The sequence below is a fragment of the Micromys minutus genome, assembly GCF_963924665.1.
Source record: "Micromys minutus genome assembly, chromosome: 7".
NCBI classification, from domain to species: domain Eukaryota; kingdom Metazoa; phylum Chordata; class Mammalia; order Rodentia; family Muridae; genus Micromys; species Micromys minutus.
Window position 1 is genome coordinate 66,376,911 of NC_137976.1, and position 288,358 is coordinate 66,665,268.

Here is a 288,358-nt window from a genome sequence, read left to right on the forward strand (position 1 = left end):
GTTCTTATGGTCTCTACATAACATAGTCCATAGGCTGCTCTCCCCTGACATTCTCCCAATTGTTTTCCCAAAGCATGTTTCTCCAAGTCATTCTTGGTGCAGTATTACATTGTAAGGTTTCATTGATATTGGTTATATATCTGTATCTTCAAATGTACCCCAGACTTCAGACAATGTGAATCAAACAGACAAACCCAGGTCTTACATATATAGTACTAAATATTAACAATCATAATATCTGTTCAGTATATATGTGTACAAGTAACATTATTTTCCAACTCTGTATTTTTAATTTATTGATCTTGCTGTATACTCACAAATGTTTTGTCTGTGTGAATGACTGTGTATCCCCTGTGTTCCTGGTACCTCCAGAGATCAGAAGAGGTACATACATTTCGTCCAAAGGTATGACCCACTGAAAACTCATCAAATAATGACTGGGACACCTGCATCATGAACAAGAGCTATGGACTCCATCAGGAAGGTTTGTGTGACCCCTATTCTTTGTGACTTAGGCATTCACATTATTTCTCAAAGGCTCCATTTTCCTATTCCATCGAATCTTCTGTCTGCCCCTTTCTGTCTCATAGCATTATGGAAAGTAGTTTATATGGAATATCTTGTAAATACTGTGAGTTGGAATACATGAACTATACAAAAATGAAACATTTCTTTATACAAAATCTGTCTATATCATTGAGTCTGTCTTAATTAGTCTTACTATTGCTTTGATGAAACTCAGTGACCAAAAACAACTTGAGAAAAACTGAATTTATTGGCTTATACCTTCATATCCTTGTTCATCATAAAAAGAAACTGGAGCAGGAACTCAAGCTGGGGAGGAACCTAGAGAGAGGCAGAAGCTGATGCAGGGAGCTTGGGGTAGTGTTGCTTACTGGTTTAATTCGCATGACATTCTCATTCTGCCTTCTTATAGAACACGGGCCCACATGGGTGGCACCATCTACTATGGGTTAAGCCTTCCTCCTTCAATCACTACATAAGAAACTGTCTTACAGGCATTTCTGTATCCTAATGTTATGAACTGTTTTCTCAGATTAGGCTTCTCCTCTCAGATGACACAAAACTAGCCAGCTCGAGGTCCAGTTTTTATTTTTATTATCTGTTTTTCCTAGTGATATACACAGACATTTCTGTTAAAATTGACACAGAGACTGATTTTTGTTTGTTTTGGGTTTCTATTTTTCTGATTTTCATTTGCTTTCCACTTTGATAATGTTGCCTCTCCTGGTTGCTGACGTTACTAGTTTGAAGGGATATTCCCATGAAAATACCCTTGTCCTAATCTCTCTAGGGCTGTCCTTCTCAACATTGCTAATTCTGTGACCATTTAATATGGTTCAGCATGGTGCAGTGACTCCCAACCACAGAATTATTTTTCTTGTTACTTCAAAACTGCAATTTTATGACTGTTAGAATTAGAATGTAAATATTTTTGAAGACAGAGGTTTGCCAAAGAGGTCATGACCCCTGCTCCATGAGTTTCCAGGTTTAAATCAGGAATGCTACTTTTCTTCAGCCAAGGAGCAGCAACGTTTCCCAAAAGGAATTTCTGACAGACAGGCAAAGGCACCGGCTCACTCACTCACACAGTTGTTTGTTTTCTACAGGTGCAGTCTAGAATGCTATCCATATTTATCCAGGTAGCACGAATGAACATTCTGTTTTACATTCAAAAGCAGAAGACAAAAAAAAAATTAAACCAACTGGCAGAGTCATTAGGAGGTGGTACATATAAGTAATACTGTGAAATCCACAAGTAATTTCATATGGTGAATTCTGGAGTGCTTCCTAGACATAAGTATCTACAGCTAAAAGCAGCATGAGAGTAGCCAGCAGTAGGCAATCATTCATACTTCAATGTCTTCTTTGACAAGTAAGAAGACTAAGAGAGAGTAACAAAGGAATAACTGTGGCCTAGAAGAGATGCTTAAGGCAAGCATAGGTCAGGAGAGATTGCATTAAAATGCAACTGAAGATAAGAATCAACTAGCTTACTATGAACTGTTTGAAAATCCCCTTCCTATGAAATTCTGTACCTTCCCATTTCTTCCCAGGGCCCAGTTTCCTATTCTATGCAATGAGAATGATCCCTAAATTCTTTCTAGCTTTGTCTTTCTTTAACCATGAAGCTGTGTTTTGTTTCAATGCCAAGTTCCCAGAATCCTTTGCTTGGTGTCAGAAGAAGCTGAGTCATGTTTTTGACAGGAAATGCAAGGAGAACCAAGACCATGTGACAACCATGTATGCACAAATCTTTTGCTCAGATCAATCTATGCATCATTTTCTCACACTTACCAGTATGCATCATCCCTGATTTCCTCACCATGAAGACACCCATTCCATTCAACATGAGGAGAGAGATTGGTATGATGCAAGCACACTGGAAATAATTGGAGGGCAGTCTGGAAGAAAATGATCTCTCAGCCAAGAGACAGAGGAGACCTTTTTGCCAGGGAGGGAAAGAATGTATTATGATCATGGGAGAGACTAGGTACTCACTATCCTGCCACCCTCACCAAGGGAGGTCAAAGTGTTATAGAGGCTGTGATGATGAGCAAAGACTGTGGTATTGTACTGCAGGACAAGAAGTAATGAGGTGAAGGAGATGAAAGACAGAGAGAAAGGCAGCCAAGCTGCTCTCTGATGAATAGGATATTATCCTAGGGAAGAAGCTAGGCACTATCTGAGTAGACAGAACTCCCACTGATTGCTCAGTGCTGACTGAACCCTAAGCATTCAACTAGCCACAGAACAGCATGATTCCATTTGGTGAGCTTTGGTGAGACCAGGCTTAGGGATAGCTTTTTGCCTTACATGTGACTCTTAAAGGTGTCATGGACCTGAGGGTAGGCATTTATGAAAAGGAGGTAGCATGCAGCTATCTCCAAGTTCATGTTTGAGACATAATGATATGCAAATAGTGTCTTTGCTCTATTCATCAAATCTACCAAAGAGCCCCACCAGCTAAGCTGGGAACTTCAGGCTTGGGGAGAGACTAGATTATCGAATGGGTGTCTTATGCAGAGAAAAAGAAGGAAATCAGGAAAACATAATGATGCATGGCAAATTTCAATAGAGTTTTGTAGGTTTATGTTAAGGTGATTATATGAGAGGTAGTCAGGGTAAGATCTAGGAAAGTATAAGAGGAGGTGGTAGGTGGAGATTGACGGAGGAAGGAGATGGAAGTCAACATGTATGTTTCTCTCGGCATATCTCTAGCTTGATGAGGTTGTCATGATTATTTCTAAGTGTTTCTATGGGCCTAATTTATTTCATATAGATGGGCAGTTTATATCTTTTCTATTGGTTGTAAGCTTATTGTATAGGGGGTTGTGGATTGAGAATTTAACATACAAACCTGTTTGATAAGTTAATGGATGTGGAGTCATGTTTGTACAGGGCAGTGGAGGAAAGTGAGTGGAAACAACACTGGGGCAGTTGTATCTACCCAGGACATAAGCAGTAGGGATGGTAGAGTAAACCATGCCTGTGTTCTTAGAGGCAGCTTAAAGCCACCAAGTTAGAAATTTCCATACTACCATATATCGCTGCAGGGGAAGGCACTAGTGTAGTTACAACAGACTTTTACTGACTTTGTGCTCTTTAGAAGTAAGTTAATTGAGCTCACAAATCCTTAAGGAGCTGGAGAAAGCAAAAAGAAAAAGTAAGGGACATACTATTGTCCTTATCTCAAAGGTGGTAGAGAATAAACTGTACACAGCCAATCTTTCTTTGATTTCTTCTATGGATATTTATAAAGTTTCAACCTTTGTACTAATACACCAAAATGTGTTGGAGCCAGATTCCACTGTAATTTCCACAATTCTGAGCACAAAGTTTCTAATCATTTCCTGTCTTTGGCAGGATGCCCTAAAAAATGACATGACAGAATTCTCTATGAATTTCTCAGTCCAGGATCTGGCAATGGGTCTTCTCTGCTTTTTCTTTCTATTTTTTTTTTAAACCTTCTACATTCAGCATTCTAAGTATTGGAAGTTCTTTCATGTGCCTTCTATAGGTTTTAAATATTAATGAGCCAGAGTAGTATTGCAAAGGCAATAATAAGTTGGAGGGCTGTTAGATCAGCTGTTGAGAACTTAATTGAAACACAGAAGTGCACAATAATTAACCAATATAAGGTAGTATCCAGTGATTAGAAATTACCCATTGCATAAAATTTATCCCAGTTTATGTGAGAGATACGCAGATGTGTTTCTGGGTCAAAAAGCAAATCTCAGGTGAGTCGTATGCGTATTACATTCCTCATTTCCTGTTATTTTGGATCTCAGCTCTCTCGACTTTAAAGTACTTCCTGTTCCCTGTCTCTTTATATCTAACTTTTATTTGGATTACAAAATTCTGGTCCTCTGAGGTCCTAGGTTGAGAATTCTGATTTAAAAAAAAAAAAGAAACTATGAAAGGGAAGTTTACCTGCCAGTACTTGCCACCCACTTGGCATAAACACAGACTTGGACTTAGTGTGGGGAGTTATAAATCTCATAAATTTCAACGACACACCCAGCATGACTCTGAAAACACTGCTCTAAACTGATGAACTGAACACTTCTGAACTAAACCCATGTGACACTCACTTTCTGAGGCAAGTTTGTCTTTAGAAGGAATAAGTTTCCAATGCTTAAAATACATACTGAGTGCAGATTATTCTGTGGGAATCTGATTTGTCTGGTTGGTCACAATAGTGGATGTGGGTGCAAAGGACATTTGAAGAAAGACTGAGCACCACACATGTTAATTTCTGGCTGTTCATCTCAAGATGTATTCTCCTTGCCTAGCATGTACCACTGTTGTTATGTGGTCTTTTATTGCATAGCCTTACATTTCTAATGAGAAAGCCTGCATACCATCTAGGATTGTTATATTATCGTATTAGCTACCACAAGCACAGCGCTTATAGCTAAAATATTGCCTTGTCTTATTTACATCCTATGAAAATTTTATATAGTTCTAACAGATTTATTCAAAATTAGGCTCCATAACTTATGATTTATGTTAAGTAAGTGATGTCAAGAGCTCTTATGATTCATTATATCCAGCCTTTAACAATTACTATTTTCATATTTTAGTAATGTTTTAAAATGGTAAGATATAATGACATCATTTCCCCCTCTTTGCTCTCTTCAGCCCATTCCTTCTTGCTCTTTCCCAAATTCATAATGTTTTTTGTGTCACTGTTATATATATGATATATTTTATACATCTATACACAGACACATATACACAAGAGCCTAAACAGGCAAGTCCAAGCAGCTGAACCCATTTAGTGTTGCATAAATCTATATGATTTCAGAGCTGACAAGTTGGTATTAGATAACCAGTTAAAGGATTCATCCCTGGGGAAGACAAATTATCTTGCTCTCAGCATACTTGAGTTTCCCATAGTTCTTCATCTGGTAAGAATCTCACCTTCCCAGTTAGCATGTCTATTGGGGCTGCATGTGCTCAAGTGTTGTTTCAAGGCCATACTGCTGAAGTACCACAGCTGAGACCATCCCTATCATTTCTTTGAGACACAATTTCCCAGCAGATATCCTGGTCCTCTGGCTCTTACATATTTTAGAAATTTTAGAAATGGAATACAAACACTAAAGGGAAGTGGAACCAAATAAAAAATCTTATTTTTTTTTTCATTTTCTTGATCTTAATGAAGTAAACTGCCTGTAAGCTGGCATGCAGTATGCCTAATAAATAGGAATTTCTCATTCATCTGAATATTATTGTTGTTACTTATGATGCCATGACTTATAGTTCCATCATGAAAATCTAACATTCCAAAATTATTTAGGAACAATTTATACATTCTGATTGTATGAAAAAGAGGGTGTCCATGTCCTTTGCTTTCAAAATACTTTAAATTTTAGATTTGCAAATGCTAATTAGACCTTTCGCTTCAAAGTTAAGTTTTCCATTAACTACCTATCTCCAGTGACCTTTGTCAGATCCTTTAGCAAGTTTCGGGCACTTATAAAGTATGTCAGAATATTTGGTCCCTAGGAATCACTAGAGATGAGAGAATATTACCACATGTCCTCCTAGGATGACCAGGTTTTTGTTGCAAAAATATTACCTGGTTAAATTCTTCCTGTCAAATAACTCTTTTAATAAAGTCATCATTTTTATTCAGAGACCCAGATTGGTTATCTGCTGAACTTTGTGCTGAAGAAGTTAACTTTAGGGTATCATGGGTAAGGACTTAGTCTGTAGATTTATTTTTTAAGATTAATGTTGCAATCATGTTTGTTTGTCTTCTGGTTTAACAAGTCTGAACTGTCTTCTTTTGAATATTTTAATGTTTGTGGCATTGTGGAAAGAAAATATTATTCAGACTTCCATGATGTTATACTTTGGATTCTTCCAAACCTTCTTGACCATTTATGGGTAACATTGCACAAAAGTACATAGGTATATAAATGTGTATTTTTGCCATTGTCCTTCTGTGATCATATTGGATCATTTTGTAGGCTGGTTAATACAGATGGCCACAATATTGTGTGAAGGCATCTAAAAAGAGAATTTTTAAAATTAAAAAATTTCAACTTAAGATATAATCTTTTCAGCATGTGGTCAACACTAAATAAAGGAAAATGAATTTACATTCGTCTTATTATACATCTCTGAAAGTGCATGTGTACGGTGCATTCATGATCTTCATTTTGAGGAGCCCCATTTAAGGACTCCATGGTAACACATAGCCAGTGGGTATCACATTAAATGTCACAGTCTGGAATGATCTCATTTTTTTTTTTTTATTTAAAGAGATTGGATGAGAGCAGAACTCGGCAGCTTCAGTCACATGATTCAAAGGGACTACTTGGACAATTGATGTTGGTTAGCTAGAACTAAAAAATTAGCAATGATTAAGAAGAGATCAGCATCATGGATGTGGAATATGGGAAGTGTTTTCTAATAGCACAAAGAAGCTGTGTTCGACAGTTTGCCAAGGTTGTACCTCATGCTGCTGCTAGACTTGGTAAAGTATAAAAATCAACCAGGCAGGACTGGTTTTGAAGGCATGAGGTGATCATGGAGAGCAGCTGAGGATGGGCACTATGAGAAGTCAGGAAAAGTCACTGGTGAAGGTGAAGCCTCATTTGCATTTGACAGCCCAAGACTGAAGGGGTCTTGCAAAGAAGTTAAGGCTTAGCACCATTAAGAGAACCTATGAGAGGTTACTAGTGACACCTGGTTGCAGCAGAAAACTCAAGCAAATTAGAAATGCCAGTACCAAGGAATGGCCACCAAGATCAGAAGCAGCAGTGGAGTGGAGTCAACCAGAGCCTAGATTGCTACAGAGGGCAGAGCTGAAGAAGTGACCCAGCCCTTTGGAGGAGCCCAGAAGATCATGTGTGGCTCCAAAACATTGGAACAAGAAGCTGCAAAGTTAAAGTTGCCTTGGAGGCACCAAGATGTTAAAGATGCCAGAGCCATGGAAATTTGCTGAGGAAAGCTACAAACAGCAAGTGGAACCAGAGAATGAAGTTTGATGCTGCTGAATGCCCGATCTGCCAACAGCAGTCAACAAGAATGAAACGATTTGGAGATCTGAAGAACACTTTGATACCAGACATGGAGACGCAGAGTCTGGAATTTGCCCAGCTGGATTTCGGTCTACTTTGGTCCAGTATTTTCTCACTATGATATTTTGGAATGGTAATGTATATCCGTAGTGTTTGAGGTATGTGATATGCTTCTTGATTTTTACTTTATATAAGATTACAACTAAGTGACTGAATGAATCTCAGAAAAGACTTTGACCTTCGGACTTTTGGTATTGTTGGAACTTTCTATAGACTATGGGGACTTTTGAAGTTGAACTTAATGCATTTTGCATAATGCACATTTAGATTGACACACTCAACCATAGACTCAAGTGTTCGAACAAGCCTATGGGGGTCAGGGAATGGAATGTGGTGATTTGAATATGCTTGGCCCAGGGAGTGGCACTATTAGGAGGTGTGGTCTTGTTGGTGTAGGCATGGCCTTGTTGCAGGAAGTGTAACACTGTGGGGGTGGGCTCTGAGACTCTACTCTTAGCCACATGGGATGCAATCTTCTCGTTCTCTTTGGAATAAGATGGCTTCATCGCCTCCATTGGCTGTCTGGATGTTGTCATGCTCTCCACTCTGATGATAATGGACAAACCTCTGAATACATAAGCTCGTTTCAATTAAATGTTGTCTTTTATTAAAAAAAAAAAGATTGGGTGAAAGAGACCGTATGTGGTAGTGTTTGGAAGGAGAAAATGGGGAGGAAGACGTGATGTCATTATATTATAATCTCAAAATAAAAGATCAAAAAAACATGTTTTTGACTTTTGCATGGAAAGATAATTATAATCAATTAATAAGGATAAGACAGTTTCTATAATGCCAAGTCATTAAAGAGTATTTCTCAAGATATGAAGAAACAAAATCATTAACCTTTTATATCTACTTTTGGTTTGTAAAATGGTTAAGAAATACTGTGACTATTAAAAAATAGATTTTCCTTTTCTTTATTTATATTTTTATTGGATATTTTTATTTGTTTACATTTCAAATGTTATCCCCTTTCCACATTTCCCCTATGAAAAATCCCTATTCCATTCTCCCTCTCCCTACTTTTATGAGGGTCCCAAACCACTCATCCACTCCTACCTCCCCTCCCTGACATTTCCCTACACTGGGGCATTGAGCCTTTCCAGGACCAAGGGCCTCTCCTCCCATTGATACCCAACAAGGCCATTCTGTGCTACATGTGTAGCTGGAGCCATGGGTCCCTCCATGTGTACTCTTTGGTTGTTAGTTTAGTCTCTAGGCACTCTGGGGGTCTGGTTGGTTGATATTATTGTTCTTCCTATGGGGTTGTAAACCCCTTCAGTTCCTCAGTCCTTTATCTACTCCAATGGGGTTCCCGTTCTTTGTCCAATAATTGGCTGCCAGCATCTGCCTCTGTCAGACTCTGGCAGAGTGACCTGGAGTCTGCTGTTCTCTGGTGTATATTGACTATGAGTCATTTGCACAACCAAGTATTCTCTCAGTCAAAGGGGTGCTAACAAGCCAATCACTGTGTTTTAGAGAAACTGTTGCCACTTTCCAGAAAATAACGTCAGATTAGTCTTTCTTGACTGTATGGTTCTATCTTCACAATATAATTGCATTCACTGACATGACAGATTTTGGTATATTCTAGGTCCTTCACATATATACTGAAATATTCTGAAAAATTCTTGATATATTTTAGGTTTCATGCCATCCTAGGTGAGTCTACAAGAGGATTACATTTTTTATTTATCAAAAATTAGACCATTTCTTTTACAAATCGTTTTACTGACTTATGTACCTAATGGAAAGGCAGTACCTGGATTGTTTCACTCAGAGACAACTTTGTGCAATGTGTCTCCTATATAACCAGGGTGATATGCACTTTATTCCTTCAGAATATGCACAACACTCCAGAATGTTGAGGAGGGTATTTATAACCATCATGGGATGGTCATGGAGTTAACATTAGGACACACATGCTTGCTCAGCTATCATCAGAGAAGAAGCTCCCTCCCACAGTAGGCGGGTGGGTGGGGAATAGAGAGACTCAGAACTGGACAATGTTTAGAACACCAGTGCTAAATAGAATGTCTCCATCAAACTTCTTCCCTCAGAGATCAGGGAAGAGGAGGTAGAAAAATTTTAAGAGCAGTGGAATGGAAGACGCCTTCTCTGTACAACAGGACTGATGTATGAACTCAGAGATGCTGGAGCAGCATGCATAAGGACTACACATGTTCAAGCCGGACACTGGTCCCAGCACTGAGAAGGGACAATGGATGTGGTCTCGCATCTTTAACCAAGAAGCCATCCCATTGACAATCTCTTGCAAAGGAAAATTTTACTTTCTACAATGAGGTTTCAATGGCTTATACAAACCACACTGAAGGACAGACCCCCATGCCTAGCAGAAGACTGCCAACCCAATACAATCTCACTGGCATTTTGGTGGATTTTTGGTCTCATAGTGCTTTGTCTGGGATTTTATTTTTTACCTTATAGGTCTTTTGTTTATATGTTAGGGTTTGTATTTTTTGTGTTTTAATAAGTTTTCTGTGCGTTAGTTGTCTCTGCATAATTTGGCTTTTTTTTTTTTTTTTTCTAAAGAGAACAAAAAGAAATTGTGGAGCTGGATAGGGGAGATCTGGAAGTGGATGGCGGACAGGAAACCATGATCAGAATATATTGTATAAAAATCTATTTTGATAAAATAAATAAATAAATATCCAAAAATAAAATAAAATTCAGATACATGGCTATCTTCAGTTGAACGGCAAACTCGTTTTGAGCCCAGTTGAAGTATTTCTTCTCTTTCCATTGTAAGATAAATAAGGCCAGAGGTTAAAAGGATGAACAACACAGAGATACACACTCACATAGGAACACAATTTCTCAGTATATTTTCATTTATTTTTAAATTTTATTGCATGTCCTGGCAAACAAAAATGGCTTATAGATTTGCCTCTGGCTCACCATAGTCCATAACACAAAAATACCAAAAGACAAGCAACTGAAGCTGTAAAAAAAGTATCATGTCTATAAGAAAGTACCTTTTGAAAAAAAAAACCATTAATAAAGTATATAAAACATTTTATATTTGCTTAATTTTGTACAATTATAAAAATAAAAAAACCCCACATATCTCTCATAGTCAATGCATTTGGGGGAATATCAAGAAAACAAAAGCCAACTGGATTAACAAGGAGAATCCTGCTTTCCATCCTATCAGCTTCACCGCCAAGCAAAGGAATCCTGTGCTCCAGTGAGAGGCATCCAGCAGATGTGTGTTCTCCATGCTCTGGCTACTCACACACCTAACGCTGGTGTGAGGAGATAAACTGTACCTACCTATGGCTAACGGCTAATGCCAAAATCATCAGATACAGTACAGGAATTTCAGAGTCCTTAGTGCCATCTAAATAGTGCTGAAATGCCTCCAGAGTCCCCCGTGTCACTTCAACCGTGCTAACACAGCCCAAATGCTCACAATGCACAGGAAGCCGTTTGTTTTCCTAACATGGCTAAGGCACTGCCTTGTTCTCCACCCACTGGATTTGCCAAGCTGTGGAGTTGTTACAGAAGTTAATGATTGCTTATCATTACTTAAACACAACAAAATGTTGAAATTAAGGACTCATTGTCTTTAGCATAGAAAATTGTTAAAAAATTAAAAAAAAAAAAACAACTTTCCCTTCCCCCCCTTCTTACAATTAAGGTATCATGTCTTATCTGACATTGAATTCTCACTAAATGGTATTTCTGCAAAAATATAAAAACAGCAACAAAAATGTTTCATCTGTGGTTCTGGAAAACCCAACTATCCCAAAGAGAAAGCCATAACACACAAAACCTGCATAGTATGCAATTTCACACACACAAACACACATATACACAATATACAATTTTCTAGCAGAACCCATACATTACTTTCATAGGCATATTAGCCCATTTGCACTTTAAAATAAAAAAAAAAAAAATGGGAGCTCATGTGCAAGGACAGCCATTTACCAAAATGTGCAGGAGGATTGTAGAGCTCATTCGCATACAAACAACACATGGTTTGGACTGGGAAAAATATATTTGTCTCAAAATGTTTTCAAAACATCTAGGGGGAACACTGTTACATGCTTTCCCAAAGTGTGAAGCAAGTGTTTCTCATTGTGAATTAAACAGCTTGAGTGACAAGGTTTGCCCAGGGTTTGTAGACAGTTCTTGGTCTACACATAGCCCAGAGAGTGTCAGGTAGAAAACAGGGTCTTCCTCTCTGCTTTCTAAAGCAATGGAGCGTTGATGATAAGAAGGAAAATAAGTGTAATTCAGCCCGTGCCTTGTGAAAACTACACTCCTAGGTTTGTATTTTCCAAGCCACTGTTCTTATTTTTGACCTTGATGAGAGATAAACTTGCCTCTCTGCATGGGGTGTATTATTGATAGCAAAGTCTTTAAAAGGTACATTTTGAAGCACCACTCCATGCTTCAGAAGGAATTTCAAGTCAGAATTTGGTGAGATATCTTTCTTTTTCGAGGAGATTCAGTATTTCGGAGTCATTTTTACTTTTCCTGAACCTTTCTAATAGATATCACAACTCCCCATAAAAACTAGACAAATTCCAATCATGCTGACTAATTGGCCCAAATTCTCACAACAGCATTGAATGTATATTTTACTTAGGCAATCTAGTATTGAAATTTAGTTTTAAGGCTACTCCAAGAACAGCAAATGTTTCACTTCTGTTTTTCTAATAAATACTAAGGTGTTGGATCTTAAATTTCAAAGAGCTACTGCCATATTTGACTACATTTCATCAGATATTTGGAATGGCTGACTTGGACCATTTAGGAATTTCCAGAAAACAAAACAAAACAAAACAAAGCAAAACCTGCATTCCTCATTCTCAAACAAAAGCAAGAGACAGACGGTGCCCTGTCCTATAGTGTTCGACAAAGCAAACATAAAACTTGGACTGTAATAGCCACAGAGTGAACCAGCCTAACTGGAATGGACACCAGTAACATAAAATACACGGACAGAGAAAACTGTGTACATATATACAGCTTTTCCTCATAGGAAGCACTGGTAAACACACTGGATGCATCCACAGGTTTGATGTGCTAAACGCCAAACATCCAAAGAAAGGAGATGACCTATACATCACTACTACTCACATAGACCATTCAACTACAGATATCTGCCACCATACATGATACCCCTGAGAAAGGGGTACAGATCAGCCATTCAAAACAAGAAAATTCCAAAGGTTGATAAGTGCAACTCAATTTCCATTAAATTACATTTAAACAATACTCAATACCCCCACCCAAAATATATATTGTATATTTATATATTTATATATATAGTCTTAGACTATAAGGCTGAAAATGCTTTATAAAAGTCAATGAGAGATCTCCACTGCCTAAAGAGACCTATTGCTTCTTTGCTAACTTCTATCTAGCAATGTCAACACATCTTGCAAGCAAGAATATTGAAGGCTTAAAGCCAGAATCAGAATCAGGTGACAGGTCAGACTTTAGGTAACAGGTAGCCTCCTAATTCTCCATCCCTTTAGAAACCAGACTGAGAAGGAGAAGGAGAAGAGCTAGGGAGAAGGCTTTGAGGATCAAAGGCGTGCCCTGTAGGGGCTGGGAGGTGGAAGAAGAGAAAAGACTCGGGCAGTGGGCGCTCATTCCCCTTCCTCTTTGATGCGCTGCTGCTTGTTGCGACGAGAATCCATGTCAAAGTTGAAATCATTCCACTCATCCCGGGGTGGGAAAGAAATGGTCTGGCGGAGGGTAAAGCGCACAGCATCAATGACGCGTTCTCCACGGGTCTCACTGGAGCCCACACTGACTGTAGAGGCACCACTCGGGGTCCTCAGCAGATGCGGAGGTGAGAAGTCATGTAGCTGCCTGTGGTCCAGGATACCCTTCCAGATGGCATGTCGGAACTGCTCAGGGATCTTCAGACTTGCCAAATCCTATACAATGGGAAGGAGACCAGCCATTAGAAGGCAGACACCTAGATTTCTATCGCACCCTGCTTTTATTTTCTGCTGCTTTGGCTTAAGTGATTTGAACTTAAAAATCACTAATAACAATACACTTGTTCTTCATTAGCCTCAGTTTTTCCATGTGTAAAACAGTGCAGACAGTAGTTAGACGAGTGTGCAAAAGTCTCAAGGAAAACTGTAAGTCTCTATGATTCAAATCCATGGGACTGGTATTAGAGGGATATCACCGACAATGGGGGAAGCAGCAACGATTTCTAGTGGGGATTTAGTTTCCTGTGTGACAAGGACCAAACCGATTTGTTTATTTTCATGGTTTTCTTGAATCCTGAAATCAGTGCTGGATATCATTATACCTCTTTTATGGAGAGCAAAACTGAAGGATAGGTTAACAAGCCTTGAAATTTTATACAAGATGAACACGCCGTGACCTCTGGAATCATTTTGAGCCTGAAAGTGTCCTGTAGCACAAAACGTCTCTGGGGTGTGTGAACAAAACACATCAAATGCATAGACCTTATAGCTATGCCCTATGGGAGGGACAAGAGGCTTTCCAGTTGTGTCAGCCTTAAGTAGGTGTGCGCATGTCTCTCATTATTGGCATTAGTTTATATGTATCTAACATTTTCATGAAGTAGTATGGCAGGCAGAAAGCAGCTTGGCAGATAGCAATGTGGTCTTAGTTTCCTACTTGTACGCTTTGGATACAATTACTTCTTTACATTCTAGATACTATGGGGTCATAGGCAAGTATGGTGTGGTGGTATTATATAGTTTATAAAGCACACAGTATAACATTTATCATCATATTACGAATACAGCTTTACATCTGAGGATAGCCAACATATTCTCGTTTCTAAGAACTGAGTTGCAAAGACACACGAGGTATCTGTTCCCAGAAATGAACAGGAGGACACCGAGGGCAAGGTGAGAAAACTGAACAGCTTCCCAACATTTCCTGACGGAGATCTGCAGCATGCTGTCGTACTGTCCCGTTCTATGGGTTTTCAGACAATCACAGCTACGTTAACTGCTGTAGTAGAAGAAACTGTGTAAAGAAGAAAATCCACGTTCTTTGACTTCTTGTACTCTGCATCTTTCTGAAACTCTGAATGAGCCCGAATGGGAATGTAATTACTCTTGTGATCTCAGCTCTGTTCATAAGTCAAAGGTAACAGAGAAAGGTTTGTGGAAAGCACTTCTGCATGTGAATAGATGCAGGATAAGTCCACAAGTAATACAATACATCAAGGCATAGGGAAGGGGCAGAATTCGAGTCCCACCACACAGGATGCTACTACTGGTACTTCTCAAATACAGGGCCACGGTGTTTTCATCACTGTTTATCTAGGTCCCATCAGAACATCTTAAAGCTTTCTCTATAGTTTTGACATATGATGTGCTCTATGAAGGATGGCTGGAGTATAGTATGGTATACACTGAGCTCTCTAGGGCCAGAGTCTTCTTGTGCTGCAAGGAATGCCTAGCATCGGTGCTCAAGGAGGAGAAGGAGTCCCCACTACAGAAGCAGCAGCAGAGGCAGAGCCTAGCTCCTCCCATCAGTCCAAAGCACCACCTGGAAGCAAATGCCAAAGAGAACTGTGTATAGCGAGAAAGATGGTGAGAGAGGCTGAGATGGGAGGAGGATCAGATTGCTGCAAGTGGCAGAGAAAGTAGCTCCCATGAATGCAGAATTTCAAGACATGGGGTAGAAAGCAAGAGAAAGTCCCATCGCATGCAGTTTGTTTCAAAGAATATCAGAATCAGAAGGAAGCGATTTCTAACTCAGTTGGATTAACTGAGGACCTGCGAGGCTGAGTAACAGCCTCAAATGTTATTGCTACTAAAACTTGTGCCCAGTTCTTGAACTCATGGCTAGCAATCATTTCTGGGGATGAAGGCACGGAGCCAGGGTAACAGAACTAGAAATGAACGAAGGATCACAGTGAAAAGAACAGCGGACTTAAAACGCTTAATTTAGAGATAGCCCAGTGAACAGTGTCACGAGCTAGAAATTTACAGCCTGGCTTCTCTTGCTTCCACCATCAATGTGCTATGGCCAAAGATAATTTTGTTATTTGTGTGTTTAAGTGAGACTCACGCTATGTCCTTTCTGCCGATTTAAACAGACTAAAGAGGATTTTTTAACCAGTCTCTGAGTAAGTCTCACTGTGTGGCCCAAGCAGGTTTCAAACTTCTGAGGTGAAGTGATCTTCCTGCTTCAGCCTCCCAGAAGTTCGGTTTTCAGTCACCTGTCTTGAGATTAAAACGCCTCAACCATATGGATTAAATGTCTTATCTCTCAATGTCCGAACACTTGAATGCAATGGGCCACCTGAAGGTTCAGGCATATTGAATTCTGAGCTTCTAACCTGGGAAATGTGTCTGACAGGGTTATGGGTTCCATCAGAATTGAGAATTAGAAGCATGACCGAAACAAATTTTAAAGCTATCCTAGATGGAACTCTAAAGGCATATGTACCAGATGGAGAAGCATAAAGAAATCATACTCAAGAGAGAGGTCTAGCGGTTTACTTACATCCATGGAGTAATGCTCAATCTGATAGATGGTGGTCAGCCCCTGGGTCGTGAAATAGTCCAGACATGATGAACAGCCCAACCTTGCTAAGAAGCTGCAGAGGGAAGAGGGAAGAGGAAGGAGGAAACAGAAACAGAAAGTTCACCCCAACTGCATTGGCGAGATAAAGGAAAACCCAACATTTTGCCCTTGGATGCCCTGCATAAAGAGACTGGTAGAAAATTAGGTGTGTATGGGCCTGAAGTTTGAGGACTGCTAGAAACTCAAACTTTAGGTAAACTGACAACAATTCAAGTGTAAGTGTTCTGGGAGGTGGCAATTTTTCAGCTGGTGATCGGAGGTACCTTAAGGTTTTGTACAAATGCACCAGAGGCAACTGCAGTGGTTACAGGTGGAACTATCAATGGTATTCTTGATTTATGTCCTTAAAACAGAGGTTCTTTCTTCATTGTAGTGCTGGCCTGAGACAGATCATGTCACTACCATCCCAGGGCCAATTTCTGCAGAGCTAAGCCCTGTACCACACTGTCTCTGTTGCTAAAGTTGCATACTAGCAGCCAAAGGGATAAAGGATGCTTCCCTTGAAGCAGAAGGACACACTAAACAAAATGTGGAGCAATCTACGGCTCTGTGAGAACCACCTTTGAGGCTTTATTATCTTCTGTCCATATGAAACCCCCCGTCCTACGGTGTCCCCATTTCCTAGCAGAGTGGCAGAGGCTTCATCAAATTTCACATTTTTTTTTTTTGCTCATATTAAAATTTTTTTATAGACATCCAACTCCAAAATTATGGTCCTGTGGTGGCTGAGAGCTGTGAGGCCTAGAAAGCAGGAAAGGGAGCAGGAGAGCCAGTTTACACCCCTCTGCGGAAACCCAGCCCTGAGCACCAATTCAGGGGCCACAGTTGATCGGTGAGAACAGGATGGAGTAAAAGGAAATAATGAAGACCAAGAAACAGGTCTGAAACCTTTGTGCATACATGTTCACTTGCACTACAGTGGTTGTAGGAGTTGTTAACAGAGCTATGCTGACCACCCCAGTCACCCTCCTCTTCCTTAAACCACAAGACAGCGCTCTCTCTTCCTGACTATCCTATCAGTCTTGCCATAGTCTACGTTCCACCCAGAGATGCTTAGGATGGACCCCCAGGGTCACGTGTTGTGCACTCACCTGACAATGCTGCAATCTGTGGGGTACGGAGGTGGCGGGGTGCAGTGGGAGGTGGAGGGCATGGAGAGTGGGGGAGGGAGAGCTTGGGTGGGGCTGAGTCCATTCATGTCTCCAGCCATTGGCATGTGAGTGCCCATCATAGGAACTGAACAGAAGCAAGAGGAATAGAAAGGGTTACTAAATTATCATGGCCCAGTGTACTACTTTATCCTGTAGAATATTACCAAAAACCTGTGGGTTTGTTGGTGGTGGTGGTGGTGGTTTTAGGAAAGGAGTGAACTAATTTCTCTATATACCTTCATGCATTCTATACCTAGTCAAGCAGAATAGAATCAGAACTCAAAATTAATTACAGATTTATGAGCCCTTATTCTCCTAGGACTCTCTTCCCATCCTTCTTTTCTTCTAATTGTTCTTTTCTGCTAAGTTAATATGTTTCTCCTTTCACTAGCTAGAATGGGTTGTGTTTTAGTTTTTCTTGGATCTATGTTTCTATTCCTCTACATGTACAGTGACTTCCTGATACAGTGAGATGCCCAACAGCTTATACTGAGAGAAATGTGAAAAAAAACATCTGTGAATAAGATCTATTTCAAAACAGGAGGACTTGTTACAGTATTATCCTGGGAACTTTATGCCTAGTAAGAAAAAGAATACAATTCAGAATTTGAACTCTGTCGTATAATACACCTGACCTCACCAATATTACCAAATGCTTTGGGCATTTTTCAAAACCATGAGCTTTAAGCATCCACTGACACCCTACCTAGTACTCCGCTGACCCCCTCCCAAGGCTTAGGACTAATAAAATGTGTGAAATAAATGTTGCTTTCTGGTCAAAAAAATATATATATATATCTAGAAAATAAGAATACAATTTGTCTCTACTTTAGTAACTAGAAGCAAGGTCGGAGGGCAGAGGTGTTGGAGGGACCTCTGACCCCTGCTGTGAGGAAGCCAGCTGCAAAACACAGCCTTACAGGATCCCTCCAGACTTGCCTGCGTACATCAGAGGAAGTTTGTGTACTATGAATAAACTTGAGTGGAAAGTTGTCTTCGTGTGAGGTGTGGTCACTGTTACTACTCGTCCACAGAACAGGCTGAGATGTTACCATGTCACAAGAGAGAAAATGAAATGGAATGTTGTCCCCTTTCACTGTCTGGCTTGGGACCTCAGGCGTGTTATCACGGTGATAACTGTTATCATCCCTGTGGTAAGTCCCTGCTGCCAGGCTATTACAGTGAAAATGAACTGGGCAGATGGACAACAGATCTCAGACTCCCTTAGCTTCTTTTAGAATGACTGCACATTCCAAAGAAAAGGAAATTGAAAGTCTTGGTCACAGCAATTAAGAAATTTCAAGGACCAGATGGTCGGTCCTTGTTTTTTCTACGAGTGGAGATTCTATGAACTAGATAGTGTTCCGTTTTCTCCATCCTTGAAAATGCTATTAGTCCTGGGCCCTTACAAATCTTTGTTTCATTCAAGTCTCTGTCCCATTTGTTAAACTCACTTACAATAGATGGGGTAAACGTGTTCATAGATCTAAATATCTACTTTTGCTCACTTATTTAGGCCCAGATTTTGCACCGCCTTCTATTCCCACACTTAGTTACTATGAATTCATGTATTTGCAGGAGTAAAGGAGAAACCACTTTAGAGATAAATTCCCTGTTTAACAACTATGTATAAAATGAAGTAAGGCCATTAAGCCAGAGATGGATACAATGCTAAATCTGTAAAATGACCATTTTAGAGACACAGCATACGAGCAGAGAACTGACTTATCTGCTGTTGAGCAGATGATTTTGCAAGAGTCCAGGTAAGAATCAATTTTCTGATACTTTCAGTCTAGCACACTATGTGACTTCCCACATGTCTGACACATGTTTAAGATGCTGTCAGAGGAGGCCAGAGGTGGACCCCTATCCAGGATGGTAGGGAGTGAGCTGTTCTTGCCTCAGTGATCCTCATCCCTACTAAGGGAACATCCTCACCTCACATCCACCTGTACTAGGGTATTATGTGATGAAACCTCATATCCCAAAAAAGAAGGTTTAACCAAGCAAGCCAAGTGGGCACATTCTAGGATCCTCTACCTACTGTGCATCTGCAGCCCTTAGCTCATGGAACAGTATCTTTGTCACCTTAAAGCACTCTTCTCCTGTCCTAGCCCTGATCATCCTTTGGTGGCTGAAGAGGGGTGTGCTTACTGTTGGCTCCCATGCCCTCGGGCATGGTGGTGGGGGTGAGGGCGTTGCGCTGCTGTGGGTTGATAAGTTGGCTCACGGAAGGCAGCTTGTTCATGCTGTTCATTTTGTTCAGAGGTGGGGAGCTGTTACCGTACGAAGACTGGGACTGCATGGAGGTCCTAGGAACACAAACATGGAGTGACAGTCAACACAGGACACTGAAAAGCAGGACCAGTCCCTTCTAACAGGTCTTTCATTAAAACATAGTCTAGAACTATGGATGTACCAAATAGTCATAAGTTATGACCTAATAAACTTTTTTTTTTTTTTATCATCCATGGAAGACTCTTCTCGATGGAAGGGACTCCAAAGCTATCATAGAGTCACTGTTCTCTAGCCTGTATATAGTAGAGATTTAATATCTCATTTGTGAGAGGGAAAATTTACATGTTTCTTCTACTGTTCTCTCCATCTTTTTTCTCTCTCTTGGTTTTCAATGTCAATAAATCTTAAAAACCAGCAAGGAGAGAAAGGAAGTAAGCAAAGCACATAGGCTGATACAGTACAGAAATATACTAAACTTATTTTCAACAGAGACCTTCCATTTACAGATTTCCAAGCCATTTGGGATGCACAGCAAATATCCCAAAGAGTCAATCATCCAGGGTGTTTGACACCATATACTACTATCTCGAGGAAACCCCCAGATATAAATACACTTCCTCAGCTGTTTAGGAGACATGAGGACACAGTCCAAGTTAACAGCTATTTTATGGAGGAGAACCTTGGGCTCCAAACCACTGTAGGAATGAATTTCTACAAGTTTGTGTGTGTGTGTGTGTGTGTGTATGTGTGTGTGTGTGTGTGTGTGTGTGTGTGTGTGTGTGTGTGTGAATATAGTAGTTATATAAAAATATAGTTATGTAACTATCGATACAGCCAAGGAAACTTTCAGCATGTCAGCATGTGCTGCACTGTTAGCAGCAGGACATAAAAAACGTAATGGCTTTTATTTTTATGACATGACAGAGTAATGGTCCTACAGGGACATAAATCCTTCCTTCCTTCTAGGGCTAAGACGGAAACTAGAAAGAAGATAATGAGGATGAAATATAGAAATCAGAGCATCTGAGTAATAGTCAGGATGAAGATTTGGCTCTGAGTATGTGTCTCACCTGTGGTGGAAAGAGTTCTCTTTACAATTCATCAAACCAAATGTTTTGTTTTGTTCTGATGTGCCTTCTTTCTATAACACCCATATTCTGACAATTATAATAGGAGACAATTTTAAATTTGCCTGTGAGTTTTAGTTCTATATGTGTGAATGAGGGATATCAATATTGAAGGCTTTGTAACTGCAAAACTTTGTTACAAATGACAATATAATGTTTGATAAATATTTAAAGTTTTAAACAATGGCTTTGTACTTTAGATGGTTTTGTAAGATGCACTGAATTCCCCATAGTTGCTGAAAACAGGCAGCTTGCTTTCCATTTCAGTGATGAGCACTGACCAGGGTAAAACAAACAATATACAATAGAGTTATTTATGTGAATTAGAGTAGCTGTGCAAAGCTACTACATTTTACAACAATGCTTCAACTTTGATTTTCCTTATCCTTTCCTAAGTGGTACAATCAGACATCATATAATAACTCCTCCTAGCTATGAAACAGCTAAGGTTACCTGGCTGTTTTTCACCAGTATTTAAGTAATTGCCACTACTCTGGAGTATTTCATGCCATAACATAGAAGCACATGATCAATAAATTACTATTATAATTTGAAAAAGAATATGAAACTCTTAAGAGAACAATATGCTCAAATGCCTAGTATTCGCTGCCAGATAGATGTGTTAAGGACAGAAATTAGTGTACTGGCTCCTAGCCAATTTTTCCCTGTCTTTTCCTTTGAATTTTGGACCTGCCTCTAGATATAATATAATGGTGGACAACAAGAATATAGGATTAAGAAATTATTGAACTATTAAAATAAATGTGAACATCCAAGAGAGACAAAGAGCAACCACCATGTAACAGGAATGTTTCTGCTACCAAGTCATTCTAATTTCGTACCACTAATGTGTAGGTATGGAAGGTAGTCAGCACATTCAGACCAACCTGGAAGCATTTGTAAGTTCATATCTCAGTCCAGGGAAGCATAGAGCAAGGTAGTGGGGAGGTATCAGCAGCTATTGCCTCTACTCCTGCCTTGGGCAGGGAGAAGGTATCTTAAGAGATAGCCATTCATTTTCCAGATTCAGAATATACTCCATATTCTTTTCCATCTCCCCAAGCATTTGAAAATACAGCCAAAATTTATAATAAGAGTAGTTTTAACCATTAATAACCACAATCGGGAAAAGAAAAATATACTGACGAACTTTACATTTGTCTATAGACTTTCATAGTTTACTGCTATTTTTCTGCATCCTGTGAAAACTTGATTGTCTTTGTGGTCATTGTTGGTTTTTTTACTACCTTATTAGCCACTCTATTATTTTTCACCACAATCAATGTAATTTTAGGGAGATAAGTCAGGAATAACAGTGAGTAGAGAAGGAATGCAAATTTTGAAGCCGATCAAAATATTATATTCTAGATGTGAGCTGAATGTATGAAGTAACTGCATTTGAGACAAGTGTCACCTAAGCCTCATTTTCTTCTGACAAGCCTCTGGGTCTGCAAGGGTGTCTGTGATGTCCGAAGGAGATCATGTGAGAGTCCTCAACATTGTCTTATAAACACCTTAGAATTGTGGTCCTTTCATCTTCCCTTACAGCCCCATTAGTGATACACTCTAAAATCTGATCACTGGAATGGGGGGGGGGGTACCAACTTATCAAATTTTAGGGAGAAGTGGACAGAGTTGACACAGATTCTTACTTGAGTAAATATAAAAAAAAATGATTTGGGATAATGTCTAAAGGGTCATACATTTTGAACATACCCATTAGAACACAAATGTAGGTTTTACTGTCAAAAAGACAAAATGACAAAGGTCATGACACCATGATCATTACTAGCTCCAGAGTGTCTGACATGAACAGCCATCACACACTTAGGGGAAAGTGCGATCATGAATAAAGTCATTCATGACTTGGTCCTGAAAAATAGTCTACTCCTTGGTCAAAGCAAGTGCAAAGCCATGGTTCTTCAGTAAACAGTCCCCCAAAGTTTGAAGACAAAACAAAAATGAAAACAGAAGCTATGCCATGTTGACTGATTTCCTTACTTGTTCCCTCTGTCTTTGTCACTCACCCAAAGCAAAGGTCAAATAACCAAAAATGTGGTGACAACAGCTTTTTGCAGGAAAATCTAATGTGGTTTCCATGTATGAGGATGTTTCTATACAGGTTTACTAGAGTTTGCTAGGAACTGAGAGTATCATAGAGAAGTAGATAAGTCTCCTGTAGTTCTAGTCTTGAGGGAAATCACTATTAATAAAGCCCATTCATAAGCCTTTTGTTGTTGTTGTTTTTCTTCCTCTTGGTTTCCAGTAGTGCAGATTGAACCTAGGTCCTTAAACATGCTTTTGAATTTTCACCTACCAACTTCCTTTGTGTCTAGTCTATGATTCCTAGTTCTTACCTCTAAAACTTCTGAGTGTTCGGCTGAAAATAAGATGTTCCTCTAAATGTTCTGGAATTAGAAATTAGGCCACTTGATTCTATGTCTCATGGCTGTGCCAGGAAAGATAATCTTTGTGATAAGTTCCAGGTTATGTCCATGGTTTACTAAAAGCTCACTTGATCTTTTTCCTGGGTTTAATTCTTTTTGATTATAGTAATTAAAACTCTTAACTGAAATTTGGTGACACATTGGACAATTCTATGCCATTTCTAGAATGCTGAATGTGGAAATGGGAAAGAAATTTTGAAGGGTAAGGGTACCCTGAATATAAAGAAGGTTAAAAAAAAAGATGAAGAAAACTAATTATACCTCTTCTAAGTATTTCCCAATAGCTACCCTCTCTGTGGCCTGAATGTTGGGTAATCTTGCATCCAAAGACCAGGGGCACCAAAAGTTCTTTATAAGGCCAACCATAATATTGAAATATATTTCATCATTTTAAATATAAACATGCATATAAAGGTTACTATGAGTACATGAGAAATTTATATAAGAATAGCCTAAAGGAGAAAATACTTCTAAAAGAAGTATCAAAAATCTAAGTACTTTCTCCAAGTACTTGGGGCTCAAAGTTACTAACTGAAATACTGCAAGGGCATCTTCATTTACTAGTATATTTCAATCTCATTTCAAGATATTTTTGTCTTATGTTTTTATCTGTTACTTTCTTTGGTGCATTAAGAAAAATCTTCCTTTGAAAGATTAATTGCAATGATATAAAGTTCAGAACACACAAAAATGTAAACAAACAAAAATAGCTTTAGATGTTGGTCCCCCTCTAGGTTTCTGGCTGAATATTTTTTAAAGTCTATAGCATGTAAAACTAATTATCTAACAAATTGGAACTTAGCTTAAAATTAATTTAATGGTGGGTGCTTTGAAACAAAACTGAAGACTTGTCCAGATGCCTTTTGGCATCCTAAGATATAATCACTCACAGAGCTAACATCTGAGTGAAGTCCCTTTATGCATCATGAACTAACATTCAGAGTGATAAGCTGAGATATAGTATCTTAAATAAAATCCCAAACAAGATAGAAAGAGGGTCATAGAGACTGCCCTCTCCTTCTTCATTCGTAGACCCACGCATAGCACATACTTGCAGCCCTTAAGTTCTGAGAATATACTTTACTTGGGAAGAGCAAGAGAGACAGAAACAAAAACTACAAGATAAACCAAGATGCAAAAGTTTATTGAAAATTAATACCACACATCCACAAAGCAACAGCCTCAATCACAAGGAATTGTTGTCTTGGTGACAGAGAAAGCAGAACTTGTGACCTGGTTGGCACAGGAGTGGGCAGGGGTGTTGAAGAAGAAAATGGGGATTCAATCAGTTCTTTTGAGTTGGGAAACTCTTTTAACAGGCAAGGGAACTTCTTTAGCTCTCTACTTGTAATTTGTAGGCTAGGAGTATTGATTTTAATACCTGTGTGCTTAGACATCATCTACTCAAAGAGGAGGTCTCTCGGATAATGCACATGGACAGTAATGAGAATTCCGGTTGGTTTTATGGTAGGTAGGTTGAGGGATAGCAGCTCCAATTAAACCCGTTAATCATAGATTTGGTGAGGAGACTTTGAACTTTCCCAGCACTGAATAATGGTAAACAAATACCTGGGGCAATATTTCTAGGGTAGTTTCGTCTCCTATTAATACCGCAAAAGTAGCTTACCGGCCTGGCCTTGGCACCTAAACAGTATGGGGGAGTAGGACCAGATGCAAGTAAGGTTATCAGAGCAGATGCGAACATACAGTGGCAGACATCAGACCTGGCAAAGCCTTAGTGAACTGTTTCCTTCCGTAGGAAGAAAACGTAACTCCAGCATTCAAGTCTCTCAGTCAACACACCTTGCTTAGGCACAGACAAAGACAGATTTTTTTTTTCTTATTTTCTTAAAAATACATCTTAAGTTTGAGACCTGCTCAAAAGCTTTATTATGAGTTTTAGAAACACAACAGAAGGTAACAGAAAAGGGTTCCAATAAACATTGTAATGCCTCTTCCCCAAATGGATCACCCTCCCTCCCGGGAACACAACAGAAAGCTCACAGACAAGCACAGTTGCAGTTCCTGTCCAACCATGGCAGGATCTAAAGATACAGGATGTGTGGAAAGCATCTTTCCTTTGTAAAATTTTGAGTCCCTTCAAAGATTCTCTCACTAGTGCATGTGTGCCTTTGAGCAGCTGGGTCTCTGAGCAAAAATGTCTTCAAGTCCTGTTTCTGAGGGTTGGAAACAGGTACACGCACGTGCATACACACAAAAACCCACGGAAACACAACAAACACACGAGCTCAGACACAGAGACGGGGATCTATGGGTACACTGAGTGGTTTGGGGGGTTGGAATGTCTAAAGAGGACGTCAGACTGTGTTGGAGCTTCTCTCCGGGGCTCCACAAGCTCACTTCTGAAGCAGGCTGAAAGGAGACTGTAGAGAGGAACCAGAGAAAGAGAGTGAAGGCTTAGGACTCACGAATCCACATCAAATGAACACAGAAACACACCCTTCTCCTACCTTCATGATCACAGTGCAGATGGAGCAGAGCATCTGAAAAGCCATTTTAAAAAAAAATCTTTCCTTTAAAAATCTTCCTTTAAATCCACCCAGAATGTTCTATTCTCAAGTTATGTGGAGAAGGTGCAAGACAAAGCAAGGACAGCTAATCAGCACTCTTCATCAGAATCCTACTTTTCAAAACTCACTTTCCCATGTCCTGTCTAAGAGTTAGTTGAGGGCCCAGTCATCTCCATTTCTTAACGTAAGGTGACTGACTCACTTGAGGATTATGATGACAGGCAGGTCCAGTGTTTAGTGTGGTGCTTGACATGAGTATACTGGACTGAATTAATTGAGAAAGGGAATACAAACACAAGAATAAACTTTGATCCTCTGTAAAAATGTCACATACCCAATTATTATGCCTCATTACTACACTGTCTAGCCAAACTCTGAAGTCTGAAGAAATATGATCTTATCAGTGTTAGGGGCTGCGTCATCATGCAACTGGAAAGAACTATTAATGAGCATTTTGTGTGTGCCCAGATTGAGCTGGTAAATACCTTAATCCTCCCAGTCACAAACTTGGCCTATAAATGCATATATCAAACTCATGAAAGCAACTTTTGCATAATTAAGAAATCAATTAGGCTATGGGATGCCAAGAATAAGCCCTTTTATTTGGCTAAAGGTTGTGCAACCTGCTGAACTGTTTGGGAACTGTTTCCTGACAGGCTTTTTGAATCCTATTTTTTAATACTTTCAAAGGAACAAAGGCATTCTCTCCCCCACCCCCAATCCCCAATCTGAAGTTTAGTATAGCAGCAAGAATTGGTAGGTTTCTTCCTAACAAAATGTGCCTGAACACACACCACGGGGGAAGCAAGTTATTATCAAGGGAGCTTCAGCTTTCTTTGCTTGGAGGGGTAAGGCATGGTTAGAGTGGAGTGTCTCTGTAAAGCATGGTCAGAGTGGAGTGTCTCTGTAAAGCATGGTTAGAGTGGAGTGTCTCTGTAAAGCATGGTTAGAGTGGAGTGTCTCTGTAAAGCATGGTTAGAATGGAGTGTCTCTGTAAAGCACGGTTAGAGTGGAATGTCTCTGTAAAGCACGGTTAGAGTGGAGTGTCTCTGACAGAAAAGCATCAAGTGATCACATCTGTGTTCCACTTAAGGCAGGATTCTATACATCCTGTGGGTTCAAACCTTCAGACCTAGAAACAAGGCCAGTTCTTCAAGGAGATATGCTCATTTGGAGAAGTAACTTAATAGAACCTAATGAACCTTTGAGATTTTTCCTCCACCTAATTCGGAGCTAGTAAACCTCTGTCCTGAACATGTAATAATCTTGCTGTGAAGTTCAAAACTAACACTGTGTCAACTCAAAATACTCGGCGTTTATTATAGTTGCCGGGCTGAAGACCCTGAGATGAGCAGGTTGTTTGCTGTTGCTGGTGCTTCCAAGTCTATAGAGCTGGTAAGTTCCGACAAATGTTCTGAAAATGGGTGACCTTACAATCTAATTTAGAAGTGTGTTTTTTATTTATATATATCAGTTCGAAATCTTTGCCCTTTCCTCTCTCTCTCTCCTAAATTCATTAATAATATTCAAAGTACCCTCTCCTTACACTCATGAACCTGAAGTGGGGAGACAGTCTCAGTTAAGAGATATATCTTTAAACTCTGCTTCCTTAATGATGGAACAGATGAGGCTGGCAAAGAGCTTGGTCCTAAAGGTGTTCTAGCCTTAGCTGATGTGTGGGCTCACTTGATTTTCCCAGCCTTGGTGTGAGGGGCTCGAAGCAGTCTTGAAGATGCCGCTGAGACACAGCATCCTCTGGCTTCTGTTACTATGGAGCTACAATCAAGATGTACTATAGAAGGGCATCTCAGGGTATCATGGGGTGTATTACAGGTTCAATGGAATCTACACTGTAGAAAACAAAATATAGTTTTCCAGAGAAAACCCACAGTTGGGCGAAAGTGTAAGAAAGCCACACTGGCCTAAGGACAGAAGAGGCAAGAAGGATGAATTCCAGGGAAAAACAAATAAAAATACAAGTCCCATGGGTCTTTAATATAAAAATGAAGGACTGTTAAAAGAGATGTCAGAAAACTTCACTGCTGATATCAGTAAGAACAGCAAAAGGGTGAAATTTAATAATAATAATAATAATAGGAGTTACAATAATTGGATCCAATTTGCTCTCCCATCAGATTCCAGCTTTAGTAAACATAACTGTCTAAACTTGTACCTGTACGGACATGTTAGTGGAAGTATCATTTCTTAAACAGTGTAAAGCCTGCATATGTCTCTAATGACTTGAATCAGAGCAACTCAATTTAAATATCTGGCTTCCATACAGCTTATGATCATGAAGGTAACTATGAGGGATTATAGATAAATAAATAAATAAACAAACAAACAAACAAACCCATGCACAAGTAAAAGGCAAGCAGAGAGAAAACACAGAATGGGAGACTTAAAGAAGAAATTAGACTGAAAATACTTTACTGCCATTATGTAGGAAGCATATTGCTGTCCCGCCAATTTTCATTCTATTCTTAAAAAAATTTTTTTTGATCCCTTACCAGCATAAAATCGGTACTATGTTTTAGAAAGAAAATCACAGGCTATTATAGGAACTTTCTAAGTAGATTTATTCTTTTCAAATGACTGCCAGGAAATTAGATTTTCATTTTTCTTTGTCTACTCATTCCTTTTCTCAGAGATTTGCATGAAAACAAAAGAACTGAAAACAAAAACAAAAACAAAAAAAAGTCAAAAAAAAACAAAACAAAAAAAAAAAAAAACAAAAAACAATCTCAGCCGAAGACAGTAGCAACTTGACTGATGTCAATCATCACGAACCGGGTACGTGTAATGGTATGAAGGGGTAATTGCACCAAACACCTGTATTTAGCTAAGATTTCCTTCTGGGGTCTGTTAGTGTTCCATGCACAGGCTATTGCAGCTGGGATACACCAACTCAAAACCATGCACAGGATTGTTTCAAATGAACACCCAAGGAGGGAGGGATGCTGCTAAATTCTCACTATTCATCTTTAGCTACGCCTAATGAGTCCCTAAACATTTTTAGACTATTTCGCTAGCACAACTTTCGCCATACATTTTCTTCTGACATGGAATAGATCACTCCATAAAGAATAGATAATAATTATAATTATAATTATAATTATAACTTCCCTTGGAGCAATTCAAACCAACCAATCTGCTACCTGTAGAAAAGTCCTGACACAGAGATACAGATCTGTATTTTCATCTACACAGTGTATACCAACACAGATAGCATGAGCCCCTGACCAGAATTAAGCCAGTTTTTTTTTTTTTAATGAAGTCTGTAAAACAAAGATAGTAGGTTATTTCCTTTCTCCTTTAATTTACCAAAGCTTCCTTAAATGGCCACATTGATCTATACAGTCTTGAAACCTGCAAAGCTTTCTTAATAGTCCAAAGGTATTTGGTTTGGAAGTCACCTGTTGGTTCAAACTACAGGAAGACAGGAGCCATATTCTTGTTATCTCCATTTGAAAGTCGGGTGTTATAATGTGCTCTGATAAAATGGTTGCAACACTATAAGCCATTAACTATCTAAGCAGAAATTAGATTTTATAGGACAAAAGAAGCTTTCAGTTGAAGGCTGCTGCTGTCAGATACTGACTTTAGAATTCTTATATTTTTTCATATATATATATACATATATATATATATGCTTTCTGATGAACCTAGGAAAGAGAAATTTCATTTCAATGAACACTAGAAAATGAACAATATATTTATCTGCAAAAGTATTTGGCAAGCTGTGTAACATGGCTCATGAGCTTCTAATGGTTTTCCACTTTTAAATATGGAGGAGGTAACAGTCATGACATGAGAAATGATATAAAATATAAGGATCAGTCTCCAGAATAAGGTACTCATGTGACAGACACTCTCATTCATTTAGCATCTACTAGTGTTCTGATACAACCATAAAACTGATCAGTTATAAGAGATCATCTGCACCAAGAGGCCTAAAATACATAATTCTCACACTTTACAGGAAAAGGAAAAAATGGTTACCAATCCCTGGGCTAGACGGTTCTTTTTCATTAACTAGAAAAACTAAGTCCAGGGCTGAAGACTCAGAACTAGCTCAACACAGCACATTAACACATAATGTAATCCTACCGGTGTCAGGATGGTGGGATCAGTTTGTGAGAAGGAACAGAAAGTAATCTATGACCTACTTGTCAGAGGACAGAACTCCTCCATCTTCCACCCCAGCCCCACCCCAGTTTCTACGTTTCTGCTTTGTATTCCTTCGATCCCTTTTGTATGAACTAAATCCACTCTTAGACTTGAATATAGTAACAATTGTTGGTGTCAGATATACAAAAGAATCCTTATGATCACCAGTGAGAATTCTGTTTCTTCTGATGTTTCTGAGACACCACTCAATTTACTTTTTATGGTTGGTCTTCAGTACACATAGTACCTACCAGGTGTAAAACTTTAATGTTAGATGTGATAAGAATTTTTTCTAGTCAGAAAGTGTCTTAAATGCTCAACAGCTTTGAGTTGAAATAAGGGCACACTCATTTCTGAATCATCTTCTTCTCACTACCCAGAAGTTGCCTATGACTACTAGAGATGCAGTCTGCTTCCTTAGCAAAGTTGGTATTGATGAAAAGAGGAGAGTTAGGAGCCCCTTTCACAGTAGTAGTCAATAACATCAGAACATAACCATTATTGATCTTTTATTTGCATTTCTATTTTAAAGGTTCTCTTCAGTCAAACCTTCTGATGATTAGAATAAATTACCACTGTAACTTAAAAAACAAAACTTTGTTCTAAATCAAGGTTATTATTGATATCATTTCTTTTTAAGCTGAAATGTTGAGTGTTTGAAATTTCTCCAGTGGATCAAAACTGTAATATAGACATTTATCTCCTGAGACTCTCTGGCAACACCTGAACTGATATACAATGTAGTAAACTCCCAAGTGATTGTACTTAAGCAGCAAAAAATAAGAATAAGCAGGGCTCTGATTGGCTTAAAGATAAGAATAAGCAGGGCTCTGATTGGCTTAAAGATAAGAATAAGCAGGGCTCTGATTGGCTAATCTGCTATCCACTTCTTGTTAGCCACAAAACAATTAACATCATCAAAGCTTCAATGAAGGAGGTAAAACTTAACATATGAATACATTGTATGCATATGCTAATGGGGTTGAAAAGTCTTTTCCATTTATTTGAAAGTGTATTGCTGAAAGACAGTTAAAAGCAAAGGTGCTAAAACTTAGAATCCTGATATTGCTGTGCCCCTCACTGGGACATACTTCAAGGAACAGGGCTAGGTCTCAGAATCCTTGTCAACACAGCAGGCATCACCTTGTAGGAAAACCTCATTGATATTCTTTATCTAAGTAGGCACCCCAAATGGGATTGAGTATATTCTAGAAGATACAGAGCCAATCTTCTGAGATGAGTGAAGGGTGTTGAAATAGACATTGTTAGAATAGAGCATTAGTAAGTATTAGTATGAGTCTGGGGCTCATAATAGAACACAAATGAATGTTTATAAGACACACAGGAGGTGAAATCTGAAAAAAGTGCCAAGCCAGCATGTCTAAACTATTATGGACTATATGTAGTCTCATGGTGTCTGTCATTAACCTACTGCTGATGAAGACAAACAGTCACCCTTGTTCATGCCTTCTGAAAGGACGGTGACACACTCACTGTTTCTGAAGTAGGTGCTGGTGCTGCTGCTGTTGCTGCTGCCTGTATGTTTCAATCGTGTGCTGAGGGAGGTACTGCATGAGCTCCAGCGACTCCTTGATCTTCAGCAACATTTCATAAGTCTCACGACCTCTCACCTACGTAAAAACCAGAAAAGAAAGAAGATGAAGAGCCAAAGGTCAGCCAACTCCCATTATTCGAGGATCCCGTATGGGTAAATGCACTGACTCATGAATGCATATTTGTAACATGAATGTCAATATGGCTGACACATTTCAGTTATAGGCATACAGGCAGAGATGAAGGTGAACAAGGAGAACTTATTGCTCCTGTTTCAGTTCTCACACAGTGAACTAGCATTCTTTGCTAGTTGAGTTACTTCTATAATAGTTCATATTTTTTCATGGTCTTTATTGATCACTTTGTTGTTTACAATGGGCTCCAAACTAAAAGGCTATGTTCTGTTTTTATTGGTGAAGATGCAGTGCTGTATACCATTCAGAGAAGGTGCTGGTGTTAGACAAACCTTATCTAGGAATGAGTCAACGTGCTGTTGACTATAAGCTCAGAACGGATGAACCTACTACCCACAACACATATTGGACAAGACATCTTTAAACAAAAACATGCCCCAAACAAGGCTGGCTGTCCATCTAGTGACATGCTGCGACCCGAGATTCATAGGAAGCCAACACTACCTTTCTGTTAAGAGCAGAGGTTCCATTTCAACTACAATTTTATAAAACTTAACCGCCATGAAGAATAAATAAGCTGTCTTTGGAATGACAAAGGGTTTCAGGAGGAATGAAGTGTGCCTCTCTTTTGAAGATAGCTTCCTTCAAAAGGAAGAGAAGGCTGAAATAGGATGAAACCAGCAGCTTACATGGGAACTGTCGGGGCCCTCAGAGTAAGTGCTCAACACATTCTGGACCTGAGGCACCTTTGTGCTGCACCTACTCATTGGCCTGAGCACGAAGGATGGACCTCGCCCGGGTTCTTTGCTGTGGTTGTGAGCTTTGCTCTCCTCTTTCCTCTAAGAAGCCCACCCTAATTTGGAGCCTTTCCTCTCCAAGTTAGTTCCTTCCCTCGCGTTTCCTTAGCCTTGCTCTACCGTGGATTTCATTACCTCGTAACTAGGTTCTCAGGAGAAGGTCAATGCTTTTAAGATAAAAGGTGCTTCATACTTCCTTCTTATTGCTCAGGATCCAGGCTATTGGTCATTCAATGAATTAATTCCACTGTTTTTTTTTTTCCATATTATAAGCTCCATTTTGTTTAAATTTTCATTACTTTTACATTCAGTTTATCATAGTAGCTCCTTCAAGCACACACTGGGATGTCTATAAAATACTGGTATAGCAGGAGCAATGCTTCACCCAAGGGTCACAATTCAGTTTCTATATGGAGCTTTAGAAACAAGACTGAGAACCTCAGCTGGTTTCCCTGGGGGCCAGGACTGGGAAGGCTGGGGAGGAAGCATGCACACCCAGACCTGCTGAGCAGCCTAAGCTCCAATCGCAGCTCAGCCACTTCTTCTGGCACTGCTGCCTGTGTGAGCGTGGATGGCATCTGGGCTGCACTGGTTACCAGTATTTTACAAAGTTTAAGAAGAAGAGTAATGGGCAGTGCAGATGGCAAAGACCCAGTGCAGTAAGAACTCAACCAACTCTAACCATAGTCTACTAAAGTGACCTCGGTCTTGGCCTTGTGATATCAAAGGGTCCTGTGTAAGAACTGGGCCAAGCCTCCTGGCTCTTCACATATGACTGTAGATTCTGCCTTGCTTGGTGGCTTTATAAACCCTCCCTAGGAGAAGACAAGTGTTCCCTGCACTTAGATATGATTAATGCTTGAAGAGATGGATGTGCTGATTGCTCTGAGTATACTGCTTGTTACATGTGGTTGTCATGTGTCAGATAACCACAGTGCACCCCAGAAGGTGAATAGCACCTCAGAAAGTGATTAGCAAATTGCTGGAGTGCCCACTCTGCAAACCACGTGTGACAAAAATTCAGGAATGACAAGGCCGTGTCAAAAAGTTCTACCCCTCACAAATAATAACATGTGAATTAACTTTAATTATTTGATTGAACATGATTAAATATAAAATATAAAAAGTGCTATTATGGGGGTAGCCTTGACAGAATGGGAGAGTAAATAGATAAAGTCATAATATGCGCATATTCCAGGAGACAGGATCGCTTCAGGTTTTGCTAAGAAAAACCTCTTTGCTTTACTTTATACATTCTTCTGCCATAGCACTATGTTTCCTTGTCTCTGTTTCCTATGTTTAACCCCTATATTCCAAAGTCGTAGCGGGTTGCTGAGCTTGTGAAGGCAGAGCCCTGGAGGATGAAATTAGTGTGTTTGTAAACAATTGCCAAAGAGAGGTTTCTACCCTGAGAAAGACAACAGAGATGAGGGCAGCATTCCAGGAGGAGGCCCTCATCAGGGGCAACTTGACCTTGGACTCCCAGCCTTCAGCACTGGGAGACACATGTGGCTGTTGTTCACAAGCTCCCAACCTATATGTCATCTAAGTTACTCTGTTGTTCTAGCTCCAGCTGGGTGAGAGTTTTTTCCCTTTTGCTCCAGGCTACCGGGCCGATGACCGTCTAATAAATGCACATTCAAGGAAGGCCAAACGGAGGCTAGGAGGATGACTCACTGGGAGGTAGAGCAGCTCGTCATCTGGGGATCTCCGTTTCTTGATGGAAGTCATCTGGATTCCGTGTGTATTCTGACGGAAAGCTGCAGGAAGGGAAACACACGTTTCACCCTGGGGAGTTACTGACGCAGTGATGTGACTGGCAAGTCGATTATTTAAGGGTATATAGTAAATCCAAACAGCCTAGCAACCTGTGAGATGAAGGACAATTGTGCTAAGTACCATTGAGTCGAGTCGATGCTAATTGCTTTTATATAAAGTAAGAAGGTAGAGGAGGGCTGGAAAAGACCTTTAAAAAGGATGTGGAGTGGCTTCCTGTCCACACGCTACCTGAATGTGTCTATGAAAAGCTGTTACAAAAAAGGAAAAGCTCTTTTTATTTTTTGCTTTTTAAAAACGTTTCAGTGGGAGAGGATGTGCCTCAACCGGCAGAGACCTGATCTGCCAGGATGGGGGATATGGGGGTAGGGGGTCCCCAACTTCTCAGTAGAGGGGGGAGGGGGAGAGAGAGGGGGACTTGGTGAGGGAGGGAGAAGAAAGGGGAACAGCATTTGGGATTTAAACAAACAAATGAATTAATTGACTTTAAAATTTATGTTTTAGAGTTAAATGTGTGGTGCAGGGGCTGTGTTTGTGATAATAAAACAGGAGAAATGGCAGAATTAACAAGTGATAAACCGCTAAGGTTTTAAAATTAGAATATATAATTGATCATGATCGAGTTCTGAAAATGATCTTTCCACCACATTCCGACATTCCGTGCTTACTATACACCACCGAGTGTTTAGGGAGAGAGAAGCTGAGGTGGTGTGGGCCCTTGCTCTCTGCCAGCCACAGGTACAAAAACAAAGTCAGAACATGAACATGTCCGTGTGACACATTTGAGCTGTATGAGGAAAGAGCAATTCACGTTTTAATTCACCTGAATACTAATAGATTATAAGATAAGGCCTCCTTATGAAAGAAGTATATAGTTCAAATTTCTTGATGAAAACTATGCATCACAGTCTGTGTCTGGAATTCCAGAACATGGACCAGGGAGAGAGTCGAACTGAGCACAATGCTTCCAGCCTGATTTAGATTTCCAAGTCAGGATGGGGTAGGGAGTGGAATCTTTTGTATTTGTTTTTTTTTTTTTTTTTAAAAAAAAAAAAACCCAAACAAGCTTACTGCCATCTCATTAGGCTTACATTGATGCAAAGGGCTTTCTGGGTTATTTCTCTACAAGTCAGCAGCACACGGGAAGCAGTGCTCTGCAGAGGTAGCCAGTGGCCTTCAGGACCCTGTTGGAGTTACTGTGGTGGAGGCATACTCCGTGGGTCACTCGAACTTTCTCCAGTGGGGGCATCTCTGCTTCCAGAATTTTGGACTTTGCGTTTCATGAAATACCCATTTAAAAATTCAATTAGTTCGAATCCAGGTTTAAAACAGATGATAAGGCATCGGAGACCTCATTCTGTTTAACATGTGACTACAAGGCTCAGTAAAACCACATCTGTGTGTCCCTGGACTATGACTAAGGAAATGTGTTCTCTCCTTAAGAGTTTCTAGGAGAGCAGGTGCCATTTTAGCTTCACCCTTAATAGCTGAGAGATAAATCAATGCCTGGAGCTTTAGGTAGCATTTGACCCAGGTGGAGGGCTTACAAAACAAAGCACTGGATGTTTCTAATGCAACAAGTCTGGAGCGAGCCTGGCTTTCCAGATGTTGCTGTTGCTGTTGCTGGGTGGAAGTCAGGTTCGGAGGAATCTTCTACCTAGACCTCCGACTAAGTTTGTAGCTTAAGCAAGCTGGAGTGGGTCCACTTCTGGCTATCCTACTTGCTGTGTGACCTCTGACCGTGTATGTATGTAATTTTTGTTGCCGAGCCTCAGTTTTCCTCACGCAGCCTTCCTAATATCATGTGCAGAGTCCTACATCTGGAGAAGACTCGAGCCTGCCCGACCTGGCCACTACATCTACTTACGGCGCTTCGTACCATCGCCGTTCTTTGCACCGTCCGATACTTGCTGCTTCCTGATGCTGTCCTCATCTGCCTTCCGGTCTCTTCCCGGGCAAGCACAGATCCGGGCCTCAAAGCACCGTCGGCCCAGGACTTGCCCACTGGAAATTAGAGAAGAAGAGGAACAGGTTAAAGTTACAGATGTCGAGGTTCCCTGGAGCTCATCACGAATTTTTTCCTTTCACGAATTTTTCCTTCCGCGCTGACCATCTTATGGGCACCTCCTGCCCCCCCCCCACCTTTCAGCATAGCTGTTCAGAACAAGCACCCCCAAAGCGCCAGGCAAAACAGGAAAGTGCTTGAGTACCACAAGCAATGTGAATAAAGAACATTCCATTTCTTCTGCAAAGAACCTCCAAGCCATTAGCTGAACAGCTGTATTTAGCTACATATTTTGAAGGAAACTTGAGTTAAGCCAGGGGATGTCCTTGGATCAAATCCCCCTCAGGCAGCTCAGACTGCTCAAGGAAACTGCTAAATGCCTTGGGGCCACCTGAAAACAAACACTGTCTATCCAAAACAATTCCAGTCAAAAGGCAAGAATTTCAGTCTGAAGTGACTGGCGTGCCTCACTTGGCTCCTTTTTTGCCCCCTCCTCTGACACACACACACCCCTCCAAGCCCTCCCCACTTCCCTGTCTCCACTTTCTCGGATCTTTTGGTGTTTAAAGCGGATTTGCAGCTCAAAGCACTGGATCCGGGCCTTCTCTTTCTATGGCAAAGGTAGTAAAAAAAAACAAAACAAAACAAAGCAGATTCCACTTGGTCCTCAGGCTCTGGCTGGTAATGAGTTCAGTTCTCCTCATGGCCACTTACTCTCTGGTTTCCAGGGTAACAATGATTAAAATCGGACGGCGGTTCATTCCTCCGACACAGCTGCTGTTACACATGAAATTGTAGAGGACTGTTGTGAATTCAGTGCCAACCTGAGGCAGGAGAAAAAGAAACATGTATGTGCATACATGATGTAACATGTAACATGCTCTCAGCTCTGCCCTCAAGCACGCTCCTTTACATGCCAAGCTTCCTTCTAGGAAGGAATGCTGTAAAATCCCCTGGAGAGCTGTCTTTGTCTTGCTTTCTAGAAAGCTTCAAAAGAATGTTTCTAACATGGGAACAACATGGGCAAGATGGGTAACACCGGCTCACTGCTCTTTGACCCTGCTCTTTCGAAACCTCACCCAATTTACTCACTTCAGTCTATACTACATAGCTCCCTCTAGAAAAGGAGAGATTTTTCTAAAAGTGCCCGAATTAGCAGCAATTCTCTGGGGATATCTTCTTATTGAAGACGAAATGAGATTACATAGGTTTGAACGCACATTCTTCATGAAGAATATCCTACAGCTAGAACTTCCTCAGAATTAATTCAACTAAGTTGTTCATTTTATAGACAAGGCATTTGTAACCCAGAGAGGGTGAGTCACATGCCAAAGAGCCCATAGCTAGCTAGGCCACAGCAGAGCAACTCTGTCATTCCTGTAGTCCAATGACTACTGTCTATGATGCATGGGTCTATTCTGTTTCACACACATTTGTAAATGTACCATCTGTTCAGGCAAACTTCAGCTAAACAATGTGTTATTGCTTCTCCCATTTACAATCTACTATAAAAAAAAAAAAAAAAAACCACACACATCTAGCATTTGTTTGCATGCACTACCAATCCCCAATCCCCTACCATCTAGATCAAAGCATGCTTCATATAAAACTGGCTTGCACCATTGCTTTCTGCTTTGAGGAGGGCAGCACAGTCAGAGCCCCATTCCCATGCTAACTCAGTGCTTTTTAAGTGAAAGATTTTAAAAGGAGATTTATTCACTTTTTTATATGTATGGGCATTTTGCACGATATATGTACAGTGTGTGTGTGTGTGTGTGTGTGTGTGTGTGTGTATGTATGTATGTATAGTGTCCCCACAGGGCAGAGGATAAGAGGATATCAAGTCCTCTGGAACTGGAGTTGCGGGCAGTTGTGAGGACCCATGTGTGTTGGGGTGGGGTTGCAAATAGAACAAGGTCCTTTGGAAAACAGTGAGTACTCTTAACTGCTGAGCCACCTCTCCAGTCCTGTATTTAGGATCTTTAAGCGGGTGACATGGGAACTAGAGATATGAAAAGAATGCTTTGCAAGTATTTGGTGACAAGGGTGAACACGGTGATAAATGCTAGATCCCACATGTGACCAAATGTGTGCTATGTCCTCTACCCTGCTAGCCCAGCTGCAGGTCTGCCTCTGTCCTGCTTGCCTGCTTACCTGTGGTGGCTCATAGGGGACCAGCACACTCTGCCTTCCCGTGATAGGATCTTCTACGTACTGGGCATGGCTGTTCCCTTCTACTCGAATCAGATGACTAGGAGGGGCAATCTGTCCTGTGGGCCATAAGAGGACAGACTAGTTAGCTTACACACCCTATAATCAAGAGTATGAAATGAAATGTCATGGAAGCCAATGATGGTGGCCTAAGAAGCTGTCTAGTGTCACAAAGGAAACCCATATCCTCGAGCAAAGACACCCTTGTGGCCAGTGTGTATCATAGATGACACCTGGCACTTTACAACAACACAAAGAGCTTTATGAGGATCAGCGTCTAGGCAATGGGTCTATGCTCTGGCACCCAACGTTATCCATTCAAGCTCCCATAGAATGCCATGCCACACCTCTGACATCATCCACTAGTTTTCCTTCTTCCCTTGCAAAATGGGCAACAAACAAATACATCTAAGACTTATTGGCGAGCATACTGAATGAGAAGCAGAAGAAAATGGCTGAGCATATGGCAGCGATCAAACACATGCCTGCCAAACACAGGGCCCTGGGTTCAAGCCCCACCACTGAGACAAGACAAGCTGAATACCAGGAAATGACAAGTACTGTTTATCTTTACCTTTTTTCTCCGGTCCATCTTTAGACCTAGATTTAGTTATAAAGAGAAGAGACTCTCTGGCTTTACTGTGCTCAAAGAGGCCCAAGTTGGAGATAAGAAAAGAACTCAGGTTTTACAAAAAGCCCAGGCACAGTCTTAAAATTCTGATCTTGGTAACACTCTATAGGAAAATGTTGTAAGGGACTATAAAGGTGTCTTTACCCTTTGGCTATGATGTTCAGTCTATGAAAACTATTCAATAAAACTGAAAGGCTAAGAACGCCAACAGAGTCACTACTGCACTGTTTATTTTGATTAAAACAATATTGTGTGAAAAAATTGAGGAAACCTCTGAAGTATTGTCATTTTGATGGGACCCAGACATTTAGGCAAACTGAGGATGAAATCTGTGTGTATGGTATATTCTATACGGTATGCTGTTTACCACAAAGCAAGACACAAACATGTGGACAATGCAGCCATGTAGACTAAACTAGAAATTAATGTGTAGATTGGTCAGAGATGTTTTGCTGCTTTTTTGTCTTCTAAATCTCTACCTTTCTCTTCTTCCATGAGAAGCTCATGGAGTCTCGTCAGTGTCCTAGATTCATACTTTCCTTCTCCTTCCTAACATTTCTGCTTTCAGTATTTTCTGGGAATCATTTTAACTTCCAACCCTTCCTGCACTTCTAATACTCTGAGGATTCCTTTCTGCCTCTAGTCTTGTTTGCTTTCGATCCATTCAAGGAAACACTGTGCAAGATATACTCTATACTCTGACCCTTGGAAGCTCTCACCTCTTCGGGAACACTGGTTGGCTTTGGGGCTCAGAAGACTGGTATAGATGATACAGGAACACAGAATATGAGGGACCCTCAAGACCCCTCCCAGACACCTGCCTGTCTCCCACTATCCATTTCCTCTCTCTTTTAATTTATCCGTTGTTTGCCTGCTCAATTTCTATTTTTCGTTTCTCCTCTTGCTTTTCCATGTCCTCATTATATAGATTCTTTCATGATCCTTCTCTTGGCCTTCCCTAGCCTCTGATTCCTCTAACTGAAGAGATCACTCTGGGAAAGGCACCCAGCTCAAAGGCTGTGACAGACATAACGACCCCCGTGCTAGTCCGCTTACAGCCTCACTTTCGGAAAAGGAAATTACTCAGTAGTTCAATTACTGTGAAGGCCACAAACTTATTTACCATGATTTTTAGCCTGAAATGAGAATTAGCTTCTTTACCATTGAAGAACTTGATTGGAGAGTAACAGAATCTCAGAAACAATCCCCCCCCCCCCACACACACACACACTCTGTTCTTACCCTCATTGAACTCGCGGCTCAGCTCGTGGTTAGGGCACCGTTTCACAACCTCGGTGACATGCTCGGCTTTCTTGTAGACAGGCATGGCCCGGATGACGGCGCCCTGTGGGGGTGGGGTCATCACCTTGATCTGGATGGGACAGGTCTTTGCAATCTGGCAATACAGCTTCTTCAGCTCAGTGGAATACTGCTCCGAGAGAAGAGGGGCCCATGGGAAGGGAGAGAAAACCAACATGAGATACTACTTCATATCAGAAGGAAAGCACAACCACTTTTGAAAGCCCTTCTAGCCGCATGCTAAGTTCTGGCGATACAAATGTGGCATGCGGCAATTTTGTAATCGAAAACTCTATTTATTAATCATTTTGATAATCTAGCTACTTTAAATAAAAGTTTGTTTCCAAAATATAGTGCATTTATACTATTATTTCCTGACACTCTGTCTCTCTCTGTGTCCCTGTCTCTCTCTGTCTCTCTGTCTCTCTCTCTCTCTCTCTCTCTCTCTCTCTCTCTCTCTCTCTCTCTGGCGTTTTGTTGTCGTTTGTTTAAACAAGATCTCACGATACAGCTGACTAGCTTAAAATTCACAAAGAGCTGCCTGACTCTGTCTCCTAAGTGCTGGGCATAAAACCTTAGAACACAATGCCTGTCCTTTTTCTTATCTTTGGGATGAGGAGATTTAAGTTTAAAGGGGTTTTAAAATAATACATGTCAAAACGCCCAAGGTGTTGGCCACTGACAGCTTCTGGAAATGAAAGAGTCAGTTTTCTTTAAGGTTCTGGCCTATGGTAGGTGGGCCCCGCTCTAGAGTAGGCTCCACATTCAAGTGTATTTGGACTGCATAAATTGAATTTCAAGGACGAGGGGTGGGGGGAGAGAGAGAGGGGGAATAGGAAGTTGGGTAGATCTGGGGGAAGGTGGGGGAGGGAAAATGAATATGATTAAAACATTGAAATTCCAGGATAAAATTCTTATTGAACATAATAACACCAGAAACAACTTCACAAGGGTACTAGAAACAAAAAGGAAACAACATTTCAAGCTTTATCATTAGATGACTATAATTTCCCTTGTCCTTATAAGAGATTCGTAGGAATTCGAGTTTATGGAAGTTGTTTTTAATATGGGGTTTCTGGCCAAAACTGAGGGGATGTTTGTCTGGGAGCCATAGTTAAACGAAGAACCACAAAGCTTCCCCTAAGTTCTAGACATAGTGTGTGGTTCTTCTCTGAGAGACCACACACAGAAACCAAAAGGAAGCATTTCCCCCCTCTCCCAAATGGCCCGTGGATTAGGAAGCAGCTCCTCGTGGTTCTAAAGGGAGTCCATACAGCTGTGCAGATCTGTCCAGTCACATGTGAGGAAATCTTTTCTTAATGCTCAGTTTTCTTCGGGGGGGGGGGGGTATTGTCCCTTGGGATCACCTGGTTTAGAACTGGAAAATACGGTTAAAATGCTTAAAGACCTAAGAGGAAAAGCCCTATCCTGCATTGCCTCTTGTTGTTACCTTGGAGTCACCGTAGAAGCAGTATTTTTCTGATCCCCTTGGCGTGTTAAACCTTATCACCCTAGCTCCCAGGCCTAAAGCCTCCTGGTTGCATTCCTGCTCACTGTAATGCTGAGGTAAAACCACCCAGGCACTAGAAATCATAGCCAAGAGTAGGCACCTAGTAACACATATCCAAACAAGGGTAAACAGGGACGCAGGTTGAGTGCCTAAGCTGCCAGCACCCCCTCCCAGGGAGAAAGAGAGGGTAAGGACAGAGCCTGAACCACAAAGAGATTCATTTTTTTATATGACCCACCCCAAATATGACTGAAGAACAATACCTGCTTCAAAAAAAAAAAAAAAAGAAAGAAAAGAAAAGAAATCCCATTTAAACGTGCTGTCTTGCTTTCTTTTGAAACAGAATATTTATTTAAATAACACTTCATTTTCTTCTGAGCATTTCAGCATATGAAACTTTCAGTTAGTATTTCTTAGTGATAGGACTGTATTGTGAAATCGGTCCTTCTTGTCCACAGGCCAGGGATTAAACAGAGTAAAAAAGGGTTTTCATAGCTTGAAGTCAAGGAAGTGTGCCAAAAAAAAAAAAAAAAAAAAAAAAAAAAAAAAAAAAAAATCAACCATATAAATAAGTTTCTTCTTGGGAAATGCTGAATGAAATGTGGATGAACTTTTTTTTTTTTTGGCCCTTGTGTTCTTAAATGATGACTTTACAAAAACTTCATGTTAGGGCATATTAAGAACTCACTTCCATGGAGAGAGCCAAAGAAGTCAGCATATCTATTTGTGTTTTAGTTGCAGGAAATACTTTATGTAATCCTTGCGTGTGTTGCAGAAAACAAAACGAGCTTTAGGAACCATGGGGGGGGAAATGTGTCAGCTAACAAAGGAAGGTACCCAAAGTCTCCTAGCAAGCCAGCAAGGACTGTAAGAGAAGAATAAATGTTCAGAACAGGACAGGAGCCTAAAAGTGACAGTCAACTGTAGTAATTAGTACACTACAAACCCAAGCTGCAAAGATGAAAGTGGCCCAAAAAATACTTTAAGGAAAGCTCAGGAACTGGGGTCCGTATCGGTTGCTTTCCTGGTTTAGGTCCCTAACACCATAGAAACTGAATGTGACGTCACAGGTGGGAAGATCAAGACTTTAAAGTCGTCCTTCGGTACACAGTGAGTTTGTGGCTGGCCTGGGATGTTTAAAACAAAAAACAAAGGGGAAGGAGGGACGGTAAGAGGGAGGGAAGAAGGTAGGGAAGGAGGCAAGCAAGGCAAACTTAAGGCTTGATCAAGCACAGCCCCTTATCCATCCTTGGGGATGTAGGCTGGCAATCTAGCTTCTGACTTTCAGTAATGAGCCCGGTTATTAGAAAGTGAATCTTTTCTCAAAACTATGAGGAAGGGATTACTGTTCTCTTATCTGAGCCCCGGGAGCCAGAGGATTCAGTGTCCGGAGCTGTTTAGGTATCACAAAGGGAAGAACGCTCATGGAATGTCTATCGTGGGCATCAGCCACAAGGAATGAGGCCTGTGCTCCATGACTTATGCCAACATCGCTGCAGAAACCACCAGCATCTGCACTGACCAGGGAGTGACTTCCAAGCCTCTGAATTTGGGTTGGATTTAATCAAGAGATGATTGTTCTACAAACTTAGAAAATCAGCAGACAAAAACCATGTTTGGTTTTTAGAGCTATTTGAGTTAAGAATTGCAGATGAGAGATAATGGACCTCTATCATCACCTTCATCATCACCACCATCATCATCATCATCACCATCATCATCACCACCATCATCATTGTCACCATCATCATCACCATCATCATTACCACCACCAACATTATCACCATCAATTTAATAGATAAGAAATATTAAGGCAAAGAAAACCCTTGCCTGAGGATGCACAGGCAGTGCACAGCTCTGCATCCTTTACCTTTAACAGCAGCTTGTCTGTCTATTCTCTTGTAAAAGGGAAAATGTACTTTTACTTGTTGCTAATGTAATCAGGGCTCCTTTATGAATGACCTTTGGATGTATAAACTGCCAGTGTCATTGTCCTGGAGCTCAAATGGGTCATTTTTTTCTGATAATAACATAGAGATTTCTTTTTATTGACCACAGTAACTGCACAAAGAAAGCAAGCTTGGAAAAGACACTGGGCTAAGAGGAAGGCTACCTGGGCTTTCTCTCAGTACTGCTGGCCACATGGCTCCTCTCTCTCTCTCTCTCTCTCTCTCTCTCTCTCTCTCTCTCTCTCTCTCTCTCCTTTTCCTTCTCTATCTTTTTTCCTTCCTTCATTCCTTTCTTCTTCCTTCCTTTATTTTCTTTCTATGGGTGTGCTTTGCATATGTGTGTGTGTGTGTATGTGTGTGTATGTGTGTGTATGTGTGTGTATGCTCTCGTGCACACACACATACACGGGCATGCGTGTATGTACCACCTGCAGAAATCAGAAGAAGCCCTCAGTTTGATGTCCCTGAAATGAGCTACAGATAGTTGTGATATGCCGTGTGGGTTCTTGGAACCAATATCCAGGTCTGCTGTAAGAGCAATATGTCCTCCTAACCACAAAGCCTCCAAGCCATCTTTCCAGCGATTGATACAAACGTCCCAACACAACTCTTTAAGCACATCATCTGTCCATCCTCACAAATCAAGCGCACTGGTCCTCTTATAGGGTACAATCTGCTTTTCTCTTTGTTTTCTCCATCCCACCCGGGAAATGTAGAGATCTACAGATAGCCCTGCATCTGGGATGCTACCTTTCCATATTCTCCAATGCTGCCACTGAGTGCTTCCCACCTGACTTAACAAAACTATATGAACAGGGCCTAGTGGTGTTATATGGATGGTGTCTGGTTAAACCCCCAGGCCTACAATACAGAAACTGTAGGAATGCAGAGGCCTACAATGACCCTTCTTTGCAAAGTCAAGTCTCAGTCCCTCTGTTTCTTTCACTGCAGCAAATGAGTTCGGATTACCCATGTGACTTTCTAGTTCGAAACTCAGTCTCTCTAACCTTTCAAGCATTAATCATTCCTCAGACTTAGCCTCCTCCTTTCCCCCTTATCAGATAGACTTGTCACTTCCCTGCTTCCCACATTTATACAAGATAGCAAAACTGGGAAGTGCATTTACGTCACTATCTTTAAACACCTCCGTGATTCATGTCAGCAAAGACTGCCGTTTGAGCACAGGCAGTGTTTTCAATGATCCTTTGTTTCTGGGATTTCCAAAAATGATCTCTAATTTGATCTTCAACTCTGGCTTGAGAATTCTGAACTCCAAAGCCTAATTTATTCATTTATAAACATTTTTTTCACGTAGTTGTCTTTTGCGTCAATCAGCTTTCCTGATGTATCATTTTCTGTAAACAGTGGCAGTTTTAAAGTGTTTAACTTGGTGACTGTTGAAAAGAGTAAAGGTCAGAGTCACACTTCATATACAGAATAGTGCCTGCCTACCTGTTTCTTCCCAAAGAGTCTTTGCCTCTATTTTTACCCTGGCCCCCAACGCCTGGCCCCAAGCAATTGTCTGCTTGCTATTGGCTCGTTGTAATTTCACCTCTATGGAGTTCCACACAAATGGGCAGATATTACACAGTGTCCTATAATGATACTTTTTAAAAAGTGTGTGTGGCTTCACATATATCATATTCTATTTCATCTAGCAGTGGGATTCTCTTATTTATCATGTCTCAATTTCCAGTTTTCTCTATTAGGAATAGATTATGTACACAAGTTATTGTAGAGACATGAATTTATGCTTCTCTTAAATAGCTTATTTTTTGTCCCGTGGGACCCTGCTAACTTTACTTATTAGTTCTAGAAGCTTACAATCATGTTACCTGTAGATAGAATCTAACTTCTACAAGGATAAAGACTTGCCAGAGAGAGTAGCCACTAGGCTTTGAGAGATCTTTTGTTTTTCTTGTACATGACCATCAAAATAAACTTAAACATACAGTGAAACCACCAGATTTAATGTACTATGCCTATGTTTTAACCTAAAATCATGACAATAATCTGCAGTTTTTATTCTATCCCATTTATTAAGATCAACCATTCTTTTTTTTTCATCCACACCACATTGAGTATCTCAAGACACTGTGTATCTCAAGACATTGTGTATCTCAAGACATTGTGTTTCTCAAGAACATCTCTTCCTTCTGTTTGTGCTTTAAGAGAGCCTCTCTGCTATTTTCTCTACTGTGTGAAGTTTCCCACAGTGATTTCTGTGGTATTCTACCTCAGATACTGAGCGAACTCTTCTGCATTTTAAATAATACCATTCCTTATGCCATGTACATCTCCTTTACCAGCCTTCTCTCCTTAGCCTGTTGGCCTGTCTTCATTATGTATTTTTTTTCTTTGATGGTTTAGTTCCTATATTTTATTCATTTCTACTGAGCCACCTTCTAAATCCTTTTTTTTTTTTTTTTTTTTTTTTTTTTTTTTTTTGGAATTCCTAAGATATTTTCTTTGACTCTTTATATTGATTCTCTTCAGTTAATGTTGGGTTTACCCTACAGACTCAGAACGTGTATTTACTGTCATCCAAGAACACACTAAGATATAGTCAGAGCTAATGTTGGTGTCTCCTTTTATGTTTTTCTATTTGTGAAAGCTTGCACGACTGCATACAGACATGGGATAAACAGAAGAGGCAGGACTTAAAGCTGGTCTTTTGACTTCTAATCCAGTAATTGTTGCCCAGAATTGTTTGTCAGACAAGAGTCTGTTTCCTGGCTTTGGAATTGGATCCTCTTCTCTTTCACAAGACTGCTTTCTTAACTCCAGTGCTGCTTTATGTGCTTTTACTTTATTCAACTAGAATGAAACCTACCTCTCCTCTGTCGCTGACCGATTGAGCCAGGTCTTGGTTGACTGTGCAGCATTAGGAGCCCTATGCTAAAGCCAGCATTCAGCTTGACTTTAGAAAAAGGGAAAATAAGCAACTGGCATTGGTTTTGCTAGTGTCTTTTGTTATAAGTAGCATTTCCTGATGCTCTGTGCATGTCTTTTGTGAAGGAAACAAGAGGACTGGACGGTGTTAAATCCAAACATTTCCCATCTATCCACCTTTTCACTTCTTTCTCTGTCCCAATTTTGGTTCTTGATCCTTAAGGTCTGAATAACTGTTGGGCGTCAACTTTTTCTTTAAGATCACTCCCACTGAGAACTGCTTCTTTTCTACTTTCTCTGACTACATTTACCTTCCCCCAACCCACCTACGTTTCAGCCGCCAGCAGAGCTGATTAAAATTCGTCTGGAAGCACAGTCCTGTTCCCACTGTTTATCACTTATTCGAGCAGCTCCATCCATGTTCCTAACATAAGCATCACTCATTCAGTTACCAATGGAAAGGAGGGAAGAGAGCCAGATGATAAAATATAGAAGGGAAAATAAGTTATCGTATGGTATGTTATGAAAAACGTGGATCAACATAGAATGCTAAAACATTGGAAACTAGGTATCTTAAGTTACTTGCTTTTTCTGTTCTTAACCTTGACTCTGCTAAGCTAAGTCGTATACAACTCTATTCCTGACTCTCAGGAAGTAGAAGCAGGTGGGTCACAGGTTTAAGGCCCCCCCTCCTTTCCCCTGGGGTACACAAGGACTCTGTCCCAAAACAAGCAAACAGAAATAAATCTTAATTGTGATGCTTAATTTTAATGTTTGATTTGACTCGATTAAGAATTTCCGAGTTAGTAACTTACACCTCAGCTGCTTGAGAGGACATTGCTAGCCATTATTAGAACAAGAAGGCTTTGGTCTAAAGAAAGCTTACTGTGCTGAGACCCTTGAATAGACCAGTGGGAAGTGTGGCAGTATGGAAGGCAGGATCCACTTGGAAGACATTACCTGCCATTATGGAGAGTAACCTCTGAAACCATTAAGTAATATTTCCTTTTTAAAAATGTTTCTGACAGACATTTAGTCAGAGTAATAATTAAAATGATTAACACACACACCATATATATTATTAAATAAATTATGAAATATATTAATTATACATATCAGGTTAAATATGTTAAGATTTATATTAATCTATATATACATATTTATATAGTGTGTGTGTGTGTGTGTGTGTGTGTGTGTGTGTGTGTGTGTATGCTGAGGATAAAACCCGTTGACTTGTGCTTTTCAATGAGCTGAGTCCCTAGCCCCCTAATTTATATTTTCCTTCTGTGAAGGTAGGATGAGAATTATTACCCTGTAAAATTGTGGCAGACCTATGATTTCAGAAGCCACAGAACGTAGAATATGCCAGAGCGCGGAGGAAATATTATGGTGTTTTGCCCAAACCTCCTTCTCCCTCTAATTTTCCGATATAAAAGAGCCATAGAGAAGTAACGCTCACCCATTAATTCAACAAATTTCTATTAAGCACATTCTCCATACCAGGCTCAGTCTTGTAGCAATACCCTTTCCTACCAAGGAGTTGGCATAAAGGAAACATGGGCATTAAATTAGTTCTACAACTTTAATAGAAGTTCTGGAGAAAGAACAGAAGGAAAAACGTCCAAATGGCAGCACATTCCATGTGGAAGGTATGAGGGTATTGTGAGGCCAACCCAGGCAGTTGAGGTGTGTGTGTGTGTGTGTGTGTGTGTGTGTGTGTGTGTGTGTGTGTGTGTGCATTAAAATGGTGGCACATTCCATTCGGAGGAATGAAGGCATTCTAAGGCTAAGCCAGGACACCAGGAAGTAGATTCAGATGTCCCCAAGATTTCAAGGGATTTCCATACCATATTCTAGTTACAGAGTTTCCATAGGAAAATCAGCAGGGGATCTTTAAGGCATGCCCCAATTCTGTCCCCACCTCTCAGACACCCTACTTCAAGACACTCTGAGCTTCAGGTCACTTTTTTAAGGTTTTCTTAGGCAGCCAGCTCTGGAAGTCTTGAGAAATAGGATCAAATCATTGAGTCTAGCTACTAGATTTAAAGATGAGAAGAGGAAATCCCAGAGGGAAGACCTTGGCAGGCAGACTTTGGCTTGCAGACCAGTGGTCTTCACTGAGTACCACACAGCTTTAGAGCAGAGGCCCAGGATTGAAATGCTGTTTGATAACAGTCAATTTAAATAAACACACAGTTACAAAAGCATGTGCCCACAGAAGCTGGAAGGTTGCTGAGAGATCATATTTTAGAAACATCATTAACTTTCAGAAGGTTTCCATAGATACTGATGTTGGCTTTGGTGTCACATACCTGCTTTTAGTGTTTCTGGGAATTACACTCTATTTCCTAAATGTAAGTGCATTTTCGAATGAGTCAAAAATAACTGTAACATAAAATGCCTACCGCTCACTAAACAACCTACTCCCTGGCTCTTAGGGTGAGTCAGCTGCTTTCTGCTGATGCAGTTGAATACCTAGGTGAGGCAGGAAGCAAAGGCATGGCTCTCTATGAAAGTCTTAACACGAGATCATGCAACCAAATATGACAGCGAAGATAGGGGAAAAAAGGAAAAAGGACATTTGAAATAATTTGGTCCCAAAGGTAAAAATAATTAACTTCTTCAAAGTAGTCGAGAACATGTGACGACCTAAGAAGAGGCAGACCACTCCATAACTGCCCAAGACTTTGAATTAATCAGACAGATGGAAAAATGAGGTACTTAGTGAGTTGATCTTACAGGAATGTCCAAATACTATTATTATATTGTGTTTATGATGTATGAGTGGGATTCAACTCGTTTGTGCTCCATTAGACATGTGCAAGACAGAGGATGACCTTATAGGGTTAGTTTTCTCCTTCGTCCTTCCCATAGATTTAGGGGACTAAGTTAGGTCAGAGTTTGAGCAGGTAATGTCTTTACCCACTGAGCTATCTTACCACCCCATGAACAACACCTTTCTGATACTGGGACAATATAACCTCATGTACAAAGCTCATGCCTGAGGCCTATACAAGTGATTAAAAAATCTTTTTAGAACGATAGTGTAATATTTTAAGGACATTTCTAGTTTTCGGGGGGTGCATGAAGGCTGTGGTTTGGACAGGGCTGTCATGGCTATTCTCCTTGGAATATGTTATCATTGGTGAAGAATCTCAGAGAAAACACTGCTTTTGGGGTTGCACTGCTCAGACAACCTTTAAGTATGATAGAATATGCTGGCAAAATCACTTTAGACACACATAAAAGACAAGGGATCAGCATGCACGCAGATGCACACATCAGCATATGTAAGTCTAATTTTTGTTCATTCGAAAGACACATCAGCTCTTGGCCAAGGATGAGGAGCCTAATTTCACATTAGGGCTCAACCAAATTCCTCATAGGCAATCATTAGAATTTAAATACCAACATGAAGAAATGATTTCTCCAGTGGCCTGGAAGCAAGGCGCTGGAGAGCTGGGGCCAAGTTAAATTCTCTCATGCTATATAATATCCCTGACCACATAGAAAAGGAAGCTTTGCTGAAGTTTTGTTTTGTTTTGGGAAAGAGAGGGCCAGGTTTGGCATATAGAGAGATCTGCTTAAAGCCAAATATCATGTTCAAATAAAATTATTCCAAGGGATTTGGTGAAACAAGGGCAGATTCAGCTCCTTTGCTTAATAATATGTTGCAAATAGAAGGGAGGCCCAGAAAAGCATTCCGGTGGTGAGGACCCCACTGCCAGCACCTGCCTCAGTGACATTCTATATTACCCACTCTTGGCTGCTAGACTGGTAATTCAGTATCACACAGAGATGCCAGCTAATCTCAGCACACACCTGCATGCGCTCCCAGCAGATCCCTTTCCTGCAGACACAGCTAAGACCTTCCCTCCCCACTATATCCAAACAACACAAAACAAAGGATAAATTAAGTCTTTCGTTATTTTCAAATAAAATACAATATGTAGCTTCAGTATGGGTGGAATGAACTTCCACGCAAAGATTAACCAATAAGTTCTGTTTCTTCTTCTCAATGGAGCACATGCAGTGTCAAAACTATCCTACAGACTTAATTCTAGATCACCCGACATCTGCCATCGCATCTTACTTCAAGAAGATACTCCTACATTCTCTTTGAATGTGATGCCACATACACGGTGACCCATTGGGAGGCAACCTGCACACAAATGTACCATCCCTTATTAACATTTGGAGCAAATCACCTACTCAGAGGACATGTCTGGGTCTGAAGAAAAGGAGAGAAAACCTAATGCATACCTACAAACATCAATAAATAGATTATTGTATTCCACTTGTCATGAGTAGATTTGAGGTGATTTAAAATTAAGAAACGTCATCAGAATTTACAAATAACCCAAAGGATAATTCCCCTTCACTACGAGGAAATATGAGATAAACTTCTGGTTTATGGTTCCCCTTTGAAGAGACCCAAAAGGAACCAAGAGGTCAAATGTGTTCCATTGTGCCTCAAATACCCCAAAGCACACCACAAGAAAAACAGGCAGTGTCAGAAGCACCCAGAGCCATGTGTCCCACAGGAGCCCTTAATAGTACAAGTTTGAAGTCTGTCTTCAATTGTTTCAGGGTGCTCTTGAAGCACTCAGTGACCAATTTGTTTTTCCTTGTTAAACTATATCCTTGAGAACAGCCATACTTAATTGACCTTTATAATGGTAAGAATGTAATGAAGTCGTAATTGGAATTAATACAAAAGAAAAAAGAATCACACAACACATGCAGGGGTCAAGGGAGGGTAAAATAAAGAGCTGGCATGTGTCAAGAGAGCAGAGAGAGAGTCACACAGGAGAATGACACGTAAGAAAGATAAACAGACACGATAAGCCATAAGTTTTCATCTGGAGGTCGAGGGTGGGGGTGGGAACTTAATCCTAACATCTGATTTCCTAACATAAAAAGTAACTGTATTTAGAGAGCCAAACAGTCTCGATCTGAAAAAATAATCTATATCGAATAACAAGTGTATGAGCTAATATTAATTAATAATATTAAACTATAGACTACATTCCCTAAAAACTCATCGGAGAAACAGTACAACACACACATCCAGGAATAGATTTGTTTTTTAACAGTCCAAACAAAATTCAAGATGGTGTTTTATGGTGCACAGTTTACAAAATACCAGAAAAGAAAAGGGGACAAAGAGGGAGAGAATGTCAGAAGTTTGGATACACATAAAATATCGACGTAGCCCTGGCTGTTCAGGGACTCACTCGGTAGACCAGGCTGGCCTCAAACTCACAGAGATCCGCATGTCTCTGTCCGGAGTGCTGGCCTTGGGCAGTGGTGGCAACACACCTTTAATCCAGAAGTGAAGGCAGAGAGACCATCGGATCTCTATAAATCCGGGGTAAACCTGGTCTACCAGAGTGAGTTCCAGGACAGTCAAGGCTACACAGAAAAAAAAAAAAAAAAAAAAAAAAACCCTGCCTTAAACTCCGCCCCCCCCCCCCAACGAAAACAAAAGCAAAACAAATTCATCAAGAAGGAACTACTTATGCTCCGAGGAGATTCAAGCCACACTTTTTGTTTTTCTTTTCTGGAATTAGGAACAGGAAGTCAAGAGCACAAAATCTCTACCTACCCACTGACTTTCTGAATCATATGGGCAAGATGACTTTGGACCCCAACTTCTTGAGCAATGTTGTTCTACCTTCAAACTCTATCCACAGCAAAGAAGAAAGGCTTTGGAAGTGGGCTCATAGGGAGATCTCGGACCACCACAATCTATTGGCAATGCAGTAAGGTTCAGGCTGGAGCAAATCCCTACACTGGCCCCATAGCCACCTGGCAGGGATCCCCTTCTCCCCACCTCTCTTCCTGCCACAGTAGTCTAGCTGCCAGACATGTACGAATTGTGCTCTTGATAGCTTGAAAAAAAAAAAAAAAAAAAAAAAAAAAAAAAAAAACCTTTCCTTCCAGCGCTTTTCCTGACAGCCCCAGCCAAAGGGCAGCCTGTTGCCACCTGTCAGTTGTGGGGATTAATTACCTGAGCCTGGGCTGGGAGCGGCACATTCTTCCCAGGGCCTCACCCACAGATGCACATATTAAGCAGGTGGGCTGTCTGCTTTCTACCTACTCCAAAGACCAACCAGTGGGTCCACCCTGTCTGGTAGGTAGGAATCAGGGGATACCGGATATGTATTCGGCAGTAGCACTTCCGGTGAGAGGCACGTGCCCTGGGACTTGACCGGAGGTCACAGCCAACTTCTCTGGCTCTTTGAGGGCACCCACAAATGGGGAGACAGCTCTGCCTTCCCAGCTGGAGGCAAGCGTATTGGCACCATCCTTGGGCAGGGGCTGGGACGGCTCCTGCCAGTCTCCTACTTGCCTAAGGATATGAGTTCGGAAAGCCGGTTAAGAAAGATTTGACATACTTGGTAGGTGATTTTGCAACATTCTCTTTTCAGCGGAGTGAAATGGCCTTCATCTAGTCCCAACGGCCAGGGTTTCCACGTTAGCTGACTGTGGGAGGCATTTGTCTTCGGGTGCTCAATGCATATTTAGCTTTTCACATATTACCCAAAGTCACATTCATCCTGGCCAGAAGGCTAGAGAAAGGAGAATTGCCTATAATGTGAGCAGTTAAACATTCACATACTTTAATAACTCATAAGGGGCTGTGAGGAAACTTTGGAGAGACTGGCTTCTCAGTATTGACCAAACATTTGTCAAGAGTTTTCCTCAATAAAAAAAAAAAAAAAAAAAAAAAAATCCAGGCATTTCCCCCAGAGTCAGGGAGGAAAAACAGCTTCCTATAGATACAGTGGAATTCTTCCACTCTGGGCTAGTGACAGAAAAATGACCCCACCAGGTCCATTCCATTTAATTCTCTGAAGAGTAGATTGTGGTGGTGTGAGATCTGCCTATGAGCTCCTTCCATCACACTAGGGGAAAGCTAGAATTTAGAACCCAAGCCTTCTCATTTGCTACCCCATAATCATCTCCTTGGAAACGCACCTGTAACTCCTTGGGAAGATTGTATCTGGAGAACCAGGGTGGAGAGGCAGATAAGGACGCTGTACAAAACTAGAAACACATAGGTCTTGGCCCCTGCCTCTGTGTGTGTGTGTGTGTGTGTGTATGTGTGTCTGTGTGTGTGTGTGTGTCTGTGTGTGTGTGTCCCTCAGTCTCTGCCTCCCTCCATCTCCCAGCCTCTTCCTCTTTCCCACCATCTCTGTCAATCACACCATTTCTCCTCCATCCACAAGGAGCACACCCATCCAGGACAGTGGTTCGAAACCACATATCAAATATCCCGGACCTCTGATATTTACATTACGATTCCTAACAGTAGCAAAGTTACAGTTGTGAAGTAACAATGAAATAATATTGTGGCTGGGGGGAGTCACCACAGCATGAGAAACTGTATCAAAGGGTCACAGCAGCTGGGAAGCATTGATCTAGAAGATTGCTCTGCACTTAGCCATCACTTGCCCTGAGATGGAGAATGGGTCCTTCCTCTCTCTCAGGGCGACTCTGAAATTGCCAAGAATCTCTAATGCTCCCAAGCAACCTCACATAACCCCTACGTTGTCCCTTCTCTTTCCTCAGCCTGACTGTAGTTTATCAAGAAAGCCACTCATTAAGTTCTTCATGGGACTAAGGTCACACACTGCCACAGGGCCACGTCTTTTGCCTAGTCTAAGACAAAGCCTCCTGTCTGAAGTGGGGGCCTTCCCTCCCTATCCTTTTAAGCTGCTATAATTGAACTTTCTGCTTACACAGGCATACTTGCTCTTTTCAAAAATGCCTCTTGGTAAACTATGAGTTTTCTTCAGTCTCCACCTCCTAATGAGAACAATATACTTTGGAATAGGAATTCCTTGCAGAAATGATGCTCCTTTGAGGTTCGATGCATACACCTACTCTAAAAGGAGCCAGTCATGGTCATTTTGCTGGTGTCTGTGGGATACTTCTTTTTTATTAGAAAGCTGGATAAGACCATTAGTTAAGAGGAAATATGTGATTGTTATCAAGAATGTGAAAGATAATGGCACATAACTGTTATCCACAGAAACTGCCATTTCTCACCAATTTATAGATAATTTCAATCTCTTGTTTATTTAATTCGTGGTAGTAGAGGTTTAAATAGATTTGTTTACAGCAACATTAGGGTAGAAATTCAGATTTGAATCCAGGGCATTAACTATATATACCTTTATATCACATAAGGACATCACACAATGGCATTGTCATTGTCCACGTTCATGTATAAATCCCTGCTGTGATCAAGTTACTGCACCACCTGCTAATGTGAGAACACGTGAAGAGTAAATCTCTCCCCTACCCTTTGAAAAACAAAACCATCATGTTTATTTATTTATGACATAGACCAGAAATAAATTATAAACGTAATTTATGATGACATGCAGTGTGATAGGATTTGAATCCCAAACTGTTTTTATAGTTCCAAATCTAAGAAGGTATTGCAAAGGCATGAGAACTGTTAACAGGTCTCATGATTGTAGCTTTGGAGAACTTCAACACACACCTCTGAACCCTAAGTGTGTGAGTTTATTTTGCCCCCGCCCCTTCTCCCTCCCTCTTGTCTCCTCTCAGCTGTTTTCAGTAAATCGAGAACATTCTCTGCCTAAATGCAGGGGGCAAATTGGATTAACTCCTTACAAGGGTTCAGTGGCTAATTTCAGGTTTTCATCCATATTCTGAATTTGGAATAGACAGCTACATGCTTAAAGACTGCTGCAAGAGCATTTAAAAAAAATTAAAGCCTATACCTTTTAATGAACTTCAGTGGTTATCTCCCCACCCACCCCCAGCCTCCTCCCCTGTATGCTGAGAACTGGTAAGAGTATCAAAAGCCAGACTAGACAACTGGAGGCATGTTAGGTGTGCAGAATACACTCTGCTAACACTGGACAGATGCAACAGATGTGTAGTACAGTGGCTTTGACAAGCCTTCAGACTGTACAGGAGCTCCGTAGTTACCTCTGAGATACATATACTTCTCATTTGCCATGGAAGTGGACCAAGGCTGCACTTTAGAGAAAGTCTCCAGACTTCCAAACATCTAAGTTCCACCCTCCTTTCTCCAGCCACAATCTCTGACCCTGACCTGCCCAAGACACAGCATAGGATGTCACCCTGGGTGACTCTTGCCAGATTCATGCAGAGCTGAAGTTGGGTCTTTTATCTAAGGTACATATAATCTTGTCACTTCTTCGGCCACCTGGAAGTACTTGGCCTAGGAAGAGAGCCATGGGAGGAAGTACTGTTGATGGGGAGCAAGCTTCAGTCTCATCACATTGGGACTGCTAGGTCAGAAAGCAGTGCCATTATTTGAGGAATGTTACACATTTGCAAACCAAATTCCTAGAGATTTGTTTTGTCTTAGGTCTAGCAACCATTATGACTAGAGTGATAGGTTCATGGGAAGAATCTAAAGATAAAAAAAAAAAAAAAAAAAAAAAAAAAAAAAGTAGAGAAAGAAAGAAAAAAACTAGTAAGCCAATCCAAATACCACACGTGGGAAGAACCAAACTGTTAATTAGGCACTATGTGGACCTGTATTATGTAAGTGTCTGAGAGGTCAGGGAGGAGGGGGAGGGAAAGACTTTATACACTGTCCTTTACCTACAACATCTCTCAGCAGCTACTCATCACGTTACTTCCTATTTCTTTCCAGTTCATCTGAGATGGAAACATGCTTCGGCTTGCCCACTCTGTCTGCATTCTTTCTAAACTCCATATTCCAGTTAGCTCAAAGCTAAAAGCACAACAGGACTGCCTTGGCTATTCCATGGAGTTAAAAGTATGCTCAACTACTCCAGAATTAATAAGGGAAACAACAAAGTAAGCTAGAAACAGCAGTCACCCCATGCTGAGTTGAGTATGAAAATGTGTGGCTGGCATTTCTGCTGTTTGTGAATCTACAATACACGGCCAGGGGATTGCATATGACCAGCTTTCCGAGCATATCAGGATCCTATTTTAGGAAGGGACAGGGGAAAGAAAGAAGAAAGGAAAAAGGCAATAAAGAAAAGGAGGAAGGAAAGGAAAGAAACAGGAAATGTTAAGAAGTGTCTGGATAGGGGAAGAAAGAAAGGAGATAGAAGGGATTGAGGCCCATTGGGAATGAATGAAGCTCCTGGTGTGAGTCAAAGTCACTTACTCACTAGTGCTGAACTGAGGAATGGAGGAGAGAGGAGAAACTAAGTTCCACTGAAGAGTTGTTTGAGATAGGAGCATAGCTGCCAGAGAAGTTCTTAAAGCTTAACTAAAAATTACAATGAATAACTAGCTTAGCATAATTACCACCTATTGTATGCCGTATACGAATACCAGATACATTTTCATTAGCTATGAGAAAGCTGTACTTGGCTTGAAATTTTATTTGTCTAATCTTCCAACACTAGCCAGTACAGAGACAAATGGCCTCATATTTTGATGACTTGTATTGAAAACGGAGATTTTAGGAACTCCACAGAGAGTTTGCATTAAACACGTCGAATACCTTACTGATATTGCTTCCTAGAAAGCAAGGGAGCTGGGAGGCTGTGCAGCATAGAGGGACCATGAGGTATCAAAAGACTCGAGTGTAAAGCAAGAAAGCAACACAAAGCTCATTATGTGGCCATAGTGGAATGCTGCCTTTGGCTGCAGGGTACAGTGTTCAAGAAGAAGGCCAGCACACTGTGAAACACATAGGGCTCCCATGGGTGGGGCTGCTGGCCCTGCTCTGATGCATGGGTTACATAACTCTTTCTCTAAGAAATGAGGGAACTGCCTGCCAGCATATCAGGGCTGTTACAGGAATTCAACATGGCCATATTTATGTGTATTTTGAAACTCTTTTAAAGCATTTTATAAACAGAACGTGATTGTCATTAGTAAGTCAGGATGGAATCTAAACAGGAACGTTGACCAACGGGTGACAGGCTTAGAAGTCAACGTACAGACACCAGCCATGGACCTTCCAACAGCTAGGATCCAAGATGCGTTACATGAAGCCTTCTTATGTTAAACTGTAGAGAGAAAATAGCTGGAAGCACTTAGGACTATTTGCAACAGCTGGATCAGTGGCAGCCATGAGGAGGGCTTACTGTGAGACAGACACATGGAGAACAAGTCAGTAAACTGAATCAGCAAGGGCCCAAGGGTTGTCTAGATCTGGGACAGGAGACAGCGTATGAGACTAACACTGTCGAGATGTCTACCACAAGGAAAAAGAATAATAGAGTTCTACCTTCAAAATGAGAACATTGTGAAGCACTGTCAGGTGTCTGGCAAGCAGTTTCACTTCTCTTCCACAAGAACTCCTGATGAGTATCACCCCCCCTTCAACACTGTGTAGTCCCCAATGGATGGAAGAAACATTTACTCTTAAAAATTGCTGCTCCTTGGCATCCCAACTTGTGCATATGCATTTGATCCATTGTGTTATATCTTAAGCAAAAAGAAAATACCGTTTTGCTCAACCTTGACATTTCCTCAATGTGAATTATGGGCAGACAAAGGGCAAAAAATCTCCTGAGAGTTTTGAACACCCTTGGGAATAGATAATTCTCTATTCAATCCCAAAAGTCAGGCCTTCTGAGTGCTTTCCAATACCGACCCAGTAGCAGGGACATCAGATCAAGGATCTGAACCTTTCTTAACTCAGGTATACAGAGTGTCTTGTCGAGGTCTGAATCCAGTTTTGCCCTAATGTAGGCAAGAAGCATTGGAAAGCCAGGGATTGCACATAGAGGGATGCCAGACTGGAGTGCCATTGTTATAGTCATGATGCCCAAGGCACCAGAGTTGAGAATACACATACCACAGGGGATTCTCCATCTGAGTTATCTTACTGGCTGCCAGATTTCTTTCCAATATGGATACCAGGAAAACAAAACAAAGTACCAGGTATTTATTTATTCTCGAATCAAAGGACTAGGGACAGATATGAGACTGTTGTACAATCCCTTCAAAACTTCCTCTTTACTCTCACCCCCTTCCGTTTTGTAGCATTCTTCTCTTGTTTTGCCCCAATCTAGTGAGCTGTGTGTCTCTTTTCCAGTGTACAAATGTACAAGTTTATGGTCTTAATCAGCACCTCCAAGAGCATGACCTACAGGCTGAGAAACCTCCTGCCCACTGGCTAGGAAGGGTTTGTTCTGCAGGAACAGCACCATGGCCACACAACAACACAATTCAAAGAGCACACAGTGGAAGCACTCATGCCCCCCGTCCCCCATAATTTTCAACCCAAGTTTCTCATGGGAAATTCCAGAGTTATTCTTTATTAGAACAAGGGACAAACTCACACACTAAAATGTTTTAAAGGAAATTTGTCTGCTGAGTAGCAGAGGGCAAACACAAAACTCTGTTTTCCAAGCAGTGCCTTAATGACTTCCCCCCAGGTCTCTCATCCCAAAACTGAAAAGGAAAAAAAAAAAAAAAAAAAAAAAATCAAAGCTTTGCCAGAGCCAGTAAAGCACATCACCTCAGTGAGTAATTTTCCTGTTTACTTCAAACACTTTTTTTCCCAAACTCCAACCTGGGCAAGTCTGATCAGGTAAGGCTTTGGAACAGGTAAAAGCATCCCCAATTTCTACGTAAACCCTGCAGGCCATGGGGCAGAGACAAGTCTCAACTGAACACTCCACGGGAGTCAAGCTTCCCGGCGCCTCTGGTCTTGTCTCTCTCATACCTGACAAGCAGCGTCATGTCTCCCTGCCTTCAGACTCAGCTTTATGTACAACACACACACACACACAGGCACACATGCTCACAAACACACACGTACACACACATACAGGCAGATTCATGCACACACACGAATCACTATTTTTTTCTGTTTTTACTTGGACGTTAGGTACATTGGGACCCATCTGCCTTAATAGCAATTCTCTTTCTTGAATATCTTTCAAAACAATAATTTCTCCTCTGAGAAATTTTCTCCTCCTCATTCTTCATCTGAAGTGATGGCAGAGTATAAAAGCTGACCCTCACTGGTAAAGGCTTCCACTTCCAAAGTCACTGGTAGAGGTCTGACTGGTTTTTATTTTCTTACATAAATCATTATCAACAACAACACAGGTTTTTAAGATCCATCTTTATGCAAACACATTTCCTATATAATATGCGTTTTCCTTCTAAGTCAGAGAGAGACAGAGACAAAGAGGGAGAGAGAGAAATCAATACCCATGATGGAAGATTAATTGCAGTGTGGTCTACCTCCTAGGAGGGAGGGAGTGGGAGTTAAGACTTTGCTCTTAGATCTATTTGTCAACGTGGACAGATTTCTGAGCTTTCTGGGCGTTTGTCCTTAACCCTTAAGCAGGGCATTATAGACAAATGCCTCTGTCAGACAGAACTGGGACTTCTGCTGTGAACACTGCTTCGTGTTCCTCAGGTAGAAGTGTCAACTGGCTATTGAGTTGCTGTACTTACATAATGCGGAACTCACTCACCAACATGCATGGTCGCTTTCGAGCCAAGAGCCTGGTGATTTTTCACTCTGGGGATAAGCCTGGTATAGATCCGAGGCACGTACTTATCTCTTCACCTCTTCCTTCCTGACATGATCACTCTCTGAACTCCTATTCGCTCTCATCACACATAGCTTCCTTTAGGTGGAACACTTAAACTGTAAGAAAATTAAGAAACTGGCAGTACAGCCTCAGATCACAGGGAAGCTTGAGTTACTTCTTAACCCCAGGGTTGTGAGGCAAAGCAAAGAAACAGGGTAAACGGCTCACCCTGAAAAGATCTGGTGCAGACTCCTGTCCTGACCTCTTTGTCTCATGATAAGACACTGGAGAGGCACAACTGGAGCTCCACAGCAATGAGTAGAAGCAAAATGGTGGAAGTCAGAATTGCCAGCCGAAGTGCAGAACCTTTAAGGCCATTCACCCTTGGACTTCAGCCTGGCTCTGGATTTTGCCAGCGACTTTAAGGCAAAAAAAGGTCAGCATCCCTGCTAACTGGAGACACTGCTTCCCTATCTCGAAGGATTTTTGCAGGAGCCAGTCACAGCAGTGTGAGGTGCACCATGGACCTTCTGCCTCCATGTTCAGCAAGTGCTGATTACTGTTTTGTTGTCACCATCCAAATCTCAGAGTGACCCATGAGCTCTATACCCCCGACTCTATTAGCAGATACAGAGAGACAGCCATAGTTGTCAGCTAGAAGTCAAACATGCAACGTGGATCTTATTAGGAAATGGAAGGGAAAAGGGTCTTACTCTCTTAGCTTTTCTAGCTATGCTGATACTGAAATATGTGGTTCAAGCCTATGAGCTACACTGTACTGAGGCTACATTGTTCTACCTACTGAGCTGGTCCTGAGCTACCTCCTTGGACTTAGGACTTTGACTCCAGAGACTACTAGTGTGCTAGTACCTGAGGTTGACTGACCAGAATTGAGCCTTGACCAGAAAGGTCTCTGAAAACCAGTATGTTTTCTGTTTGCCAGTTACCAGGAAAATCCAATGGGACATAAAACAAAACAAAGAAAAAAAAAAAAACTAGAACATTCTCATCATGATATCTCTCACAGCTCAACAAATTCCAGACCAAACGTTCTAAAGCTGACCCAATATTTGTGAATGGAAACCCATCACTTTCCAACGAAAGGAGCTTTCTTTTATTATAGCACTCCTACACCACAAAGTAAGATTGGCAGCATGGGGTAGGGGCTCAAACATTATCGGCTGGAAACAGACTCGTACCTCAGTGCAAAATACACGCCTGGTAAGAAAACCAGAGTCCTGTATCCCATAGAGTCTGATTAACATTCTACCAGTGCACTGCAGACTGCATGTCCTCAGCATAAGAGTGACAATGTCAATGCCAAGATCTGAGTGTTTAAAGGTCAGATGACACCATGGAACTGAAAGTTGACTAACAATGACAGTGACAGCCTGCACGAGGAAGACCCTATCGAGCTCAAGTCAGACAAAATCTCAACATGGAGGAGGGGGATAGTGCACCCAAAGCCACGACATGAGCTGAGGAGTCGTTGGCAGTGCTTAGAAAGAGAGCATTTGATTGCTTTAAGAATGAGACTCGGCATGTTGCGCATGCTCCATGGCAGGCCTGACACGCAGGAGTAGCTAAGACCCATAACTTGGACTTCATTTTTAAATAGAGAACTTGAAGTTGAACAGGCAAGGAAGGAGGGTGAATTGGGGAAGAGCTGGGGTGTTGTAGGTGGCCAAAATAATTATAGGAAAAATTTAAATAATTAACAAAAACATTATTATAAATTATACAAATAAAATAATTAGTCAGAAAGACTTTCTGACAATTTAATATCAGTGCTTATATTTGCACCAGTCGGTTACATAGACAATGATCAATTCAATGAGAAGTACTTAAAGACACAGGAAACACTTGGGAACCATGAAATACTGAACAACAGGTCTAAACAAATATCCTTGCCTTCACATCCAAATCACAGGGTTAGCACTTTTGTAGTGGGTGCTCCCAGTGGTGTTCCATGTCAGAGGAGCTGGCCTGGTACAGGAGGGAGAGCACAGGACACTGGACGAGTGGGCTACACAAAGGCTGCTAGTCCCTTCCTTTAGAAAAGGCCGTGGCAAAAATTTTCGGGTTCTTTGTTTATTTTTCACACATTTTAAAGCTTGCAAATTTCTACAATTTAGTTATTCTGGATTTTATATGTGTTACTCGTTTCACTTTTCTAAATAATCTATTCTTTTTTTCAGGCAATATTTATAGTTTTATATATATATATATATATATATATATATATATATATATATATATATATATTCCTTTCCACCTTCAAAGCCCTAAAGAATTTAGCATTTTCTTCTATAAAATATATTTTCTTTTATTCCACTTCTAGGCTTTCAGTTGCTCTTGGTGACAAAACACTAAATTTCAAAATAGAGATTTGATTCTATTCTTCTTTTACTCAAGTGGTAGGAACAGTAAAGAGATAACAGCACCAACAGGATTACACACATGTTCCTGGACATGGTGCCACATGCTGATTGCTCAGGACTGTGGCGGTCGAGGAAAGAGGAAATCAAGTTCAAGGCAAGACTCAGAGCTACATGGGAAGATCCTATCTCGAAAAGCAAAACCAACAAAAACCACGTATGTTACACCCTCTCTTCCCTGTTCTCTCACTTTACATCTCTTATGCCCTCCTCTCTCTTCCTCTTTCTTTCACTGTATATGTCATTTACATAACTAAACATTTTTTTTCACATGAATAATAATACACGTGATAACCAGCCAATGGCCAGGAGTTAATTTTGTACAGCAATGTCTGCTCTTAGGCTTCATCAAGAAATCACATGGCATGACAAAACACTGACAATAATTTGTGTTGTTTTTTATCAGTGCTCTGTATCACAGACTTTAACAGACTACCACAAGGCTATAGTTGTGAAAGGTCTAGCTTTATTGGAATCCAGGTCCTTCCAGTCAAATTTAAAAGCCAAACTTTAGCCTCACCTCTCCTTTCCTTCTGTAACAGTGGTGTAAGGACTCCTAACAATCCCCCTCCCTCTGTCCCTATCCAATTTTCCTGCTAGGAATTGGTAGCTGGCCTTTCCCAGAGCCTAAGGATAGGAGGCTGACAGTAGGGTTAACTTTCAATAATGCTTTAAATGAATAACACATATTACCACATGGTGGATGAGAGCTATCTGTGAAGTCAGTTCACATATCCTCCAGAAAAATAATATATCTTCACTGCAAGAAATTAAGGTTACAAACTGACTTGAAATTTAAAAAGTTCAAAGAGCAAATATTTTACCAGTACCCAAGAATGATTTAGAATCTTTGTTACTGAATTTAGTTAGAAGTGAAAGAAAGTAATTTTCAACGGACGGTTCTCAGATACTCTTTATGTTTAATTTTCCAATAACAGGGGAGCTCTTCTTGGGCTCTCCCAGTCTTTCCCTTAATTGAGTAGTTGGCAGCTGGAGTCTAGCTTGTATCTATAATCTGAATTACAGAGTGCACACTTACAGCTCCAACTGCATTGCATTTACTAGGAATTTTAGTAGGCTTTGCTGCAACCACTCTAAAATGGCACATTTTGGGTGCTAAAGTGGGACAGCATTTGTTTAACTTCCTGAATCTTCTTTGTTGGTTCTTGGTTCCTTGTGTTGGTGGTCTCTCTGGGTCCAGCTCCATAACTCACTTCAGTAACACTGTACCTGACAAAAATTCTGAATCCCTTTCCTTCCTTCCTTCCTTCCTTCCTTCCTTCCTTCCTTCCTTCTTTTTTGGAGTAGAAGTAACCAGGAGTAAATAGTCCCTGTAAGACAGCCATGAGTCCTCTTTGTTCATCATAAAGAAAAGGAAATTTTACAATTCACTTAACAGAATGACCATCAAAAAATGGCAGGTCAGAAGATAAATGCATTTGCTATTGCTGATTTTGAAAATTGTATGGCTACGTGATAGAATGTGCTTTGTTTTCATAAAGCCCAAAACTAACAAAAAGTTGCTTCTATAGTTTTAAAAACAGAGCCAGAGACAGTCTTTTCATGAAAGGTGCTCATTCCAACTAAGGTAAAAACCCAGAAAGAAGGTGGAACTATTTATTCCAATGTATTCCTTTCCAAACTAAGAAAACCGAAGCTCTGGCTGGCACAATAGACCTAGCTCTCTTTACAACATTCTTCCTCCTTCTTCTTATGAACCCTACTTCCTCTCAAATAACTTTGATGGAAGTCAAGCCACAGGTATACAGTCTGAATCTATTCAACCAACTATATATACTTTTGTGCCCTCTATACACCAAGAAATAGAATGGATAGTCACAGTTAATCAAAATGTAGAAATGTTAAACATTTGAGAAATCTATCATTCTTCCTGTTTGCTAACATGGTCCTGGCAAGAAAGAATTCTAAAATATGCCTAAGAAATGCTACACTAATGGGAGTCAAAACCTCCGTTGTGGAAGAGGCTCTCTGTCTCTGAAATACAAACTGTAATTCCACCCTCACCTATGCTCAGCACTTCTTGCTCTTGTCATGGTCTGGATTTGTGTAACATCCTACCCTGTCTGTTCCTGTCTCCCAGCCTTCAAGCAGCTACACTTAGTCATCTTCCTCCAATGGCATATGTCATCTTCACCAATTACTGTTTTCCCCAGGCTTGCAAGATAGAGCTCAGTTTTTTGGGATGGTATTCTGTGGTTGCGATTCCTCTTTATTCTAGCTCGAAGGACTTCTTCCCAGCTTCATATTCTTGCTGCACTTTGTGGTCTTTGCAATGCAACTTTTCCCTATTCTCTGGTGTATAAGATGCATTCATGCCTCCATGCCTTTATTTGGCCTCTAACTGGAAAGTATTTTTTTTTTTAACCATCACAATGTCCCGCACATCTCTTCAAGATCCAACAGTAAATATTGGATTCTCCAGAAAACTAGATAAATTTGCATTTTCTACATTGTTTGTTCAGACAAGAAAGAGCCACAAATGTGGAGACTTGTTGAGTGCACCAGTACCAAAATACAATGACCAGATAAAGCTGTTCTTTCCATCCTCCTTAGTATGCACGGTGGGGAGTGGAATGGGAAGCATTTGCCCACAGTTAATACTTCTAGTGAGTTTAAGTGGATAAGCACACGTCTGCCTGGATGATAAAGGTGGTAGTTGGAAGAAGGACATTCCAGACAGATTAGAGCTCCTGTCACACTGAATTATAGCTAGCTATATCAGTTCTCAATGATTGACTGTGAGCCCTTTGAAGAAGGAAGGACTAACTTATGTATTAATATGATTACCCTACAGCATCTAGCTCTCATAACAACCAGCTGATTTGTCAGGGACACATTCAGTGGGCAGACCCTGGACTATGGGTTCCCTACAGTGAACTCTCCATAACCTTCACAAGAGATTACTTCTGCCTGTCAGAAATAAAGTGGAAGTGCGGCATGGTGGTCAGTCACTTGGGAGACATTCTAACTGTGTACTTTTTCGCTTTCAAGTATACCTTCTGGCCCCTAGGAAATGTTCTCTATAACTAAGAATTCTGTTAAATAACTAGGAAAATGGAACATCCAACTTTGCTCATCTGTTATTGCCAAAGAATAGAAGGTGGTGGCTTGACGAATCGTTTGAGGATCATTCAGATGTCTACTTGGGCAGGCCAGTCTGGGGGCTAGTAATCTTGAAGTTTCTAAGAAGATACAACTTTAAAAACAGGAAACAAATCTTTTAAAGGTCCTCCCATGTCATAATAGAGTTCTGTATGCAGCATTATTTTTAAAAGTTGTTGATAAAAATTGCTTTTAACCTTTCTCTTAGGGCACTTCACTTTTACCTAGACTTCACTAGACTTCTGTGCATACTGTGTTTTGTTCATTTTCTTCAAAACTACATTTTGGAATGACCAGAACGTAAAACTAAATGAAAAATTACGTGCAGGTGTTTCCCAGAGTGACCGGTATTTAAATATTTTGGTGTTTGTAGAATTGTTTTTAACTTGGATTTGAAAACAACATAAATTCAATGTGTGGGTAAGTTTTTTTCCTAAGAAGTTCACCAAATATAATAATCTCATACTCAGTCAGGTGATACAATGCTTCCAACAATCTCCAAGGAAGAGGACAAATTTGCCAATGGTGTTTATGACACCTTTAGGTAACCGAGACAGCCCAGGAAGATTGGAGTTTACCAACAAGGAAAGTGTAAGTATGCTAACTCTCCAGGAGGAAGTTTGAATTAGTTGTCCCGGTATTGCTTAATCTTAAACTTCCTTAGTATTTTCTTCATGTTTCCTATTTCCTTTCTTTCTTCCTGCCTTTTGTTTTCCTTGTTAACTTATTTCCATGGTAACAGGAAGGAGCCAGGAGCAAGCTGGAGACAATGGGGCAGAGCAGAAGGGTTAGAAGTAGCTACGGAGAAAGGCATGCTTCCTTGAGAACACTGAGTATTTGCTACAGGGTAAGCCAAAGTGTCCTGCCCCCCCCCCCCCCCCCCCCCCGGCATTGTGTGCTGAGAAATACAGGACTGCCCTGTAACTAAAAAGATCCATGAAACACCTATTTACAAAGCCAAGAAGACCTCCCACTCATTACATTCCCACATGATATTTTCTTATCTAAAAGAAACAAAGATCCTGGGAGGTAGGAACAATTAAAATTATCAGTGCCTAATTGATTTGACCATAGTTCAAACATACTCCCTCACTCTAATTTCTCTCTCCCTTCCTGACACATATATTTTTAAAATCAAGTTTTCAGCAATATATTAGCGCATCCAAGAGCAAAAGATTCAGGTGCTTTTTCATTCTACAAAATATCGATCGTGACTATTTTAAAACTAGGAAAGTACAACATATAAGTGGTATTCTGCTGTTGAATATATTTATGAACTAGGCATTCATTTCATATTTCATAATATTATAATTCATAATTTCATACTGATGCTATCAATTCAGTCAGATGCCTCCCTAAAAATTAATAGGCAGTACATTTCTAAACACCTCAATTCTGTTTCATATGGATAACCACCATTGCTTTGCATTTTTTAATGAAGCTGCCAGTACATATGCTGGTTATATAAGGAAATAATATGTGAAGGGGAATCCTCTAAAACCTTATAAATCATTTTAAGATTAGGCGTGTTCTAACAGGCGCTTAGGCATAAACACGTCTTGGCCCCATCCCATACAGAATGGGTCGGCCCCAGATGTTCTCCTGCAAGCTGTGTCTTGCCTCGTACAAGAACATTCATCTCCCAAACACATCATTTCACTCACTTTGCCTGAAGACACACACACACACACACACACACACACACACACACACACCTCCCAAATCACAGGACTTATTATTACTACTTTCATTGATTCCTAAAGAAACTCTCACTTTTTTATATTTCAAAAGAGACCAGGAACTGAACAACTAATCTTCAGGATGTCACTCTCTAGTGACAGGGAGATTTGCTTTAGCCCTCAACAAGCAAATGACAATAGAGGAGTCTAACCAGTGTCCTTTGTGCTCTACTTTTAAAAATACCCACAAAACCAATGCCTGGGCCAGTTCTGACTCATACATCTGGAGACATTAGCTCATGGCCATGATTCAGTTGTGAGAATTTTACTGAGCCTCTCCCCATTCTGGAGCTATAAAGGATAGTTGGTCTCCAACAGATATATGGCTTGTGACCTAGACACTGTTGTAATTGTCAGTGATCAAACATTGTGAACACACTGGCAACAAGAACTGTGTGAATAAACCAACAGACTTAGGCTATCCATGGGATAGCCCTCTTAGGCAAGTCCTACAGCAGGGCCCCTATCTTCCACAATTGTCCATTCCAATGATTGCAAGAGAAAGGCAGAAAGTCTACCATTTAGGTGACTCAGGTTCTTCCTTAGGAAGGAAAGAGAAGAGTGGAGGGAGTCAAGTTTGGGATATCTAGCACGATTTTCTTTTTTCCTTAAAAGTAGGAGTGGAAGAAAGTATTTTAGAAAGTTTTGAAATGCATTGAACAAGAATCACAGCATTTGAGCAGCACCTCAGGCTCATACCCTGGGTGGCAGCAGGCAAGGTTCAGTTCACAAGTTAGGAAGTGCAAAGTTGACTTGCAGCCTCTCCCTTTCAAAGCAGAGGCCACAGTTCACATGGCCACCAACTTCCCAGTTTCTAAACCACTTAGACCTCATTATCTCATGTGATCCTCATGAAAACCCCAGAGAGTAATTATCATTATCCTCATTTGAAAGGTGAGGAAACTGAGGCAGTAGGAGGGCAAAGCAATTTGCCTGAATCCGAGCTGAAGCTCAGCTGCTCACCATCACTATAGCAGATGCTCCATGGGGACAGATAGCATACTGGCAGCTTCTCTGGCTCTCTGCCCAGCCTTAGACACAGTAACTTTTGCATTTTGTTCCTGCCTTCTCCCACCTCTCCTACCACAGAGTGAGCTCTGTCACACGGGACCACTGAGCCCCACCACTATGTGTTTGTGCAACTGTTACCTTTCCTATCTGTTCCTTCCAACAGTATCGACACAGGACTGAATTCATCTGCTTTAATATGATCTGAGCATAATTATCTCTGTGCTCCCGAGGAAAACTGTACACATGATGCTCAGCATACTGCCTGTGGCTATTTCTCAGAGGCTCTGACTTACCCAGGCAGCACCATCTTACCTTCCCTTGCAGTTTCCTGTGCTTGAGCACAGCTTCCGGTGAAATTGCACTCACTGTCTTGGGGAGAGCACACAGGCCCTATGGTCTAACATAGGTCCACATTCTGCTTACAGAATAACCCAAATGCTTACTCCTTCCATTACTGCCTGGGGAAAATCTTCATAGCAGAAGTGATAACTGTCCCAGGGAGTTACCATCCAAATACGGATCCCAGTGATAGCTAGAGTCGGCAAGTCAAACCTACATTCTAACCCTTCCTGACAAAACCCAGCACTCAGCCGAAGCTGCAGCATGTACTCTATTTATATTCACTCTATTAAAATCTGATAATATCATCCCCATATTGAGGAAGATGAAGCTAGGGAGACAGGGTCTTACGTAGGCCAAGTAGATAAAGGTGGAATTTGAACCTGATTTTGCCTAACCAATAAGCTGAATTCTGGTGCCTTTAGTTCCTTCTCAGAAGCCTTCTAACCCTTTAGTAAAACACCCAAATTCTTGTTTGCAAGAAGAGGAAAGGGTGTACCAAATACAATATTTTAAATTTGCAGTTTTGCAAGACACAGAGAGACACTCCCTCCCCAACCCCTGCAGAGAACCTCTCAGAGTTTCAAGCAGTATGCTGCTTGCTGTCCACGCTTCACTTTAATTTGCCAGGGAACATAATTTTTTTCTTTTAATTTTAAATCAAGAGTTTATGAAAAGCACTTCATTCAAAGCATTCCATTTTTGGTTTCTGGAGTCTAAATTCCAATGTCAAACACATTATGAAAGCAACAAATTAGGGCTGAGTCCATGCCCTACAGCCATATGCCTCAACTGACAACTTCAAAACAAATTCTTAAGCCATTTTTTAAAAGAAAATCTGTTAGCTTGGGAATGCTTCTAAGCAAGCTTTAGTAGGATATAAACTCTCTGTCTCCTCATATTACAGTGCGGGCAGCAACCAGGGGAAATACACCCATCCTAATCCCCCCTTTCCTAGTTTACTTTGTTCCAAAGCTTCTTTTCCTACTTCATCTGGTACCAGTGGCAGACAACAGTGTAGCTCCGGCCACCTCTTCTTTGTGTGTATTCTCGCCTACTCTAGAAGAGAGAGGCTACAGGAGTCACTGGATGCTCAGAGGCAGGCAGTATGACTCTGAACTTCAAATCAAAGTCCGATCAAATCAGGCTATGTTCTGAACCAGCGTGACAATATCCAGATATATAGGAAAAGAAGTTCTGCTTGAGGGGACAACCCCCAAGCCCCCACAATCTTAGCTAAGACGAGGGCTGAAGCAGGAAGGCCAGTGCAGCTTAGGAGCTTGTGGTTAGCCTGCCCCAGCACAATTCATCCCAACACATTCTAGCATTGAACTAACGGCCAGAGTTAAACCTTGTGACTTCTCACAAACCGAGACTCTTAAGTCTTTGATTGCATATCTGCTTTCTCTAAATTCAAACTGATGTTAACTGAGACTTTCTTCTTGGAAATTTCAAGGCAAGTTAGGAAAATGTATAGTTAAATTAGAGAAGTAGATTGAGTCACATGTTTCTTCATTAAGACTAGCTGAACAATATTTTGAAAGAAATTCATTTCTCAAAAGGGAACAGAGTTGCTAGGGGGAAAAAAGTAGAGTACGCCTTCTCTATTCCGTGTCATTTTCTTTCCTCAAATAGCTCAATCAACTCTCCCAGGAAGAAAAGGAAAAGAAATAAGTGAGCCCTCATATCTGAATGCAGCAACACATAAGAGACTGCCAAAGGCAGTAATTAAAGATGGAAAGCAATTAGGTTGATTTTGCACATTCCATTTGAATTCATCTCGATCTCTTCCCCAAATTCGAAGTGCACACCATAAACATATACCATTAAAGCTAGTACTGCATCTTAGCAAACATCAGCGAACACAATGGCAGGTTTTTATACAGTGAGACAGTCCACTTCCTCTGTCCCAGCCATACTGCTAATCCTAGGCTGCCCGAGAGATAATCGCTATTCTTGGGCAGGAGTTCAGAAAAGAGAGGACTACTAAAACCCGGAAGGTTCCCTCTAGCAAAGCTTGTTTGTGTTAGCAAAACCACATTTGTGTACTATCCGAAGGGATAATACCAGTTAAACCAAGCTTTGAAACAGTTAAATGTAAACGTGTTTTGGTAAAAAGATCATTGAACACAGTAATGAAAAAGATTTATTCATGGAAATAAGTGTGTTCGTGCTCACAGCTAATTTCTGTCCCAAGTGGAGGGTAGATAGACTTTCTGTTCTGCTTTTCCCATAGACCTGTGCTGGAACAGTATGGCTCCAGATGGTGTCCTCTGCTGACTTCATGTCTTCTTATTTTTATATTTTGTAAATGCTTTCTGTTCTCTCCTAGTCTCACCATTAAACACTGAAGCCCCTGCATCTTTTTTTCAGACGGTCTTATTTTTTATGCTGCCGTCTGCACTCGCTTCTTCAATGTCATAACTTTAAGACTTTTAAAGTACTAGCTGGCTTTTGCTATTGCTGCTGATGTTGTCTTGTTTTGGGTGATATTTGCCATCCCACACAAAGACCATCTGCTTTGGCTGCCACAACATTCTTCACAAAAACAGTCCTACTTAGACTTCTTTCATGGTCTGTACTGTCCAGAGGTGCCACCTTCCTGCCATCTGACAAATGACGGGTTTGGGACAGTGGGTTGGGGTCAAGGGAGCCTAGCAGAAGAATAAGGTTCTACATATATTGCTGCTCAAGTACTTCTGCATTAAAGATTAACATCTAAGTTTCCCATATGTGTATAGAAAACAATCATTGTACCTTACAATTATGGTTGCTAGGTAAGATATCTATCCTGGATTATCAATACATTGTAGATGCTTACACAAATGGCTACTCGTTTGCTTTTTGAGTAGACAATTAAATGAGAGGACTATAATTTGAGCTGATTCCCTGTATCTAGACCTTGTCATTGTCTTTTGAACATTAACAAAAAAACAAGTGTAAACCATTCCAACATTTCCCAACAGCCTCATCTGCTGGTTCCAGAGTTTCCATAGAGTGAAAGGTTAGGTATAGTCAAATGTAATGTGTAAAAGTGAGCTTCACATCTAATGTATTCCCTAGCCTTTGACTTTATACTCTGGTCAAGGGACTAGAAGGCAAAGGACTAGAAGTCTCCCTGTATTCCAAGCCTCTCTCGTCATTTAAAAACTGCTCTCATTTGGGAAGTAGGGTGTCAGGAGGGATGGTAAAGAGCCATACCAATATGTCTTCAAATTCAGTAAGAAAATAGCTTTGTCCTTATATGTAAAACCCTTAGTAATTTAATTAAAAAAATCCATTCTACATACTATATAAAAATCTAAACTTTTGGAAGATGACATTGAATAAGTAGGAGTTTTAAATTACTCTAACAAGTGTATAAAAATTACACATCACAATAGTTGTTAAAATGTTTACTATGCTAAAGCTGGCTATTGGGAAGTCTAATTAAAAAGAAATAACTTTCAATTTTGATCATGTTAAACTTAACACATCTGTCAAGGAATATAAGATAGTTAAGCAGACTCTAGGACTGTGAAGATCCTTTGGCTATTTTGTAGGAGTACAGGTGTTTATAGCAGTAATTACTTTGCTTTTATGATATATGTTAATCGCATATGCCATTTATTTGATGGTGATTGTTTGGTCAAAACTTAATTCATGACATTGTTTGAGTGAGAAAATGTCACTTTTCTCAAGAATACAAAAATATAAAAACAGAGTAGAAGCAATATGCATTAGTTTTAGGGATTCATATTTACCAATATTCCCCAAATTAATATGTAAGATATAAGGAAACATAAATGAAGGGGACTCAAAGAACAAGATATGACTGTATCTCAAGCTATCCAAGTGTAATTGACACGAATTCATCTTGCTTCACAGAGTTGTATCTACTTAAATATGTTTTTGAAGGAAATTCTTTTAAATTATCAATTAGTATATACAGGGCTGGAGAGATGGCCCAGTGGTTAAGAATGCTTCCTGCTCCCAGAGAGGACCCAGGTTCGGTTGCCAGCACACACATGGTGACTTGCAACCTTCCCTACCTCTCATTTCAGAGGAACCTGTTCTCTCTTCTGGCCTCCATGGGCACAGGGCATGTGGACAATGCTCAGACATCATGTAGGCAAAAATACTAATATGTGAGAAATAAAAATAAATCTTTTCTCAAGATATCTATTTCTCATTCAATATTTATATCCAAGCGCTTAAACGTGCACAGTCTGTCATTTCGTGTCTTTGGAACTGAGTTGGAAAACCTCAGAAAAAAAATGACCTGAATTGTAAACACGGGAATGATGTAGTCTGAGAAGATAAACCTAAGCAACAGAAATCCAGGGTGAGGTAATAACATGCTCTGTTTTGAGAACAGAATCTCCCAGGCTCTCAAAGCACTTCATAAACCTTAATTACACCCCAAAGCCAGCTTGCCAAGGAAATATTATAACACCCATTTAACAGATGGGCAGAAACAAAACCACCTGCCCCAGCTCCTCTTCCTTATTAGTACCCCACAGTTGCCCGCTGAGTGCCATGCTTTACTTTACTTAAGGGGCGATGTTCTTTGGTCACATTACTTCACAAATCAATGAGGAGCCTTGGTCTCCTTATTTGCTAAAAAAAAAAAAAAAAAAAAAAAAAAAACCAACAACAACAACCAAACAAAACAAAAGCTTTAAAAAGTCAAGCATTTTCAGCATTACGTCTATAAAAAACTTATGGAGACTCAGTTTCTCCTGACACAGTGAAGTGGCAAGTGTTATGCTTGTCCACATGAGCTTTCAATATAAATTCAAAGCAAATGAGATGGCTCACGGTGCTTCTAAAGGAAGAGTCCCCCGTAATTTAACACATACTGTGTCATACATGCCCACACACATACACATATAAAAATAAATAGATAAATGCTTGATCTTTCAAAAAATTAAGTATAGGTTCTCGGGCTGCTTTAAATTTTATTTTGAAATTCAGTTTGATGATAGGGTTAAGGACATTATTAAAAACCACGGGAAAGACACTAACTAAAATTATTCTCATTGGGTACCGTTGTGCCTAATTAAAGGACTCTGTGGTCTAAAAACCACTCCATGTATAGGCCTCACCACAAGGCTTAAAGAATCTAAGGGTTATCATCCTAGTCTACAGACTTTTCTTCTGTGATGCAGAAGGAACAGAGGTGCTGGGCAGAAAAGTGATGTGTCTCAAGTCTCCACATGTCCACTACTCCAGGAAAGTAGAAAAGTAGAATGCCCAGGGACTTGTGACATTTAGAAACCTCAGGTGGCCTCTTCAAATAATGTCATTAAATGAAGGAAAATAACCCACAAACCCAAAAGGAGCGAAGAGGCAATGAAGAACTAGGAAGCAATCAAGGTAAATATGTCAACTGTTGTTGGCTTAAGTTCACGAGGCTTCTTTAATAGTTGGTTTAGCTCACCCCGTGAGAGATCTCATGGGTGTCCTTCAGGAGAAGTGTGTGCAGGCCCTTCAGGAGAAGGATGGGAGCTAGGGGTCAGACGGTGCACTTGGTGGAAATAGTTCACCAGGAGATGACTGGGACAGGAATGTGCAAAGCTCATATATGGGAAAGTACCAACAGCAAATATCCCACATCCTCCAGGGTTGATTTTGAATACACCTTCATTTTAAGGGATTTCTAGTGACCTTAATGATATAGTATGTTTTTCTTGAGTCATTAAAAAATTCTTCTGGTATTATTCTCTGTTTATGTATCACTTTTCAGGTGATCTTTCTTCCAGAAGATGCTGTATGTGCCAATTAAAAATAAACTATCAGTTAGTAAGCTGAGAAAATTGATTTGAAGCCCGTTAAACTTCACTGCCCACTTCTGATTATAGCGTTGGCTAATTTTAGAGCCGAGGCACAGAATTCCGTAAATTCTCTAATGATGAGAGCAAAATCAAATAAAATACTTTATGCAAGTATAGAACATCTGCATACCTTCAGGAGTCTTATAAGACAGAATTTTAGAGATAGGAGAAGGCAGAAAGGATAGATTTTTGTGAGAAAAAATTATATAAAGTATACACTGTCAATGTATTGCTTGGTTATATGCAACAAGATTTTAATGTCTATTTCTTGTGATAGGGACAATGGATTATTACTTAATGGAATACAGTTGATAGTATGAATACTTTCTACCTTAGAGGGCTGCAGTTATTATAGTTGAACTTCAAATAATTGTCCCTTGTCTCTGTTAATACATTGCATAGGATGAAAATTTAGCCTGACTCTTATTTTGCTTGGCTTATAGTATTTTACTATATTTGAAAAGAATCTATTACTATCATTTAAAGATCTGGAGGTGTTACATACAAATCAGTCTCTAGTCTCTTTTTCATTGTTTGATGACAGGCTTTGCTTTCCTTAAGACAGGCGGCTGGGACTATAAGGCTGGAGATCCTGTAGGCATGCCTTGTTAACACATTTCCATGCAGGATTTGCAATAGACTTGTTTGCACCAGCATCTCTGAGCTCCAGGACAGCCCAATGTTAGTCAAGTAGCCTGTTAAATGTGAAGCTCCAGGGATCTGACTTCTAATCTTGAAAATACCTACACTGGCAGCATCCTCAAGATGTTCTCCACATTAGCTCACCATTCCAGGGAAATAGAGAAACAACATACTCATCGGCTATCGAGACCTACAAAACTCGGCTGGCCACTATGAATGATAACTAAGAACAGAAGAGAAAGACAGAAGACGAAGCATTGAGACAATGAGGAAGAATGGGTGGAGCTTTAAGGGAGAAAAGAAAGAATGGGAAGGACAGAGAAAAACAGATTTGTTTTTAGTATAAAAGCAATCATTTAAAAATTATTTCTGTTGGATCAACGGTCCGTACTATACTCATACACAATAAATCAACATTAATTGTCTTAAAAGAAACTCCATGCTTCAATCTACAAGTCACTCAGAAGGAAGTAGGAGAGTGATAAACATCAGATTAGATGTAGCATGCCTCTCCAGGGATGTGTGTAAATCCAAACCCCAACTATCGCTGAGAGTCACCAAGCATGTTATTTGAGGCACTCTTACTTAGTAGTCTGTGTTCTAAGAAATAGCCTGGGTGTTCAATAACTCATGAGTGTGTTTAATGTACAGAAAGATGTGTGTATATGTATCTTGGGTAATTTACAGAACCAGCCATGCCAAGAACTAAAAGTAAGCTTGTTGAAGGCTACCAATTTCCCTCCTGTCCTTCAACAATAAAATCTGTCACTTAACTGTGAAACTATACTAAGACCAAATTAAGGCTTAGAGTGACTGACTGACTGACTGACTGACTGACTGAGTGTGTGTGTATGTGTGGGGGGTGTGCATATGTTTGTAAGAGAAAGACAGAGACAGAGATAAAAAGGCAGAGAGAAAGAGAGAAAGAGACACACGGTGAGAAACAGAGAAACAGAGATACAGACAGCTTCTGAGAAGTTGAACCCAGAATCTTGTGTATGCTAACGTGAAACTTCATCACTGAGCCAAAGCTTGAGCCCAGAAATATTTTCTCTATGAGAAGAATCTGCAGATCACAGGTGACATGGGGAAGTTTATCATGTCCTTGGATGGGCTAGCAATAAGAGTCTGAATTCCAAAGGGCCATGCAATTGGCTGGCTTGCATTTGCTTTTTGCAGAGCTGGCAGCCTTTCTCTGAAGGTCTTATATTACAGGTAACCTGATGACAGGGAGTGGACCACAGGCGCACATCACAGCCTGCCTGGCTGCCTGCTAGACAGAGACTCAATTGCTAGGATCAATGGAACTCGCCAGGGAACGAGTTGTTCCCTTTTCAAACTGCATCTCCCTAATCTCTCCACTGGCTCCAGGCAGATTCTTCAAAGCTCTGAACATAACTGAAACCTGGTATGATTCTAAAGAAGCAAAGGAAGAAGGCTGTCTACAAGCCATGGGCCAAAGTAGAAGGGCCCTGTCCATGGAAAGCTCACAGTAAGTCTCAGAACTGGAAGATGTGGCTCAAAACTCACTAGAGATAGGTTTCTTTATATTTGCTAAGAACCCACCATGTTCCCCATGTTGATCCTGTCTAGGTTAGAATTTCTACCTAGTAAGTCTTTGAAATCTATCAAGAGAAAAAGACACAAGAACCCAAATGCTTCTTCATTCCAAGAATAATGTCATGATCTTAGTCTGAATATAGTTCAGTCAAACAAAAATAGAGAAGACCTAACCTCAGGGTGTTCACATAGAATTCAATCTGATGATGTCATGGGCTGCAAAGTAAGTGAATGGGTAGATAAAAAATGCAGCAAATAACAAAGCTGTATGGATGGGGCCAATGATCAGAGCCAGCCTGGGTTAGGGGAAGGCAACCTCCTTCCTGCACTCCAGTAGAAAACAAATAAAAACCTTGCCTCAGATGCAGACATTTTACTAATTTTATTGGATAAATTTTATTGACATTTCAAATGTTATCCCCTTTCTGGTTTCCCCTCCATAAACCCTCTATCCCATTCCCTCTCCCCCTGCTTCTATGAGGATGTTCCCCCACCTTCCTTCTCCCATCTCCCCGCCCTGACATTCCCCTACACTGGGCATTGAGCCTTAGCAGGACCAAGGGCTTCGCTTCCCACTGATGCCCAACAAGGCCATCCTCTGCTACATATGCAGCTGATGCCATGGTCTGTCCATGTGAACTCTTTAGATAGTGGTTTAATCCATGGAAACTCTGGTTGGTTGATATTGTTGTTCTTATGGGGTTGCAAACCTCTTCAGCTTCTTTTCTACTGTTCTTATTTTCCTCTCTGTACCAATGAAACACTCCACACCAGTGCCCATGGCTCTGTTTAATAGTCATCTAGCATTCTGATCTGCACATGTGCCTTGCTATATGCAACTAGCATCCTACCACAAAGTGCTTTGGTGATATCCATCAATGTTTGACTGAATATCAATAACAAATTCTCCAATAAGTAACAGACATGGCTTCCCTGGCCACACAGGGAAGAAACAACATTCTAATATATAAAGCAAAACTAAAAATGGTAAATAAGTGTGTTACATCACTAGGCTTTATAAATAGAAGGGGTCCATGCAAGTGCTGGTTAGGTGAGCCTGCATCATGTTGAGTATGCTGAGGAAGCAAGAAAACCAATAGCAACTTGTGTATAGGAAAGCCTGTTACCATGCTGTGTCCTAGACCTGTGTATTCAGATGGAGGATAATAGATAATGTCTTTGTTAGTGACATATGCATCTTAATATCTCAAAATCATTTAAAAAGTTAATGGAGACTTAAAAAAAAACTTATTACCTGTTATGTAACTGTACCTTCAGCAAAGCTACTGCAAGTTAGCAATACAAAAAGACTCAAGTTCAACTGAGAACTTCAGACTCAGCCAAATTACAAATGATTAACAAGTGTGTGCCTGTGGCTATCTTAGCACTAAAAGATAAATTTACTCATCAGACACTCTTGAGAACAAAGTGTTGATATCCATGTGTATAAGCCAAGAAAGTAAGTTCCAATAGGGCTAGTCTGAGTGCAAGTCCACACTATAACAGTAGGTTACAGTGATGAAATCTATGCTTGCCTTTCTTGATGTTTTTTAAATACTTTGTTTCTAATGTCCTGTGACTGATGAGTCTCAGGTAAAACATTGGACAGTTCACAGATTATTAACTAACAGGCCCCTCGAACTAGGGTCAATCTAATTGTGGAAAGAAGAAAGTCTGAAGCAAAACCTTAAACTTCTAGTTAAGAGAGGGGTGTGTGTGTGTGTGTGTGTGTGTGTGTGTGTGTGTGTGTGTGTGTGTGTGTGTGTTGTTACACTTTGCTTTATTTTGATGGAAGAGATTCAAAACATATACCTTTCCAGAGGTAGAGTCATAGTCACTCTAGCTATTTAGAGCACCATATTATACGCTGATACTATTGCAAAGAGTCAAACCAGAAGACTCTGGAGGAGGAACATCATGATAGCAGATGACACAGAGGCTGAAGAAACAAACCAAACCAAAGAACTTCTTCCTATAGAGTCACCAGAAGGACTAGGAAGCTACTTCAGCTACTTCCTGTTTGAGGGAAGACCCAAGATGTAGCATCTTGTATAGAGTAGATTGCTTTAAATGCAAAGATGCCTGGGAAGTAAATACTATGTAATACAGCACAAAATGCCCAACTGTTAGCTGGACATCAGCATATTAGAGGCCAATTCTATAGGACACAGGGGTATTAGAATACCAGAGACCAGCTCTGTAGGGGCCAGGCCCACTCTGCCATGCCTCTACCTTTGGTCAGAAAAAGTGACAGTCTAGAGAACACAGAGTGATACTCTCAAGAGTGAGGGTACTTGGGCATGACTTACCTTGTCTATTTGTTGAGTCTTCCCATTTCAAAGCTGGAGGTAAAAGACTTAGATATCAGGCAAAAGTAAGTGCCGAAAGTAACTTTTCTTTAACATGAAAAGGCTGTGTTTGAACTTAAAAATATGTAAATAATTAAATGCTGCTCTGTACAAAGTTTAAATATTCCTAATCAAGAAACAGTGTCTTCATAGGTGATTGTTATAGGTACCTGGATAAGGATTCCAGTGACCTCAAATCTGAAAATAATGCCAGTAGCCTTGAAATAAGCCTGCTTGAGAGTAAATAAATAAATAAATATGATAAAACTGTACCTAGTTGTGATACACTAGTGGGACCCTCATTTTATGGAGATCACAGACAACTGCACAGCCATCCAGAAGATGTCAAACTGCCTGAGAAGCTCCACCTCCCCATGAGGGCAGAGTGCATGGTGAAAACACTGTCTACTCTAAAGCTTTCTGTCCTGATTACTAGTACTTTCACCCCACCTCGGACAACGGTAACTGTCACCATCCTAGTCCTCACCAAAGCACCCAAGAATGAAACTCCAGATGACTGATGTGACTTGGTTTAGGCCACACTGACAGTCATAATACCATCCACGATTTCTGGCTCTTACCCAGAACACCGGCGCCTAAATGCCCATATTTCCCCACCCCCAACCTTGAGCTTCTGATATTGCTTTCGCATCAAGGTTATTTTACCAGCATACATTTCCAAATCATTTCCTTCCTGCCTAATCTATACTTTAAGCAGAGGACCCCAATGCTTTTTGTGAGACAATTTGTTTCTTGGAGAGAAGGCTCTCCGTTGTAGATGGGTAGGCTTTGGGCTGAAGGTACAAGTGTGTTGTTAGCTTTTGGAGAAGAAGTGGTAAGAGAAAGAGAGAGGAGAAAGACTGGTCTATTCCACCTGACTCAAGCTTCATTTCCACACTTCCTCCATGACTTTAGAAGGTAATCGGCATGTCTATATAGTCTCTACATGCACTTTATCTCCTTAGACATGTGGACCCAGGATACAGTAACCAATCAACTAAGAGGTGATCCAAAGAATGGTGAATTCCAGCCTCTACTTCCCACTCTATGTCCACTTGTCTTTGAGGAAGAGGCTGCTGTCATGGTGGATGGCAGAATATCACCATCTGCGCATTCGGAAGTCTACTCAACTTCTGCACCCATCTTCAGGACTGTAAATACCAATGAGATAAACGATTGTGACAGAATTAACAAGCAAGGCATGGAGGGAAGATCACGTTTGAAGTCGGTACTTGCAGTCATAGTTGGAATATGAGTAGTAACTAAGAACCTTCTCAAACCACGAAAACGGGCCACTGAAGCAAATTTAATTTTTAGATAGCTTAGGGACTTACTTATTGGAAAGCCACAAGGAACAGTAGGACACTCCACTGAGGAGGCAGAAGTTAGAAACACCCCAGGCCCACACACTGTAAGAGTATTGCTTGGGTTAGTCTGCATGTTCCCTGCCTTTCCTCACAGTAGGCCACTGAAGCAAAATCATACTATCTGCTACTAAAGTGAGAGGGGGAAGGAAGGACCAAGTACAGGATGATGCCAGAGTGTGCAATGAATAGACTCCATGGATACCCTGTCAGATGACAGATGACAGAGGGTCACCATGGCACCGACTATATTAGTGGTTCCCACTATTCCTAAGGCCACGGCCCTTTAATACAGTACCATAGGTTGTGAGGACCCACAACCATAAAATTATCTTTGTGGCTACCTCACAGCTGCAGTCTTGCTACTGTTGTGAATTGCAATGCAAATGTCTGATGTCCAACGCCCCAGAAAGCACCTTTTGACTCCCAGAGAGTTCACAGCCCACACGCTGAGAGCCGCTACTCTAGACAGTAAAGTATAGAGAGCTGCTTTCTTGACAGCAGGATCTGCTGATGTGGCAAAGGACTAGCCCAGCTGTAAAACAAGTTTTTTAATAAAATAATGATATTCAGAAGGATGTTCAAAAACAGTAAATTATATAATAAACATGCATGCTGCCATGTTTGGCGTTCTTTACTCAAAACAGTTTAAAGTAGCTCTGTAGGTTTCTTCCTTTATAGGAGACTTTAGTCACGTTATTCTGTAGTGCACTGTAAGCTGAGAAGTGAGATAAATATTCTGTTTATTTCCTAGGGCCTCACAAGCATGACCAGTATTTAACAGTAACCTGTACCTTCCGGTATCTTTTTCCTTTGGTTCTGGGTCTTCCTGAGTTGCTCCAAAATGGAGATGAACTGCAACTCTCCGTCCTGAGCCTCAAGAATAGCTGTGATTACAGCCTTGTGCCCCTGGGCCTGAGCCTTTTTACTCTTTAACTTGGGGAGAGGGATTCATACATAAGCATTAGAAAAGCTCTAGCCAGGAAACATGGAAAGTTGGTTTCTCCCAACATTTAAAATCAGAATCCCTATGTACTAATTCAGGGTCCTGAATAGTCGTAGGGTTTTTTTTTTTTATAGGGGAGCATTTTAAATTAATATATATGATATGATATAATGATATAATATACATGTAATATATATGATATATGTGTGATATATATCAACAAATTATGATCCATGCTGTAGCCTTTAAATGCATAAACATACTGGTCTTAGGAAGTGATGTTGATTGCCTTAAATTATTCCATTTTATTTTGTTACTTTCTTCTTAACATATTTTTTATCCTGCACAGCATACTCTGGACACGGTCTATATGCTATATTCTATATGCTATATTCCATATTCCTTATTCTATATTCTATATTCCATATTCTATATTCCATATACCATATTCCATATTCCATGTTCCATGTTCCATGTTCTATCTTCTATCTTCTATATTCCATATTCTATGTTCTATATTCTATATTCTATATTCTATATTCTATATTCTATATTCTATATTCCATATTCCATATTCTATATTCTATATTCTATATTCTATGATCCATATTCCATATTCTATATTTTATATTCCATATACTATATTCCATATTCCATATTACATATTCTATATTTCATATACCATATTCCATATTCAATAGTGCATATTCTATGTTCTATATTCTATATTCCATATTTCATATTCTATATTCTATATTCTATATTTCATATTCTATATTCCATATTCTATGTTATATATTCTATGTTATATATTCTATATTCCATATTCTATGTTCTATGTTCTATATTTTATATTCCGTATTTCATATTCTATAGTCCATATTCTGTATTGCATATTTCATATTCCATATTCCATATTCTATATTCTATATTCCATATTTCATATCCCATATTCAAAATTCCATGTACCATATTCTATATTCCATATTCCATATTCTATATTCCATATTCCATATTCCATATACCATATTTCATATTCTATATTCTATATTCTATATTTTCTATTCTATATTCTATATGCTATATTTTATATTCTATATTCTACATTCTATATTCCATATTCCATATTCCATATTCCATATTCTATATTCTATATTCCATATTCTATATTCCATATTCCATATTCTATATTCCATATACCATATTCCATATTCCATATTCTATATTCTATATTCTATATTCCATATTCTATATTCTATATTCCATATTCTATATTCCATATTCCATATTCCATATTCTATATTCCATATACCATATTCCATATTCTATATTCTATATTCTATGTTCCATATTCTATATTTCATATACCATATTCCATATTCTATATTCTATATTCTATATTCCATATTCTATATTTCATATTCTATGTTCCATATTCCATATTCCATATTCTATATTCTATATTCCATATTCCATATTATCTATTCCATATACTATATTCCATATTCTCTATTCCATATTCTATGTTCTAGGTTCGATATTCTATATTCCATATTCCATATTCTATATTCTATACTCCATATTCTATATTTCATATACCATATTCTATATTCTATTTTTCATATTCTATATTCTATGTTCTATATTCTATATTCCATATTCTATATTCCATATTCTATATTCTATATTCCATATTCCATATTCCATATTCTATATTCTATATTCCATATTCCATATTCTCTATTCCATATACTATATTCCATCTTCTCTATTCCATATTCTATGTTCTAGGTTCCATATTCTATATTCTATATTCTATATTCTATATTCTACTTTCCATATTCCATATTCTATATTCTATATTCTATATTCCATATTCCAAATTCTATATTCTATATTCCATATTCCATATTCTATATTCCATATACCATATTTCATATTCTCTAGTCTCTATTCTCTGTTCTATGTTCTATATTCTATTTTCCATTTTCCATATTCCATATTCCATATTCTATAATCTATATTCTACATTCTACATTCCATATTCTATATTCCATATTCCATATTCTATATTCCATATTCCATATTCTATATTCTATATTCCATATTCCATATTCCATATTCCATATTCTATATTCTATATTCTATATTCCATATTCTATATTCCATTTTCCATATTCTATATCCCATATTCCATATTCTGTATTCTATATTCTATATTCTATATTCTATATTTCATATACCATATTCCATATTCTATATCTCATATTCTATATTCTACATTCTATATTCTATATTTCATATTCTATGTTCTATAATCTATATTCTACATTCTACATTCCATATTCCATATTCCATATTCTAGGTTCCATATTCCATATTCCATATTCCATATTCCATATTCTATATTCCATATTCCATATTCTATATTCCATATTCCATATTCTATATTCCATATTCCATATTCTATATTCTATATTCCATATTCCATATTCTACATTCTATATTCCATATTCCAAATTCTATATTCCATATTCCATATTCTATATTCCATATTCTATATTCTACATACCATATTTCATATTCTATATTTTTTATTCTCTATTCTCTATTCTATTTTCCATATTCCATATTTCATATTCTATATTCTGTATTCCATATTTTATATTCTATATTCTATATTCCATATTTCATATTCTATATTCTATCTTCCATATTCTCTATTCCATATTCCATATTCTATATTCCATATTCTATATTCCATATTCCATATTCTATAATTCATATACCATATTCCATTTTCCATATTCTATATTCTATATTCCATATTCCATATTCCATATTCCATATTCCATATTCCATATTCCATATTCCATATTCCATATTCTATATTCCATATTCTATGTTCTATGTTCTATATTCTATATTCCATATTTTATATTCTATATTTTATATTCCATATTCTGTATTCCATATTCTATATTTCATACTCCATATTCTATATTCTAACTCTATACTCTATACTCCATACTCCAAATCCATATCTTATATTCCATATTTTATATTCCATATTCCTTATTCTATATCTATGTTCCATATTCCATATTCTAGGACATTGGTACTTCTCATTGTCCCAACGTTTCCATATCTCTGTAACTGCATACAAAGCACCTCCCAAGAGTGTGCACAGTCAGGAACACACAGGTTGAAAATCACTACGCACTGGTCAATGCCAGTACATTTGGTTTTGTGTTGACTATTATCTAACTCTGGATAACAAAGATGATTTATTTTTTCATTTGGATAAGGAATATTTGAACTTGGAAGAAGGAGACATCCTGTGACATGGTGCCCACCGTCCTGGGTCGGAGTAAGACTCTCTTACCGTCCAGGTGGCCGACTTGGCAGTGCTTGACTGTTGGAAGGAGACATCGAAGCTGTGTGGACCGGGGTAATCTGTGTTGGAGGGGATGGCGGGGGATGGAGAAAGGGCATCAAAGGTGGAGCTGGGCTGCGCGTAGGGCGAGGGCGCCGTCACGCTGTTCTGCGCGTGGTCTGTGTTGTAGGGGCTGGTAGACGAGGAGCCGTTCTGAATCTGCTGGTCCATGCTGTTCAGGAGCCCCAGGTTCGTGTACTGTGGCTGTAAAGACACCCAGACACCCCAGCATTAGTCATGTAAGCCACAGTTCATTGCTCAATAAAATTGGCATTATTTGGTGTGCTTTCTGAAAATTTGGGCATGATGTCCCAAACACATCACGTACCAAGTAAAGCCACACATCTGAGGTACGAGGCAACACCTTACTCTAAACAAGCAAGGGGAGGAAGAGAGGGGAGGAGGTGGGGGGGAGGGGGGAGGAGGAAGTAGTAGCAGTAGCAGAAGCAGTAGCAACCACTGCCTAGGTCTGGCTCTCATGTTGCTACAATATTCATAAGGAAAGAGAGCAACTGATAGATTTATTTGAATTGAGTATGAAATGGTTGTACTGATAAGGCAATTTTTTTTTTTTAGGACTAAATCTAAATTCATGTGACAGGCATTCACTCTGGGGGACAAGTTTGAAATGACTGGGGTGAAATGTGCTGCATGGCCAGGGGAAACCACTGTGGACTTTCTTTTCTCAGATGGTGCTTTGCCTGGTTCTCGGGTGAGACTCAAACTCTAGATCTAAGCTATCCTCCTGTCTCATCTCCCGAGGTACTCGTAGACCTGAAACGCCACAGTCAGCTTTACCATATGAATTTCAAGGTAACCCACATTAGCATGTCATCCAGGTCTATTTCTTAAGGCATCTGTACTCTTCATCTGTTAGCTAGAGATGAAATTCTGTGATGGAACTGGGCATGGTGGCAGATGCCTTCAATCACAGCGTTTGGGTGGCAGAGGAGGCAGGCAGATTGTAGGAGTTGGAGGCCAGCCTGGTCTACAGATTGAGTGACAGGAGAGCCAGGGCTACACAGAGAAACCTCTTGAAAAACAAAAATAAATAAACAACAAACAAACAAACAAACAAACAAACACAGCAATGGATGTAATTCAGAAATACTTTATAGTTCATGTAGCTCCAAAGCAGAGTTGGGTTGCAGTGAAATGATTATAAAATTAATCAAAGTCTGCCCATTTACGTGAAAAACAACGTTCTCATTTTCAGAGGAAGAAAAATAATTTACCCAAAGCACTACCGTCCAGACAAACTAGAAATTTTGAATCTGCCTTAAGCCTGCCTGACAGTGACTGTCAGCTGTTCCTTAACCAGAGTCACATTGAGCTTATGGTTCAGTTTCTCTTGCCTGCATTTTTTTTTTTTTTTTTTTTTTTTTTTTGAGCCATGATAGCCTTGTATTCTCTTCCAGCTAATGAAGGGAAAAAGAATTACTCCTGTTGGGGCATATTTTCTTTAAACAGAGCCAAGGAGTGTATACAAATATAATCCAGAGAGAGCCTGGCTGTGAAAAATCATGGAGAACAAAAATGATTTTAAAAAGGAAAAGAAAGAAGGGAGGAAGAAAAGAAAGAAGGAAGAAAAAAGAAGAAGGAAGAAAAGAAAGAAGAGAGAAAGAAGTGAAGGCTTGAGTTTTGCTTTTCATTTTAAACTTTAAGTTTAATAGCATGATTTTATCAATTGTAACTCTGTCTCGGGAGGAGACAGACTCGGCCATTCCATTCAGTCCTGAGAGCATCTGCCGAAGTGCCCACAGCCATACGCCCATCCCATTCCATTCAGACACTCACATTCCAGTGCTGAATGCCACCTCCCATTTGCTCTGTAAATAACTATTAATCTATTTACACTTATCCCCATGTTGACAAGTGCAGCTGTTTGTCTCATCTTCTCTCCTTTCTGACTTTTACAGTTCCTACCCCTCTCCTACCTACCCTTCATCCTCGACCTCCCTTCCAGACGGGTGTGTCTGAACTACGGGGAGACACCTTGGACAGGAAAAAAAAAAAGCGGAGGCAGGTACAATTGTGTCTACACCCTGCTAAACTAAAGCTCTTATGTAGCAAACCAGAGGCCACGGCTTGGGAAGGGGATTGAAGAAATCTTATTTGTGTTTCGTTAAGGGTCAGTATACAAAGTACTCTTGAAAGTCCTGTAGGAATCAGATAATGCTGGCAAGGGCACGTGCTTTCCTAGAGCAGGACAATTAGGGAGGCACTGGTCCCTGACAAAAAGGACAAAGAAGCTAGCAGAACACTTTCTCGTAGGCAGTAAAAGGCTGCTGGCCCACCCCTCCTCTCCCTCCAGCTACACAGCAGAAACAGCAACTAATTGTGGGCTTGGAGAAGAACAAAGAGACACCGGCCCTTTGAATTTCCCCCTTCCACCCCAATACATATAAAGAAAAAAGTTGGGGGCCAAGTTTTAAAAGCCAGTAAGCAAACACATCAGTTCTCCAAGGACTGAAGAAAAAGTAAAATTCCATTTACAGAGGCATCTCAAAGGCGGGCCCTGCCCTGGCTGCAAAGCTGAACATACTTGACACTAAAGAAGAAACTGTCTTCCAAAAGTCACTGAGAGAGCAGTGACTGTTTACTGACCTGCTTCTGATGCCACGGTCTTAAGCTCTGTGCAGCTCAGTAAAATCCTAGACTAGAAACAGCATCATCTGTTCCTCCTAATTCCTCAATATATAACCACATAAAACTAGAGCCCTCAGCATTGTGGAAATTCTATTTGATATTCAGCAATAAAAAGTGGAAAATTGAAATAATTTAAATTCTTCCTAAATATGCTTTTAAAAAAATTAAATCCAAGTAGTATATTCATTTGTCTCAGTTTTTAAAAATCATAAATTCAACACTTCTAATTGTGGGCTTAGATGACAACGGAAGCCACATTTTTTATTTTGTTTTCTAGTGTCTATAAAGAGAAATGAACATGCGTGGGATTTTGGTGAAAATGTATGTGTACAAGGCCTTTTTAGACACATTTCATAGATTGTTGGAAATAAGTAAGTAAATCATAAATTAGTAAGCAAAAACCCACAGGAAATAGTTCCATTCAAGTTACATTTGAAATACTTGTCATTTAGGAATTCTCACTTTTGTTTCTTTCTTTTATTGGAGGACTGTCTGCATATATTGACTGAATACTGACCAGCCAACAGGACTCAGAATTGTAAGGGCTCCCCAGGCAGGACAGGAAAATAAATTCTAGTGCTTAATGCAAGGTGAAAGCTCAGGGCCTCTTCATCCACAGTGAAGCATTTTTTAATGCCTGATATTAGAAAGCTAAGCAATACCCAGTGGCACTTTGAAGATATTCCCTGTAGCTCTCAGATGGAGTGTCTTAAGTTACTGTGTTTTAACTCCAGCATATAAACCGTCATTCTTGAAAACTGGGTAGGTGACAGAATAGTTGTTTTCCAGCAAAGTGAAGCTGGTGGAGATGAGGAAACAATACTGTCCCCTTCACTCCTCTTGGTGGTTCCATGAACACACAGAGTAGTAGTGAGTTATGCTGGAATGCTAATTGATTATGAATGCTGACACCGAAGAGTGTCAGGGACTAGGAGGTGACATTTGTGTATCAGACACAAACACTGCCCTGGGAACAAGACCACTGGGCATTTGTGTTTCTTAAGGAACAAAGAGTGTCAGGGCATTTGAAATGAAATATAGAGGAGAGTCTCTCTAATGATAAAGTTACTTGATCTCAGAATATCCCTGATATACTGTGCACACATACAGAAAAAAAGGGAGGTCAGTGATATACATCCTGTCCTGTTACATAGGGAAAGAGGCAGCCTTTTTTTTTTTTCACCTAAAAATGGGCACAATTTTCCTGCTATTTGCTGTACTTCTCAGATAATAAGAGAGGTAACTCATCCGACTTTAGCCAGTTGGTTTATTTCCTGTAGAAGCCACTTGGAAATAGAGCAAGCCCTTGACTGGACCCAAAGTATTTCCAGTGCTTTTCCCTGAAGTATAGTCACATTCACCATGAATGAGCTGACCTTCGCACTGCAAGGATGAAACACACAAGAATATGCTACCCTTTCAGATACCACAGAACACCTCAAGAATGTTGGGGAACACAGATACGGTTGGTAGAAAACCAGGGGTTTGTTGGCTTTGGTCATGGGCAAAAAAAAAAAACCCATATTCAACTGTTAATCACCAAAGCAAAGGAAGGGGCGTCCCTTTTGCCTCCTTTCATGTACAGTCTCCATCTACAGCTGTCAACAGACCTCAATTCGTGTCCAGGATTCGGGCAGCACCAGACTAGATTTTTCTATGTCTGATCTGTCAAAATGTCTTAAGAATACAACCCCTGAAGCTTAGTTTTATTTTCCTTTTTTCAGTGACCATTTTAGATTTTGAACGTGTTATGGACCTGAATTTCTTTCACATGAGCTCAGTAATATTTCAATAGGTTGCTATGAGCAATGTCTGTCTTAAACACCTGAATTTATAGTCACTTGAAGCTCAAAATATATCACCTTCCTATAAAAATTAACACCAATAAAAGTATCAAAACAAGTCATTTGAATATTTCCTTGTAAATGAGGCTTAAGTAAAAGTTGTGTGTGGAAAATAAAATCAACAAACAAATCTTGTCCCCTAATTTACCTGTAGAAGGCAAATATCCCAATTTCTCTCTCTTAGATATTGCTGTTATACTTGGTACTTTGAGATCACATGGAAAAAATAGCCAACATATTTCACTTGGAAAAAAATATTTTTGGCTCTTGAATGACTGTTGGGTAAGGGGATTAGACTTCTTCAGCACTTCTCATATTTCTGTTTGGATTTTAGAAGTGTAACAGAACTCTCAGCCCTGGTGGCATGAGCTTAAGTCTTGACACTACCAGCAATGTACCCTTCCGCTGGGTGAGGAAGGTGAGAAAACTTGACCCCAGCTGCCTATAGACTAAGAATCTGCATGAGACCATGAAGACAATGGGAAGGTGGGAAGAGTTTGCACATTCTATTATGCCCCTGTGATGATATTTTAAAATGATACTATGATCTTACTTTCAAAACAGGTGCATGGACTCATCACTTTTGTCTTTGTTTAGATTTACCTAGTCTAACTCTACATAAATATAAAAAACAAAAACAGAACAAAAAAACAAAAAAACAAACTCTGTCTCACTGGCATAGCTAGTTTCCTTAGTGGATATAATCTTTTGCCTCGAGTTTCAAGGAGGGGCCTTCGTGAGCCTTCTAAGGCTGTCTTGGGCAAAGAAAACAGTTTCTTCATGAGATTGGCTTCATAAAGCCTTCATTCCCTTCCTCACTCGTTAGGACACAGCACTTCATTTTGACCCAATAATATCAGCAGAATAATGCTTTTCAACAAACACAGCCTAAGGGGAAAATGCTTGACATTTTCCAACCACACACCACCTGTCCCACTTCAGATAATGATGGTTTGTTTTATGCAAGAATTGAACATAATTAACTGAAGGCATTCTGTTTCGGGTCAAGAAGATATTTGCAGTAGAATGTTGAGTTAGATCAACACCTCTCTACCTTAAACACAGAAGTCCTGGCACCTTTTCTCAAAACCCTATTTCATTGAGGATAAGATATTTTACCTTTTTTTTTTTTTTTTTTTGGTTGCTATGCAATCATAAAAAAATAAGTCACTGAAAATAACACGTATCCATTCATATAATAAACAAAACATAAGAATAAAGTGTTTACGTGAAAACAAACCTAAAGTATAGGCCGAGAACCAACTAGAATATTTTATTATAGTATCAAGAATCTTGGAAAGTCAAGATTCTCGGACAACAATAACCACACAGAGAGTTCTCAAGGGTAGAAAAGGGACAAACACAGAAGAGTACATTGAAGATAATGAAACGAGACCTAAATTTAGTGAAAGAGAAATATATACAGTTCAGTTAAGTGAATGAAATTTTAACTCAAGGGCTTTAGTAAGTACGTATCCTGAAAATCAGGACAGATACAAGCCATGAGAAAGAATCTCGAGGCCGACACCATTGTGCACCAAGTAAATGAAGGCTTGATGGGCAGTAGAAGTATAAGCTTTTAATCAGTTTTGTAATTCTCGACGCATGTTAGAGAAAGAAAGTCAGGGCTTCGGTTTGTTCCACCTGTGAGCTACTATTAAAGTGCAAGCAGAAGGCATCATCAGTCCAGAGGAATCATATACTGTGCTCACTCTATCTCGGCACGTGGTAATGTTGGGGAAAGGCAGTGCACACTAGTGGAGATCTTCAGTGCAAGTTAGGCCATCTCTATGGACAACACAATCCACTGACTGCGGAGCACATCAACAATTCTCAGTTCATGTGCTTAATCTACATCCGATGCCATGAAAGAAAACAGCAGGGTGTTTATATCTTAGGAGATGTGCAGCTCATGCTGACATGACTCAGGAGACAACAATCTCAATAAATAGTAATGACTGTCCAGAGTAAACCCTAAAATTGTGATATGTGTGTAGTATTTATATGCAAGCCACTCTGTGGAAAGATATTAGCTATTATTGATGTTAACACTCCTACCGAGTCTTCAGTTTGGGCCTTTTTATATTCAAGTTCTCTGCACTGTTGGTCCCCATGTGTCCTCACGGATACTCACATTTTATATTTATTTTAACAAAGAAGAAACTGGAGATCGTGGGATAAAATAATGTGTTCAGCGTTATACTACGAGCCATTCTGTGCACCTGTGAATGTCCGCCTTTCATCTAAAAGTTGCATTCAAGGAAAGTGGCCTTTTCAAATAGCTAAAGGCTTCTACCCTACCCAATACGCCATCCTCCCATTCTCAGAATTCTTCTATTTAAGCCACAATTACCAAAAGAGCTCTAGCTCTTTGGAGCTTCCATGGAAAAGGTGGCACAAATTTCTTCATGGCATTCATGATGAACCCAGTGAGATGATCTCTATTCTTTTAAGAAAATGGTCCCATCTTTAAACTGACCAGAGTCATTACAACTTCCCTTTGACAAATGGTCCTCCTTTCAACTTTTCAGAAGGGAACTCTTGCTTCATTATTCAAATTTCTGTTTTCATGCCCTCTGCACACACCCCCTCTCCCTGCCCAGACACATGAGTCTGCCTTTCTATCCCATCTTCATAACCCTTCCTGTTGGTACTGCATAATTATCATTGTAACTGTGTAAACTGATCATTTTAAACATTGGTCTGCTCTGCCAGACAATAAATTCACAGGGGAGGGGGGGGTCAGATGTGTTGTATTCAGGGACAAGTTCCCATTACTTGGAGAAATGTCTCTGGCAAGGTAGATGTCAGGAATCTATGTTTTCAGAAACAAGTATAAGATCCTTCAACTACCAATCACATTAAAAAAGGTTCTTCCTTATTCTAAGGTAACAAAGCAAGGTTGGCTTGTCCTGAAAGAACTCTGTATTCATCTCAGCACCCATCTGTCAGCTGAGAATATTGGGCATCTCCTATAATCTCAGTGACCTTTGCTTTGTGTTTCTTATGCTCTCTGTAGATGGGAATTGTTCTTTGGGCTTCAGCATTGGTGGGAACCCATAGCAGAAGAGCCAGAATTGTCACTCACCTACAGTGAGTAATACCTGGTGGCTCACACCTAACTCAGGAGCTTAGTAAGGAGCCTCTACTTCCTGAAAATGAACACATCCTCCCTTTTGTGCCAAGGCTGAGCTTTTTTTTTTTTTTTTTTTTTTTTTTTTTTTTTTTTTTTTTTTTTTTCACCTGATGGTCAAGACTTTTTTTTCAGTGCATGTAGGTCAGGCATGAGAGTCTCCATTTTGACGGTCCTGTTATTATTTGCTTCCTACTAAAAACAATTAAGGGCAAATACGGGTTCCTTTGGAAATAAACCACCTGAATAAAAGCTTAGAGAAGCCTTTAGTTTCTGATATCTAGGCCACCTAGTTGGTCTAGCCTTTTTTGACTTGTACAATTTTCTGTCCAGCTAGCCAAAGCTCTGTTTTAGAACAGTGACATGATTAATAAATTACAAATGTATGTTTTGAGGAGCCACGACTCTGGCTTCTTAAACTTATAGACTGTTTGTTGGAAATGCTGTAAATTATGACCTTCTTCCAGGCTTTATACCACATACCCAGAGGCCTACCCAGCGGCCTTTACTTACAAGGTATACACTGAGTCCAAAGCGAAGAGTATATATGCTCCTGAGTCCTGCCATTTGCAAATGAAGAGCACTAGGCCACACGCTCTCATTTTGTTTTCTCTTCCTTGTCTTCCAGGTTGAGCACCAGGGATCAAATGTGGAGTCTGCTGCTGGTCCCTGCCCCAGCCCGCTAATTTACTCTTGCTTGTCAGCTGCCTGGCTGATTGCTACACATTTCATTTCATCTGAGGTAGAGTGTTCTATGCCTTACTGCACTTTGTAATTAGACGGTGTGACGTAGCTGGCGTTGGGGTCCTCCTCTAACCTGTCACTTCTCAATGCAAAACAAAACTGTGGTTAGCAGGTCTGGCGAAGGCATGCCTCACTCTGGAAGACATTTAACTCCTCATCTCACTTTATTTACCTCGATCAAGAAGTGGCCCTTTATCAACAGCCAGCTCCACAGTGGGTGTCTTGGAGGGAAAAGGCTTAGTTGGCATATTGAAGCAAAACGACTCAGGATTTCTCAGCACAGACACTAATCAGAGGAGGGTGTTTGCCAGTCACCAAGCTCACTCACCCAGATCAAACTACCCACATCTCTGGGGATGAGCCTTGGACACAAAGGGGACAGACTGAATCAAGGAATCCGTATAGTAACAAGTAAACACTTAACTGCAGTACAAGATAAAAATCTAAGCTTTCTCCTTCTTAACCACACACATTCTCTGCCCTTATAGGCAATCAATTATATGAAAGTACCATTTACTCTGCCCTGTTTACCTGTTAAGAGTACAATCCATTCTTAAACCAGGGAACCAATCCATCTTTTCAAAAACCTTTCTTGCCACTTGACATTTTAAGAGAAGTGAGTAAAATTCATCATACTACAGGAAACCCACAATCAACCAAACAACCAAATAACCTGCCAGACATCAGGGCAAATCACGTGTTTCTGTTGCTACAGAACATACCAAGGACAAGCCTTGCATATTTATATTGTTTGCCCACCATTAAAAAATGGTCTTATTTTTATGAGATACCAAAAGCCACATTTCTATCTGAAGATACAAGTTGAAGCAAGATCAACAGGTGGCCATCCAAATTATTCAGAGAGCATTATTAGTAGCCCTGTAGAGGACTGGGAAGCAAATACCCCATTCCCTGTCCTTTGAGAGATGTCAGACTAGTGATCAGATGGAGAAAAGGCACGTGGCACACACAGGTTCATAGGACAGAAATCTTGTTCTGAAGGTGAGCTATGAGGGACTTCATGGGTAGAATAGTTTTCCCCCACCCAGCCTAATGACTCCATCTGGAAATTATAATAGATGGGTCTGTGAGGGTTGGGGTACAGAAAGCAAGCAATCAAGCAAGTAAAGGAGTTGCTTCCTCCACTTCCTCCATCAGACTTTTGGCCTTTTAAGTGCATGGACACTGCCTAATAAGGTAATTCCCATGTGCGATGCTTGGAAGAATGGCCTTGTCTCACCTGGTATTGCCACGTGTCTCTGTGTGATGGGTCCTCTAGGTTAGTCTGAGAAATATCTCCCACAGTCTGGTTAAAAGTAGTCAAGCCATCCCCCAAGCATCTGCTGTTGTTGGCCTTTGTGAGGGAAAATGGTTTTCCTTTTAATTCTGATTCCATCAATAGACTGACACTAATCCAGACTGATTTGAGTAAACAGTATATTCCCCATTGTCTCTGTGATCTGAGAAAGACTCAGCCTGAGAAAGATCACTGCAGTGGTTGGAAATGGCCCCTGTGGGGGTTTTGAGCAAGCTTGAAAGGAAGAAAGAAAAGGTCTGTGCTGAGTCCTGTCTAAAGCAAGCTCTCTTCAGGGATGGTAATTCTCACAGGGGCATTATATTAACTGCACCTATTAGTGGCTTCTACACCACTAAGAACGGGGACTCTTTTCCTTTGTAGTGTTTCCAGAGTCACTGACAGATTGGTTCATGACTTTTCCTCTGGCCACCCACCACTGCTTTTATATATATTTTATTATCCCCCCCCCATCTTTTTTTTTTTCTTTTTTGGTCTCTAAGCAACAGGAAAAAATATACAGGTTATAAGTTTTAAATGAAATATCAATTTTCCCCCAAAATACTTCAAAGTTATTCCCCTCCCCATAGTCAATGTGTGACTTGTCTTAACACAAGTTGCTCAATTTTAAATTGACAAATAGATAATTTATCTGGTGAGGCCATCTCCACTTAAATCTACAGTCATGCAATCTCACCTTGTCTTCAAAGAGGAAACTTCTTGAATGACTTCATTTCAAACTAAATGCACATGAGTTAATCCCAGTACAACATCAAATACATTTAGAAATGAAAAGTCCCATGGAGAGGGCAGTAGTGGTGCATACCTTGAATCTCAGCATCCCAAAAGCAGAGGCAGAGGCAGAGGCAGAGGCAGAGGCAGAGGCAGAGGCAGAGGCAGAGGCAGAGGCAGAGGCAGAGGCAGAGGCAGAGGAAGGAGAGTCTCTGAGTTCAAGGCCAGCCTGGTGTACAGAATGAGTTTCAGGACAGCCAGGACTACATGGAGAAAGCCTTTCTTTAAATATGAACAAACAGACAAGTCCCAATGTCTTACAGGCAAATGGGGGGGGGGGATTTTACTTTGAATAGAACACTTCCATATCACATAAGAAAATCAAGCGTAAATTATAAGATACTGTCTTTGTGCAGACCTTAGACATATTTCATTCAATTATTTTTTTTTCAAAGGGGACTGGATGGCAGACGGCACTCTGTAAAATTCTTCTTTTGCCCTAAAGTCTACAGAACTAAAAGGATAAGGCTGGGCACTTTCCGAACATATTTGGTGTCATGGAGTATTACACAAGGAAGAGGAAGAAGAAGAGAAGTAAGACAAGCTGGGGTTGTTCCTCCGCTGATCACCGAGCTCAGCCCTCTTTTCTCTCCATCGACTTACGCTACTTGTCTTGATTTTTATCTATTTCATTTTGATCTTAAAAAAAAAAAAAAAAAAAAAAAGAAACACAGACTCTAGCTTGAACTTGCTGGAACTTGCAGTGTAGACTGGGGTAGCCTCAAACTTGCTGCAATGCTCCTGCCTCTGCCTTAAGAGTGTTAGGGTTACGTGTCCACACCAGGCTTTTCTTTGTCTTTGTACCAAGTTGTCAACTCCCACATCAGCATCTATCCACCCATAGCCTGTCCTGCCAGTCTTGCTGTTCTACACTTCTGCTTTCTCAGTTTCCTGCATCTGCTCTTTGGAGAAATAGAGTGATGGGGGATTGTGGAAGGAAAGTATAGTGTTATCGACAAAGATAGGTCTCTTCCCAACATGTCTTTCCAGATGCTATTGACCCTCCAAATAAAAATTTTAAATGTCATGGGTGAGATACTTTATGTGATAAATTAAAGCCTAAACATGCTACATATATTTTTCTTAAATTGGTGGGGAGGTGGTTTTGCCACCTGAATATGTATCTGTTCTAAAACCTTCTGACGGGAATGCTTATGTTGAGCAAATCACACAGGTGGATTTGGTCTTCCATTTTTATCTCCAGAACTACAATTTTTATTGAGAGCACTGACCAGAATAGAAGATTTTCATATCTTGGACCTATGATGACTGGGAAATATAATTAATTCCTAACCAAAAAAATCATCTGAAGCTTCTCCCCCATTCTGATTTCCACATAAACAAAATGCACTGTATCTTATCTCCACTAAAGTCTATGGAACTGGGTAGTGATCCTCAGTGCCTTCTAGTTCAAGTCATTTTCTGGGCTAATTTTTCTCTCTTGCTATAGTTCGCCTCTTAGCACCCCCAGAGCATGCCATCAATGTTATGAATCTCAAATTTATGAACAGATTTCATGTTTCAGAGCATAAAAGTTTTCTCTCACTGTTTCTGTGAAAGTTCTTCATCTTTAATGCTCAGAAGTTTATAAATCAATATATTCTCTTTTCTAATCAGTATGCCTTGATCTGATTCTTTTCTCTTACAATTTAATAATTTTTCACCTATGTTCTTTGCACACTGAATTTTCCCCTCTATTATTTGCTGAATTGTGGAAGCTCTAACATGAAATATTTATTACAAATAATTTATGTTCTCTCTCCTCTCTGTCTCTCTGTGTCTCTGTCTCTGTCTCTGTCTCTCTCTCTCTCTCTCTCTCTCTCTCTCTCTCTCTCTCTCTCTCTCTTTTTCTCTCTCTCTCTCTCAGAAACTACAGTGTGCCTCTCAAGCTAGTTTTATGTTGGAATCATTTGTGAGTACAATCTGTTCTTTCTAGGCTGGCAAATTCTCAAAGGTCTGTGGCTACTACTTACTTACTTCTCCCTCCCTTTTAAGAACAGTCCATGTGTCTAAACTTGGTTTTCAGGGCTTCTTGACTCCTACAGAAATGTTAATTTTAATGGGAAAAAATCCATATGAATTGTGGCTGATGTCTGATTTATAGAGACATATATTTTACTTCTTATTTGGGAATAGTTTATTTAGGGAAAAAATATGGAAAGGAAAAGAATCCATTTTTAGAGTAACCAAATAATGTGTGTACCAGCTAGAACATTTTTATAAATGAAAAGGAGGATTATTAATTTTACAGGAGTAGCAGATATAAACAGGGTAAAACAAGAGTAAGTATCCCCAATTTGTCTATAGCAGGAACCACAGCGACTGAAAAGAGCTATGGGCAGAGAGAACATGCGTTGAAAGAGACCTGAGAAACGGTTCCTTTCACCTCTTCCAACTGGCGAAGCAAAGCCAACGGAGCTGTGCAGAACTGGCAGTCGATATACAGTGAGTGCAAGAAACACAGTTTCCTATCCCATGTAGTCCATAACTAAGCCATAGATCTTCCCTCCCTATGAGCTCTCACATAGAGTTTCAATTGCACACTTCTGTGCTCAGAGCTCATCCCCAATTTGTCACGGGCACTGTTAACACACTCCCCTCTCAGTAGCAAGGACCTTGATTAACCACTGAATATTTTTAACCTTATGTCCTAATGACTCCCTATGTTCTATTCCATTGAACTACATGACATTTCTGAGTGCCTCAGCCAGCACCCAACTTGTGTCTTATCACTTCCTCTAAAAATCTTCCTTCCTTCCTCTAAGTCTAGACTCAGAGTTCTAGCTGTCCTTCCAAGTTCAGCTGCATCCAGCACATACGTTTGGAATTTCCTCATTGTCCCAGTGTGGGTTTTCATTTTGCTCTGACACTTTGCATGCTGCTCACACTTGTCTATCACACTGACGACCTCTACTGTGACTCAGATGAACTTCTAAAAGGACTGCCTTCCCTGTAACATTCCAAGCTTTTGTGCTCTAAACCCCCAATCCCCTGCCCTGTCTATAGTCTCTGAGAGCACCATTAAAATTAGCATCTGGTGAGAGAGAACACCTTTGCCCATCACCCAACCTACTTCTCATCAGGTATCAAAGGAGAGGGATTAGTCCACCAGGTTTAGAAGACATTGCCATCTTCAGAACAAGTAAACCTTATGGCAATTATGAAAAGATTTTCTTGTTTAATGAAGTTCTCTTTTGATCACTAGTGCTCTCTCTCTCTCTCTCTCTCTCTCTCTCTCTCTCTCTCTCTCTCTCTCCTATCAATATATAGTAAAAACCTAAAACTATTCAACAACAAAAAATTTGACTTGATAGCCACAAGGAAAGATATTTTTAACTTATGCTCCTCTCTCCTAAGCAATCATCTCACACCAAAGAAAGCTAGTGTGTGTTTGAGGCACCATACTTTTTAAACATTTCACTCAAATCCTTTTTGATAAACTAAGTCTTATGACCTCAGGCACATACTTCCTTAACAGGGCAGAGTACTGAACTCATTCTAAATCCTCTGCGTTCAAACCTAAAAAAAAGTCTGTGGCAGATTTGCATTCAAGAAATGAACGAAGTCTGGGAGAAAGAACGGCCAGTCCTGTTGGGCTGATGTGGGTAACATTCATTCATACTCCCCCCCCGCCCCCCCCCCCGTTGAGGATCACTGCGCACCTAAAAAACAACCAAACCAAACAAGCTTTCCCTTATCTAGACAAAGGATAAGTGTTTCTTTATCAGTCCATCTCTCTTCCAATAGTAGCGAGGAAGGTATGATCTATGATCTGCCATCTAAGATCTCTTTCTCCCAGTCCCTTCTGGGCTTGAGGGCACCCAATTGGAAATCAGGTAGGGCAAGGCAGCCTCGTGGAGAGAGACTGTGGCTGACACTAAGCTGATGCTTGCCACTGTTCTTTGCCTAAGAAGGTTCCTCATCTCAAGCCCTGCATGGGGACCCTTAGGACTGGCATTTATTAACAAAGGAAAAACCATTGTCCCCTATTTTAAGTGCAGCAAAGGACAGAGATGGGGAAAGCTTGCCCTGCCTGGACCCCACAGGACCGGAGGTCAACTGAGTGAACAGTGACCTGGCTGACAAGGGCTCTCGCTGACGCTGTGGCACTTTCCCAGAAGCGTTGCAGAAGTAATTCATGGAAATCTGTCTGGGTAGCTGCCTGAGTTACAACAGCCCTCTTTAGAGGATACAGCTGCTCCGCAGAGTCCCAGGTACAAATGTTAGTAAGCAGTACATAGTTGTATACAGAGCACTCTAATGTACAATGAGAAACAGTAATATGTAATATGAATAACAGTATTTAACTCTGAGTAGTAAAATGGAAAGTTTTGAGTCTTGGACTTTGTTTAGTATCAGGTCACAAAAAGGTCTTTTTTCCCTCTCCAAACTTGGGATGTTTCAACAAAGATCCCTTTCTAAAACAAAGCTTTTCTCTCCTCTTCTCATTTCGTCTCCTCTCTTCCCTACCCCCACCCTATTCCCCCCCCCCGTCTCTAACACACACACACACACACACACACACACACACACACATACACACATGCAGAGATGGATGTGTATTGCAGCAAAGGGTGAGGGAGGCACAAATCTAGGGGTTTTGTTTGTTCGTTCTTTTGTTGTGTTATTGTTTTAAAAAATACATTTTGATCTGTGAAGAAATTCCTTTCTTGTGACAGTCTTTATCTAAGTCTGGGATGGTTTCACACTTGGCACTAGGTCCCAGTGTAGGCTTGTTACTTCTCCATTGTCACACAAGGGCAGGACTTTAAGCCCTGCCTGTCACTTCTTGCCCATATCCTCTTTCCCTCTGGACCCTTTCATCCTCATTAGCAGCTTCGCTGAACCCAGCTTTGCTGAGGGGAAACACCTAGAAAGTTGAAGAGCACACAGAGACGAACATACTGCTTCTTTACTGCCTTTTGTATTAGCAACTCAAATTCTCAAAAAACTTAAAAAATATTTAGGTCAGAGAGCACATTATAGTTATTAAATAATATTTGCTAGATATTATATTTCTTTTGGATCCCCTCCCAATCTATCCAGGTTTAACAGTTCTTGCTATTTCTTCAATAATGGGTATGAATAAACATGAATATCCAAGTTCTTCTTTATTAAAACTCCATGGTCACAGAAGCAAGTGGATCTAAATACCTCACACACTTAGAGGCAGCACTAGATATTAACGAGAAGCCCGCACACACGAGCAAGCAAGCCGGTCTCAACAGAAGCTGGCCACGAAGTTACCACGTACTGCATGCACTGATGGAAGAATAGGAAAGGCATGAAGCAAGCAAGGAACGTGATTGAGACAACAGGAAGTACAGCCATGTTCTTGTGTAGCTGTCTCCTAGGCTGCTCAGTGGCATTCCAGCCGCTGGCCCCGCGGCCTCCGGAACTCTGACTATTCTCTGCCTAGCATTTGAGACGCCCGTGTAGAGGTATTTCCTTCATGAGAAGGTTGCCATATTCATGCACATAAAAACGACCGTTTCTGTGAAAGGCAGTTTTCCGCAGATATATTCCATTGTCATGTTTTTCTTTAATTCTTTCTTTTCTGACACTAAATTTTTTTAAGACAATCATTTCTTTGTAACTTGACACCAGGTTTGTCAGATTCTCACCCATATCTTAGAACTAATTTTGCTTTTCTCTTTCACATTCACTCATAGTCCCTAGACACTGGAAATTTACTGCACGAAACAGCTTACAAATGCAGACGGCATTAGATGAACAGACTGATCGCTTTTTACTAATAAAAACCGAGCAACATCGGACGCAACGGGAAGAGACAGAAACACATTTTTTTAAAAATTGTTTGCTAACATTATAAGCTCCCTCTCAATAGTAAAGCAAAACAAGAAACTCAAGTTTCTCTAGCAAGGACAGGCAAGACTGCCTGTCTGTTTTAAAGGAAAGCAGGTACTTCCTTTTCCTCCTGGAGATAACTTGATATTTCCCCTGCTCTATTTGCCCAGTTCAGGTGTCTAGACGACAGCGTGGTCAGTCACGCAGCGCTGGCCCTGCTCTACTGCCCTTGGCTTCTTCTCTTCCTCTTGCACCTTGAGCTGGGTGCTAGGATTTGTTTTGACTGTGAAGGAGCTGGATTCCCGCACCCCTGCCTCCTTTTACCAAGCGTTCACCTGCGCGTGTTCCCATCGGAAAGGAAAGACGGGACTCTCTCTGGACAGCCAGCCCCTGCACCCTCCCGATCAGATCAGTGTCAACACAGCTGCCTCTTCCTAGGAATGTAAACTAATATTGTTGTGAGGCCTTGCCGGCCCAGGGAACATCCTCAGGGCGCTCGGGTCTGTGCAGTGGCTTACTCCCCCTCATCCCTGTGTCCAGCGGTTAAAATCCCTATGTCAGACTTGCTCAGAAGAGAGCAGAGGACTGCCAAACCTTAAAATCTTGAACGCTCTGATACTCACTTTCGTACACACACACACACACACACACACACACACACACACACACACACACACACCAATGGTTAATGGTATACTCTTCTGAAGTAACTTTTCTGTCCTTCCATGGGAAACTTCTACCTCAGTCACCTCACAGTGTGGACAGTACTCAAGGTGTCTATATTTAAATGAGCTCCCCAGACTGATACATCTTAAAACAAAAACAAAACAAAACAAAACAAAAAAAAACAAAAACAAAAACAAAAAAAAAAAAGCTTTAAACAAACCCACTTCATTACTTAAACAAAAACTCCATTTCTTTTTAGCATGAAGCCCAGAGAACTGAACTAAACAGTTAGTACACAATTAGTTTGTCTCCCTGGTACATTCACACCCAACCATGCTCTTAGCAGAATGCTCTCTACTTCCGCTGCTCTTCTGATAAGAAAAGCAATTTTGTAAACTCCTGGATATTGTGTTCCTTCAAACACATAATGTCACCCAGGAATTTTTGTTTTCCCTTTTGCTCCTCCTGTTTCATCTGATACTCAAAGAAAATAAAAGAAATTCCTTCAGCCACCACAGAAAGCAGTCACTCAGAAAAGAAGATCCCCACACACAACTTGCAGGCACATTCACACTGGGTCACTAGAACCCCACCGATGTTATGTTTTTATTGAGAAGAAGAAGCGAAGAAAAGGCATCTCTATGCAGAAGGCTAAAATCTTAAAACCTTACCTCACTAAATTGAGTCTGGGCATTGTTTTCCAGGTACAACATGTTAGCAGTGAGACTGGTCAAGGCTGCTCTCCTCTTTTCTGCTTCCAGGGTTTTGCCAGCCCCCCCACCCCCTCTGAGAGCCTGTCGCTGCAAATCTTCTAAGAAGATAACAGAATTCAGGTGCCTCTCTCTTTCTCTCTCTGTACATACTTTAAGGTTCCCTAATATATACCCAACTATAGGCATGAGGGGCGGGACTCTTCATGTTACCTGTCCAATCCATCAACTTCCATCTGGGCTCCTCCACTCCAATGGAGAGAGGCCTCTCCCATCTCATTAAGTAGTTAGAATTCCTTATCACCAATCTTTAAAAGAAAAGAGGAAAAAAAAAAAAAAAAAAAAAAAAAAAGCAGAAGACGGACAGGTAAAACTTTCCCTGTCTCTTTCATAAGAACGTGCACTCTGTCCTAAAAACAAAACAAAACCTCCCCCAAACAAACCTCCCACCCCCACCAGACACGCAGAAGGGAGGGAGGCAGAGGTCGAAGCTGTTACTACACTTTCAGGTTGAGAAGGAGAAGTTCTGGGAAAGTTTTGGAAGACTCTTTTCCCCCCGCTGCATTTGGGATTTTTAATAATGATTATACCAAGTTAGAGATTAGGGAAAAATTACGTGTGTATTTTCTTAATATAAAACTCAAAAAAGATACTGCCTGTCAGCCCAAGTATTCAGTATATTCTTATCACACATATACCAGCAGATTCATGTCCAGCGGCGTAAGCAACTTGCCTGTTCAAAATGTTTCAGAAGCAGTTCAGACCACCAGTCTGGCTAGAGTTATAAAACAAACACTCATGTTAGTCTAGCCATGTCCCCCCAAACCCTCCTTTCTTTTCTCTGTTATACTCAGTTTCTATTAAGGCTCCAGAGATAATACTTATTATTGGTTATTTTCTGTCATGTTTCTATTTAAATGACTAAAAGAGTTATCTTTGATCATAATACCATTGATTTACAAAAACACATAAGAGTATTCTTATAGACTCTCTTCTTAGACTTAGTGAAGATGGAATGTGCCCAAATTCTGACATAATTTCTAACTTGCTCCTTTATTATTATCTGGAGCTTAAAATTCAGCTAGCCTTGTATCTGAACATTAACATTCCAGAAATCAGAAACACGGTTTTCTCTACAGTACCTAAAATTATAACTGGCTAAGATTAGTAAGAGTGAATGTTAGATTTCTTTTAAAATTTAGGAGATTAGAAAATCAGGAGAAAAACCATCTAGAGCTCATAATAGTTTCCAGAATTAGCATCTGCCACATGTTTGTGAATTTGAATTTACCTTTAGTCTATGTCCACCTCAAATTTTCAAACTTCATTCAGGGAAAGAATGAAGCGATCGGAGCACAGGTTATTTTAAAGACCCATGAATAACAGTAAATAGTGAAGCCCTTTCTTTCTTTTTTTTCTTTTTTTTTTTTTTTTTTCTGGAAAGAAAAATTTCCCATATATAATTTAACCTCAAATATTCAAGAATATGAGATTTTTTAAAATACTGCAAAATTATATCACACGAACCATTCACTTCCTCACTTAAGTATGAGGAGGAATTAAATTTTTACTACCTTAAGTTTAACCAGACAAACACTGGGTGGAGGTGCTAAAAATACAGTAGAATCATTTAATCCATGGCTTTCCATTTTGTTCCCACTGACAGGTTAAGAGTTAACATAAAAGTTGGGTGATCCCAAGTATGTTTTGAACAGGCAGTATTGGACCCAGCCCCAGCTAGAATAGGATCCCCCAGGAGCTGCAGGCTCAACAAAGGAATTTTATTCAACCTATCATTTAATCTTCAATGAATTTTTCCTTGACAATGGCTGTTTTAAAGTAAATCTGTTCCTACACTCATTTTTATGCTAATTTGACAGCATAACCATTTGAATCCTTTAACTGAGCTATTAATTACATACAATCAAAGGGTAAACAAACCTCTTTTTTTCTTAAAACGAAGTAAAAAGATTCCCAGCAGGACTTGGGGATGAAAAGTCTTATCTTTCTGGGTTAATTACACAAAAGTCTGTGCTCTTAGTCAGAAGGAGACCAACATTTTAGGCAGGAATCTAAGAGCAACGTACCATGGCTGTTTTAAAACCTTGGGTAGCTGAGGAAAAGAGCCTGGATGGGCGTGGGGGTGGGGCTAGGGATAGGGGTTAGAGACAAGAGTTGTGTTCCCAGTTCTGGCTTTAGCCAGCTCCATGTCCTGGGGCAAGTTACTCAACCAGCCTAGATACAGACTCCTCTTTTGGAAAATGACAGTGTGTCAGAGCTCTGGATTCCTAAAGACCTTTACAGAGAGGGGAAGTCTGTGTCTGCCTAGGATTAAGAGAAGTGCTACACAGAGTTCCCTCCTTTTGCTTTGATAGCTGTCCCTCAGTTTGTTTACCTCTGTATTGTACAAGTGATGATGTTAAGCCATGTAGAACTGTAAGACTTAAAAGGCACAGAGGGGGAAAAAAAGTAGCAATGTATTGGGAATTAAAATGCGTGTTGTGTGTTTATTTTTGCTTTAGGACATTTCCGTGAAGAAAAAATTAGCTAATTGTCCACATCAATTTGAATTTAACGAACACATATTCGTAAGAGGGCTAATTAAAAGTATATCTGATAGAGTTTGGTTTCTGAATTAGCATCCTGGATGTCAGAACCATGCAGTTAATCAAGCTGCCGGTAACAGGGAAGTAACAGTTCCATGCACTCTGCTTTCCCTGGGAGCACAATGGTTCGGATGGATTTGAACCCAGGCCATGCAGAGTTGAGAAGGGAACAGCATGGTACAGAAAGGTCTCTAGAAAATGAGATACACAAACTTTTAAGTCTGCCCTGTGGGCGGGGTTAATGCACAAACACAGGCTTTCTGGACCTCAGTCTTACATCTGGTAGTGGTCCCCCTAAAGAAACTCGCTTTCTTCACTTAGAAGACAAGGGAGATCAGAAACCAGTATGCTGAGTACTTGGGATTATTGATTTAGCAAAGGAAACCAAGAATTGGCGACTTGTTTGTTTTCAATTGTAATGCTTAAAACTCTAAGAAAGAATGTGTATTTAGTTTCATGTTTAGTAATTGTTCTACGTTTTAACGAAAAAGTACCTGGGCAAGTAGCAAAAGGGAATATATGCAATGTCTTTTCGCTCCTGGGACCAGAAGTCATCCTTTCTTTACCTTTTCTAGAGCAAGTGAGGAGGCACTCACAGGGCATCCCGATTCTAATAGGGTAGACTACTCATTTAGAAAAGATGTTCAATCCATTGAAACTTGGTCCAGGTTCATCTGCTGGGCCTTCCTCCTCCCCGGTGTTCCTATTAGGCAGAACCCCATCTGCTCCCTTCTGCCCCCCTCCTCTGTGTGTTTCTTCACAGGTCACACCCTCATCATTCTATCTGCTCCCGGATAACCTGGACCCCCTGTTCGCCTCATGTGTGTGTTTGTTTTGAGAGGTTTTAATATTATCTTCAGCGTGCTTCTTGAATCTCCTAGTTGAAGTAAAATCTTACATTATATTCTTTCAATTAACTGTTGTAAAATTCAACCTATCAATAAAAGTATGGGATACTCCTTCATTGAACAATATGTTCACAGTTAGAAAAATGTCTTCATCCCTATCACATCTAGTAATTATAAATGCATATGTTGAGTTTTCTTCTAGAAAAAAAGAATAAGCTACCTTAACAGAAACTCTTTCCCAAAGCTTATTATGAAATAAACACTTATTTTGTGGGATACTATTCCCACAAAAATCATAGCACAGTAGTTCATTAAAACAGAGAGGAAAAATAATGACTCCAATCTAAGTTCAACATCTCAAGTCCTTAATAATCATTTGTGGAGAGGGAAACCTGCCAGCTTGATAAAGCGGTGGGAGTCCAGAAGAGGTTGGGGTTTTCAGAGCACAGGAGAAGCTCAGAGCTGTGGGGACTTTCCGAGCTGCTGCAAACTAAATCAGCCACATCTTCAAATGTCAGTTGCCATCCAAACTGAAGGCTAACTGACAGCACACACAGTAACTCTTCAGACTCTGCTCTTCCTCAGCTAACTGACTTTCTTCCCTCTGCGCCCTGCAGCGGGGCCAAGAGTGAACACTTTTATAAACTGCTGAAGTCACCTGGTCAACTTCCTCGGTGCTCTAAAGCGGCATTCAAAATCAAGATCTGAGGCCACACCCATCTTAGGGTAGCAGGTAGGCTCTGAAAGGTGGTGGTGCCTTCTAACACAGATGAGGCAGAAAATTCTGTGTAAATCTGATGGCCGTGTTCAAGATAGAAGATTTTATATAAATGTTATTGTAAAAAGTAAAAGAGTAGAGAACATTCAATCTCTCTCTCTCTCTCTCTTTCTCTCTCTCTCTCTCTCTCCTCCCCCGTCCTTCCCTCGCTTCTTCTCTCTATCTCTCTTTCTTTCCTTCTTTCTTTCTTTCTTTCCTTCCTTCCTTCCTTTCTTTCTTTCTTTCTTTCCTTCCTTCTTTCCTTCCTTCCTTCCTTTATGTCTTTCTTCCTTTCTTTCTTCCTTCCTTCCTTTCTTTCTTTCTTTCTTTCTTTCTTTCTTTCTTTCTTTCTTTCTCTCTGACTGTCTTTGAACTTTTTCTGGGCCAAATTTGCTTCCAAGTATTTTACAGATATAAAATTTATTTAATTTTCATTAAAATGATGACTTAGAAGTACATTGATGCTGCTTTGTAAATAAAGACATCGAGGTACCAGGTGACAGGTGACAGGAAAATCCTGAGGATTTTGACCCCCAAATGTACATGCTACTCTGAGGGATGATGAGGCTACAGCTTCATATTTCTCCAATTTTCTGTTTTGCCTTCGTCCCATGCCCTGGCCACAGTGGGCTGCAGTTCATTCAGCAGACTCTGGGATTCAGCCCACTCTGTGATTATAATAATAGCCGAGTTTTAACCACATCACATCCCTGCTTTTAGATAATGCTTGGCTTTTGAAGGTCTCCAAAACAATCCAACTCAATAGATGTAGAAATGGAGAGATATAATCATCTTTCATATAATTCTTCATTATGATAGAATTTTAGATTAAAGGGTAATCGGATAATTAGAAGCAAAACCTGAAAACTCCAACGTTTAAAAGCCAACTACTAGTACATCACTCACAATTTTTGTTAATATTGGCATGTCGTGTGTTTATGTGCAGCAAAAATTCAACATGAGATACAATATTACTTCTGTTAATCATCATAGCATTTTGGCCATTCTCTTGGTACACAGTCACACAGGTAGAAGTGCTGGGGCAAATGTTGTGGCCTAAGTAACTGAATGGATATGGTATCATCCTAGTTTCCAAAAACATAGTCCCAAAACTTATTCAGAAGCCTCTACCCATCACAGCACTGTGAGATATCCCTTCTAATGTTAACAATGTAAAAGGAAATTCTACTTTTAAGGTAGATTATTTGCTTGCGGGTGAGACTGTGTTTCAATGTCCACTAATCCTTTGCCTTCTGTTGTTTATTTATCTATTTGCAATGAGGTGAGGACAATGTACACAGAAGGCCTTGACCTTACAACAATCCTTCCCTTGGCTTTACAGTAGCTAGGATAATGGGTATGGGCCACCAAGCCCAAGGATTTCTCCTTCAAATGCTCTGAAAATAGCCTAGGTTTGTCCCCCAACACTGTCCTATTGCATTGGTAGTTCTTGCTATTTATAATGATATTAATGCAAAAAATGACTAAATAATAAGTTACTTCTTTTGATTAGAAATGGACATAAGAATTTTGATCATTGTATAAATAAAATAACTTCTTTGGGATTTAACACTTGCACTACTTAGTTATATTATGGACATATATTTAAAAATATGAAACAAGAGTACACAGAACAAAATGTAATCACATTTTCTAGAACCCAGGGCATCTCTTGTTAAATTTTGATATATACTCTACCAGAGGACAAATTACATAGAAGTATGATTCATAAACTGTACATATTATATTAAATATTAAAGGTATATTTGTTTGTGCAATGGGCTTAAATCAACATAATATGCTGTTAGGTAAAAGATAGCAGCATAAAATTATTAATGCAACTAATAGAGAATATTGCATAGGTAAAAACATAGTTCCTAGGGCAAAGTGCTTAGTGTATAAGCAGGTGCTGAATTGTAATCTCCAGAACCCATGCAAAGGTCAAATGCACTAGCACATGTCTGTAATCACAGCTTTCTTATAGTGACATGCGCACACACACACCCACAGATATATACACACCATCCCAAAAGCTAATAGCTGCTACCCAGCCTGTCCCCTGTACTGCAGACATTATAGCTCCCACTTAGAGCATTCTGTGGTTTGGATCCTACATGCTCACCAAATGCTCATGTGTTGGAGGTTTAATCCCTGGTTGATGGTGTTGTTCAGGGCCTGGAGCTTTAGCAGCAGAGCTTAGTTAGAGGCAGTAGGTGTTAAAGGGTGTAGTGAGATTTCGTCCCACACTTGCTCAAGCTATGATGGTTTGCCTCAACACAAATCAGAAAGAAACGGGGCCAACTAACAGTGAACTGAACCCTCTGATTACCAAGATCTCAAGTAAGAAGTTTGCTGTTTTAGGTTGTTCAGCTTGTGAGTTTTTCAGAAATTTAATGTGATTCCAGAATAGAAAAGCTACAACATTAATTCATTACATAAGTGAGTAACTTCCTCCTTTTGGAACTTGGTATTACTCATTAAAATAAACAGGTTCATCTCCACACCCACTGGTTTGATTTACAAATAGCAGGCCTTCACATCAAACCAGCTCACATCAAATACCAGTTATGTTTATTTAACATTTTAACACTTTCCCCTTAAACATCAAACATGCATCCTATACTGTATTTAACTCTCCTCGCTAGCTCCAGAGCAGTAGTTTATATGATAGATTCCACAAAACATAACTCTCCTTCTTATTTATCCATGTGCACAGTTCCATTCTTGGTTACTGAATGTCATCCTCAAATTCTTAGTTTCAAACACTACAATGTCTTAAAGTTTCAATAGTCTGATTGACTATCACATCTCTGTCATTATTTTAGTCTTCTGATTTGACGCCACAGTGTGTATGAAGGTGCCACCACATGAAGTGGTCCAGAAATCAAGACTGTCAGCAGGCAGGGAGGAAAAGTCAGAAACCTGGGTCTGGGGCATTTGTGGCTTTTGGCTAATACCTTTTAATGACCAGATGGTGAAGAAATTCTCACCCAGGACAATTACAAAACATACCATGTTGCTTTCTAGGTCTACTGAACTATATCTCAATGCAATACTAGAGCTCAACATGCCTTTCTTTCGAAAACCATAGAAAGAGTTGACCCCTCCTGTCTGTAACAACTGTACATTAAAAAAAAAAAAAAAAACCCTCTGTCCCAAGACCCTGAACATAGGACAGTGATCTGGCTTTTGTGACTCTGCCGAGTACCACACGTTCAGTCTGTTCTGTGAACTCTGTTGTCACGGTTTGGCCCTGTATGTGAAATAGGATTCCTGAGTTTCGGGAACTTATATTTGTCTATTTGACCATGACGTTAAGTTTATTTATGAAAACAGACAAGATCCAATATGAGCCATTTGTGTTTTCTGCATTTCCTCCCTTAAGGAAATTGTGGGGCAGTTGATTTCTAATCAGCTTAAGGGCCGGCGATTTCAGGCTTCACTTTTATTTCTTTAAATTGCTTTTCCTCAGCTGCACATTGAAGGAGAAGTGGCAGCTTTATTCCCTGGAAGAGAATGGAAAGGCCCTTCCTGACTCTTCTACACACAGCACCTTTGACTCATGGGCCCTGCCCCCTCCACCCCCCTGCACTCTGCTCTGGCCACTCAGGGTTGGACCACCTCAAGATGCTAAGCATTAAATGCTGGTGCACATAAACGTGTTTTATAGTCTACTCAATGATTTCTCTACCTGCCTTTGCTATCACCGGGCTGCTCCCTGACTCTCTATATGTGAACCCCGTGAACGGCTAAGTCCTGGGGCATTTCTGCAGTCAGTAAATCTCTGTATAGTCCTGAGAGCTTTACTTCCTCAGTATCAAGTGTACAGTCCCGAGTGTTGTAGCCTAAATCAACATTTTTACTAGAAAAATATACTCCCAAATAAGGTCAACTAATAAGAAAAGAGTTGAGATACTCAGAAAATGACAACTGGAGGCTTCAGTAGATACAAGATAATTGACCCTTCTGTCTCTCATGGGACTGAGGTGATCTAGGCATGGCAAATCTATAGCACTTTCTAGAACTGAAGACCAGCAAAAGGAGGATACCCTCCCAAAACATGGCATCAGGTTGCCTCCTGTTCCATTTTTGGCAGTAGAACATGGGAGGGAAAAAAACATTAAATACATACAATGTGATGTCATAGTACAATGTTGTATTTCCCACGTGTGGAACACACTGAAGTATTTGTTACATCTAATAAATACCAACAGGGTCCATACCATCAGATTGGAAAGTAGCAAATTTTCCTAAAAAAAACAAATGTTCATATATGAAGGGCCTTTAATAATGATCCTGTGATCAATCCTTGCTCTAGAATAGTGCCAATTGACTACTTTTGGGGATAGCTTCTTTAACTGACAAAGAGGGACATAGTAGCTCAGAGATTTTTAAGAACTGCCTTAGGATTTTATTTTATATTGTGCCTTACACCACACATATATTATGGTTCATAATCTTTCAGCTGATTCTATAGTTTTCTCCAAAAGGAAAATCCATATGCTTTTAAATCTTGCTGTATGCTACATACTGGTGTGTAGTATGTTATTTATTTAGGGTTCCTTATTTCCTCTAGGTAGTTGGTTGCTATTTTTTTTCTTTTTGCCAGATTTATGGTATTCTTATCTTGGAACCTTACATGCATGTGTTTATGAAGTCTATAACAAAAGGGCACTTGGGAACAGTGACCATGCAACATCAGGTCAGTAGTCCCTGCATCTTGAGAACCAGCACTCAGCTCGAGCTCTGCTAAAGAGAGGTCTGGTTTGCAAAGCAAGCTTGGCTTCCCTTGCTTCAGTTCACAAATAAGGAAATACGCTTGCAGAGGGATTAAATGTATAATGAAGTTCACACATAAATTACACTTACAGCTGAGCTCAGAACTCAGATCTGTTGGCTCCATCCCCACAGACTCACTTTGTGTGGCACCAAGTGCTCATTACTGAAGAGATTACTGTCTTGCACATGTGCCAACAGCGTGCAGGAATGCAGCCTCAGAAAAAAGTAACATTTTGCTTCCATGGGCTGCAAAGGAAACAGAGACGTCCTGTGGACACACAGACTTGTATAGTTCTGTTTCTTCCCTTCAGCCATGTGTCTCTTGCTGAAGATGGCTCTCCTAAGCTTTCTCCTGTCACAAACACACTGAATTGACTTATTTCCAGCTTCCCAGTCCTGATTCACAGCTCGATTAAAAAGTGGTGCAACCACATTAGGTGTGCCTCTGCCACGGGATGGCTGAGCCAGATCTTCCAGCCTATGGCAGACACTGTTTTGATTTTGTAAGAAAACATTATCTGTATCTATCGTTAGCTGGAAAATTCTGTCAGAAAGAGATTTTAAAACTCAACAAGTGCTACAACTGAGGAATAGATGTGATTTTTAGAAGAGACAAAAATGTCTTTCGGCTCACTCATGTTAGTTAACAATGGGAAAATAGTTCAGTAGAACTGTGGATGCTTAGCATGTGTGAGGGCCCAGTTGCATGACATGCAACCAACCAAACCAAACAAAGCAAAACACCCCCAAAACCAATCAGGAATCTACTTAAAATGAAACATGGATAAATATAACGAAGATTATAGAGTAATTATAAAGATTATAGAGTAATTATAAGAATGATGAATTAATTTCTTTAAGTAAAATTGTTTAAATATTCTGGTAGTGTTCAATTCACAGAAGTGAAAAAGACAGGTTTCATTGTGTATAATCTAAAAACCCATATGGGTGTTCAAGTGCTTGTTCTTACACATATACATGCACACACATATAGACGCATATACATATACACAAATACACATATGCATGCACATTCATGTACACACAAATATGTATGGGCATGTACGCACACACACACACACACATTCACATATATACACTGTGGTTGATCTGGCAAAGTGAAAAATAAAAATAAACCACTAGAGTTTATGGTGTGGCACTTGCCTAACATGCAAGACCCTAGTAGTTATATCTAGCACCACACAGAAAGAAAGATAGGTCAAGCAGTAAAGCATAAGTGTGTGTGTGTGTGTGTGTGTGTGTGTGTGTGTGTGTGTAAGACAGAGGTGGAATACATAGATAGATCAATAGATAGATAGATAGATAGATAGATAGATAGATAGATAGATAGATAGATCGATATACAAAGACACTGAGAGAGACAGACAAAAAATTTTAAAAATTACAGTTGGCCATGATTTGTCATTTAGTTGCTAAATGGATACAGTGGTAGTACAATTTATGTTCTAATCAGTTCACTGATTCTTCAAGCTGAGCATCTATTTAGAAGACACAGTCAGCATCTTCTTCGCTGCCTTAATTCTCAAACGATTTTTTTTCTATTTTTTATACCTTTGAACTTAGCAACCTCAGTAGTTAGTTGTTAGTTCGGGCCGATAGCCTGGCACTCAAGCAAGTGCAGTGGTACTGGCGTGAGATCCTCAGGCACCACACAGGCCATGCTCCCGGTCCATCCCCACTGTCACTGCAGAATAGAAAAAGTCAAAATGCATGGGTTCTTCTAATAAGGCAAACGGTCGACCTAACCTTCAACCCCCTTTCCCTTGTTAATAGGAAACGGACAACATATTCAAGTCACCGTTTAAAGTTCGTCAATTTAACTAGATCATAGCATCAAACCATGCATACAGGGAAGATGGTAAGTCTTAAAGAAGACTTACAGAGTATCAATTAGAGATCATGCTATTTCTTCTCAAACATACATTTGCACACTGCACATTGCCTTCTGAATTATGCCTGCATATTCTTCCGAATATGGCCTATGAAAAGATCTAAACAACATTATGTTCCAGTGTTTGTCCTAAAACTATCCCACCCAGTAAAGATTTCTACAGAAACACATGAACACATGAGCACCAGGTGAGAATGGTAATCATGGGAGATTACAGCTAAAGGACATGTTAGCATTAAGTCACGAGCCACAGCTCAAAGTGACAGATAAGGAGGTGTGAAGGAGATGTGACTGGTTCCAAGTGGGGAGATAAAGAGGGAAAGACTGAGAAGGATGTCCTAAATCAAAGCATCAGAAATGCATCTAAACAAGAAGGTGGAGTTATTGACCTCTGGGGCTCATAGGACAGAGATAATTGTGTAGCAAGGCAATACTGGGGTAAGACTGGGTGGGATTGAATTCACCATGTATAGCACAGGAGGTAACCTTAAGTTCATGGCGACGTGGTGGCTTTAAAATCCCTGCAAGAAGATGAGTGCTAGAGGTCACCTTTATTCCCTATGACTTACTTTCTAACTCCTCATTTCAACAGAAAATCTTCATGTGAATTGAAATTCTATCAGAAAGACCACATGATCTGAGGGCTTATCTTCAGCTGCTACTATCCTGAAGATCAATAGCGATTCCTCATCTCTTTCTTGCCCTCCACAAAGAAGTGGGCCAAGTCCACCCAACTGTCGCAACAGCATTTACCCTCTGACCCTCGCCAAACAAGTGTACAGGATGCCTTTCTGCACTGATAGATGCCATGCCTTATAAAGACTGACCTGTGTGACCAATTACAGAGTCCAACTCTATTCTCCTAGACATAACATACTTTTAAACCAGGCCCCTGACAGATCTGTGGCCTCAGAAGAGGCTGATCCAGTAGAGAGCAGGAGAGAGATTATTCTTAGGGTAAAATTTAAAATCTAAATGAGGATCCATTTCTTCCTCGGTGCTCATCAGTGGAGGGAGGAGTAATGAGCTATTCATCAAGGCTGTTTATCAACATTCCCTGGAACTCTAAATGGATATAGTTAAGAGGACAGTTCAGGACCCAGGATATCTTCCTTTCTTTCAGAAAAGAATGGTAAGTTGAGGAAGAACTCTTACATTGTAGTGATGATTACAGCGATCCCCCAATTTCTGTAAGGCAGGAACTAGAAGACCTGGATGGGGACCATAGACACAACTGAGCTATTCTGCTTCCAGGGGGATAGTGCAAAGTGCAGACAGAAGTGATGTTTGTAACTGTACGTCATGTCACATGGCCTGTTTGAGTACCATATCCCATAGCCAAAGAATCACTTCATCTGTGACATCAACTATAAGGGACATCATACTAGCATTTCCATATGTGGGATTCTATATATTTTTCATAGTATCTCCCACACTTCTCATCCATCCAATTCACCTGCTTTGGATTCTGCTGTAAAAATGTACTAAGATTTCTGTCCAGTTCACTAATGCATAAGACAGCTTTGTTTAGCTTGGATGAAATTTCTTGTTGTGCTAAGCATGGAGCTTAAAAAGATACAAGAAATGTGGGGATTAAGAAGCAGAGAATTAGCTAGGAGTAAACAATGAAGGCTAGAGCCTGCCAAGAGACAAAGAAGTATAAAAGTACCCAGACACATTGTCTTACAAGCCATTTATTTAAAAACAAATGAGGGAGAAAGAGGGAAAAGCAGTTGAATCCGGAGAGGAACATGGACAAGAGTTGGGAAAGGAAGCTGAGTCTGGATAGGATCTAAATACCATGAATTTATGCAGGAAGTTATCAGAGAGTAATGTTCTTTTCAAAAAATTAAAATAAGAGAAAAGAAAAAATAACTATACTTAAGGAGCCCTATGGAATAAAAAACAAAATGATAGAAAGCAAGAAGAGGGACAGGGTGACATGGGAGGGCTTGGTACCAAGTCTGTATTCCAGACATGTCTATTATGGACTAGACTTTAAGTGCTTCCTTGACATCCATTAGATCTGTGATAGTGGAAAGTCTGTGTTCTTATTTATGAAGAGGAGATATCACCACCTAAATCACCTCACTTATAGTATAAATCTGGGTGCTGCCCAGGGAGATGATTTTACCACTTCTAAACTGGGAAGAAAAATACGGAAGACTAGAATTCACAATCATACACTGACATTTCCCAAACAGCAATGGAAAGGCTTTATGTCACCCTTACTGCACGCTTGTCCCCAAGGCAAACCAGCCACCGTTTCTTTCATATATTCTTGTATCTCACTTGTGAGGCATTACCGCGTGAAAGAACATGGGGGCTGAGGGTATAGGTCAAGTGGCAGAGGACCTGACTAGTATGCACAAGTCCCAGAGCTTGATACCAGCACTACAAGCATGAAACAGATATGGCGGGGCATGTTGTAATCCCAAAAGTCGGGGGACCAGAAGTTCAAAGTCATTCTCAGCTACACAACATGGCTGTGTTTAGCCTGGGCTATAAAAGACCTATTGCCAACCCCCCCCAAAAACAAAACAAAACAAAACAAAAGGATAAATTTGGCTACAATGAATGATAATTTGCAGACTCACTATTGATTATCTAGTATCTATATTTATTAAATATTCTGTCAAGTATAAAATATATGCTTTATTTGTTTTTTTGTGGGTTTTGTTTGTTTGGTGGTGGTGGTAGTGGTTGGTTGGGTTTTTTGCTTTAGAATTTGTGGTTCTGGGGGCAGACTCAGTGGTTTAGAAGCTCTGTACCTGAACTTCAGCCTTGCCTCTAAAGTTTAGACTTTAAGGAAAATATTTATTAAAAGTTAACCATGTGCTTTATAACAAATCCTGAGCATCTAGTCACATATGAGGATTTTTATTATGCTATAAATTTGTTCCTCTCTACTTAGTTATATATTTTCTTTTCTCTGTATGTACATGTATATGCATATTCATGTATACATGTATGCATATAAACACACGAGTGTGTGTGTGTGTGTGTGTGTGTGTGTGTGTGTTTGTGTGTGTGTGTCTGTGTGTATAACCCAGAGGACAATGTCAGATATCATTCATCCTTAGGCACAGCACACTTTCTGTTGGAGAAAGCCTGTGGCCCACACGTTAGGCTACACCGGCAATCTGGTGAGCCCCAAAGATCTTCCTGTCTTCACACTCTCAGCTCTAATAAGTAGCACATGCCACCACCCCCAGGTTTGTAGGTGGGTTCTGGGGATCAAGCTCAGATCTTCATACTTATGGACCCAACATTTCATTGACTAAACCTCTTCCCCAGCCTGACAGTTATCCTAAGAGCAGAGAATAAACCAGATGACATTTTTCCTTTACTTCCCTCTATGAGAATTAGAAGGCAGAAGCTTCTATCTAGTAATTATGGAGTTAAAGGCCAGGATGCTGGGGAAACTTAAATCTGGTGACCTTTGAGATCTTCTCTAACCTAAAGAGTTCACTAATTACACAGATACAGACACACATGCACACTCACTCACCAGAGTTAATGAAACAAACAAAATGCCATAAATGGACATAACTAAGCAGCATTTTCAGTGTCAGTGTCCTGTTTGTGTTCAGGGTCTTAGCATCCAGAAAAAAAAACATTCTTCCTGTTAAATAAGGAGGCAACTTACCAAATTACCCAATGGCATGGGAGTCTGACTGGGTTCTCTAATTCTCCTGTTGACCTTTGATTTGTGAGTCCTAGTCTACCTATAAGGAAATGACGGTTGGTTTGGCAGTGTATCCGGATTGTCTGAGTTTCTCAGATGTGTACAAAATTAAGAGACTTCGGCATCTCTAATGAGGTCCGTCAACCTGCTAACACAACTTCTCTTGTGGTTTCTTGCAGCCCCGGTGGCTTAAAGCTGTCTGACAAACTTACTGTCTAAGAGCTGACCTAAAATAAGATTTAGAAGGAAAAATAATAAATTTTTTATTATTATTATATAGGGAGTGAAAAAAAATAAATTAATGCAAGAATGAGAATTACTCAGAGAAAATCATTCTGACACAATCAGAAAGGATTAAATAAATTTCAGGATGCCTTACTTGCTAACAGTGAAGGGTTTTGTCTGTCTGATTTTTTTTTTTTAGAGTTACACATTGTGAAGAAAAGTGCATATAGAAAAACATTACATCAAGACCAAGATAAATTTCAGAAGTATTGCTACATCTATTTTCTGACTTACAAAGAAAAAAAAATCAGCACTGGTAGTTTTTGGAACGTTTTGTCCTTGTTTATAAAGCAAGGAGACCAGGAACTAAGTATGAGCAAAGACTAAGCTCTCCCCTTATGAGAAGGGCCTCAGTGTTTTAAGACACAGCAAGCTTCAACTGCTCAGCTAAAGGCTCTGAGTGCAAACCCACTATTACCTACTCTTTACCCATGTATCTGCTTATTCTCCCTGGAAGTCCACATCTGTCTGCTGTATCAATCATGTCTCTGGCAGTCTGTCTTACTACAGAGAGAGTATTTGATACCCTGCGTAGCCTTCTCGAAGGATCAGACTTGTGTAAAACTAATTCATTTTACTACCAAGGCTGGGCGATGAGGTAGCCTTATGGCTGTGTATAGAAACCAACTACTACAGTCTTGAGAACTGTAACTTTCCACGTTGTACAGAAGCACAGCAGTCCAGGCACCAAACTTGGCATTGAATAAGCACTAACTATCTGAGAGGAAAGGTCTTACACAATGCTGGTGGTATGACATTTGTATTAGTGCTGAATGAGGGTTAGCTTCAAGAAATAAAACAGAGATGCATAATTTTAAAGGACAGATCCTGTAGTTAGGGACCTGAACATCTGACTGGCTTATCTGTCAGCTGGCTGTGTAGTTTTGGACTAGACCCTTCCTTTACTGGGCATCGGTGTCTTTATCAGTAACAAGGCTTCAGATGCCAGAAAATTGTCACCATCTGTCCTGATATTGTCATCCTGAGAAAGAGGGTGAGCTTATGTGACCTGGGTTTCCGGTAAATTCAAAATAGGTGTTCTGCTTGGGAGCCTAAGTTTGGGTCAGGCACCAGAAGTGAATTAGCTGAATGTCTCAGTGAATACCTAGATGTGGTATAATATAGTTTGTTTAGTTAACTATCTTCATTAGCTGTTTTTTTTTGCTACATCAAAGGGATGCTTCCAAATCCTTACAATCAGACATGGAAATGGGAGCTGCATCCATCACTGCTGCACTCACACAAACAGGGTTTCTGATGTGCTTGCCATCAATCCTGCTGAACACTAGAAAGGGAAGTATCCATAGGAAGAAGTTAACAAATTCACCATGGGCAAAGGCCTCTCTGGATTTTGTAGATAACTGATTAATTTTGGTTTGTTCCAGTGACAGCTTCTGACATCTTGTATAATTTGTATAGTGGAAGTGACTCACAATTTCAAGAAAAAAAAAGGGCAACATTAAAATTTTCATCTTGCCTAACAATCTGTGGCATTGATGACTTGGACTGGACACTTTAAATTTGCATAAACTTGAAGAAAAGTGGTTTTAAAAATGAAAGATCAAAAGGAAAAAAAGAACAGCCTTCTAGGCACAATGCCTTTTGATAAGTCCCAAATGCCCACCCTTCTGCTGCTTACTTATATTGCGAATGGCTCAGTTGCTGTCCAAGAAACATTTTTCATGTGTCTACACATTTTGACTCAAGAAAAAAACAGGAGGAAGCATATGCGGATGGCATAACATCTACTGAGGTGGACAAAAGCCATCCCTGAAGTCACACATGCTCATTAAAGCTTACATTAGGAAAATCTGGGCTAGGAGACTACAGTCAACAGAATTATGCGTTCAGATGTGTGAAGTCCTGAGTTCAGGCCTCGATGCTAGAATCAGGAAAGAAATAGAACACTGGGAAAAAAACTAAACATGTATGGTAAACATCACCAACACTTGACTTGACATGGACCTCTTTATGGAACGAGCTAACAAATTTTGGTAGTAATATGATCTCTAACCCAAACCACTCATCAGACATTTGCTGAACACTGCTGGGTGCCAGGCTTGTAATGTTTCTGTATTCTGGAGCTTTGAGCAAATCTGCTGCAAATCATGAACCAATCTGTGATTCATTATTTAGATACCATCAATGGAGACAAATTTTCATTCTGTGATAAACACTTTCCGCCAAACTGAGTCATCACCCTAGGTAAGGTTATCAGAAAAAGAAAGTAACATTAAAATAAGGACCAGTAATGTTCATATTATGTTGGCACTGAATTAAGGCCCAAGGAGTCTCTGAGGCAATGTCACTGCCTGAGTTAGCACAGTAGAGAGCCTTTTGAAGTTCATGTGTGTACAGTCATTTAAAATTTGCATTCTATTGATGAAGCTTTTGCAGTGCTTAGAAACTACCTTCACACATATTTATTACAACTGTGTTATTAACCAGAGACAAGATTAGTGTTGTCCATTGGGTTAATTATGGACAAAGGCTATTATTATTAGTTAGTATTAGTATTTTTGGTTTTTCAAGACTGGGTTTCTCTGTGTGTAGCCCCGGCTATCCTAGAATTTGTTCTGTACACCAGCCTGGCCTCCCAAGTTCTGGGATTAAAAACTATCCAACCAAAGAATTTTTATTTTCTTTGTGAGAGGGTTCTGCCTTCTCACAAATCAATCACAGCCAGATGTGTATACATGACCTTTAAAGTCCAATATTCTCAAATAGACTAATTAGCAATACAATTAAAGGAAAATATTTCCTTTTAGCCCCAAATAACTTTCTACACTTATTCAACTGGATCATTACACAGAACCAAAGATTTTGAAGATAATAAAACTTATTAAAGTAGCAACACCAGATACTTTTAAAAACTACATATCTGCAAAGGTAGGGGGTTGGCATAAGGGCATTTGCTATGTAAGTTGCAGGACATGAGTTCAAATCCCTAGTGCCCATGAACAAGGCCAGGCATGACCGCACTGAGAAGTGGGGTCAGGTAGATCCTCCCAGCTCCCTGGCTAGTCTGCCTAAGGCCAGGTTTAGCTAGCAAGAGACCCTGTTTCAAGGCAACAAGGTACACAATGATAAAAAATGCCCTATGTCTTCCTCTGGCCTCTGAATTCAGGCACTCAGGGACCTACAAGCTCATATGCATGTAAAATAAACTCATATGTGATACCTACATACAAGGCCATATTTGTATAAATAACCACAGGATTAAAACAGAGAACATTTGTTAGACACTTATGTTAGTACAATACTTAGGACTTTCCATACATGTTCTGATTTAATATATCAGCCCAAGACGGAGCATTATTATGATCCCCATTTTACACATGAGAAAAAACACATGGGGTGTTGACGTAATTTGTCTGTGTCTTGTAACTTGGAAGTGGAAGACCGGGACTAGACAGGTCTCCAAAAGCCACATGAACTAGCTTTTGTGCTGAATTTACAATAAAATTCCCCCATCCACATCTGTAAACATACCTGTCCTTCTGAGGCCAGTCCCCCAACCCCACATGACAGAAGGAAAAGATTGGCTCCTGCAGTTTGTTACCTGACTTTGACAGATGCTGGTGGCATGTGCAAGACCACCTAAGGTCACAGACAAAACATGGAGAGAAAAATCCTCAAACTCGTAGTTACTATTATGCTCATGTTATTTCAACACTGAGCCCAAATCAATTTTTAAAACCAATATCTAATGTTGAAATATTATGTAGTTAATTTAATATATCAACATACCATATGTATTTTTACATTTCCATACAATTCTTTAGAAAATCTCTCATCTAGATTTGGATATCGATTCTTTAGTGATAAATCAAAATTGGGCTGGGTTAGTGACATGAGTCAGTTCATGGGACTCACAGTTTACATAGTTAAATGCTTGGAGAATTTATAATCAGAACATAGGTTCTGCAGTTTGCTTCTTGTACTACAATCTGCTTACAAGGATGCTTATATCTAAACATGCCTTGCAGGTCAGCCAGTGAAGGTTTGTCCCCATGGGCTCTTAGTCAGTAAAGCAACGTATGATCTATATGACATAGATGAGTATGTGTGGTTTGTCAGCCATGAGCTGACCTTGATGGGTCCTGCTGGTATCATGACTCTGTACTAAGAGAGATAAGAGAACCAAAACCAATTCAGGAGACTCTGAAGATATTTTGAAAAGCAAAATTTGGCAAAGAAAATGCCTTAGTTCATCCATGTTTAGGTATGAATAGAAACAATCAATCAATTCAGCTTATATACGACTGAACTGATTAAGAAATAGACATATTTTCACCTTTTAGAGAAGGATGGATGTGATTCATTTTATTTTATGTGTGTGTTTTGCTTGTACTTATGCATGTCTACTGTGTATGCTTAGGACCTATGAAGGCTAGAATGGGAGACTGTATTCTCTGGAACTAGAGTAACAGATGGTTATGAACCACCACCTGGGTACTAGGAACTGAACCTGGGTCCCCTACGAGATCCCCACCCCAACTCCCACTTCACTGAAAATACCAAACACAAACCATCTCTACTTGATTAAAAACTACACATAATGAGGGTAAGGAAATGATCTTGCTTTGAAACTGATGAGGAAGGCGACCCCATAAAAAGACCAACTATCCTGGGTGCCTGAGATCTCTCAGACACTGAGTCATCAACCAAGCAGCATACAGTAGCTGATATGAGGCTCCCTGACACGTATACAGCCTAGGAGTGTGTACTCTGGCCTCAGTGAAAGAAAGCACACCTAACCCTTGAGAGACTACAGGCTCCAGGAAGTGGGGAGATCTGGTGCGGACATCCTCTTGGAGATGAGGGGGGAAGATAGGATGAGGAACTATCAGAAGGCAGATCTGGAGGGACATAATGACTGGACTGTGTAAACAGATTAAAGAATATTAACAATAATTAAAATAAACAAATATATATATATTAAAAAACAAAGATAATCTCAGCCAGTACTGTTCAAGATGATTTTTTTTTCTTTTATTACTTTATTTATTTATTTTTGGAGAGCCAAATAAAGAAACCAGTCAGATTATGAAAAGGGAAGAAAAACACACCAATTCTTCAGCTATGGCTTCAGATGCCATTAGTTACTGAAGTAGTTTTGAAGCCTTGAAGTTCACGGGCACGATGTTTATCAGGGTAAAATATTTTTTTTTTACAGACTTTTGCATGGTTGGGTGTATGATGATTGTAATTAAGACCTTTTGCCTCACAGCGTATAATTTGCTGACCCCAAAGCACCAACCAGCGAAGAAAACATACAGTAAATATCTTCATAAAGCCAGCCAGAGGCTGCAGGGGGGAGGACAGAGAGAGGTGTGCAATGGGAGGGAAGATTACATCAAGCAGACTTAATCCCTGCCACCCTAGAACAAATGAACCCAGAGAAGTTCTGAGCTGAAGAAGGCAGCGTGGGCCTAATCACTTTCCCTTTGTTCTTTCCTTCTGTGGATAGCTCTGTGGATTCAAAGGCAAAGCAATGGGAGCAGGTTGCTCTGTGCAACATTCACTGCTTAAAACAGCAACGTGATTTATGCCTTTAGAGGGTTTCAATTTCAGAAGAAATCTCAATGAGGAGATAGTCTGTGGAAAGACATTCCAATGAACTGGTTAGGCAGGTCCTTGTTTGGAAGGAACACTGCCTGGGGCTGGCCAGGAAGATAGAGGCAGCTTCAGTGAGGGAGTGGAGAGCCCCAAAACGTACCTTCCTCTCTTTTCCACCACTCCAGACAGGACTCACTTTATGACTAATCATTACTAAGGCAAGCTGTTGCTGCCCAACATCCTCTCCCAGAAGGCAGACCGGGAACCAGGCATTTTCTCAGACAGAAAAAAAGTGACTTTTATTTTAGGTTTTTGAACCACTCACCGCTCCACCCCACCCCATGCCAGAAAAACAAAACAAGATGGATGCTATTCCAAAATCTTGATTTTTTTTTTTTTTCGGCCAGGCAGGTGTTATTTAGAAGAGGTTTTACTGTAGCAATGGTTCGTTTAGATTCTGGCATGACCACACTGCTTCACTAGAGGTGTCCCAGTCAGACAGAAATCAGAAGCAGCAAAGGAATGGCAAATGCGGCCATCACCAAGGATGAGAGGAAGAGCACCGTGCAGCTGGAGCCTGTGATCTTACTCACCCCCAAGGAAATGAAATCCCGAGGGAGAAGTGATGAGTGTTTGTCAACAGACAGACAGCCATCAGTGTCAGCAGGGTGGAGGAGGCTACAACCCAAGACTCATGACTCCCAGGCCAGAGTTTCTTACCCGAATTTGACAGCATCGGAGGATTGTGTGCTTTTAAACATGTTTTGTATCATAGAGCCCCAAACCTAAAATGCTTCTCATGGCAGCCAACAGCCCAGAGCTCGATCTTACACATGATGTATGCTTTGTTTTGAAGAAACAGATGGCATATTGGGCTTCTTGGCTCCTTTCTCAATTATTCACAGAAAGGATGATTTTTGTTCTCCCAACCCTCCTTAGTTTCCCCTTATCGGGTCAGTTTCAAGCATCTAAGATGCCTGTTTCTAATGGCACGGTCAAATAGGGAGCTGGCTGCATGTCTGTAACTCAGCAGCTAAAGTGCCTTACTCCCATTCCTTTCACCCAGTGTAGCCATCACTCACACCAGACTGTCCCAGTAAAGCTCCTTCTGTCCCCAAACGATGGGCTACAGAGCCCAGACATCTAAGGAAGAGGTCACTTTACCAAGCCACATTTTCCAAGGTCAGCTAGCACTGATTTGAAGAGAAGAAGGCGGCAAGGGTGAAGAGGAGAAATCACGCTTTTATCTCTAATATAGTTTCTCTTTCACTATCTATCCTGCGGCACAGAGCTACAGCAGTCAGCCATGAAGAATACCTGCTCACTTTTCACTGCTTTGAGAAGGTGTGTCAAAAACTGACTTAAGTAATATGCATTAAGAGCCCTCAGCTTCTTGGCAGGAAGGTGAGTAGACGAAAAGGAGCTAGACCTGTTCCTTCTTTGTTATTGTTGCTGTTTTGATTATCTTATCAATACAGCAAAGAGCCATACATCTGTTCTAAACACAAAGAATAAGGTTAACAGACAGAAGAGGCGACAATTAAACCCATGAAGTTGCAGGCAGGCTACTTCCGGTGGGCACCTGGAGTCCTCAAGTGAAGTGGAGTGTCAAGGGTTTGGAGGACTCCAGAACCTCTAGGAGGTGTGTCCAGTGTGCACGGAAGGCGTGAACGTCAAGCCCTAGAGAGGTCTCTGTGACCCTTCTAATCAGAAATAATACACTCACTGGTTCTTCTTAGCTCTGTTTTTATCCCTAGTTCCTAGCACTCCTTAAACATGGCTCTTGTATCACAGTCAGTGAGACGTGTAATTGTTCCTTTTATTGAAACTAAGAGAACTAAGAGAACGCTTACTTTTATCTCTGCTGCTACCTGAGCAGTCTATTCTCAATAACTATGGGCAAGATGAGTAGGGACTAATTCGAAAGGTGGACCGGATCATTAGTCCCAATACTGGCTCTTCTTCACAATGAGCCAGAGAGAGCACACAGGGAGACCACGGGCATGTATGGTCGGTCTCCTTACATCACTCCTGCCCACTTTTAGCTGTTGATGCCCAGCTGAGCAAGGACACAGCTTATAACTCTTTTATTATACTGATCCAGACTCAGCTATTTCCCCATTGTTACATTCTTTTTTTCTTTTCCTTTCTTTCTTCTTCTTCTTCTTCTTTTTCTTTTTCTTTCTTTTTGCTTGTAGAATTTAAGGTGGATGTCATTGATTTCTCAAATGTACTTAAGAGGGGCTTCATACCGATGGTCCTTGGGTATGCTCTGTGTTTCAGTTTCCAAGAAACTGCTTTTCTGTTTTGTATGTTTGGGGATTTTAGTTACTTGTTTTTGACACTGGGTCTCAAGGATTCTATATTTGCCTCAAACTGGCTATGTAGGGTGGCTTTTGAGTTTCTAGTGCTCCCAGTTTTACCTGCTGAGTGTTAGTATCAGGAATTGATTTTGCCTCCAAACCTAGTGGTGATGTCATCCATATGGCAACAGGGAACTGCACATCTGTTGCCACAGCAACAGCCAAAAATTCCGAGCATACATTTTATTTAGCTCCCACCTTTACCTGGGAGCAGTTATGTCACAGTTTAATCTTCCCTGCCCCCTCCTCTTTTTCTTCTTTCTCTTTCTCTTTCCCCCCACTTTGTCTCTGTCGTCCTCAGTGGACGTCTGTTTGGCCTGGTGTGATCTGTCCAGTTATAAGCTACGATCCTATCATAACATCACCACACTGAATACTGACAACACACACATATCACCATGCCTGCTTCATGAAGTGCTCACACTTGAACCCAGAACTGTGCAGTCTACTCAAGGGTTCTAAGGTTGGGATTCTATAAACCCCACCCCTCAGTTACCTGGCAACAGCCAGGTATACTCCACCCCTGCAGTAATGGGTAACTGAGAGGTAGGGTTTACAGAATCCGAACATCTACCCATTGAGCTATATTTCTTCTTGACCAGGAATTGTCAAATTGTCATCTGAGTCACTAGGCAACTTTCCATTCTTTGTAAACTCTGCTATCCATTGCCTTACATTCAGTGTTCTATGGATTTCAGCTAAATCCTGGTCTTCAGTCACTCCCATCTCCAGGAATACTTTTTGTTTTTTGTTTTTTCTTCTAAATGACATTATTTCTTCAGGTTGCCAATAGAAACAAGCTCATCAGCATTCCTGCTGGTGTCACACATACTTAGAGTCTTCCTGCTGGACTGAGCCCTTTCCACCCCAACAAGGGTTGTTTGTGGAAGTTCCTTCCCTTGGAACTTGGAGGCTCCTTGGAAGGAGATTATTTATTCCCATTTTTTTCAGTTACTTTTGCAGACTAAGCATAGCTGCAGGTTTCAGCTTGATACAAACCAATAAAACGCTCACTGTTAACAGTCGTCCCTGGAGTCACAGCAATCACTGCATCTCACTGAACGCTGGCCTATTACTCCAGGGAAAGTTCGCATTTTTCTTCTTTTCTATTCATTTCTCATTACTCAATTAGCAAATATTTTTCTGCAAACCTCTAAGAGAGAGTCGTGAATCCTGCAGACTATCACTACACACTTGTTCAATTATGAATATGTGCTGACATTTTAAATTTCTTAAGACAACACGAGGTGGGCGGTAAAAGAGAATATAGCCAAGATGCATGGCATGACATTTTTTAAATTAATAATTTTTAAAATATAATTGGAGGTAATATAATTCACCTACTCCTTTCTGACAAAAAATATATAGGTCAAAATCCAGTAGATATATTTTATAAATAGTTACACTTAACCTTTGATTTATTTTTTGATATGAGGTCTTCCTTCAGTGTTCAGGGTAGTCTCAAACTCAGAAGTTCAAGTGATACTCATGCCTCCTTCTCCCACATAACTGCTGCTGCATAATATGCGCCCCCAAGCACCATGCCTGGTTAATTTTCTAAATTCCATAATGTAGTAAACCTTTGCACATATTTAATGAGGTTAGAAATACCCATTTTAGAGTAGACACTGATCTAGAAGTTTCCTCTCTGTTCTTACAGTTCTGTATCTTTGCCCAGTCTCTCTCTGTATCTGTCTGTCTGTCTGTGTCTCTCTCTCTCTCTCTCTGTCTCTCTCTCTCTGTCTCTGTCTCTGTCTCTCTCTCTCTCTCTCTCACACACACACACACACACACACACATACATACATACATACAGACAGAATGAGTTTTTTCCCTATGAAAACATATATTAAATACGTGCTCAAGCAGTTCAAGGTGTTCGTTACAAGCCTCTACAGGGTAGAATTGTCCGTGGAATGACAGATAATGGCATTTTCCTATTCGTTTCTGATTCTGTATCTGGAGTGATGGCCAAGAATTCCCAGCTGTTAAATTTCTGAGTAACCTTGATGCTGTTGGTCCTCAGAGGATGTTTTAAGAATGAAACCATATCTCGGATCTATTTAGAACTGACCTCACTATTATGCTAATACCCGGGTGTATCTGTGTGTTGAGCAACTAAAGTTCATGTTCCTAATCAGTCCCCTGGAGACGAATACTGTAGAACCAGTCAATGACAAGTGAGAACGCACAAATTATTGAATAAAAGAAATGCCTGGATTTTAGTGAGTTCTATGGGGCCTAAACATAAAAAAAAATCTATACTGCTTTTCAAAGGAAGTCTGTCTGCTTTGAAACTTTGGCTATGGTTTGAAAAATAAAACAAAAAGGCAAACGAATACAAACTAAACCAGAAAACCTCCAGCTCCATCTAACTTTAAGTAGGAAAGAGTGGCCAAATCCCATTTGACAGCAAGTAACACCTGGTTTTAAAAAGAAAGAATGCATAAATTTTTACTATTTTCTTTCTTCATTGATAATTGCTGCATTTGGGATGAAAAAATTCACAGGTTTTCTTTTTTAAAGGAATCCCACTTTAACCATACAAAGGCTCCCATTGACTGCCAGACCCATAAACAGTATTGTCTTGACCACTTTATGTGCAAAACTGACGTCTCCAAAGTTTTGTCTACTGTGAGGAGTCGGTATCAGTAACTTCCTTCCGCTGTCTGGGAGACAGAGACTCAAAATCATCTTGTGCTTTTTCTAAGAGGACCAAAATAATGAATGACAAAGCAGGGTCGCCAACACAAAGTTAGCTGTTTAATTCAAGAGGCTGAACCCTTTATATTATGTCTCCCAGAAGCCAAGGGAGCTGATTTGGAGGCTTAGAAAGCTGGGGTCACCCCCAGATCACGTTTATCAGGAATGTTCCAAAGGTCATTTGGCTCTTAGCTGTCTTTTCATTGTGGAAAGGTGTAACAGCCACTAGAAGAACGTTTCCCAAGTTCTGTTAATCTTTTAAGAGTTTTCCATGCTTTTCAGGTTGAGAGGATAGTTCCCGGCTGAAGGAAAGCCTGTATTCTTTCTTTGTGAGTCAGAATGCTAGGATGTCAACCTGCTAAAGTTTTAAGAAGATGCAAGGTCACCATCAGCTCCCCTTGTCTGCTGAAATCCCTGTCTGTTTATCTGTCCTTTTCAACTTCTTCATTGTGAATTCGGACACACTGAGCACTGTGTCTTAAGTAACTTTGCTGAGGTTACACCACAGACAGGTGTTAAGGAAACTATTCCCCTGGGGCTATCATTTTGAACTCTCCCTCTGCAGAAGGAGAGGGAGGGAGAGAAGGAAAAGGGTTTCTTTTCAGATTAAACACAGGGACAGCAAACACCTTCCCCTAGGCAATACATTCTCTGCCAGTGTGGGCTGCAGTTTACCCAAACACCAAAGCAGAAAGCAAACAGCCTCTTTAGTAAGGGAAGAGCTGTCAGCTGTCAAGTGATATTTGTGAATTTCTAGAGAAGAAAGAAAGAAAAGAAAACCCTTGCCCTCATTTTATTAAGCAGCCTGTTTGTTCAAGGTTGAAATGCATATGTGTGTTTAAGGTAAAGTCGCTCCCTTGGCACTCCTGAACAAAATGATGTCTTCCTATTGGCTAGGCCAAACAAAGAAGCAAAGAGAAAAGCAGTCTGCCTTCGGAGAGACGTCTGAGCTCTGTCTAAACTAAGGGTACGGTGAGCATCCTTTTAAGCAGCATAGGTGATTACACACCATGGGGATTTTTGTTTAGTGAAATGTTTCCTTGCTGCCGTGTTTCAGTTATTTTCACAGAATAAACTACACAGCTCACCAGCTGAGTGGATTACTAGAGCTTCTACGAGAAAGTTAAGGAAAGGGGGAACCTTTCGTAGCCATTCCTGGGCCCAGGATGAATGCTGGACACTGTACACACCGTGTTTCCACCATGGCTTTGCCATTCTGTCCTTGTCTCAGACGCTCTTGCCCACGCATTGAGGAGCTGCTCCAGTCTCCAAGAGAACTTCTTTTCAGCCCACATATCTATTCTTATGAATCCTACAGATAACTTGACTGAAAAGAAGGGTGCCACCAAAGGAGACATTTAAGCATGATGTGCAAATCACTGGACACTTTGGGCTCCTACTGATATTTGGGGTTTTCTTTCTCTAGAAGATACTGTATCACCAAAATGATGTCCAGTTTGTAGGCACTCCTGCACAACTAACTGAAATGTAAACAGAGAACATGATAAAAGAAAAATTCAAGGAAACTGGCCCATTTTATAGACAATTTTACCCAGTCATTATGCATTTAAATATCTATCATAAGAGAATATCCATATCTAAATTTTTCTTTAAAAATATTCTACCAACAGAAAAGTTAAAATGTGATAAATCTGAACGATCTGTATTATAGCAATTAAGGGTGTGTGTGAATGTGCATGTGTGCATGTATGTGTATGTGTGTGTGTGTGTCAGGATAAGTAAATAAGATCTATAACAGAAATAAAAAAGAGAATTTTATAAAATTTATTTATGATTCTTCAGCTAGGGAAGCAGGACCACATTCTATCTGGAACCCCCCAGTGATCATACCTATCAGAATACCAGAATTTCCAACCAGGCAGCACAGGGTTACAACACTCTCCCAAGAACCAGTGGACAACAGAAACCAAAGAGCCAAAACACCCACTCAACAAAGACAACACCAGACATCAGCAAGAATTATAATCTTTGTAAACCCAGATGGCCAGACTCCAGCATAACGATAGAATAACAATAAAAGCTACAACAATGTGTTTCCACTTGAGGCCAACAACCCCACCATAATAGATTCTGAAAATTGCAAAACAGTTAAAACATAAGAAAAATGCCTTAAAACTGCCTTTATGAATATGAGAAAGGTTCTTAAAGATGAAATAAATAAATCCTCTTACAACTTCCGTTATAATACCAATGGTGGGAACGATTACAGAATACTGAGTGAGACCTTAATATAGAAATAGAATCAAGAAAAACCAAAATGAGGAAAACCTGGAAATGAAAGATCCAGCACCACTTGTTTTCATTATAAATCCCATGATACAATTTGGCAATGAAAGGTAAATCGTGGAAAACTTCATAGTGATGAACTCACTGAACATTTTTGAAAGATTATCACCAAATCTACTTACACTGATTGGATCAGTTACCTAAATGATCAGACAAGTGTGTAAGTGTTGTAGGAAAGAGGATGGGATCAAAGGATGGGGGTGATACAGAAAGGACTGTAGAGGGCTCCAGGAAGCCAAGAACATGAAGAGAAGAAACGGAATGATTCCTTCCTTGTAGTAAGTTCTGCCCATTGGATCAGCGTATTCAGCAGATAATGCACATCTTAGAAGCCTGGATGGAGACAAGGACACAGAGCAACTGACAAATGATTACTTCTTGCCTAGCACATCAGAACCTTTTGAAGCCAGGAGAAGGCATGTGCATAAGTTACTAACTCCTCAGTCTGACTTAAGTTACTCAAGAGTAATTTCCTTGAGGAACTTCAAAATAGGTATTTTTCAGAAGGTATATACTTAATATATACTTTAGTCGTAAAACTTGCTAGAGGAAGACTTAAGTCAACATAGATGCCAAAAGCTGCACTGCCTTGATTCTCTAATATTATAATGTTAATGTGGTTCAAAGTATATTCTATGTGAGTACATTCATGGGCACATGTGGAACCTGCAAGCTGGGGCAGAGGGGAAAGGCAGAAATTAGAGTGTAATTTAAAAACTCCCATAGATTCAAGAATCTGAATGAGAGTTTTGGCAGTCTTACTGCTCTGCTTAGAAGCATAGGTTCTGTTTTCCTTGAATAAAACCACTCTGGCAACTGACAGTGACTAGAGGGAGTTCTAGCATTTTCTTAGCAATGCACCATGAGAATTATAGTTTTCCCTGAAGCAAGAGCACCAGAGCTGTTAGGAATTGTACTCAAAACTAGCCCATAATTTTTCTTTTGAGTTCACTGCTTGGGGACTTAAAAGTGAAATCTATGCCAGCTTCTGGTGTAATGTTTAGTGTCTGCTGATGTGTGCCAACAGTACAAAGAGGCCAAGAGTTTCCATATTCCATTCTACAGTCTCTTCTGTGCTACTTCTTGCTGGTTGGCATTAAAAACCAAGACTCTTAGAATCACCACTAAACTCTTCAAAGACAACTAAAGACAAAATACGTGAATTCAAATAAAATATTAAATAAAAGAGGCCAAGTACTCTAAAACAGCCAAATAAATGGAACAGGAATGATAGATCGAACAAACAGAAAATGACCACAGTAAGAGGACACACGTCTTCCATTAATATACACAGGGTGCACAGCAAATGGCACAAATCGTCATAATGCATGCAAGCCATCCAATTACATAATATTAAGAGAAATTAATGTCAAATGAAATGATAAGGAAAATGCCGAAGGAAAGAATACTCAGACAAACAGCAGATAGCTAGAAATTTCAGTTCACTGAATTATTACTTGAGGCAAAGTAGACAGACAAAGGTATACTAGCAGAAATTAATAGAAGGATTACACAATTATAGAAAGGGTCAAGTCATCATGAATATTACTGATTTTAGATATCATTTACCCAACACATATGTAGAAAACACTTGATTATTTGACAAGGGGGAATGATCCATAGTTATTGCTTGGAAATGTCAACACTCTGTAGTCAACAAAACAGAAGACAGAACACCAGAAAGGATGTAGGTCTCTATAGATCCCCAAACCAGCTGGATCCAGTTGCTACTATAGAACTTCCCACACAACAAAAGCAGAGTACACCAGTACACCGTCTTGTGTTTCAATGCTATACTCTAAACACTAATGGATCAAATTTGAAATGCCCCCCCCCCAAAATGTAAACATATTTAAAACTAAACAGTAACTGAGAAACACATTAATCACATCAGTGTCTCTAGGATGTAGCTAAAGCAGTATCTGCTGTGAAATTTATTGCTGTCATGCTAAATCCCCGGGGGGTGGGGGGAAACAAAGAGATATCAACTCAATAATACAAATTTCTATTGAGGAAGCTTAGACATTATGCTTTGATAAAGTGATGGCTGTTGGTAAGAAAAAAAAGCAAGAGAAGCAGGGTGGAGGAGAAAGAAGAGGAAAAAGACAAAGAAATAAGGGGGAAGACAAAGATGGGAAGAGAAAAAGAGGAAAGGATGGAGGAGAAAGAGAAAAGAATATTTAGGAAAAACATAAGCGGAGGGGGTGGAAAATAAAACCAAAGGTAGAAATGCAAACCAGAGAATATGAGGTTGGCCAGAGAAAACTTTAAGAAAAAAAAAGAAGTTTAAGTAAAATGTGAGGTGTTCTACTGAAAGCTAAACAAAATCAGTAAGTCTCTGGTACTGAAGGTTTCCAACCGAATAATGAATATGTAAGTAGATATCTTTCTGATATTAATAGAATATAAAGGAAATGTTTCATACAATTCTATGTGCATGGGCTCAGCAACTACGATTCAATTAATCATTTTCTCAAAACTATATTTTGTTCAGACTTCTCCAAGATAAAATAACATTGATAGACTCATGAAGAAATTTAATTTCTGATTTCTGAAAATCCCTAGATGATTTTATTGGTAAATTCTAACAAATGCGTAAAAGGGAATAACATTTTTTAGAGCATGTTTTCAACATTCCCAATGTCACAACCCTTTCACACGTGCTCTTCATGCCACCTTCCTAACGGTGGCTTTTCTACTGTTATGAATCTTAATGTAAATATCTGATGTGTAGGTATCTGATATGCAACCCCAAGAGGTAGGTAGGCCAGCCTTGGGTGAGAACCACTGTAAAGGAGCCTTTCAGTTTCAGTCAGAGCCAGTGCTGGGAACAGAATCCCAGTCCTTTGAAAAAGCATTTATACATGTAATGGCTGACTCATCTCTCAAGCCCTCGATACTCTAGTTTTTTTTTTTTTTTTTTTGATACTCTAGTTTTTAATATTCCTTTTTTTTCCTCATATATATTTTTTGTAGTTGGAAATTTCAGCCTTATCTCTTCAAATTTTTGATATTCTTCAAGTTATGTTTTGATGATACCAGTTTTCCAAATGTAAATTACATTTTTCCTCCCATTTAATCAATTTTATTCAAAGAATAAATAAATACAAAATACTCGTTTGGCCAGCGTCCATCACTGAGGAGAATGTGTAACTGTTAATACTTAATCCATATGTAAAACATATTAAAGACATGCTTACACAAAACCAAAGTAATACAAATGTGAGAAATACAGCAATATGTCAAACAACAGAATCACAGCCCATTAAGGCACTTAAAAAATAAAATACAATTTTTTGAGACATTTCCCTCTCATTCACTATCCCAATAGAACTAATTTTCATAATTAACTTTATAATTAGAATGCACATTTTAATTTTAAAGTCATGCAGAATCTATAGTAATGCAACCTAGTTTAACATCTGCACTTTAATTTCCTTTGTTAATAACTATACCAAAACATCATGATTCCATTTCTCAGCCATATCAAAAATCTGAAAACCATAGGATAAATTTCTCAATTTCTGTCCTTAAGAATCCGACGTGCCTCTTCATGCCCATTATAGAGTTGTATTTCTTGTGTAGTGAGAAGAGAACTGGCTGAATTCCCAACTTATTAAAATACTATATTGATGGGGAAAGTAATTTATGTGTAGACTTTAGAAAGTATTTAGCAATTAACCCATAATGGAAACAAAAAAGTCTGCTACCAAGTGGTGGAAAGCCCCGCACAGCCGTACTACAGTTGAGTGGAGCTAGGCATCTTGGATTCTCTACTTTCTAATTTACAGAGCAGAACATTAATGACTGGCATCCTGCACAACCACACTGTCTTGCCATGACTGCTGATGGGGCCACCTAGAATTTGGCCCCATCTATGTAACAGCCATTCCTACCCAAATACGTGTATACAGACAGAAAGATAAGCAGGTATAGGAACAGAACTAATATAGAAGTTGGCAATTCATAGTCAACTATAATTGACGACAACTGTAAATTCTTTTCACTTACAAACAGGGATCTAGAGAAAGGTGAACGGTGTGTACCTTCTGGGAGAGTAGGAAACCAAGTACATTCGTGTGAAGTATAAAGGTGACAGACTGGGGACTTAAAGGCCTGTGACCTTAAACTTCCTAACTTTTTCTATCCCTATGTAGACAAGAGTAAGAGTTAAAAAAAAAAAAATCTCTTGAGTACAAGAACGTACAACTTCTGTAAGCAGGTTCACCTTTTCTTGGAATTACCTGAGTATTTTTCCTTACTACAGGATCTATTTCAAAATTAACAGTAATACTCCTGACCTAGCCAAAGGTGCAAGTCATTGGTATGGTTTCAATATTTAATGAAGAGGTAGCAGACCTAGTGTCCTAACATGAGCTACACTGTAGGAAAGCCCCTCCCCCCAAATAGCTTATGTATATTTTTTGTGTGTTTCTTTGTGCTTTACTTCCTGAGTATGTGCATAGATCATACACAACTCTGGAATGGATCTGGGTGGAATCAGGTCCAGGGTCTGCTTCTCTACAAATGGGGAAACCCTGGCGACATTTCTCTCTCTAATTTAGGCTTAACATGAAGAACACCTCAGAAAAACAAGCAAACAACACGAGATAAGAAATAATTTCCACCCTCTGTCTCTACTCATGGCAGAAAGCTGAGAAAGACCTAGAATCTACAAAAACCCAGCTAATCCTTCCCAGTGAGTGGCATTTGTTCTCCTTGCAATGGTGATGTCGAATCAGAGCTCTCTATCATGATTTGTGGATAGCCTCGCCCACTCAGGAATAGGAAGCACACTCACCCACATGGGGTCACTGAGGTCTGAGTCCTGCATGCGGATACAATCCATGCTAATCTCAATCTTGTTTGTTGCACCATTTTCTGATGGTTCGTCCACAAAGTTCAAGTCGATGGGCTGGACTGAGCATATAGGCCTAGCACAAGGAGGAAGGAAGGTGTGGATTACCCATTGCAAGAGACTGCAGCACAGTTAGCCGACTAGTAACAATGGATATTTTTTGCTTCAAGGTTTTCCAGGCTGAAACCCCATGCTTGAATCTTAACTCAACCATTTACCTTACATAAATTCTGAGGAACGTGAAACTAAATCCTACTTCTCAAGTAGGAGCCCCGATGTCTGTTGTATGACATACGGGCTAACATGGATAGACAGGGGAGGGAGCTTTGTTCAGATTCCACAAGCTCAGAGGTGTGTAGTAAGCATGGAAGTGTTCCCTTTCCCATCTTCATGTTAACTGACTAAAATAGTTTTTTTTTCTTTTCTTATGTTTTGTTTTTCCTTTTTAATTGGATATTCTTTGTATTTACATTGAAATACTATCCCCTTCCCCCACTTGGAGCCCCCCTTCCCTTGCCTCCATGAAGGTGCTCCCTCTCCCAACCACCCTCTCCCACCTCAGGGTCTTGGCATTCCTCTACACTGGGAAAATGTGCCTTCATTGGACCAAAGGCCTCTTCTCCCATTGATGCCAGAAAATGCTATCTTCTGCTGCATATGCACCTGGAGCCATGGGTCTCTCCATTTGTACTCATTGGTTGGTGTTTTAGTCCCTGGGAGCTCTGGAGGGTTTGGTTAGTTGATAATGTTGTTCTTCCCATGGGGTTGCAGACCCTTTCTGCTCCTTTAATCCTTTTCTACCTCCTTTATTGGGGTCCCTGTGTTTAGTCTGATTGTTAGCTGCAAGCATTCTCATCTGTATCAATATGGCTCTGGCAGAGCCTCTGAGGAGGCAACCATATCAGGCTCCTGCCAGTAAGGACTTCTTGGCATCATAAATAGTGCCTGGGTTTGGTGGCTGCATATGGGGTGGATCTCCAGGTGAGGCATTCTCTGGATTTTTTCTTCAATTTCTGTTCCTCTATTTGTTGCTTTATTTCCTCCCATTAGTAATTTTTTCTCCATTCTGAGAAGGACTGAGGTATCCACATTCTGACTTTCTTTCTTTTTGAGAGTCATAAGGTCTGTGGATTGTTTCATGGGTGTTCTGAGCATTTTGAGCTACTATCTGCTTATCAGTAAATGCACACTATGAGTATTCTTTTGTGACTGGGTTACCTCACTCAGAATGATAGCTTCTAGTTTCATTCATTTGCCTAGGAATTTCATGAAGTCATTGTTTTTAATAGCTGAAAAGTATGCCATTGTGTAAATGTACCATAATTTCTGTGTCCATTCTTTTGTTGAAGGACATCTGGGATCCTTCCAGCTTCTGGCTATTATAAACTGCTATGAACATGGTTGAACATGTGTCCTCTTTATATGTTGATTCTCTGGAGTCTAATTTCTTGAGTTCTTTGTATATATTAAATATTAGCCCTCTCTCAGATGTATGATTGGCAAAGATCTTTTTCCATTTTGTGGATTGCTGTTTTGTCCTAATGACAGTGTACTTTGCCTTACAGAAGCTTTCCAACATTATGAGGTTCCATTTGTATATTCTTGATCTTAGAGCATAAGCCATTGATGTTCTGTTCAGGAAATTTTCCCTGCCTATGTATTCTAAGTTCTTCCCCACTTTCTCTTCTATTAGTTTCATATGTGGAGGTATTTGATCCACTTGGACTTGAACTTAGTACAAGGAAATAAGAATAGATAGATTTGCATTCTTCTGGTGCTGACTGCCAGGTGTACCACCACCATTGGTAGGAAAAATAGTCATCTTGCTAACAGCAATCCACAGATTTAATGCAATCTCCATCAAAATTCCAACTCAATTCTTCAAAGAGTTATAAAGAGCAATTTGGAAATTCATTTGGAATAACAAAAAACCCAGGATATTGAAAACTATTCTCAACAATGAAAGAATTTCCTGGGGAATCACCATCCCTGACCTCAAGCTGTATTATAGACCAATCCTGATAAAAAACAAACAAACAACAAAAAAAAGGAACCTGCTTGGTATTGGTACAGAGATAGGTGGGTAGATCAATGGAATAGAATTGAAAACCCAGAAATGAACTGACATCTATGGTCACTTGATCTCTGACAAAGAAGCTAAAGAAATTCAATGGAAAAAGAACAGTATTTTGGACTAAAATCGGTTTTTGATTAACACACCAATTAACATTTCTTATGGAAATGTTAAAACAACTACTGACGGGGGGGGGGGGGGGGTGGGGGGGGTCACCTTCTTAGAGGCTAAGTCTTCAAGCAAGAATTGGTATTGAATGACGGACACTAGATACTGGTGAAGATGTTTTGGATTGTTGGTGGTGGCATTTAGAATATCTACAGTAATATTACTTTGCAGTAATGATAATCTTTTAGTTTTGGAATCTATAACAAAAGAAAGCTACTTTATTTTTAATGCAGAGATATTATAAAAGGCAGTAAATTTCGACTAACGTAACTTTTTAAAAAGTGATCTAGACATAATCTGTAGTAAATGGTACTGCAGCTATTTGTGTGCACTTATTATTAAACGGTTATGGCACAGTTCTTGATTATTTGATACTTACTGTTCCAGAAAATCCCAGATATGCTGGAACACGTCTGGGCTGAGGAACTCACTTGTCTGGGTGCTCTGCGCCATGGTGGATCGGTAATAACTTTCCTTCCAAGAGAAATGAGCTGGGGTCTCTATGAAACTTGAAAGGACAAAAAAAAAAAAAAAAAAAAAAAATGAAGCTAAGATTATAGTTTCTATATTTATGACCCTGGTTAATTCCATCAAAACAGAAACTATTTAAAAAACACCATGGAGTCTACAAAGTCATACAGACACACACACAACTGATGTTTCTCTGGGAAGTATCACGGGCTGCATTCTGCCCTAGAGTAGGACAGAACTTCCACTGCTAGACAATTAAGTCTTTTTTAAAAATCAAATCCCTCTCTCTTAATTAATAGCATTGTTATTGTATGCTGTCCTTACACTTTCCAACACAGAGTAGATTTCAAAAAGAAAATAAACACCCCTTCATTAAGTCTGAGGGCAACTCCGACCTATCATTAAACCTATTTTATAAGTGCTTCAACTGATTATCTGCCCATTCTGCCTCCAGCAGGTAAGAAGGGGCATTGGAATACAGAAGTGAGTTCACAGAACTTAAATTTCACCCTCAGACTAATAATGCCTCACATGAGTACAATTTCAGCATAGGATTTCAGGACAACAAACTCAAGCTTCTGGACCTACGGCTTCCTCTGTTTAATCACTAGTTGCTTACCATGGTGTGTATGTGTGGAGGTATTGCTTAATTAAAGTTAGAATTCCAGGTAACTAATGGATAAACAAGTACCAGGGTACTATGCCAATTAATGCCACCTCAATTTGTTCATCTTATTGCTAGGACCTTAAATATACTTTTTTTTTTTTAAATTTGACTTTCATCTCTGTTTATCTAGAGTGAAACTTCAGCTTTCTCAATTGATATATTCTCCAAATTTGAACATTATCTGCCTAGATAATCTGGGTAGTGATTTGCTATAATGATCAGTAGGCTAATTTTATGTCTGAATGAAACTATTTATGCTCTTAAATCATGATATTCATATAACAAAGAGTCAAATTAATAGTGTATAAGAACAATCTTCTATTTCCCCTTTCAAACATTTATTCTATATTCTATTTATGGGGTAGAAGAATAAAACACTAGGTTTATTAGCAAATTATTACCAAACTATTTCAGCAACACATTTATTTGACCAGGTTAAACATATAAAAATAATGAGTAAAATATGCATAACTCACCAAGAAGCTTATGGATATTAGAAATGAAAAGTGAGTCTGACTGTCTCACTACTTTGGGAGGTCATGGTAGAGAACAGAGCAAAACAAATCTGTAATGAACATGTATAAACATCTCTATAAAATCAAGAGATGTAAGTTTTGCATGACCAAAGAGAGAGATGAGTGGTTGACAGAAGAATTAGCCAGAGCAGAAAAAGCCAATGTGCAGAGAAGATGGAAAAGTACCGAGGTCAACAAGTAGTCTGTCTCTTCCACTTTGGGCAGCAGTTGAATATGAAATGCTAAGGTGGACAATACCTTGGTCATGTGAAACTATTTGATGCAGTTCTATGTTAAGGCTGGGTGTTAAATATATCCAACATGTGGAGCTATGCAATTGGTGAAGATATAAAACTTGCATGCTGTGTCAAAAGAAACACAGGTGCTTACACTGAAAGCTAATTTTTGTAAGTTATTCTTTGAAGATTTAATTTTTAATTGTAATCATGAGTACATGACTATCTGTAAGATATTCGTCTATGACTGCAGATATTAGCAGAACACAGGACAGAGAACTGGATCTTTTAGAGAGGAACTTACAGTTGGCTACTGGGACACAAACTTTGCATCCCAGTCTCTGGATCAAGAAGCCATTTCAAAAGTTTGTTATACGCCATTTTAAATCAACTATCCTTTTTTTTACTTCAAGATAATTATAAACAATTATAGTAAATATTATGCAATAAAGTTCACAAATCTTTTCCAAAATCCTCAATGTGACTTACACATATGTGTGTATGTATGTGTGTGTATGTATGTTGTATGTACTCATGTCTACATATTTTCACTGTTTCGAACAGTATTTCTACCTTCTCAATGCTATATGCAATCAGAGTATGTATTCTACGATCTGTCTGGATATTGCATAGTGGAAGTGATTGTTTAACATACTGTGGTTAGCAGGCTAAAAAAGGCACAAGAAGAGGACAAAAAAGATTTATACAATTCAAACTCTAAACTGTACACAAATGGTCATAGTCTTGTGTATGCGAGATTGGGTAGGTCAGGAGACAGATGTAAGGAAACCAAGAAAGAATACACATATATCCTCAGAAGCATTTCTTCCAATGTTGAAAATGCTTCATTATTGCTTAATAGTCTGGAAACTGTAGTTGCCGTTTTCAAATTGCATCAGAAACTAAGATACTAAGGAAACTCCCCTAACTGCCACATATGTACACTAATAAAAGATCTAAATTAAAACAAAAATAAAACAAAACAAACAAAAAAAAAAACCCAAACTCAAATATTATACTATTATTTGAAATGCAGTTTGACTCTATATTCCCCTACTGTTCTCTTGTGGTGAACTTTTTAATTGAACCTGGACATGAATACACTAAAATGGAGCTATAGATATTGGCTAAGTGTTTACAAACATTTGGTGATTTTTCCAGAGGACTCCAGTTTGCTTCCCAAATACTCTTGTCTGTTGGAATATACCAACTGTAACTCTAGTTCCAGTGGATTTGACACCCTCTCCTGGGCTCTGTGGGCTTGTGCACATACTTGATATGACAACATGCACACATTCATACACAAACACACACATACACACAAACACACACACAAGTGCATCTGCACACAAACACACACACACACACACACACACACACACACACACACACACACACGCTTAAGAAGAAAAAGACGAAACTTAAAAAGCAAGATGCAGTTCTCTAGCCCTCCATATTTTGAGAGAAGTGTCATTTTCTATTAGTAACCTATATCATACATATTCATAGACTTTTCTATGTCACCTATATCATACATATTCATAGACATCTCTTTAAATTAGACAATGCAGAACCAGTGGGCTGGCACCTGCATCTTCTGAGACATACTTCTCCCTTCCAATGTGTGCCTCTAGTCCTTGCTTTTAGAGTATGCTCTCCTTTACTTTACTTTGCTAAATAAACTTTGCCTTAAAATGGGTGCATTTCATACCTCTAAAAAGACAAACATTTAGAAATGTAGACCTGGTGAAATATTGACCTCCAAAGGGAGAGTAGGAGTTGAGAAGGAAAGGAGGATGAGGGGGAATAAAAAGAGGTGTGATGAGAAGAGAAGAAAGGGAAGTCAAGGTTTACATTAGGATGTATTTAAGTACTTCCCCTATAAACTTAGAGTTGTCTTCTTCTGTAGATTGGCACACAAAATACTATTGATGAGGAGGATGGAGAGGTCACTCAGGACCACAGGGTAGAAAGAGTAAAGTGAGCCTTGTTTATTGTTCAACTCTTTGCCTATGGCTGAATCTCAGTATCAATTATTCATGCAACAACGGCTCCCTTCAAAGGCCTTTGTCAAATCAGTCACACCCAAGCACTGGAGGTCTGAGGATTCTTTTCCCTTCTGTTTTTTAGAGCTTGCTCCCCCCCCACATATATATATATACATATATATAAAACTATCTTTATATATATATATATAAACTATCCTTCACCCTCTTTATTAATTCATGAAAGAACACTTTTCTTTGTAGAAGTTACTGGAAAACACCAGTGACTATCAGTCTGCAGTTGGCATCTGCTTTTGCTTTGGCGTTCCTGCGGAAGGTCTTCTCATCTATCAGATGGAAAGGCTGAACTAAAACACACACCAAACTACAATCAGGCCAGCCCTGCTATTCTTCAACTTGGCTCTTTGCTCAGAGTCTTTAAAAAATAAATTAGTACTTGAGCCACTAATTTTCAACCACCCCTGGGCTACCCTATGGCTTTTTAGCCCCACATATCATCCCCTAATAATATAAACAGTAGGAAGTCATTCTAAAAATAAAGTCACCAGATTTCCCTTCAGAACATAAAGATAGGAAGACAGAAATTTGCTTGATTCGACACAAACATGCCCTAATTCAGCAACTGGAAAAGGTAACTGGTAGTAGGAAGCTGGAAACATATTGCTGCTGCCAGGTTTTCTGACTCTAAGCACTCTCGACCAGGTCTCAGTGACTATGATGGAGAGATAAGCAGCTCTTCCAGGACCTGCCTCTCCAGCTAGGAACTGATGTAGGGTGAAGTATGTACTGATGCCTGAGTCCTGGTTATGAAGGCTGTGTAGTCTGTCAGGTTCATCTCCCTTCCGTAATGTCATGGCACAGTTGAGGTTCCTACAGCATCAGCATCAGCATCAGCATCAGCATCAGCATCAGCATCATCAGATCCATCCCTGTGCTGCAGTGTAGGCTGTCGAAAGCAGGAGGTTAAACTACCTGGGACTTTCCAAGTGATGCTTCATCACTTCCCAGCTATCATTTGAACTTACCATCATGAAATAAGTTGAAAAGAGAATTACACTAAAATATGAAATGCCCTAAAATAAATATTAAAAACCCATCTCTTCTTAATTGTCTTTCTATCTACCGTCAGTGTTCCTAAAAGCCATTTGCAAAGGGAATGTGATAGAATGGCCTAGTTAAAAAACAGAATTCTGTGTGAATTTGTCATCCCTCTGAAATAATGAACATAATAGTCTTGGAGAAATGTTTGACAGACAACCATCTCCTGAGACTCCAGGATGTGAGAAGCCAGGCTGAGGAGTTAGCAAATGAATGGGACATGTTGCTTTTTAAAAGTTTTTCTCATAGATGTGATTAATAAAGTGACTTTAATTTTTCTCCATCTTTATCACAATATTTTGTGCACAAATTTCTAATTTCCCCACTGGACTATGACCTTCAGAGGAGCAGAAATGCCAATGCAGGTCTTTTCTTTGGGGTTGTGCTCTGCTGGCCTGCAGGTTGTCAGCAGAGCCTTGCTGTGGCTTAAGGTGCAGTTTATGGAGGCCTGCTTTTCCAGTTCTGCAGAGGCCCTGTAGCCTCAGAGAGGAGAAGCAGGTTATTCTAGTTCACTCAGGCAGTAAACGATAAAGTTGGGACTTAATGCAAGATTGTTGCTTCAAAGTCATGCCTTACTAAATTACATATATCATGTCTAGTTTTCATTCATTCCCCATAAAACTTTGGAACCATGGGATTTTAATAGTTAGGAGACTGTCATTAATGTTTTCAAAAAATCCTAATGAATCTATTTTATCACAATAAGCATCCCTTATCACAGTAACCTTGCCAGCACGATGGACATGAAATGACATTAAAAACTAATAATGATAAGTGAACAATATTTCTAGGTTGTGGGGACCTCTTGTAACTGCCATCTAAGTCCCTACACAGAAGCCCTGGTGGAAGAGATATAGCCTCTCCCATACATCAGACTATGTGCAAAGTATATATAATAGGCACAGAGGAGTCTGAGTTGAAGCTGGGACCTACCAAGAAAAGTCCAAACCCTTCAGAGAAATGAACCTTGAAATAAAGAAGTCTGCCAGGACCAGAATGGGTGGAATTTCACTGCCAGCAAAATCAGATATTTTTTCTTTCAGAGTGGTTGAGGGAAGAACTTTAATTTCATTTTTTTTCTCAGTTTGTCTTTAAGCACACACAAAACAAAAGGCCCCTGTGTCCTTAAGGGACAGAGTGAGTATCTTGAGCTCGGTCCCTTTTCCACCAAGGCAGGATTACTGATAGATTATGTATTTTCTGATCTTGTTTTGTCTCCTACATAAAAAATGAAATGGATTTGGAAACAGGGAAATCAGTAGCCTTTCTGCTCCCTGTCTGTTTATGTACTAAATGAATGTATTTTTCAGTTTGGTCCCTAAATTTTTATTAATACAATGAAGCCAAGTATATGAACCCTGTGACATCATCAGCAGGACTTGACTTTCAAATGCATAGAGAGTAGATTTGGATGTAGCTCAACCTTGTGAACATTCAACAGGCCTCAGCATCACTCCAGTAGGAGAAAGGGTGGTGAGGAATGGGAGTCTATACATGTAGAATAAAAATACAGCCAACTTCTTTAGTGCTCAAGTGACTTTGATCACTCAAATTCTTGGGGAGTCTCTCCAACTCTCATGTAAAAGTTGAACAAATTCTCAGGTTGACTTCTCATTCTAATATCTATGTATCATCTATCTATCTATCTATTTGTCTATATATTTATCTATCTATCTATCTATCATCTAATTATCTATCTATCTATCTATCTGTCTGTCTGTCTGTCTGTCTATTATGTATGTATGTATGTATGTATCTCTACCTATCTACCTACCTATCTACCTACCTACCTATCTATCTATTTATCTATCTATCTATCTATCTATCTATCTATCTATCTATCTATCTATCCAATTCATCAAATTATTGGTTCATAGTTTCTTAGCAACCTCTCTAGATCTTCTATAAAATGGCCTTTTGGTCGGTCTCTTAAGCATTTGAGATCTCAGAATTCCTTTTACATTTTTAATTCAGAAACTATTAAATTTTTTGGGTTACTCTGCTGTGGTCAAAATAGTTACCATTATTAATATTATTGATAGTAATTATTAATATTTAGATTTAAGGAGACCAAATTGTCTCTTTCCTACACCCACCAGCCTCTAAAGGCCCCCAAAGAATAAACTTATCCTTAGGATTTCATAAAATCATCCCCTTTGAGAACCACTAAGCTACTCTAAGTGCGACCCATAAACTTATTTTCTTCCTTAGGGGGCAATATTTCTCTATCATCATGTTGGACAATAATTATTATATGTGTCTCTTCTCGATACATTTGTGATGGTTACTTTTGATTGACACTTGAGTGGCTTAATAAACACCTAGGAGATTAGTGAAAGATATCTCTAAGTGTGGCTGGAATAATATGTTCAAAGAGTCTTCAGGAGGGCCCTGGTCAATTCATTGGGTTAATCTCTTATAGATTCATAACATCATTGCTTTATTAAGAGTCAATGTAAAGTATGAAGTAGCTCATAAGTGAAAGGCATAGGCTACCTTGATGTGTCCTAGACCTACATCTTGTTTTGTTTTCTGTATTCTTCTTTAATTATTATTCTGTATGTTCTATACACATATGTGTATACCTGCTCATATGTGTGTAATCATACGTGTATAGTGTATGCATATATGTATCTACATATATGGAGGCCCAAGTTTGATGAAGGTGGTCTTTCCCAATAGTTCTCCACATTATCCTTTAAGACAGTTCCTCTCTATGAACCTGGGGTGCATAAATATGGCTAGTCTAGGCAGATTCTCTCTCCCTGCCATCTAGACACTGGAATTACATATATGTAGGCTGCTATCTTCACATGACATGTGAGTTTTGAGGATTTCTTAGTCTTCCTGGATGCCACTTGCACAACCAGGTCTGTCACCTGCCAAGGCATCTCCCTAGTCCTATATGACTAGGTCTGCCCACCAAGGAGAATAGCCAGCCCCACACACTCCTGTTAACAGGGTACAATGCCAAGTAGCCTTAGAGAAAATGGCAACTCCATGTCCTTTTCCATGGGATTCGGATGTGAATTATTGATAGGCTGAACTTAAGTGTCAAATCAGTCACCTCTTGTTCCTGTCAGGTGCTCATGACATCAAACGAGTATATAATGCATCACTTACTCGGGCTCAGAACCCCACCTCAGCTTTACTCTTGCCAAATAAAGCTAGAATGGCAATTGTAGCATATCCTATGCCCCAATTTATTTCAATTTATCCTGATCTATAGAACTTCATCAATGAAAGGATTCCTCCTACATATAAGCAATGTGATTAGTATTAGGAAGAATTCCCCTGTGCCCATTTTTCCTCTAGTCAGCCATTCACCATAGCTGGTAGCTGCCTTTTCCTGTCAGAAGACTTTCCTTTTCCTAAGACAACCTTTTTTAAGGGCCATTTCTTCTTGCCCCTTTCTCCCATGACCCTTCTCTGTGTACCTTAACCCTACACATTTTTAGTTATGTACACCAAAGGACAATTTGGAAACAGTAAATTATGAATACCTCTTTCTTCTCCCATGTGTCACAGCCTCTAACTTTTCCATTTTGGTTTCCCTTCCCATCGTTGATGCTTCTACCTTGAAGATCATGTCCATTCCCTCTCTATAGCTCCCTTTGTGAACCAACCCCAATAATACTTCTCTCTGATGTTACCTCGTTGTTGCCATCCTCTCTCAAACTATGGAACTATGTGATGACCAGCCTTCCCTAGCTCAGAACCCGCACACATAGACTTAGTCCCCTCTTTGTACTCATTCCTTTAGGGGTGGAGATATTCTGTGTTATTGTCACTAAGTCATTAGTGTCTTTTTTTTTCTCTCCTGGCTAGAATGATATCTTATGTTGTAGATGTTTTAGTAGGATCTAGGATTGGCTATTTGGTGACTTTAGTCTTTCTGGTTGCACTTTTCAGCACAGTAGGTGACAGAAATAGGGGTGATGCAAATACTTGTCACATTTGATCCCTGGATCACAAGCATCAGTGCCTAAAGAACAGCTAACATCTCAGTGCCCCTATTTAGGAGGTGCCAGCAATTTACCCAGGAAGCCTTGGTTAATTCCACAACATCATTTGATACCGACATTCTCAGTCTTACAGATGATACTGTGTGCCAGGTCAGATCTGAGTCCGGAGAATGAGGATGCTGTTTCCAAGGACATCATTTCAGAGTCCCTAGACTGTCATTTTTATCACTAACTAAAACCTATTTCCTTCAGTGTCAAGAAGGGAGAGCTTGTTCTTCCGGATCAAGGAAGAGTCCAAGCCTAAGCCAAGAGGGTACTTTAGCTTTCTAGTAAGAAGCAGGGAGCTTCACATTTCAAAGGTAAGGAGAATCACTGGGAGTACTTTTGGGAAAATGCCCATATTTTGTCCTTACCCCTGTAGCATTCTGATTCTAATGACGTCACCTGACTCATAGGCCTGACATGGAGCTTGAAAGTAAGTGGGCCTTTAGTTCAAGGGCATCATGAGCAATTTGCAACACCTTTTCTGGAAATAAAAAAATAGAAAGCTGACTAGAGCTACATCCGAAGTAATACAGCTTGGTTCTGCAATGTTTTGTACCAATTAATAAATAATACTTCCCATAAGACTTAGAAACATTGTGTAAAAGCCCCTAACTTGAGAATTCAGCAAAATTACAGACTAGAATTTAGACTGCCTTGATAAAAACTAAGTTTTCTCTAAAGGTCCTTCCTGAAATAGGTAATGTGTCACAGCCATGTTCATCCAGACTGTACTTTCCAAATGTCTCTGGCAGCACTAGGGTGAAACCTGGGCCTTGGCCATGGCTAAGCAAGTGCTCTACCATTGGGCTAAACCCCGCTACTCAGATACCACCTCGGAAACTAACCAAGTGTAACAGTTACAATATTGCATAGTAGAAGCTGCATGCTAAGCATTTTCTAAATAATTTTGGCCATAAACTCATTTGATCCTTTCAACACACTCTGAAACATTTCACTATTCTAATCCCATCTTAAGTCGAAGAAATGATGTCATGCACAGCTAAGCAACTTCCATATAAAGATACCTGCATTATGATTGGAACAGATTCAAACTGAGTGAGCTAGCCTGTGACCTAGGTCTCACTCACACTATACTGCCGACTCTTCCAGTCATGGGCCATGTAGAGGCTTAAACACAGGTCATATTTGCGCTACCCTCATATCCCTGACGAAGGCTATCACTGAGTTCTTGGGCTAGTCTCTGTCTTCTGGTGACCAAGCTCATCCTCAGTGTTAGTAGTGAGTGCATGATATAAGTTGTTTCCTAAGATCCAGGGTCTGGAGACTTGAGCATTCATTTTACTGTGCTATCAGATCAGCTAGAATCCAGTGGTTCCTACAGATACATACACACACACTCACTCACACACACACACACACACACACACACACACATATACACAATCGCACACATGGTCACACACACATACACACATATACACAATCACACACACACAAACACAAACTGCCCTATTAATTAATATTACTGCTATATTAATCTGTCAATTCAAAGGACTCCTTTTGGAGTCATTTCATCTTGTCACCCCTTCTTGCTGAGAGAAGCAAACACCCCGTGTACCTGTAGCCTAGAGAGGGGGCTGATCTGTCTTCATGCAGTTCTCGCTAACCTCTGCTGGTTTAATTTAGCCAGCTTCCCACAGCTGAGTTCACCTGAGCTGATAGAGACCACCACGAACCCTGGATCCCACCGGCCTCAGGCAGGCTCCTCTCCTCTCTGAAGCAACAGGGCACCCCACCACTCATTCATCCCTAGCACCCTCTCCTGCCTTTCCTTATCTACTGCCTTTGTGCCATTGTCCCACGCTGGGTGGAACCGCTCAGGCCTCCCTTAGCCCTGATTTCTCAAACTGAGCAATACCTTAGAATACTCAGGATGCTTAAAAGGCAGATGGCTGAGGCTGACCCGGATGAAAGCAAGTCGGTGGTTTGAAGAGTGGAATCCAGGGGAAAGGGCCTTATTTAGAAGTTTGGCATTCCTCTTGCAGCCCTAGGCTGTGGGATGGTCCAGAAGCATTGCTGCTCAGCTGTGGTGATTTCCATACAGAGGGAATCAGACAAGAATCAGGCCGACAGGTGGGCCAACCTTCCTCTGCAGAGGGGGATCTGGGCACGTTAAGTAAACACACACCAGCTTCTGAGAAGCAGCTTGATGAAAAGAAATCATAATTACATTTCTAAGGCCTGTTGCAGCACTGTCCTGTCTTCAACCTCTTCCTACCAATCGCAGGCTACTTATGTGGACTGTCTCAAGTTCCTAGCTAGGCACGGCCCTTGACAGTGACAGACCCCATTTTCTTAGTACTCCAGCCGACAGGAGGATCATAGGATTCCCTGCCCCAAAGGGTATCCCCTTGTGTAAAGGTCATAGGATTAGTAAATAACAGCTATCTCTTCCTTGTTCCGTTATTCTGATATTTTAAAGCCTACGACCCGTCATCCCTCGCTATTACAAAAACTATTTCTGATCCGGCTGACAACAGGCAATTCATAACACCTGCTAGACCAAAGCCAGGCATGCTTTCCCATGAGCCCGCTCTACCGAGAGCTAGCGCTCCCGTTTGCCTGTGCTCCTGTTTTGTGAGTAAAACCCGAGTCTCCACGCAAACTTTCCAGGGCACAGCGAAGACAGTCCCTTCTGATGGCAGTCCTTCTTTGAGTTAGGGGTGTCTCACCTCCGAGCCTGCGCTGTAGACTCCCTCCTCTCCTTTCAGTCGCCCACTGCTGCACACTGGGTAATTAACTATGTATCTCAGCTGCAGGGAACTTTTGTTCTCTTGCTACAGTGAGAGGTTCAGGTGGGGAGGTGGAGAATGCTGAGAGAGGCACTCACATGAGGCTGGATATGGCCGACTTCTCAACCACGCAAACTGCGCATGAATACCGTTTTGTTCCCCCTACTCTCAAACAAACAAAAGCCAACCGTGATAAGGAAGACAGACTTCAATGGCATACAAAGCTAGGGGTTTTGATAGTCTCCCAGTGGCCAAGACTCTTTGACTTCTGTATTAGAAGACAAAGGAGAGACAAGGTGAAGGACACATTTAGTAAGGTGATGTTTAGCTTAATGTTCTTCAACTAAAATTAGGGCTTTGAGAAAACCAGTGGGGATGATATGAGGAATTGGTGAGGTTCGTGTGCTGGGGAGTGGTGATCTGGGTCAGAACTTTCTGAAAGAGTGAGGGATGGATCATGTCTGGGTGTCTGGGAATGAGAAAGAACAGAAGAGAGGAAAACATTGTATGAGTCTCCAGCAGTCTCCAGACACAGAATAGGAAATCATCTCAAAAGACCCCCTCCCCCATCCCACCCCCGTCCCACATAAATGTAATCCCAGTATGGTGACAGACTCATTCTAGTCCAGGGTTCACCACAGTTCAAAGCATGTCAGTGTTAAAAGCAGTTACCTACATTTGAAGAAAGGCCTTCTGGTTGTTGTTATTGTTTTTGTGGCTTTATTACTTTATAGAGTAAACTGGACCATGTAAATAGACTGTCAAAGCTAGTTTGCTGGAAAATGGAAGGCTGTCTGAAACATGGATCCACAAACTTCTAGCTCCAGAAACTGCTCATTGCTTAGGTGGTTTTGTATGTGGCTACAGGTTAGAGTGAACTGTGACAGCCAAGGAGGGGGCAATAAAACTAAACATATCTGTTGTCAAACTTTTAAAGAAACGTATTAACCCTGATTAAAATGTAAACATAAAATTTCATACTCAGAGTAGTTATAAAGGAGAGACTAGATACATGCATTGGTTCATGTGTTATAATGCTAATAAATCTTCATAGTATAAAAAGATCTATGATAAGTGGGTGTAAAAGTAGCCATAAGGGCTAGGAAGGGCAGGTCCATGACATCATGGGGTTGTAGGGTAGACCTGGAATTCACTGAGGACAGAGTTCAGCTTCTCAGATAGCTGTAGGTCAGTCTGTAAACAGATGATATCTTGCTAGGGATGAAAGGAAGCTGTGCTGGTCAGAAGCAACCTGGATTCCTGAGGAACAAGTCCATTGACGTCCATGAAAATGGCCCTAATTCTGATTTCTGTGACAGGCCACTCCCTCTAGTGCTCAGGGACTTTCTTTGCCACTTTTCTTGTTACCATTTGGGACTAGAGAAATCGCTTTTGTGTTTGGTCACAGGACTAGCTACTCTAATTTTTAGCATTGGATTTATAGTCCATGTGGCTGTCCCACAAACCACAGCTGTGGTTCCAGACTTACTAGCTGTGGCCTATGTAGAGGCATTTGGTATCCTGACCAGTATGTAATTATAGTCACACTTTGCTGACATGGATCCACTGAAGAGGTCCTGTTTTTATCAAAAGGTATTTCCTCAAAGAAGAAAAATAGTTCATTCATAGAGGGACAGGTGAACCATTCATTCCCAAGAGCTTTATCCACCAGAAGATGAGGAAAATGATCACAACCATCATCTTTCATATTCAGACTGAACTACACTTAGTCCTGTCTCAGTATTTTGACTAAGATCAAGTATAAAGTTGACTGACTGTAAAACATCAATGCTGTAACTCTAGCCCCGCCCACCATGGTACTCCTCTCCCACACCGAGTCCAATTAGGACATTTTCTAGCTGTATCCGTCTTGTGTCATGCTGTCCCAAGATCTCATAGACCTTAGAATCCTTTGACCAACTGCTCAGCTGCCCGTAAAGCCTTTAAATTTTTCTCTGGTTTCTTTCTATCCAGCCTATAGGCAAAGACATAAAGGGAGGGAGGGGAGAAGGAAGAAAAGGGCAGAAAAAAATAATTCAGAGAGCAAGGGAGGGATCTTAGGTACTTTTAGGAGCAGGTCCAGTGGGAGCATGAGCCACTCCTGACTGTTCTTCATTTGGCCATGCCTGACTTCAAGGGAAGCTATAGGATGACAGCTGTGGCTGGAAGCAAACCAAATCAAAGCCCAACAAAGCATACACCATGGTCTCTCTCATCATGACCTTCCTGTGAGTGGAAGAATTGGTGAGTTATGGATTCTGGATTTGTTCCACTTTTGTCTACATACATGCGTGCACCATACTAATCCATAGGTATTTGATTTCAGTCATTTTCTTCTGTATCTCTTCATCTTAGCTTTCTGAGACCCAGTTTCTCACTGAACATGGGACTTTCTGCTTTCCATTAGGTTATAGTCCTAAGTGCCAGGGTTACAGGCACTGCACGTGCTGCTACATCTGAATTGTTAAAAACTAGGTGATAGAAACTGAAACTCAGTTCCTCACACATTTACAGAAAGTATTTACCTATGTGCTTGTCTCCCCAATGCCTAGATAGCCTTTTTTAAAAAGATAAAATGATGATTTTTACCTGAATGTATCTGTTTGCATGTGTGTGTGTGTGTGTGTGTGTGTGTGTGTGTGTGTGTGCAATGACTAAGACTTATTTATCTAATCTCTTCAGCTTCTCCCAAGAAGTCTGGGAGATCTGAGTTTTCAGAGAACCTTGGATAGTTGTACAAAGAAGTAAGGATGTTGTCCCACCAAGAGGATTCTGTCAAGACAGGTGGATCCCAGCAAGGGAGTTCTAGAGAGAGAAGCCTTTCGGGCTCAGCTTTTTGTCAAACATCACAAAGGCATGCTGAGAGAAAATCTCCAGGCATTGGACTGTAAGCACTACCTAACAAACCTTTGCCAAAATGTCATTTCTCTCCTGTATATGTGATGTTGGTATTCCTGGATTGCTGTCTTCTATCTTTCCAGCTTCCAAGACAAAGACAACATCAGAATTAGGAAGGAGCCCTGACCATATGGCCACCTTCCCAAAGGTCACAAGTTGAAGCAGCTGAAGGTGAAGCTTAAAGGCAGAAAATGATTGAACAGTATCTTCTCCAGATGTTTGAAGAGTCCTTTGATGTCACACAATATAAATTAGTGATCTGTGCAAATCCTCCAGCAGTTCACTGGTGCCCTTCACTCACCTTCCCATCATAACAAGGTGTTACTGAGTGTCTGTGAAAACTGCATGTAATTTGCAGATTTGGAAGTCCAAATTTTTCTAAAAAGCTATTAGGTTTCACATGTGTATATGATAACTGGAAACTTAGTATACAAAAAATATACCTTGAAATCCATGGAAAACCAAACTCTGATCACCCTCATCAATATTAACAAATGAGAAAAGATTTCTACTTGATCAGATATTTCCTAAACTCACTTTTTTATACTTTACATACTGACAAAAGTTTCCCCTAGCTATACTGCTCCCAGCCCCCCCCCAGCATCTCCCCACTTCCTTAGACACCCTCCATTTCCCCGAAATAAAGGAAAGAATAAATTATTAGATAGATAGATAGATAGATAGATAGATAGATAGATAGATAGATAGAAGCAGGCATCCCAGGCATGAAACTTGGCATGGAAATTACAATAAGACAATGAGGCAACTCAGTTGAAGGAAAAGGGTCCCAAGAGCAAGCAAAAGACTCAGCGATACCTCCATTCCTGATCTTAGGAGTTCCCCAAGAATACCAAGCTATGCAACCACAATGAGCATGGAACCTAGTTCAGATTCAGCCTCTGTGATTTTCATTTCAGTCTTTGTGAGCCCCTACAACCCTACTTATTTGATTTTGTGGGACATGTTTTTATGGTGTGTACTCAACCCCTCTGGCTCCTAGAATCTTCCCCCAAATATTTTTGGGTTTCCCCTGCCTTTGCCTAGTGCTAGTCACTGATTTTCAAAGTGTTATAAAAGACTTAAGAATTGGTGGAACCTTTACTGATATCTTGGTTGGTAAAATGCTTGCTGACTAAGCACGAGGACCCATCTAATCCCCAGCAACTACATAAAATATGTAAGTATAGTGGTGCACATTACTAATCCCAGACCTATGGGACATAGAAATATGTGAAGAGACTCCATGGGCAGCCAGCCTGCTCTACTTGGCAAGCTTCAGACTAATGCCAGATCCTATCTTAAGAAAGAAGATGGGAAACAACTGAGAAATAGTTGAATCTGACTTCCATATACACACACCTACAACATACAACCTCCCAAACACATATGTGCACTTGGGCACATGCACACACACTTACAAACAAAATAGTGTAATTGATAATTGCATTATTGCCTTGCTTGTTAATAATATAGCTGTAAATGCCTAATATTTCATAATCAATTATTTCATAATAAAATTTGTATTTACAAAAAGTATAAAAAATTTCAGAAAATATATACTCGGTAAACTATTGGGGATAATTGAGACTAATGGTTATAAATGTTAATTTATGATTTAATTATTCAATTGTGGCTCTTGTAAGAAAACAATTTTTTGGAAAGGATTTGTAAAAATTATTAGTCTTCAAGTTTCAGTTACTGATTTTTTTTTTTTTTTTACACTTTAGAGAACAAATAAATCAGGAAGGTGTGAAGATTCACCTTCTGAAGTTAAACCCAGATCAGAACAATCAGAATGTTTAATGCAGTTCCCCAAATATTGGGTAAAATGGCCTTGAAGGAAACTCATTGTTTATCAAGGATTGTATGATCAAAGGGAAGCCATCAAAGTGTGGCTTTCTCTCCTGCCACATGGGGATGACTCAAGCTCTAAAACAGGCTCTTCCCATTATTGAAACAACTTAGTTTTTCATCTGATTATTTCCCAATTCATTTACTGAGTAGCCATTACTTGCCAGGCACTGTGGTGAGTATTAGGAACATGGGACTAACAGACACCTCTAGGTGGCCAAAAGGGGAGAGGAAGAGAAGCTTGCTGAAGAAGCACATAAGACCAGCTTTGCTCATCTCAGGACGATGACCAGGACGTCTGATCCTGGCCTACCTCTGTTCTCTGGAAGGCTGAAGGAAATCCCAGGCAAAGCTGTCTCTTTATTGCAGCTTACAGATACAAAGAACTACTCCCTCTGACCTCCAGCATTTACACAGGGTATTCAGAGTAACCCTGTGCTTGAGATGGCTCAAGATGGCTTGAGATCGAAGTACCTGTCAGTATTACTCTGCAGACACTGGAAGAACTGATTCAAGCCCCGGACCACCAGGAACTCTTACTCCCCTCCTTCTCTTCATTTGTGAATGGGTAGTTCAGTTTCTCCTTCAGCTCACAACAACCTTCCACATTTGATTAAGAGTGTGGTTTGAATGTTGATGTCCCTCTAAATTTATATTCAGAATCCTAAGCTGATGGTGTGGTGAGGGTAGGCTTTGGAGGTGTAATAAAATAATGAAGACAGAACACTATTGCATGGTGTGTGTGTGTGTGTTTGTGTGTGTGTGTGTGTGTGTGTGTGTGTGTGTGTGTGTGCGGTGTACCCTTACAAAAGAGGTTTCATAGAGCTGCCTTGACTCTCCACTGTGAGGACAGGGCCAAATCTGCCATCTAAAAACCAAAATATCCCTAATCAGGATGTTTTGTGATTTTTTTTTACCTTAATCGATCCGTACTCTAAAATTGTGAGAAAGAAATTGTCTTTCTGTAGTTTGTGACAGTGCCCTGAATGGCAGAAGACGAGTATTAGTAACTCGGTTATGCCCCATCTGACTTTAGAATGGGTGTTCCAAGAAAATGTCTGGGTCCTTTGTACTCAAAAACTAGATCTTTCTCCACATTACTGTAGGGCTCTTACTGGATTTTATTTCATTCAGCACTGTATAGTTATGTGCTGGCCTTCCTCATAGCTTGAAACAGGGGAAGCGTGCGGTGTCTTAATCACTGCCAGTGCACGGCCTATTATGCTGTGTGTGGAGGGGACCTGCTGAATAAAACGTGCCAGTTTGAAATATTCTGTTTTCCTTTTCCATGCTGCTTAAACTAAACTAGAACTCTCCAGAGAGGGACAGAACCTCCAGACACTCTGTCTGCACTGATTCTTCCATTACCTACAGGCCTCCATGTCTGTGGTTCTTCCCACCAGCACCATCAGGACAGCTTCTCCTAATGGATGCCCTATCCATCCACCAGGCTCTCCTTCTGTTATTCAACATCAGTATAAGAATCTAACCAATGTCCCTGAAGACATTACATCCAATGGGAGGTAAGCCAGCTATTTATTTATTTATTTATTTATTTATTTATTTATTTATTTATTTATAGAAGTAAAAGAAAGATGGATTTCCAGTGATCACAGAACAATTTCAATATAAGAAACACACGTTTTCAATATTATACACAGTATCTTTATTCTTGGTACTTCTGTTTCATCTTCTCCTGTAATGCCCACACATAGCTCATTTCAACCTAGACCTGCAGTATTTTTTCTTGAACCTTCTCCCATCACTCCTCATGGACTTCCTGATACTCTCTGTATTCCCACTGCATCCTTTTTTTAATATTGGATATTTTATTTGTTTATGTTTCAAATGTTATCCCCTTTCCCAGTTTCCCCTCTGGAACCTCCTATCCCATCACCCTTCCCCCTGCTTCTATGAGGGTGCTCTAACACCCACTCACTCACTCCTGCCTTCATACCTTGGCATTCCCCTACACTGGGGCATCTAGCCTTGACAGGACCAAGGGCTTCTCCTCCCATTGATGTCTGACAAGGCCATCCTCTGATACTTATGTTGCTGGAGCCATAAGAACCTCAACAGGTAATCCTTGGTCGGTGGTTTAATCCCTGGGCGCTCTGGTGGGTCTGATTGGTTGGTACTGTTGTTCTTCCTATGGGTTGCAAATCCTTCAATTCTTTCTCTAACTTTTCCATTGGGGACCCTGTGCTCAGTCCAAGCATTGGCTGTGAGCATCTGCCTCTGTATTTGTCAGGTTCTGGCAAAGCCTCTCAGCAAACAGCTAAAACAGGCTCCTGTCAGCAAATACTTCTTGGCATCTACAGTAGTGTCTGGCTTTAGTATCTGTATATAGGATGGATCCCCAAGTGGGGCAGTCTCTGGATGGCCTTTCCTTCAATCTATGCCCCACACTTTGTTTCCCTATTTCCTCCCTTGAGTGTTTTGTTTTCCCTTCTAAGAAAGGCCGAAGCATCCACACTTTGGCCGTCCTTCTTCTTAAGTTTCATGTGATCTGTGAATTGTATCTTGGGCATTCCAAGGTTTTGGGCTAATATCCACTTATCAGTGAGTGCATACCATGTGTGTTCTTTTGTAACTGGGTTACCTCACTCAGGATGATATTTTCTAATTCTATCCATTTGCCTAAGAATTTCATTTACATTTTTGGGTAAATGCACCACATTGTCTATATCAATTCTTTTGTTGAAGGTCATCTGGGTTCTTTAAAGCTTCTGGCTGACCTCAAGTAGCATTACAGAACAACAGTGATAAAAACTGCATGATATTGGAACAGAGACCAACAAGTAGATCAATGAAATAGAATTGAAGACCCAGAAATGAACCCATACACTTATGGTTACTTGAGAACTAAAATCATCCAGTGGGAAAAATACAGCATTCTCAACAAGTGATGCTTGCAGGGACAACTGGAGGTCGGCATGTAAAAGAATGTAAATCGATCTATTCTTATATCCTTGTGCAAAGCTCAAGTCCACGTGGATCAAGGATCTCCCCATAAAATCAGATACACTCAAATTAATAGAAGAGAAAGTGGGGAAGAGCCTCGAACACATAGACACAGGGGGAGATTTCCTGAACAGAATACCAATGGCCTATGCTCTAAGATCAAGAATCAACAAATGAGACCTCAGAAAATTGCAAAGCTGCTCTACTGCGAAGGACATTGTCAAAAGGACAAAACAACAACCTACAGATTGGAAAAAAAAAAAAAAAACTTTATCAACCCTACATCTGATAAAGGGCTAATATCTAATATATACAAAGAACTCAAGAAGTTAGACTCCAGAGAATCAAATAATCTTACTAAAAAATGGAGTGCAGAGCTAAACAAAAATCTCAACTGAGGAATATCAAATGGCTGATAAGCACCTAAAGAAATGCTCAACATCCCTAGTCATGAGGGAAATGCAAATCAAAACAACCTTGAGATTCCACTTCATACCAGTCAGAATACCAAATATCAAAAACTCAGGTGATAGCAGTTGCTGGCTAGGATGTGGAGGAAGAACACTCTTTCATTGTTGGTGGGATTGCAAGCTGGTACAACCATTCTGGAAATCAGTCTGGTGGTTCCTCAGAAAACTGGACATAGTACTATGCCAGGACCCAGCTATAACACCCCTGGGCACTCATACAAAAGATGTTCCAGCATATAACAAGGACACATGCTCCACTCTGTTTATAACAGCCTTATTCACAGTAGCCATGGCGATATTATGACAACTTGAGGATATCCTCTTCATTGCTAGCATCCCCCTGCCTCTGCTCATGCCCATAAGCCTTGTCTTAACTTCTGTCACTATTAACCCAGCCCTTGCACATCCAAACCCTAATATGATGAATAAAATGCGAGTGCCTGTTGGATTGCCCAGCCTGAACAGAGAAGAAACTAGACCCTTAGTCCTAAACTCCACAGAACAGTTTTTGAAAATCAAATTGGGGTGAGAAAAAACAAACAAACAAAACTGTGCTTCTAGGATTATGTGATGCTCTTCACCCAATGGAAAGGTCATTTGGTCTGTCAGGTCTCCTGTCTGATGGCACATGATCCACACTGTGACAGGCAGGGCACCGTCATTGGTCTTCATACATATTTCAAACTCTCTAAGGGAACCTGTAGGCATGATGCTTGACGAAAACACTCTTAATATTGTACTTATTTATAGTTTCTGAGAAGAAGGAGGCAGTCTGATCAGAGTGCAGTTAAAACTCCAGGAACTTGGCAGCAGCCCTCAGGAATTCCCCCTGCTCTGCATTTTAACGCAGATGTGATTTGTAGACATCACAATTTAAGGAAGCCCACAGCTGTGCACAAAGAGCAGGGGGAGGAGCTTGGCAATTCAGAGCCAGCAAGAAATTTGGCAACCCCCATCCTCTGGAATTTCCTTAACTCTGTGAAGCCACCCCCCTTCCTTCACCTTCCTGCAGCCCAATGAGAACCAGAGGAGATTGGAGTGCATCTTGCCCTTTAACTCGTCTTTAGCAAGTGTATTTTTGTAAGTCCGGGAACTACAGTTGGATAGACCAGGAAGATAAAATAAGAAATGATACAAACCAGCAGCTAAAAGTGAAATGGAAACATTGCAAGGAGCTAAAAAGAACGCTCTTTGGTTAACGTTATAAACCATTTATCTTAATTAAATTAGCTCCACCCTTTCCTATTTTAGCTGCAAACAGAAGTTTCCACAGCAGCAGATTGAAAGCTGAGAAACTCTTCTGGGGTTCTGTACAGCTAAAGTTTGTCCCTTGATTCAGAGCCTAGCTTGGTCATGAATTGATCTCAGGATTCAAAGAAATTACTTCATTCTTTTGACAACATAACCACCACCCCAGTTGAGGTTACTTTACAAACTCTACAAGAAAGGGTACTCAGGGTGCATTTTCTCTTGTTATCAGCCCTTCCCCAACACAGATTTCTATGACACAAGTTTATATTCTAAATCTATTTTTAAAACAGAAAAGAGAATAAAAGGAAAAGAAGAAGAAAGAAAAGTTTACTTTTGATAAACAGAATAAATACGTGATAACCAGATGTCATATAACACATTGTTTTTGGAGCTATTACTAAGTAATGATCTTATTTTGTCTTTGTTTCAAGTGGCCCAACACATTTACACATACATACATTTCTTCATTTATATGATATATAAATTATACGTAGTAAACATATTCTGTCTTATGAACAAAGAAAGTGGGAACAAGGCTAAGATGTAAGGCTTGCACCTAAAGAGAGAACCACAGTGCTTGGGATGTCCTTCCTTAAAGTGTCCGCTCCTCTGGTAAAAGGTTCACACAGGCAACTCCTCTCTTAAGTGCATCCACTTTAGAACTATAACTCAGAGGCAAGAACAAAGATACATAGAAACATTCATTAGGGAAGACATGCTTTTACAAGCATCCTTATTCCTCAAAGAAAGCACACAGACATTTTCTTCACAACCCTGCCTATGAACCAGTAGGGTTGGAGAGATTGCTCAGATGTTTAAGAAAACTTGCGATTTTAGAGGGCCAAAGTTCGTCTAGCAGCTCATAAAAATCTCTAACTCCAGCTCTCTGCATTCTGATGCTTCCGGCAGCCTCAGACATACATGCCTACACATTTTTTAAAAAGGAGAATGGCTCTTCACAGTTGTAATTTCTGCATCAGGCGTCTCAGGGCAAAGGGGATAAGTTTAGGTTAACCCGAGCTATATAGCAACATCCAATCTTAGAAATAATGAAGGTTGATTCCTCTTGTTTTCAATTAAAACAAGATTAATTTTTGCCTTAAATATTTAGAAAATGTGTTTCTCTTGGCATAAATGTAAATGCTAACATAAAAATACATACAATGTGTAGCACGCTATTAGATCTTAAATGGAAAGATGAAATATATAGCTTCATGGATCCATTATAGTAACTTATTCTGAGGGCATGTGCAGATTGCTTTCTATAGGAACTGTAGAAAAATACATTAATATTTACACACGATGTAAAGTCACTTACATACAATGTAAAGCGGTCTACTAGAAGGTCCAACATGAGAAGTCTGTGGATATGAACACATCTATAAGGTGGAATTATATTTAAGAATTATAGAAATAGAAAGCTCTCCTTCTGTTTCTTATTCTTTTTCTAGACCCTAGAGCCTAAAAGAATAGTGAAGAGTTCAGTGAGCGAATCCTGCTTTTCTGAGCGCTGAGTTCCTAGGGCATTGAAGCCTCTGGTTATTCTATTCAAGTGCACTTACAGAGCTGCTCAGATGGCTTAGAGGAAAAGACACTTGGCACTAGGCCTGATCAGTTCCCAGGTTCCACATGGTGAACGGAGAGAGCCAATTCCACCGAATTTCCCTTTGACCTCCCCACAGGTCCCACGCATCCCCTCCCCCATACAGCCGACCACTTCAAATACAAATGGTGAGCACTTCACTTACACATGCTGCCATCCACGATTTGTGTCCTGGGATAAGCCAACGTCTTTTCTGAGTTTCTTATGTGTTGCTAGACTTGCTGGCATGCTATGCCATGTGGGCTTCACCTGGAATGTTAAAGTTCTTTGGGCCAACCCTGAGATTTCCTGCCTTAATCATGTGCGATTGTGTGCAATCAGAGTTTACATTTCAATATCAAGCATATGGATGGCAGAACAATAAGGAAAAACAATCACGCGTTCGCTGACAGGAGGGGAAAAAATTAAAAACCTAGATTGCGCTTTCTTGTATATTTTTGTTCAAAACAACAGGTTGTTTCCTGTAAGTGGATATACTCCTCATGACAACGACAACTGGCAAAAATAAAAAAAAATAAAAAAATGTTTGCTCCAAATGTGAAGTTGAAAGATAGTACATAGTCATTTGAAGTCAATGTTGGTAAACACTTCCCAAGCACTAGATATTGTCACGTGCCTGCTTTAAGTCTATTTTACAATCTGTTGATCCAGATCAGGAAAGAAACTTGGCAGCTCAGAAAACAAAGAGGAAAAACCAGCAAAACAGCAATGGCTGCCTTTGAGATAGGATAGAACACAGTGTGACAGGATGACTAAACCAGAGCACGCCACGTGGATTACAGGTCTTTATTACCTTATGAAACTCTGGGATTTATTTATAGATATAGGCTTCTGTGTGCTTTGTTTCTGGGCATCTAGAACATGTATTTGGCAAGCAGAACGCATCTGTATTATAGTTAATGTGGATATTAGAAACCTGAATTTAAAAAATAGTTAAAATTTATTTTCAATTAAGGGTATGTTTACATAAGCTCATTTTATTTACTTAGTTTTGAAACTTTTTAATGAATGAAATTAAGCTTCAGGATATAAGAAATATTTAGGAGAGACTCAACATGGAAGGTTGTTTCCAAATCAACCAAACTATACTGAAGGAAATGTTTGTTGTACAGTCTGATGCAAATATTACATGTAAATTGATATAGCAGAATAAAATGTTATTATATTGATCATATATCGAAGTCATATTGCTTTTATTAAAAAACCAATATCTATCTCAAGGATAAGGAACAAAGAGAAACAAAATTTTGTTTTGCAGGTTTGAGTATCTGTTATAAGTTGGGCTCCTGCTTAGAACAACAGGATGTGCTCAGGTTAATTCATCACGGGTTTCTTCTAAGATGGAAGTTCCAAGTTGAGAGAGGCAAAGTTAGCGTGCAGAGACATTTCTGCTTCTCTTCTATCTACTCACATCTCATTGGATAAACTAGATAACATGATCAAGGATATTGTAGCAGAGACCCACAGCCCTCCATGTGCCAAAAGGATGTGAATGTTTGGTAACGATAACTTAGGTTTCAGGAAGGATGAAAAGAAGGTTGTATAGATAGACGCCCTGAAGACACACAGAAAAGAGCTATTATTGATTTTGGTCTGATGCTTTCCTCAGATCAGTGAAGAGTTTCCAGGGTAGATACCTTGCCACTGATGAAAGCGAAAGAATAATAGTAGTTGTATTTGTTTGCTTTAGCTGTAATTTAAAAATATGATAGACTGGTTAATAAGCACAACAGAAACTAGTTTTCTCACCACTGTGGAGGCTGGAGGTTAAGTATCTGGAGATGCTGGTGGGATAGGTGTCCCCTGATGAAAAGTGTGATGTCTACAAATGGCCTTCTTTCTAGCCATGTACCTGTCCTGATCTTTTTTAAAATACACCAGTCATACTGGATTAGATCCCACTGTCATGTCTGCATTCCACCAACTGGTGACTTGGATTTTTACATAGAATTCTTTGCCACCAGCCAGACAAGAACGGAGACATGGACTCAAACAGACTTAGGCTTCAGCCTTGCACCAATAGCTTACAAACCACATACATTGAAGGGACTCTGAGCAGCTCACATGACTCTGGAGGGACTTCCCCTTCTCTTCCATCTCCTCTGCCTTGCCAAAAACCATTAGATTACATCCCTAAAGCTAACCACCGAGGTGTATTTGTTCATTTATTTGGCCATTTCTTCCTCCCAAGGCTAAGAACCAAGGTTCAGCCATCAAAGTATCGAAGTCTAGCAATCAAAGTCTCATTTGGCTCAAATAAATTAACCTACTCAATAAAAAAATCCATTCTAGCCCATGTTAATACAGACCTCCCTTCCCCCTTTACCTCTTCAAAATTAAACCTACAAGGTCATTTGCTGTTTTTTTCCCCCTCCTCAGTCAGAGGGTAGTTACTTTAACCTTTCTTCCCTGCTTAAAATATGATCTCCCTATGAAGACAGGCTTTTGGGTATGATATATGTCTATTCTGGGGTTCAAGAGGGAGCCCCCCACTCTGTGGGGTTCCCTTCATGAGTAGCTCCCCCTGTCCCTCAGAAGCAAAGTTTTATTTATAAAACTGGAGACCAGCTTGGCAGAATATTTATCAATGGCTCTTAGAAATGAACAAACAACTACACATAAGAAACCCATCGCCTAACACACAAGTATAAAACAACCCACAGAAAATTATCACCTCTGCTTTTACTATTAAACATCTTAACAAGGCAATTCTATACTACACACTAGTGACAATACACAGGGCCAATTATAAAGTAATGTGATGCAAACTTCACAAAGAGGCACCAGAGGAAACAACATAGCATAGTTTATAAGCCAAGACCAACGCCATGGTGTCTTTAAGAGCTACTTCTTTATGAATAAAAAGCTGAAGGAAAGGTTTTCTTGGATTTCCATTGAAAGGCTCTTCTGGGACATAAATTCACATTGCTATATTAGTTTTGCAGCTGAAATTCTGGGACACATGGAAATTTTGTGGTTTAACTGTCAACTTGGAGTCAGTAAGAAAAGCTATTGCTAAGGATCCACTTTTTTCCCCTATGAGCCAGGATCACTGAGTCAATTGACTTCACTCCTTTCTTTGACATGAGACCATTTTAAAAGTTTTAAATGTAGGTTCTAAGTTTTCCTTCGCAATTTTAAATTTATTATGATAATGATTTTTAGTATTTAAGGTATTAATATGAATATTTATATGTTTTAAAAGGCAATCATTTCCTAGGATAATGATCTAATTTTTTGCTAAATTAAATGCCATAAAATATGTAAAAGAGCAAAAATGTCATTATTCTATAGCTATAAATACATTTTTATCCTCTGACATAGCAAACCTTGGATTATCTACAAAGGCAAATCTTAAAAAAAAAAAAAGTATACATTTGTACTTAGATGGTTACATATGTATTAACAATAACAAAATGGAATTAACACTCCTAGATTGCACATCAATATTGATTTTAGAATACTGGCTTAATATATTCAGATAAATTCATGCAAGATGGTATTAAGTGTGGGATTAAAATGATCACGGTAAATTCAGAAAACGTGCTTGTAATGCATCTAAGCAATATACTTTTTATCTGCTCTCTGATTAGAGATACACCAGCACGCCAGCATCTAAGTAGACTTTGGAGAAAACCAAGAAGATAGAAGTGTTTATATGCCTGAATGAGAAAGCCGACTTTTTCAAAGCTGCCTTTTTAGCTAATGTGGTATAGCTATTAAGTATGATTACATGCTTCTAAAACGCAATCAATGTTCATAATAATTATCAGCAAAGTTAAAATGTTTAATATGAATATGTTCTGCCAATGTCCTATGAAAGACTGAGCAAGAGAGCTATTTCAAAGAACTGTAACTTTAAAAAATAAAAGCAAGAATTATACCTCATGAAGAACTTTGTGCACAGAGAGGAAATTAAGACTGCAACTAAGTTCTTTCCTCCTAGATGTGTGGTGACTTCCATTTGTGGATGAGGCAGTTGGAGTGAGCGCTAGTGAATTTAAGAATATTCTAAGTTATCTGTCTGGCTGTTATCATCCAACAAAACTGCTGATGGCATGTGGCCTTCTGGCTTTAGAGCCTGTTGGGGTTTTGTTTGCTGCTTTTTTGTTGTTGTTGTTGTTGTTTAAAACATAGCTAGGTACATAGGATCTAGTTAATATGGGAGCTGACTGGAACTAATGAATTAGAGAGACAGAGAAACCACAGGCAAAAGATAGAAATCATGTGCAGAACACAGCAAATACTGGGCAACAGCAAAACAAAGCAATACAATTATAAACTTAGGTTACAGGGACAAGCTTTGTCTACTAACATTTTGATTTCTTTTGTGCTCTGCAAACAATGAATGCTTTTTTATTATGGTTCTGTCATGTGCATAGTATGTATAGGGGAAAGCTGGAAGGACTGAAAGAAAAGAAAGGGCATTTATAGACCTTTTAAATTTGGCTGGGAGACTTGAAACTTTCTCATCAGCTAAGATGTTGGATGGGCAAGTGGAAGAAGACAGGGTCTTTACAAAAAGGAGATCAAATGGTGGTCAGTCTTGGACTCTGTGGATTATTCCTCCTTCTGTCAGAGGACTGCATCCTAATCCACAGTGGATGACGTTCTTAACACATCCAATTTCTGATGACAGGGGTCAGATGCCTTCTCAGGTCTGAACTGGTGGTCTCTTCTATCACTTGGGAATTAAAGGCTCCATAACCTGGATTCCTATTACACTCACAAGACAATGCTCCTTCCAAGCATTATGAAATCAGCACACAAATTGTATCATGTGATGAACATGTTTTTTAAGAAAGCTACGTCTTTTACTGCTTCCCAGAGTTTCTAACTTCACATGGGAATGAATGTGAGCCATTTTCATGGTTAGCAAGCAGGATAGCTATGAACTAAGAAATAATTTCATGTACCAGGATGGGACATGTTACATATCACCCACCAAGCAGCCTAAGAAGGAAAAACACTGAGATTTGTTTTTAAATTGGAAAAAGAGAAAACATCCAGACAGACATTTCTTTTTTTCCCCTCTCTTACAACATTATTTAAAAAACATATACAGATTTTTAAAGGCATTTTGGCATAACCCTATAAGAATATTTTTGTCAGTACTTAATTCTTTTAGAAGTTTGATAGCATGCATTGAAATCCCACTCGTTACCATAAGCATAAAGTACATGTAGGACAGAACGTAACATGGAAACAGATTTCTTGGTGAGTATAGATTAAGCATAATGATATTTGAATACCAAAAATTACCGCAAGGCTATTATCTTAGCTCTTGGATTATTAATGATTTAAGGTCCAGGTGTACCACACTCTGAGAGTGTGCTACACATTTATTTTATTCTAAGAAGGACTGAGGTTTTCATTTTTTGGCCTTTGATTTTCTTGGGCTTTATATGGCCTGTGAGTTGTTTCTGAGGTGGTCAGAGCTTTCTGGAGTTAGTATCGAATTATCAGTGACTTCATATTATGTCTGTTCTTTTGTGACTGGGTTACTTCACTCAGGATGATATTCTCTGGATGCATCCATTTTCCTAGGAATTTCATAAAGCCATTGTCTCTGATAGCTGAGTAGTACTCCATTGTGTAAATATACCACATTTTTTGTATCTATTCATCTACTGAAGGACATCTGGGTTCTTTCCAGCTTCTGGCTATTATAAATAGGGCTGCTATGAACATTGAGGTGCATGTGCCCTTATTGTATGTTGAAGCTTCTCTGGTGTATATGCCCAGAAGTGGAATAACTGGGTCTTCAGGTAGAACTATGTCCAATTTTCTGAGGAACCACCAGACTGATTTCCAGAATGGTTGTACCAGTTTACAACCCTACCAACAGTGGAGGAGTGTTCCTCTTACTCTGCATCCTCACCAGCATCTGCTGTTATCTGAGTTTTTGATCTTTGCCATTCTGACTGGTGTGAGGTAGAATCTCAGGGTTGTTGTGATTTGCATTTCCCTGATGACTAAGGATGTTGAGCACTTCCTTAGATGCTTCTCAGCCATTCGATATTCTTCAACTGAGAATTTTTTGTTTAGCTCTGTACCCCATATTTTAATAGGATTGTTTGATTCTCTGGCATCTAACTTCTTGAGTTCTTTGTATACCTTGGATATTAGGCCTCTATCAGATGTGGGATTGGTAAAAATCTTTTCCCAATCTGTCGGTTGCCTTTTGCTTTCTTGGCAGTGTCCTTAGCTTTACAGAAACTTTTCAATCTCATTAAGTCCCGTTTGTCGATATTTGACCTTAGAGCACAAGCCATTGGTGTTCTGTTCAGGAAATTTTCTCCTGTGCCTATGTGTTCTAAGGTTTTCCCTACTTTCTCTTCTAATAGTTTCAGTGTACTGGTTTAATGTGGAGATCTTTGATCCACTTGCACTTGAGCTTTGTGCAAGGAGATAAGAAAGGGTCTATTTTCATTCTTCTGCATGCTGAGTGCCAGTTGAACCAACACCATTTATTGAAGCGGCTGTCCTTTTTCCATTGAATGTTTACAGCTCCTTTGTCAAAAAATTAAGTGATCATATGTGTGAGGGTTCATTTCTGGATCTTCTATTCTGTTCCATTGGTCAACATGGCTATCTCTGTACCAATACCATGTGGCTTTTAACACAATTAAATATTACATTGCCTTGTAATATAGCTTGAGGTCAGAGATGGTGATTCCTGCAGATGTTTTCTTGTTGTTGAGGATGGATTTAAATATTCTAGGCTTTTTGCTATTTCAGATGAATTTGTACATTGCTCTTTCCAACTCTATGAAGAATTGGGTTGGCATTTTGATGGGGATTGCATTGAATCTGTAGATTGCTTTAGGTAAGATGGCCATTTTTACAATGTTGATCCTTCCAATCCATGAGCATGGGAGATCTTTCCATCTTCTGAGATCTTCCTCAATTTCCTTCTTCAGATATTTGAAGTTCTTGTCATACAGGTCCTTCACTTGCTTAGTTAGAGTCACACCAAGGTATTTATTTCTTATTGCTTGTGACTATTGTGACATTTCTATGAAATTGGATACTTTACAATATATAACTTTCTTTGAAATCTACATGTCTGTTTAAATATTTTTAACTGTTTTTCCCAACCACCGTAGGCACTTAGACTGTCAACCTCCTTCAAATTTCCATGGCAAAGATGGAAGATGGACTGTGGGTGAGAAATGACATAATTATATGTCTTTTGTGCATAATTATTTAATTCTTCCATTAGAATCACCTGAAAGGCCAGAGGAATGAGTCCTAGTGCAAAGGCTGTGCCCCAGACACACTGAATCAGATTGTGTATAATCTGGGTAGGAACATGATGCCCTTTTCACAAACACTGCTGCACAATTCAAATATTTTGCCAAGCATCAAGATGCTAGGTTCTCAGGTTCAGTGTGCATCTTATCTAACTCTCCTGTGTTTCTTTAGCCACCAGCACCAGGAATAGCATCGGTGCTGTACTCACTTAAGTTTTCTGCTCTCTGGTAGACGACCATGTCCAAGGGTCCAGTGTCAGTGATAAACAGAAGTTCCTGGCTACTTTATCTCCTCTGTCCCATTCCCAGTCATGCATGGGTGGCTGTTTCCAGATATATGAATCCAACTGGGAGTGATTATGCCATTCATAAGTCTTTATGTCTATGCTAAGAATTAAGAGCTTGTGGTATGCAATTAACATGTGAAAAATGTGGTATTTAGTACTCTTTAAATTAATGCACACAAAAGGAAGGCTTTAACATCTATGAAGACTTACAAATCTATTTAATGTCATAGTTTCTGCTTTTCTTTCCTCCATCTATGAAAAATCCCACAGAAATATTTTATCTTATTTGCTCATTTGGCTATTTGTTGGTATTAGAAATTGAACCACTAGCCTTATGCCTTCTGTGGACATGGTCTTCTGCTGAGTGATCCCCTATCCATAAATCCTTTTATCAAAAAGAGTTCTGCTGTTGTGAGAATATTTTATTGAGATCCTGGGATAATAAAATCCTCTTTGTCAATAGTTTCTGCTCAAATTTAGCACACACTAAAAAGCACTCTATGTTATTATATTGAGCATTTCTTTTAAATATCTGGGGTAGATTTTATTCTTAAAACTACTTAATACATGGGGAAGCAGATTCTCAATTTTTCTGAAGGACCCTTCTTAAAATATTTGCTGAGAAGGTAAGTCACTCTGACGAAACTCCAACCTCTTGTATCTACAGCTCCCATCTTCCCATAGTGCTAGGGCACTGGGACATCTTTCCCAGACATTTAGGCAGGGACGATAGTGTGTGGGGGAGACAGTATGTAACCGGACAATAGGTGAGCGAAGTCGTACAAATGAGTCGATGGGATTTTAAAGTCATAGCATCTTATAAATATGGAACACTACATTTCTGGGAATTTATATTCTGCCTCTTGAGGAGAAAGAAGTGATAAGAAAATATGAATCTTTCTAGCTGGCTGAGTGAATTTATTAGAATTTACAAAACTTCACGGGTGAGAGATTCTACACTTTTAACTCATCCGAAATTTTTTCCCCCTTTTTTTCTTTTTGGCACTTCCAAGTTGCCAACAGTTTGCTAAACTCTAAAGGAACGGAATTCAGCAGACAGTTCAGTAGTGTGAGAGCTGTGTACAGCACACAGTGACGGCTGCTCACACAGTGCAGGAACCTACCCAAGGTTGGCTTTGTGCTCCACTAGGCTCCAAGGAAAGAACGCTTGGACAAAGAGTCTTGTCTTTTCTTCAGCTTGAGCGAGACAGATTTCACGTCACTCAAACATAGCAATTACCATCGTGGAACTGTGACAAGTGCATGAGGAGAAAAATAGAAGGGACAAAGGCAGCATCTATTAGGGGTCTAAACCTCGTATCAAAGTGTGTTTTCCTGAGATGGTGACATTTAAACCGAGCTCTGAACAATAAGTAGATGTTATCTGAGTGGTAGGCTGTCTAGGAAGCTGGGGAACGACTTTGTAAGCTATGGGTGGCTTCACAAGCAAAGCAATGGAAACCGGAGGTTGAAAAGGTAATTCAATATTGTGTGGAGAACAAGAAAAAAAGAACATTCTTGGATGAAAAATAGCATGCATCAATATGCCCTTAATAACCTTTAAGTACAAGCAGAACACACACACACACACACACACACACACACACACGCAGACTCTCATAAGTGTAAGTACACACCCCCCCACACACATGCAGACATACACAACTATTCCACCTTAGATTATATTTCTCCAGATAAATGTCTTCTGACAAGTATTGTCCATATACAAATGATATTTCAAATATCGCTGGGCTTGCCAGCATTTTAGTTTCTATCACCTATTTTATACAGACAACTAAGCTAAAGTGAGCCTAAGATCTGGTTAGTGAGTAGAATCATTTTCTCATAGCTTGCTGATCCATATGTAAAATCACTGTTCTCTGGGACAAGCACCAGGAAGGTCCTCCAGTTCGTATGTAAGATGCTGTCAGGTACTGTGAGGTATTCTTAGAGATCTTGAAGTTCTTCAACCAAGCACAGTTAGCTTCTCTCAGAAGTCAAAATGGTGGGGGGGAGGGAGGGCAGTTGGCCAGTGTGTAAGGGCCTTTTGTTTTGGCCTCTAAGAATGTGTGGCTCTGGATAAGTCAGTCTTAGCATTTCTGATCTCCCGTTTCTTCTCTTTACAGGAAGGGCAATGTTCTAAATTCCTGCACAAAGCCCTGGCAATGAGTGGTACACGTATGGAGTGTTGATGCGCCTCTCAGCATCTTTGAATTAATACAAAGATTCTGGAGTGTGAGAGTTACTTTTGTTGAAAAGCCTAAAGCTCTCTGCCCCTCTCTCTTCTTTCAGGCACATCTCCATTCATGCCTTAGCCTCACTGGCAGCTACTTGGATCTTCTTTTCCTTTTCCTAGGGGCAGACTTTTGACTGATATGCAAAACTCCACAGCATAAGCTGGGTTTCTGGATTCAGGGTATGGATGTTGGTAAGCTACTTCTGCTGTAGAACTCGCCAACAGTCTGGGAGTAAAAATTCACCTAACCTAAACTTCCCCTCAGATTGGAAGTGGTGATGGTATGTGCTGTATAGACAGGAATGGATGTGAGACTGTGCATAAAGCCCAATGGTCAGCGCACACTGCCTGGTGCTGGTGTGTGCTTCAGTTTCTTGCTCTTCTTTAATAGGTTTCATTTTTACAGTGTTAATAACAGTCCAAGGTAGAATTTGTTTCAGTCACTTTGTGGAAGAGAACACTGGAAAGCACTATTTATTTCCAGGATTAGCTTTCAAATAATAGGGACAAGATTCAGATACAGGTCTCTGCTTTCTCTTCTTCTCCTTCTTGTTTCACCACCATGTTAAAAAAAAAAAAAAAAAAACAGTTTTGTAGCCATGGAAACCAGCTGCAGGGCTTGCTCCATGGGAAGGCTCACCCTTCTTTCCCGTGACACATGCTCTACTCATCAAATCCTTGGCTGGTAGCTTTGGGACCCAGGCAAAGGAGAAAACTTTGTGAGATGCAGTGAAATTGTGACTTAGTCTTTGAATGAGGAAAGGATTCCAGGCATTGGGGAAGAGGTGATTTACCAATCAACCTCACCCACAACAGGTCAAAAAACAATGGATAGAGAGAGTCTGTGAGGGCCAGTAAAACCCTCCTTAATGCCCTAAAGTTTCAGAGAGCATCTACCAACACTACCACCAAGAATTTCAAGTCCGAATCATTTGGGCTTCGAAGAAACTTGGTTTCAAATTAACTTTGAAAAGTTGAGATTAATTCAGTAAATATTCCTGCAGTTTCAGTTTAATGGGTCACATTCAACTAAAATGTGTAAGCCTTCTCTCCAAGCAACTTCCAAAACAGCAAAAGCCACCTAGAAGCTTAGTCACGAAGCCGTTGAGGCAGCTCACTCCAGAACCAAGAACTCTAAGAGGTCCATACCGCTGGACTAGTAGTCAAATAGCCCCCAGAGTGAATCCAAAGCTCTTTATAAAAGATGTCTTAGGCTATTGAAGATAACACACGTGCCTTTGGAAACTCCAGACTCGTAGAATAGCTACAAACTCAACTTGCTGAGATTGTGTGGTGTGTAGTGGGTGGGGCCTGTCTTTATTTACCTGGAAAAATAAGTGAAAGGAAAATAAAAGCTGGAAAAATTTAATCAAAGAAATGTCACCTCAGATTCAGAAGTATATCCAACCAGGCTTCTAGAAGCAGCACGTGACATGTATTATCATCCTGCTTGTACAAAGCAGAAGACAAAACAAAAGGTCACCCGTCCAGAGCCACTGAAGCCTAGAAATGAAGGATAGAGCTCAACATGGCATCCCTCCTTCTTTGTCCTTGAGGCTTAGTTCTGCATCGCACTCCAGTGTCTACTCAGCTTTAAGAGGGCATTTCACCCTGGCCTTCCCTAAACTCTGCTCTCAAGCATCCTCACCTCTAGGCTCTTGAATGAGGGTTTTGCACGTTCAGGTTGTTCCTCTGGCTTCTTACTCACGATGTCTATGTCTCATTACCTTTGTAATTTCTTTCCATTTGCTGTGACACTTTGAAGTCCCCTTAGAGGAATTTTCATAAGCTTCATAGTCTGACATAAACAGATTTTTAAAAATATTTTGGGGGTCTTAAAGATCACAAAACTACCAGACAGCTCTGAAGTCAATGGTTTTCTTGGAATGAGATGTAATAAAAACTGCAAAAAATAATGTCCAATAAGAAGAGTTTGCAACATCATTCACTAAGACTTATTGTATGCTCACCTTCAAATGCTTCATCGATAACTGATAGGTTAAAAATGGACGTTAACTACAAGGTGGGTATAATGTGTCTTCTCCTTTCCCTATTTAGGAAACAGGGTCCCGGAGTGTTTGTGAAACTTGCTAGAGCAGCAAGCTGGTAGCAGGAGAGAAAGGGAGTTAGATGTAAAGTTATTAATAGTAAGAGCTTCGTTATCTGACCTCTATCATCTGATGTGGAAAGAGAATCATCCCTAAGTTCATCTTGTTATTAAATATAATTCTCATCTTTATTTTCAAAATATTTTGTTTTAGGAACCATGGAAGCCCCTCATATACCACAAACTTTCCTGTTTAGGCAGGTCGTTATAATCAGCTTAATCTTATATATTGTCAGCGTTTCTGTGATGTATCTGTCAAGATTTGACAGAGGTTAATATGACCCAAGGCTTCCTATGTTCCCAGCACAGGATATTTTGATTTGCCCTCATCTTAATCATCCCAAAGTTTACTCATGGAAAATTCTGAGAATTTAAAGGAGCTTACAATCTCAACTTTAAGAACCGAGGGCCCAAACATCTAGCTTCTTGTTTCTTGTTCTGTGTGTCACTTCTCTCTGGTAGAGCACACGTCAGTACAAAGATAAAAAAAAAAGGGGGGGGGTAAGGTTTTTACCTGAACGTGTAAGGACAGATTGACATCTTGTTTTATTTCAGTTAAAAAGCTATAGTTTTTAACTTTTATTTGTCATGATAATACTGTTTTAAGTTTGTAATAATAGCCTAATATTTATTTTCCTCATTGTGATGTAGTTTTTAATTTTTTTATTTAATTAAATTCCAAATGTTATCCACCCCCTTTCTTGTCCAAACTCTTAGAGTTCTTTACCTCATACCCCATCTGCTTTGCCTTTGAGAGGGTGTTCCCTCACCTTCTCCCCACCTCACCTCCCCTGAATCACCCCCCCCCCCACACACACATCCCATTCCTTGGGGCATTAAGTCTCTACAGGATTAGGCACATCCTCTCCCAGTTAGCCCAGACAGACAAAGCAGTCCTCTGCTACAAATGTGCTGGGGGAGGAAGGGCTACTGATCAGCACATGTATACTCTTTGGTTCCAGGTGTAGTTTCTGGACGCTCCCAGGGGTCCATGTTTGTTGATACCTTGTTTTTCCTATGGGGTTGCCATCCCCTTCAGTTCCTTCAGTACTTATAACTCTTCCATAGGGGTCCCCAACCTCTGTCCAATGCTTGGCTGTACATATCTGCAGCTGTCTCAGTCAACTGCTGGTAGAGCCTCTCAGAGGACAGCCATGGTACACTCCTGTCAAAGGCCTTTTTACCTTATTGTACCATAGCTGCCCAGGCCCAGGAATCTATGGTCCTGAATGTCGGTGGCATAGTCTTGTATGGCATCTGTCTACCAACCTATCTGATTTTGGAGTTACTGCCCTTCAGTTAGAAATATGCTCTGTGCTGTGTTGTCTTTCGCCATGTGTGTTTCTGCTTTTTAACTATAGTTCTGGGCTGGGCCAACAGTTAGTGCTTAGGAGACAGTGCTGTGGTGAGTACCCAGATGAGGAAGTGTATTGGCTTGCTTCACAGAGAGGTATTCAATATAGACCAGTTTAACTGCATCTCTAAATAAAGGCACCATGTTTTCATGTTTGAGTTACTCCACATGGGGCCATATTAAAAAAAAAAAATCTTGTTACTCTTCTTGCTCAGCACAGGTTGCCTTACCAGCATGATTTAACAACCTCTATTTTTAAAAAAAAATCAAAAGATTTCTATTGAGAAGCCTCTGGGACGGCCTTTCACCTCCAGCTATTGCACGCCCATGGATTCACCAATTACCAGGCTCACTGCAGACACTTCAAACGTCCAACACAGATTAGACAGTGAAGGCCCCTCAAAAGTACAGGATAAATTATCTACCCAGTGCAGCAATCAGACAAGTGATACCTCACCACCATGCACAACCTTTGTTTCTCAAACAAAACAGAGTCAATCAAAGCCTAGCTAACAGAGCTAACCTTTAATAACTAAAAGTCAGACTTGGTAAACATTTGTGTAAACAATTACTAGCTATATCATGTTACTACTTAAATATTAAGGCTTGTTTTATACTGTTTTAAAGTCAAAGAAAGAATTAACTCAAAATAATACAGAAATTACTTTCAATAAAAACCAAAGCTGATATGAATACATTGATATCAGAATACTCATTTTAAAAATTCAAATTGTATACGGGAAGTTAATAAAATAGTTTACCAGATGGCATCCTAACATGTAGAAGGTGATTGGTTGACTGTGTAATACAAAGCAAATTTGAAATGATCTTAGGATGCTCTCAGCAAATTAAAGGGATTAAGAGCAGCTCCAAGGGGTTACTGTAGTCTTAAAAGGAGGAAGTACCTGGGCACACTTTGGCCAGAGGAGATGCTTATTGTGTTACATGAGGAGTTAACAGGACCACTGGCTCCTCATATTCACAAGAGTAAGTTCTGTGTGAGCAGGGGTCATAATGTCCATTGTACTGTGGTGTGCCTACCGCCAAATGATAGACGTGGCTTCATGACGTAAGGCTCACATTGCTATATCCAGGAAGCAGAGTAAGACTGTCTGTGCTGATGAGCTTTGTCCTTTCCTATGTCTGGGCATGCGGCCGCCCACCAAGTATGGCTGTTCTTCCAAGTGCCCGCACAGACAAACACAGAGGTGAGCTTTCTGAATTGAGCAATTTCTCATTCCAGTCAATTTGGCAATCAAGGGGAACTCATCAGAGTGTGTACCTGTCATTCCTCTCTATTATGATATAATTTATGTGAGATATGCGTGATAGCTGCTGCTTTACATTTCATAATATGATGGTCCTCTAAGTAAAAATGGAAATAACTATTCATAACTTTCTAAAAACTACTTTAAGTGATAATTTCAACAAAAATCAGTAGACCTTTATTGCACTGTAAAAAAGAAAAGTACAAAGAAGTATGAAGCTATAAATAGTAATATTTATATAATTTACTACATGCTGATGCTCTTTTAATAACATCACATACATTAGCATACCCAGTCCTCAAAGAACACAATCCATTATTAGCCTCTTTATAGATAGAGAAAATGAAAGAGTAATCAGTATATGGTCTCACAGCTCATTAAAGAGTACAGCTGGCTTGAAAAGTCAAACATATCAAGCTTTGAAAATGTAACATGATAGCTGGCGAGATGGTTCTGTGCATAAAAGTGCTTGCTCTGCAAGTTGGAAGACCTGATTTTGGATTGCCAGAACTCCTATACAAGCTGAGTACAGTGGCATCTCTAATCCCAGCACATCCATATGAGAAGAGGGGTATGGAGGCAGAAGAATGTCTAGAAGCTCGTGGGCAGGCTAGCCTGGGTTATGTAGCTACAAAGAGACCCTGAAGCTTGTCCTCTAACATCCTGACATGTACCTTGGCATGCCTATGTTGACATTCATACTCGTGAACAAGCATACCCAAAACACACACACACACACACACACACACACACACACACACACACACACACACTTATCCCACATACATATCAATAAATAAAAAGGCCAGTCCCTCTATTCATTCATTCTCAGATGGGATCTTGGCATACACTGTCCAAATAGCCTTGATGCCTCTGCCTCCACTGCTCTGAGGTCCCATGTCTTCTGCATGCCCGGGTCTCTAGCTCCGATTTCATTCTTTCAGCCTAGTTAGTGCCTATTGAGTGACAAGTTACATCACCCTCCTTTTCAAAGTGAAACCTTTATTGAAATGAAATGGAAAGAGAGGAAGAGGAGGAAAGATGACAAGGGAGAAATGATAAAAGAACCAGGAAGGGAAATAAGGGACAATGAAACAAACCAGAAGGAGAAAGAGCGATGTCAACGTGCGAAGAAAAACCCATAAGCCCACAATCAAAAAGCAAATTTTCATATGTATTTGTAGAGGTCCCTACAAGATGGTGCTCATGCCGACAGGAATCTCGGGGGAGGGGGGACTGATGAAGGAGTCATGCTGCTGTACCCCCAGTACATGATGAGCCTTAGAATTAGTCCACGCTGAGACAGCAGCTGCTCTCAAAGCCAATACTAACGCATAATGTGTGTGAGATGAGGTAGAAAAGGAAGGGTTGGCGGTCCCATACTTTAGTTCAGCCATTATCCAATGTCGCCTTGAGCAGCCCACACTCTATGCCACCTCTGGTCAGGTGATAATAACCTATTCAAATGGTTCTGTTCTTGGTACAATGCTGCATTGTTTTGTTAGACATCTAACTGAGACATTGGCTTGTTTATACAGATATGGTAATAAAGGCCCAGAGGACAGTAACACCAGCACACAGGGAACCGTCCTAAGCAGAAATGACTGCTGCTCCACACACTAGGGATACAGTAAGGAAGCTCAGCCTCCCCAGTGAGAGTCATGCTTTCCTTTTATAGATGCTGACGAGGATGCATGCATGAAGAAATCATCCTTTCAAACCATTTGTACCTCTACAGCTTTATCTCTGCTTCACACAGCTAACATATTTTTCATTAGGGGACTATTTTGTTTTAAGAATGTTCAAATTGTAGAATACCATGAAAGGAGCTTTCCTAACCCCCTTCCCCGAGTGAAAGATTAACGATCTGAGACCCAGAAAAAGGTATAAGTTAACTCAGGGTCCCAGCATATCCACAACTGGCCTGCAGTTTGGGGATGTCACCACATACAGTACACACACACCTAGGAATTCTTGACAGAACAGCTTCTTCAGATCAAGACAATTTTGTTGCAGATCAGGTTGACATTACCTCCATGCATGTTCCTGATCAAGTTAGATGCCTGGTGTTTTGATATCAAGAGTCGATTTCCACCACTTAACACTTAGTTTCTATTGTTTAAAGTGAGAGAGAAGCAGACTGTCAGTGAGTCCTCATTAGCTCTGGTGTATGAAGACTATAAATTCAAGGGAGAGCAAGATGTGTAATTCAATGGCAGCCTCCGCAATAAGCAGCCGGAAGTAGACTGGCTTTTTCTGAAGCAGAAGTCTCCTACTCAAAACAGCTACTTAGGAAAACGCAGTGCTGTGGCTAAATCCTGGGACATGGCAGGTTAGGACGTACACTCACTATAGTGCTCTGGATATCAGCTTTTCCATCAGTTTCCTTCCCAAGGCCAGTGGCCATAAACCTTTGAAGGCTTGAACCCTATCAGCAGCCACATCGCTCCTTGCAGTAAAGCACAGTGATAAGGTCTCCGTGAGTTTTGAAAGAGAATGAGGCAGGAAGTAGTTTCAAAGCCGGAGGATACAGAACGGCTGTTTTCAGACACCGGGGCGGGGTAGTCAATACCGTCAAGCGTCAGGAGTGCCAGGAACTGCTTCCTCTTAAGCAAGAAGCATCTGTTTGTGCTGGAGGACCTTTCCCCAGGCACAAAAGTGCTGGAATAAATCTGTCAGATCTTAGGGAAGAATCACAGCCTCTACTCATTTTCACCCATAGCAATTCTGAAGTTTGTGACCTGACAGTGGAAGATTGGGTTGAATTATAGCCTCTTTAAGGTCTCAGGTTACTCACTACCCGCATGTGTCTATGGGGGGTGGGGGAGCTGTGTGTGTGTGAGATGGACAGGCTCAGCAAGATTCGGATTCTGAAGACTTTACTTTCAGTGCAGCTTTCTTAACTCTAACATTCCTCTTGAAATATAACTCTCCTGATCTTTAGTTTTCTTTACTGGCATGCTTTCACTTTATTGATGGTATTGAAGAGATTAGGGTCCCGTAAGCCCCTCTCCTTATGCCTGGGGTCTGGGATAAATATTTCCAGGGAGATGCTCAGTATCTTGGGACAAGGACTCCTGGGCAGCCAAGAGTCTCTCTCTTGTGCTGAAGTCCTTGCTGTGGCAGGTGGTCCAGCTTCTTATTCTTTGGAGGCCATGGAGGCCATGAGATCCACCACCCTGTTGCTATAGGCATGTACATTGAGATATCAAGAAATGAACTTTACAAAGTTGTCACTGAGCACAACACCAGCCACAGCATTAAAGGTAGAAGAGTGTTTGTTACTGTTAAAGTCGCAGGAGATAATCTGGTTTTCAGGGTAGCCCAGGGTACCCTTTAGTGGGCTCTCTAAAAACTACGTCACTATCCTCTTGATGTGGCTATACTCAGACGCTTTCTCCAGGTGGCATGTCAGATCCACAACAAAAACATTGGGACAAGGAACATGGAAGGCCATTCCTGTGAGCTTTCTGTTTAGCTCTGAGTTGACCTTGCTCATAGCCTAGGTAGCATCAGTGGATGCAGAGATAATGTTTTATGGCCATCATGTCAGAGGGGACATCTACAGCCTTCCGAGTAGGAAGGATAGCATAGACTGTGGTCACGAGTCTTTCCTCAGTGCCAAAGTTGTCATGGTTGACCTTGGTCACGGAGAATAAGCAGTTGATGGAGCAGGAAGCATTGTTGATAATCTTCAGTGAATTGCCATTCTTCTCATGCTATGTGCTTATCACAAACATGGGGGCATTAGCAGAAGAGAGAGAGATGATGGCACTTTTGGTTCCACCTTTTAAGTGGACCCTGGCCTCTTCCATGGTAGTGAAAAGACCAATAGATTCCACAAACTCTTGGTACCACTATCACCCCATTTGATATTGGCAGGTTCCTACTTCTGAAAGATGGAGATAAGCTTTTCATTATCAGCCTTGACTGTGCCACTGAACATGTCATGGTTAGAGTCAGAGTGGAACATATAGATCTGGTAGTTGAGGTTAATGAAGAGGTCATTGTTGGCAATAATATCAATTTTGCCAGACATGAAGGATTCCCTGATGAAAAAATTCATCCATTCCAATCTTCCCCATTGTATCTTGAGGTGAAGTTGGCACAGCAGAGGATGTGGCTCTTTCTGGAACTGGGAGGAGAGAAGCTCTCTGATCTAAAGAGCCTGACCTTGAGCTGCCTAGCTATATCTTTGTAATCATGGCCTCCCCTTAACTCCAATGGAATTACAAAACTATAGCAAATTGCCAGTAGGGCTTTTTGTTTGTTTGTTTTGATTCGATTTGTTTTGTTTTTCTCTAGAAAACAAAGCATCAAAGGTTTCTTTGAAATGGAATGGAAATAAAGAATCCCATTACAGTCTTGTCTTATTAGGTATCCAACTGTTTTTTAATTCTCATTGAGTTTTCAAACCTGTATTGTTTTACATGTATGTTACACTCCCAATCCTTGCTGGTCAAATGCTGGTTTTGGTCTTAAAATGTTTTGGGGGAGAAGAAGTTAGGAGTACTAGGAGCCTGAAACTCAGAATTAAGCTCTAGTAGGATTTTAGAATTAGATGCCACTCAATGGACATCTCATTCAGGGGTTTCCTCACAGTGACCTCACTAGAAGACTTCCTTGCTATGGTGTAAGAGCACCAATAATTGTGAATCAGTATTTTCCAGAACAATTATTATGACCTTCCTTTATAAATATGCATTTCTTATATAAAGATAAGTAGAAAAAAATGTAAAGACGTTATCCTGGGGATGTGGTCATTGACTCATGAAACAGATTGGAGGGAGTGATAAACTAGTAGTTGATTTCTCATACAAGAATTAGATTGTTCAGACCAGGCCAGTGTTTCTGTTCTCCTTGTTTAGCTTTCACATCTCTGAAAGAAAGTCCTTGGCTTAGTTCAAAGAAAAGATTCACTTTTGTGTGATAGCTAGCCTTGGAAATAGGAAATCTACATTGTTTCATAATGGTTGAGTCCAAGTAAACTACACTTATAAAGGACTAATACTTCCTCTTTGCAAGAACCTAACTCTCCAGACTTTACTGATCTAAACTCCTTCCTGACATCTATATACAAACTTCAATTCTTTATTGGTTCATTAACACTGAGCCTCCCCTTTCTACTACTTAAAAACTCAACTCTTCCCCCTGAGTTAACTTCTCAGAAATGTTTTTCATGTGTGTTGTGCCCTCTTATCTGGAAAGTCAGTGAATTTTGGTGTTATAGTTTACCCCTGGTAATTTTGGTTTTGTTTTAGAATATAGTCTTAGCAAGCTTTCCTGAATAAATAGATGCCAAAGAAAATGGCCATTGTCCTTCCATTTTTAGAGGAAGGATGCTAACTATGCTGAACCTAAGATGATGACTATTCATTGTTACCCCTGAATTCTTAGAGCAGTGCCCCATGCCACTGGGGAATATTATTTTTCTAGCCATCTCTTGCTTCCTGTCTGCTAATTGCAGCTCAGTATTGAGAATGAATAGTCACTGGCTAATTATATATGTATATCTGTATCCGTATCCATATTTGTATCCATTTCTATATCTATATCGATATCTATATCTATGTATAATACATGTATTATACTTTTATTATATACTTATGTTATAATATAGTATATATTTAATATTTGTACTTTGATATATATATAATATCATAGAATATATGTGTGTGTGTGTGTGTGTGTGTGTGTGTGTGTGTGTGTGTCTCTGTGTGTGTGTGTATGTGTGTGTGTGTTTTCATCTTATAAGAGGACTGTGGGAATGGAGCCTGACCTTGAACGAAGAGCTCAGAGTACAGTTCCCCTATCTTACTTTTTTTCATTAATGAGCCATAGCTTGTTTCTTCATCACAAAAAAAATAATAATAATAAACCATTTAGAAAACTCCTATTCCAACTTCTCATTTTGCAGGAACAGGAACTGTAGCTCACAGAGTCAGGGATGGCTGCTGAGGGCAGTGCCTGGGCGTGGTCATACTGCTCTGTCTTCGTTGTTCTCTTGTACCCTAGCCAGTTTATCTAGTGTCAGGTTTGCTGGTTTGTGAAGAACATATCTTTCAGCAGTTCTCAGCCTGTGGGTCTTGATCCCTTTGGGGTGAATGACCCTTTCACGGGGTTTTCCTAATACCATCTGCATATCAGGCATTTACATTGTGATTCATAACAGTAGCAAAATTACTACGAAGTAGCAACAAAAATAAATTTATGTTTGGGAGATACCACAATATGAAGAACTGCATTAAGGGTTCTTAGCATTATAAACAGTGAGAACCACTGAAAGAGTTGATTCCTCTTTCTGCCCTTTAAAGATGAGATGAATGTAAAAATATAGCTTGGAACATTTGTACTGTTTCCTATTCTGTAGAAAAGGTACCTGAGATAGCAATTTCTTTTCCTTTGCTCTCCTTCCTATCCTTTCTTCCATTGAATACATGTTTATAAGGACTGACTGTAAGCTACTTGTAGAAGTTTGTAAGGCACCCATGCCTTAGAAGAGTACATAGGAAGTGGAGCACTCTGGAAAGTTCAGAGCAACTCCTACAGGATAGCCAAGGAACTAAGAAACCATAGAGCAGGGCCTTAGGGAACAGAGGGTGTTAACAAGGAAGGCTAGAGAGCTTGGAAACCTTAAAGCCAGGCTGGAAGGAACAGAACCTTGGGCAAGAGAAAACATCAAGAACAAGGAAGAAAATGCTGGAACTTTTCAAACCAGGGTGAGGCAAAATCAAGAAGTTAAACTTTCAAAGAGACTGAAAATCAGTATCTCCAGCTCATTGACTGGGTTTTTATAACATCAACTCTTTTTTTATTGGATATTTTATGTATTTACATTTCAAATGTTGTCCCCTTTCCCAGTTCTCCTCTTTTATTCTCCCCTTCCCATGCTTCTGTGAGGATGTTCCCTCTCCCACCCACCCATTTCCACCTCACCACCCTGGCATTTACCTACACTGGGGAAATGAGCCTTCACAGGACCAAGGACTTCTCCTCCTATTGATGCTAGACAATGCCATTCTCTGCTACATATGTGGCTGGAGCCAGAGGTCCCTCCATGTGTGCTCTTTGGTTGGTGGTTTAGTTCCTGGAAACTCTGATGGGGTCTGATTAGTTGATATTGTTGTTCTTCCTATGGGGTTGCAACCCCTTCAGCTCCTCTGAGCTTGAAAAGCTCCCATTCAACCTCTCTTCTATTCATTTCCTTATAATCTACTCACCTTTAAGAAGGTCTCTAAGTACTAGAGTAATCAACTGACTGATTTTCTCATCCTGATTATCACATCTAAAATAATGACATATGTTTAGGGGGAAATGTCAGAGTTTTCACCAGAGCCCATCTGGATAATCCTGTTTCTACTTTCACTGGGTCTGTCACACTCTCATGTCATTCTTTTGTCTACTATATTAGTTTATGTCACAATTATTTATTTAGTTATCTCTCTCTCATTATATATCTGTATCTCTATATCTATCTATCTACATACATACACTTACATACCTGTATATATATATATACATTATATATACTACATATAATCTATCTATCTATCTATCTATCTATCTATCTATCTATCTATCTATCTATACACTTCCACTTTAAAAATGTAAAAGGCACAAATTACAGTGTGAAACACAAGTTACATTTTGATCTATGACTGTGTCCTTTTCAGAATCAGCATCATTAATTTTTTTCTTCACATACAGCTATATATTTCTTCTTCCTAAAAGGAGATAATAGTGACTACCTAGAAATGCGTAGTTTAATTCTTTATGTCATCCATTTGATACCAGGTTAATCTTGTCTTCCATTTTACCTTTACTTTCAGACACATTTATGAACCCGCAGTTCTCAAATTGTCTGCTTTGTTCACATCAACATATCTGCATGAAGTGATCTGTTTCTAATATTCTCTTTCTAAGTTACTTAACCTTTGCAATGTAGAATCAGTCCCTCTCTAAGCTCCACCCTCAGCGTATTCTGTTCATCTGTTCATTACAATATTTACTATGTCCATTGGAATTCATCATCTCTTCTCCCAATAGGACCGTAAGTATTTTGATACAACAAATGTATCAGGGTGGACTCACTATTTCTGCATATAGCACAGTGCCTGGCCTGTTGGGATTCTCTAGTGAATATTGGCTTATTGCAGGAAAGAACAAAGGATTGCAAGAAAAGTATCTTCTGAAAAATCAAGTAGCATGAACATTGCAGAATCTATATGATGCTGTGGGTTTTTGTTTGTTGCTATGCTCATATTGCAGCCATTGTGATTTTTTTTTTCCACTTGTCTCCAGGAAGTTGCTGAAGCTGCAAGAGGCTAGGATGTAACCGAACCTTCCAAGTTTGAATGAAAAAAACATTGTGTTGCCCATTTTTCATCCTAGGTGACATGTCTGCATACTGCAGATATCCTTCCGATGAGAACACTGCGCACTTTACCACGCTGAGAACAGGTGCAGAGTTGTTGTTCCTCCAGGTCATTCAAGATAGAAATTCTACAAATTCAGAAGCACTGAGCAAGGGTAAGACTGGCAGGCTACCACAATGATGTCACATGTAAGCATAAAGAGGAGACCAAGTGCTCAACAAAGGAACAGCAGGTGAAGTCATCATGTCGGTTTTGTCTGGAAACTCAGATCTTTCTGCTCTGTAGTGGGACATTTAATATTTGGAATATGATAGGGGCTGGGACTGACTCACTGGAAACTCAGAAAGAAATCTAGCTCTCGGGTGTTAGAAATGGCATTTGTTTCTGCTGCCTACTGTGTGTCTGTGGCTCTGCTGTCTTGTACTTCAGCAACTGGGTTGGCAAAGTGTGTTTCCAAAGAGAATGAATAAATGAAGAACATGCTATAACACTCTACAAAACCATCACATCTGCAGCGAGGTGCCACATGTCAGGAAGGAGTAACTGATGTGACTTCATTTGTTCTTGAACACATATAGGACTTAGGCCTTGTGTGTCTTATACTGGGGTTCCATACTTGTTTCCTCTCTATACACGGGGATGGTAACTGTGTCTGTCTCATGGAATTGTTGCTAAGCTTACATGAAGAGATACATAGAAAGCACTTACTGCTGTGTCTAGCACATGGTTGTCTAATATAAACTAGGCACTCTTGTTATTTTAGGTACTGTCTTTGGGATGATTAAGTTTTTTTTTTTTTTTAATAGACTAACACAAATATGGGTTAATAGTTCACATTTACTCTTTACCAATATACTGGCTAGTTTTGAGTGTCAACTTGACCCAAGCTGGAGTTATCACAGAGAAAGGAGCCTGCCATGAGGAAATATCTCCATGAGATGTAGCTGTAAGGTACTTTTTCAATTAGTGATCAAGGTTGGGTGATGCCATCCTGGGTCTAGTAGTTCTAGGTTCTATAAAAATGCAGGCTGAGCAAGCCAGTGGAAGCAAGGCAGTAAGCAGCAGGCCCCCATGACCGCTGTATCCCCAGGTTCCTGCCCCATAAGTTCCAGTCCTGACTTCCTTTGGAGATGAAAAGCAACGTGGAAACATAAGCTAAATAAATCCTTTCCTCCCCAACTGGCTTCTTGGTCATGATGCTTTGTGCAGGAATAGAAACCCTGACTAAGACAACTAGCTACATGCACATTTTAAATGTTAATTCAACTTTCACATCTAGTTAATAGGGACTATATTTTTGTCAAGCTAAAATGGAATTCGGCACATGGAAAGGGTTTAATGTGATGGATTTAACTGTTCCGTAGTGTCATTTACTCTATGAGTCAGTTTCCAGACTTGCAGAGATTCAGGCTCACACTGCTTTTAAGAGTCTCGGTCATAGACTCAGAGCCTTGGTCTAGAGCAAAGGGCCACCTCTAAGTAGAGACCATATACACGATGGGAGGACTGTCTGTATATATTTTGATTAGGAGATTACAAAATAGAAGAGGCAGGTGGATTAGCTAAAAGCCAGAGAGGGTTCTTTAAAATTGATTTTCTTGGGTCATCTTTGACTTTATGAATAACGTTTCCATGAACAACACTGTAAACAGGCTAAACCACTTTCCATCTTTTAGGCAGATTCTGGGACATAAAAATTCTAAACAATCAATTTGTTGGGGGAGGAGCAACTCAAGGCCTGGTATGTACCAGAAAGCTCACTTCACCTCCACCCCAACAGGTGATTTTTTTTTTCCTTTTACAAAATGTTACCCTATTTCTCTTTGGGAGGATGCAATAATTTAAAATTCTATAGCTCTACACAGCAGTGACTATTAGCAGTACAAAGAGAAAATAAAGGTACCAATTTATCTATCAGAAAATGACAGGTTGCTTTTAATTTTGCTCTCTTCAATTAGTGGCAAAATTGAGTGTTCTGTATATCCCTTTGGCAACTGCACTCTTTTTTCTTGGAGGAATAACTTATTAATGGTCTTCATAAATTTTCTTGGGATCTGGGAACTTACGCTTTGCATTGGTGTGTTCAAATATATGTTAGAACATATTGACCTTTTATCATGGACTGAAATATTTTCCCAGTATGATTTTTAATTTCTACATGATGATATAACTTCAAATGCTAGGCTGTTGGGGTATGATGTGTGAAAGCATGTCTCTATCTTCCCTCGTCACCCTAAGGCATTTTTCGATTGGCTTTACTAAAACCTGTGATGGCCATTTAGCCTCCAGGAAATGGAAGATGGGACTTCCTGAGAGGGAGACTGAGATCCTGGGAAAAAGAAAGAGAAAAAGCCTTTGGCTTGGAGACATGAGAGGAGACAGACGTGACTACAGGCCTGGAATGAAGTACAGAGAGCCACCTAACTAGATGGGTCAAGTGAAACAAGATAGCTGAGTCTGTGTAGCTAAGCAAGACCTAAGGCTTTGAAATATTAAAGATCTTTGTTTGATTGGGGGGGGGTGGCTAAGGAATAATTGTTACCATATGAATTTGCAGCATTTATTAATATATATGGTGTTTTAATGATCCATAATCTACACTAGACAGAGAGAACTTTATAAACCAAATCTATTGGTCTCATGTCTACGGCTTACCCCTTCGTCTTTATGCTTAGTGAACAGTTCAAATTTGATAAAGGTCCACATAGAGCTATGAGGCTTCATTTTCTTCCCCTGGTTCTGTTCTCACTGATACCGAGCACTAATTGTTCCTCCTCAGCACTCTGACGTCAGCACCAAAATTAAGAATTCATTCTTTGGATTGCTGTGATATTTCAGGATGTTGGGAGATTATCTATTGCTGTACTCAGACTACTTTACAAATTTTATTATTATAAAATGCAATATGTTTTAATATCTGATAAGGAGATGGCTCACTTTTGCTTTTCAATTGTTTTCCAGGCCATTTATTTCTCCTGTTCTCTTTTAAACCGTAAAATGCTAAGGAACAAAATAAAGTCTACTGGTGACATGGCCAGACTTCTATACCACGAGTGCCCTTTAGAGAACTGAACTGTGGTTTTTAACTTTTGCTAAATTATATTATTAGTGTTATTCTAAATAAGATATTTCCTACAAATCAGTTAATGTAATTTTGGAATATATGTGAATGCTATTAATGTCCAAATATTTAGTATTTTCCTACCTAATTACTGACTTTAAAATTCATGTTAAGAGATACAACGTCAGCAAAGTGCCAAAACAGAAGAGTCCAGGTCTCACTCTTTCACAGCACAAACATCTGTTCACACAGAAAAGCATTTTCCAGGAGAGAAAAAAAAAAACGATCCAGGTGAGAGGGTATAGCATCTAAATGCAGCACGGAAGCTAGAATAAGGCATTTGAGAGCTCAGAAGGGGAAATTCATTCATACCAGTGTCACCAGCCTTCAGTCAAAGCAGGCCACTGTGGAACATTTTACCATGCACATAGGAGAAGGGAGTCCTCAGCTTGTTTGGGCACCCAAGTACCAGACCTGCACTAACGCATCCTAGCACTGCTTAACTCCTGGATCTTAGAACATGGGCTCTGGAATGAGAGGCTCCAATTGTAACTTGGTACTACGTTGGCTATACAAGTTATGCTAAGGGACCACCTATAGGCTGAATGCCCCTTGGACTCCTGCTTCAGTATAACACCAGCATATAAGCCATGCTCACATCTTCATGGACATCACCTGTCAACTCCAGTTGACCAAAGCTCTACGCCAGACCTAATAGCCTTGCTGTGGACTCTAAGCCTCTAGATCTGCCACTGAAGAGTCACATTCTAGGAAAAGTGCCCAGGGACACCACCACAAGCCCGGCCATTTCACTACACAAGCATCAAGCACATCTCTTGAAGATTTCAGTAACAAGCCTAACACAGAACTGTGTGTACCTACTTAGACTCCCTGCCCCTACTGAATGGTAAAGAGGGTTTCTAGCTAAAGATAATCCAAAAACTTTTTTTTTTAGGTTTTACACATATTTATTAGCACACAAGTAAACACATGCAAATGCACACACACACACACACACACACACACACACACACACACACACACCTCTCAAGACAAGCATTTGACCATTTACCATTTGTTGATGATGACAGTTGTTTAAAGCCATTACATTTACCTTTAAGTCTTTAAGTGGGTTTGTATGTGTGTGTGTGGGGATGGGGAATTTAAAACATAAATTTTCTATTAATAATAATGTAAATTGTTTTCTTTTCTTTTGAAAGTAACAGGAGGAATATTAAAGGAGTTGGATGGAAAAAGATAACAATATAAACATAGTACTCATATATGGAAGTAAAATAATCATCAAGAAAATTATAAGGTGGAATAAACCCTTTCCTTCCCAAAGTGGTTTTATTAAGCATTTTTGCATAAAATTATACAATACATTTTTGTCAGTACTTTTTTTCAGATTTTAAAATAATTTTTACATAAAACTGTATGAATATATTTTTTAGTCAGTACATGATATTTTTAAAGGTTTGATAGTATTCATTGAAAACTTAATACATACAATGAGCATAAAGTACATGTAAAACAAAATGTAACATGGAAATACTCAAAGTTTTCTTGTTGTATAAAGATTTTTTTGTTTTGTTTTATTTTGTTTTCTTTATTTCTTGGACTTTATACAGTCTGTGAGTTGTTTCTGGGGCAGCGCAAGCCTCTGGGGTTAGCATCCCACTATCAGTGACTGCATATTATGTCTGTTCTTTTGTGACTGGGTTATCTCACTCAGAATGATATTCTCTAGATGCAGCAATTTTCTTAAGAATTTGGTCAAGTTATTGTTTCTGATAGCTGAGTAGTACTCCATTGTATAAATATACCACAATTTTTGTATCCATTCATCTTCTGAAGGACATTTGGGTTCCTTCCAGCTTCTGGCTATTATAAATAGAGCTGCTATGAACATTGTGGTGCATATATCTTTATTGTGTATTAAAGTGTCTCTGGGGTATATGCCCAGAAGTGGAATGGCTGGGTCTTCAGGTAGTACTATATCCAGTTTTCTGAGGAATCACCAGACTGATTTCCAGAGTGGTTGTATTAGTTTGCAACCCCACCAACAGTGGAGAAGTGTTCCTCTTTCTCCGCAACCTCGCCAGCATCTGTTGTCTTCTGAGTTTTGGATCTTGGCCAATCTGACTGGGGTGAGGTGGAATCTCAGGGTTGTTTTGATTTGCATTTCCCTGATGGCTAAGGATGTTGAGCACTTCCTCAGATATTTCTCAGCCATTCGATATTCCTCAACTGAGAACATTTTGTTTAGCTCTGTACCCCATTTTTAATAGGGTTATTTGATTCTCTGGTGTCTAGCTTTTTGAGTTCTTTGTATACCTTAGATATTAGGCCTCTATCTGATGTGGAGTTGGTAAAAATCTTTTCCCATTCTGTTGGCTGCCGTTTGTTTTCTTGACAATGTCCTTAGCCTTACAGAAACTTTGCAATCTCAATAAGTCCCATTTGTTAATCTTTGATCTTAGAGCTTGAGCCATTGGTGTTTTGTTCAGAAAATTTTCTCCTGTACCTATGTGTTCTAAAGTTTTCCCTACTTTCTCATCTAATAGTTTCAGTGTATCTGGTTTAATGTGGAGATCTTTGATCCACTTACACTTGAGCTTTGTACAAGGAGATAAGAAAGGGTCTATTTTCATTCTTTTACATGTTGAGTGCCAGTTGGACCAGCACCATTTGTTGAATAGGCTGTCCTTTTTCCATTGAATGTTTACAGCTCCTTTGTCAAAAATCAGGTGACCATATACATGAGGGCTCATTTCTGGATCTTCTATTCTATTCCATTGATCCACGTGCCTATTTCTGTACCAGTACCATGCAGTTTTCAGCACAATTGCTTTGTAGTATAGCTTGAGGTCAGGGATAGTGATTCCCTCAGATGTTTTCTTGTTGTTGAGGATGGATTTAGCTATTCTAGGTCTTTTGTTGTTCCATATGAAATTGCACATTGATCTTTCCAATTCCATAAAGAACTGTGTTGAAATTTTGATGGGGATTGCGTTGAATCTGTAGATTGCTTTTGGTAGGATTGCCATTTTTAAAATGTTGATCTTTTCAATCCATGAGCATGGGAGATCTTTTCATTTTCTGAGATCCTCCTCAATTTCCTTCTTTAGAGGTTTGAAGTTCTTGTCATACAGGTCTTTCACTTGCTTAGTTAGAGTCACACCAAGGTATTTCATAGTTTTTGTGACGATTGTGAAGGGTACCTTTTCCCTAATTTCTTTCTCCACATGTTTGTCCTTTGAGTATAGGAAGGCTACTGATTTATTTGAGTTTATTTTGTATCCAGCCACTTTGCTGAACTTGTTTATCAGCTGTAGGAGTTCTCTGGTGGAGTTTTTGGGGTCACTTAAGTACACTATCATGTCATCGGCAAAGAGTGATGTTTTTATCTCTTCCTTTCCGATTTGTATCCCCTTGATCTCCTTTTGCTGTCTAATTGCTCCAGCTAGGACTTCCAGTACTATGTTGAATAGGTAGGGGGAGAGTGGGCAGCCTTGTCGAGTCCCTGATTTTAGTGGGATTGCTTCAAGTTTCCTACCATTAAGTTTGATGTTGGCTGTTGGTTTGCTTTATATTGCTTTTATTATGTTTAAGTATGGACCTTGGATTCCTGTTCTTTCCAGGACTTTTAACATGAAGTGGTGTTGGATTTTGTCAAATGCTTTCTCAGCATCTAGTGAGATGACCATGTGATTTTGTTCTTTGAGTTTGTTTATATGGTGGATTACATTGATGGATTTCCTTATATTAAACCATCCCTGCATTCCAGGGATGAAGCCTACTTGGTCATGATGAATGATTGTTTTGATGTGTTCTTGGATTCGGTTTGCAAGGATTTTGTTGAGTATTTTTGCATCAATGTTCATAAGTGAGATTGGTCTGAAGTTCTCTTTCCTTGTAGGGTCTTTGTGTGGTTTAGGTACAAGGGTTATTGTAGCCTCAAAAAATGAGTTGGGTAGTATTTCATCTGATTCTATCTTTTGGAATAGTTTGGCGAGTATTGGTGTTATATCCCCAATAAATGTCTGATAAAATTCTGCACTGAACCTGTCTGGACCTGGGCTTTTTTTTGGTTGGGAGGCTTTTGATGACTTCTTCTATTTCTTTAGGCGTTATAGGGTTATTTAGATGGTTTACTTGGTCCTGGTTTAACTTTGGGATCTTGTATCTGTCTAGGAATTTATCCATTTCCTCCAGATTTTCCAATTTTGTGGAGTATAAGTTTTTGTAGTAGGATCTGATGATTCCTTGAATTTCCTCAGTTTCAGTTGTAATGTTGCCACTTTCCTTTCTGATTTTGTTAATTTGGATACTCCCTCTTTGCCCTCTAATTAGTCTGGTTAGGGGTTTATCAATCTTGTTGATTTTCTCAAAGAACCAACTCTTGGTTTTGTTGATTTTTTCAATGGTTCTTTTTGTTTCTTTTTGGTCTATTTCTGCCCTAATTTTGATTATTTCTTGCCATCTACTCTTCTTGGGTATATCTGCTTCCTTTTGTTCTAGGGCTTTTAGCTGTGCTGTCAGGTTGCTGATGTAAGCTCTCTCCAGTTTCTTTTTGGAAGCACTTAGGGCTATGAGTGTTCCTCTCAGTACTGCTTTCATTGCATCCCATAGGTTTGGGTATGTTTTGTTTTCGTTTTTGTTGAATTCTAGAAAGTCCTTAATTTCTTTCTTTATTTCTTCTTTGGCTCTGCTATCGTTTAACAGAGTGTTGTTGCTTAGTTTCCATATGTACGTAGGCTTTTTGTTGTCTTTGTTGTTGTTAAAGACCAGCCGTAGACCATGGTGATCTGAGAGGATGCATGGGAGTATTTCAATCTTCTTATATCGATTGAGGCTCGTTCTGTGTCCAATTATGTGGTCAATTTTAAAGAAGGTGCCATGGGGTGCTGAGAAGAAGGTGTATTCTTTTACTTTAGGATAATATGTTCTGTATATATCTATTAATTCTAGTTGGTTCAAAGTCTCTGCTAGTTTTGCAGTGTCCTTGTTCAGTTTCTGTTTTCATGATCTGTCCATTGGTGAGAGTGGGGTATTAAAGTCTCCCACTATTATTGTGTGGGATGAAATGTATTTTTTGAGCTTTAGTAGGGTTTCTTTTATGAATGTGGGTGCTATATGAAGATATTTCAAGACAAATCAACATTTACACAATATCTGACCACAAACCCAGCACTACAAAGAATTATAGGTGGAACACCCAATACAATGAGGGAAAATACAGCTTAGTGAAAACAAGAAAACTCCTAAACAAGAAAACTAAAAAAAAAAAAAAAAAAAAAAAAAAAAAAAAAAAAAAAAAAAAAAAAAAAAAGACACAGACACAACTCAACCCACAAAGGCAATAATGGCAGGAAACAGAAACAACTATTCCTTGATATCTATTAACATAAATGGACTCAACTCCCCAATAAAGAGGCATAGGCTATCAGACTGGATACATAAACAAAATCTAGCCTTTTGCTGCATACAGGAAACTTATCTCAGAGACAAAGACAGACACTATCTCAGAGTAAAAGGGTGGGAAAAAAAACTTCCAAGCAAACAGCCCCAAGAAGCAAGCTGGAGTGGCCATTCTAATATCGAATAAAGTAAATTTCCAACCAAAAGTTATCAAAAAAGATAAGGAAGGACACTTTTTACTCATTACCGGGGAAATCTGTCAGGAGGAACTCTCAGTTCTTGACATATATGCTCCAAAAACTTTATACATTAAGAGGGGCTTACTTATGCAACAGTATATCCTCCAATAGGAACTCTAGGAATCATAAACTATCACAGAACCTGATACCTATAATAAATTAAGCAACATACCAGCATCTGATGACGAAAGGGTGAGAGGGAAGGAAGGGGAGAGATTGGTAGAGAGGAAGAGGGAAAAAGAGAACATATAAATATGTACTGCTTAAAAAGAATTTAAAATTCTCAATGAAGTTCTAGAAATACAATAGCACATTAAAAAGAACACATGACCAAGGAAAGAAAGAACATTCAGCTTTATACTGTATCTTCTGATGATAAAAACATCATCAAGTTTGCTATGGAGGAAAAATATCCTTCAACATAAGAAAAGCTCAGACACAGCAAGAGCACAAATCTTCAAAACCTAAGACAGAAGCAAAGAAATCTTTTATTTACAGACAGGACAGTTGGAGGCTTCAGGGATATCTTAGCAGTTAAGAGAGCTAGAGCTTTTTCCCAGAGGACCTGGGTTTATTACCCAGCATCCACAGGGCAGCCTACCAATCTCTATATCTCCAATACTCTTACACAGATATACATCCAGAAAACACGCCAAAGCACATTACAAAACACATACAAATAAATTGAAACAGATAGAATAGTTCTTATACGTGAGGAAGGAAAGAGCCTTTCAGATGAAACTGAATTAATTTCATGTTCACTATTTATGAGACATTCACTGATATACATGATGATCAAATTTTTAATATGCAAAGGAATGCAGAGACATCGAAAGGATGGAGAGGAACATTCAAATGGACCTAGAAAAGTTGCCAACCTTTTTCTGTTCCATACTTAAAGAAAAAGATTTCAAAGTTTCGCCAACATGTCACGTAAAACGTGCACGTGCTTGCATTGCTGTGGGCCTTTATTAGGTTGGAGAATTTTCCCTCACTAACAAATGTGTTGCCATTTGTATCATCAGAAGATATTATCTGCTGTCAAAAGCTCTCTCTTCTGTTGGTCACATGTATTACACCTTTGATATGATCTTATATTTACTTCAATAAAAATTTTGCATCATTTTTGTAAATCTACTCAAAGATATCAAGTTCTCATTTGATTTACTTATTTTTTAAAAAAAAAAAAAATCTCTGGAGCTATTAGTCTAATGCTGGTCTCCAACAGTGAAATATCTTAAAACATAAGTGGTTTTATTCATTCATTTCTTTCAGATTCAAGCTTCTTTTATTTCTTTACATTTTTAAGGAGTGAGGCTGGGGACTTCCTGTAATTTTAAACAACAGTGGGATGTTATGCCAACTGGGGCTGACGAGATGGCTCAGTGGTTAAGTGCTTGCTATGCTAGGATGAGGACCTGCGTTTGAACCCTCATAATAAAAAAGCTTGGCATAAGAGTATGCATCTCCAATCCCGGTGCCTTTATGTGGAGTTGGGAGGAGATAAGATAATACTCCATGCCGTGAGCAGATGCCAGTGGAGCAGCTATCCTGTCAAATGCAGTGACAAACAACAGAGACTCTGCCACAGAACAAGGAGAAAGGTGAAAAACAACATCTCCAGGTGTCCTCTGCCATGTCTTTATGTATGACCACACTCATACTAATGAGCCACACCCATACAAATGAACAAAAGCACACACACACACACACACACACACACACACACACATACACACACACTAGTAAATTTTGGAAAAGATATGTGAAGAGAAAAAGCCTGTACATAGGGAGATGTAAACTATGACAGCCATTCTGGATATCAGCAAAAAGGTGCCTCAAGAAGTTACACATTAAACTAGTGTGGGATGGGGTAGCTGAGGTCTGGTTATATAAGAAAATAAATAACTAAATAAATAAACAGATAGATAGATAGATAGACAGACAGACAGACAGACAGACAGACAGACAGATAGATAGATAGATAGATAACAGCAACAACCAAAACCACAGCCGCATCTTGGGAGACCTCTGAGCTCCAGTGTTCACCACATCACTATCAATAGCTATGGAATCAAGGTAAATATCTGTCCATCAGTGGAGAACCCATGATAAAGATGCTATCCATATATCATTATAAATATGTATTACCCACCATTAAAAAGATCTCATAACTTGAAACAATGTGGAGAAAGTTGGAGAAAAAAATGCTAAGTCAGGCTGTCATATCACATAGCCTACATATTGGATATTTACGTTGCAATTCATAACCGTAACAAATTTCCAATTGTGGAGTAGCAAAGAAATAATTTTATCACTGGGGTTCACCAAAACCTGAGGAATTGTATTAGAAGGTCCCACCATTAGGAAGGTTGAGTGCCACTCAGATGTAAGGAAGATTAAAAAATGTAAGAGAAAGAAATGGAGGGATGGGGAGAAATGAGACAAAGACTCAGTTAACACTCATTTTATCAATTAGCCATCAAAATGATTTTTTTCTTATCATTTTCTATTTTCAATTACTTTTTACTTTCTTGTCACAAAAAAAATTAACAGTAGTAGCTTATCGTTGATTTTATTTGTCTCACAGAATGGTGGGGAAGGTTAACAGAATGATTTCAGTGTGTGTGTGTGTGTGTGTGTGTGTGTGTGTGTGTGTGTTGGGGGATGGCGGTGGTCAGCATTAGCAGCTGTTGTGTCTCACTGTTCGATAGACCATGAGAGAGACATGGAAGCTTTTAAAATGCAAGCTAAGTGACTGAAATCATGGTCATATAAGAAGAAAAAGGTAAATTTGGTCATTAAAGTGGGTGATATGATCTAGGCATGGTGGTAAAAGCCTGTAATCTCAGCACTTTAGAGGCAAAGAGTCAGAAAAAGATCAAGTTCCAGAGGACTCCCTAACCTCTAAGTAAAAGGGAGGCAGTTAAACCAGGGACTTTGTGAGATGTTAAAGACTTGTGCTAGCAAGGGAGAAAACCTGGGTTTGATCTCCAGAAGTCACGTGGTAAAGGAGAAAGTCAGTTCCTGCAAGTTGCCCTTTGACCTTCACAGTTTCCATCCACACCCTATTTACCAGGTCTGGTTCTCAGTGTGTGTGTGTGTGTGTGTGTGTGTGTGTGTGTGTGTGCATGTATCTCTGTGACACAAACTTCCACATGTCTGTGCAGAAGGATTGGCTTATAGGCAAATCTGCAGGACTATTTTCTTAATTAATGACTAATTAATTATTAATTAATTAATTAAGGTGGGAGATTTCAGCTCACTATGAGTCCTACCTGTGAGCAAGCTATGGTGAGCAAGCCCTTAGCTGTATTTCTCCATGGCATCCGCTTGATTTCCTTCCTGGAGTTTCTACCCTGACTTCACTCCAGGGTTGACTGGAACTGACTGGGTATCTAAGCTGAAATAAACCTTTTCCTCTACAACTTTCTCGATCAGTAATCGATCCAGGAGAGTCCAGCCTACTGCGGGTGGTGTTACTCCTAGGCAGATGGTCCTTAGTGGTATTTGAAAGCAGGCTGAGTAAGCCTTGAAGAACAATCCAGTGAGCACCTCTCCTCTATGGTCTCTGCCCAGGTTGTTTTCCAATGCTCCTGCTGAGTTTCCCCAAATGCCATGTTTTATTTTCTCTAAAGAGCCAGAAAGAAAATATTTTGGATTCTTTTTTTCCATACACCCCCTTTGCATCTCCCTGTTCTGCCTTTGCAGTGCCAAACACTCTGTAGACAATCCATATGTAAATGGGCATAAGTATACTTTAATAAAGCTTTAATTAGCAAAGCACCCGGTGTCTGTCTAGCTTTGACCCACAGGCCATGGTTTGCTGACTCTGGTTCAAGAGTGAAGTCCATGCTACAGCTACTCATTAAAGCTTAAAGGTTGCCTTTGAGAATCTCCACAGGAGGAGTTGGTGCTCACCATGTTAAAGGTAGCCAAGAAAAATTTAGTGCCCTGCAGTAATGCTAATGTGTTCAAATGAAGTTCTCATCTTTGAGGTAATGCTAGTGGTGTGTGGAGCTCTGAGTGTATACCAGCTTTCTTTCTCACAGCTCAGGAAACTTGGCCAGAATGTTGGAAGTAATCTTGAGACTCAGCCCCTGGGTTGCTCTATTTTTAACATCCAGAAGCTTCCACAAGATGTAAAAAGACCTTTTAAAATAAGTGAGTTCAATATTCTATGACTTGTATATGGTCACAAACATATATATTTCTCTATTGTTCTTTAAAAATGTTAGATATCCCTCTTTGTCAATGTACATGATTTTTGTAGGTGTGGATGCATGAAAACCCTTTACATAGGCAAGGAACCAAAGATGGTACCATGTTCATGTCATTAGCAACAGAGCCACTTAGGTTTCATTAACCTAGGATAAATCATCATTCAGTTCCACTAGGAAGCTTTTTGTTTGTGAGCTAGCATCTCATTACGCATATGAGCCAATACCTCAGCCAATATCATGCTATTGTTATAGTTTACTTAATCACTGCATAACATTCATGTATATGAATATATATAATATATTTTTGTATTATAATATAATAACATCATTCCCCTTCCCTTTTCTTCCCTCCAAGCCAACCTACATACCACTTCTTGCTGCCTTTAAAATTAATGGCATCTTTTTTCAATAATTTTTGTTACATGCATAATATATGTACATATATGTGTATTTATATTCATATATATGAATGTTGTTCAGTGATATATACATATATCCATCATTCTCTCATATATATATATATATATATATATATATATGAGAAATATGTTGTTTAGTGATACATATATATATATATACATATACATATCTCACCTATGTTTTCTTGTCTCTTATCATTAGACTAGTACTTAAATTCAGGGTAGAGTTTGACTTTGAACACTTCAAATGTTGTATGTTTTACTAGAATGTACAACTTCATATTTGCAACAATAATCTCCCCCATAGTTTTCAGTTCCTCAAGAAGAGCACCCACAGTCATTGTTTTGTCCCAGTTGCTGTGAGCCATCTATAACAATCTTGATGATTATGGAGGTGCAGTTCATGACTTCTTTTCATCTATTCAACAGCATGGTGTTTCTATGTTAAAGAATCGTATGATTATAACATATTAAGGTATTTTGCATTGCTTCTATAAGCTCTAGAATTTCCAAGGAATTATAGTGATAATGTTTAATTAAATGTGACTCATCTGTTTCTAACTGGATATATGCTTACTGATGATATATTTTATAAATATGGTATTAACTCCCAAAATTAATGGACTCTGCACACATTTGCAAGGTTAAATTGTAATGTAACTTCCTCTGCTAGCGAAAATTCTTTTTACTTTACATTCTATATTAAGTATTAACATGATCATCAGTGCCCATAATTACATGAACATACAGTCATACTGTTCCTACTCTTTAAACAGCTCCTTTCTGGTTGCATTTCACATAAAGGACTTAGGTTCAAATAACACTTTCATATACTAAAAGCTATAATTAATTCTAAGTTGTACTTAAGATTAAAAATAAAAGACCAGCTTTGAAAATAGAAGTGCTAATAAGACCTTATGTGAACTTTCTTAACTGTCCTGGCTGTAGAAATTATCTGACTTTTATCTATAAAAAGGTTAATTGGTATATTAGTCAGGTTACCTTCAGCTACAAGAAATATACACCCCAATTAAATGTGGCTTTAAAATATGCCTTTCACATGATAAAATGCCTGAAGTGTGATTCTAGAATTAGTTAATTCAATAGCATGACCAAGAGCTCAAGTTCTTCTCAACTTTCTTCTCCACCATCCTCAGCATGTTGACTTTGGTCCTCAAGAAAGCCTGCCAGTTGCAAAAACCCAAAAATTACAATGACTGCAACATGACATTTGCTTCACCTTTCAATTACTCCACTTGGGAGTTTACACACAGTAAACAGAGCTGGGTCCTGATCAGCACAAAATCAGCCTCCTAAGCGTAAATCGAAGACAATACCATCCAACTAAGGCAGGCTCTGTGGGTAGCTCTTACAGATCAGCACCTTTCTCGTTCTCTCTATCTAGAGGTATGTTGACACACATTCAACAACTTTATTCCTACAGGAAAGATCTCTGAATTGTATCATTTGCAAACTTGTAAAAAGCTTGTAAATATCCCAGCCATGGCCAATTTTAAATTATGAAAATTTCATCATTAAATGAAGAGTATAAAAGAGGTAAGTTTTGATTATAGATACCTTTGTTTTCTTATTTTATGTCAAATATAGTTTATTTTTATAATATAAATATTATAATATTTCAATATTTCAAAAACTGATTTCCAAGTGTAGTGCTAGGCTGCAGAGAGCAGGCACATCCTAGAAACAGTTTACCTGCATCTCCACTAGCTGTCACCTATCTGCTCTAGAAAATGCATATACTTAAGCTATATACACATAGGAAAGGCTAAGGTTTCTTTAGGCATTGGGAAAATAAATATGACTCTCACATTCACTATAATAGGACATGAAATATTGATATATTTAATGTTTAAATAAAAACTAAATATCCTAGAATTATCAAGTATTTCATAATAAATGTTATTATATTTTATTAATGCTTTACACAATGGAGTACAACTCAGCTATTAGAAACAATGACTGAAATTCTAGGCAAATGGATGGAACTGGAAACTATCATCCTGAGTGAGCTAACCCAGTAACAAAGTAGACACAAGGTATGTACTCACTGAGAAGCAGATACTAGACCCAGAAAGCTCTGAATACCCACAAAACAATTCATAGACCTTATGAAGCTCAAAAAGAAGGAAGGCCAAATTGTGGATGCCTCAGTCCTTCTTAGAAGTGAAAACAAAACACTCACAGGAAGAAATACAGAGTCAAATAGAGGAGCAGGGACTGAAGAAAAGATTATTCAGATGCTGCCTCACCTTGGAATCCACCCCATATGCAGCTACCAAACCAAAGCAATATTGCAGATACCAAGAAGTACTCACTGGCAGGAACCATATAGAGATGCCTCCCCGGGGGCTATGCCATAGTTATACAAATACAGTTGAGCCTGCTTGCAGCTAACCATTGAACTGAACACAGGGACCCCAATGAAGGTACTAAAGAAAAGACTGAAGGACGCTGAAAAAGGTTGCAACCTCATAGGAAGAAAAATATTATCAACCAACCAAATCCTCCACAACTCCCATGAACTAAAACACCAACCATTGAGCACACATGGAAAGACTCATGGCTCCATTTGCATATGTAGCAGAAGATAGTAGTGTCTGGCATAAAAATGTGAAGAGGCCTTTGGTCCAGTGAGGGCATGTTTTCCCAATGTAGAAAAATGCCAAGGCACCAAGGTGGAGAGGGTAGGAGTGAGTGTACCTTCATGGAGACAAGCTGAGGGGGAGGGGAGATGGGAGCAAAGTGGGGGAAGGGGATAAAATTTCAAATTTAAATACAGAGTATCTAATAAAGAAAGACAAAAAATTGAACATGACTAGAAAATTTATATTGAAAATTGGCATTTTTGGTAAGATATAGGATCAGAACTTTCATTATTGGTCAACGAATTTTTATCTTCAAAATTGGTTTTGGAAAGGAAAGGAGAGAAAAAGGGGGGAGAGGGATAAAGAATGAAATAGAGAGACAGACGGAGAGAGAGACAGAGAGGAGAGAGAGAGAGAGAGAGAGAGAGAGAGAGAGAGAGAGAGAGAGAGAGAGAGGTAGAGAGAATGAAAGGAAAAAGAATAATCAGGGTTGTGAATTTCACAAATCCAACTTTAAAATTGCTTATTAATGACACGATTCTTCAGCAAACGATGTCAGGCTGCATGAACAATACTTCTGAGTGCTTGGCCATGGCCGCTGTTCACATGCCCTCAACCCCAATGTCTTTTAAGGCTAGATGTTATGGTAGGATAGAGAAGACAAAGAATATGGTCTTAGAAGTCAGTTAAGTCTAAGTAAGTTTGACGTTCAAAGCTCTACAGAGTCTTGGCTTAGTGACTTAATATCTCATTTGATGGAATCTTTGTTTTAGGTCATTAAACTTTTCTGCAGAGGAATTGAGCTATAAACAAACAAGACATTGAAGAGATCATAGCTAATGTTTGTTTCTATAGCCAACGAATATAATATTGTGCTTGAAAAATACAGGAATCTTATTGTTGAAATAAGTTATGGGTTAAAGAAAGAATGAAATAAAACACACAGACCTGGTAAAGACATTTAGCTCATTATAATGCAACTGGGCTCTGAGGACTTCAGAGGATAACATCAACACTAGAAGTTCAGATTTGTGACCTCTAAGATGCTTTATGATTGTGTTTCTCTAGGTCTATTGTTCTGGGCTGTCCTGTATCACTGTCCTCTACTGATGAACCAGGATGCAGGTAATATGAACTCAGTGGTTCACAGAAGCTCTGCAGCTCTTTCAGACTCCATTTCCTCTTTTAACTAGGGATGCTGTGAAACAGAGCTTGAAAGAAGCTTTCAAACAGAGATACTGATATTTGCAAACATTAGTCAGAGGCACTATCTTTGTCTCCAAGAAATAAATACTTCAAATATAGAAGTCAGTACTTGTTGGGTCTAAGAAAAGCTGATGATTTTTTTTTTTTTTTTTTTTTTGCTACTTGTTTCTTTTTGTAAGACAGAGAACAACCTGGGACTAAATTGTCACTTTCTCTAAATGACTTTCAAAGATTTTTACACTGTGTCCATTTATACTTTGTTCCTGTATGGGAAAAGTTGTTTAACATGGGTCAGAAACATTATTTTCAGTCTCCCAAACCTGTGGGTCCTTAATTTGGGCATTGTCTTCTGCTCCTATGCAGGGACTGAAATCACTACAGAAGAGACTCATCAATTATAGTTCTAAGAACCACAAGAATGGGTACATGGTACAACTACCTAGGCATTCCAAATAAAGTGTAGAAGCTAATGTCTGGCTTCTTCACACTCACTCTTAGATTAAAATCCCTTCCAGCTCACAAAAAATGAACATGGAATTCACTGAGGGCATGACAGTGGGAAATAGGATGGTCTGGCTTGAGAGAGAGGAATTGAGTCCAGAGATGTGTTGAAAGATCAGGGAAGAGTGTTTTGGTTTCCAGGATATAGCAAAATTTCTAAGTCAATATTAGATACAGGAAAGACTGTGTGACACATCAGATCTTTCAGTTTGCTGTACTGATCATTTGTTTAGCTTGTTTTATTGATACTGAAAGATTTTTAGAAAATACCTTTTGTGAAGTTGGAATACCCCAAAAAACTCAAGGTAATCAGTGGTATACCTCTTCTACAAATATGTAACTTAAAAATAGTTTCTAGAATGAATTCATGTAGAGATATTTTTAAAAATATACTAAACGTTTTTATGGCTTCTATCTTTTATTGACTGTTTGACATAGTGAGATAAAATTGTTAGCCCTCTCATAGCAAATCCAGAGAATAAAATATTTATTTAAGCTAAAATTAAACTGATTTTATTGAACTATAACAAAGAGAAGAAAATACACTATTATCTTTCAGATCCATTTCAGTTTAGTAATCTGTATTTTTCATTTTGCCACATCACCTGTCATTTTGAGTGTTTGTAATGAAGAGTATAAAGTAATAAAATATTAATATATTTTTCCTTAGCTCAGCATTTCCCATATTTTAGAGGTTAACTCTAAGATTCATAATTAAAATATGTTCCTGGTATACAGGACACAACTTTCCAGTTTTATCTAACAGGATCAAAATTGTGTTACAAATCAGTAGGCTGATTGGGTGGATAGTATTCACTATTAATACTTTAAACATACAAGAGAGAAGCTACTCATTTATTTCTTTAATCTCTTCCACTCTACTGGAAGAATCATTGCAATCCAAGAATTTCTCTCTCAAGCACCAAGAACCACAGGAAAACCTAGAGATGCTTTTCCCTAATAAAATGTTCTAGTTTCAAAATGATAAACAATGAGAAGTTATTGATATCTAGTCCCATAAAAAATAGAAAACTTTTAGAGCAACAACAACAAAAAGATTTTAGAATAAGAAACAAGAAACTAAACATGCTTGGACAAAACAGAACAAATAAACTTAAAACAAACATGAAAAGAACCTATTAGAATTACTATTAGAACCTATGAAAGCTTGGCTGCCATAGAACCCCAGAGGGCAGAGTTCCATGTGGGGGCAACAGAGGCATTCAGAAAGCTGGAGTACTATGATAGGAAAGTAGAGTGACAATCACACAGCTTTTAGGAACAAAACTATTTTGTCCTGATTCTGTCCGCCTAAATTAAGCAGTTTTGTGGGTTATGACTTAATGAAGATTTTGAAGATATAAGATACACAGCACATCTTAGAGCTAAGCTTCGGAGAGCAGACACAGCCTAGCACCTATTCACCTGCATTTCCACTAGCTGTCACCTGTCTGCTCTAGAAAATGCATATCCTTAAGGAAGTCCTGCTGAGTTGGGCTCTCTCCAGGTAAAGTTACTAATGTATGGCTTTTATTAATAACTTTGATAAACTGTTCCCCATCAAAATCAGAAGTGTAGATAGGTAGTCCCTTTACATAGATTTTCACAATTTTAACATCTTAAACTGATGGACTCAAACCTTGATGTTAGTGTCTAGGTCACAGCCATTACTGCTGTGTATGAGAATCTACCCACTGGAAGGCTAGCAACGAAATTGGAATCTATTTGACAGAGCTCTTTGAGTTCTTGAAGGTGAAAGTGCATCAGAAAAAACTATTATTTACAATCTTCCTCTACTCAACAAAGGAATTTGTAAGATAATTCTGCCAAAGTCACTTTAGTTATTTAGCCTGGCAGTTTCCTTTCAAGATTATCATTGGTCGAAATTGAATATCATTATTTGAGAGTTGACATCCATGGCAACTTCAAACTCAAGCTTTTCCCAGTGTCCACCATCTCTACTATACTCTTATTACTTATTTTTGATAAAGCAACCTAACTATACCAAAAAGTAAACACCAAGATACCGTCTCTAATCTCAAAAACAAATTTATTCACCATTTCTATTTCCATGTTAAACTTCATTTCATATGATATAGTTTTGTGATTTTTATGAAGAAACTAATGTCAGTAGATCAAAGTCCACCTTTCTTACATATTTTTACATTTCTTATTTTAGAATGACATGAAACAATATGTCATGGGAAGAAAGAAGGCTTGAGGAAACAACAACAGAAAAGTAAAAAAAAAGTCATTCCAATACAACTAAACAGTTAAGACTAGAAAATAATTTTCTCATATCATATTATAATGAAAAATGCCAAATATATAAAACAAAAGGCAAATGGACAGTTACAGGAATAACATTAAGTTACATACAAGGATAAGCCACCAGAATAATAGTTGATACCTTAACAGAAGCTTTCAAAGCCATTGCGACTTGGGCAGTTATATTTCATACTCTGAAAGATAGTAATCACCAATCTACACCGCTCTATAATAGAAAAACTGCCTGTCGCAATTAAGGAAGTAACATACATTTCCATGTTAAAAAGAGGTTGGAGAAATTTGTCATTACTAAGACAGCTCCAAAGACAATCCTTAAAGAAGGGAACCTTTACTCAGAGGAAAACCATACCCAGGACAATATAAGAACTAACAAGCAATATTAGAAGGGCAGTTAAAGGAAAGAAAAATAAGAAAATATCAAACACTATACAACTGGAAAAATAATGAAAACAAATATATATTTTTCATTATTAACAATAATAAGTTTCCCAACATATCAATCAATATACATAGATTGGGAGATCATATTAAAAAACAGAGTGTATCCATGTGTTTTCTATGAGGAACACACCACGTCATCAAAGATAGATGTAAGCTGAGAATTAAAAAAAATCCAAATGGTATCCCAGGCACATGAAACCAGGAGTTCAGTAGACATCTTCTCCTAGTAACTGATAAATTTCACTTTGTGCCAAATTTAGTAGAGAGCATTATTAAAGAAACAATACAGAAAGAACATACTATTTTAAACTATATGATTTTATAAGTAAGAGACACTTTCCAAATTAGAAAACTAGTATATTTAATAAACACTTGTGGCAAAGTGATTTAATACTGAAGTAATATGCAAGTCTGAACACAATAACAACTATATGAAGAAAAAAAAAAAAACCCCACAATCTCATTATTTCCCAAAGAAAATTACAAGAGGGAATAACCTAACCAAAAATGTTAAAGCACTCTACTGTGGTGATTTGAATAGGAATGGATCTCATAGACTCATGGTGTTTGAATACTTGGCCCATAGGGAGTGGCACTATTAGGAGGTGTGGCCTTATTGGAGGAGGTATGGCTTTGTTAGAGCAAATTCCTCACTGTGGAGGTGGGGCTTTGAGGTCTTAATGCTCAAGCTATTCCCAGTGTGAAACTAATCTAGTCTTTCTCTGGCTGCCTTCAGATCAAGATGGAGAATTCTCAGCTCCTCCAGCACCATAACTCCCTGTGTGCTACCATGCTTCCTGCCATGATGATAATGAAATAAGCCTCTGAGACGATAAGCCAGCTCCTATGAAATATTTTCCTTTCTAAGAGTGGTGGTCATGGTGTCTCTTCACAGTAATAAAACCCTAAGATATCTACAATGAAAACTTTATTACACTGAAGATACTGCACAAAAGTGTAGAAGATAGAAGGACACTTCAATCTTATTCACTGGAGTAATTAATATTGTACACATGGCTGTATTGCTACATCTGGTAATTGGGTGAATTCCCTGTAAAGTTTCCATTTTATTAAAAATGGAAAACTTAACCATTCATATGGAGGTCAGAAGACCTCAGATACCCAAGCAAATCCTAGCAAAGAGGATACTTGACATAAAACCATCATACCTGATTACAAATTATACTACAGAGACATATAAACAAAACAGCATGGAACCAGAAAAAAATAGACAGCAGGACAGAACAAAGAATCTCAGTAAGAATCCATCCATCTCCAGATGCTATATTTTACAATGATACTGTAACTTTTGTGTTGCTGTGGCAAAATATCTACCAAAGCAACTTGAGACGCTTCTTTGGACTCATGGTCTAGTCGGGTGTGGCAGGAAGGAATGGCAGCATGTGACATGGTTCATCACATTTTGTCCAAGTCAAGAGGAGAAAAAGAGAAATGAACTTCAGTACTCAGCTCCCTTTCTTCTTTTTCTCCAATTTAGAAAATCAGCTCATGAAATTGTGTCACCCATGTTTAGAATGAGTCTTCCTACCTGAGCTTACCTATTCTGGAAATTTTTTCATAGACACTCCCAGAAATTTTTCTCCTAAGTGACTCTAGATTGTGTCAAGTTGACAATCTAGATTAACTATCACAGATGCTGAAAATATACTTTGAAAAGAGAAGATAGCATCTTTTATAAATATACTGTAAAAAGTAGATATCTATATGTACAGACATGAAACTACTATCTTCCACCCTGTATAAGAACCAACTCTGAACTGATTAAAAACTTCATTATAAAAATCTGTTACTGGAAAAAGAAGGGAAATAATTGATTATATAGGCATATGTAGACACTTTTTGAATAGCGCTCTCATTACTTAGAAAATGATGGCAGAAGTTAACAATTGTGATTTCATAAAATAAAAAGCTTCTTACAAAAAGTGGTTAATTTAGTGAAGAGTTAGTCTACAGAATATGAGAAATATTTGGTGTCTATATGTCTACCAGAATATTAATATCTAGCACATTCAAAGAACTAAAATCATCAAATAACAAGAAGTCAAATAATGCATCTGAAGCAGACTGATGAAAGAAACACCATAAAAGATGAAATGCAGTTGAACAATAACAGGATAAAATGTTCAACCTCACTGTCCATGAAGGAAATTCAAATTAGAAAGAAACTGAGATTTCTCTTACATAACAACAGCTATGTTCAGTGTGTATGCAAGCTGTTAGAAAGGAATAGTTTTTGCCTTCAAAAACTCATATCAGCCGTGCTGTATTTTAATCTCCAGGATAAGGATTTCAAGTCTCAGAGCAACAGGTTCTCTTCTTGCAAGGTACACTGTCCTTATTTTTTCCTTGATTGAAGGCCTGCCTAACTTTTTCTCTAGACTTACTCATCCACCAACTGAGGAGGAGTTCTAGCCTTGGCTGTTTCGTTAAAGATGGAAGTATTTTCCCAGTTTGCTGGTAACAGTTTGATCTCAGGTAATAGGAATGGAATAGGGATAAGATCTTTTGGAGATGAAGAAGCAGCAGAACTGTTAAAAAGTATTGGTGGGATGTTATCAGAAGGAAATGTTGGAAGAAGCCTCTGTGAAATGAGAAGAAGACCCCATTACAGAAAAAATGCTTTATAAAGGTTCTTATTTTGCCATAAGCTTCAGTAAGTGAATGTGATTTGTGCGGATCCAGAAAACATGATGTTTTTCTGAAATAAAGCTGTTCTGATTGTTGAACTCAGTTAAATTACTATACTGAGGCAAACAGCATATTTTTAAAGAGAAAATGGGGGGGGGTGAGATTAATCTGATAGGGTTTACAGTATGTAGAACTCAGCAAATTTCAAAAGCTGAAGTAAGCAGATAGGATTTGGGGATTGATAGAGAGCAAAATTATTGCATTAAAATCAATTAGAAGGAGGGCCTCTGAAATAATCCACCTCACATTTCCAAACTAAGTAATTTCTGGCTTTGAAAATTGAAGCTCTGTGTGGGAGGTCTCTGTTATTCAGATAAAAATTTTTATTCTCGAGGCAGAAATAATTTCCCTCAATTTTGGCTCTGTGGTATTATATTAAGTAAAAATTATTCCTTAAAATTTATATTCTCCAGGGCTGTGGGTCATGTCCTCCAGCTTAGTGTTAGAGTGCTTACCCAACATGCACAAGGCCCTGGTTTCCATCCCTAGCACCATGCAAAACTATTTTAAAAGTTCGTCTCCTCTCAAAAGTTAGATTAGCTATTTCAGGATATCAGTCTTAAGTTTATGTAGTCAATTCATTCCTACTCAGCTTTTTTCCCATTTGTTTTAAGGCCATACATGATTGGACAGTAGAGAGTAGGGTGGAAACAAAGTTTTGGTAAGGCAGAAGAAAAGGAGAAAGGGAGATTCAAGAAAGGACGACATGGAAGCAGACAAAAATGTTTCTCTCGGCACATCTCTATATGGATAAAGGTTGTTATGACTGTTTTATAAGGGATGAAACTGTACAGGATCTTTTGATTTGTCTAGGTTGGCACATTATATTATACCAATTGGGTCAGAGTATTTTGGTGTGTTCTTTGATGTGGCATCTTAATTGAGTTCAAATTTGGTGTAGTGGCAGGATGAACAAAGCCTGCCATTAAGTTGGGATATGTGTGTGCAAGGCTTGGCTACAATCTGCCAAGGGAAAGTGAGTGAAAACAACACGCTGGGGTGGACATGGATCACCCAGGATAGAAACAGCTAGGGTGGTCTGCCTGATGAGATCTGAGTGCAGAGGGCAGCTTGCAGATTGTATGGCAGAGTAGCAGCCGGGTCCGCACATGTCGTGTGGTCCTACGGGTGACGGTACTAGTGTGGGATAAAAGGTTACCTTTTGAATATTTTTACCTCAACAGATTCCTCCAACTCTTTGGAAATATGATTTCCTCCTTTTGATGATCATCCTGAAATACTTTTTTAAAAACAACCCTTCTGCTTCTCCAGCTCCAGAGATCTCATTTCTATACCATACCTATTCCTCACACATCTGTCACCAGCAAACTGGAGAAACACCTCCATCTTTAAGTAAACAGACATAGCTTAGACTCCACCAGGCCTTGGATGAGTAGAGTCTAGAGGAAAAGTTAGGCAGGGGCATTGACCATACAAAATATAAAGTAGTAGATAACAGGAGACTACATATGTATGTCCAACTGATCTACCCTGGGCAGGTTACATGGTGTGTAAAATCTAAATATATAATATAATTTAAAGCAATTAAAATGATATAAAATAATAACAATAAGTATAAAGCATTGATAAGAAGGATCCTGATGCAGGGTCTTATAGACATAGAGTTACCTACCAACTATAAAGTACTCACAATGTTTCTAATTAAGAAGTAATGATATTCTGAGCTCTTAAAATCTTCATATTTTATGAATCTAGCACTTAATACATACTAAACCCTATTAAATACCTTTGTACTTTGTAATGAAATTGAGGTATTCATGGTATCTGGTTTCCTTTGTTCCATGTCTTCCAGCCTCAAGGGGTTTATCAGCTTATTTAAATATTTATTATTTACAAATCTCCTTGAAAATGTAGGTAAGAAGTCATCAAAAGCCTCCCAACCAAAAAAAGCCCAGGTCCAGACGGGTTCAGTGCAGAATTTTATCAGACTTTTATTGAGGATATAACACCAATACTCGCCAAACTATTCCAAAAGATAGAATCAGATGGAATATTACCCAACTCATTTTTTGAGGCTACAATAACCCTCATACCTAAACCACACAAAGACCCTACAAGGAAAGAGAACTTCAGACCAATCTCACTTATGAACATTGATGCAAAAATACTCAACAAAATCCTTGTAAACCAAATCCAAGAACACATCAAAACGATCATTCATCATGACCAAGTAGGATTCATCCCTGGGATGCAGGGATGGTTTAATATAAGGAAATCCATCAACGTAATCTACCATATAAACAAACTCAAAGACCAAAATCACATGGTCATATCACTAGACGCTGAGAAAGCATTCGACAAAATCCAACACCCCTTCATGTTAAAAGTCCTGGAAAGAACAGGAATCCAAGGCCCATACTTAAACATAATAAAAGCAATATACAGCAAACCAACAGCCAAATCAAACTTAATGGCGAGAAACTTGAAGCAATCCCACTAAAATCAGGGACTCCACAAGGCTGCCCACTCTCCCCCTACCTATTCAACATAGTACTGGAAGTCCTGGCTGGAGCAATTAGACAGCAAAAGGAGATCAAGGGGATACAAATCAGAAAGGAAGAGATAAAAACATCACTCTTTGCTGATGACATGATAGTGTACTTGAGTGACCCCAAAAATTCCACCAGAGAACTCCTACAGCTGATAAACAAGTTCAGCAAAGTGGCTGGATACAAAATTAAATCAAACAAATCAGTAGCCTTCCTGTACTCAAAGGACAAACATGTGGAGAAAGAAATTAGGGAAAACATACCCTTCATAATCATTACAAAAACTATGAAATACCTTGGTGTGACTCTAACTAAGCAAGTGAAGGGCCTGTATGACAAGAACTTCAAACCTCTAAAGAAAGAAATTGAGGAGGATCTCAGAAAATGGAAAGATCTCCCATGCTCATGGATTGGAAAAATCAACATCTTAAAAATGGCCATCCTACCAAAAGCAATCTACAGATTCAATGCAATCCCCATCAAAATTCCAACCCAGTTTTCATGGAATTGGAAAGATCAATGTGCAATTTCATATGGAATAACAAAAGACCTCGAATAGCTAAATCCATCCTCAACAACAAGAAAACATCTGCGGGAATCACTATCCCTGACCTCAAGCTATATTACAAGGCAATTGTGCTGAAAACTGCATGGTACTGGTACAGAAATAGGCATGTGGATCAATGGAATAGAATAGAAGATCCAGAAATGAGCCCTCATGTATATGGTCACCTGATTTTTGACAAAGGAGCCGTAAACATTCAATGGAAAAATGACAGCCTATTCAACAAATGGTGCTGGTCCAACTGGCACTCAACATGTAAAAGAATGAAAATAGACCCTTTCTTATCTCCTTGTACAAAGCTCAAGTGTAAGTGGATCAAAGATCTCCACATTAAACCAGATACACTGAAACTATTAGATGAGAAAGTAGGGAAAACTTTAGAACATATAGGCACAGGAGAAAATTTTCTGAACAAAACACCAATGGCTCAAGCTCTAAGATCAAAGATTAACAAATGGGACTTATTGAGATTGCAAAGTTTCTGTAAGGCTAAAGACATCGTCAAGAAAACAAAACGGCAACCAACAGAATGGGAAAAGATCTTTACCAACACCACATCAGATAGAGGCCTAATATCCAAGGTGTACAAGGACCTCAAAAAGCTAGACACCAGAGAATCAAATAACCCTATTAAAAAATGGGGTACAGAGCTAAACAAAACGTTTTCAGTTGAGAAACACCGAATGGCAGAGAAACATCTGAGGAAGTGCTCAACATCCTTAGCCATCAGGGAAATGCAAATCAAAACAACCCTGAGATTCCACCTCACACCAGTCAGATTGGCCAAGATCCAAAACTCAAATGACAGCAGATGCTGGCGAGGCTGCAGAGAAAGAGGAACACTTCTCCACTGTTGGTGGGGTTGCAAGCTAATAGAACCACTCTGGAAATCTGTCTGGCGATACCTCAGAAAATTGGATATAGTACTACCTGAAGACCCAGCTATTCCACTTCTGGGCATATACCCAAGAGACACTTTAATACACAACAAAGATATATGCACCACAATGTTCATAGCAGCTCTATTTATAATAGCCAGAAGCTGGAAGGAACCCAGATGTCCTTCAGAAGATGAATGGATACAAAAATTGTGGTACATATACACAATGGAATACTACTCAGCCACCAGAAACAATGACTTAACCAAATTCTTAAGAAAATGGCTGCATCTAGAGAATATCATCCTGAGTGAGATAATCCAGTCACAAAAGAACAGACATAATATGCAGTCACTGATAGTGGGATGCTAACCCCAGAGGCTTGCACTCCCCCAGAAACAACTCACAGACTGTATGAAGTCCAAGAAATAAAGAAAACAAATAAAAATATACATATATTTACAAACAAGAAGACTTTGACTGTTTCCATGTTTCGTTTTGTTTTGCATGTACTTTATGCTTATTGTAACTATTGGGTTTTCAATGCGTACTGTCGGGTTCTTGAAAAAAATCAAGTACTGACTAAAAAAAATATATTCACATGGTTTATGTGAAAAATTATTTTAATGTCTGAAAAAACAGTACCGACAAAAAAGTATAATTTTAAGCAAAAAATGTTTAAAATCTGTACATTTATCTTTGTTTTGTTAAATAAAGTCGTTTAAAAAAAAAGAAAAGAAAATTAAAATCACAATAAAACACTAAAAAAAAAAAACAATCCAGATACAGAAAAAAATTCTTTTATAAAATTCAAAAAAGATATTATTTTCTTAGTTTCATCTATACACTTTTAGTTTTGATATGTTCTTATAATTTCTTTTTTAGCTTCAGAAATGGGTGAAGTTTTATTTTTGCAAATTAGAGCTTGAACTGATTAAAAATTATCATGACACTTTTAAGCTATTTAACATACTATTGGTGTCATCAAGTTTTTCTTTAAAAGGAGAAATGAGGGCAAATAGAAAACAGTTTTAATTTACTCTTTTGAAGACTTTAAGGCAACATATATGTGAATATATATATAAGACCTAAGTAAGACATCATCTACCAACTAGTAGGACAGAGAAACACAGGAAGTTTTTCACTATGACGGTGTGAGACTGGATAGTATCAATATATATGTCTGTACCAACTGACAGCAAGTCATTTATTCATATCCCCAGGTAATGAGAAATCACAACAGAACTCAGTGCAGCCTCTCCAGAATACAAAAAAAAAGCAAAGATTCGTTCAATTATATTTTTTAGTCAAGATGTTAGTTCATTTTTCATTCATACTAGAAGTTTTGTGATTGCTAACAATTTATAGAAAAAAAGAAATCTTATCAAATGTCACATTTTCATTCATTGTCTCAAGTAAAACAAGTTATAAAAAGAGCCATGCCTCTTAATGTTTTCATATTAAATGATGGGCACAATATCCTAGCAAAACTGGAAGAAAGCAGGGCCACTCTCGGATATTTTATTTGTATACTTTAACTTGTAATTAAGAAGTAAATGGCACGATTTAATTTGGTCAGGGAAATAGAAAAAAAATAAGATGGGAAGAAAGAAAAGCCAATATTTATTTTATGTACATGAGTACACTGTATTTGTCCTCAGACACACCAGAAGAGGGCATCAGATCTCATTACAGATGGTTGTGAGCCACCTTGTGGTTGCTGGGAATTGAACTCAGGACATTTGCAAGAGCAGTCAGTGCTCTTAACTGCTGAGCCATTTCTCCAGCCCTAACCAGTGCTCATTATAAAATGAAAGGTTTTACATTTGCTATTTTAAAAGATGGTCCAAAACTTGACCACACTGATGAAGCTCCAGGCTAATTAAAAGCAATCCACAGACTAGGGATGCAGCATACTATATAGTATTAAAACTAATGCCTGTACCACACTGCTCCTTCATGATAAATTTGTATTGCTCTAGCATTTATTGTACCTCATGTTACTAAGCATGCAATAAAATGCCCATGTTTAAAAACCTCCTCTGGTAAAATATGTGGCTGATTAAATTATCACACTCTTCCCTGTTTCTTGACTCAAAAGGCTTTCTCAGACTTACTATTTTAATTCCAATTTTGCCTTCAATTATAAGAGATGCCATGAGTTAATGGGATTTGAGAATGGGAGGTTGCTGTTGAGCCTGGCAAATTATGTTTGCTCATTTGAAACAAAGTTTACAAGAGGTAATGGAGGTTTGAAAGTGGCAGGGAAAAGCCAGTCCTTAGGTTCTTGTCTTTCAGCCTTACTAGCTTCAATCTCATTTTCAGAAACTCAAATTTATAATTAGAAGGAGAGATAAGTGAGAATGGAGAAGGTAAATAATACTAATAAACAATAGAATTAAGTCATAATTATTTTCTGCCATCTAAATTCCCCCAATTCTTATGGCTTAAGGTAAAAAAAAAAAAAAATTAATGACTGTCATTTCCAAAACCTTGACTAACCAATAAGTACACATCACTTGTGTCCGTTTCTCATCTTCTTCTGAACGGAACAAAGTGACTTTCAGAAGCCGGGAAATGTGTAATTACCCAGGCAGGAGCTGGTGGCCTTTGATCATAATTACAGTGCTTTATCCATCCACCACTGTTGCTGGAGGACTAGTCTTTGTGAACTCTTTAAAGGAGCTGGAAGCCCTGTCGAGACAAATTTGAGCTTCAAAACAGCTAATCAGAAACTTTGCTTTCTTGTCCTGCATCACAGATTGAAACTGTCACTTTTATCTTACACTCGACTTTTTTTTTCCTTTTAAGTAAAGGGAGACCATAAAGTCTTGCTCTGGGAAGGTTCATCCCAGACTGTACGTTTCTTTGGGGGAACTGGGCCTCGGGTTCATTTACTGATGTCGTAGTGTGCAAACAAGAGGGGCATCTGAAGTACTTGGTAAAAATGTGTATTTCACATTCCTTTAGTGCATGCTCAATTTCTCTATCTCAAATCTCAAATGAGTGAGGAGCCCCAGAGCACAGGAAGGGCCAGAGCTGTTTCTTCAAGTGTGACCTGATAACTATGCATTGGCATATTAACCAATTTCAAGATTTCAGCCAAACTTAACCATCACAGCCACTAATTATGGATGGGACATATATCTCCATACTCGGGAAAATCAGAGGTAAATATTATGTGTGTGTGTGTGTGTGTGTTTGTGTGTGTGTGTGTGTGTGTGTGTGTGTGTGTTTGTGTGTGTGTGTGTGTCCTGTGTTTCCTGAAACTACATTCAAGCCTCAAAGTATTAGTGATACTGTTAAAAAGTCAAATCTGACTTCACATAAAACCATTTGAGAAAAATTAACAAACACTGTTAACAAAAATCACTACTCCAATTTGGTTCTCCTCTCAGATGGTTGCTTCCAGTGGTGCCCCTGATGGCTTTCCAAGTGCCCTTAAACACTGTAGTTCTGCTGTTATTCTTGTATTCTTCCCACAGAGGTCATCCTACTTGGAGTACCCTGAAATTTGGGAATGTATCTCATTTATCTTCTGCCTCCCTGACTCTGCAGCCTAAAGACTGACATAAACAGAGTATATCACTCAAACAAACTAAAGTAAGACATAGTTTTTTTTTTTTTTTTTTAAATCTGTAGTTTGAGGATAAATATCCAGCAATTGGTAGATCATTTCTGTTAGCTGTTATAACAAGTTACCCCAAACTTAGTGATGGAAAGCCACACAAAGTTTATCTTATAGGTTGGTGGGTCAGGAGCCTTACACAATAGCTGAAATCCAAAGAGTTGGCAGGGCTCAGTTCCCTCTCTGGAATAAAATTGTTTCCTTATTTTCCTAACCTTCAGAAGCTGCCTGTTTATCTTGCCTTGACCCTTTCCCATCTTCAAAGCATTAAGTTAGAGATGTTGTGCTGTCTTTTTCACATTATATCACTTTGACTTTTCTACCTTTAAAGACACTTAACGTTTACACTGTGTGCACATAGGAAATCCAAATTAGCCTATCTTCCAAAACTGGCTAATTGGAACTCCTAATTAGTAGCTGTCTTATTCCTTTTGGGCATATAATTTAGTGTACTCATATATTCTAGAGATTAGGATGGAGCTTCTTAGAGAGGCCGCCATCCTTCCACCTTCCAAGTGGGTCAGATACACAGAGACCAGTCAACTGTAAGATCTTATATGAATCTAACAACGTGTCCTTTTTACTGGTAAGTATGCTTTTGATCTGGAGCTTTGAATTTAAACAAGAGCTTTCTACATTTTCATCTTATCTTTGCTAGTGTTTCTTTGGAGACAGGTAACATAGCCCCTCTAAGGCCTGTGGAACTTAATTCTAAAGTGTACATGTTTAGAGGAATGAGAAATATAATACATAAATACAATAATACCATTGTGATAAAATCCTGAAGTTCTTCGTAACTATGCCTGATGTTTATATTAGGCCATATAGATGAATTAGAAGTTGATATTCCTTTGATTGAAGTGTATTTGTTCATGTCCTAGGTCTTACTTTGTATAAGAACTGAATTTGGACAAAATAAACACACTTAAATATGCTGCACTTCTTATAGAGGTCAGCAAGATAAACCTAATCATTGGAGAAGCCCAAGTCTGACTTTCCCATCAAAAGATACAGTTGTATTTGTTATTCATCACGAGAAATTATATTATGTATTATTTATTTAGGCAGTCTTCCTAAGAGCACATAAAGAGTTTATAATCTTTGTTTTTAACTCTAACTGTAATTAGAAATAATGGCTCTGTTGTGACTCCTCGGAATTAGCAGTAACTACAAGTGCTCATTACATGGAACATTAAAGAAAAAAAAAACGACAGCAATGTCTTGGAAACGTGAGTCTCTGGGAAGCTCGTCTTACAAGGCCTGCCTGCTTTACTGAGAAGCTCAACAAGAAGTCCACCAGAGAAATCATAGCCTAAGTTCACTCTCCGTTTGCTCTCTTCCTGATGTCCCCATTGTTTGACGTCAGTACAAACGCCGAGGCCGGGGAACTGTCAGCGCCATCCTTGGAAGCCAGCTTCCCTGGTCCAAGAGTACGAAGGCTGCCAGTGTAGGAAGACCAGATGACGAAGCCCATGCGAGGTGTAACGGCGCGGTGCCTTTGTGTGAGTTTTCTCAACACGAAGGAAATGGTCTTCCTCTGTACCTGGGCTGTTACCACCTTCCCACTTAGGATATATTTATAAGGCACAGTTAACAAAGCTGACCTTCAAGCAAAAAACAAACAAACGAACCAAAAACTAATTTATATGAGAAGCACTCTTACAACGTTTCAGCACCGTAAGCTGCCTTTAAGTAGAGGCTGACAGAAAGAATACAAATATTGTATAAATGGATCACATTGTCATGGTGTCTTTACGTTTAGCCTTTTTACTTCAATTGTCACAATATTTCAAAATGACGTCTGCATTTATTATAATTCCCACAGGCTTAATATCTTGATATTTTGAAGAATCAACTGTGTCACAGAATGGATTCAAAGTGTGTTTAGCAAACTAGATGCTGATTCTAAGAGAAAATAATGTAAGGGACACAATTTATATCACAAACGTCAACTTCAAGTCTAGATACTGACTTTTTTACTTTTAAGTATTCGTTTGGCTAAATATAGCAAATAGACTTACTGGACATGGGTTTTGTTTATTAGAAAATGAACCCACTGACTTGTTTGCTAATCTTGCACCATTTATTCTTGCTCTAATATCATTCTGAAAATTGGATCGGGAATCAAATAACAGATTATGTGACTTTTATCCATCCTTTCTTGTTCCATGTAACTGCCAATATTGCCAGACACAAAGCTCCACGGATAGTAATGGCTTCCTTTTTCTCAGAAGAACAATGGCAAATTTGTATTGATTCAGAACACAATCAAATGCATAATATGTCAATATGTTCAGGTAGAAAGAAAAAAAAGAGGGTGAAATATTTAGTAGATTATAGTACTTTGAAATGCATATTAACTGTCCCTTTTTACTTGGTATTAGTTTTCATCAATTAGCCAGAATAGCATGCTGTTGACTCTATTCTATATAAAAAAGAAACTCATGAGTTACCATAGCATAGAGTTAAAAATATCAACCTTCCCAGTCCCTTTTTAATACAACAATAACCACCAATGTCTTCTTTGAGCTTCTCTCAACGACAAGGTCAGGAAAGACAAGTGTAAGTATGTAGACTATGATTATGGAATGATTAAATTTGGTCTTTCTTAAAATAGATTTTGTAAACTGAGAACTACCAGGGTTGTCTGCTTAGAAAAATCATTTCACGCTATTCACCGACTGGACAGCCTAGAGAACGGTGCTGGGCTCTTGTGTTGATACTCGGTTTCTTCTTTTTATTGAAAAAACATATTCATGTAATATATTTTATGTTTTCACCTCTCTCATTTCCTCTCTCTGAAGTAATATTTCACTTCCTTGTCTATTCACTAAGGAGAGATAATAGTAGCGTGTGGGAAACTAAATTATGTAAAAGTTAAAATGCTTAAGGAGCCATTGAATATTAACTATGTAAGTGTTATAGAGTTAATCAGATGTCAGTAATGAACATAATGGATTTTTTTTTTCTTCTCAGACAGAATCTCTCTAGCTGGTCCAGAATTTGCAATCCTCCTGCTTCAGCCTCCAGTGCTGAGTTACAAACATGAGCCACCGCACCTGTGTTCTCATGAACTTTTGTACACATGCACCTTCCAAAAGGAGGCTTAGTATCCACATGTCTTCTTTTCTACATGGTTTTATGGTTACATTATTATAATACATGAGGAGACATTTTGCCCAAGGAAAATAATTTTATAAATTTTCCGAAACAGCGTTACCCCGGACTCCTAGCTCTGTACATATTCTTGTACCTTCTCCCAAGCTGGGAAGGCTACAGAAATAAAGGCCCTTTAAAACTTAAAATCGTTTAAAAAGACTGATTGTCTTGGATTTCTCAGTGTGTTGCGAACTTACATCCCACCTATATGTACTGACTGATCATGAAAAGCAAACCCTTTGCTTGTTCTCATCCACCACCAGAAATTTGTGCAAAGGATGGGTGTAGGAAGGAAGGGGCTTGCTAGTCCATAAGCTAGGAATCTGTAAAGCCACTGCAAATCCAACACAGTCTTCAGGGAAGGCCCAGGAGAGAACAAGGGAAAGGCTGCTGCTGAGTCACAGCTGTGTTCTTAGAAACATGAGTCCAGAAGCTAGTGAATGAAGTGACTGATTTTCAAGATTGCTGGAAGGTCTTTGAGAACTCAATAATTGGGCATACTGCTTTGTTGTCATTCCTGCCCTCAGCTCCAGCTAAGTTTAATGTTTGGGCCATCCGAGAAGATAAATTCTGGCTCCACTGTTTTTTTTTTTTTTTTTTTTTTTTTAAGACTGCTGCTGTAGAGAAAACAAGGGAGGAGGCAAAAGACTGCACATTTCACCTTTCAACCTGGGAGATATATTAATGATGTCTCTGTGTCTGGCTGCGTCTCTCTCCTTTGAGTCTGTAATCTGTCTTCTCTTTCTGTATTCCACGTTTCTTGTATCTTTCCTCTTCTGTTTTTCCCACCAGAAAACCTCACAGGAAGGGAAAGAGCTATCCAGACAAGAGGGTGAATTATACGGATGAAAATAAATAGTCTTTCACAATCCAAGGCAACGGCTGTGGTAACCTAGTCCTGCGCAGCACTAGGACTCAGATTCTTGTGTGATCCTCTGGCCTGCACAGGTGGCAAGTGTCCGTTTAACCCCTTTGTAACCCTGTCGTTCTCAACACTCTGGATCTCTCTTGGGAGTCTTACAAAGTACCAAATTCCACCTTCAAATCTCATGCCGTTAAACGAACAACGTCACAGTGCTTTGTGTGGTGTTAACGTCTCCCATAACTTTACACGGATAGCACTCTTCAGATTTCATTCGCCAGTTTAAAAATAGCAAACGCTAATTTGAAACAGTCTTTTTCCCCTGACAGAGGCACACAGGATCGTGAACTCTCCCTAATAGTCCTTCTCTGTGCTAGGTAAATATTTTTCGACAAAACACAAACAAAATTCCGTTGCATCACAGGTTTTAGAAGTCATATTTGTCAAAAGATGATGTTTGTTTTGAAACAAATCAAAGAGAAAACATTCTTTAGAGCTGAAAAGACAAGCCACAATCTGTTCCCCATAGCAGTGGCTATCTAGTTTTAAGATATAAATAAAAATTTCCAGGGTTTATTTTGACTTGAAAATTGCCCAATAGTTTGTTATATCCCTGCCCAATGAAATTTTATTTGGGTGGGTGGGGACTGAACATGGCAACTGATACATTGTAATATTTTTTAACATCTTAAATGGTGTGACAATTTTAAGTAATGCTTTAATTAATTAATTCTCTGATAATGATTAACCCCATTCCCCTCCTCCAACCTCCAATATCTCCCAAATCCCCCCTCATCTTTTACCCCTGCCATCTCTCTCTCCTCTCTCTCCTCTCTCTCTCTCTCTCTCTCTCTCTCTCTCTCTCTCTCTCTCTCTCTCTCTCTCTCTCTCTCTCTGTGTGTCTGTCTCTCTCTCTCTGAGTTCAGTAGTCTGACAAATTTTAAAAGAGGGATGTTTTCAAAGTCTGTCACTTAGTAACTCAAGAAATAAAGTATAGGACCACTCTAGAAAGATGTCTATAAACCACTTTAAGCCCATACAAAGTCCAAAGTAGTATCATTATGCTCACTAAACAAGGAGGGCTTCTTTAGTACACAGCAGAAACACAGAACACACAGGCACACCAGTTCGGTTTTGACAGACGTTAAGTCAGATTGAAACTCACCGCTGGATGTAAGGGTCGGGGCAGTACTGTAGGGTAGCACACCGTGAAGTTTCAAAATTCATTTCCTTCAACTCTCTTTGATATCAACAGATGGGGAACAATTCTATAAAATAGACATATACACCTGAGAATATCTAGGTATGTAGCCAGGAGACTGAAAGCAATAGGGTCAAATGCCATCAGACATAGAAGTTTAGACACTTTCCCCCTTTAAACAGATTTGCAAAGAGGCGGGGTGTTTCTTCCTTTCAGCCAATGAGAGTCTTCAAGTGAGCAGAGCATCATGAACAGTCGATTCTTACCAGCTGGGCATCCTCTGTAAAGCTGTTCTTCCTCTCTGCCACGGTTTTAGAGCCCTTGACGTAGAGTGGCCACACTTGTTGGCAATTTGTAAGCATCTCTGAACTTCTGGTCTGGCTCGTGATTGGGTGCTGGCATGAATGGCATTAGAGGTTAATCACAGGAGTCAGGACTTGTCAGTGAGCTAATAAATGTCCCCCTTGCTCCAACTGAATAAGATCTCCTTGTATCTGTATTCTGATTTGATTTGAGAGCTCCGTCCAGTGCTGCTGTGGCTAGAATGTTTTGCAGAGACGCTCAGGAGACTTTTTTTTTTCTTCTTCCCGGCCCCCACTTCAGCCTCCCTTTCAGCCAACAGCCTGTTGTGGTCACAATCTCAAATAGCAAAGACAGGGAAATTCCTTGATTATATTTAACCTAGAACTCACTCTTCGTTTTGACGAGGGAGAGAGAGAGAGAGAGAGAGAGAGAGAGAGAGAGAGAGAGAGAGAGAGAGAGAGAGAGAGAGAGATCATGTCTATGTATTTAGAAATATTTTCTGCCTCAAATAAAATTGCCTGTAGTGATTTTTTTTATCCAAACAGATATATGTAATAGAATTTTAAATGTGATATTAAAATAGGAGTTAATATGTTAATACTTTCTTTTACAATGTTTCTTAATCGTTTTATTATTTGGGTATTTATTTAGAATTATTTCAGATGACCTGTCAATGGGAAAAAATAAAGTTTATTTCAAACTCTATCAACCTGTCTCATTTTCTTTCATTTCATTTTTAGTTGCTTTTACTCTCTTTCAACTTATTTTACTGTAAAATCTGACATTTGTTTATATAGTCAAAAATTAACATATTATCACACAAAGTCTCCGTGATGATGAATTTGTTTCCTTTCTGAATGTAGGCTGTAAACCAATCTCGGTTCTGTGGATTTAGAAATTGAATGAAATATGATTCAGGAGCTAAATTAGAATAGAGTCCAAGAGGGAAACAGAGCTGTGTGCCCAAGAGTCACTGACACAATAAGAACAGATCTTCATTCATGCTACAGTCCGAGACACCTGCAAACTAGTGACATCATAAAATGTCAGCGTTGTGAGACAAGCTGAAGAGAAATCTGACATTTTCCTGCAAGAAATTCTGCTTCAAAATGTGTTCGTAAAGATGTTTTATTTGTTGTTCCAGCCAGGGAGAAGCTATTTAAAACTTGACATTCTCTTCCTTTACTGAGACTGAGCGTGTCTAACATCTGTGAATTGTGAAACTCACACACATGCCTGCCTGAGCCCCAGCCAAATCAGACAGCTTTCTCTAGAAAATAGGAGACTTGAAGCAAAGATCATTTCATTAATTAATTATAAATTTGCTCATTGGAATTGAAATGTTTGGCTTTCTTCCTCTGAGCAAATACAGATGACCTGATTGCAAAGTTCTTAAATTGAGGATAATCAATTTCCCGTAGCCCTGGCCTTGGGAGAATTTCATTACACAGGACCTGTCTGTTTCTAGTTGTAAGATGAGTCTCTGGAGGCACAGGAAGGATGATCCCTTAGCCAAAGGCAACCTAAGCTGTCCCCCAAAACACAAGAATGGGGCATAGAGTTAGTGGCAAAGCACATGTTTAGTATAGAAAAGGCCATGGGGTTCAGTTTTCATGCACGATTTCACATGGAGAGTATCTTAAATTTAATAACCATGAGAGTCACTTGGAATGCTTGTCCATGTAGAATCTGGTTCTTTATTCCAGAGTGGGGTTTGAGATTACATTTCTTTCTTCCCTCCTTTCTTTTTATCCTTCCTTCCTGACTTCCTTCTTTCCTTCCTCCCTTCTTCCCTCCCTCCCTCCTCTTCCCTCCTCCATCCCCCTCCCTTTCTTTCTTTCTTTCTTTCTTTCTTTCTTTCTTTCTTTCTTCCTTTCTGTCTTTCACTCTCCATCACTTCTATTATGAAGTCCAAACTTCTCCACAGACAGCAGTTGATCTGCTTGCTGACTGGCTCCCCAGTCTCAACTGTCACTGTTTTCCTTCCCTTCACAGTCCTGCAGTAAATTCTTCAGAACTTTTTCCAGTTCCCTTGATGGATCATGAATTCTAGATACAAAGCCAGAGGATTCTTTTCTCCTTTTCTGCTTGATTATTATCCGTTTTCTTTTTTGTTTGCTTGTTTGGTTTTTTGCTTTTTCTTGTTGTTGTTGTTTTATTTTTGTTTTTATTTGGTTGGTAGATGGGGGAGATTACATTTCAAACCCTCGCAAGATAATGCCTGGGTGTCTGGCCTAAGGATCAGATCTGAACTGGTAAGATCTACACTCACCTCTCATCTGGTATTTATAGTTCAGTGCTTGCTGAAAAGAAGAAAGAACTTGTCAAAGTATTTTACATCTTGGTTCAAAGTCATAGAGTTCCACATAGTCAGTTTTCAAGCATTCCTCATGAATGCTTGCTTGCCTTTATGAGTTTTAGAACTTAATTTAAAAGGTTTAAGTTTAAAATACTTTGAAGCATATGCCATTGCATCAGCAGTTGTTATAGAAAATACTATATTTGTTTGGGTACAGAGGGCAGATTATTAGGTGACAATGGACCTTATAGAAATAATAGTGAAGTATATTGGTTCTTATTACTTAGTGGACATAAACAGAATTTACTTGACTTAGAGGAGAAAAAACTTCTCAGGATCACAAACATGCTATAACATCCATGAACGTTAATGACCTGGGAAAATGAGTAGCAATTACCCTGCCAGTTACCATCCCTGCTTCATACCTGTATTCTGCCATATCTGGACACTCAGTGACTTCCTAAATATGTACATTATTTTGTGAGATACAGGTTGGAAAGTTATCTGAAAGTTTTAAGTCTTTTAGAAAGTATAGTAGAGTCACCTTCATGGATACGCAGGCCCTTTCCAACCTTCTAGTCAGAAAGATGCTTGTGAACATTCTTGATTTCTACGAAGCAGACATAAAGACTTCTGAGAAACAGGAATGTTTAGTATGTAGAGGTCTTGCTATTATGTCCCAGGAAGAAATAGGCCATCCTTCTCCACTTCTAGCAGCCAAGAACTTGCCCAGCCTGACTCGGGTATTCGGCACAGAAGTGGTCTCTGAAGTCTCTGATGTTTATTGCACAGCTACTGTTTTATTTATGCACATCCTGGACTAGGCTGCAAACTTTTATCACTACTCTCCTGCTTCAGGTTATAACCTCCCCCAGGTGTTTTCAAATCTCACATGTACAACCTTCAAAATCACATGACCCCCTTCTCTTCAGATAAATGGAACTGACTCTTATCTCATGTCCTAAATCATTCCATTCAGCTGCTGTGGCTTGAGTGTCAATTGTCCCTCCCAGGCTCATGTGTTTGAAGACACATTTTCAGGGGTCTTAGGACTTTTGGGAGGGGAGGCCTAGTAGAAGGAAATGATTCTCTGGACCACTGGCTTTAAGATTCATCACCTAGCTCCAATCATCTATCATTATACCTCTGGTTCCCAATTTGCCTAGATGTCAACAAGTAGCCAGACACTCATGCCCTCATAAGTCAGGCAATTCTTACCGCCACACCTCAGTGCCTTGATTGTGAATTTCATTAAGAAAAGGAAAAGAGTTCTACCATTCCAGGAGGGAACACTAAATGTAGGGTGGTGTAACACAGTTGTTACCATGAACAGCTTATGACATTGTTTGCTCCCCCAACCATGACAATTTGTGATTGTGGTTACTGTTTATCAGAGAAGCTGAGGTCAGAGCAACTGGACCTAAGGCGCCATCCTGTTTAGCTCAATATGGCCTATATCCACTTCAGATTATGGGAATCCAAATGAAACTTTCTAGAATATCAGGTGGTCAATGTACCAAATATTATGCACCACAATACAAGAGTTGAGTTTAACATTCTTCAGCACGAAATTCATTTCCACCAAAGTTCTCTATTTATTGAGGAAGAAACCAAAGCTTGCCTTGGAAGAGGGTCTTACTCTCAGTATACATAAGATCTGGTTCCACTTTTATTTTACCTAGATGTCAGACTGTAATAATTATAAGGAATGTGGAACACAAGGTGCTGCCATCTAGATAGGGTAAAGGTAGAACCAGAATTCCTGTGTACCGATAGCGAGGAAGTGTTAATTCACTGAAGGAGCATATAAACTGCAGACTTAGCTATGGTCTCCTAATCTGACCTTGAGCTCTTTGCTGGCCATGCAATCCATCACAGGGAAACATACATAGCTAAACTAATGACTAGATTCCACTCAGAAGAGAATAAAAAGGTTCCAGGGGTTTGTCCCAATGAATGGGGAAGTTTTGACTCAGGGGTATGAAAGAAAACAGAGAAGCCAATTAGGCAGGGAAGGGGTTGGCAAGTTCCCTAACAGACAAACCTGATACCCTCCAAGTCACACCCAGTGTCCAAAAGCAATGTGGGTGGGCTTCTCTTCCAGACAAACCGGAACAGCTGTGTGGGGGATGCTGTTCCCTCCTACCCGTCCTTTGCTCAAAGTCCACGTGAGTGGGAGATAAATAAGGAAACACAGGAAGTCCTTATTTGGTACTGCCCAGATTTGTTTTTCCGGAAGCAACTGTTAGAACCAAAGCAAGATGTGCCTTTCCTCTCTACACGTTTCACTGTGTTTCCTAAAGGAAGAATTCTCTTACATAATCACACTTCAACCATAAAACCACAAAATGAGCATCCATAAAACATCTTGTCTGCGTCCATTTCAAGTTGCCTGTTGTGCCAATTATGCCTGCCTAGTGACAGAAAAACCCTGATTCCTGCATTTCTCTGTTTAGTCTTTTTATCACTGGGAACAGGTCCTTCAGCTGCTTCACGACACGGTTATTTGGAAAGATGACAGGCCAGTTGCTTAGTTTAGTTTTTGCTGGATATTTTCTCCTGAGTAGATTCAGTCAACTGATTTTGGCAGAAAGTGTATGAAAGTAAGGCTCAATCTACCACATCCATCATGGTTGTGTGGCTTAAAAATATCCCTCTCCTGAATTTTCTCCAAATTTAAAGTTCCAAGAAGTAGATTGTTTTAAAACTCACAGTAACTTCCAAGACGTCAGGAAATTCCCCTCTAGGTTGTTTATAATATTGTATGCGTCTATGTGATATATACGTGTGAATTATTTGAACTGTTCCTTTCTACTCTTTTCCACGTCATCACCTCTCCTACCACATGGTTCTGAAAAGGGACAGTGAATGGGTTTTGAAGAGTCGCTCAGAGGCAATTTGAAGAGGCTACATTTTAGATTGGGGTCAAAACGGCGCATTCAGCTGGTTTCCAGCTTGGCTTGTGAATAGTTAAAGTACTGCAGTTCATTCTGCTGTAGTGAGTGGCTGCTGAGTTCCTCCTGTGTGAAGTCACTGTAGGCTCAGGCTCCCGTTTGCTGGAGGAATTGGCAGGGAAATATCTGTAGGATACTTTATCAGGAATGCAAAATGGTACAGGAAAATCGGGGACTTCAATATTGACTTGAAACTCAAATTGTTTTCTATTATATATATGTAATATATATATTTTACGTATAATATGTATTCTGTATATATAATATAAATAAATAATTATACTTATACTATCCATGATATAGTTATTTTGAGAAGAATATGTGAGATAGAGATTATGCTAATTCTGGTGGAAATAGGCAGAGAAACCTGTGAGGAGCCACATACATTAGGGTTGTCTGTCAAATTTCTAGTTGACTCAAAAGAAGAAAAGCCCATGAAAGATTCTTTTCAACTCCAGGAGTCCAAGACTTTATGGAAATTAACATCTTAAACGTCTATTAAGATGTCTGATCCATGTGTATATCTAGCTATATAAAGTTATTGCCTTACATAAATGAGCTTATAGAATGCTTAGAAATCACAAAATACTTTTGTGGTGTTCCCAGAATCTGGGGAGGAGGGATGGCTTGGAAGCGGTTGATTAACATGTATTGGGTTTCAGTTTTGCAAGATGAAAATCTTGAGATCAGTTACAGGACACTGTGTCTATATTTAGCTCTACGAAACTGTACATGTAAAAATGATTAAGGCAGTAAACAGTCTACATAATTTTGTATATTGTATTTGAAAAATTAAAAATATTCATAGGTAAGTGCTTAAATCAATAGTCAGTATAAGCCTCAGAGGTAAGAACATAAAGAAAATCAGAGTATTTATTCTGAAATATTCAATATGAATGTCTGTATGTCTTGAATTTGTGATCTTCTAAGTTGGTTTTTACATGATTTTGTATCAAAATACTATTTGAGGCTCATGGCATGATTAACATTTGCTATGCTTGGCAAATCAGATTACAGGCTATAGGCATGACTCAGTCAGGTAATAATGAAGTCCTGAGTTTGGTCCTCAGAACCCAGGTAAAATGTTGAGCATCAGTGTAGACATTTGTAATCCTAATACTAGGGAGCCGGAGGCAAGATAACCTGTAGGGCTCATTGGCAGCCAACCTAGTCTATGGGTAAGCTCAAGGCCAAGCATCCAGTCTACTAATGGAGGGGTAGAAGGGTGGGAGTGGACAACTTAGGAGTGACACCACATGCACACACACAAAGATACACATATAAAAGTACACACACAGAATCTGTTGGAAAGACTTTGAAAGTGATCCTTCCTACTGTGTAAGCAAGGACCTTAAACTTCTAGTTTCTGAGTCTAACATGTTTATCAGTTTGCCTACTGTACACCTCTAACAATGGACGATGTCATAACATGACATGAATTTCATTGGCTTTCTTATGTGTTTTTCTCAGATTTGGTACTCATTTATTTAACAGCCAGTTCATACTAACAGCATAAGTATTTCTTAAAGGTCTCCTTTGTGTATGCATCAGTATGCTAGAAGCTGCTAATAGCAGCCAGATCACCAAGAGCCAACCCTTGTGTCTACATGCCACCCAGAGCACTTGAGAATAACTTTCTTTCCCTTTATATATTTTAAGGTTTGTAGCCAAAGGAATGAAACATAATACCTTAATAAGTTGGTGTTTTCCATGACCCATTTACACCTAGATAAACTATCCAGATATACTGTTCCCTTTTTTTGTCACTGCATTTATGCTATATCTCCCTTGCAAAATTTTGTCCTAATAAATGTTCATGAAAGTAAAATTGAAAAGGGCCACACAGAGATATGTCTCAGTGATGTGATTAAGATCACTAGAGTACTCTTCCAGAGGACCTCCGTTCAGTTTCCAGCATTCATATAGCAGCCCACAATTGTCTTTGACTACAGTTCTAAGGTATCCAGTGCCCTTATACAGACATACAAGTAGGCAAAATAGCAATGCACATAAAATAAAAATAAATAAATCATTAAAAGTTAGTGAATAAGGAGGAACAGCTAAGGCACAGCCTGCTGGGATTTTTGTCTGGGTCAAATGGTACCTGATAGGGACTCATGAGGCATAAAGATATTTGCTAGCATCCATGAAACTCAGGTGTTGGCTGGAAGAAAATGCAGAATTCTTAATTGTCTTTGTGAGATCAAGAGACCACCATTGTGAAAAGAGATTTATTAACCCTACATCTGATAGAGGGCTAATATCCAAAATATACAAAGAATTCAACGTTCAGACTCCAACAAACCAAAATAACCCAGGATACAGAGATAAACAGAATTCTCAACCTCGAATGCTCAAAATGCACTTAAGGAAATGTTCAACATCTTTAGTCATCAGGAATATGTAAATCACGATGACCCCAAGATTACACCTTACATCAATCAGAATGGCCAAGATCAAAAATTAAAGTGACAGCATCTGCTGGCGAGGATGTGGAGGAAGAAGAATATTTCTCCATTGTGGGTGGGATTGCAAACCGGTATGATCACTCTGGAAACCAATCTTGTGGGTCCTCAGAAAATTGGAAATAGTTTTACCTGAAGACTCAGCCATACTACTCCTGGAAATATACCCAAACGATTGTCCAATATACCACAAGGTCACATAGGAACCTTATTCATAATAGAGAAAAACTGGAAACAACACAGATGCAGAAAATTCCACTTATACAATGGAATACTATTTAGCTACTAAAAATGAGGACATCATAAATTATGCATCCAAATGAATGGAACTAGAAAATATTATCCTGAGTGAGGTAATTCAGACACAACAGACATGCATGCTATGTACTCACTGATAAGTGAATATTAGCCAAAATGAACAGAATACCCATGATACAACCCACAGACCATAAGACATTAAACAAGAACAAAAGTCCAAATAAGGGTACTTCAATCCCACTTAGAAGGGGGTAGAAAGTATTCACTGGAAGGAGGGAGGGACCTGAGTTGCAGAGGAAAAGGGAAGGCGGGCAGGATTAGATATGGGGTAGACAGTAGAGAAGGCCAGAGGGCCAAGAGAATGAATGAAGATATGCAGCTGCCAGCTCGAGGATGTGGGAGGTGGGGGGAACCTCTAGAAAGTCCTAGAGATCTGAAATGTGAGAGGAGCCCAGAACTCAACGTGGGTGACCTTAGTCAAAATGCACAATGATGCAGAGATGGAACCTGAAGAACCCACAAGCCATAGTTTGACAGGGCCCCCGATAGAGGGATGGGGACACCAACCAACCTTCAAAATTTTTGACCTGGTATTGCTCCTGTCTAAAAGAAGTGCAGAGCAAAAAATGGAACAGACTGAAGGAATGGCTCACCAGTGACCCGGCCAACTTGCCCTCTCCCACAGGAGTACACTAAACCCTAACACTATTACTGTTGCTATGTTGTGCTTACAGAAGGATTGGAGGGGCCAAAGGGAATGGCAACATCATAGGAAGACCAACAATGTCAACTAAACTGGACTCTGGGGAGTTCCCAGGGGCTAATAAAGAAATCAAAGAGCACACAGGGGCTGGCCTTAGCGCCCCTCCCCACACATTTATAACAGAGGACCAACTGTCTAGCCTGGCCTCAGTGGGAGAGAATTTACCTAATCCTGTAGAGATTTGATACCTTAGCAAAGGCAGAATCAGAAAGGGGTAGGGCAGCCTCTCAGAGGCAGAGGGGAGCAGGATGAGTTAAGAAGGTTGGGAGTGGGAACTGGGATGGGGATCAACATTTCAGATGTCAACAAATAAAATAACTAAATAAATAAATAAATAAATAAATAAAATTAAACAAAGTACAAGAAACATTTATAAGTTTTTATTTTTGAAAATTACTTGTTTAAAAGAATTTAGAGATAAGTAACATAAAGAGAAAAAAATTTCCAGAAAGCAGAATAATTTTGAAATAATAAATCTTCCTACAGTAGTTTACAATTTTACAGGATATCCTCCAGGATGTCAGCTGATTTTACCCTTGTGACTTTTTTTAATTGGATTTTTTGAATTTACATTTCAAATGTTATTCCCTTTCCGGTTTCCCCTCCAAAACTCCCATCCCATCCCTCCTACCCTACCCCTGCATCTATAAGGGTGTTGCCCCACCCATACACCCACCTACCCACCCCTGTGACTTTTTAGTGGTGTTGAGGCTGAAACAAAGAATCAGAGGTGGAATCAATCTCAAAATCATATCCCCTAATAACTATTAGTAATCCTGACCTATAATAAACTGAGACTTGAGACCATTCACTCAAGAAAATAATATTATGTAAATGGCCATGGTATTCTTGATAGCATACATTTCCTTTATACTTGTTGGTAAAGATAAACAAAACACACTGTCTTTTACTACATACATTTTGTTCATTGCCTTCTTAAGAGAATGCTAGGAACCCCTGGTGATACTCTCACCACTTGAAAAGTGGGAGGAAAAAGCAGGGGAATGTGCACCAATTATTCTGTTCCCCCAGATAGTAATGGAGCTGGAATCTGAACTCAAGTACAGCTGTTTCCTTAACATCACCCCCACGCTGCCATACCCCCTGGCAAGGTTCCAAAGGCTTCCACATACATTTTACATCTTACAGTCCTAATAAAAGGGGCTAGCACACGTGTTTTTCTGATCCACAGATCCTACAACATCCTAAGCCCACAAGTACCAGTCTCCAAATGAAGTCATGAGTTTATAGTGAACACTCACATTTGGGCTGAAAGTCAAGAATGTTAGCTCGGCTTATTTTGAACTTGGGCTGTGCACACTGTTCAAATACGCAGAGATGGGTGGCCTGACAGAACACTTCTGGGGAATGGAGATGATTCTCTGGGAATCCTTATAGGAATATCCTATATAATGACGCCTGATTGGGTCTCATTTACCAGAATAACTTTGCAAAGTTTCTTCCTGTTTTTTGTTTGTGTGTTTGTTTTTGTTTTTATTTGGTTTTTGCTTTCTGCTTTCCCCACACTTTATTAAGGAGGGGGCAGTGGTGGTAAATCTCTAGAACATCTCCTCATATTCCTATCTTAAAATGTGATATTTGATTTCCAAACACTCGCAGGTATGCAAGCTCCCATCTTCCTAATCAGGAGAGAAGCTGAAACCCCAAAGTATTTATCTTCCAACTTTCTCCCCTCTCTGTCCTTTGGATCAACAATTTTCTGATGACTATTAAGGCTTCATTGATCTTTGTTTGAAGCCCTCTGAGATCTTCTATATGCAGGAACTGCAGAATCTCCATTGAGAATTGCATTCCTCATGTCTAAAGAAACAGATAAGTCCTCTCTTGTTCAATTTGCCTTAGCAACTACATCTTGAATTAACTTGTGAATTTCCTTAAGCATTACCAAGTAATCATTATTATACTAAATCTTAAAAAAGTTACCCAGAGCCATTGCTCTACCCTTAAAATCCAGATTATTTATGTCCTGGTTAATCAATGGCTCTGAATTTTTAGCTGTATTTTCAGTTTTCTTCTGTTATCAGGTACTAATTCCCTGTGTTTTAAAGCATTATCTCCAGATTCAAGTCTAACAGCTAAAACAAGAAGCCAAGCAATGGCTTCTTGCTCATCCTGAGTCTTGAAAAGACAATGAACATCTGTGAGATTAGAACTTTGGCCAATCAATGCTGTGGCTGGTTGTTTTTCAAGTTACCTCTCTGTTTAGTCTTATAGTGTCTAATATTCTGATCTTCAAGCCAAGCAATCATATTTGAAATTGAAACCAGCCAAGAGGTTGTAGTTGTTTCAGACCATAAGGTTGTGTTCACATCTTAGGTCTCGACATAGTAAATTACAGACCACCAAGGGCTACATGGTAAGACTGTCTCCAAAAAAATATGTAGAATGTTTCTTGAGGTATATAGAATATAGATAGAATGTAGATCTAGTTGAAGCAGGGAGCATAATTGCTATATATTTCACTGACACTGACCTGGAAAGTTGTCTATTGGAGAGGTAGACTCTCATAATTTCTTTTATTTTCTTTTGTTAAATTGGATATTCTCTGTATTTACATTTCACATGTTATCCCCTTTCTGCCAATCCCATCCCCCTCCCATGCCATTGCCTCCATTAAGGTAAATCCTCTCTCAACCACTCCCACATCAGTGCCTTGGCTTTCCCTACATTGGTTCCTTCACTGGACCAAAGGCCTCTCTTCTCATTGATGCTGGACAATGCTATCCTCTGCTGCATATGCACCTGGAGCCATGGGTCTCTCCATCTGAACTCATTGGTTGGCATTTTAGTCCCTGAGAGCTGTGGTGGGTTTGATTAGCTAATAATTTTGTTCTTCCCATGTGGTTAAAGACCCTTTCAGCTCCTTCAGTCCTTTCTGTAGCTCCTTCATTGGGGTCACCATGTTCAGTTTGATGGTTAGCTGCAAGGATCCTCATCTGTATCAGTATGGCTTTGGAAGAGCCTCTGAGAGGCATCCATATCAGATGCCTGTCAGTAAGTACTACTTGGCATCAGCAATAGTGTATGGATTTAGTGGCTGCATATGGGATGGATCCCCAGGTGAGGCACTCTTTAGATGATCTTTTCTCCAATTCCTCTCATAAGTTCTAAGTTCAGATACAGGTAAAACAGTAAGATTGTGTGGTTATTACTAAGATGTAGTAACACACACACACACACACACACACACACACACACACACAGAGAGAGAGAGAGAGAGAGAGAGAGAGACAGAGACAGAGAGACAGAGACAGAGACACAGACACAGACAGAGACAGACAGCAACAGACAGAGACAGAGTCAGAGAGACACATATAGAGAGGGAGATAGAGACAGAGGCAGAAATTTAGATACCAAGTATTCCTATATTCCTAATGTGCCATTAATGGTTGGAATATAGGAGGCAAATGGTTTCTTATTCACTTACAAAGAGTCAAGAGCCTCTTCACAAAACCAAACAAAACAAAGCTGTAGGCTGAGAACCTAGTGGTGAAAGTCACAGACATTTGAGCTCAGTGCAGATTGGCTGGAAACACCTGTTACTCTGAAATAAAGTGAAGGTTGAGTAGATTCCAATGATACTTGTCTGTTCAGAATCTCCTAACTCTTCAGAGACTGTTAGAGGAGGACCACTCTACCCCAGAAGAAGCTAAGACTTCCGCAGGTTGAAGGATTCTGTAGAAGTATTTCTACATAAAGCAATGGGTATCCCACACCATTACCATTAGTGTCTTTGTTTCCTCTTTTGGGTACCAGGCTCCTACCAAAGGTTAAATTACGAGAGAGAGAGAGAGAGAGAGAGAGAGAGAGAGAGAGAGAGAGAGAGAGAGAGAGAGAGAGAGAGAGAGAGAGAGTCATAATAAAGAGAAATGAAGGAACCTAAGGAGATGCTAGTATTTATGTACCAGCTGAAGATAAGAAAATCCCAAAAGTTGCTTACTGAGGATAAGTCACAGAAAGGGCTGAAAAATAAAGAATAAAAGTAAATTACTGACTTGAGCACATTTTCTCATGGGCCTCAATAGCCTGCTAAAGACCGTCATGGACAGGGCAAGTCAACTGTTCAGGTACCTTGCTCATAGTAGCTTAAAGAAGATGATGACCAATTTTGAGTAAAGATGCATTTCATGAATTTCAATAGAAGATAGAAAAAAGAGAATAAAGAAACTAGGTGAACTGAACATGCCAAAATTGAAGCCAAGAGATCCAATGGAAGTAGGGAGGATGTCAGAAGGGTAGGTCATCAAAGTCATCAGGAATGTGGAAGATAGGGCTGCAGTATCACTAAGACTTTCAATATTACCTCTTTCCTTTAGGTCAGCTCCAATGATATGAGACATGATCAGAGCTTGGCTTCTTTCTACCTACCCATAGGAGTAGCACTCTTCTCCTCTCAAAGAATAAGAATCAAATGGTGGTCTTTAACTGCTAGAATGTGGAAAGCTATAACAATAATAGCTACAAGCAAGAAAGGTTAGAGATGGAGCCAATGGGTTTGATCCACAAAGGGTTGTATCCAGTTCCACCCAAGACATGTCATTCTTATGGATATGACAAATGGCTATCAATGAAGAGTCCAACTTAACATGTAAAGCCAGACAGAAAAAGTGGAATGTGTGAAGCTGAGAGTTGTTGAATAAATATAACCACACAATTCCTTGATTCAATTCTTGGCCTGAGCCCATTTTTTTTTCTTTAGACACAACCTATTGGTTAAAGTGATATTTTCATCTCTAGAAAAAGTAAAAAAATAAAATATGTAGTAGGCATTTTAACCTGACATTGCAAAACAGTGTTCTCATCTAAAAAAAAGTTCACACCAGAGAACGCTAACTGTTACAAAAATATTTTCCCAAAAGTTTCCCATAATGCTTTAAGTAAGCTTAGAGCTTGCAAGCTAGAGGACTCCAGTAGGGCATGTCACTATGTTTTGCAAATGTATGCCATAATGGTTGATATAGAATTCTCTAAATAAACCTATAGGTAAAGATTCCAGAGACATACATTGGTATCTACTTTTAGAAAGCTTTTTTAAATACATAAATGGCTCTATACTCAATGTCATGAAATACTTAAGAAATCCCTAAACAAAGTGATTTACATTTTTTGTACTAAACTATGTAAATTATGTCATTATACTTGTCTATAGCACTTACTTGAAGCATGACATTGAATATAAAGGGTCTGAGGGGAGAATGTTGGAGTCCAAGACAACATGGTTACACAATAAACAGAATTTTGATTAAAGTCTAACTATCTCACTATATCTGGAGACCCACACAGTGGTCATTTTTCCAGTTTCCCAGTATTCTACTAGAATAGTAAAATTAGTAGTGTGATACCAACACTGGGATCTTGGTTTTCAAAGTAAGAACTTTCAGATAAGTAAAGGCCATGCAGAAACCTTTGTTTGTTCCATTCTTATTGCTCTAGAGTTGAGATTAAAAAGCAATACCATAGTCTCATGATGGTCAATATTAGTTCCTCAATGACAATGGCTGAAGAAGGTAGATCAGATGCACAAAAAGCCTATACATTATTATGTCTCTGTTGGATGTATCAATATGGCCCTGAAATAAACCAGATGGATCTCAGAGAAAAATTTAATGTTTATAATTTCACCTTAGCAATTCAATAATACTAAGCTGAGTACAACTACTGTAAGGAATATTTTGTTGTTGTTTTGTTTTGGTTGGTTGGCTGATTTGCTTTTTGTTCTTTAGTTTGACAGAGAAGACTGACAAGTTTTCAGGTTTATGTTGCCATTGACTTGATTGACTTGGGGGAATGCACTTCTGTTTAATCTTATAATAAAGAAGGATCATAACTAATTTACATTTATGCGGGATGTGTAACAAAACTTATTTATAGTTTTACCTGAGGGTTATATGAACTCTTCTGTTCTTTGTTATGTTGCACATTCAAAATATCTGAGTTGCTTATTTAACCCACAGGATGTCATACCATATGTACTGATATTATTTTACATCAATAGCATGCTGATTAGTCATGATGAAAAATAGATGGGTTTTATGCCTGAAGTTGTGATAAGACATCTATAGGTATATAACCTTAAAAGGATATAGTAATGGTTGTCAAACTTCCTGATACTTAACCCTTTAGTACATTTCTTCATGATGTGTTGACCCTAACCATAAAATTATTTTTGTTACTACTTCAAAACTATAATTTTGCTACTGTTATAGATAATGATGTATTTGTGTTTTCCAATGGTTTTAGGAGACCTCTGTGAAATGGTTGTTCAATCTCCAAAGGGGTTGAGAACCACTGAAAAGAAGATAAGCCCTAAGAAGATTCAGAACCTAGAACTTTAATTAAACCTTTAGAAATTCATGCTATAGGACTTGGCAGAATATGCCTTCCAAGGGAGAAGGAAAAGAGACCTTTGAATCCCCAATTACTTATCATTATTAAGAAAGCAGAGCCTAGCATCTGTTTTGAGGGAGACAACATAGACCTTGGCTATTTGTTGCATTCTGGATCAAATGCTAAGTGACAATAGTATTCAGGTACACTGTAGCAAAAGAAATAGCATGGAGCTAATGAAAACCCACTGGAATAGTCAAGATATAAACCTTGGCATACTAGAGTATTCCCAAGCCATATATACCAGTAAAAAATAGTCTTTTCTGTGGAACTGCTGATCACCAGAAGTTACTCTAGTTCCTCCAAAGAATAATGTTAATACAGAGTCAGTCAACCAAAAGGCTAAATAATACACCCAGATTGACTGAGCCTATCAGGACCAGAGCCTGGTTAGGTTCTTGGACAGTCACCCATATGTCTACTACCCAATGAAGTTCACCAGGAATCTTCTCTCCCACTATCCACCCATGTTCAAATGAAGTAGAAGGAGAAAGCTTTTCTGTATCCTTTCACCAAAGATGACCAACTACATATGCAGCAGTTTGAGCATTCCTCAATTTATCTTTTAATATTTATCCATTTACCAATACTGGGGATTGAACTCATGGCATTGTATATGCTAGTCAAGTGCTCTGCTACTGATTTATAATCTCCCAGAGTTTTGATTATTTGTTACAGTGAATAAAGGTATTGCTATGGAAATCCATAGAGTGGCACATAGGACAATGTTAGAAGAAAGTTGGCTTGGGATTTGTGTTTTTACTAAGTTATTTTGGGAAGAGTCCAATGAAATGATTGTCTTCTTTGTCCTGCTGCTGTGTGACTGGGTATTATAATCTAAACTCTTAGACAGGAGAGGAATCAAAGCTCAAATTATGGGCAGAGGATGGAGTTCAGGGTGGAAAGTGCTTATGTAGCATACATGAATCTCTGGGTTTGATCTCTTACACCCCATAAATGAGATGTGGTGGCACATGCCTATCATTTTAGTGCTTGGGAAGTAGAGGCAGGAGGACCAAATGTTTAAGATTACAGTAGGCTACACATGAGTCTGAGGCTAGACCAAGATAAGCTAGACTGTTTCAAAAATCAAGCAAACAAAAACCAAAATCAAAAACCATTAAAAGCATGAAAATTGAATTATTCTGAGGTAAAGAAGCATCAGAAATAACCTTAGCTGAGGTGAGGAGTTGAAGTAGCACCCCTTTTCTGAGTAACTGTGAGCAGCTATAAACTGATGTTATTTCCTATGGAGCCATCATAGAACCAGAGGAGCCTTGATTGCTGCTGATTGTCACATAGTTCACTATCATATCCATCTATGAGATGAACTATATCACTTTCGTTAACTAGAACGAAAAGAAGGTCTGTCTGTGAGTCTTACTCCAGCTCTTAGAATACCAGACTCAGCTGCAGGCTCAGACCACTGCAGCTATCGGGAGCTGTTTGTTATCTCTTGGAAGGTTGACTTGTCTATGTCTGGGCTACCTTAGTACGTACAGGGAAGCATCTAATGTCCTGTAGTAGTTTGGGACATCTCAGGGTGGATTTGGAAGAACCAGCAGCAAAAACATCTTCTAGAAACTATGAGTAGGAAACCCAGTCACGCACTTTGTGAGGAAGAAAAAGTCCCCCATATAAACAAAATCAACAGAGTCCTGACAGTGACCAGTGGCATGAATATGTTGTCAGTGGCTAATACCGAAAGCTGGGATGGGAGGCTGGATTCAGAAATAGACATATAAACACAAAAATTCAATCTGGAGATTTTAGTGTCAGCGACAAAGTAAACACATGTGATTATGTCAGCATACTCTCAGAACCTGGGGAGAGACAGAAATTATGTGAAATAAGGGAAGGGAGGATATATGATAAATGCTCATTTGATTGCTGGGAAAGGCTTTTCATAATCTTATTTTCAGTTTTGTTTTATGTGCATCAGTGTTTTGTCTGTGTACCACATACATGTCTGATACCCAGAGAGGCCAGAAAAGGATATCAGCTCTCCTGGACCTATAGCTACAAACACTGTGACCTGCTGTTTAAGTGCTGGGAAGTGAACACACATCCTCTGAAAGAGCTCTTAACCACTGAGCCACCATTCCGGCCTTTCTGGAGAGGCGATCTTGAGAATGAGAAAGAGGAATTCATCTGAAGTGTAGGAGAAAGAACACAATGAGGGAATGGAGTCAGGCAGGGCAGGGCTGGGTTAATGGGTTGAAAACAGAGAGTTCACGTGGGCCAAGGTGACTGAAGGAGGACATCTCACAGGGAAGAATGTCTTCAGGTGACAGAAGACACCAGGCTGATATCTTAATCAATGATTAAGGGAAACATTTTGGAAGGTTTTAACCAGATGTGTGAAAGGATCAAATTCATATATTTTTAATAAAGATTCTGGCTTGCTTATAAGTCAAGAACGGGGGTAGGAGGCTGAGGTAGGAAGCTGCTGTAATAGCATTCAGGGAACAATCCAAGCCATACAAGACCTTTCTTGCTTTGTCAATAGGTTACATTGTCTGTCCCCGTGTAGGTAGTAGCCGAGGAGGTGGATGATGACACATCCTTTCTCTTGCAGCTGTCATTTCACTATCTGACACTGTGTCACCTACCCTCTCCCCAAAACATATGTGGCTTAGAATGCATCTAGTTCATCAAGATTAGTACTGGGGTAACATTTCTAGACCTATGTCTCTGCTGACACAACCAATATCTGCCCCCCCCCCCCATTACATTTTTTGAAAGTCAGGTTCTATTAACTGCTATTTGTTCCTAATCTAACACTGGAGTAAAGTCAGAGATGAAAACAAGCAAGGGGAGATTCATTACCTGTATGTTCAATGAAACAAAGGACAAAGGAGAAGAAAGTTCTCAGTTACCCTTGCTCGGTGGAGTCGCCTATATGCTATTAGCATAGGATAATATATGCCAAAGGAACACAGATGGTTAAAAGCCATCAGTGGGTGGTATTGACACATAATTAGTGACCTTTCATGGGGAGGCGTGAACAAACATCTATTCATCCCAAATAGGACACCTACGGCAAAACAAAGAAGCGATGTTGTCCAACACTGGCTTAGGGAACCAATGAGTTTGTTGGGGTTACTTGAAGGAGTCTGAAGATCTCAGCAGCAGCTAAGATAAAGTCTCTCTACTTTGGTGATCTCTCACGTAAATTGCATGGGTGGTGGGTGGCATCCTACATAGTGTGTAGGCAGTGAATAGCCAACTTGAATGTAGGCAGCTTGGCCAAGCAGAGACTCTTCCCACCCATAGTTTGTTACTAAGTTTATGGTCTTGAGGAGAAGCCGTGTAAATCATCTAAGTTTCAGGAACTTCATGTTTGTAACTTTCAACTATTTCTGAACTTCCTTTGTTTTACTTATTTTCTGAGCCTTCCTGAGGCCCAACTTTTCTGTTGCATTGGGAAAGGAAGGGACATTTTTCAGTTTGGAAGAATTAGCTGCACAGGGAATGCTCATCCTACTGGTGACATTCTAACTTGAATGTTTGCTTGTGCTTTAGTAAGCTGCCAAGATATTAAATATTACCATTCTCAAAAAGAGAAAGACATTTAATTAAGGACAGTTGAGTTGCTATTTTCTTCATGCTCCCAGAAAGTTATTCGCCATTTATGTACAGAAAGACATTCAAAGGGAGTATTAAAGCAATAATGGAAATATAAAACAATGTAACTTCTCACTTACAGCTAGTGCTTTTGTCAGAGATTCTTTATACAGTTATTAAATCAGAAAAGATAATAACTCAGAAGTATCCACCATCCTAGCAATACTTCCTGGGTTAAGGAATAGTTTAACCACAGAGTGCTTGCCTTCCAGAAAATACAAAGAGATGCATGAATAAACCTCAGAAGGAAGACTGTTCGACAGACCAAGAGGCAGAAAATATGTGATGTCTTTAAAACACATTTTGATTCAAGCTAGAAATTTTATTAAAGATATTTTAATGTAGGTTTAAACATGAGGGTTAGCAGAAGAAAGGCACTCAGAAAGTTATAAAAATTCCTCCAGTGGGAATTGCCTTGTTTAGCTTTATTATAGGCATGCTATTACTGTGTTTCTAGGTAAAGATATTCTAATATGCTTAGGGACAATTCTGAAAGGTTAACGAAAGCTTGGGGTTTGGCTAAAAAATGAGAACAATTTTTGTTGGACCGTAGCTTCAGGTCTAAATAAATAGCATAGCAAAACCTTCAGGTACAGTAATTTATGGCAATAATTGATAATGTATTTAAGCCAGTCGTGATAAATTTGTTTAGAAATAGAGAAAAAAATGAACAAAATCTAACTCACCGAACAGCAGCGCTATAAATATATATAAATTTTATGTCAGTATGCTTGGTGAAATATGGATCCATTTTGGTTTAATCTGGCTGTGGCCATGATCTATTCTATTTCTGATTGAAGGAGATAATCTGGGCTCAGAAACCCAAGTTTATCATAGCCTCAAGATTACACACAGAAAGCTCCTTCCTGTTACTCGAGTGGCAGGTGGTCTAGGAGCATTCAGACAGTGAGCTGAAGACTCAAGCCAGTTCTCAAGAGCCTCAGAAGCGACGTCAGCCTGATGCTATTCTATCAAGTCCAGTGTAACATTGCCAGGAGCCTCAAAACGGAATCCTGATGATCCATATCTAAGGGACATATATGTGACCCCCCAACAGAAAAAAAAAACATTATAAACTCTGTTGTAATCAGTAACTAAGATCTAATCACCTTTATAAGTGGTTTCCATTAATAGGCCAAGGGATTGCCGTTGATCACATAACCTAATTTTTTTCTGTATTGAACAACTTGAGATCCTCTTTTTTACATAAGCACCAAATATATTACCTTTTCTTTTTAAGCCAGATGAAGCTCTGTGTTATATTTGCTAGCCACTGAATAAGCTTCACCACCGAACAGTTTGTGACTTTTGTGAGACTATCTGTGATATCAAATACACTTTATGTTTGCTCTAGGAACCATATATCCACGGTGGAAACCATTATGCTCCTGAGGTAGCTGTTGGCTGTTCAATAGTATTTCCTTCTGAAATTCGTCAAAGGATATATGAATTATTTCAAGTGAATATAAATGTATATGTATGTATATATATTTTATGCATATTTTATCTATAGACATGTCATGCTACTTTTGAACTTTGTTGTAGAAAATAGCTCTGAATTCAAGCAACAGATCGTCACTTTTAAATACATCATGCCTAAGGCCTTCTTAGTCATTTTACTGTAGTAAACTACATTTTTAAATTTTTATAGTTGGAGGCTTTATTATTTATAGCAACAGGGAAGTTACAAAGGATACTGTTTTGCAAATATACATTTTTGTATTCAGCTAAGCTCTCAAAAATAAGCTTTCAAAAAATCTTTCAAGTGGTTTTGACTTACAAAAAGTTCCCAAATCCTATTGACTTGGTAGTTTATGGTACACTTAAGAGAATGTTACCTCATGTCTTGAATGGTGTTTGTCATTTGGCTTGGATTTCTGTTGGAGCTTATGATCTTCCTGTGTCACTCTTCTGAGATCAGAGAACACCACAGGACTGTCCCATCTGACATGTAGTACTGCAGACTACAGATGTCACCAGGTTTTACTGTAGCTAATGCCTTTCTTTCTGCTTTGGTCTAAGAAGGCAGAATGTCACATGCCTGGTCCCCAGTCTCTTCATTGGTTGTGAGGTGAATCAGCATCTCAGACTCTTATACTCCAGATATAAAACATTTAAATATTCAAGAAAAATATCAAGAAATGACGGAGCCTGTTTGCAACACATCAAAGGTGCAGGATAACCCCGTGCCCAATGATGTCACCCTTGTATGGTTTTTCACAATGAGATATGAGTTAGTTTTTCTTTTTCTGTGTTACTTTGACAACAGCAATAGAAAGAGTTTAGGCTCACAGTTCAAAATACTTCTCTCACTCTGAAGGGAGAACTTAAGATTGCTAGGGACAGTCACGGAAAAGCCTCTGTAGCTGGTCAATTCATGACTAAGTGGAAAGGAAATGGGACCCAAGGAGATGTACTTCTCTTTGAGTCTTAGGATACTGTGTGTAAAACCTGGACTTCTTTACTTCCAGGAAAATTATGAGAATCTCATGAGACTTGATCTGAACACTTTGTATCTTTGAACACTACAACAGTGGTAGGACATTTTCTCACTTTCTTCCCTATTTTTCTCCAATCGGGTAACATAACTGCATATTGTCATTTACCAAACTTAATGTCACTTTCTACTGCTTAATCAGCCCAAACTGTCCCAACCTATGGTTATGCCTTTGGAGCCAGATCCTGGCCCTCACCACTTGCAGCCTGAGATGTGAATGTCAAGAACTTGTTTGCATCTTTTCTAGGAACCATCTTCAGCTAAGTATCTAAACAAAGTTTAAAGAGTTTCTCCCTTATTCACCAAAACTTGTGTGGTAAGTAAAAGGACATAATTTTATTTTATAATTTTTTTCAACAAGACTTCAGATGTATGGTATGTAAGAATTTAGATGGAGAAGGGAGAGAAGAAAAATGAGGGACTATTAGAATGAACAACAGAGCTAAAGAGGAGACTGAATTAGTAACTGCCTCTATTCAAAACATTGTTATTAGTTCTGACTCCTCTTCCCACCTGGACATTGAGGCCTTAGTTTTCATTCATTATCTCACAGATGAAGAAGTAGACACTCGGAGAGGTAAGCTGACAGCCCAGGACAGCCCAGGGAGTCAGAGATCTTTGTGCCTAAACTGTGGAATGTTGCTCAACTTTACGAGGAATTCTTTATTGGAGGAAAATAGGCTTGTCTCTTTCCAGTGTTCTGTTACCCTATTATTCAGATGCCAGAATTTTCAGATCAGTTATCAATAGATGTTAGACAAGTACTAACGTTGGGGGCTGATCATTGCAAACAAAACAACTCTTGTGTGTGTGTGTGTGTGTGTGTTTCTGATGGATAATATGAAAGAAACTACTTCTTTTCCAGAAATGTACTGGAACTAGAGTGCCATGGTAGATAAGTTTTCTTTCAGCGACAATGTGAGTTTTAGGTACCCCAGGGCGAAAATAGATGCATGTAATATAATAAATCAGAAAAATAAGATCTATGTCTGGAGAACTGCGACCCTTTGGACCCGAGAGAACATCAATGACAATAAAATTCCAGAACAGCAGAAGCACCTGTGGCTTTTGTGGGGAGTCCAGTGGGTTCTGTAGAAGGAAAGCAAAACCCGTGTGAGGCATTGCCTCACTTCTTCTTTGACGAGCAGGAGAGATGCTAAAAAGGAAATCACATGCTCTTCATGATCATTCTTCTAATTATAGTTATGGAAACAAGTCAAATACAAACCTCGAAGGAGGAGAGAAAGGAGCAGAGGGAGCTGAAGAAGAAGAACAGAGAGGAGGAGGAGAAAGAAAAAGAAGAGGAGGAGAAAGAAGAGGAGGAGGAAAGGGGCATGAGCATCAAGGACACAGAAAGGCCCAGATTATACTGTCATCCCCCTTAGTATCTTCACATTTGATCTTAGTTGCAAGGCCGAGAAAGGCACCAAGAAGGAGCTGGCTGGCATAAGACATAGCCACTCTCTCAGAACATCATGCTGGTCCCATTGCCTTATTATTTCTTAATTAGCAAAAAGGAAAAAAATGGACAGTTGCCATTATAGAAGCCAGTAAGTGTGTGTACGGTACTACATAACTGGTTTTTAGCTTAACAATTGGCCCGTGGATTCTTTGCATTTGACATTAGCCCTTTGATCTAGTTTGCTAGTGTAGCTGACAGGTTGCACTTGAAATGATAACCCAGGTGGATACCTAAACTAAACCAGCTGTTTAAAGAGAGCGTGGGCCTCTGTTTAACACTAGTGCTCTTGACTATGGAGACTCAGTGAGATATTTAATTTAATATAAGACAATCCAAATTTTGCAGAGAGAACTTCTGTTACAAAAAAGAAATTGTATGTGAAATCAGTGTCATGATGCAATAGCTCTTCCCTGCAGCCCAAAGAAACAGCTTAAAAGCACTTTCAAAGAGAGTTAATATTTCTGGCTTGGATGCATCATTGGCTGCACAAGGTGATTTTACTGTGCATTATACTTTAATTATAACTGCACCATAGCCATCTGCTCTACTCCATTCCCTAATTATAGATGCAAAAAGCATTTCACAACTCCCACCCATAAAAAAAGATCTGAGGGATTTCATGGCAGGCTTGCTCTGAGTACCGCCCGCCTCTTTTGGCCTGTGGATGCTCTCTTCAACGGTCCATCCAAACAGACCCAGGAAAGAGTTGGGAAACAGGGATCACTGTTCAAAGCCTAGAGTATCCGAACTTCTTTCATCCATTAGACGTTTTCTTCTTTCACTGTTACATTATGTGTCAGTCACTTTTCCTGTGCTGTGGTCACATGAGCCTTCTTGTGCAATTGCCTTTCTGCACGTGCTGTCCCAATCATTTCAATGCTAGTTCTGTTATGTACAGCACCATCACTTTAAGCACTTTTCCAACTCTGGGGAGTTTTGATTCCTGTGCTTTTAGTGGAGAAAGAGATTCTGGGAGTTTCTTAGTCCACTCTTAGGTGAAACAGTTGGTAGACTTGAAGGTGTCACTCTGGGTTTAGGTCTATAATCCCACTATCTTAGGTTTTTGTTTTTGATTTATTTTTTTAAGTAGCATAAACTGGCAAAAGAAAACAGGTTTCTTTAGAGTTGGGCCAAACAGGGGAAGAGTACTAATTCCAAGCTTTGCCTACTGTCTTCTTCCAATTTATAAACAGCCAGGAGACAAAAGTTAGTACACGTGCACAATTTGCTGTAGAACCAATCCTTTCCTAGGGCAAGGAGGATCTGGGGCTGGCCTTTGTTATAGAGATATTTTTGTTCAAGTCCCAGGCTAGAAAAATGGGTCTGATAATGATCCCCATTGTTGAAAAAGTAAAGAACATCAGATTTTTGTGAGGTGTAAAATTCCTTCCTGTTCCTGGTCTGGCAGAATTCTTTGTCCCTAAACTCATTTATCTGGCAGATGTAGAGTGTAAAGCCCCTTGTAGTTTTCTTTGGGATGCAGTTTCAATTTAGATTCTTGCATGATGCTTAAATACATTTATTATATGAGGGACAACCCAAATGAAATGAAGGCATAAGTGTGTGGGCCTTCACATGACTTCAGCATGGTTGCAGGGATAGACAGATTTACCTGCAGATACTGAATTTCACTTCCCCTTATGTGCTGTTTCCATGTGTCATTGGAAATTCCCCTCTTGGGTGCCATCAGAGTTATAACCAGAACCAGTTCACACTGCTGTACATGAGCGCCTCTTTCCCACCCCACACTCCGTTTCTTGTGTGGCAGATTGAATCTCATCATGATCGGACTATTGAAGAGACACACAGGGCAATTTCAAGTCCTGCTATCTTCCTTACAGTGTGACCAGCCTATCCTTTATGATCCGCCACTGAAGAAGGAATCAAATAAAACATTTTGAGCGGTATGGCCCCTTCATTTATGAATAGACACTATAAGAATTTGAACACAGTTTGAAACAGGAAAAGTAGAATTACTTAACTAAACCAGTTGCTCTAGCAATGTTCTAAAGATAGATATTAACCTTAAACCATAACCTTCTATAAGTGAACCATTCAAGATCTTTTGATGTATCTTTTAGCTTTGATATGTCTTCATGGTTTCTAAATAAATCTATAAATTTCAAATGTGAATGTTTAGAGAAGTTTCAGGTGATTTATTGTCATCCCAATGCAGGACACTGGAGGAAGACAAACAGTCTGGAACATGCCATTCTGACGTTGGGAACCGGAGGAACCACCCAGTGGACAAAAGCACTGACTTCTATTCCAGAGGACTGGGGTTTGACTCCAGCCCCAACATGACAGCTAATAACTGTTTATAACTCCAATTCCAGAGTATATGCATTTTTTCCTGCATGCACGTGGAGCATAAACATTTATGGAAGAAAAAAAAAAAACCAATTCACATAAATAAGAATCAATAACTTCAAAAACACAACTTAAACAAACAAGGATCTGAGAACTGGATGGACTTTCAGGTAAGTGTGGACCTTGTTTAACCTGTTTTAGGTTTATTTTTCTACTCTGCTGTCAGCAGGTTTGTAACACCCAGAACAGCTCCTCATCAGTTATGCAGGGATGTGTTGGGAAAGCCCTATAAGAGTGAGGTTTGTTTGTTCATGTTTTTTGAGACAGCCTTTCACAATGTAGTGATGGCTGTCCTAGCACTCACTATGTAGACCAGGCTGACCGCAACTCACATATGTTCACTTGCCTCTATCTCCCAAGTACTAGGATTAAAAGCATGCCTCACTATGCCGAGCTCAAAGTGTTTTTGTTTCTTCTTGGTACTTTGCAAGAGCCAATTACCTGAGGCATCCAAGTTTCATCTCCTTGATGCAAGAAATTCCATGGTTTTGGTTTGGGCTCTCAATCCAAAACATTCAGGCAAATGCAACACTTTTTGAGGCTACTTGTCCAAATCCCTATTAATTTGATATGATTTGGGCTATAAACTAGACTGGATGGGTCTATTCAACTGGCTTTAGTTTTCAAGTTAATTCCCATCCAGGTTTTCTGTAAACAAGATTTGGTATCTTATGAGGATTTGCTTTGGTATTGATGCAAGTGTTTATTGGCTAGGAGGTATTTCTTCTATCTCCAGGGTTGCAAGTTAAGATTTCCTATCACTGGAATAATCTTCTGTTGCATCAACTTGCTATGATGTTTGGCCATCATATATTTTCTTTTACTGAGTTTGTTAGAGGTTCATAGCACTATTAAACCTACCATTTATTGTCATTCAGAATTTTGGGGAAATATTTGGCCAGAATGTTTCAAATATTTCTTTGCATCCCATTTTTCTCCTTCTTTCCTCAAACCATATATATGCCAAGTATTTTTTTTTATTGTGTTGCACATTTTTTAAATTTCTTTATCAGAGTCTTTTGATGCTTCAGTTGGGATGTTTCTTACTAACTAGCATTCAGGTTCCTAAATCTCTGTTTAAATTGTTTATTCTTCCCTTTTCATTTTCAAACAATAATCCTTGTTCATTTTTTAAGTATCTGATAATGACACCTTTTGGGTACACATAAGTCTGTTTTTGTCTACACACATACACATTTTCTTTCATTCTTTCTAGTTTCAAGCCACTTGTTCTACTTTTACCATGTACTGTTCCTTAAATTTTTTTTCTTGGTTATTTTAGATTCAAGACAAAATGATCTTGTCAATGATCTTATCATTGTCCTGTATCGGGTGGAGTTTGAGCATCACCTTAGCCCTGTCAAGGGCCATTTTAAGACTTGTCACATACAGTCTCTTTCCTTGTCTATTTGGTGTGGGTCTTGCTCTTAGTACAAGGCCTTGATCTTTGAGGGCCTCTGTGAAAAATCACAAAATAAAGGAAGGCTTCTTCAGCGTTGGGAGGGGTTGAACTCAATTCTCTGCGATCACACGATTTTATGGAAACACGGCACTTCAATTGTATCTTTGGTCTCTGACCTTCTATTTTACATAGATGTCTGATTTTATTTCTCACATTTGCTTTAAACTCAAATTCCCATAGAATATTGATATGGGTATTGGAGTTGTTTAATAGAGCCACACTTGTTGAACTGCTGCTTTCTACTTGGCACCTTTAGTATCTCCTGTATGCAAACTGGAACATTCTTCTATGCGGGATGCCAGGGTAAGTTTGCAGCTCAGTATTTGTTGCATTTTTGTTGCTTGAGACTTAGAGGATCTCACATAAGGCCTGCATTATTTCACTTTAAATACCTCCAAATATTTGATTTATTTCCGAACCTCAGTTTTGATATTCAGCTAAGACTGGTCTCAAATTCATATCCATATACCATTGGCTTGAACACATACTCTCAGTAGTTAAGTTGTCTTTAACAAGAAGGTTAAGATGATACAAAATATACTGTCTTGGAAAACAAAAGTCAATTAAAGAAGGTTAGATTAGTAAACAGATATTAATCAATAATTCCTTTGGAATTTGACTTAGTAATAATTTATATAAAATTTTCACTTACCTTTAATGTTAATTATTCAAATATTGAAACAGCTTAGAAAATAGGCAATTCATATAAATTGTTTATTAAATACAAATTATAAATATGTTATCAAACAAAAATGACCCAATTGAACATAATAAAATTCTTAAATGAATCTGTGACTGAACTTCATATTTGGGTAAAGAATGGTGTATCAATGGATAAATTTCATCAGCAGAAAAGAAGCAAAGTATATGCCAGTTATACTTCCATACTATGAAATTTAAAATAAAAATATTTTTATTTTTCTTAGTTAAATTTATTTGACAATAATTATAGTTAATTATTAATCATATAAAGTTCATATTAATTACTACATTGTCTCTCTCTCTCTCTCTCTTACTCGGTTATCTCCCGCCTATCACCGTCTACCCTTTGAACACTCCCTACAAGTCTTTCTCATATTCATGTCTACTTATTTTGTGTTGTGACCTACTGAGTTCAAAGGGTTGTCTGTGATCCTGGGTTTGGGACTATCTACTAAAGTCTGATGGGCTCAGCAGTGAGTCAAAATGAAAGACACTAATATATCCCTTTCCAACTCTATCAATAGCATATAGATCAGCAGGAAAGGGTAGGGTCCCATGAAACGTGCTCCGTATGTGTCTTATCATCAACAGGGTCAGTTTGGTGCAGGCTCAGCTATTATGATTTCATGATGATGGTCTCTAGGTCATGTCTAGTGAATGACATTTCATGGTCCTTTCCCATGACTTTGGCTCTTATACTCTCCTCATTCCATCTTCTGAAGTGTTCCCTGATCCTTGCAGAAGGTGGTCTGAATGTATTGTTTCTCACTGAACCATCATACATCATTCACTCTCAGCATCATGGGCAGACTTAGGTCTCTGTATTTACCATCTTTCATTGCAAAGAGATGCTCCTAAGACTGATGCTGAGGGCAGCTCTATCAATAAGTCCAACATATATACTTGAAAGGCAGTTTTATACTATGTTCAATTAGTTGAACAACAGCATAAATTCCTAAAATTATGGCCTATGTACTCTTTACACACTAACTATTGACTATATTTGCAGTATTAAGCATGGATTACTTCCCATGGATCAGGCTCCAAATCGAATCATAGAGTGATTGGTTACCCTATTGTAGCACTTCCATAGATACACAAGTGGGTAGGTAAATCTTGCCCAATAGATTGGTTTTATGATTCACCAGATTCACTGCTGGGAAAGACCATTGATAGTTTTTCTTTTCCAGAGGATTTAATATCAGTTTCTAGCACTTTGAAAATTAGTCAGCAGTAAAAAGAGCTCCCAAGATTCTCTGTATCTTCCAATTAATGGGTATAATGTCTTTAGCAATGGCATCTTTTAATTTTATTTATTCATCCACTTTAATTCCAGTTGCACAACCCTCTTCCTCTTCTCTACTCAAATCCCTCCCTAATTACTCCCTCCCCCTTTTCCCAGAGAAGGAGAAGCCAAATGTGAAATTCCTACCTGAAGCCTACTTCCTTGTCCTGGCCCAATATCAAATTCCTGCCAAGGGACCCCAAAAGCTCTTCACAGGGACTCACATGAAGACCAAGTGGACATCTGCTACAAATTTGTAGGGAACCTAAGTCTAGCCCCTCCATGCTCTTTGGTGGCTCCTTCTATGATGACCCCAGGGACATCAACTCTCAGCAGAACTAAGCACATCCTCTCCCACTGAGGCCTGACTGTCAGTCAAGGTAAGGGAAGATGATCCAATGGCAGGCAACAAGTCAGGAGTCAGAGACAGCCCTTGCTCCAGTTATTAAGGGATCTGACCAAGCCAGCTTAGTCAGTCAACAGGTTCTACAGAGCAGAAGCAAACATTGAAAAGAACAAAAAAAAAAAAAAAAATAGACAACATTGTAGCATGTCCCCAGCCAGTTCTGAGGCTGAGGCAGATTTATTTTTTCCCAATCTGCTTTTATACTATTTTAATTATAAGTAGTAATAAAGTCAGTTCTATGTTAAGGAACAAGCAACACAATAAACACCAACAGTCAAGGAATAAGCAAGGCAATAAACAAAGTCCCTCGATCACAGTTTCTAAGAGCTTATCAGAATGACAAAGATATCTGAGCCTATTTCCCAGTCCTAGCCCAAAGTCATATTCTTGCTGGAAGCCTAATTCTCTGTTCTGGCCCTAAATCAGATTTTTGCCTGAGGCCTACCTTTTTCTCCTAGCCCAATGTCAAATTCCTCTCAAGGGGCCCTAAAAGCTCTCTAGAGGGACCCACATGAAAACCAAGTGAATACCATCGAGTGTTTATTACCATTGCTCCATAGTACACCTTAAAATAAGGAATGGCAATTCTTCCAGTATTTCATTTATTGTACAGGATTGTTTTAGCTACTCTGGTTTTATTTGTTTGTTTGTTTGTTTGTTGTTGTTGTTTATCTACATGAAGTTGAGAATCACTCTTTTAAAGTCTGTAAAGAATTGTGTTGGAATTTTTACTGGAATTGTTTTGAATCCATAGATTGCTTTTGATAAGATAGTCATTTTTACTCCATGAGTATGGGAGATTTTTTTTCATCTCTTGGTATTTTACTCAGTTTCTTTGTTCAGAGACTTGAAGTTCTTGTCATATAGTTGTTTCACCTGTTTAGTTAAAGTTAAAAGGTATTTTAATATTATTTATGGTTATTGTAAAGTGTGTTGTTTCCCTTATTTTCTTCTCACACAGTTTTGTGTTTGTATGAAAGAGAGCTACATTTGTTATTTAGTTAATTTTATATTCAACTACTTTTCTACTTTGCTTAAGGTGTTTATCCTCTACAGGAGTTCTCTCATGGAATGTTTGGTATCACTTAAGTATGCTATCATACCATCTGCAAATAGTGATACTTTGAATTCTTCATTTCAGATTTTGGTCCTCTTGATCTCCTTTAGTTTTCTTATTATACTAACTAGAATGTCAAGTACTATGTTGAATAGATATGGAGAGAGTAGGCAGCCTTGTCTTGCTCCTGCTTTAAGTAGAATTTCTTTAATTTTCTCTCCATTTAATTCAATATTGACTATTGGTTTATTCTACATTGCCTTTATTATGTTTAGGTGTGGGCCTTGTATCTCTGATATCTCTAAGACTTTAAATATGAAAGTGTGCTGCATTTATGTTAAACGATTTTCTGCATCTAATAAGATGATCATGTGGTATTTTTGTTTCAGTTTATTTACATGGTGGAATATGTTCATGCATTCCTGGCATGAAGACTTTGTGATCACTGTGGATGTTGTTTTTGTTGTGTTCTTTTAAATTCAATTTACAGGTATTTTAGCATCAGTGTTAATAAGGGAAATTGGTATAAAATTCTTTCTTTGTTGAGTTTTTGTGTGGTTTAGGTATCAGGGTGACTGTAGTCTCATAGAATGAATTTGGCTATATTCCTTCTGTTTCTATTTTGTGAACTAGTTTAAGGAGTATTGGTAATATTTCTTCTTTGAAAGTCTTGTAGAATTCTGTGCTAAAACCATTTGTCACTGGGCTTTTTTATTTATTTTATTTTATTTTACTTGGTTGGGAAATTTTAATGACTGTCTCTATTTCATTGGGGATTATTGAATTGTTTTACCTGATCTTGATTTTACTTTGATAAATCTATCAAGAAAATCATGCATTTGGTTCAGATTTTCTAATTTCATGGACTACAGGATTTTCAAGTAAGACCTAATGATCCTTCAAATTTCTTCAGTGTCTGTTGTAATGTCCCACTTTTCATTTATTTTGTTAATTTTGATTATGTGTTTGCCCTTTAATGAATTGGACTAAGGGTTTTGTATATTTTATTCATTTTCTCAAAGAACCAGCTCTCGGTTTTGTTAATTCTTTATATTATTCTTTTGGGTTCTAATGGATTGAGTTCAGTTCTGGCGTTATTTTCTGCTCTGTATTTCTCTAGCATGTGTTGGCTTCTTTTTGTTCTACAATTTGTATATGTTGGTAGTGTGAGATCTCTTTAATTTCTTTAACATGGCACTTAGTGCCAAGAACTTCTCTGTGATTACTACTTTTATTTTATCTCATAAGTTTGAGTATGTTGTGCCTTTATTTTCATTGAATTCTAGAGTCTTTAATTTCTTGCTCTCTTTCTTTCTTGACAAAGAGGTCATTCTCTCGATAGTTGTTCCATTTCTATAACTTTGTAGGCTTTATGTTGTTTCTGTTATTGCTGAATTTCAGTTTTAATCCATGGTGATCTGATAAAATATATGGAAATATTTTAATGTTATTGTATGTTTTTAGGCTTGCTTTGTGACTGACAAAATGGTCAATTTTGGAGGTTTGAGAGATGCAGAGAAAAAGGTGTTTGGGTGAAATTTTCTATTTGATTCATAAACTGTTAGTTTCATTATTTCTCTGTTTAGTTTCTGTCTTGATAAAGTTTCCCACTACTAATGTGTAAAACTTGATTTGTAAGTTAAGCTTTACTAATGTTTCTTGTATGTATGTGGGTGCCCTTGTATTTATAAAATAAATGTTCAGAATTGAGATATCCTTTTGGTGGCTATCTTCTTTAATGAGTATTACATGTCCTTCCTCATCTTTTTTTTATTCCTTTTGTTTTTCTTTTTTAAAGTTTATTTTATTAGTTATTATAATGGCTACTCCTGCTTGCTTCTTGGTTCAGTATGCTCAAATGAACCTTTGATCTGAGATAACATCTCTTCTTGTTGTGGAGGTGTTTCTCGTATGCAGCAGAATGAAGGATCTCATTCTCGAATCTGTTCTGTAGCCTGTGTCTTCTTTTAATTGAAGATTGAGACCATTGTTGTTGAGAGATATTAGTGACTATCAATTTGTGTATGTGTGTTTGGGTGTGTTACTTCCTTTGACTTAATAATGTGAGGTTATTTATTTCCTGTTTTTCTTATGTGGAATTAGCTTGTTTAGGTTGCTTGTTTTCTTTCTAGTATCTTCTGTAGGGCAGAGTTTGTGGATATACATTGTGTAAATTTAGTTTGGTTATGGGATATCTTGTTTTCTCCATCTATGGTGATTGAAAGTTTTGCTGGGTATAGTAATCTGGGCTCACTTTTATGGTCTCTTGGAGTCTTCAAGATATCTCCCTAGACCTTTCTGGCTTTTAGAATCTGTGTTAAGAATAATCCCGATATGCTTGCTTTTATATATTACTTTGTCTTTTTTCCTTTGAAGTTTTTAATATTCTTTCTTTGTCATACATATTTAATGTTTTGATTATTATGTGGAAGGAGGATGTTCTTTTCTGGTCAAATCTATTTTGTATTCTATAAACTTCTTATATGGATATAGGAATACCTTTCTTATGGTTGGGAAAGTTTTCTTCTATGACTTAATTGAACATAACTGTCGGGCCTTGTAGCTAGTAAACCTCTTTTTCTATTCCTATTAGTCTTAAATTTGTTTTTTTCATAGTGTTCATACTTCTTGAATGTTTTATGCAATGGACAATTTTAGATTTAGCATTTTTTAACTAATATATCACTTTCTTCAAATGTATCTTACAACCTGAAACACTCTCTTCTGTCTCTTGTATTGCACTGGTGATGCTTGCATTTCTTGTTCCTGTTTTCTTTCCATGGTTTTTGATCTCTAGAATTTCCTCAGTTTATATATTTTTTTCTTTTCTTTTTTTTTCTACTTCTATTTAAATTTTTTGTTCTTGGACAGTTTTATACATTTTCTTCACGTGTTTAATGGTATTTTCCTGTATTTCTTTAAACTACTTATTCTTTTTCTCTTTGAAGGCCCCTCATCTTTATAAGATTTGATTTAAAGTCATATTCTTGTGCTTTGGCTGTTTTTGGATATCCAGGGCTTGCTGGAGCAGAATAGCCGAACTCTGATTGTAGCATTTTGCTCTGAGTCTTGTTGATTGTCTTCTTACACTGTCCTTTAGCCCTCTTGTTGTTCCTGGTGTTGGTTCAATGCCCCTTATGCCAGCAGGACTTTCTGGGGAGTCAGGCAGAGCCTGACAATTGTTTTCAGGGAAAAAAAATACACCACTCATGTCTGTGCCCTAAATGGACCAAGAAGATAGGAGATTATGTGGGTATTGGTCTATGCTCGATGCTCCTGGGGTCCCAAAAGGTTTGTTGAATGGCAGGGCGAACCATGAGCCAAATGATAAAGATCAGGAGGCCACACAGAATTCAACTTGACTGCCTGTGCACCAGGTGGACCTAGCTAGTGGGGGGTTAGCAACAGCATCTTAGCCTTTAGCTTTCATAAGCAACCATTCCTCTCACTAAGAAAGCTCTGTCCTTTGTGGAGATGTTTTCCCACACAAATTCTTCAGAGATATTGTATACCTAACACTTCTATGGTACTTTTGGTAAAGTATTTAATATAAAATTCTAAAGCAATTCCATATACATTGAAACATAACTTGGGATCAGTATGAAAAATGGAATGCATTTATACTACTTTTACTGATACATATTATAATGTCTAAATATTTACTTAAGAATAGTTTAAGTGTCTTACTTTTCTTTCCAATCTAATCCCTTAAGTCAAAATAAGTGATATGTACATTAAAGTATATAACATGAGGTTCTTGTAAATATATATGTTCTGGTAAACATATGGTGAAAAATGATCATGATGATCAATTTACTCATTATGTTTAACAATTTATCTAAATACTTTTTTATCACAAGTCTTAGTATTAAGAACACCTAAGATATAATTATTTAGCAAATTCTAGGCACAAAACATGTTATGAACTGAAGTCACCATATGCATACATGCATATATATTCATTTTGCGTGACTAAACTTTTGGACCCTTCCTCCTTGCTTCATGATTTCTCTTAATTCACCCACAACATGTCAGACCTGACAACTGTCATTATCCTATCTGCCGAGTTGAGTTCAGCTAAGAAAATTTAGATTACTCATACATATGAGATGGTGCAGCATTTGTCTTTCTGTGCCTGGCTTCTTCTCCTTGGCACAATTTCCTCTAGATTCATCTTCATTATCACAAATGACAAGCTTTCTTATTCGTTAAGTACAGACGACATGTCATTCTATGTATATATGCTGATTTTTCTGTATGTATTTATCTACCAAAAGGCATAGGTTGAGTCCATATGGTACCTAGTGTGAATATCACAGTGGATGTAAATGTACAGATATTGCTTCATGTCATTAATTTAATTTCTTATTGCTATATAGCAGACTGGGTTTTATTTCTGGATAATACACTAGTTTTGCTTTTAATATTTTAGGACACTCTGCAATTTCTGTAAAAATTACATTTTCCTCTTTCGGTACACAAAGTTATCATTGTCTTCACAATATCACCAACACTTGTCATTTACATTTTGATAATAGCTATTTTATCTACCAGCAAAAGTACTACCCTATTGCAATTCCACATTACTTTTCTCTTGTGACTGGTGATACAGTTACACTATTTAATCTAACTATTAATCAATTGTTTGTCTTCTGCTAAAAAATATCAATTTAGGGCCTTTGTTTCTATTATACTCAGGGTTCTTGTTGTCTTACTATAAAGTAGTTCATGATCTTTATGCATTTTGGGTAATTATTTCATAACATATGTGGCTGAAAAATGTGTTTTCATGCCATGTAAATGATCTGTCTTTTATTTCCTTTACTGTGCAAAACCCTCTATCCTATATGTTTATTTTTGTTGGATGAGTTTTGAAGTCATATCTAAAACTTTATTACAAAAGCCACAAAGAAAACTGAGTAAGTTTTATTCATTTAGTTTTACATTTTCAGATCTCATGTCTAATTTTGCTATAGTTTGGATTGGGACTATCCCTTAAAAGTCCAAATGCTTTTACAAGAATATGTGTTTGCTCTTTGTTTCTGACCAGTGACATTATGGCAAACTGTTTGTAATTAAAACCTGTATGCCCCTAAATTGGAAAATCCAATAGATATAATTTAAATCAAGATCAGATAAATAATGTATGCAGGCCTGAAACCTAGAGTGAAATACAAGCAGTAATTAAAAGTCTCCCAGTCAAAAAGAGCTCAGTCCCTTATAGTTTTAGTGCAGAATTCTACAGACATTCAAAGAAGAATTATTGCTCACTGTCCTCAAATTATTCCACAAAATAGAAACAGAAGAGACAATGCTTAATTATTTCTAATGAGGTCGCAATTACTCTGATATCTAACACAAATAAAGACCCAAGAAAGACAGAAAATTATAGATTAATTTTTTATGAACATAGATGAAAATATTCTGAACAAAATACATTCAAACCAAATTCAAGAACATGTCAAATAGGTCATCCATCATGATCAGGTAGGCTTTATCCCAGAGATGCAGAGATGGTTTAACATGTGAAAATTAATAAAGTAATCCATCATATAAACAAATTCAAAGTAAAAAGAAGCATGCTCATTTTATTGGATACAGAAAAAAATCTTTGGCAAGTTATAACACCCCTTTTATTTTAGTAAAAGTACTAAAAATACCATGAGTTAAAGAGTTATACCTCAGGATAAGAAAGCAATCCATACAAACCTAATCTATACAAACAACATCAACATAAATGGAGAAAAACTCAAAGCTGTTCCACTAAAATCAGAAACAAGACAAAGATTAATACAATAAAAATGGACATCTTATCAAAATGCAAAACAATGCAATCCTCGAAATCCCAGCACAGTTCTTAAAAAAAACAAATTTCAGCTTCATATTGAAACCCACAAACTAACAAAAAAGGGACAGGAAATACGACCCTGAATATTAAAACAACAACAAAACCAAAGGACTTAGCAGTGTCCCCTACAAACAACAATGGACTGGCACAAAAATAAACCTAACCATCAATGGAATAAAATTGAAGAGCCGCGTAAGTCCATGTACCTCTAGAAATCTGGTTTTTAATAAATAATTGAGAAATATATACTATAAAAATAGAACCTTTAAGAAATGGGGCTGGTAAAAATGGTTGACTGCATATAGAAGAATACAGCCAGATACATACTTGTTATCCTGCACGAAACTCATCTCTAAATGGATCAGATTGCTCCACATAATGCTAGAAACAATGATCCTGATAGAAAAAAATAACAGGGAACAATAGTCTTGAATGTACCAGCATAGGAAAAGATTTTTTTGAACATAATTCAGCCAGAACAGGCACTGGGAACAACTCATAAATAGGGCCTCACAAAACTGAAAAGCTACTGTATGGCAAAAGACACCATCACTTGGACAATGTGACAACTGCACAGCCAATAAATACATAAAATTCTAACTATCTCAAAAAAAACTTGACACCAAGAAAACAAGCCAATGAAAAGTAGGGTGCTGGCTTGAAAGGGTGGTGCCACCCATAGTGGACCGGGCACTCCCACATCAAGCATAAATCAAGAACTTGCATGCTTACAGGCCAATCTGATGGAGGCATTTTTACAGCTAAGATGCCCCGTTTGCACAGTACTGTAGCTTGTTTCATTCAGGATGACAAAATAAGACCAACACTGATACACTGCCATTCATTTACACATTTGTTTGTTCATTCCTTTCGTCATTATTCACCTGTAGACAGTGTTTCAAAAAATAGCCCTAGCTCACTTGGAACCGGATATGTAGGCCAGAGATTTTGCCCATTGCTTTTAATTGATGTGATGAGCATATATGGCTGGAATGTCTAGTTCTAGACAGAAATATATTAATAAGTGCACAAATTCTTATTTCATTCTCAATATAAGAGCAAAAATCTAAAGATTTTGCCATTAGTCCATCTTAACTGAGACTTGTACAGTTGACCTTTATTACCTTGAGTTATGTGTTCTTCTGTACTGAACTCTCCAATGTAGTTGTTATAAAGAATGCTGTATACTCTCCAATGCTGTTTTGATGGCTATTGAGATGACCCGAATATCCTATTCATCATTATTTTAATACTGTGTGTTACATTAATTAACTCCATGTGCTGAGCCGATCTTGCCTTTCAGAGATGAACCCATTTGTTTGTGGTGAAAAAATTGTTTAAAAGAGATACTATGTTGCATCTACTAAAAGTTTCCTTATATTATTGTGAAGCATTCAAATGAAATAGGTGTTCTCACTTGAAAGTTTACTTGAAACTGGTGCTGGGTTTGGATTAGCATGTCTATCCTTTCCTCAATCCCTGGTTTTAAAGTTGGGTTCCTTTTCCAACATTTCTCCTTCAAGGAGATATTTTCTCTATTGTCTCACTAATTGGACATCTTCTTGTAGTTCAGAAATTCACATATTTTTTATTATCTTTTATACATATCTTTTATTATTCTGTCATTTTTATTTCATTTTTTATTTCTTTTATCAACTAAGAGTGTTCAAGAACAGACTGTTTAAATTTTCACTTATTTATGAGCTTCATGTCCATTTTTTTTACTTCTTTTTTTCACATGGCGTTGGAGAAAAGTTAGTGATATTATTATAATCTTACATTTGTTGAAACTCATTTTATAGTCTATATGGCATTTCTAGAAGGCAGCATGAAGTAGAAAAGAATTTACTATAGCATATATTGTGGTGTATAAAGTTGTAGTGGATAATGTTACAATCTCCTATTACTGATTTTACCCTTTGGGTGACTTATTAATACTAAAAGTAAGATATTCATACCTGCAGAAACAAACTAGTGGTTAAGAGCGCTTACTGTTCTGAAGAGAACCAAGTTTCATTTCCCAGTTTCAACATGGCATCTTCCAAAATCCAGTACCTACAATAACTCTAGTTACACAAGAGCCAGCACTCTTCTGGATTACAAACTAGCAGTTATGCACATATGCAAAATACAAAGATTATATATTTTAAAGGTAGGGTTACTGGTCTTCTTTGCTATAACTGTATTATTTCTATGTATTCTCTGCATTTATATTAACATTCCTGTAGACTTGGTTTTTTCTTTCTTTTTTAAATTATTTTATTGGATATTCTCTGCATATACATTTTAAATGTTATCCCCCCACTCCCATTCCTCTTCCCCCTCTCCTTGCTTCCATTAAGGTGTTCCCTTTCCCAATCACCCTCTCCACCTCAACTCCTTTGCATTCTCCTACACTGGGAAAACACACCTTCACTGGAACCAGGGCCTCTTCTCCCATTGATGCCAGACAATGCTATCCTCTGTTGCATATGCAACTGGAGCCATAGTTCTTTCCATGTGTGCTCAATGGTTGGTGTTTTAGTCCATGGGAGTTCTGGGGTGGGGCAGTTGGTTGGTTAATAATGTTGTTCTTCCCATGAAATTACAAAACTTTTCAGCTCCTTCAGTCCTTTCTCTAGCTCTTTCATTGGGGTCTCAGTGTTCAGTCCAATGGGTAGCTGCAAGCATCCTCAACTGTATCTGAATAACTCTGACAGAGCCTCTCAGGAGGGATCCATATCTGATTCCTTCCAGTAAACACTTCTTGGCATCAGCAATAGTGCTTGAGTTTGGTGACTGTGTGTTGGGTGGATGGAAACCAAGACAACCTGGCAACATTAAAACCAAGTTCTTCCACCACAGCAAGTAGTAGATATCCCAAGAGAGGCTTGGCGTTTTTAAAACCTACTTTAATAAAGGTTTTTAAATGCTCTGATTCCCCCTTCTAGCCCAACATCCAAAGGTAGAAGAGAAAGGATGGTAAACAGGACAAAGGACGTGGACCTGTTTACAAGTCATTCTTTGGGGGAGATTCCAATCTCCATTGTCAGGATTCCAGAAGTCTAGTTCAGTCATGTCAGGATATCAAACATACATAAGCAGTGGAAGCACAATCCAGAAGAAACAGCCAGGTCTCTGCTAAATTAATACAAGTCAGCAAGAATGACCAGAACCAGTTGGGACTTCAGGAGAAATTCTCTGTCATGCCTCTCTCAATGGGGTGACCATCAGTGAAAACAGGACACTAGGGCAGAATTGCAAGGCTAGCTATGCAAGGGATCCGTCACTGTCTGTTGATCCCATTCATAGTCTCTCTAGACATCACCTGTCCTCCTACGGATCTTGCCTCAGCAAATCATCATGTGAATCTGCGTCACAGGACACATCCAGAAATTATATTTTGGTTTCACAATGTCTTTCACATGTATATTTTTAATTTTTAAGGTATTTGACAAACCTGTGCCTATTTATAATCTTCTTTGTTTTTTATGATTATTTCAGTTAAGCTCTGTGATGTTTGATAGAAATATAACCATACTTGCTCACTTTTGGTTACCATTTATATGGTATATTTGCTTCTATCTCACCTTTAATATTAAAGTTAGTCTATTGAAGCCTGTGTGTTTTGAATTTATTTTCTTTCTCTTTCAATTTAGCAAATCTGTAGCTTTCATAAAAAATTAAATGCATTTATATTTTAAATAGTGACTGATAGAAGAAGCTAATATTTCTGTTTTATTACTTATTTCTGACAATCATTTTTTTTCTCTTTTCTTCCAAACATTTATGTGTTTGAAGAGACACCAGATTGACGTCATGGCTTGAAAGTGTCTTTTGTTGAACTATTCTATAAATGCTTGAGAGATGTGCGAGATGGGTCATAGGAGACTGTCATCCCTACCCTAGACTACTTTCATTTTTCTATTTTACAGGTGTATCATCTCTCATCAGGACTCTTTCACCCTTCCAAGTTATCTTCATGGATAAGTGGCTTTCATGTTGATTTTTTTGTGAGAAATATATATTGCAACTTACTCTATCATCCTGTTGATCCTCTCTGTCTCTGCTATGTCATTCATACTTCCCTGTTGTGTTTTCAGAAATATCAGCAAAAGAAAAACAATCTCTTGTAGTCTAGACATACACTAATGCATTTACTTGGTTTTTAATTTCTATTAATATTATAAGTATTCTACCTACAGATATGTTTGTGCACAGTTGCATGCCTAATACCTGCAGATGCCATAATAAATCAGTTACAGATGATTGTGAACTAGTATATGGGTGTTGGGAATTGAACCTAGGATCTCTGTAAGAGCAGCTAGTACTGTTAGTGGATGAGTCCATGCATTTACTTTTAACAACAAATAGTTAATGGTATTTGGGGGTGTTGTATCACTATTTTTCACATACATATTTAAGTATAAATATATACACACATACATATGTGTGTGACTGTATGTATATGTGCATATATTCTTAGTACTAGTCTGATAAATCTAGTACTATGGATGTAGATAGCATGTCTATATATAGAAGTGATCTAGTCAAACTTATGTTATTTTAAGATGGTCTTATCAGTAGATGCAAATGCTGTTCTAACTGGAAGACCATTGAATTTGCTTCAGAGAGTTATGCCTGAATAGATGCAAAAGCAATAGATTTTGGTTATAGATATTACGATGGTACACCCCTTACAGACAGATTCATAAAGAAAAACAAAAAAGCCACAAAATAGCAAGGATTTGGTGGGTGATAAACCAATACCTCAGCAGTCTGCTTTCCAATTTCATCAGCATTTTCTATAAGCCATCTGCAACATTGCAGGGATACCTCATCTTTGGAACAGAGCACCTTTATAATGCAGTAGGCTGTACTGACAATAGCTCATAAACTCGAAAAGCCTGCTATCAACGTGGCATTCCACTCAGTGACAAGGTTCCAATTAAGCTGCATGTATGCACATAGCAGATGCCAGGAGACATAACTACTGTTGGCATGAGCAGTCAACAAGACCAACTTAGCACACTCATGGCGGAGGTGAGTTTCTTCTTTCCTCTTGATTTTTTTTTTTCTGATCTCCGTTTTCCATCTAATGATTACACCCTCCCATTGGAATTTCTGATAGCCTCTGAAGTGTAACTACATATCTGACACTAAGAACAAATTTTAAAGACCTTTCTGTGGCTAGCAATTTATATTTGTGACTGGCCCAGATGACCAGGTTAATTCTGTAGCACCTATTTAGATACTTGGTGTTAGACACTGTCAAACTGAAACTGATAGTCATATTGGTATGGGAGAGAAGCATTTTAGCAAAGGCACTGAAAAGAATTTTGCATAATTTGCATCATAACAGGCATATCTCCTAAGGGCCTTTCCAGTCTTAAGTTTCCTGAATTGAATTCAAAGTTAAAAACTGAGAACATAAAAAGGCCCCCTCACCCCCCTTGTCCCGTCTCTCCCACTCTCTTCTTTTTTGTCTCTGCCCCCACCACCCTGACTTAAGAAAATGAAGGATAGAAATAAATGAGGGCTGATCTGCTTTGTGATCTGATTCACCAAAAAGGCAAATTAACTTAAAAATATGTTATTATTAGTAGAATCGTTAACAATCACTTTAGGAGGAGTATGGAAAATTGCAAAATTGATTAATGAACAATACTTCTGTACTTCCCCTGAATCTTAATAGAAGTCTTAGGTCTCAAGGTATGATTCACTGTGTACTCTTCCTCTGCATTCACACACACACACACACACACACACACACACACACACATACACACACACACATACACACACACACACACACACACACACCCCAAGAAATAGCTTTATCCTTTGTGTCAGAACTTCTGTGATGAGTAGAGTTCTCTTTTGCCTCATTTTGGCTCTGTACTGAGAGTGGAAAATGAAGTATTAAGCATCTGAAAAGAAAAGAACAAAATGAATCTTCAGCACTAAACATTGGCACCTGGCCTTCCTGTTGCTCAGAATCACCTGACCCAGGCATTTGTGTGTAGAAGGAAGAATTCAGCAGAAAGAATTTAGTAGGAATGGATTCTGCTTTACTGCTAAAGTCACACTCGGCATTTTGCCTGTACTTCACCAGAAAGAGTTTATCAGGGATTTTTTTTCCAAACTTAGAATTTTGCTCTCATGATATTGAGGGCCTTAACTTCATGTTCACTGGTGCCAAAATACGTAAAGATGTTTTGTTTTGTTTTTTTTAGTTATTCTGTATTCTCAAATTAATGAGAATATTAGAGGACATGTTAATCAATTACCTGCTCTCATACTCACCTTAAGTGATATCTAATTTTTGTCTGACCTTTGCCCCCATGAAGGAACATACTTCCTCACAAGATACTCAGTACACAGACTGAATTCTAGCTGTCTCCTGAGTAATTGCACTCCCCTGTAATTTCTCCTAAGACAATTGACCCCCTTAACTCTGAAGCCTACAGATGAATTCTTACAGTCCTTGAAAGCCCTTAAAATGTCTGAAGAGTGCTGGCAGAGTCTTCCTTCAAACTTTCTTGATTTTTTTTTTCTCAAAGGAGGAATGTGAGGCATAAAATTAGTGTGGAGGAGTGATAATTGTTAGTGCTCAACACGGATGCCAGCTGGTCCCATGATTCTTGCTAGTGTTGCTAATGCTGATGGAGTGAAAATTGGGTGTTGGAAAAGCAGTGATACCTTCAAGTCCTAGTTCCAGTGGGCTAATATGTCAGTCCGATTTTTCAATTATACAGGAAACAAATACAGATGGCAACTGCTGCTTTAAAACAGGAAAGCTCATTTTCACAAAGCCCATTTTGATTTCTGTCCCAGCTCCCTTGGTTGTGATGTAAAATAAAAAATTTGCTACAATGTCACTGAAGACTTGAAAGAGACTTGGGAGATCAACTGGTGACATTACAAAGGACAATCATAGATAAATACAGAGAATAATATAGTTTGAACCCACAAGAGTAGTTTCCAAGTAGGAAAACCCCACACTGAATACTTTCAAAGTAGAGAAGGGGAAATGTGTCTGCATTTCATCACCTGGAAACCTAGAATGGCAAAGGGAGAAGATGAGAAATAAAACACAGATTAGAGACATTGGTGGTTGGCTTTGTTTAAACAAAATGGTATGATAAAAACGAAGAACAAATGAATAAGTAATGTACAAACAAGAGTTTCAGTCTTGGAAGGATGGTTGCAAACAGATGACCGTGACTTTAAGATCAAGATAAAGCACTCTAACAGTATGAGCTTGGGGAGGTAGGTAAGCATGACTATGGGGCTTTGAGAATGTTGACTTTAGGTTAGAAAGAGCTCGGGAAGGAAAAGGAATGACTGGCTCAGAGAGCAATGCAAACTTAGAGCTGCTACAAGGTGGGAAATTTTTAGCAGGAACCAGGTTCACTTTATGAAGTAAGAATGACTAAGTAGACTGGGGATCTCAGGAGACATGAGTGCAAAGTCTGGTTCTGTAGGGCAACCTAAAGAGCTGCTGTACACTGCAGGTCCTTGGGCCCATAAGACAAAGAAAGAAAGGAAGGGAGAAAATAAAAAAGGGATGAAGGGAGGAAGCAGGGGTGAAAGAAGGAAGAAAGGAATGGGGAGAGTATAGAGACAATCTCCTGTGTACTGTGTGGAAGCGTCATGTGTCAATAAAAACCTAATGGCCAATAAGCTGAGGCAGAATTAGAAGGCAGGACTTCCCACCAAGAGAGAGTCAGTCAGGGAATTTTCTACAGGGGCTACAGCATAAGAAGATAAGGAGTGGAAACAAGCCACACAGATAACCTCAGACTAGAATAAAAGAGATAATAAATTAAGAGTTACTTGGGAATCTAGCTTACTTTATGACCTAGGAGTTTGTAAATAAATTTAAGCCTCTGAGTTTTTATCCAGGTCCTGGGCAGAGGTGAAAAAGTCCACCACAAAAGGAGAAGGAGTGGAAAGAAAGGAAAAGAAGAGAATAAAAATGAAAAAAAATAAATGGAAAGAAAGCCCAGAACAAGATGTAATCCTGAGATTTGTTCGAAATCTCAAGTCAAATATTGAGGTAGGAGAAAGGACTCTGTACTAGAAGCCCCAGAACTACAACATGACCTTTCTAGAAGACAGTTCTGTAACTTTAATCAAATTATTTTCTTTTTTGGCCTTTCCTTTAAAAAAAAAATAATGGGACTATCCTTAGACCAAGCGCTTTCAAACAGAAAATCTTAGACACAAAAACTAATTAAATATATTGTTCAGCTCCAATGGGACAGATCTGTTACTTGTACCAAGGCTATAGGACTACTGCAGAAGAGGGAATTTTAAAAAATCTGAAAGAACCAAGGTTAGGCAGTTATGCAGCAAACATCTGCCTTATGGGGACAAAAGAATTAATGCGCTCACAAACTCACCTCAATTCTGATGGTTGGCATAAGACTCTTATAAGATTAAGTCTATCAACATTTTATCATAGATGACAGTTGGCCCAGGAGTCTCCACCTTTCCCAGAGGAACTTTTGGCAGTTAAAGCTTGTTGGATAAGGAGGTGTCTATTTTTCCTGCATTGGTGTATCCACTGAGAAATTGCTGTTAATCCAGAGACCAACCTCTATCTATGCTCAGGCTCAAAAGGCCACTCTCAAAATGATGATGTAAGAAGAAAGAAGAAAACTTAAAATGTGTCAGTGGGAGAAGATAAGGAAGGGAAATAGTATATGTGTACACACACACACACACACACACACACACATTCAATAATCAGTAGTTGCCACCAAGCTGAACAACCTAACTTGAAGTGCATGGTAGAAGACAAAACCAACTCTGCAACTTGCACTCTGACCACCACATGAGTGCTGTGTGTCTTAGATAGGGTTTTAATGTGATGAACAAACATCACAACCAAGGCAACTCTTATAAAATCGGTATTTAATTAGGGCTGGCTTACAGGTTCAGAAATTCAGTCCATTATCAAGTTGGGAGCATGGTAGCATCTAGGCAGGCATGTTACTGGAGGAGCTGTGAGTTCTACATCTTCATCTAAAGACTGCTAAGAAAGACTAGCTTCCAGGTAGCTAGTAGGAGGTTATTAAAGCCCACACTCAGAATGACAGACCAACAAAGTCACACCTACTGCAACAAGTTCCATCCTCCTAATAGTGCCAGTCCCTGAGCTAAGCACATACAAACCATCACACTGTGACACACACACGCACAGATACACACATAGAAATAAACAAATGTAACTAAATACTGTGTTTTCTTTCCTATGTGGAATATATATTTTAGTATAAAACATGTTAGTATGTAGAAAGATGACTATAAGAAGAGAGGAAAATATTTAAAGAAGTGAAATTGTAGAAATAAGAGAAGGAAATGAAATGTATGTGTTATTAAGGCAAAAGGGCTTCTTGGAGAAAGGAAGAAAACCAGAAAGAAGGGACTCTGGGGAAAAAGTGAAGTGCAGATGAGGGCTCCTCTCAAGATATTCAAAGTCAGCCACTAATGGGTCTCTCCCCATTCTTTACCTCTGTGTACGTAGTGTGAGTTGTATAGAACATTGCCATTGGTATGTAGGAGTTTTGGGTTGAATATATGTGTCATCCAGTGTTTTTTTATATCATCAAAACATGGGTGAAAACTCCAGGCTTTTAAAAGAAACAAGAAAGTTATTTATTAGTAACAATATTAAGCCTCACATCTTTGAAACAGCTCAGTTGGAGAAGTGCCTTCTGAGCAAACATGACACCCATGAGTTCTGATCCTTAGAATCTGAGCATCACAGGGAATGCTCTACCACCTTGCTCCATTACAATTTCCTCTAAACTGTAGCATTGCCTCTAAGCCGAAGAGGGAAACCCTGGGACTGAGAAGAAACAAATTGCACATGTGTTGGAAAAGCTGAACTTTCTGAGACTCACAAGGACCCCTTCCTCAGGTTATAACAGCAGAAAACAAATACTGCAGGATGAGTCTGATGTTCCAGGTAGAAGATTCGATCTTTAGATCTGCCTGTCAGTCATGTGGGGCGCTCAAGGGTTTCAGAGTCTGCAAGTCACCAACTGTGATGTTGGGGTGGGCTTTTCACTAATGTGGTTGATTTGAGTTGTCCCTTCTATAAGTAATATCTCACTCATACTCTTGTTAGTGAACCCAATAAAACCCATTGTTCTATTAAGCTGGACTCTGGCAGAACTGTTAAATTGGTCTAAATAAAATGTATTGTGTTTCCCAGCATCACTTACATAACAAACCGCAACACTGGGAAGGAGTGAGGTAGAAGCAGGTAGGTTCCTGAGGGTCATTGGTGAGCTATCATAACTTACTTGATGACTTGTTGATCCAGTGAGAGACGTTTTTTGCTCTGTGAAGAGCAGTATAAAGAGACATTACCATAAACCTTTGGCTTCCACGTACATTTACACAGATCCCCCCCTCACACACACCTCCATGCATACCTGCGTGCACATGTGGAGACACACTAACAAGAATATATACTGGTCATATATAACACAACATTATACCACACATGCTCCTACACAGAGACATTTACCACATATTGTCAGAGGCAATTCCCTGAATGCACTTTATATCTTGTGAAAATTTGCCAATTCTGCTTAAGTCTGCAATATCTTTGCAGATTCTTACTTGGGACCAAACATTACATGTGTTTCAAAATCAAGTTCAACTTCTCTCCCGCAAAGACTTCCTAACCACTCTTACCTCCCTTCCCACTCTTGCAACCTCCTGGGCATTACATCCCTAGGAATCTCAGAACCACTTCACTCAACGCATTGAGGAGGTGTCTGTTGTTAAGAGTAATAGGTTTTCTCACCTATTAATGGTGTTGGCCTCGAAAGCAAGTTCTGAATCTGAGTCTCCTCACTTGTAGAATATGAATAAATATGCCATCCAACATTCTCTCTCTATGGGAGACCAAATGAGATAATTCATGAAAAACATATGGTCAAAGGAAGTGCGCTTGGTTATTAAGTCCATTGGTGCTTACGTTGGCCAAGAGGAAAGGAAATGTAAGCCTTTCTATGAGAAGACCTCCCTGTGAGCATGGGGGAAACTACTGCTTTGTCTTTTGACATCAGTATTCGGAAATACTGACATGATAGAAAAGTAGTCAGGTAATGAAGGAACTGGAAGAGTTTTTTCATGCTGTGTCAAAAGTGGGCTCCTTCTCATGCCATGGGGCCAAAGCTGGGCCAGTCATTGGTTGGTCACTCCTACACTTTCTGTGCCACCTTTTTCTCTAACATAGTATGTTAGCAGGACAAATTTCAAGTCAAAGGTTTTGTGTCTGCATTCCACTAGAAGTCTTGTCTTGGGGTAGGAGATGGCCAGCTCAGACTCTGCACCCCTCCTTACTAGGACTTTTAGCTAGTGTCACTCCAATAGATTCCTGTGAGTTTCAGTTGTACCAGGTTTGAAAATAGAGGCTGGATGGCCCAGAGACCTATGATAGAACCAAACATGATTGGCAATAATTAAATTAAAAAATAAATTAGGAAATGAAATTAAGCTTAATAATATTCTTTTCATATATACTCAGATTGGTGCTCAACCCAACAGTCTTCAAGACGCTTCCTGCTGCAACCTATGGAAACAGATGCAGAGACCCACAGCCAAACATTAGGAAGAGCTTTGGGAATCCAGAGAAGGAGGGGGAAAGGACTGGAGGAAACAAGGGATCAAGGTCATCACAGAACTAACCTGGACTCATGGGAGCTCACCGAGACTGAACTGACAATCAGGAGACCTGCATTGGTCCAGGCCCTTTGTATATATGTTACAGTTGTGTGGCCTGATGCTTTTGTAGGACTAATAATGGAGGGAATAGATCTCTTTCTGACAGTTTTTCCTGCTCGGGGGTGGGGGGACCCTTGTCCTTCTACTCTGTCGCCTAAGCCAGCCTTAATAGGAGGAAGGTGAGTAATCTTATTGCAACTTGATATACCACATTTGGTTGATGTCGGGGAAAGGGAAGAGAAGTGTATGGGAGGAGATGATGTGGGGGACAGAGGGTGGAGGATAAACTGCAGTCAGGATGTAATATATGAGAGAATAAATTAACGTTAAAAGTAGAGTTCTTTCATGAGTAGCCCTGATAGCAATAGTTCTCAGCCTTCCTAATGCTTTGACCCATTAATACAGTTCCTCATGCTGTGGTGACCCCTCTGAACCATAAAATTATGTTTTGTTTTGACTCCATAACTTTAGTTTTGCTACTATTATGAATTGTAATGTAAACATCTGATATGCAGGATATAGAGAAACCCCAAGAGAGGTCACAACCCACAGGTTAAGAACCACTGCTGTAGATTGTGTTTATGTATATGAGCAGTACCCTGAAGTTGATGCCAATGTCTTTTATTTGTAAATGTGAGAACCAAGGCTCAAGGTTGAGGGACTCCTTGACTGAAAGGGTCTGAGATTCCAAATGGTTCTTCTTCCTATTGAAAATCCTGAGACTATCCCGCTTAGTCTAACATTTTACATGTTCTCCAGTGGAAAAGGAGCTTACACTTCTCATTCTACTTTGGAGAAGTCAGAGAAAAGTTAGGGCTTCCCGGTCCCTAAATGACACAGGGTGATAGGCCCTTGCCTCATCTCATGAAAGCTTTCCTGATACAGTTGCTCAGAAACACAAGCTTTATCGTGTCCTTCCAGGATAATAAGTTCATTCCTCACCCTTAAAACCTGTGTCTCTCTGAAGTTAAGCTTCTTCCTAGGACTATTCTTGCCTTCCAAGCTTTGTCTCTGCTTGTCTGAAGACAGACTCAGGGCTCACTCTCTGCTGCCCAACCTGGGGTTTTGCAATCAATCACCCTTGGGTCTTTTGAGGAGTCATACTTCCTCCTGGGGCTGTCCCTGAAATTCATCAAAGTCTTTTTCCCCTGGCAGAGCTGTAACAGAGTCCCCTGAGCTTTTGGCTAAGACTCATACATTCAAGGAGATTATTGAAATAAGTCCCAGCAAATCACCAATATGGGAGGCCTGGTATAGGAAAACCCATAAAACTCTTGATGCAACCATTATCAACACATTTCACCCACCTTCCTTTTCCAAATGCCAATTGCTCAATACCCATGCATTTCATTTTGGAGTCACACATGTACTGAAGGGAAAATTTGGCACTACCCTTTCATTCCCCAGGGCATGGCAGGGATTATGTACAACCTATAATTCATTTGCTGTTCAGGATACATTACACTGAGACAGCCATTTTGGGAGAGGGATGGTTTCTTCACCTTGGCTGAGTTCATGACAAGAGAACAAAATGCTGGCTCTGAGCTCACCTCAACAGGACCACACTGGCCTCCCTTCCTCTATGGATTAATAGAGATATACCTAGAAGCTTTTAACAACAGCTCATCATTAGTTTCTCCCAGGCCTTAGTTTAGAAAGAAAAAAAAATGACAATCTAAAATTCAGACAGATTTCTTTATTTAGTCAGAACCATAAGACAGAACCAGAACTCTTTCTTAATAGAACAAGCCAAAGGCAAAACAAAGCAAACTCTGAGAATGTGTAACAATAAAACATTTCAGAAAAGGAGCATGAGAAACAGAATTATCAAGCATGATTCTTTCTACCTGTCTAACATTTTCAGTATAGTGGAAAAGAACCTAAAACTGTCGTCAGGAGTGACAACAACATTGTTCTTTTGTAAAGCAGAAGGTTGGGTTTAATTTTTGTCTCTTTACTCTAAAGCAACGTGGAAACTGGGAAGTGTTACTATTTCCCTCTAGCTACAATCTATGTGACCTTTCATTGCTTGAGAAACATTAAAGTCTCATCTTGACCTCCAATCCTTGTGAATTTGTCAGATTTCAGCACCTTTGGAGATTATGGTAGTTATTTATATTGAAACACCAAGTATGTGAGTAGACTTCATAAGAAATAGTTGAGCTGTTCTTGGAATATTTCAAATTGAGTCTAAAAAGTGCATGCATGAAGTATATTAAGGGATAAAAGTTGTGTAAGGAGGTAGAGACCAGGCATGACTGAAAAGTGAATATTCTGACATGATGAGGTTTACATAGGACAGAGTGTACTCATCAGAACGATTGCAAGGCAGCTTTACGCAATCGTCCACCTTCTCCCATCTCTAGAAACAAAACCTTTACAATGTTTAGCATCAACAGAACATAATGTTTTAGAAACATCATGACTTTTCAAATGCAAAAGGTTCACATAAACCCTAAGGTTTGAAGTTTGTGATATTAATTATGGTAAAGAGATTACTGGGGTAGAAACCAGGAGTTTGATTCTTGCCTGAATCCATGACTTTAACCCTGGCATTTACCTGCTTTACTGGTTCTCTGTTGCTTCTGGTAGTCCTGCTATAGGATCCACAGAGAGCTCATGTTTCTAAGAATGGAAGAATGAGGACAGGAATGGAGTGTATACTGAGTAGCTGCTTTTGGTTGCCTGGGTTTCAGTTTCCCACTTACAAAATGAGCAAGCTTGGATGAGCTCTCCAAAGACTCTCAAGGATGACATTTAATGAATCTAAACATTCTATCCTAGGCTATTTCTAGAAAAACTATCCATTTAGATATGAAAATAAAAGAGACCTCCTACAGGCACCAAATTGAATATTGGATATTATTCAGTTAAATTGGTTTTGACTAGAATTTAGCATCTTTTGCACAAACAATGACTCAGAAAATTAATTAGCCTTTGCTTTAATTAAGTAGCAATTAAAATACCACATCTGAGTGCATTTGTTGTAGCAAAGTATAGTTAATACAGGAAACAGCCCCATTTGCTGTGTGGAGCTGGATAGGTAACTGAGGCGATGGGGCTCTTGATTTCCTGATAGGCACCTGGACCTAGGATAGGTGGAAAGAAAATTCCAGAGGCCCTGGGCACAGCTCACTGTGATGAAATATTGCATACCTTAGCTTTCTCCATCAGATTGTTCTGCCACTCTTCTTATTAACATTAAAGGCACAGAAGTTTAGTAACACTTTTGGGGTTTCCAGATGTACTTTCAACAGCCACTTTACCTGATGTGCCCCAAACTCTAGTTACTTGTGAACAGAAAATACCTCTTGAGCTCTCATCTTTAGTATGATAGCACCCATTGGATTTTTGACTGTCTGAGACAGGCTTTTGAAAAGTTAAATAAAATTGTCCCTACTGCTGCAGGAGGGGGGTTGCATATGGACAAACACATGTGAAGGCCGTGGTATAATCTTAGGTATTCTTTGGGAGCAATCCACATGGGTTTAGGAAACAGGGTCTCACATAGACATAATAATAAAAATTAGGCTAGGCTATATAACCAGCAAGCTCCAGATTCATGTGTCTCTACAACGGGATTATTAAAGCACATGACCGCTCCAGGTTTGTGTATGTGTTGTAGAATTGAACTTGATCTTTATGTTTGCAAAGTAAGCACTTTACCAACCAACCAACTAACCAACCAACCAACCAACCAACCAACTAACAACAGCAACACCCAGCTATGTTCTTAGACTTGCCCTTGGCTTAGTGTTGCAGAGGCAGACCATGTACTCACACTTTATATCTTCTACAGGTACAAACATTAAAACCCTGCCACTGCAAACAACAGAATAGACGAGTCCTTTCTAGAAGTTATTAGGTCACAGAAGCAGATGCTACAGGGGCTGAATTAGTAAACTTGGGAAATGGTACCAAGAGAGCTGTCATGTGTTATTGTGTCTTGTTGCTATAATAGAAGAAAAGGCTATCTCTGAAGTTGGTCACCAGACACCAAATTTGTCAGTAATTTCACCATAGTCTTCCTATTTTCCAAACTTGTAAGAAATAAATTTGTTGTGCATAAGGTATTTTGTCCATAGTATTTTCTTATAATGGTTTGAGAAAAAGGAAATAATTTTCACTGTAACAAAGTGACCACCACTTGAGAAGAAACATTTATTCACCCTGAATTCAATATAGTGTAATGTATATATGAATTGAATCATCATGTATGCCATTAATAAATATTAGTTATATGTTTTATGCATAAGTGAAAAAACAAATTTAAAATTTAAAATTTGAAAATAAAAAAGCTTCTGAAGACCATTGGTTCCTTTTGAGAGTTCAGGAACCTGTCTTGGTCAGCATCACAGATATGACATTTGCTTTGCTTGACTCTGGGCACTTCCTTGTTGTTCAGTCCATGTATAGAGTCTTCGGCTTGGTCAGAATGGTCACTTGAGTCACATGTATTTTGTTCCCAACTAAAACTAATTGTGATGCTGTATAAAGCTGTTTGACCTGTGGGTGCTTTTTCTAGTGGAAAGTGATTTCTGATGAATGTCAATATGCAACACAAAGAAATTTATATGCATATCCATCCCCATATTGCTTGTCTCTGGATTTCTTGAACAGATATCAAATAGGACTCTGTGTATCCTCACATTTGTTCCCTTGCCTCAAATTTTCTTCCCCATAAAAGATATCATAGTGCTTTTTACTCAGGTTCATACACTGAGAATATTTTTCTTCCAATCTGTCTTTTAGGTTATCCCTGATTAAAACATCATACATCTGGGGCTTGTACTTAAACATTAAGTCAATCCTGTGATGGGTCAAGATGAGTTAGTAAAGTACCCAAGAGCCCCTATATCAGAGCAGAAAAGGAGGGGGGATTAAGGAGGGTCTTTGTGAGAGGAAGACCAACAGAAAAGGTAGAGACTTGGGTCAGAATGTAACATGAATAAGCACATTAATTAATTATTGGGAAAAAAATCAAGTCAGTTCATTTATAATCCACACTTGAGTTTTTCCTCATCTTTCAGATCCCTGTGTTTCACAGATGCAGCCAGGGGAGGGTCACTAGTAGAGGAAAGGTGGATGGTGTGAGAGGGCTATATACTGATACAGTATGCCACGCTCCTCCCCTCCCCCATGCTCAATTCTGGACTCTACAGGTCATCATGCCCTCAGAGCCTTCTCCACCTCAAGTACCTTTGAATCACATAATGAACAGCTGTCAAGGCTGGGGGTTATTCTGACATTAGTTCACACGTGTCCCAGAATACAGATGAGTTCCAAAATCTCAGCTTGAATCCCCCTTTGAAGCACTTGTCCTCACTAAAGACCAGTGGAATGTTAACATACATTTATTAAGGTTGTATAACTTTCTTAGGTGGTGGACCTTGAGTTCTCTATCACCCACATCATAGAGTCTAATGGATCATTTGGCATAAAAGGAAGTGCAGAGTGAATTGGGCCTAGATTGGCTGTCACCTCTGCTCCAGCCCTGTCCAATACTGACAGTGCTCTATGTCACTTAATATGTAGAGCATAGTATTATTACTAAGTGCATCTTTGGTGCCTAAAAAAACCTCATGAGATACTTTCTCTTATGTGGGGTATAAGGAACAAAATTTGTTCATTTCCTTAAACAGATTATCATACATAAATTTAACCAATAACAAATTAAAAGTTCTTATATCTATGGTTCAGGGAACATGGCAGATTAAGGGGCAGAAAGATTTTAAGAGCCAGATTGCCAAAGTATTGTTTAAAGGGATACTTTTAAAAGCTGACCAACCCTTCATTGCTCTTAAATGTGGAAATACTTTCTTCTTCTGTTAGGGCTGGGCAATTTGACAGAAATAGACTGAGAGGTATTATATCGTGATGACAGTCCATCATGAAACCAAATGTGTAACCATTGGTGTTTTTCAAGCTTCTTCTGCTCCACAACAGAGACCAAAGGACAGCTGTTGTCACATGCTCTTTAGAATGAAGTAGAGACTCTTACATGCCAAAAGCCTCACACCTAGCACATGCTACTCTGAATTGGAAGTCTGGGTTGTGATGGACATTGTGCAAGTTCCTACACAAGGTTGATATGAGTCTGGAGAACAAACTTTTATAAGACATTGGTCAAAAACACTGGCCATCAGGCAATTTGGAAGCATGCACCTTAGGTCTTAGTTTAGGCTTGTCTGTTTGTTTATTTGGGGTGTTTGCTTGTTTGCTTTAGGGTTCTGTTTTGTGTGCTTCAGGTTGGTTTGCTTGTCTTTTGTTTTTGTTGGTTGTTATTATTGTTGTTATTTTGATACTGGGTTCCTCAATAATGGGCTTTATAGAGAGGCCAAAATAACAGGAACAATAGTACTCATAGTAACTTGGAAAGGATACAAATGTAATAATTCCATAATAGTATAAATATTGACTATGACATTGTCCCACTTGGTTGTCAACTTGATTATATATGTATTAACCAAATGTGGGTATTAACCAAAACCCACACTGGGCCACATCCCTGTTGGCAGCCAATATAAAAGGCACGGAAAAAGGAAGTTCTTGCTATTTTCCTGCCCCCCCTCTCTTTCTCTTTCTCTCACTCACTCACTGTTTGTCTTATCTGTCTCTCTGTCTCTGTCTCTGTGTCTCTCTGTCTCTCTCTGTCTCTCTCTCTCTGTCTGTCTCTCTCTGTCTCTCTCTGTCTCTCTCTCTCTGTCTGTCTCTCTCTGTCTCTCTCTGTCTCTCTCTCTCTCTCTCTCTCTCTCTCTCTCTCTCTCTCTCTCTCTCTGTGTGTGTGTGTGTGTGTGTGTATGTGTGTGTGTGTGTCTGTCTGTCTGTCTTTCTGTCAAGTTCATTCCTTCATTGGATTCAAGTATATACTGAAGACTATCTGAGACACCTAACCTCATGGACCAAATGAGATTAGACTCTTGGACTTTTCATGTGAGTGACAGCTATTATCTGAATAGCTTGATATCTGTCTGTAAGGCATTGTAATAAAGCATATTTTTATCCCAGATTCATCTTCCTATTTCTGATTTTTTTTAGTGAATTGGCTACTACAATTGACATTAAAATAACAATTCAACAAATTACTTAAATTCAACAAATTACTTAAATGGGCCTAATAGTCTATAAAAGTAATAGTAACATGACATCTTAAAATTATCCTTTAAAAATAAATAAGCAACCACTTCAACATTTGGAAATATAACATATTTTATCCTCTCAATTATATATTAAATGCATTTCCTCAATACTATTTTATTTTATTGTACTGTATTTTTATTTATGAGAATCATTTCATAAGGTCACACATCTCTACATTTATCGATTAAACATATAAATAAATTTGAGCTTATTTTAACATACTCAAAAACAACCCTATTAAAATATTTTAATTGGTTAAAGTACATTTTTCTAAATCAACATTTAAACTGATTCCTTTCATGAAGAACTTTCTAGCAAGAAATTGTTATAATGATTCCCTTCTGATGTTAGAAAAAGAAATAATGCCACAGTGTGGACAGTAAATTCAAAGAAGAAAGTATGGGCTTGGGTGATAATTTTCATGAAGGTCTCCTTTGATTCCAAGATGATAAAAAGCCAAGTCATACACATGAGGACAGTGTTCTGTAGTTATTTCTGTACAATTTTTTATTGATTTCACTTCATTTTGTGACCAACTTTTTCAGTACAGGTCATATAAGCCTTTGTCAAGGTTCTGTCATGATCTACTGTCAGTGTAAAGATGAATCTGGACACCACATAGAACTGATTATAAGAGACAGATTGGCCTTACCAGAGGAAGAAGAAACTCCATGCCAGTGGTTCAGTGAGGATCAATACCTAGACTTCTCACTGCAAAGTGCTAGGATGTCTCATGTATAGAAATGACCAAGTTGGAGTTTGAATTAAACTCTTTACTTTTTCTTTTTGAAATGAGGCAATGTGTGTCTTCAGAAAAGGCCGAGGAATTCTTCACATTTTATTTCTGTCTTGTATCTCAGGCATCTTTGTGTTCTCCCCCTGTTCTGGGAGTCAGGGAATAGTGCCAGTCCATACTGTGCATGGACCACTCTCTAGGGTAGAGGCAAACATGTCCAGATGAGTGAGCAGAATGACCTCTCATGTACTAGAAACCATGACTTTAATAATATCAACATGTAGTGCCAAATGTCACTACAACTGACTCACACAGTGATAGTTAAAGTGAAAAGAGATAACAGGGTTTTCAAGGATGTACAAATTATTGTGTGTTAAATGCCGATTAATAACCTTTATGGCTTATTTAACTCATTCTTTAGCAAGCAAACACAGATACTTTGATCATAAGGAATAAAAGTAAAAATTTGCTGGTGTATATGTCTTAATAGGTTACCCATGAGCTCAATAGATACTGCCCCCCAAGATTAAAACACAAGTTTTCTGATTTAGGATTTTGCTAAGGAAGTTTACTCAGAACTTCAGCATGACAAACTTAACAGCCCGGCTTTGAAAGAAGTCAACACCCTCACTGCTGCCTTCAAATCAGTAGTGCCATGGACAAGCGTTCCCTGTCATTGCCTTTTCACAGAGTGCTTTTCTTTGCTTACTAAGAGTCAAAACAGTGGTAACTGAGAAGCTGGCATCAGTGTGAGTGACAGTAAATGTTCCAAGACAGCCAGTTGATTGATTGGTGAATGACAATAGATGTTGTCTAAAAGAGCAGAAAGCTGTGTTTTCTTTTTGAAACCATGCAGATTTGGACAACCTAGGCCAACAATCAGGCATTTCTAAATTTAATGTGAATGCCATTTCCAAATAAATGAGCAGTGATCAAAACCACCGCCCACCAGGAATCACAAAGTAATTCAAACATCAAAAGCTTTCTCACCTGCACAGATGCCAAAGTCCCAGTTGACAAAACTGACATTGACAAGCACAGGTATGCAAATTGTAGCAAATGCTCATCATGGTAAAATCTTGAGTTTTACAGCAATTTTTGGTACCTTTTGTCATTGTGACCTTCAGATGGTAGCTGTAGAAGGGAGCTCAATAAAACCTTCCACCTTATTTCAGGTATAGAAGATAGAAGCCTTAATGGAGACAGCCATGTCACATATTATAGACAGAAACATGAATATTTACACAATATAAATCCAGTTTTTGTTGTTGTTGCCTTTTATCTAATGCCACTATTTAAGCAGTATTTCAACAGGGTACAGATGTCCCATTGAAACCAGGGCATTCAGTTTAGTTTTTCCATACTTTGTCTACATATATAGAGAAAATACAAATATACAATAACATATTAGCCGAAGTTCTCTAGAGTCACAGAGCTTATGGGTAGTTTTGATATAGTAAGAGAGTTTTTTGATAGCTTACAGTCTATAGTCCAACTCCCCAACAATGGTCAGCAGAAGCTATGAATGAAAGTCCAAGGATCTAGCAGTTCTTCAGTCCCACAAGGCAAATCAGTCTTTCTTCTTCCAATGGCCTTAGCTCAGTCTCCAGCAGAAGGTTTGTCCCAGATTAAAGGTGTGTATTAACATGCCTGGATCTTGGAACTGTTTGTCCCAGATGACCTTGAACTCTCCTGGGATTCATAGCCACTATGCCTCAATATTTCCATGCCAAGACCCAGGTCAGAAACTTGTATCTCCCAGCCTCAAGATCAGGATCACAGGTGAGCCTTCCAATTCTGGATTGTGGGTCATTCCAGATATAGTCAATTTGCCAACCAGGAATAGCCACCACACACACACACACACACACACACACACACACACACACACACACACTCACATGAGAGATGGAGGGATAGATATTAGGGGATAGAAACAAAAACTATGGCAATAGAGATGGAATGGACCTGGGAAAACTGAGACTTTTAGAGCAGCTGCCTTAAGAAAAGAGCCACTGACCTTGGGTCAAATGTATTAGCAAGAGCTAAGGAACTGTACTGGCGTGAGCTAAGAAACAAAGACATAAGAACTTTCCCCCTCTTCCACTGAATTCTGACTTTATGTTGGAGCCACTCATGGGCTCACAGGATCTGGAAAGCACCGAACATGTAGATATGGTCTCCCAAGTGAGGGCAAAGAGCTGATTAGAAGAGGAAACGGATGATGTCTGCCATAACATCATAGGTTATGAGTTATCTCTGCATGTGGATGTGTATAAAAGCAAAAAGGGAAGTGAGAGAGGCAACCTAAGTCTCTTAAGAAGTGCTTTAAAAAAAAGCCATGCATAGAATTTATAGGAATTTTCCATCAATATGTTGCTCTTGGATGTTGAGATAGAATTTTAGGGGCTTCTGAGCTGCAGGAGCTAAAGTCAAGAAAGACTTTTCATACTGAAGCCATGGTTTATTTTTATAGGAATATTAGATAAACAGTGTCAGCCATTGAGATGAATTGCTGGCTGGTGATGCTAAGGTTAGAGGACCTTCTAAAACACAGTGCCCAGCTTTTGCTCAACTCTTGGCTTAGAAACTTTGCACAGTAAAGAGAGAAAGATAAATGTCAAAAATAAATACATATTTTATCTAAATGAACTTTTATAATATAAAACATTTCAATATTTTCACCTCTCCAAAATAACTGAGTCAAGAATTTTAGTTTTCAATTTACATTTTAAAAATAAGCAGATGTGGTCCAGCAAAGGAAATGGGAGAGAGAGAGAGAGAGAGAGAGAGAGAGAGAGAGAGAGAGAGAGAGAGAGAGAGAGAGAGAATGGTCTTGCTCGGCCGTGGTCTCTCTTGTTAAAAATATCCCAGACTACAAATACCTCCCACCCAAATATTATTCATCTATACTTCTTATGACTTCTAGCTTCAAACAAATTTGAAATATATTTCTTTTTCCAGTCTAGATTCTCTTTCGTGAAAAAGCCTTTTACAAGCCTTTCAATATATGAGGTCTTTCTTCTTGACCTTTGCACTATGCATAAATACATGTTCACTAGGGTATGATGTCTGGTTTGTACCACTGATACAACACTGGAGCCATTTCTGACATTGTGCATATTACGATGCATGGATATCCACATTCCCAGACTTTACAATCAGTCATTTTTAGGAACCTAATTCCTGTTGTCAGGAACCTACTTCCTGTTTGTATTCTCATCACAATCCTTGGCTCATCTTTGAGTTGGGGATCAGTTGTCAGACTGAGACTTAGGAGGATTTCCTCAAATGATGCCTTTGTCAGTAGATCACCTGAGTAAAGGGTGATGGTCTTGTTCATAGTAGAGAGCACAGACTCTTTACAAATCTTTATACCTAAACCTGAATCTATAAAATGCCTCCCCATTTTGCCATGCAGCAAAATTTCAGTCTCTGGCTTCAATAGCAGAAGGTTGCAAGCTTCCTTAAGAAATTCCTCAGAGGCATAGACATGATGAAATACAAGGCACTGTCAAAATCAAAATCACACGTTGGAAGTAAGAAGATTTGAACCATTCATACAGAGATGCCAAATAAGAATACATGTTCTAGAGGCCAGGGTATCCTAAGCCCTCTGAATGGCAAGGTAAATGGAGAGGCTGTGGTCTTGTCCCTGACTTCCACACTCTGACAAAGCCAAAGTATTTGTGTTAAAATATAGCTTCTACAGAGGTATCCAGGAACAGCAGTTCTCCTAGTGGAGTGGGGTGGCACACGCAAGACACACTTGTGAAACCAAAACCAGCACCAGTAAGTGAATCCATCCCTCCACATTTTTATGCCAAGGCAGAAGTGAGCAGCCACCTGCAATCTGCTGGTGCTATTTCGAATTGGCAGGAAAAATGCAAACACAAGAAAATCACCTCCCCTCCAGAAGAGCCTACTTCCTAGTCTATCTTGTTGAGCTGTTTCCAAATCTTCTCTAAGCAAAGCAACAGCAATTCCAAATAAATCTGGGTCCTTGAGTCACCTGGCTCTGAAACTCACCAAGCACTTAAATACTTCTTTCCTTTGTTTTCAAATTTTGTTGTGCAAGTTAATGAGCACTCAGTATGGATCAAGGAGATACGAGTGAGCAAAAACATTCTAAAATATTGGAAACAATATTTGTTAACATTATCTTCCTCAAGATCTTATCAATTACACATGTACATGTATGCATGTATGTATGTATATGTACATACATACACATATACATAGATGGTGCTGTCATGGTTAGAGGATACATGCTTACATATATATATATATATATATATATATATATATATATATATACATATGTATGTGCATACACATACAAATACATACACATCTGGTGAGATAATGTAGTTTCTATTCTACCATTTTTCCATTCCATTATAACATATAATTAATGGTATTTCATGATGGCTTAGGACACTTAATCTTTTCTGTGACAGCTTAGTATTCTGCACACAGGCTCTACCCAATTCAATTGTTAGGGATACAACATATATGACTGCCTCGGTATTATGAAGAAGGTTATGGCAAGCATCTATTTAACTATGTCATTCTACAAACCGTTAAGTGCTATTTTAAGTAGAATTGCTTGAAGGGGAACTGTGAGGTCAAGAGACAACCGGGGTGGCTCTGAAGAAACTCCAGAGAGTGTGGGCCACTTCACTCCCACTAGAGGAACTTGAGAGTCCTGTACTTTCTAATAATTTGTACAGAAAAGTTGCTTTTAAATCTTAAAAGTGAATTTGATGTATTGTTTCAATTGTAATTGCTCTGGTTTCTGTTAGGATTATTATTTCATTGGCAATTAGGACTTTTTTCAGAAATTGCACTTCATGACTTTTGCCTGAGTAGTGTTGCTGTTATGAGATCTATTTCCTATTGATATGCACACACCCTTTACAAATTAAAGTGACAAGCTCCTTGGACTATTAATTCCATTCCATTGCTTTTCTAGTTTGTCTTTGGCACTTGAACTTTGACCATAAGGTTGGTCAAATCCTATTGAAGGGTAGTAAACTGGCATTTGTAACAAATTACAGAAGAAGGCAAAGAAGATGCCCAGAATGAGAACTCTGAGTAGATTGTATTCATGACCTGGGGATGCAGCTTAATTCAGCACCAGAGGTTAGCTGCTGGGTCTCTGACAAACGTGGATGCATGTTCACAGGTACCAAAGCTAACAGCAACATCTCACCATAGTACTTATGCAGCACAAATTACCAATGCGTATTTATGACTGATAGACAAACTTAATGCCACTGTGAATCTTGCTTGGTATTTTTATATATTAATAATTAGAAATCATGACTTCTCTTCAGAACTGTGTTTTGTGAAGAAATAAGGAATTTGCTTGTGGTATTCTCTGAGATTTGAGTTCAGAGCAGTTTTTCCTCTTTGGTCTTATTCTGCCTTTCCCCCTTTGCTGTTTGTTTTTCCAAGAGTTATTCAAATTCATGAATTTATTTAAAATGACATATATATTTTCTACTAATCTTGCCTACTATAGTTTTCATTTTAGGCACTGTAGCTTCCATCTCCAGTTTTTATCTTTCTATCATTCATGTCTCTGCAGATGAGTTTTATAACTATAATTTCCACAACACATTAAAAGCAACAATAATAAATATAGAGATGTTTTGGAATAATGATTCTACAGCCTAAGCCATCTTTGATAATTTTTGAGTGACTTTTCTTCTTATGGCAGGTGTTTTCTTTCTTATTTTTAGCTTTCCTAATAATTTTATTAAAAATATTAATAAATGGCAAGGTATATAGTTTTATATTTCTGGAATATTTCTTTTGGATTTGTTCTGTTATGTTGCTTAGAAGTGGTTTTTCTCTCCTTGGGTTGTATTACTAACCTATACTATGGTAGTTAAATATGACACTTAGTAGGTTTCATCCTCGCTCCTCTCCTTATCCCCTGACCCAAGAAGTGAATTCAAACAGGGATTAGAAATCTGGGGGAGAATAGCATGCTAATATAACCCTTTCAGTATCCAGATGTTTATGAAAGTTTCTTTAAAAGGGAAAATAGCCTGGTTTTATTTTTCTAGGATTCTCTAGGTGACATCAATGAATCCTAGTGTACAAGGTTCTGTTGAAAGGAGGTTACAGCAGCTCTCATCTAAACTTTGCTTTGCCACAGAAAGTGTTCAGCATTTCTGAGCTTTCTTGTCTTTGGGTTGCAAATATAAAATGGCTACATTTTGAAGTACAACCAACCCTTCAAGTTCCATAAGTAACCATCCATTAGGATGGTGAACTCTAACAATCATCTCAATTTCACTTCCTGCTTAGTTTGTTGTATTTAAACACAGTCCTATCCACAAGAAAAATATGAAGAAAATACTCAAATGGATACAAAGTATTTAATAAAAAAACACTAGTGGTCTCATGGAATGTGGGATGTGTGAAATCTGACATTTGCAAAATGCTCAGCTCCACAACAATTCTTTGAACACAGAGAATATCTTTATTATTTTAATTTTAATTTTAAGTCTAATAATATGTCTGCTTCCCCACTTTTTAAGAGCTGAAAACCCTTTGGGAATTACTTTTGGTCTTGAATACAATTATCCATTTTTAAAGGCTTTATTGATCAGGGATTATGTCCTCTCTCAAAAGCAAGTTTAATTTTGTAGGCTTGATCCTCCAACCATCTCATTGAGCTAATTTTGGGGTCTAGAAAAATAACAAGAATCTTCAGTTGTGTAAATAGTTTTTTCCACAGATGTGAAAGCAGATTATGGGAACTTTCTAGAAAGTCACACTGTACTTGGAAAATTAGAAGTTGATATTAATTTTCTGGGGTCTACATATTTTTTGTAGAAGATAAAATTCTACCAGTGAAAGAAAGTAATCAGGAAAATAACCACTTGCTGCATACTAAAGTAAACCATAGACTTATGTCTTAAGTCCCTGTCCGAGCAATGAATTGCCTCCAGGCCCGTTGTGTTGTTCTGTAACTATCATTTGGTCTTAACTTAACATTGCATCCCTACTGAAGGGCATGAGATGATGAACAATATCAAAGGAGAATCGATTTCAATGTCATAAAAGCTTAAATTAGAATTTGTGCTTTGCATTTATTAGATATTTGTCTTAAACAAATGATTTCCTTCTTAGTCTTAGCCTCTGAGCTATAAATACTTTTCTTTGTGAATAGCAATATCTTCCTTATGTCATTTTGTAAGGATTAAATTAGGTAATGTAGATAATGCTTTGAGCATCAGTCAGCACCTAATAGGCTTTCAACAAACACTGAGTTTCTTTCACAAACAAAATAATGGTATCCTTAATTCATAAAAATCAATGTCTAGAGACAAAATCCCAGCACAAACCCAGAAGGATATGGAAGAATATGTATTACTTTGATTCATATTTTAGGAGTGGCCATCCAACTCAGTTTGGATGGGAGACTTGTGCATGTCTAGTACGGTCTCTGCCTGCCATCTCTACTTCTTTCTGATTGCTCCCTCATTTCCTCAGATCATACTCTATTCTTCCTTGCTGAAAATAGGAGTAATTGTAAATTTGTCACCACAGAGGGGCTGAGATTAGTGTTTTGTTTGTTCGTTTGTTTTGTTTTTTTGATTTCATCCTGAAATATCTTTGTGTAACTGGTCAAATCAATACTACAGCAGTATTTGAGAAAGGAAAAAGACATCATTATTTGTTAAGAAGGTTATTGTACCTTGTCCCACTTCAATCCTTGATGAACAAATCTGGGGGTCTTATGAAGATTTCCACAATGAATATACAGTCAGACATAATGCAAATGAAGGAGAAAACTGCCAAAAGATAGAGAAAACACAGAGCAATTACATAAGTGTTCAATATACAAAGCAGAACCACCTTCTTTTATGTACAGCCACAGGTAGTAAAATACAGAAATATATATATACCAGGAACAAAGATTCACGTAGTAATTTCCTTGAGGAGGGAAGATGGGAAAGACAGATAGAGGAGAAATCTAAATATATCCTTAAGGTTTTAATTAAAATATAAAAATAAGTAAAGACACTAGGGAAAGAAAAAGACAATAAGGGAAATGACCAAGACCTAAATACTGAAAGATCTGTAGAGGCATCAAGAACTGGATTTCCTTTTTGGAGCTCTGTGGGAGAGGATATTCTTTGTCCTGCTGTGACTTGATTTCACAGGATGAGGTAGTACCCAAGGGAGGCTCTTTTCCTTCTCTGAAGAGAAACTGAGTGCATAATGGGGGTAATGATTTGTAAGGGTGGGACTGGAAGAAGAGTAGGGAAGTTGGACTGTGATTGGGATACAAAGTGAATAAATTCATTAATTATTGAAAAAAACCTTCATAAAAAGTATTTATGTATATGTATGCATGCACATTATGTGCATGTCCATTTGAGAGTACATCTATATAAGTATAGGTACCCATGGAGACCGTGAACTGCCCAATATGGATGCTGATGGTAGGAAGTGAATAGGTCCTCTTCCAGTAGTCAGAGGCAGCACCCAAGCCCAAGCAAGAATGCTTGGCAATGAAGTCAAAGCTTTACATTTGAATTGGGGGGAAAGGAAACTTCAGTGCATCTCTTCATGTTAAACATAGTCAGGGGCATCTTCATGGCTGTTTTTTGGAAAGGGTCACAGAAATGCCTGATGTTGACTGTTGAAATACAGTCTCATTCACGTTCTAACAGCTCCTGATCCTTTCTTAAATTCAGTACATGTATAGAACAAGGTCACCTTGCCTCACTTGGCTGTATTTTAAAAATCTTGTCAAGATGGTTTTTCATCTTATTCAACCAGGAAACTCTGTTTGAGAATTTTTAACCCGATTGAGTCCTTTACTGATATCAAGGTTAAGTTTCCAGTAAAATGTTGAAAGAACTAGTAATTTCTTAAGACAACAAAAACTGAGTAGTGTGTCCATACATTCATGAAAACTATGGAAAATCTCTCTGTGGAAAAGATCTGAAGCCAGGTAAATATAAGAAAAGAACAGCTATCAGTTTAATTTTTTTTTCTAATCTTCTTATATCTGATCATGGGGAGTAATGACAGGCCAGGACTCTGTTTTGCTTTCCCAAAAAGATATCAAAAGAGATCAGGAGAGAGGATTTTAAATGCATTATATTTCAGTATCTTCTACATGTTTCAACAAAATGGAGCGGTGAACAACAAGTGGATGGTAAATTTTGGGCTTTCAATTTGCATGAGGGAATCAGTGTTCTTCATTTTTATTAATTCTTTGAGAATTCACATACTGTGTTCCAATCACATGACTCTTCCAATAACTCTGCCTTGTAAGTCTAGTCATTACTGCAGTTTTCATGCCTCATATTATTAATAACTTTCTCTCCTGATATCAAGCATGACATTTTTCAGTACTCTGAAAGCTACCCAGGAGTGATGAGGCTTCTGACCAAGACCAGGTTGATTTACCCATGCCCTGTGACTGACTCATGGGTGTAGTACCTCTGAAGGATGTTAACATCAAGTTCTAGAGGGCACAAGAATTCTAGAAATAAATTTCAATGTTTTGGGATCTATAGGCCTAACTTGGCAACAACTCTGAGAGAAGGAACCCATTTCTGTTATAACTCACATCAAAATTCTAACATAATTATTCACAGCAATTTATAAAATAAGTCTTACATTTCATTTGGAAATACTAAAGGCCCAAGATAGCCAACACAATTTTGAACAGTAACAAAACCAAGACTATCAATATTATCAGAAGTATCGCCGTCTCAGTGTTTAAGTTACTTTAGAAGATTATAGTAATAAAAATGTCATGGGAGTTGGAGAGATGGCTCAGCTGTTCAGAGCCCTGGCTATTCTTCCAGGGGACCTGGGCTCTCTGTCTATATCAACATGGTGACTCACAGCCTCTAGAAGTACAGTTCTGGAAAATGCATTGCCATTCGTATGACCTCTCACGATACCAGGAACATATTTGATGTACAGCCATACATGTAGACTAGACCATCATACATGAAAAATAAAATGTTTTTTTCCCCAAAAACTTTCATGCTCCTGACATAAAAAGAGAGTCATTGATAAGTTAAATGAGGAATAATGTAGAAGTCCACACTCATAGAGTCACCTGATTTTTAACAAAGGGTGTCGACAACAGACATTGACAAAAAAAAAAAAAAAAAAAAAAAAGGCAGTTTCAAATGGTGCTGATTCATCTGGACTGGATAGGTGCTTCAAAGAGAAAGAAGCTGGATACTTAGCTCACACACAACCTTCCTTCAAATGGATCAGCAAACTCAGCATAAAACCTGATACTCTTAACCTGGTAGAGGAGAAAGTAGGGAATATACTTGAACTCATTACCACAGGAAAGAACATCCTGACAGGACCAAGTAGTGCAGGAATGAAAGGCAACAGTTACTACATGGGACAACATGAAACTAGATACCTTCTGTACAGCAAAGTACACCTTCATCTGAATAATGAGGCTGTCTAAATTATCAGTTATATAACTGACAGAGAGTTCATACTACACTGTATAAAGAACTACAAAAATAAAAATAAAAATAAAATAAACAAAAAAACAAACAGCCCAATTAAAAATGGGGCATGAAGCCAAACAGACACTTCTGAAAAGATGAAAGTCAGTGGATGAAAAAATGGAGACACAAACTGAAAATATATTAAGATTTGATCTTACTATTCATTTCATCTTAGCCCTTTATAATATCCAAGATCAAAAAATAAATCAACAACAACAAACAAAAAACCAAAAACAAAACAAAACAAAACAAAACAAAACAAAAAAACAAAAACACCAAGTGTGGGCATGGATGTTGGAACAGGGGAACACTATTTACTACTTGTGGAAGTGCAAATTAGTGTGGCTCTTTATCAAGAGCAAGAAATAGATTGCACACCACATGATACAACTGTGCCATTCTTGATGAGCATGTATATTCTAATGCAGTGATACCTCCTCAGTCATGTTCATTGCTGTTACGTTTATAATAGCCAGGCAGGGAAAATGGCATAGAAGTCTACCAATTAGTGGATAATAAAAAGGTGGTATATTTGTACCTTGGAATATTTTCCCCCTGATCTGAAAGAAAATTGAATAATGAAATTCTCAGATAAATGGAGGGAGAATAAAGCAATAATTGTGAGGTTACTTAGACCAAGAAAAACAAATATTGCGTGTTGTTTCTTAATTATGGGTCTTAGCTTTGAGTCTTCAGATATGACTTTCATCTGTAATACCCACCAAAGCCCCCAAAAAACATACCAAGGTATCATCGGGGCATTTCAAAAGAGAAGAGATGGAAAGTAGAGGTGTAAAAAATTAAGGAGAAATAATGAAACAGGCAGAGTTAAACTGGGATGAGATTGGGATGGCAGACTAGAGGAAGAAATACACATGAGAAAGGATAACTACTCTTAAAGATACCTTGAAAGTCTTATGGAAACTACCACTGTAGAAGGATTCTTCGCGCGCGCGCGCACACACACACACACACACACACACACACACACACACACACCTTATAATAAAGGAATAATAATCTTACTAAATATCATAGAATGATAAAAACCAACTAACTACTTTTTATTTTAAGCCAATATGGAATAACATCAAATATATGACTAAATATTTGTAGTATAGAAAGATAAAAAGAAAATTAGTTTTTAAATATTTTTTTCTTAGTGCAATAAGTATTAACCCAGAAAATTATTTGTTCATTTATTATTGTCTCAGTACCACATATACATAAATTTTTACATCTCCAGTATTTGTAGGAGAGAAAGACCAAAACAATACGTGAAATATCAGACTCAGTAGATTGTTCAAAACTATTAGAGGTGAATTCTATGATTCTCTGGTTAACAACTAGAAGAGACCATTGAGTAAATACTAGGTAGTTTGGTTTTTTTGTCGGTTTGACACCAGTAATACCATGTTTGAAGACAGAACCTCGGTTGGGAATTGCCTTTAATTGCTTGGGCTGTGGACATGTCTGTGGGGCATATTCTTGATCTTGATTGATGACTGATGTGGGAGGGCCTGCCCACTGTGGGTGGTGTTACCACTAAGCAGATGTTCCTGTGTTGTTTATGAAAGAACTTAAGAAAGCCTTGGAAAGCAAGCCAGGAACCACTGTTTTTCATGAAGTCTACTATAGTCCCAGCCTCTACATTCCTGCTTGAGTTGATGTTCTGATTTCTAGCTATGAAGCATTGCAACACAAAAGTATAAGAGGAAATTAACCCTTTCTTCCCACATTGCTTTTGGTCATGGTCTTTATTACAGTAACAGAACAACCATACATGAGGGACAGAAATAGTTGGTGACATCAGAAAGGAGTGAACAAGACAGCTGTTTGAAAGCATTCCCATGTGTCTCTATTCTATTTATATAAATTTTAGAGCTATATTATTGTCTTAAATTGAATTATCTTTCCTGTAATATCGATAAACACAACGAATAGATTGAAAAGGTGATCAGGAAGCTACCGATCCCCTTTCATTATGTTTATGTGCTTTTTGTTGGAGAGAGCATGAGAGGGTTCATAGCTCTTTGACAAATATCTCTCTGCCTCTTTCAAAGGAGAGCACTTCTACTTTTCCATTCTAAATTCAGAGCCATGTTTCTTTGAAATTCACAACCTGTCTCACTCTTTACTGAGCATTTTCAGCCTGCTCAATACATGGACCTCATAATTTTCCTTGTCATCCTCAGAGGCAGAGAGATGGTCACCTCTTACTAATTTTGTTCTCTCTTTATAGAGGGTGTCTTGCTCAAAACTCCTAAATCACATTTCACAAAACAACCAATGCTTGAAGGCAAAGGGCACATGACAGGGCCCTTTCAAGGCCTCTATTGAAAGAGATCTCTTGGCATCTATACCACATCTATTCAAGAAGGATCTCATTAATGGACACCACCTCTTGCCAAGGCACTCTGTAATATGATGAGGGGACTTTTGCTTCTGAGACACCTGTTTGAATTCATCCCAACAAGATAAAGGCTGGAAGTTACTGCTGCCAATATGAAGGGAGCTCACAATGGATTAAGGTTTAGATCCCAAGGAACAGATGCTGTTGTCATAAAATTCCCCTATGAACCAGATGGGTTGCATCCAGAAAGAGCTGCTACACAGGTTTGCATGTAATGCAGACATCTTCTGAAGGAAGTGTTGCTGTCTCTGTTTCCCACAGCTATACAAAGTGTACTGAGGAAGGCAAGAAGGTTGATGTCATAATAAATACAATTCTACCATGTTTTTCTGTTGTCATTATGACAAAATTATTTTATTTTATTATTTATTATTTATTTTTTCAACATTTTTGTACTACAACTCTGAAGTCACCTATTTCTAAAAATACCTTGGCCTTTAGTGCTAAACATTGTTTCAGTACTACAACCCAGATTATCTCCTGTACTGTTTCTGTTTCTTCAAGTGAAAGTACCCAAACTTCTAACTACTTAAACTTACCTTATAATGTTATACCAATAGCTCTAATTCTTCTCAGGATAATATATTCATACACCTCCACCTATATTGTGTCTCTTTTTTCTTTATTTCA

The 288,358-nt window shown here is 39.1% G+C and overlaps 1 protein-coding gene across 7 annotated transcripts; it reads right to left on the reverse strand.

Moving 5' to 3' along the window:
* Nucleotides 1–13,246: 13,246 nt before the first annotated feature.
* Nucleotides 13,247–219,143, reverse strand: TP63 (tumor protein p63; the record flags this gene model as incomplete). 7 transcript variants are annotated; one of them, XM_080919390.1, is made up of 14 exons in its annotated part: nucleotides 13,247–13,540; nucleotides 16,110–16,203; nucleotides 17,282–17,426; nucleotides 19,496–19,653; nucleotides 31,349–31,485; nucleotides 34,017–34,099; nucleotides 35,995–36,119; nucleotides 36,835–36,944; nucleotides 38,275–38,390; nucleotides 40,205–40,391; nucleotides 84,823–85,077; nucleotides 135,125–135,257; nucleotides 137,803–137,931; nucleotides 218,985–219,143. In XM_080919390.1, the coding sequence occupies 14 exons, from the start codon at nucleotides 219,044–219,046 to the stop codon at nucleotides 13,247–13,249; spliced, it is 2,028 nt and encodes a 675-aa protein (XP_080775516.1). The 7 variants fall into 7 exon arrangements, with proteins under 7 accessions (XP_080775516.1, XP_080775515.1, XP_080775518.1 ...); XM_080919389.1 differs by having other exon boundaries at nucleotides 35,983–36,119; XM_080919392.1 differs by lacking the exons at nucleotides 135,125–135,257; nucleotides 137,803–137,931; nucleotides 218,985–219,143 and adding an exon at nucleotides 102,475–102,516.
* Nucleotides 219,144–288,358: the final 69,215 nt, after the last annotated feature.